At 33.0% G+C, this 264,938-nt stretch overlaps 13 protein-coding genes across 32 annotated transcripts; 5 read left to right on the plus strand and 8 right to left on the minus strand.

Annotated features, from left to right (window-relative positions):
• The first annotated feature begins 25,824 nt into the window (after positions 1-25,824).
• Positions 25,825-27,537, plus strand: LOC113520327 (distal membrane-arm assembly complex protein 2). Its single transcript, XM_026905633.3, has 2 exons — positions 25,825-26,413; positions 26,894-27,537. The coding sequence occupies exons 1-2, from the start codon at positions 26,016-26,018 to the stop codon at positions 27,336-27,338; spliced, it is 843 nt and encodes a 280-aa protein (XP_026761434.1). The 5' UTR covers positions 25,825-26,015; the 3' UTR covers positions 27,339-27,537.
• A 255-nt stretch (positions 27,538-27,792) lies between these two features.
• Positions 27,793-74,701, minus strand: LOC113520436 (protein capicua homolog). 8 transcript variants are annotated; one of them, XM_052898172.1, is made up of 30 exons: positions 74,196-74,699; positions 60,123-60,308; positions 59,301-59,996; positions 55,392-55,556; positions 53,717-53,879; positions 53,092-53,191; positions 51,764-51,994; positions 51,039-51,193; positions 49,276-49,552; positions 48,784-48,874; positions 48,055-48,708; positions 47,665-47,751; positions 46,999-47,089; positions 45,888-46,109; positions 45,473-45,612; positions 44,903-45,082; positions 44,313-44,414; positions 43,767-43,892; positions 43,248-43,411; positions 41,977-42,086; positions 39,999-40,355; positions 38,999-39,151; positions 38,218-38,317; positions 37,601-37,698; positions 36,900-37,074; positions 35,925-36,064; positions 35,251-35,406; positions 34,110-34,312; positions 33,342-33,462; positions 27,793-32,949 (listed from the first exon to the last, which is right to left on the minus strand). In XM_052898172.1, the coding sequence occupies exons 2-30, from the start codon at positions 60,258-60,260 to the stop codon at positions 32,912-32,914; spliced, it is 5,433 nt and encodes a 1,810-aa protein (XP_052754132.1). In that variant the 5' UTR covers positions 60,261-60,308; positions 74,196-74,699; the 3' UTR covers positions 27,793-32,911. The 8 variants fall into 8 exon arrangements, with proteins under 8 accessions (XP_052754132.1, XP_031770498.2, XP_052754131.1 ...); XM_031914638.2 differs by having other exon boundaries at positions 51,039-51,178; positions 55,392-55,553; positions 74,196-74,698; XM_052898171.1 differs by having other exon boundaries at positions 48,055-48,874; positions 55,392-55,553; positions 74,196-74,701.
• Positions 74,702-78,106: 3,405 nt separating this feature from the next.
• Positions 78,107-79,991, minus strand: LOC113520338 (dynein light chain Tctex-type 1). Its single transcript, XM_026905650.3, has 3 exons — positions 79,833-79,991; positions 79,592-79,757; positions 78,107-78,756 (listed from the first exon to the last, which is right to left on the minus strand). Exons 1-3 carry the CDS (start codon positions 79,866-79,868, stop codon positions 78,608-78,610), a joined length of 351 nt encoding a protein of 116 aa, XP_026761451.1. The 5' UTR covers positions 79,869-79,991; the 3' UTR covers positions 78,107-78,607.
• A 597-nt stretch (positions 79,992-80,588) lies between these two features.
• Positions 80,589-105,180, plus strand: LOC113520292 (palmitoyltransferase ZDHHC2-like). 6 transcript variants are annotated; one of them, XM_026905577.3, is made up of 8 exons: positions 80,589-80,857; positions 81,089-81,210; positions 82,185-82,291; positions 87,072-87,309; positions 92,054-92,192; positions 94,236-94,362; positions 96,207-96,314; positions 98,751-98,907. In XM_026905577.3, exons 1-8 carry the CDS (start codon positions 80,692-80,694, stop codon positions 98,824-98,826), a joined length of 1,083 nt encoding a protein of 360 aa, XP_026761378.1. In that variant the 5' UTR covers positions 80,589-80,691; the 3' UTR covers positions 98,827-98,907. The 6 variants fall into 6 exon arrangements, with proteins under 6 accessions (XP_026761378.1, XP_026761379.1, XP_026761380.1 ...); XM_026905578.3 differs by having other exon boundaries at positions 96,207-96,284; XM_031914737.2 differs by having other exon boundaries at positions 80,590-80,857; positions 98,756-98,907.
• A 385-nt stretch (positions 105,181-105,565) lies between these two features.
• Positions 105,566-125,008, minus strand: LOC113520316 (probable DNA mismatch repair protein Msh6). 2 transcript variants are annotated; one of them, XM_026905619.3, is made up of 19 exons: positions 124,710-125,008; positions 123,868-124,020; positions 122,786-122,906; positions 121,728-121,926; positions 121,456-121,590; positions 120,820-120,955; positions 120,077-120,216; positions 119,353-119,487; positions 119,007-119,196; positions 118,132-118,438; positions 117,221-117,376; positions 115,942-116,188; positions 112,287-112,442; positions 111,531-111,665; positions 111,112-111,333; positions 109,994-110,170; positions 109,241-109,418; positions 108,238-108,389; positions 105,566-107,824 (listed from the first exon to the last, which is right to left on the minus strand). In XM_026905619.3, the coding sequence occupies exons 1-19, from the start codon at positions 124,855-124,857 to the stop codon at positions 107,543-107,545; spliced, it is 3,369 nt and encodes a 1,122-aa protein (XP_026761420.2). In that variant the 5' UTR covers positions 124,858-125,008; the 3' UTR covers positions 105,566-107,542. The 2 variants fall into 2 exon arrangements, with proteins under 2 accessions (XP_026761420.2, XP_026761419.2); XM_026905618.3 differs by having other exon boundaries at positions 122,786-122,909.
• Positions 125,009-126,141: 1,133 nt separating this feature from the next.
• On the minus strand, positions 126,142-132,449 carry LOC113520298 (mannose-1-phosphate guanyltransferase beta). Its single transcript, XM_026905590.3, has 6 exons — positions 132,043-132,449; positions 130,889-131,131; positions 130,352-130,481; positions 129,221-129,382; positions 128,637-128,801; positions 126,142-128,068 (listed from the first exon to the last, which is right to left on the minus strand). Exons 1-6 carry the CDS (start codon positions 132,214-132,216, stop codon positions 127,833-127,835), a joined length of 1,110 nt encoding a protein of 369 aa, XP_026761391.1. The 5' UTR covers positions 132,217-132,449; the 3' UTR covers positions 126,142-127,832.
• Positions 132,450-133,378: 929 nt separating this feature from the next.
• LOC113520388 (succinate--CoA ligase [ADP/GDP-forming] subunit alpha, mitochondrial) lies at positions 133,379-144,415 on the plus strand. Its single transcript, XM_026905715.3, has 5 exons — positions 133,379-133,528; positions 139,134-139,501; positions 141,227-141,421; positions 142,765-142,944; positions 144,121-144,415. Exons 1-5 carry the CDS (start codon positions 133,492-133,494, stop codon positions 144,334-144,336), a joined length of 996 nt encoding a protein of 331 aa, XP_026761516.2. The 5' UTR covers positions 133,379-133,491; the 3' UTR covers positions 144,337-144,415.
• Positions 144,416-144,773: 358 nt separating this feature from the next.
• On the minus strand, positions 144,774-147,145 carry LOC113520318 (probable ATP-dependent RNA helicase DDX43). The gene has a single exon (XM_026905620.3). The coding sequence runs from the start codon at positions 146,925-146,927 to the stop codon at positions 144,972-144,974; it is 1,956 nt and encodes a 651-aa protein (XP_026761421.2). The 5' UTR covers positions 146,928-147,145; the 3' UTR covers positions 144,774-144,971.
• A 12,785-nt stretch (positions 147,146-159,930) lies between these two features.
• Positions 159,931-194,331, plus strand: LOC113520357 (uncharacterized). 7 transcript variants are annotated; one of them, XM_052898183.1, is made up of 12 exons: positions 159,931-160,331; positions 160,406-160,578; positions 163,843-163,938; positions 169,892-169,983; positions 176,805-176,914; positions 179,320-179,331; positions 181,502-181,685; positions 182,975-183,052; positions 185,639-185,805; positions 186,478-186,600; positions 188,891-188,981; positions 192,004-194,331. In XM_052898183.1, exons 1-12 carry the CDS (start codon positions 160,164-160,166, stop codon positions 192,153-192,155), a joined length of 1,446 nt encoding a protein of 481 aa, XP_052754143.1. In that variant the 5' UTR covers positions 159,931-160,163; the 3' UTR covers positions 192,156-194,331. The 7 variants fall into 7 exon arrangements, with proteins under 7 accessions (XP_052754143.1, XP_052754144.1, XP_052754146.1 ...); XM_052898184.1 differs by having other exon boundaries at positions 188,891-189,149; positions 192,004-192,143; XM_052898186.1 differs by lacking the exon at positions 188,891-188,981.
• A 1,181-nt stretch (positions 194,332-195,512) lies between these two features.
• On the minus strand, positions 195,513-203,054 carry LOC113520344 (guanine deaminase). The gene is made up of 8 exons (XM_052898190.1): positions 202,852-203,054; positions 202,094-202,354; positions 200,829-201,047; positions 200,194-200,301; positions 199,535-199,642; positions 198,664-198,829; positions 197,975-198,121; positions 195,513-197,442 (listed from the first exon to the last, which is right to left on the minus strand). Exons 1-8 carry the CDS (start codon positions 202,951-202,953, stop codon positions 197,216-197,218), a joined length of 1,338 nt encoding a protein of 445 aa, XP_052754150.1. The 5' UTR covers positions 202,954-203,054; the 3' UTR covers positions 195,513-197,215.
• Positions 203,055-203,187: 133 nt separating this feature from the next.
• On the minus strand, positions 203,188-209,842 carry LOC113520433 (adenylate cyclase type 10-like). The gene is made up of 4 exons (XM_026905764.3): positions 209,506-209,842; positions 204,112-208,828; positions 203,870-204,034; positions 203,188-203,783 (listed from the first exon to the last, which is right to left on the minus strand). Exons 1-4 carry the CDS (start codon positions 209,802-209,804, stop codon positions 203,589-203,591), a joined length of 5,376 nt encoding a protein of 1,791 aa, XP_026761565.2. The 5' UTR covers positions 209,805-209,842; the 3' UTR covers positions 203,188-203,588.
• A 5,822-nt stretch (positions 209,843-215,664) lies between these two features.
• LOC113510247 (glutamate decarboxylase 1-like) lies at positions 215,665-225,596 on the plus strand. Its single transcript, XM_052898189.1, has 8 exons — positions 215,665-216,062; positions 217,060-217,241; positions 220,043-220,265; positions 221,220-221,471; positions 222,257-222,321; positions 223,285-223,474; positions 223,976-224,209; positions 225,005-225,596. Exons 1-8 carry the CDS (start codon positions 215,949-215,951, stop codon positions 225,194-225,196), a joined length of 1,452 nt encoding a protein of 483 aa, XP_052754149.1. The 5' UTR covers positions 215,665-215,948; the 3' UTR covers positions 225,197-225,596.
• Positions 225,597-226,292: 696 nt separating this feature from the next.
• On the minus strand, positions 226,293-233,036 carry LOC113510248 (proclotting enzyme-like). Its single transcript, XM_052898191.1, has 8 exons — positions 232,883-233,036; positions 231,550-231,650; positions 229,622-229,758; positions 228,989-229,113; positions 228,416-228,584; positions 227,955-228,199; positions 227,130-227,290; positions 226,293-226,531 (listed from the first exon to the last, which is right to left on the minus strand). Exons 1-8 carry the CDS (start codon positions 233,004-233,006, stop codon positions 226,370-226,372), a joined length of 1,224 nt encoding a protein of 407 aa, XP_052754151.1. The 5' UTR covers positions 233,007-233,036; the 3' UTR covers positions 226,293-226,369.
• Positions 233,037-264,938: the final 31,902 nt, after the last annotated feature.

A 264,938-nucleotide genomic window follows, 5' to 3' on the forward strand; every position in this document is an offset into this window, starting at 1 on the left:
CCTTATTATTTGTTTGTTTTAATTATACATTAAATTAAATGTAAAAATATTCCGACTGCCAACAAATTAAAAAATATAAGTTAAAAACAGAAGTTTATATTTAAGATATACTTACCCGATACCTGCACCATATTAAATCTGTCATTAACATAATCTTGAGAGGTAAACGTAGGATTTTTTTTAATAAATGAAAATGGAATTATACACCTTACTATGCTATTGTATATGCCATTTGTCCCAACCTCCATTGGTGCCTGATAATAGTCAGCAGACATTTGAACTGGTGTGGTCCCGGCATAGAATGGGCCACCCCTTCATTTCCCGTGAATGTCATAAGAAGGGACTAAGGTCGAACAATAGGCAGCAACGTTCTCTTAAGATATCTACAAAGCGTAACTGCAGTTGCCAAACCGACTACCAATAATGGCAACTTCTGGCAATACCCCCCCCCCCCCCTTATTGGAGAGGTCTATATTCAGCTGTGGATAGTTAACGGCTGATAAAATGATGATGATGATGATGAATAGTCAGAAGAAGGATAGGAGATTGCAACAATAAGGATAAGGTCAAGTCAGTTAATCTAAGGAAGTAATAGGCATAACAATAAAGAATGGCATTTCAAATCTTTACTAACATACTATAAATGTCAGAAAGAGTTTATCTGTTTGTTACCTATTGAAAAGTGAAATTTTGTAAACATATACAATATATAGTAGGGGGAAAGGGATTGTTAGTAATGGAGACTGAGAATCCCATTGCTAGCAATATACCCAACCAGATCGACCTCATCGCGGTTCTCCCTGGAAACTATCATGGTTAATTCCTGATGAATTCATCATGATGGGCTAACTGGCCTGTTTTCATTCTCATCTATCACCCTTCACTGGTGCTCCGCAAGCGTATACCATTAGCGTAGGCAGGGTTACCATACTATTTTCAGCCATAAATATATATATATATATATATATATATATATATATATATATATATATATATATATATATATATATATATAGGATAGATCTTGCTCTGCGTAACCATATATATATATATATATATATATATATATATATATATATATATATATATATATATATATATAAATACTAATTTCATATTATTTAAATACTGCATCAAAACAAAAGAGTTTAATAAAACATCTCTCCGCATATACTATATTAGGTACTATATTGTTTAGTCGATAAAGTGCATGTATAAAGTAGTGATTTTAAAGTAGTAGAATTTATCGATGCTGCATTGAATATATTATTACAGAATATTGTAAGTATAGTGAAGTTCGGCGCAGTTTGTTGCTGCAAGATCTACGTAACAAATGCGAACTGGGCCATTGTGAAAATAAGTGTTAAACTTATGACCTCGCACTGCAGGGCGACTTTTGACGGAGTTGAATTGAAATAAATCAAATAGATACCGAATACACATTCCCTATTATTATCTAATATAATATGAATATTTGTAAAGATATTTGTTACTTTATCATTTTTATTGTAACAAATATCTTTACAAATACGGCTGAACAGATTTAAATGAAATTTGGCGCACAAGTAAGTTATATTCTAACTTACTTTAACACATAAGCCACTTTACTGATTAACGCAAGCAAATCCGCGAAAAATTTGATTCATATTTATTCGATGTGATTTTAAATAAATCCCATTTCAATTACGTCAAAACTCTATATATATATATATATATATATATATATATATATATATATATATATATATATATATATATATATATATATATATATATATATATATATATATATATATATATATATCACATATTATTTAAAATAAATCGCATTCAATACCAAAATGATAATCAAAATCGGTACTCTACAAAACAGTACTTAAAAAATTATTGTGAATAGAAAATATCTATTTTGAAATCAATTAAATATCGATTTGAACTAGACTTTTAAATATTAAACGACAAGACGAGTGAGAATCTTGTTTCTTAAAAACTCCGCTGTGGAATCTTAAAAAGTTTTTTTTATATCATCAAGGAAAATATAACAAGCACATCTGCAACCTATGGACGGCTGCAAATTTAGGAATGTCTGTCCTCGCTATCACTAATAAACATTTCAAGTTGTCAATATCATATTAAAAAAGTTGAAATTATCGTTACATTATTCGTGATAAGCTAAGTATGGACGAACTCAACTCAACCGAGCTATAAATTTATTGCCGGTCAATTTACATTCCGTCATGCATGATAAAATGTTGATAAACAGCTATCAATATAATATTTGATTTTATAAATTATACTTTTAACAATCGTTTATAAATAATTAAACATGAGCGAAAATATTAAATGCTTTATTGTATACATGATATTCCAAATCTGTACTTTATTAGCCAACCTCTAGAGAATTAATATAATTACCATATATCTATTTGTTCACGGAAATATTTATGAGTCTATCGAATGGAAAACGAAATATACTATTTATTTCATTTGTATACTTACCCTAAACAAACAAGGCAAGCACTTTGACATTTTAATACATTAATTATGATTCCCAATTGTATATTATTTATGTAATTTCATATATAATTGTTACATATGTTATATATATATATATATATATATATATGCAATGCAATATATTGCATGCAATTAATTGCATGGAATGGATATAAAATATAAAAATATAAAAATACATTTTGAAAATACTTAGACGATAAACAATTATTTTTTAAATAAATACAATACAGTGTGCATGCCTGAGATGAGTTAAAAAGTGCACGAAAAAACTTTGCTTTGCGACTCAAAAGTAAAACAAAAGTAAATTAAATATGCGGACATATTTTAAACAAACTTTCCATATTGTTGCTATATGAAATAATCCTAAAAATAGCTCTTCTGTTAAATTGACACATTTGTGAACAAACCACCGTCGGTATTCATAGTTGTCAACATCACATTACAGCTGTAAAACGCAATACCTAAACGTATTAAAATGTTTCAAGCGTCTGACATATAAAACCGCAGACAACCACGCCAGTTATCAACAACATTCGGCTCACTAATGGCTTCACCTATAATATATAAAGCCTATAATTATACACTTGCCGTCGGACGCAACCGTCGCTCGTGCCCGCATACCCTGTGATGTTATATTCAAGTCTAATAACCCCTAATCCTCCTGCCTACGTCACAATTACTCGCTTTTGTCCATCAGACAGGATTTACTGCGTTGTCTATGAATGCATTATAATCTATGCATAATGCAGCAAGCGTAAAGTGCACTGATAGTATATTTCCCTGTAGATATGAGGTAATACCAGTAATACGACGCTGTGTGTACCATTCACACAGATCCGTGTTTTTTTTTTAGATCGGTGAAAATAGTATGGTAACCCCGCCCGCGCTAACGGGTTACGCTGGCGGAGCACCAGTGAAGGGTGATAGATGAGAATGAAAACAGGCCAGTTAGCCCATCATGATGAATTCATCAGAAATTAACCGTGATAGTTTCCAGGGAGAACCGCGAGAAGGTCGACCTGGTTGGGTATATTGCTAGCAATAGGATTCTCAGTCTCCATTACTAACAATCCCTTCCCCCCCCCCCCCCTCCACAGATCCGTGTTAGGATCCCAAGTGCTATTTCCAACAGCGCTCATTAGGGACGAGGAAAAAATCCTTGCATACTTTTTGTATTAACCTATTCACGTAGTTCTGGGCACCCAAGTCCTCAGTATATTAAAGGATTCCCTGATGATTGTTACCTATATAAGAGCCCTCGGTGCTATGTGATAAGGCACCAAAAGGATGTTTTAGATAGATACTCTTTATTGTTTCCTCCAAAAGATTACAATAGTAAACTTATTATTAATATAAACAATTACAAGAAATAATCACAATGAGAAAACAATGGGCGACCTTATCGCTAAAAGCGATCTCTTCCAGGCAACCTTTGGATGGAGAAGAGTAATTATAAACAATTTGCTCGGAGGCACAATGAAATTCTATTATTTCTTAATATAGACATATGATACATGTAATATATCATTACTCTATATTAAGTTTTATAATAACTATCTCAGTAATTCTTGGTCACACGTAGCGCAATAATTGGCAAATTGACGACGTTGTCGATAGACGTAGTCCGGGATCGAATCCTGAATGTGCCAGTATGGGATTAAGTTTTTTTTTATTTTAACTTGAATCTGAGTGTTCTGATTTGTAACCTAATATTTTGTTTACAGGTATCAATACAAACAACATCCTAGTTTGATGGTCACGCGATTGGTGAAAATGTATGCTTTTTTTTTTTTGTATAAAATTAAACATTAAGATTGATATTTACTATAATTTTCTATTATATTGTATTAAACAAAAACACTATGATGCGTATGTAAAAACATAAATGCTAGAAAACAAAAGTATGTATGAACGCGGGTAACAGATGATGCATCACTGCAGAATACTGAACCCCGGCTACCCAAAGGTTGTGAACCCTAGATGCGGAGGTGTGTGAATGACACTTTAAACGAAATATTCCAGAATAGCGTCAGTGTAACGATAATATGTTAGTATTATAGAATGTGAACATTGTTGAAAGCGTGACAACCCTAACATATAAGAGATTTATATACGTGGATTTAGTACGAGAATTGAACACGTCGTGCAGCATTTTCAAAACGTTTTGCATCTATTATCTCCTAAAATCTTATATACAATAAAATAAAAATGTAATATTAATGCATTCAACAACTATAAAATAATATCTAAATTATATATTACGTAGACAGTGTAATCGTAAATCATAAATTAACTTTCACAAATAAAACTTGTTATTTTATTTTTAAATTAATTTCAGTCTATTTCAAAAACATATAATACGAGTATATAAAGCGCTGTTGCTTTTATTTTATTATGAATTCCAATTTGAACTAACATAACTTTACCAACTTTCAAATATACCGTGACATCGTTCCTTATAACTTTTAAAGTAATAGTTATATATTAAGAAATGTTCAGTATCTAAGTGTAAACTATTTTCCGTGCCATCGCATACACTGAACATCTTATCTCTTTCTAAACGTTATCAAGAAACAAAACATATACTAATACTAACTGTATCACACACTAGCGTGAACCAATATAATAATATAAAGTATTCTATGAAAACAATACGCATGAAAATATCGACGTGTAGACAACTTATCCGACTAAGTCCAACTTCGACCGAGAGGTCAACCGACGTATTCAACTTGATTTAAACAAGGGAATGAAAAGTTCTTAAGTAGCTACCTCGTATAGACAAGCGCAGAGTAGGACGACCCCCCCCCCCCCACTACATGAAGTGACGACCACAAACACATTGTAAGGAGTCAATGGATACAGGTGGCTCAAATCCATTTCTTATGGTACTATGGGGGAGGTAGGGGGAAAAGGATTGTTAGTAATGTGGACTAATGACTAGCAAGCCCTATCAGGTCGACCTCCACGCGGTTTTCCCTGGAAACCATTGTGATGAATACTTCTTGCATCCGTCACGATGGTCTAATTGACCTGCTTTCATACTCATCTATCATCTCTCACTGGTGCCCCGCCAGTGTATACCAATAGCGCAGGCGAGTTCACCATTTCATTATTATCCATTAAAAAATATATTGGCCTGTGTTCAGCAATGGACAGATAACGGCTGAAATGATGATTATCTTACGTTCTAAGGCAACATATAACCTATCCATGTACGAAATTTCATTCAAATCCATTTAGCAGTTTTTGCGTGAAAGAGTAACAAACATCCATCTTGTAGAAGAATATACATATACATACGAACATGTTATTGAATTGATAAAATTCCCGTACGTGTGGAATACAACATGCTGCACTCCAGCTTGCGGCGAGCCTCCTCGGCTCCTAATAATATTATTAAGCCCTCAAAATGAGACCTTAAACAGTATACATTGGCGGAAGCAGCGCTGCAGCGCTGCAATTAACATGTCCCTGTGTACTTTGTGGACGCTTCTTGTGGATTTATTCGATTACCGTTCATTAGGATGCACACAGCGCTCACTTTGTGATGCAAATTCCTTGTTTTTGTCCGACCCGTCGCGTGCGTGCAGTTTTATACGCTGCAATGTGAGTGATATTCAAATAGAAAACAGCACGTTGATAATGGTACTATTATTGTTGAAAACAGTAAAAATAATAAACAGTGAAAAGTGTCGATCGAAACAAAACATTTAACATATTTATACGAGTAACTTTTTAATTGATCATACATATATAAATATTTGTATCGCCGAGTAGTCCCGGCATAGAATGGGCCACTCCATTTTTCTCGTGGGTGTCGTAAGAAACGACTAAAGGAGCTTAATTTTGCAGAGTTGGGGAGCAGCGTCTCTCTTTAAACATCAACAAAAGCTTAACTGCAGTTGCTAATTTGCCTGTCAAGCGTGAGGACTACTAGCAAACCCCGCAATAGGGTGAGATCTATGTTCAGCGTTGGACAGTTAATGGCTGATATAATATAATGACATAAATATATGATCTAAGCAGAATCCACTTGGATAACATCTAAATTCATTAAATAATTGCGTTCTTTTTTTCCTACCTTAAAAATAAAAAATCTATACACTCTGTAAATTGTAAGCACACTTAAAACTTATAAATGAAACAGCAAAAAATTATAAATATACAGTCAAACCTGGATAAATGAGAGCTCAAGGGACCGCGATCTCTTTTTCTCTTATAGAGGTTTCTCACTAACCCGAGTTTCTAACTTACAGAGTTACAGAGGTCTGTCTCACTTATAGAGGCCTATAAAAATACGACTAATATGTGCGTAATTAAAAAGAAAATACTTATTTATTATTATTTAGTCTCTCATTAATAGTTTTCTCGCTTATCCAGTTCTCACGTACTCAGGTTTGACTGTATACCTTATCTATAAAGTATCCTAAGGTACTAGACCCATCCGATTTCGTACGGGTAAAAATAATTTTTGAAAATAATATTTAATCTATGTTACTCGCTAATATAGCTTTCTGTATGTGAAAGAAATTTTAATATCAATTAAGTAGTTTTTGAGTTTATCCATTACAAACAATTCAAATCTTTGCGTTTTATAATTACATGCACATGTTTGCTCTTCGTAAAGGTATACTAACTAGACATACATATTGTTTTATTACAATCTTTTGAATTTATATCTTTATAGACATTGTTCAAATTTATTGTAATCTGTTTTGTACGCTAATAAACAAATAAATAACATTATTGTTTAACGTTGTATTTATAATAAACACTTTTTCACACCGCCATATATGTCTATTCTCTATATAATTTTGATAAAAGCAAACGTACCTTTCGACTCTCGTTCGCTCACATACTGATACATTCATCATTATACAAAATAAAGTTCCCGGCTTCTTGGCTCCGGAACTAAAACAATTTCATAAGTGGAATGCAGCCGAACTTTGGTTCGACTTATAAAATTCAATATTTTGATGCACGGGACACACTCGGAACTGAGTCGAACAGTGTCGAGTTCAGCGATGCAGGACTCCCAGCATAAAAATAGTAAACACAATTCTGACTTAGCAGAAAATCTGGCACGAACAGAACGCCATCTCGAGGGGCGCAATCCCGCGCAAGTTTGATTTGACTCTTGAATTCTGTGCTGGCGTTTGAAAAATATCACAAATTCAGTTTGGTCGAGTCAGACGCCGCCGATCTTGGATTATGTGGAATTGTTAGTACTGAGTGCAATGTCCGGCACTTGCATTTCGTTCCGAATAGAATACTTGGAGCGTCGGCAGCTCTAGAGATATCTTGTTTGAATCAAACGATGTGAATGGACATCGGGTGATACCTACGATAGAACGATATCGTACCCACATATTTTTTCAACTTTACTCACTAGCTTGTGAAATATATCTGTATTATCTACGAGTATATAAATTAAACATGATTATTATACAGCCAAGGGTGTGTACATCTGTTACAAGCATATATTACCATGTCTATATTAAGTGTTGTATTATAACAAACTATAAATAAAACTGTTTAAGTACTAATAAATAAATAAAATAAATCAATAACCGATTGTATGTAAGTGCATCACTTCAGTATAGCAGCACCTATTTGGCTATTTTTTTTTTTTTGTTGCTACGACAAGGTTTCTATGAAAAAAAAAATTTTTGCAAAGTGTACGAAGCCAGAACCAAAAGCTAGTTACTTTTTTTTTATAAATCTAGCTCTACAATGATTGACATCTATATAGTATAGAACAAAGCGTCACCTGTTAATACAAACTTTGTCTCTATTCAAATGTCAAAAAAACAAATCTAATGAGCCAAACATACTACCGTTACTAATTAACATTATATCATTAACCGATTCTGAACTCAGTTAAAACTTTCACCTGAACAAGAATGCGTACTTACCAGTATGAGTACATCTCCAAACTTCATACCTAATAACAACAAACTCGAGGCCCGGCACAGGCGAGAACAAGGTCGTACGAGGCAGGAAGGAACACTAAACACGACACTTCCTCCATCCCGGCCTGTCCGACCGCGCTGCACTTTGCTTACTCTATTTCCCTATATTCTCTAGAGATTACAGCGACCAAAGATATATGTGAAATGATTTGTATTTAACAGCACGATTTGATTTGAACACTGAAATATATGTAGGTACTTGTGTAGAACTATTTAGACGCTTTCTTCATTAAGTATACTAACAATAAGTAATGACATTGAAAAATTAAAATTTATCATTATATTTAGAATTAGTCAAAATATCTCCACAGGATGGGCAAAGAAAACCAAATTTCAAACGCCTTTACCCCGAAAAAAGAAACTTCTTCGTCCACTTTTTAACTCGTCTCATGCATGCACATAATCCAAATCCCTATACTGTATTTATTTCAAAAAAATAATTGTTTATTGTCTAAATATTTTCAAAATATACTTTTATATTTTATATCCATTCCATTCAATTAATTTCTATGTACACAACTTTGTTCGCAAACAATACTAACTGTAAGTTTACATGAATGCAATTTACTGCTTTGAAAGCTTACAAACTTAACATACAAAACTCACCCATATAGATTGTAGTAGCAACATAAGGACTGACAGATTGGAATGGGAAAAGGGAATACGCAGTGCTAAGTCTTCTGGAAATTACGAGTATTTCTATTCGAGAGACCACTACTCCAGTTAAACAATGCAACGATTTTTGGAACAAAATAAATTGGTGAAATTCACTTCATTTTATTTATTTTGATATATATAAACACACCAACAGTGCATGTACTATACAATAAGAAAAGAATGAATGAAAGGATAATCTTTATTCGCTTTAGATAATGTAGAGAACAAAATAACTCAAACAATAAATTTACTTGTAAGGTACAATGTGGTTTTGCTGACAGTCAACCATCTTGAAAAAGATTAATGATTTTGCGTGTAAATTTTTCAATTTAAAACCAATTTTAATAATTCTTTTTGTAATCGATAGAGTTTAATCCCTTGTTGATTTCATAATAATTTTGTGATAATTAAAATCTCTAATGTCTTTATTTTAAAATTACAACATAAATATTTATCTAACAGCTTGATTATACGAGTATATTTAAATACGCTATAAAAATATGTTGGTAACTCCTAGTAACCTAAACAAGGTATTTAGAAATTAAAGTACAATAAATAAGTGTGATTAAAAGATAATACACACAAAAATGGCTGTGTAATCGTGACAACGCCGCAAACGTAGCTAAGGTAGCTAAGAAAACGGCCGAGAAATGTAGACAAGAGCTATTTATTTTGCAAATGAACATTAAAATCTAAAGCATCGAAACCCGGGGGAAATCAGATCATGGTTTCGCAAAAAAAAAATGTTGACAATCCAAATGACGCGGCTGTATCTCAGGGCGATTGCAGACGTGGCGGCGGATTGCTGCGGCGATGCGAGCATACTCGTATTACGTCCGCGTTTTTGCATGCAAATATAAGAATATTATATTTTTTTATACCACTGAAGTGGCAAATAAGCATACGACCCACCTGATAAACCTACCACCTGGTAAACGATTACCGTTGCCTATGAACGTATAACACAATGACGATAATAATTAGAACGGGACACTATTTTTTTTCAAACGTTGATAATAGCATGATATCCCCACCTCGCTAATGGTATACATTGGCGAACACCAGTCAAGGATAGTAGATAAAAATGAAAAGATAGATTAGTTAGCTCATCGTGATCATGACATTTAGAATTCAGCACGATATTTTCTAGGGGGGACCACGTGGAGGTCGACCTGATAGAGTACATTGCTAGCAATGGGATTGCTAGTCTGCGTTACTAAAAATCCCTTCCCTCCCACGGTACACCATTATAAGCAAAACACGGAAGGGTGAACAAGGTCAGTATTTTTTTTTTGTTTTGCCCTGCATATGTTTTTATTTTTGAATGACTCAACTTCTTATTTGCTATATCAAAATCATTGTTTTTACATTATCCGTTCAAATTAAATAACTATGTTACTTTTATACGTCGTAAATAAGGAGATACATTTTTTATTTGTTCGTTTACTCAATAACGTCATTCTCCATAATGCATACGCTCATAGCACTTCTATGGCATTTTCTTTCTCCATTTCATTTATACAGATATCGAAATCGTTAGCATTTTTTATGGGAGTGTTCTATCCATAGACGTAGTATAACGTACTCAATTAGGTGCCTACTACCAGTGAAACATGAGTGAAACTGAACATTTTCAAGTTGAAAAATAACAAAAAAATTTAAGCATCTAATACTAACACGACGCATCTAGTTGTTAAATTTGAAAGGGGACTCAAAATTTAATGTTATTTAAAACGACTTCAAGAAGGAGGTTCTCAATTCGATTGTTTTTTTTATGTTTGTTACCTTATAACTCCGTCAGTTTTAAACCGATTAGAAAAATTCTTTTATTGTATGAAATAAAAATTTAAATATATCCTATATTTACAGAATAATCTCATAGAATTTTTACTTGTCTTAAAATCTGTTCAATACTTTTTGAAGACGGTTTTTTATGGAACAATAAAAAACCGACTGTCCTAATGGGTATATTATTATTGGGTAGATTTTTAGTATTACATACGATTTCTCTATGTATAATGAAAGATGCACAATTAATAATAACAAATTATCCTTCCGCCAGTCGGAGACCACCGAGACTGGAGACTGGCCACAACAGGACGTGGACCGATACATTCATCCACATCTGCTTGGACGATTCATTCAACTCGACAGTAGCTCCACCTGCTCCGCCAATATATTCACTTGATACATATGTACGTGGCTTCAATTTATATGCAGATTCTATATTATGTACGCTATAATACAACCCTTTACAGACAGATGGCTTAATGCACATCTACACTAATATTATAAAGAGGAAAGATTTATATTTTTGTGTGTATGTATATTTCTAATGAATAAACTTATAAAACTACTTCGCTGATTTAAAAAATTCTTTCACCATTAGAAAACTACATTCACCCTGAGTTACATAAGTTAAAAACTTAGTCAATTAGGTAGGATCAGATAAAAATGTAAAATGTTGTAAAAATGTCCACCCGTGCGAAGCCGGGACGGACCGCTAGTCATAAATAATTTCTTTCACAGCTAATATTATATTATCAAGTATATACCAATTCATATATATATATATATATATATATATATATATATATATATATATATATAAACATGTATGTATAGATTTTTTTTAAATGGATAAAAATGGAATGGTTACCCTGTCTGCACTATTGGTTTACACTCGCGGGGTACCAATGAGTGGTGATAGGTGAGGAGGGAACAGGTCAGTTAGCCCATCGTGATGAATATATCAGAAATGCAGCACAATATTGCTAGCTATGGGACTAATAGTCAGCATAACTAACAAAAATCAACCATCCTGACAAATTCAATTCAAGAATTAGATAATTTCTAGGGGATACCACGTGGAGGTCGACCTGATAGGGTATATTGCTAGCAATAAGGCTTTCAAACTCCATTACTAACAATCTCTTTCCCCCCGCAGCACCAGGGGTATCGCGCGCATATTACTTATCTTGAAAAAATTCTTAAAACGATGTTCATCCCTCACTTGTACCCTCCAAATATGACGATAGCACAGAAGGGATATAATTTCATTATCATCCACTTAAGACCCTGGAAGGTATGGAGACACATTGTATTGTTATTCTGTCAGCACACAAAAAAAATTATGACTATTATACCTAATTTAACCATAGATAAAATAATAAAAAGTAGTAGTAAAAATATTAGAATATGATATTGCTTCGAACTTCGAACCCTCATTGAGGCTGCGGTCACTCGACTGTTTTACAGCGCACAATAAACACTGCTGATTGTATACTTGTCTTTGGCATTGCGTTCCCGCTAACTTCCCTCACAATCTGCCCTATAATGTTTTGTACCAACAAATCTTTGGCCAACTCGCGCCCGCTGTTTGTCTTAGTTTTATTATTTACTAAGGGAATTGATTATCTGGTTGGCGAAATTTTCATATACCTACGTAAACAAGGTCATGAAATAATGTACAAGTAATAACAAGCAATCGCATATCATTAATCATAGCATGCATTATTGATCAATGTATGCATGGTCAACCTTAAGTTTACCTGATACTGCTGGGTTTTTAATGGTGACCGGCGCCTCCTCTGGCGAAGAAAAAAGAAGGCGATCGGGTATTTGTGCTGTTTATCCTGAAGTTTAATTTGATACTTCCTTTATTAATTCCACGGTGCCTCCTGTAAAACTCAGTGCCCCTTTTAGAGTTCGACGCCCCCTTAAATCTATTCGCCCTCCTTAAATCTCAGTGATTCGGCCGAATCCCGACCGGACCCTCCCTCAGTAATCTCGTTGCCATTAAAATAAAAACTAAATAAAACTCTCAAAGTCACGATAAATAAAAAATACCCTTAAAAATGCCTTTTTATCATTTCCAGTAATAGGTATTCACCGTCCAACGATTTCGATACAAAGTGAACGCAGTCCCGCGCGAAATGCACAACGGGTGAATTTATTCATTCCGAAACATATCGTCAATATTTTATTCGGACAAAGACTGCCCTAAATGTTTACGGAAGGACTGCATGCAGCATAATTGCTTACGCGTTCGGAAAGTCTACCATGGGAATAGCACATGTGCCACCAGTGTTACCAATATGATGCGAAAGATATTATAAATTGATAATTCATTCTTTCAACTTATTAACGTTTATAGTCTCAAAATTTCATTTTATCTTCTCACTGCTGACTATCAGTCTCTTCACACGAAAAAATAGATACCAAACCGCTATTTGCAAGCAAGTCACGCAGCTTCATGCATGGTATTATATTAAGATGACTTTAAAAAAATATAAATTCAACCGTTATTTGTCCAGTGTTAAACATAGACCCCCTTCCTCTATAAACGTCATAACCAGTTTACCATTGGAGAGATTTTATCAGTAGTTGCCACGCTTGGCGGGCGGATTGGCAACTGCAGTTTGGCTTATAGTGATGTTTTTAAGAGGGACGTTGCTGCCCACCCCTAGACCATTAAGTTACTGTAGTCGTCTCTTACGACACTTATGGGAAAGGAAGGGATGGCTGATTTCATGCCAAGACCACACGGCAAAAATTATGTAATCACATTTTTCACGAAACATCATTTCCAAAAAAAACAGTTTAGATTTATCTGTTTACCCTTTCCAAACCTTTGATCTTATTACATACAAAGAGAAATAGATATAATTATTTGTGAAACTAAAGCAACTACTTTATTTCATCTCTTTGTACATAGTTATATTTGAGTTTTACGTTTAAAAATTAATTATCTTGCTACTCGTAAACCAAACCTTCAAAGGCCTAACAATCTACAATATTATTCACAACACTTTTGCTTTTAACGCAAGAGTAAAATGAAATCTTTACCATCCGTTTAAATGAAACATTTTTTTTTTCTTTTAAAAACGACAATATTATTTGACCCTTCTATACTAACATGATAGATTAATATCCCATCTAAATATGGGACTCGACATTTTTTAATATTTTCTGCTACACATTAATATATATATATTTTAATATAGATAAAAATCTAGTTTCACAAGTAGAATACTGTCTTAAAAAGAAGCTCATAATTATTTCGATTTCACTATGTGTAATAATGGGTATAATAGATTTCCATTTCTAACAATACAACTGCATTATGTATAGTTTCTAGATTTGGCTCCATCTGTGTACCTTTTATCCAAATCCCTTTATTAAAGTAATAAACATACAAACAATTTTACAATCCTTCACATTTATAACGTTAATTGTAATAATATTTGTGAATGTTAATAATAAAACACTGTTCTTTATAATCACTTCTTTAATCTTTTCTAGCATGTTTCTCATATAATATAATTAGTTTCTTTATAACCAGACATATAAATACAGAGATAAATTTTTCCAAGACAATTAACCATAAAGTATACATCTACTTTTTCACAGAGACAAAACCATAGGTAAAATACATAAAAGTTGAGTCTGTTCTTTTTTACCTCAACCAATTGAATGAATATTTATTTGATAATTTTAATTTCTTACGGAATTAAAAAGTGTAAAAAGTTTAACATATGAATATTGAAACATATTAAAATTTTGTCACTACGCCATGCAAGGCGGATGACGATGCGGTCGCAAACCGACCAGACCACTGTGTACACACCGTGCACAAATGCACGGACCGGCGGCGGTGCTTTGCGCAAACAATGAAATATTCAAACGATTTGCGGTGTACGGACACTAGTCAGTCAGTAGCTGTGCACAGTAGCTATCACCACGTTTTAATTTTTAATATTAAATTATTAACAACTCTATTTACTGTCTTTTATTGTCCAGTTTTTCAACGTCTTGAATATTAATTAAACTTAACGTTAACGGCATTTGTAGTTAAAACTGTTATAAATATCGAGTTTCGAGAATAAATAAAGGATATTGAAAAAATTTGCAACTGATAGTAAGTCCGTGATATGACTGGAAGCACACTCAGGCTTGGTATAGGATGAATACGAATTCGAAGTCGTCCTGTCGGAGGGTCATAAGTTTTAATATTTCAGCGTAGAAAAAGGATACCAAGGTAATATGCCTAATCTATGTCTTTCGATAAATATTTTTAAATTGTTGTTAATTTCCTTTTGATCTTTAAACATTTAATTAAAAGTAATAAATGAGGTTTGAACGTAATAAAGGAGCAATGAACTAAAAACTCATCTTAAATAGTCCCCTACAAAAAATATTTAAATACTTTTATAATATCATTAGATTAACAGACCAAGTTTATAATCAATTAAGCTTTGCATTATCCGTTATTATAAATTAAACCAAGATTACTGGTAATCCAGAGTCAAATGGCATATCCGGGTTGTTATCTATGCGTCGAATAAAATTTAAAAGTTTCAAGAAAGCCCTGAAGGCGACATCGACCGACGAACAAATTTTGTTAGATGTTTTTAAATATTGCCTCGAGAAAGTAAACTTTTGATGGATAAAGAAAAACGATGTTATCAGTGATATCGTTGGAAGTTTTTTTTTTCAAATTGAAAATGTATTTTCCTTTGCCATTTTCGGCTAATCTTTAATTTACTAGCAGCTTTTCATATCTTTACTTTAACGTTTTTCCTTCTTAGTTTAATTTGCTATGAAAAATGAAAATTCTTTCACTGCTTATACTTGAAAAATTTTTACTATTTGCAATATTATATTATAAAAATAAAAAATTTACATTTAATAGTCCTCCTCAATCCCAAATAGTACATGAATGCCTTATATAATAACGATTAATTAAGTCGTAAAAGTAGAAGTAACAAACAAACTGAAATTTACATTTATAATATTATTAAGGATTACTTAATAAATTATTCCAAACGATCGACCACAGATAAGCATTCAACTTATACCGAAACTGAACAAAACTTAAACCACTTCAGAATCTGCGGTCTACAACAACTCACTTCGGAAACAACAAAGCTTTGCGACGTACAGCTAACTTTAATTGCTAGGAATCCTATTCTAAATCAATTTTACATAATTTTACTTATTATTCATTAAAAAACTTTATATACTAGTATAGTATTATATTATCTGTACTTTATGAATACATTAAACTATACATACAATAGCAACAAATCCATTCAACAATAGTTAAAAATGGTGCTTCACAATAAAATACCGAAAAAAAAAACAATTGTTTTAAAACCAGTTATTTTGATTTAAAAACTAAAGTAGTTTATCGTATTTGATAAAATTTCTATGGGACCAATCTGTAAGTATATCATTTCAGATAAAAAAATAATTTTCCAAAGTGATTTGTAACTGGTCGAGGTATGTGATAATAAACATGAATAAAAAATACAATCGAATGCGATATCATGTTGGATTTTAAACGAGTTTGACAAAATTTAGATATGTAGAATATCTATATGTAGCCTAAGTAGAATCCCTATTATATATAAGAAGCCCTATTATATACAATAAGAGGCTTGTTTGAATCAAAGCATTTGGCGGTCCATTGTTTCTGCCTACCCTTTCAGAAAAAAATTCAAATCAGTTTAGAAGTGACGGAATTATAAGGTAACAAACATAAAAAAATATACAATCGAATTGAGAACCTTTTTTTTAACGTCGGTTGAAAATCAACTAAATGAACAAGATTTATAAATATGAAGGTACAAGTAACAAATTAAATTGAGTTGATCATGACCTATATTATATTATAACAGAATATTAAAGGCATTCTCTTGGAAAGGAAACGAGGCCATATCAAAAGTTCAATTAATCTGATTAAGGCTTAAATTGTACAAAAGCTGCAGGGGATCGCTTTATTGGCGAAATTAAAACTTTACCCAAACAATCCTGAAAATTGAAATTTGAGTATTTAGCACTAATTTAATATCCTAATTATGTTGGTTTGTCTAATATCGTTTTACAACAGGGTCTGGGAAATTAATTATAATTAGAACGTTACCTGAATATCAATAATCAGAGCTTACGATAAAACAAATATTATGAGTGAAATAATAATACCCAATAAGATTTCTCCAGTATTTACCTCTTTTCTCTTCTCCACATATTCACTCATCGAGAATCGTGACCTATCCAAGCGATATTTTCTTCATTAAAACGTTCTGCGATATTGAAGATGGTGAGCATCTGGTCAGCAAATGCACTCATTCCTTCAATTGGACTCCTATGGTAGGGGGGAAAAAACTGTTGATAGTAGGTACTGTCAGCTACATTGTTTGCAATGTATTCTATCAGTTCGACCAATACTCGGTTCCTTCTGAAAGAACATAGTTACTGCCAAGTGGAAGCATACGTATGCGTCACGGTGTGGTATGCGTAATCTTATCTTACTAATATAATAAAAAAAACCGAAACATTGTCTATACCTGATAGGAGATATTTAAGAAAAATTCATATGCGAGATCTTAGGTAATAAGATCAAAAACAATAGACGTTAAATCGATATTTTTAAAAAATTTCGTCTGTCTGTCTATCTGTATGTTTGTTCCGGCATCACGCAAAAATTTGTGCATCAAATTGAATGCGCTTTTCACAGTTGTCACACACAGAGAAACAAATGAAACAGACCACTTCGAGATTCTTCAGCAGTCTAACAGTGATCTATTTTATTCGTTCCCTAATTTTGAAGTCTACGCGTACGAAGCACCGGGCAAAAAGGTAAGTATAAATGCCATTCAATATCTCTGATTTAAATTCAACAATAGTAATATGAGATATAATATTTAAAAATTTAAATATAGAAACTTTCTTGTGAGCGTTCTAATTGTTAAGTTAAAAAAGAACAGACTCAACCTTTATGTTTTTAATCTATAGTCTTGTCTACGTGAAAAATATATAGGAGGTTTATGGTTAATTGTCTATGATGGGAGCTCTATATTTTCGGTAACATAAGAAAAAGTAATTATATTGTAGTTGAAACATGTAAGAAAAGTATTAAAAGGCTGATTATTGAGAAGAACAGTGTTTTTATTATTAATACTACAAATTATATTACCAATTCCATTTAGTTATCACAGTATGGGATTATCTGTTGTGCCACCCACCTAATGTAAATGGACATAAAATGTATTCATAGTCACGACCATAAAAGATTTGATTATTTTATTACATATTAAGCGTTACTCACAATTTTACATATATACGTACCATATGTAATGTTATTTACATTAATATATAACCGACTTATTTTAGAAAAAAGAACCGTTATAAAATTACAATACTAGACAGATTTTATAAATGTTTTAATATTTTAATTTTAACTTGCTAACCTAAATAAATGAGACACCAACACAACCAAAGTTCGCTCTCTAATTGTATTATGAAAAACATGTCAAAATTAAAATTTGGAGCAATTTTCGGCTATTACAAAATGTTTCCGAATTACGTGTTCAGGAAGGTGTAAAGAGTTTGTGACGATGCGAATATATAGACTCTGGTGCCATATCACAAAAGTGGTCCAGCCCACCCTCCGTAGAACAAGCTATATAACCTTCCCAGTAATCTTACCCAGTTGCATTTATAATTAAAATTGTTAATTTCGTAATTCCGAGCTGGCAAAATGAATAATTAATGTACTAATAGGTACTGTTAAATGTTCAATTATTAGCATGTGAAATTTAACGTGATCAATTTAAATTTTCAATTGTATGTCACCACAACAATTAATTTATATTCAAGTGAGTTCATTATTGTTGCAATTGACCACATTGTATTCTACGATCGCATTGTGGTATTCTAAATTCCGTTCTAAAATAAAAAGCAACAGTGGTAAATTACTATAATGATCGAGCAGACAAAATATATTTTTTCTTCGGAAAAAATTACAACGACAAATAATTATAATGGTCTAATCAGGCTAGTGTAGGACGACCCCCACCCCCTACTAGGTGGAGTGACGACCTCAAATGCATTGCAGGGAGTCAGTGGATATAGGTGGCTTAGGACCGTTCCTTATGGCAGTCTATGGGGGAGGCCTATGACCAGCAGTGGACGGATAATGGTTGAAATGATGATGATGAAGATAATCAATCAGACTGGGTATAGATTGTCTACATTAACATGGCACGTTTCTCCAACTTTTTACTTCAATATGTATGACCTTATATAAACCTAGTGCTTTGTTTGTGTTTGTGAGGAAACGTCTTCAGTGGCGGTCCAGCCAGAGAAGTATTATATTACTTTGACGAAACCTTGTAAATATTATATTTATTCTTACCTATTTTTAATACCTTAGATTTTGGGGGAGCATACCATGTTATTGCAATATATAAATTAGTGATTAATTACTATACAAAAAATCAAACCAAACAAAGGCATTTTAATTTTTCTATTTGCGCAGTTAAATAATCCAATGACCGGAAATTCTTGCCGTAAATCGTATGTATGTATTGTTATAACAAAAAGTACAAAATTGCTTACTCATTTGCTCATTAGCAAGAATACTTTACATAACTTATGTATGGGTATACATAACAGGCAACCTTATAGTGTAATATAAGTAAAACCAATATAAGTATATTGTTTATTATCGCCTTAAAAGATTATTTTATACGCCTTGAAATGGCGAACAAAATTGACGGCCCACTCGATGGAAAGTGGTAACAGTCGCCTGTGGATATGGACATCATAGAATACAATGTAGCGTTCATGGTTCCATTGATGCGTTGCCATTACGGAGGACTAAGGTATTAAGCCTCCATACCCCGTAATTTCACTGCCATTATTCCAGCCTTCGAAGCAAAACATAGCAATGTAAGCATAGCTGGTTAACAGCAAAAGTACAGAACAGTAACTACGCAGACGACTTTTGTACAGAAAACTACAGTAATCAATGTGAATAAAAAATACAGAAAGCATTATGAGCTAGCGGTTTACTACTTCGTCTTATAAACGCTAATGATCATAAGTTTGCATCAAATTTTTTTTCCTCCTTTTTTTGCTTTTATATTACTTCTTATGCATCGATTTCAGAAGTAGGAAATTAAATGAAATAGACTGCTTTTAATAAACAATTACAAACAATAAACAGTTTTCAGTTTTCAGTTACAAACAATAAGTTAGACCTTCATGAATACAATTTTGTAAACTGCATCTAATTCCATGCGGTATTTTTTGTATGATACCAGAACAAACATGAAGACAAGCGAAATTTCTATAAACTATTATTATGGCTTCTATTGCTCTTATTAAGACCCACGTATGTAAATTTTTACAATTTTATTATATTATAGTAAGATGACCAGAATACCGTGTAGGTGTCGTAAGAGGCGACTAAGGGAGCTTATGGTGGAGGGATGGGCAGCAGCACCCCTCTTAAAACATATCTAAAAGCCTAACTTCGGTCGCCTGCCAAGCGTGGCAACTACTAGCAAAACTCCCCTTATGGGGAAGGCTTATGTTCAGCAGTGGACAGTTAACGGTTGAAATAATAATAATAATAAAAAGATGACCAAAGAGTTAAGTGGGATCGATGTAATCGATATTATACCGAACAAATAGAATTATCTGGGTATTGTGAGTTAGTGTTAGCATAAACTTCTAAACCACGGTTCTCTCTAGTTCGAACTTAATTAAATGTATTATATAACCACATCTAAAGCCTTCCTGTACAACCAAGACGGTCTTGAAACTATTAAATGTTTACACAATAGTTGGTTTAGATTAACACACAAATATACACCCACCACAATTTGTATATATAAATTTCTAAATAGGCCTGTTTTTAACACAAGAGGTAAACGAGCATGCAACTCACCTAATGGTAAACTACCGCAGCTCTTGAGCGTCTACATCAACGGAGGAATTGTAGATGTGCTACCAGCTTTTCAAAAGGAATATGCACTTTTCTTAAAGTTTTCAGTGTCGTATTGTTTGGAGATACTACTGCTGATACATGTTTGTGCGTAAAAGAAAATGGCTTAAAAAACGCACGGTGGAAGACCGCTAGTCATTCAGATGTTTAGGATAGAGCTTTAGTTTATGGCGGGTTTTATAATGGTGAAATTCACCACCAGGTATCAAATCTAACAATTCCTTTGAACACTCCCTATGATACATTCGATAAAAGATGCATAGAGATGCAACAACTTTACGCTTTTTTCCGTTAGTCCAGTTAGATAGTAAGGCGCTAATGATCGAACTACCTAATATCCTCCAGATCGCCTACTTTTGGGAACTACATATATTAGTGATAGCATATAAATAAGAAGTATACGGTAATATGATAGTTCTAACTTAAAAAAGGTGGGAAAAAGAGATTGTTATTAATGAGGTTTAACGGTCACATTGTGGGGGGAAAGGGATTGTTAGCAATGGAGTTTGGCTGCCCCATTGCTAGCAATATCAGGTCGACTTCCACGTGGTTCCCCCTGGAAACCATCGTGAACAATTCTTGTTGAATTCGTCACGATGAGCTAACTGATCTGCTTCATGCTCATCCTCTATCATCCTTCACTGGTGCCCCGCCAGTGTATACCGATAGCACGGGTGGGGTTACTATTTCATTATTATTATATTACCCATAAAAAAACAGTCACATTGTTAGCAATACAGGGTGTGTTGTATCAAATCGACCACCATATGGAAACCATCCTGGAAACCATCGTAGGTAATTCTTAGTGAATTCGTTATATTCTAACTAGCCTGACTTAATTTTTTCTATCATCTTTCACAAGACGCACGCCAGCGTATACAGATAGCGTTGACCGAGTTACCATTCTATTTTTACACCAATAACTAAACCTTAAAAATACTAAACTATATCGTGCTACAATATTATATATTATTATATACTGTTATATATTACTTATACTGTGACCCAACGAGACCAGATTGAGTCTCAAATAAATGTAAATAATAAAAAAACACTCGTTTTTTTTTTTATCTCAAGAGTATTTATTGAAAAGAAATAAAAGTAACAACGGGCTTTCTGGGAATATTCAATAAAGTTTTTTTGTTTTTAGTTTAGTTACAGTCCTGTTCAGTTTAGTCTACTATGACGTAGATATATTAGAGTTCTGGACGTTGCTATCTAGAAATATTAATTACTAATTTATTATTTATTGGTAATGTACGTAAGAATAGACAGTAAAAAATAGACTAACGTATACTATTACAATCACCTGTAATAATAGTTAACTGAAAATCGCAACCCAGATTATTATTTTATACGATATTTTTCCTAAAGACCTAACTAGAGTTTGTCCTTTACACGTTCGTAACTATACCCTTACAGAATAGAATTAATATAATAACATGCCAAGCGAAAACAACAAGCACTTGAATTAATAAAGGACCTTAGCAACAGAAGCCTGATTAACTACTCATTTTCTTATCCCTAATAATCGAAATAGAAATACAAGTAGGTAGATATTATTTCTTGTTTGATATTACATTAATGACCGTAGTGTAACGGTGAAACATACTGCCTTGTGGAGAAAGGATTGCTAGGAATGGGGAGGTTAGTTCACATTCCTATCAATATACCCCTATCAAGTCGACCTCAACGCGGTTTCCTCTGGAAACCATCGTCATGACAAGCTATCTTTTCATCCTTACCGATCATCCCTCACTGATACCCCGCTAGTGTATATCGATAGCGCAGGCGGGGTTACTATTCCACTATCATCCATTAAAAAAAAAACACACTGCCTTGCCAGAAGGGAAAAAGGACTGTTAGTAATAGGGTCTAATAACCCCATTGCTACCAGTTTACTCAATAAGATCGACCTACGTGTGCCTAAGAAATCATCGTAGTGAATTTGTCTCGTTGGGCCAACTGACCAGACCCGACTTCACATATCATCTCTCACTGATATCCTGCACGTATCGTAGCACGAGCGTGAAGACTACTCCATTTTTATCTCATGAAAATCTTACTATCCCGAAGTGAAAAGAATTGTCAGCAATAGGATCTAACAAACCCATTAGCAATATATCCTCTCTGGTTGGTCCCAAATCATCGTGGATAATTCCTAACGGACTTCATCCTCACTTATTACCTCTCACTGATACCCTACAATATCATAAGCGGAGTGACCATTCCTTTATCGTCCATAAAAGAACAAACATCTACTATGTATTAAAAATCTCTCACATTTATATCATCATAATCTCAGCCATTACATGTCCACTGCTGAACATAATCTGTGGAAGAGACAAACTGCTATTAGGAATGGTCCTGAGGCACCTGCATCCACTGACTCCTAACAACGCTTTTGAGGTCGTTACTGCATCTAGTAGGGAGTAGTCCTATTCTGAATTTACCCGTACGGGGTCACCAGTCAAGAACCTTTCTTCCCCATCGGTTGTCGTTTCTTCCAGCTTTATGGCCAGCCCATTGTCACTTCAGCTTGCTTATCCTTCGGGCTACAACAGTTACTTTGGTTATTTTGCGGATATCCTCATTTCTGATTCTATCACGTAAAAAAATTCTGAGCACTGCCCTCTCCATAGCTCGTTGAGCAATTTTAATCTTTTGCATACGGGCAACCATGTAGGACCATGTTTCGGTTCCATAAATCATCACTGGCAACACTCACTAGTTAAAGATTTCGTCTTCATACTTTGAGGTACATTGGTTAAAAAGGTGTGGTGTAGTTTTCCGAACACTGGCCACCCGAGTTGGATTCGTCGGTCGAAGTTTATATACTTTAGTAAAATTTTACTTTCTTGTTGCTCTTTACTGATCGGATTTGAATGAAATTTGTTACACGAATAGACCTTTTTATTCACGTTCACGAAAATAAATATGTGTGTAAAGTCGTAATATTACTCTACACAATTAATTCAATTCCAAATTCCTAAATAGTACTTACTTAATAATTACTCAGAATTGTTAATTAATTGCGTGGAAGCTAGAAACCAAGCTGAGAAATCCGCCAGGGAGTCATCTCAATCGAAGGCTAATCGTGCATTAGTGGGAACCATAGCTACTTACATATGCAGAAACATGCCATTTGCCTAGTTGATATCATACACTGATGCTCTGTTTACATTCAGACAGTTAGTGGATTCAAATGTTAGTGGATCAGTGGAACACGAAACTTTTTGAAGTATGCATGGATATTTGTTTTTGTTTCACACAAAAACTATTGAACAGATTTGAATGAAATTTAGTACACGGATAAATTACATCCTGGCTTACTATTATAATCTATTACTACACAATCACGGTTAAACAACTAAACGGATTTGAATGAAAGGTACACATCTAGGTTATATCCTACCTTAACACATAATACGAGTATATTTTATATATACTAATATTGATGCACGTGGGCAAAGTCACGGAATTAAGATAGTATATAATACTGCATACCCACAAAAATTTAAAAAGGCGAGAACTCCTAATGTTGCGTTATGTACTTTTATCTATTTTATCTATAGAATATTTATAAATATAGGATAATCAATCTCAATTCGACTAGTACATTGATAGATGTGAACACAGCACTGGATTTGATACACGAAACTGTGAAAGCACTTAGTGTATTTCCCCAGGCGCAACATAACAGCGATGGTACGCTGTCATTTCGACTCTGATTGACGAAACCGTCGGTATCTAAATCCTTTCAACATAATTTTACTACAACGAAGATGCCTACAAGTAAAAGCAATGTATACTTATAAAGAAAAATACATAATGTAGCACAGATTAAAGATAGTACCTGCGGTATATACCTAAGAACAAGTACTATTGGATGTGAATATGCGACCGTTTAAGTGTCTTTTTATCTATAGCGCCAATTAGGTACTTCTGTAGACAGAGATAATGGATAATATAGTACTTAATTCATTCACGTATGGAGTTTGAAACTAAGAACAAGGAATTACATAGAAGGAATGTTAAAATTGTCAATTCATTAATGGCCACTCATCTAGAAAACTAATATTTTATCTATACACCTATATTTAACAATTTCCAGTCATCACTAAACATTAATTACAATCCATCTTTTACAGAAACTACCCTATTATTTGAGAGATACCATGAATATCACAGGTATCTGTCTTTATAAAATATTTTTCAAAGTATGATTCGCGAACCCCTACTATAATTACATTACCGTGAAGTGAGTTCAAGGATGAGAGTCGAAAATTGACGATAGGATTTTGCTTTTTTTTTTTGGATAAATGTTTTTCTAATAATACCAATACAACGATGGGAACTTTAACAGCGCAACTGTATCGGGCACGTTTAATTTTTTATAAGTCTGTCATCATATGGTATAAAAAATATAATAAACTTATCTCTTTTTAGGTCCTAAAATCCCTAAATAAGAAGTTCCAAGACACCATTCTCTTAAATTCTCTAAGTATCTTAAGTTAAAATTTTAATTTCTTAGTTTAAGAAAAAACGCGAATATTTAAAGTAAGACAGACTTGTAAAATGAAAAACAAAACGAAATTTTTTCTAATAAGTATGTTGTTATTATTTTATATTCACCCAACTTCAGGGTATATACAAAATGAACACATTTTTGAAGATTTCAAGGAAATTAGGTAATTCAATTAATAACAAATAACCAATTTTTGAAGACAATCCGGATAGTTGATTTCGGATCGAATCATCAAATATTGCTGTACAGATAGATAAAAGAAATTAAACTTAAAAATTGTTCCTTTTCACCTCGTTTTACGGGATGTCGAATTATGTCATTGTCAATAAAGTTGTCAATGTCAAATTAAAAAGTCAATTTGTCACTATATTTCTAAAATATCCGAATTTTATAATTTCATTCTACGATATAAATATTATAATTATAAATAGAACTCAGAAAAATCAACTAATGAATCAATTTTATTACGGAAACATTATGAATAGTTTCTGTTTTGTACTATCATAAATAGTTTGATATTTTTAACACATTTTCATCAAAAATGAGGCCTGCTAACATCAACAAAATTAGTCGGTGCTTTTACATAACTTCTCGCAAATACTCCGAAGAAAAATCTGTGTATCAAAAACACGAAGAAGGTCCTAAACCGCGCGAAGTCCACGGAAAATTGTACCCGGAATGGCGTAAACCTTGGATACATAGAGATGGTGAATGGTCTAGCAAGCTCTCAGTTTTTGTTGAAAAGAACCCTAGTCCGGATATCATGTACGCTTTATCACAAATACCAAATTTAACGTTCGATAAAATAAAAGCCTGGTGGAGTGACATGAAAGTAATTCAGGAAAAACAAAATCAAAAATTTTTACCTGAAAGAGTTGCTACACTTGGTTCTAATTTGGCCGCTGTACATTTTTTTACCTTTCGACAAGCTAAAGTCAGGTAAGTCATTGAACTAAGTTTAAAGTAGTTAATATAAAAAAGATCTTATAAGAGGCAATTGTTAAATGCTAGACTCATCATATTTCTATCTTTGGGGCCCATGACAATATGATCACAGGATTTTGACATATACTATCACTAGTTTTAAGAAAGATTGCTTATCTACTAAATCATAAAGATAGTATATAATAATGTATTGTTTTAATTATAAATAAATTTTTAATATTGATAGTCTAGTCAATCGGGTAAATATCAAGTGTGTTTGGCTCTTCACAAACTAGACACAATCCTGTAATAATTATTTTTTATTAAAATAAAATACACAAACAATATGAATCTGTTCAAGTTCGCAAATAAAAATCTTATCAGTGCAGATTCAATACTGATACTAATACTTTCTGTAATAGCACAATTGTAAATGAATCAAGAAAAGAATAATTTTGATACAGAAAATGTGATAATTGTTTTCTTTTATTGCAGGTTAAGAGGTTCGAGTGAATGGATATTTGGAGATATAACTACACTCAATCTTCCCAGTAACTACAGTGATGGCTATTATGTAGAGGCTATTGATTGTAGTGAATTTCACCACAATGGTATTCGTTTTGAAGGTTTGGAAAACCTGTATGGTTTAAATTTTCTCAAGTGGCTATCTTTGAAAAATAATAGACATGTTGATGTTTGGTGCATAGATAGAATAGCCGGACAAAATGGAAAAAGCTTGGAATATTTGGACATCAGTGGGTGTAATATATGTGTTGGTTGTGTATTTAGTTTAGCAAGAATGAAAACTCTAAAAATTTTAATTATTACTGATCCTGGTGATAATGTAGAATTACAAGCTGCATTGTCTATGTTGGAACAAGAAAATCCTCAGTTGTTAATTAAAGCAGTAGAAAATATTGATGATAATATAAGTAAATAATTTTAATTTTTTTTTGTATTTTCAAATTAAAAATACATGAAATTTTTAATATTTTAAATCTATAGACTTCTAAATAAAATTCAAATGTTTTAATTTCAATTATACTGTATTTATAATTGTTAAAAACCATGCATTTATGAACTTACAGAAGTTAGTTTTTTTTTTTAAATGACTTTGTTTCAAATACATGTTTATTGTTTCAATTCTTTTTCTTATACCAATCCCTACATCACTCTGAACCAAAATAATTTCTATGCAATCTTTACTTTGAATCTAAAAATGTTACATGATTAAGTAGCTAAATCTTTTATGATACTTGTTGAAATAAACACTGTATGTGCTTATATAAGAATTATGAATATTCATTTAATTGTGTTAATGTATCATCAAGATTTCTTTAGATTTACCCCAGGGCACTTATTTTATTAGACAGGATATGAAATAAAATACAAGGTTGTTTTCGTGGTTTTTATGTTTTAACATAAGTTCATACAATGATCCAATATGCTTGAACAAACTGTCCACAATGCTATGGGTTGGTTTACAGTACTGATACCTGCTCACAATGTCTGTTTTAGTTTTGTCGATTACAATGTCTAAGTTAAAAGTGCCATTTATTTGGTCCATTAGTTGGATTCATAAACAATTTAAAAAACTCACTTATGTAAACGTGATTACCATTTTTTTCTCTGATGATTCTTTTGTCTAATTCAATCTAATATACATTAAATTGAACACTTAAACCTAAATAAAACTTCTAAACAAGATATTTACAGTTACGCCATTTTGACTAAACAATTAGACTAATGCCTTATATAGAAGAAATAAATAACGAATATGAAATGCTTTATTTAAAATGTCCTTTTGAAGTAATCACTATTTCGCTAATATTTCTTAATATATATAACATTATAACTTGTTATATGCAACATATTTAATTCAGTCTAATAAAACAAACTGCCTATTATCCATTGTTTATTGACTGACAACGCCTAGTAACGGAAATAATGAGAGCAAATGAAATGAGACATGTATAAAAGAATAATTTCTTATTTCTAACAGCAAACACTAAGTTTTGAAAGTCAATAAGGCACTAGTAATATGCAGCTTATTATTTTCATTAAGGTTTGTTTCATATTTGTTATTACTATAACACACTGAAAAGACATTCACTCTAAAACCAACATATCTCCAACTGTTATGATTCAACAAGCAACAAACAAAGAACTGGACAGTATTAAAACAAATGGAAACATTCTGTACAAACCACTGCAATCGTATATAATGAAATAAAACGTTTAAGGGCTACATTAGGTGATATTGCAACAAAACCTTTAATGAGTAAATTATAAGACTTAAAGTGCAAAGTCAATTCTAGCGTGGAGATTAGATTGTTAATATTATTTCATTAAAACATTAAATAACTGTCAAATCATCAAAGTTAACAACGATAAAATTAACTGCGAATAAAACTGATTAAATTACGTTTCAAATGGATAAATCCCTGATGGTAATAAAGTCACTAGTACTTGTAAAAATGCGGATACGTGCTAAGAATATAGTCCGCACGTCTCTAAAGGTAGACAATATTTAAATAAATTCCTATTGTTTGGATATGAAAATCTATAGTCGTGCATTGGATCTAGAATGTAGGAGCAATTCTTTTTCAAATTTGAAATACACATAGAATAATTGAAAATTAGATATGTAACTGAGATTTGATAGATGCACTGTGCTAAACGGATAGTCTTCTGTAATAATAGGTCAGAAATTTACTTTCTCCACATTATTTGCATGTTACAGAAAAATATCAAGTTAGGTTATTACGTGTGAGACCTGTTTACGTTATGACTAACTGGTAACAACAGCTCTATGTATGTATGATGATAATAATTATGATATTATGGACAAAATTGACTACGCGGAGATTGGGCACAGAGTCTCAAGACGACGAAGGTCATTTTGTAACCATTTCAAAGGCAAACTAATGTCCGAGTAAAGACACAAATAGACGGTCCCAGACTCGGTGACAAATCAACTACGCGACTATCAAGAATATATTCAACAGTGCGAAAATATCTCTTACATTTATACTTTTAATAAATTCATTTCACTTCCGGACTCCTAAAGCAATTATCTAAATACTATTAACGCCGAAGAGATCATTTAAAAAATACAATTTTGATATACATAACATTTGTATTGGCCGAACCTTTTAAGTATAAATTATTATATATAACCATTTTTTTTATTAATAGTATTATCTAAATAAAAACTTAATTACTTTGAGAGCCGGGAACTCTTAGCACTAGCATAAAGTAAATCTAATATTTACAATGAGATTATTATTATGTATAAATATTGATTTATCTAGTGTCGATAATGATTTGAGCTGTTTTATAACAATGTCGTTATGTATCGAATGATTACTACGTCACATACGGATAGAAAACTAGTACCAAGATATCGACTTTAGAAAGATGCTATTATCATTTAAAATTTCTATAATCTGTGGTACTCCGATATCTTATTCTATCAAACATGGCATCCAAAATTAATTCAAAAATCACTCCACATTACTTAAAGTAAATCACTGTACATAGAAATAATTAAATAAGTAGATATTTATCTAATAAAAAAATGAAAATTTTAATCACGTGGAAGACCAACATCACAACATAAATAGAAAACGATACAAAATAATCTTAAATAATAATGTACGCACCAAAATATTTCGTCGTCTCATCGTTCTATATCTTACGTGAATGCAAATTATATCTACGCATTGAAATGTGGACGCGATAATTACATAGCGTCTTTTATATGCGTGTTATATTCATTATTTAAGGGGTTTCGTTTCTTTATAAAAATTGCAATACGTTATGTATGCATTTTTTAATATAAATGCAGTTTCTTAAGGAATTATGAAAATAAATTTGTTAGAGAAATATTTACCGCGATCCTATTTGTTTGCACCTTTATAAATCTCACATATTACAATCACACTAACAAGGTTATATGATGTAATTGCAATGCCCCGTAATGTAACAGCTAAGGCAAGCAACTAATTTAATAATGTAAATAAAATATTACTTACGCTCGTAAGTATGGACGTACACGTTATAAAGTAAATATTGCAACAATATACAACCTTAATATACATTCACATCAACCAAAGGACTTATATAAAGATTATACAAATAAATGTATTGAGATCGTGCCCATGTGAATCAAGTGCTCTAATATGATGAAATAAACACAATGATGATGTGATGATCAATAAACATAATGTATAAAAGCATAATGGATAATATCCTCACGTCTGGTAAAGATTTGAATCTCACAAAGTGGGATAATGTTATGCACGAGTGAATATGTGTAATATAGCTACGAGTAATACAATTTGAATGATACATTTTTTTTTTCATATTTTTTCTTTTAACTCTCGAATCGTAAATTACCTTGATATGGCGTTAAAATGTAAAATGAACATATTAAGTAATATTACATATATTATTGTGTTTATCAGTACGTGCTGCCATGGATTAAAAAGCATGATTAAAGGCAAATGGCAACACTACCATTCTTTTAGCAGTAACCTTCTCAACTTCGAACAAAACGTGGTTATGGAATAATAAACTTAATATATTAAAAAAAAAACTGGCGTATTGTTAAAAAAAGCTAAATTAATATGAATAAATAAGGAATAAATAGAGTGTTGAGTTTAAGAGTCCACTTTGACCACAGCCAAGCCAAGTCAACCTACTTTTATATCGTTTAAATTTTGTAGTAGCGATTTATATATAAATTATATAAAATAATAAATCCGTTTTGTTAATAACTCATTTGGCAATTATAACCTACATTGTTGAAATTTACATGAACCGCGTACACACGCACCATAACTAATCGTATATCAATCGTTTTAAACATTTTTTTTTTTGTTATTTTTTCTTATTAAAAACGATTATGATATAATAATCACGTTAACGTACTTTTTAAATGCACAATGGGTCTAATTACACAGAACAATGCAGTACATGTTTACATAACTTACTCAAACATGTCTAACAAAACCGACCCAAAACAAAAACAAATCGTACCTACATACTCATACAACTCCATTGGATTTCATTGAATACATGCAAAATGTTTTCTCACAAATTTAGCCGTTGATAGTGCGGTAACCTTAATTCCAATGTTTCAATTAATAACAACCAAAAACAACAAACAAAACATCGTTATCGTTCACTCATTCTTTTGTCTATGCTCAACTAAATTATGATTATAAATTTAACAAATTCATTTACGTATGTTTATTATAGGATCATCAGCTTGTTTGCCATTCAAAGTTGCATAACAAAAAAAATTAAGTGTTACTTATCTGCAATGAAAAATAATCATATCATCGTCAATCAATGTAAAATCAAAACATAAGCTCTATAATTAGAGAAGCACAAATTGGCCAGCGTTAGTAAAGATCTCGAAAGTTAACAAGTCCAACTTTCTACAATTACACGTAAATCAATCTCGTTACATTTATAATAGAATATAGCGTGTTTATGGGGTTACAAAACTTAATAATAAAATCGCTGAAACAAATATCGCTATGGAAACTATTCAGAAATTATGGTATAACCTGTGCAGACAGACAGACATATAAACTGCGAACGTTGATAAGCTTTATGTAACAAGTCATATAATAATACTGCTATCTAAGAGCTAGAACTTACGGGTAATATTTATATATATATACATATATATATATATATTGTTCATTGCACTTTAAAGTTCTCGTATGTTATTACTTTATTAACTTTGTTGGCATTAAGTCCACCTAATTTTACAAAGTCCATGGTAACGATGAAAATACGCGCATATTACCACATGACAATTTCATTTGTGGCAAATACCACCCGTACATACTAGCTCTTAAAAGGACTACGCCATAAAGCTGTTAAAGGATTTCGAACAATTCTTTCAATATAAAATAGTATTCAAATATATTCAAGTGGAGTCTGCACATACAGACTGCACTTTTATATTTCGTTTCTAAAATTTAACATATAATTATGGATCAAATAAATTACATAATTGAAGATTTTCTCTGTCTACATGCCATGTGACATAAAAACATTGACAGGATGTCAACATTTTGAATGGTAATTTAAATTGTTATTTATAACTTCACACATTTTATGAACGAGATCTTAGTGAGATCACAATGTTTCAATGCTTTTACAAGCATCCTGATCACATGTCGGCTGGTGATAGCGCCAAATGATTCAGAATACATAAAGATATGATCACGAAACATCTCGTTTATGAAATGCGTAAAATTGTAAACCACTGCGATATAAGTTTAAAACAATATTCTTTGTAAATTGTAACTGAACTTGAATTAATTCTATTTTCGATAAAGCCAATAATAATGTCTGTCTGTAATAGCACCTTGATACAAACAAAATTTCGGGAAAAAATAAAACAATTTATAATTATTATCCAACACGTGAACAGCTAAACATGTGAAAACGTTACTCTTGCACCACAATGGAGATGGTGTATCCGCATCGCTAACTAGCAGTCGACGTCACTATCGGGGAGTTCACATCTGAAAATAAGAGAATATATTAAATAAACCTCACAAAAAGTTACTACCAATCATATATTTAGACTTCATTTACTTGTACTAGACTTCACGTGATAGAAATATATTAATTAATCAGGAGTAGCCCATATCGCACTTCATGCCGAATATATATATCCGACTCATGGCCGTGTCTAGTGGGGGGAATGGTTATTGAGGGGCAATGCTCAACCTTAAAATGAAAAGTACCAAGAAAATTGGATAGATTCGCTTCTTCGCAGTCAATTATGACTTCTGCCCTACCAAGAAGTTATTTTTCCCTATCTTAGATCTATCTTGGGTCTTGTTATGGCCCTGAGCTGACCTCATCAACTTTTGTTTATAATAATAGGTAGTAGAATTATTTGAAATCTTACTTGTAGGCGTGTTGACTTCGGAGTGTGGCGTGAGATTCAACTGCGCCATCAACTTCTGTCGCACCTCGCGAATCTTCAGTTGCAAGGACATTTTTGTAGGGAATATATCCATATACGTCGCCTAAAATATTAATAAATAAATAATAAAAAAAATGTAAAATATGGAACTGTACTTGCAAATATTTTAACCTACATTCAGAATTCGATCCTATTTACTTGTTTTATAATTTAAGATTGAAATTGTTTACAACAAGCAGCAAAATTTTTTTTGTAGCATTCACTAATTATTCATTGCTACTTTGTGATATTATTTTAGGTAAGCATTTATGATTTATATTTTTTTCTCTACATAAAATTGAAGCTGAAATAATCAACTTCAAAATTCAACATACTACATATATACATAGACAACTGTAGAATTTAACCCTTTGATTGCCGACGAGTGCCATCGCGCTCGTACGCATTGCAACTAAAAATGCCACGAGCGTAATAGCGCTCGTCAAATCAGTCGCTGTTTAGCTTGCTATACAAAAAGAATATTAAAATTGGATAATTTTTGGAGGAAATACAGTTTTTTTAAGAGACAAGGGTCAATGACACCAACACGACAAATATTTCTTTGGCATTTTTAAGTAGATATGAGTAAAAATCAATGGCACTAAAAGGGTTAAAATTGAAATATCTCTGTTTCAATATTGCTTAGCTTAGCTTAGTACGCAACGAGCGCACAATAACAAGAGAAGTGAACAAGTTGTAGTTGGGAGCGACCTGGAACTGCGTGGTGGCCTGCGTGGAGGGGAACATGCCGTGGTCCTGGAACAGCTTGAGCACGAGCTGGCGGCGCTGCTCGAGCACGCGGCGGTGGCCCGCCTCGCCGCGCGCGCCGCCCCCCGCGGCCCCCGCGCCGCCCCCCGCGCCCGCGCTGCCCGAGCACGGCGTCCGCGGCGACATCTCCTCCATACTCTCCGAGGCTGACGGGAACAGGACTCATTAGTACGTTAGTACATAAGTCGATTGCTTAGATACCTCTGTCCCATTCGTATTTCTACCGTGAAGCAGGTGTGTTTGCATGGCTGTGTTTCGGTTTGAAGCGTGGGATATGGCGTGAATTTACAGGGTACAGAGGAATAACATCTGAGTCCTCAGGAATGGCAACGCATGGGGGGTATCATGGGCGAAACAGTATATTTTCTGTTATATTGTCCATGGTACCGCTCATGTCTATAGGAGACGGTTACCACTTTCCATCAGGTGGGCCGTCAGCTTGTTTGCCATTCTAAGTTGTATAAAAAAAAAATATGCTACCTCAACTGTAAATACACATACGCCGATTAGTGATGAGATGTTTCATAGACCTATCAGATACCCTCGTTTACCATCAAATGAGCCATATGCTTATTTGCCCTCATAGTAGTATAGAAAAAATTTAAAATATTTGAATTTCAAACGCGACATTTTAAAATTTAAAAATTTTTCCTTATGAAATATAAATTTAGAGAAAAATATAAAAATTATTTTCTGTTACTGGTGCACAGTGTGCATCTCAGGTTTTATGTCATATTGAGTAATTTTTTAAGTACTTCTAGTAGATACGCAGTTTGCGTAAACCATGTCCTAAGTTTAAATTAATCTACGAAACAAACTTTTCTAAATTAACTTAAGTGTGGTGTTCTGAATTGATATTATTTATCTGAACCTCTACAAAAATTAAAACAATAACAACTAAATATATTTTAAATAATATCGTAATAACCATTCAACTGGTCATATCTATAGGCGATGGTCATCTCTTTTCGTCATGTAAGCCGTCAAATTGTTTACCATTCCAAGTTACATAAAAAAATACCAGTAAAGTTTATATCAATAAATTTTATCAAAATTCACTAGAGAAGTACTATGCGATACTCACCTCTATACGAGTCGAGATTGAAATCCGGGCCAAAGAACGTGTTCCCCACCAGCTTAGTGGTAGTGTGGGGGGTGCCGTACGAGTGGGGGGTCGGCATTCCGTTGCCGTTTATCACCTCTGATTCTAGCTGTGCAGTCACCACAGTGCCCTCTTCGTCTGCAATAATATTATATTATATTTATATTATATTATAATTATATTATATTTATTCATTGTATTATATTGCCTAAACCTAATCTAATAATAGTATTCATAAAATTGAACAACTTTCCCCAAAATAACTAAATTTAAACTATAAATAATTTTACCTCCTTCCAAACTACACAGTCAGTTCATTAAAATTATTATTTGATATTAACATAGTATACCACTTACAACTAATTCTGTATAACTTAAAATTATATAAGCAATCAAAAATGTACATGTCCATTGTAAAAGATATTAGAAGCAACGAAGTGCTAACGAAATTTAAGTATAACAATTTATGTAAAAAAAATTACATCAAGAAATAAATACTATCACAAATTAAAATAAAATAATTTATTAAATGAGACTGGCTATGTCTAGTGTGGGGATGTCCCCACATAGTTATGAAACTATGTTGTATCATAGGCTAATCTTGTTCAATGAAATAAAGTTATTCTTAATTTTGATACTTTAACAAAAGTACTTACCCATCCCGATCTTATTATGCTTTTTTCTCAAATACAACTGCGGACTCCGGGGCACCACCATCGCGCTGGGGCTGCACGCCTCCGGTTTAAACTGCGGAAGAGTACTGAACTTCTGTTCGAAATTCACCGTCTCTAGAACTCTGCAAAACATAAATATATTTAAACATATTGATCTGTTTTAACAGAAGTAAAGAAAAAAAGTAAACAAACGTGTAATTAATCCGAGCTTGCGAGTCTGATGACGCCTAATAGTAATTAGAAATCAATAAAAGATTAAATATTTTAATTTAAGAACGTCATCATTATCATATCAGCCCTAAACTATTCACTGCTGAACATAAGCTTCTACCTTAATGGGTTTTGCCTGAAGTTGCCATGCTTGACAAACGTATTGGCAACCGCAGTTAGGCTTTGGAGATTTTTTAAGAGGAACACTTCTGCCCATCCCTCGCCCTCACTTAGTCACTCCTTACGACACCCACGGGAAAGAAAAGGGAGGCCTATTTTATGCCGGGATCATACGGCAATTAATTTAAAATGGAGAACGTGTCAATGATAATTTCAACAAAACTTAGTTACTTTTCATTAAATTCTATTGAATGTACGCAAGTACACGTAGACCGTTAATTTTTTTTTACAACACAGGCGGCAAACGAGCATGCGGCTCACCTGGTGGTAAGTGACTACCGCCGCCCATGATCACCCACAACACCAAAGGCATTGCAGGTGTGCTGCCGGCCTTTTAAAATGGAATATGCTCTTGAAGGTTATGTTGTCGTATCGGTTCGAAAATACTGCTGCTGGAAGTTGATTCCAAAGAGTGGTTGTGCGTGGAAGAAAGTGCCTTGAAAAACGCACGGTGGAAGACCGCCACTCGTCCAGATGGTTGGGATGAAATTTTAGTTTATGGCAGGTAGTACGATGGTGAAAATCAGCAGATTCATACAAGCAGACAGTTGTTATGGCAATACTTACTTATCACGTCCGTCCTCATTCCCCTTCTTGAAGAGGCTCTTTTTGAGGGAAGGACTGGGCAGGTTATCAGTGTGCTTCGGCGACTGCGGCTCGGGCGCGTCTAGCGGCGTGGTCGGGCCGCTCTCGGTGCGCGGCACGGTCGGCTCGTTGCTGCCAGTCGATCCAGTCGACGTACCTGTACATCGAAAATATATATATATACCCGATTGTAAAAAGCGACAAAGTAAATAAAATCCAACTGACATGCCAAAGAACTATTCTCGAAAAGTTTAAAGCCCGTGTTACTGGGGATGATGGAAGAATTCTAACGATACCCTATGGGGTACATCCAAATCGGTTCAGACATTTAAAAATTATGGTGGAATAAAAGAACTCACATATACTAAAACACTGAAAACATTACACTCATTTTTCTGGGCAGTCGCGTAAAAAATGTTTGAAACAACAACTATACAAAAATGGATTAATACAAAACTATATCAGGAATTCAATTAATAACATTTGATCCGAATACATCCTTTTTTCTAACTTCCTTATTGTATAATGCAAATAAAGTATACTCATTCATTCACTCATTCTTTATTTTTCAGTCATAAGTATGGAGTCTGACTACTCGGGCAAATCTAAGGATAAATAGTATTCTATTTATCCTTAGATTTGCCCGAGTTTACTAATGTAAAGTCTATATAGGTATATTATACCTCTGCTAAGTCGTTTCTGTAGCGGTGCGCGTCCAAGCTGCGCTGGCGTCGGTGCTAGCGGGAATGGCCGCGTCTCCTCTTCCTGAGTCTCCCATTGCCTGTCCACAGTTCCTTGCTTTATACTATGTATATCTCGAGTCAATACTCTAACACCAACTTTTACTAATGATAATTTTATGCAAAAATAAAATTATATTTTTCATCTACGAGGACTATAATTAAAACTAAATTTATTACAAGAAAGAAACTTGTACATGTCGTATGCTTGTACCTCTATCCCACTGAGTATTTTGCCGCTAAACTGCTTGGCTATGTTTCGATTTAAAAAGTGGAATGTGACAGTAAAATTACATAGTACGAAGGCGATGTTATCATCGTAGTCCTTAGTAATAGCAACGCTGTTTATGTCTATAGGCGAAGGTTAGCACTGTTTTTTATTTTTGTACTATTTGCAGTTATTTCTAACTATTGTATATTACTCAACTTTACTATTATCGAATAATTGTATCTGGCCGCTTTATATAAAAACTATAAAAAAAAAATTTTTTTTTCTTTTTCCCTTATATTCCAGCCAGGAGCAGCCAGAGCTAACTGTAAACATTATGATGTTAACTTACGTGGTCGTCTTAGGCACGGTGTGATTGTTACTTTGCGATACTATCACAGATTGCGCGCTTTGAGCAGTTTGGCTATTGTGGGTCTTGTTCGCGTCTATCTCTGTAATAAATTTCAAATATTTTTACACAAATTATTTCATTATTTCATAAATCAAAATCAAAAACATGCGTAAATTAGTTAAATGGAGAGTGTTTTAATTCAAAGACACAATTTTATGTTTCCTATGCTTTGTTAGAAAAATCTTTTACGTATTTTAATTTACAGAGTAAAAACGGAATCGTAACATAATACTGAGTGTTAAACAATATATAAACAATGGTATTTAGCATTGAAGGACATTTCATAACAAAACCTTCAATTGATTACACGGGATAAAACTAGTGTAAAATTAACCTTTGATAGTGCCCTAAATGATAAAAGAGGTCAAGTATTTATTATAAAAACTTTTTGTAAAAGAGTACAAGTATTTTTCTTATTTTATTATATTATTATTTCAGCCGTTGACTATCCATAGACATAGTCAGGCTTTAGAGATGTTTTAAGAAGGACTCTGCTGCCCATCCTCCGCCTTCCCTTAGACGCCTTTAACGACACGCACGGAAAAGAAAGGGATGGTCCATTACAATGCCAGGGCACACATGGTACGTTTTTCTTATAATATCTATAAATATTAGAATATTTTGTCACATTTCTTTTAAGTTTAGAATTTAGCGCATAAGAAAAAATTATTCACTACAATAAATAAGGGAAGAAATAAACAGCTCAGTATGGTGTACTGACCAGCGGCAGCGCTGTACGCAGGCACGAACACGCGCTGTAGCTGTACGTAGTGCAACTGCTGCGGCTCGGCGGCGACCGTGACGGGTGGCTCGCTGGCCTGGCTCGCTTTTATCAGCAGGTTCCCGGACGCGTCCAACGATAGTGTTAGTGGGCCTGCGTGATATAATTGCGATTGTGAGAACACTATATGCCTGGATAGGCAGGATTGTTGGAATTAGAATCTAGTAGCCCTATTGGTTATGGAAAAACAGTAGCACAGAAAACAGGCATCGCGGTGCTTACTAGGCGATACCAATCTTATATTGAAATGTTTTTGAAGAATTAAATGCCCTTTTTTTTATTGGTATATTTAATTAGAACTGACCTCCAAGAAACTAGTGTATTTGTCATGATGGGCTAACTAACTAGATTGCGTCCTTACCATTCAGTGACACCCTACTATTGTTACCTATTAGTATTGTCGAGACTATCATTTTAACGTCATTCATTAAAGAACTATACAGTATTAACGTTGTTTGGAGGGGAGAAAGTGTTATGTATGAGCAGGTACGCATTCTTTCTCTCATTCTTTCCATACCCATTATACTATCTACATTCCTACAGATATCTTACTTTGCCACATACATAATTGACTATTTTCTATCAGCGTTCGGCAAACGACGTTAACAAACCATAAAGTTTCAACACAAACAATATTAATATTATAATTGTATCAGCCGTTAATATTCCATTGCTGAACATAAGCCTCCTCCATAAGGGGAGGTTTGCTAGTAGTTGCCACACTTGACAGGTGACTTGGCAACCGCAGTTAGAACACTGCTGCCCATCCCTCAACCTTTTAGTTCCTCAACTTCTTAGTCGTCTCTTACGACAACCACATGGCGAATAATATTATTATTACTAAATATTATAGAGTAACACATAAATTATAATATATATCAACAAAAAATAAATTATAATATAGATAAATATCAACTTTGTAAATAGAATAAATCTCTACCTGTGGCGTTATCGCCAAGATTCCTCTTCACCAACGTAACACTCTTCAACAAAGCGTTGCTCAAGGCGGTCGACGTCGGCGTCTGAGCGATCGATTGACTCGGTATCGACACTCCACTCGATATAACTTGCACACCACTAGACGAAGTCGGGGAGTTCATTATCGACGCTATAGCGTTGTCTAAAGCCGCTTGAGTAGCTAGATTAGGAGTGCTAAGAGATATCCCTTGGACGCTATTCGTTAAACTCTGAGTGCTGGCCGCGATCGATTGTGAGGGGTGCGGCGAACTCGGCACTTGACTCGGTAAACTTGTTTTGTTTACTGTTGTGAACGCCGTCCATTGTCTATGGTTTTCACCTGCGGTTAAACATAAAACAATCTTACTAATATAATGAAATTATAGCTAAGCAATTAATAAAAGCAGTCGAAACAAAACAATATTTTTTGAAATTGTGTTTATTTATTCCAGTATTACGCTAAAACTAGTGCACGATTTTTCACAATAGTTTAACTTAAAAAATTATGTATGTTTTATCTTGTAATGCTATCTAGAACTGATTTATTTGTTTTTCGTATTTTTAAAATCCACACGTACGAAGTAAAAGACAAAAAATTATATTAGTATGTTTAGAGCTGCGCGTATGTTACGGTACTCATGCCGTAACATACATTTGTAGTGCCATAATACACATCTTTTCTTAAAGTATATTTCCCTGTGCTCTAACAATAAAAAAAAGGGACAATACCCAGATCCCATAATAATTTAATAATGACCAATAATAAAAATATAAAAGACTTTCTAAGATTGAAACTTAGAATTCCATGAATGAATGAATGAATTTTATTGCAAATTCCAGAAAAGCATAGTCATAAAGTACTGAACGTGTTCAATATACATAACTCTTCTACATATTTTAAAAATATCTTTCACAAGTCTGCATTGTGAAAGATATTTTTAATCACAATAATAACAATAAAAAAAACACTATTACAAACATTCATAGGTTTTTTTAGATTTTATTGTGAAATATTTCAATATTATCTATTATAAACAATTCCAATTTGTATGTATAATCCATATGCAAATATTATTTATCGCAGTTTATCTCAGAATGACATGACGTACATAGAGAATGTATAAAAATTATCTACATTGATAATATAGTACTTTCACTAATATATCAGTCATAAAAAATTGGTACGTGATAAACAAAAAATAAGATTACAAGAGAGGCCGTGGAATACAAATCAATAACAAAATATTTTTCTAACTACTACATAATACCAAACAAGTTGATTCAAAAAGCAAAAATAAATATAATTGATTTCTTAGCAAGCTATTGCAGCGTCTATTGTGTGTTTTTTTTAATGGATGATAATGGACTGGTAACCCTGCCTACGCTATATGTGTACTCTGGCGGGGCACCAGTAAGGGATGATAGGTGAGGATAAGGGCAGGTCAGTTAGCCCATCGTGACGAATTCGACAAGAATTAGCTCCTATGGTTTCCAAGGATACCACGTGGAGGTCGACCTGATAGGGTATATTTTTAGCAATGGAGCTGTTAAACCCTATTACTAACAGTGCCTTCCTTCCCCCCCCCCCTATCATCTGCGTTATCCGCTACCACAATGGAGTACTTGTGGCTAATTTCCATCGTTACTATAATCACAATATATGCCATCTATAGTTCTACCAGTTCACCTGGCATTATATTGGTCCCTATTGGACTACCTACTAGTATCCTTTTCTTATCAGTATAAAAAACTATTCTATATTTGAATTGGAGCAAACAAAGTACATTACTGCATTGGGAAAATAGCGTGAATATTTTAAATATATAAACATCCCTTGTGCGCTTCATATTTATAGTGTAGAAAAATATGTAAAAATAATTACATATGCAAGCATGTACGTATATATTTCCAAATATATTCTCAGTCTATGTATACAGATACAGTTATGTATATAAGCATACCATTGTCAGCGTGGGTGGACTTGAAGGCGCCGCCAGTCGGCTGGAACACCTTAGAGCCACCGGGACTCGATGCCGTGATGCCTCCGAGAAGATTGTCAGACGAGCCAGCCCTTATGTAAAAATATGAAATTCTTAATCACGTAAACTTTTATATGTATAATTTAATTAAAATTGGTATAATACACTTAGTAATCAACTGAAATAATGCGACTCGATATAATTCAACTACGATAAGCTTTTCATATTTCATTTATTCAAATCCCGCCTCCAAATTATAACATAAACAATGACGATATTATATTTAGTCTATTTAAAAGCTATAACGGAGTAAATTTTTTTTTATACCACTGAGGTGGCAAACAAGCATACGGCCCACCTGATGGTAAGCGGTTACCGTAGCCTATGAACGCCTGCAATACCAGAGGTATTACGCGCGCGTTGCCGACCCTGAAGAAACCTCTTTATCCCCCTTTTGAAGAACCCCATGCTGTAGTCTCTCGGGAAAACCTCGGCAGGGAGCTCATTCCATAACCTGAGTGTTCGTGGGAGAAAGCATCTCTGAAACCGCGTTGTACGCGACCATTTAGGCTGTAAGGTATGAGGGTGAACTCCCTGTCGATGGCGATAATACATATAAATGTACTGAATAAAATCAATATTATTATCATCCTTCTAGAACTCTTTTACCAGTGAAAGAACATTTTTTTCTAAGAAACATTGGTTAAAACAATCAATAAATTAAATACTTCGCGTCTTAATTTGATGACTTCTTTGAACAAAAATATACAATTTAGATTATAGACAAGTAGATTTTGTTCAACACAAAAAAAACACTGAGTTCAATCATGGTAAAACCAATTTGATTTAAAAATTAAACTGCTGAACCGATTGATTGACTGATTGATACTGCTCAATATTTTATATCCACACAAATTTATTATTTTTATAATGTTTTTTTTTTTAAAACGTGACAGCTGAATTTCTTGCTAGTTCTTCTTGGCTGAAATTGTGTTCCTAATCGGTGATAATGAAAAAAATTATTATTCAAAAATGCTTAAATCTAAGCTTATTTGAATATTTCGTTCTTCCTTTCTTTCAAATATCCTTTTAGAAAAAAAAGGATTTTCCAAATCCATAAATGACCGAATTCTGAGATTTCAAAAAAATTGAGAATCTCCTCTTTTTTTGAAGTTAGTTAAAAAGGCTGCTAAAGTGTAACTGATTGCACTCTGTATAGATATAAATCTATTGCGACATGTAAATATATATACCTGGCTTTAATCGGCTTTGGTCTTCTGGTGTGATCATGGTGGGGCAAATATTCACGAGCGTCGTGCCCCTCAGAGTCCGAATCGGTCACTTTTTCGCCACATTTCAGATCAATCTCCACATTTTGAGGTGGCGGAATTGGCTCGTCGCATAGAGTTTGGGGCATCTACGATAAATAATAACGAAATTTAGTTAAAATTTTAATTTTCTGATTAATATATATTTATAATTTTCATAATAATAAAAAACTAAAAACCTTGATCCCTGACCTTAATAAGACCAAGAGAAGAAACACAGAATTTTTGTGTTTGTCTGTTTGTTCTATGTATCAGACAATTATACTGAGTACGGTTTTCATGGTTGTGTTTCTGAGGCTTCAACTTAAAACCTGGTGTTTCTTATACCTTTATACGCCATTTAAAAGTGATCTATTTCATTCGTATTCCTACTTCCGAAATCCATGCATATGAAAGCTGGTACAGATATAAAGTGATCGCAGGCATAAGCCAGTAAACACTTACGAGCTGATCGTCGTCACTGAGCGGCGGCGAGCCGGCATGAGCGTAGGCAGCCACCGGCACCGGAACGTCGCTGCCGCCCGGCGCCGCGCCGCCGCCGGCAGCCACCTCCGACGGCGTACGTGGACTCTGTGTACACGTAATTAAATATAATTAAATTATGTTCAATAAAAAAAATAGTTTTTAAATAAAAATTTATGCCAATATCAGTTATTTTGATTTAAAATTATTTTACCAGAGGGAGACTTTGTACAAAAGTCGATTGCTTGGGTACCTCTGTCCCATTCGTGTTTCTACCGTGAAGCAGTTGTGTTTGCATGGTAACCGAAACACACGTTTTGAAGGGTGGGATATGGCGTGAATTTACAGGGTACAGAGGAATAAAATCTAAGTCCTCAGGAATCTCAACGCATGGGGGGTATCATGGGCGAAACAGTATACTCTGTTATGTCCATGCTACTGCTCATGTCTATAGACGACGGTTACCACTTTCCATTAGGTGGGCTGTCAGTTTGTTTACCATTCTAAGTTGCAAAAAAAAACACATACCTGAGGCATGGAACCAGTTGGGTCCCTACTACTGGATGATTTTCGACGATCCTTGTTGCACCATTTCCACTGAGGATGAGCTTTGAAGTGAGCTTCCTTCACCTAAAGAACAGTTGTAAATTTTGGAATGTATATATAGAATATAGGAATGTTAGCAGTATGATTTATTTTATTTTTTTATAAATATTACCTTAAGTTACAAGAAGACCTGGATAGACTTTTTACCTATTATATCTAATCGCATCGGACTAAACTTACTTCCTCGTATCACGTTACTTGTCATGACCCTTCACTGATTTGTCATGCATAAAAATGTTTTATTTTGCATATATGCGAAGTGTTCTTGAATATTGTAGTGTTATAAGGAACACAATATTTACGATAATGCAAATAGAGCGTGTTCAACATAAATTCGTAAAGCATTTGAATTTTTGAGCCAACATAATGTATGAAGATTATGACCAGGCATGTATCCAGGTCTCGGACTTGATACTCTTCGCAATCGAGGTCGTATACACGATATGACATTATTTTATGACGTATGTTGGGGCACCCTCCAAAAATCAAAGAATGTAATTTTTCTCACACACCTCGCTGGCGAGCTCATTGTACTTCTGCTTCTCCTCAGGCTTGAGGGAATACCACCACTCGCCGAGGATTTTACTGACGGTCCGGTTGTCCTGGTTGGGGTGCATCTGGTGCACTATCTGGCGGTGACGCTTCGAGAATATCATGAATGCGTTCATCGGACGCCGTATGCGTCGCTCCTTCTGAAATTAAAATAAACAAAGCACTAATACTAAATATCAATGTACAACAATGCTCCTCTTATTTTTAATTTTATTATCCGTACGGATCTATCACAAACAAGTTTAAAGCAAGTATAATTATTTTTCTCCATCTTAAGGTTGCCAGAAAACCTTTCCATCCTATCTTTATTTAAGAGAAACAATAAAGAATTTTCATTCTTTAATTTCTTTCAAGAATAAAAATTAAACATTAATGATGTGGTGTTTTGGATTTTGATGAAATATATTGTATAATACAAACTTTATAAATATGATTAACTTTCCATATTTTCGTACACAACGAGGTGGCCTATAAACTGACACTAGTAAGTGTTTCTCTAATACGGTCATTGTACTTCATTATATATTTACCTTCTCATGCGCAGAAGCAGGGGAGTTGAGCGAGGAGAGACTATGAGAACGACGCTTCGTCTCGTCACAGCCGCTGCTCGGCTCTTCGCTCTCGAACACATCGTCGTCCTCCTCCGCACAGATAGGTGGCGCTGTGTCACCTGCAATAAATTAACAAGCATTTTTTATACAAAGATAACAATCAGATATATAGCCTAGCGATGACAAGTAACCTTTGGATCCAGATTAGCGACATGTCGACAACAAATGCCTGTGTTTTATATCATATGGAACACAGAACTTTAAACAAATTTATATGCCCTAAATAATATTTAATATTCTCACATTTTCCCTAGCCAACACTTTAATCCTTCGAGCCGGCACTTTAATCCTTCGAGCCGGATACATCTGAAATAATGTTTAATTAAAAACTAACCTGTATTCTCAGTCTTGATTTGGTCCTCCGACTTTATATGGGGCGTGTGCGGAGTGTGTGGTGTATGTGGAGTGTGTGGTGTATGCGGCGTATGCGGCGTGTGCGGCGTGCGCGGCGTACGCGGCGTGCGGGGCGAAGGCGGCGCTGCCGGCGGGGAACCCCCTAACAGCGGCACCAGCGACTGCCACGGGAATACGCTGCCTGCCACACCGCTTGTTGACACTGTAACAGATATTGATCTTATTTTTACCTGACCTAATAGCGGAAAAGATTCTTAGATAGGACACAATGATCGATATTGTTGAAAGGATTTGAGAAATCAAAATAAGAACTATTAAGATGAATTTATATAGCTTAAACATGTTGCATAATTTTCAGGAGTGCAATAGTTGCCAACGAACGGAAAGGTTTCTGTACCAGATATATGTAGTTAGGTAACTATATCAATGATTTTCGACATTTATTTATAGCTGTTATTTATTATCGCATGTCGCTAAACGCTTAAGGAAGCAGAAACTCGTAAGTCCGACAAACTAATTTAGACTTTTGTTGTTTGTTGGTACTGTCTCTAAGTGGAGTCCGATTGATATGTCCACATTACTTACGTTTCAATGGACTTCAAGTTTTGGCTTTTACCAGATAAACTTTTTAACATATACAGAGCAAATATCAAGCTTCATAATAGGTTTACTCATATTGTTCAGAAATTTCAACAATGTTCTATTATAACCATACTGTAATTCATATACAACTACTTTCCCTTAGATAAGACGTTCTTTGTAATTCTTATTAGTACAAAAACAGTATTTGCGCATAAAATGTGATATTATCAAGGCATATATATCAGCTCATTGAATTATATGATGAACGATATTGTAAGATATGCACTATGATATAGATATCGTATGTTATCTACATCGTATGTACAGTAAAACATCCAATAAATATTCAGGCTATAATTTCCTAACATTCTTGGGAAAGACATGTGCCTAGCCATGGGATGCTGACTGATTATGTTGATGATAAATGACTATCCCATATTAAATTTTGTAAGGTTACAAAAAAATTTAATAAACAAGGCGAATAAATACATAATAATAAACAGGATTACCAATAATAGCTGTGTGCGAAGTGGGCGGCGGCAATACAGGTAGTAACTGACTGGGATGCACTATAACAGCGCTACTGTTCACATTGTTTATCTGCAAAACAAAGAAAGTTACTGAATTACAAAAGTTTTAAACATTCGTACGAAGCTAAATATGGAATTAACTCTGTAACAATGTTTATGTGTATAGACACAGACACACTGAGGAACATTTAACGCCCCCAACCTTTTCTTGCATCAAGGATTGTTATTAGACCAATAAATACTTATTTTTTGTCTAAGGGTTATTTAAATATAATAATAAAAGTTATATTCTGTAGAATACGAGACAAAACACTGAAATCTTGATACGAAAAAGGAGTATACCAATTTTACTTTTGAAAGTCAATGATACAATTCAAATTATACCAGAATATCTAACTAATATAAATACATCATACCAATTACGAAGTAAACAATTATATGCGAGGTTACTAATATGTAATTTATACACAAGATTTAACATATTCGACAAAACAATTTGATTAAGAAGAAGTATCAGTTCATTATCAACTTCGAATATCTCATTCTATACTGGCATTTTACAGAAAACCAAACAACTAGCTGTCACCCACAGTATGCTACAATGCACGGAATACACTCGTTGCTTAAAAATATCGTCACACTCACGTGATCTCCATTGTCTAGCACCCTGTGTTCCGGTTCTGATTCATTGTTGTTTATTTGTTGAGCTATTTGACTCATCTTCTGCTCTATCTGAAATTGTATTTGTTATAGATTAATTCTAATACAAGAACGTCATAGATACTGTTGCAGTTTACGCTGGGAGTGTATTATTTATTGTAATTTATATCACAGTAATAATATAATGCATTTCTCTTTTCTATTACTACAATTAAAAATACGTAGTTACATATTTTTTACATAACAAAGACGGGAATGAAGCATATAGTCTTAAAATTTTTCGGACTCAGTGAAAAACAGTTTTTTTTTTTAATTCAATTTTCATAGAAATGTCATCATATTATTAAATGAAAAAGTAATAAATCAATATCTCACCTGAATAGTGTCCGCTGGTTCGTTTTTTATCAGCACAAATTTCTTTTCAATATTCTGGGGTATTACATAAATTTTTCTCTGGTCCTTCGCGTCCGGATCCACAAGCGATAGGACGCGTGCCTGGAGCGGCGCCGGCTTTATTATCTTGTTGTCTTCCATCACTCGAGTCTCGGATAACTCCGGCGGCCGCTGTTCTATAACGATGCGATGTATGGTGTTCTCTCGCTGAGGAATCGAATCCTCATCGTACTCCGAGACTCTTCTATTTAAAAAATTCTCATGGTTATTCAATGGGGGCGATACTTCCTCGCGTCGGTATTCGTGGATCCCATTACGGATGTGTAGCGGTTGCTGGCGATATATCTGCTCTACATCTATCCCGTTTGACGAAGGAATGCCTCTCTGGATGATTAAATTATGGGGGATTTCATTACTTGTGCTGCGTATCGTATTCGCAACACTCGTTTGTAAGCTTGTATTTATAGTATTTAAATTGAGGGATATACTCGACGGCAAAGACTGTAACGTAGTTGAATAGGGTACACTGAGACCGGATTGTGCGGTGCTCTGAATATTCAAACCTGAACTTTGAACGCCGATTACATTAGACTGGGTGTTGTTGTGGAGTGTTGAAGATCCATTGCGATTTTCAGTCTGAAAGAATATTTTATTGTTGTTATTGTTATATGTAATAATTATGCGTTTTGGGTTTTTGTGTAGTTTAAATACCTGATAATAAGGGGCCGGTGAGACCCTGATGACGCTAGTGGCTACACCACTAACTGGGGAACTCACTCTACTTGGTCGTACTAATTCTGGCCTGGAAGTAAAAAGTATGTATATACAAGATTATATGGGAGTCAGCTATATTTCTGTCACAAACTATAAATCATGTCAGTTAAATAAACAAATGTTGAAACATACTTCGAAACATATTGTGTCCATAAAACTGGTTTCTATTTAGTATTCTTTAAATTAAACCTTTGCCGTCTGAACTTACGCATATACATGAGACACTTCAAACATCTAGCTTCTTGATTCATAATTCTCTTTGCCCACTCTATAAAGAATCTGACTTGAAGGTAGACACTTTCAACTATAAATATGTATTTAAAATATTTTTATACTACTATAAAATGCATTGTAATTATATTTCATTAATATCTATTTGTATATTAAATATATACAATGGTATAGTTGCCAGATTGAAATAAATGTTACCTGATGAGATGGTGGTGGTTGAGCGTGGCGGCGTGGGCGGCGTGCGCGTGGTGCGCGTGCGCGTGCGGCGCGTGGTGCGCGTGGTGCGCGTGGTGCGCGGGCGCGTGCGCGTGCGGGTGCGGGTGCGGGTGCGGGTGCGCCAGCGGGTGCGGCGGCTGCGGCTGCGGCTGCGGCTGCGGGCTCGAGATGGGCACGAACACGTTGTTGCGCAGCCCGGGCGACCCGCCGCCCACCGGCGACGCGCCCGGGCTTCCCGACCGCGAGCTGCCCAGCGACACTGCACACCACACACACAGCTTTAGCACGACCACACCTTGCACGACTGTTTGGCGTTTTAGTAACTAAACAATCACTAGATATTTCACTATCTATAGTAATGTAAATATGAAAGCAATGTCTAGTACAATTGAGTACACTGAGTACATTGAGGACAAATAGTGAAGCGCTATATGTAACCCTGATAAGTTTAATTGCCACTAAAATATTTATAATGTTTTAATTGTATATTTATTGACAATGAAATTCTCACTAGCATTATAATAATTCATATAATTATTTTCTATCTTTTGGATATTCAAAGACTTGTCGAATCGTTACGAAATTTGACATACATATACTATTTAGGATGAAGAAGATATACTGTATAGATTTTATTACTATACGAGGTCTGTCCGGAAAGTTCGTATAAAAGTGTTCTGGAATAGGAGTGGGGAGGCCAGGTAAGCGCAGGACCCCTTCCTTATGTCCCTAACAATGATTCACTTCTGGTCTGACCTCCGTGCCGTGCGAACTGGCTTGTCACGCCATCTGTGAAGTTACCTCTTAACGAAACCCCGTCGGCATGGAGCCCGCTTCCGTTGAAGAGCAGCGCGTCGTAATCAAGTTTCTCTCGAAACTCGGCAAGAATGGCCGTGAAATTTTTGCCGATCTCAGAACAGTTTATGGGGATGATGCTGTGAAGGAACCAACCGTCCACAAGTGGCTAAAAAGATTCAGAGAGGGCCGAGACAATGTTGATTGTTTTTTTCGATGTTCGGGGGATTGTCCATCAAGAATTCGTCCCTCCAGGCCAGATAGTTGATGGAAAATTCTACGTCGATGTGCTCAGACGCCTCAAAGCTCGTGTGGCACGAGTTCGTCCAGAATTGGCGCGAGAGGGGCGTTGGATTCTTCACCACGACAATGCCCCTGCCCACACCTCTCTTGTTGTCCGTGAGTTTTTGAGTAAAAATTCCATTACGGTGACCGAACACCCCCCCTATTCGCCGGATTTGGCCCCGTGTGACTTCTTCTTGTTCCCAAAAACCAAATTGGTACTTCGGGGGCGGCATTTGGGGGACATAAATGAGATAAAAAAAGCTACGACGGGGCAGCTGAGAAACCTACAACCAGAGGACTTTCAAGGAGCCTTCTCACAGTGGAAACGGCGTTGGCACAAGTGCATTATGTCACAGGGGGAGTACTTTGAAGGGGATAAAATTGATTTACCTGAATAATTGTAAAATAAAATTTTTAAAAAACTTTTATACGTACTTTCCGGACAAACCTCGTATAGTAAATAACTAAATAAACGGTGGTCACTTTGACGCTATGCGTTTAATATTTTTTAAACTAATTTTAACAATAAGCATGAGTAAAATTTGTCAACAATAAACATATATTTCCTTTACCTTTTCCTTACCTATAACTTTATGTATATGTGTAATATAATACCAATAAGCCTGACACTAAGATGCGATGCGACTAATATTCAACACACGCACCGAGCATATTGGCAGCCTCTGTCTCGTCGGGGTCGAAGCGGCCCGTGACCCGGTAGTGAGGCGGCGTGGTGTCCGACTCGCGCGATGTCTCGTCGCCCTCCACGCCCGTGCCGCTCGACGACAGCGACTTGCTGCTGCTTCTGGAACAATTGCCGCTGCAACTATACCGTGCATACGAGTACATCTCTATCAATAATACATGTAATATATCAAAGTTGTTGGCTGTAATCAAAACTAAAAATCTCCCCATTCTATAAAACATATTAGAATATAAAATTTTAAATCTAAAACTCAATAAAGACAAAAATACTGAGCTACCAATAGTAACTAAACATTCAGATGCGCCGTGTTAGTATGGCTGACTTAAAAGTGAAATTTTGCTGTGTAACTGTAAAAATTTAAAATTAAATGCTTACAAGCGTTACTATAGTTGCATAATTTGGATTTGGAAATTTAAGACTTGGTTAAATAACCTAGATAAAAAAAAAGTAATATTATGCAGAATATTCTGCTGTCAAGCCATACTATTCGTACGACGAGATGACAGGACGAGGTCAACGACATCTCCATATATCGTACAATACGACCAAGATTTGAAAAATGAAATTTAAATAAAGAATTAGCTCTAGTGCAAGATGATGATAGGAGCAGGATATAAAAAATATGATTTAAATAAAGAATTTCCAATCATAAAAGGAGAAATATGAGATCGAATAAAGAAATACCTCTGGTGCGAGGTATGCGTGGAGCCCTGGGCGAGCGGAGTGTTGGAGGAGCGGGGCACTCCACGCAGCGACAAGTGCCGGGAACAGAAACCCCGCCGCTGACTCTCCTTCGTGCAGCCGTCCTTGGAACACAGGCGCCGCCATTGCTTGCCGTTGAACTTCTTACGGATGCCCGTTGGCGTAGAGACCACGTCGCCCTTCTTATACTTATGCGGGGTCGCCGCTTGAGATCTATCAACGACATAAAATATGCATTCATCATCATCATCATCATTGTATCAGCCCTTAATGATCTACTGCTGAACATAAGCCTTCCCCTTAGGGGGTTTTGCCAGTAGTTACCATGCTTGGCAGGCGAATTGGCACCCGCTGGCTTTAGAGATGTTTTGAGAGGGACACTGCTGCCCATTCCTTGCCCTCCCTCAGTCGCGTCTTACGACACCCACAATATGCATTATTACTTTTCAATCGACTTTAAAAAGAAGGAAATTCTCAATCCGTATTATAACTTATAACTCAGTCAGTTATAAATCGATTTTAAAGATTCTTTTTTTATTTGCTAAGATATAATTAAAGATAGGTCTCATAGAAATTTTATCAAAATTAGTTTAATAATTTAATTTTTAAATCAAAATGGTTTTGTCAGGACTAAAATCGGTTTTATTTTTGTGGAACACAATCTTTTTACAGTTATACCAGCTGACCCAGTAAACGGTTTGTCCCACTTTTAGTCACTTATTGGCACACAAATTATTCTATGTTCATTTGAAGCAAACACTACAATACAACAGTACAATATATTTTTTTAAATCAATTATATAAGATTTTTTATATCAAGATTCCTTATTTAATATAATAAATGTAAAAATGGTTGTTGAATTTGATTGTTTATTGCCTCTTAATGCCTCAAAGGATTAACAAATTGTTAATGAAATTTGGTATACACATAGATGCAATAAACATTTGGTCATACAGACGAAGAGGCAGGTAGACTGTAGACACAAACGATATCATAGCATTCTATCCTTCATAAATTCATGAGAATTATCAAGAGCGAAAGGCGATATAGGATATTTTTATAGGTATAGGATTATATCTCATCCATGATGTTTTTCATACATAGCGACGCGGCAATTACCGCTTGCCATATGATGGACCATTACATTTAATTTAAAAAATATAAAAATTATATCACTTTAAATATTGAATAAAATTATTACTCATCTTGTAACTTTATTATTTTCTTATACTCGTCAAAACAATACCAACACACTTTATACAAGTCATAGAAATGCTGTACTAGCATTTTACGACATAGTAAAACTCACCTGGGAGTAGGGGGTTGAGATCTTGGTGTGAGACTGCGCTCGATGAGACTGGATGTGCTGCCACGGCTTTGCAAGCTGCTACGTTTGCTATTACTGCAATCTGTCAAACGGTATTTTTAATTTATTTGCAAATACATAAACTTTGTACCTATAAATTTATTACTACTTCACTCACTAATCTGGTTTAGTAATTAGTTAAATAAACAGAAATTTAGTAAAGACCCTGATAAATATGAGTGATATTTAGTAACCAACAAAATAAAAAAAAAAACTATTTTTGTTTTCAATAAACAATGAAGACTTCGCTACAATTATTATTTTTTGCGCGTATGTGTATGTCACGCGATATCTTTGCCTATCATATCATATTAGCCGTTAACTGACCAGTACTGACCATAGGCCACCCCCATAAATGAGAGGATTTGTCATCTGCGTCGAAGTATAATAATTTTTTTTTTTTATTGAAAATATATTCTCCCATCTTAGTCTCATACTAATTTTGTCAAAACATTTTTTTTTTTTATAAATGCCATCCTAAAAAAATGTCCGCCTATTATACCAGATATTTTTTATAATGTGGTCAATAAAGAATAAATAAATAAATAAAAGGTAACGAACCACTTACCCATCTGCGAGTCATTGGGGAACATAATGTCCTCCCGCCGAAGGTCATCGTCACTCTCGCCGTAATCCATGGAACCGTTGGAGGAAGCGCCGACGGTGACCACCTGCCCGGTACCGGGCATCGGTGACGATGTGTAGAATGGACCGTCGCCTATTTGAAATGGCTGTGGACAAGGACATGTTGATTTATTATTTTTATATAATATTATATTATATAAAAATATATATTATTATAATCATCATTAGTCGAATATATTGTCTCATTTTAATTTGTTTTGTTTCACTATATAATTTTAAATGTTTTGTTCTATCTATTGTTAAATAATGCATGTAGTTAATTTATAATTGTTTCATATAATATATTATACGCTTATATAGGGGAAAATGGAGATACTATTTAATTGGCATAGTACCTTAATCTGACCCTATGACCCACAATAAAGATATTTGTATTTGTATTTATTGTTATGTGTTAAAATTCCAATAGATATGTATAATTGACGACTTATAAACTTAGAGTTGCAATGCATAAACTATAACTACGCGACTATCCATTAGAGGGAGGCTTCGTACAGTCTGCATTAGTATTTCTCTCATCGATTTATTCTGCAGCGAAACAGCTGTGCTTTCTTTATTATATTTCTGATGTGAAATTATTGATATGATATGTAGAGGTGGTCTTAATTGTTGTTAGCGATAGACCTTTTTTTATATTTAATATTTTTCTTTCTGAATGTTCGTTTTTCTACTCTTCATAGTTTAATAGAATTTCATACTTATTTTAACTGATTTTCACAGTTGTTATAGAGCAAGTGAGCACGGGGTATCCATAACGATTTAAATATTCATTGCAAAATCTCCTTCTCAACCAAATTGACTTCCAATTATTTGATCAATGTAAACAACATTATAATATTTGTCTGCTGTACTTATTCACTTTACCAGTGTAAATCTGAGCTAGAATGGGATGCTAGAAATAGGTTACTAAAAGATACGCGAGCTCTACCTACGGCACTATACCTTAGATATTATTATTAGCATTTTATTTGTTCGCATTTGTGAAATCACATGATTACTTTTTTGTCAACGTACGTAGTGACGGACTTTGAATGTGTGCTATAATTATTCACCTCGCATCATAAATATCGATCTTAAATCGATATCAGTTCCTAAACAAATGATAAAGATAAAAAGGCACCGTCTGACAATTTCTAGAGAAAAAGTATTATTTATTCAATTTTTTTTTACAATTAAAACACAAATAGAACTGGCTAAATGAAAGCCTTACATATTTGATTGTGCGAAGAAAACAAACTTTCGCAAATGCCTTGAACGGTGAAACCAAGTATTTATTATAACTGTGAAAGAATACAGATGTTTTTCTAATAATATCAATATCTCTTTATAATTTCATTATACACGCGTCACGCAGACGAAATTGCAAGTATGTAATTACTAGTATTTTAAAACATATGTTCATTTTTACAAAAATAATATAACCGATAATGTTATTTAAACCACATCATCGCTTTCCTTCAAGGTGAGATCGTGATCAATCGCGTGACTCTTCAATAACAATAAAAAAAATAAAATTAAACTTTATCCACAAAAAGAAACTATATTAAAAAAGTAAAAGTTGGGAACCCTAATAGTTAGTGGGGGATGACATCACTCACCACAGACGGCACGTGCACGTGTTGCACGTTCAGGTTGTGACCGGCCATCGTGACCGGATGTGAGCCGGCATCCTCCAGCTCGTCGGCCCACGGCGGCTGCAGCAGCCTGATGTCCGCTCGTTTCACCTCCACCATCTCGTTGCATATCTCACCGTCTGTCACCTGCTTATTAACACATGTACGTTTTATTGTAGACAGTTGCCATCAAATACAAACAAATTACATAATATTGTTTTTCCATTTAATAGATAATAATGGAGTGTTAACCCCGTCTGTGCTAACGGTATACGCTGATGGGGCACCAGTAAAACATAATAAATGAGAAAAGCAGGTCAGGCAAGCTATACCTTCTATATTGCTGGCTATGGGATATCTAAGTCCTGTTTAGCCATCATACCAACCTCCATGCGGTCTTCCAGGAAATCATTGTGGGTAACCAAGTGAATTCGTTACGATGGCCAACTAACCGGACTTCATCCTCACCTATCATTCCTTACTGATACCCTGCAAGTATAAACTAATAGTGTAGACGGGATACTATTTCATATTCTTACATTACAAAAATACATACGGTGAATATTTGAGGCACGACAATAAAAGCAGATTCCATAACTATTGTAACTATAGTAAAATGTAATTAAGAATTATAAAAATATCGGTAAAAGTTCTCCTCTGTGATGTAATTTAACCTGCATTGGCAGAATTTAGGAAAATGTACAGTCAGCAAGGAGACTTACTAAATTGTTAATTTATACAAAATCTTTTTCATGTCATTCGATTCTATTTCTCATAAGAATCAAAAGATTATAAAACCAACACGGTTAGAATACTGAAACGTTATAAAGCATAAAAAAAGTTTTTAGTTGGACTACAGATAAATTTCGATGCCGACCAAAAACAAAGTCATTTTTGGTACCTATCATTAAAACGGGTTGGTGCGAAAAGATATTTAATACTAATAAATAACTCTTATCACCAATGTTTTAGAAATTCATTCATTCATCAAAAACGAACACTATTTTTTGTAGTTTATAATTATAATTAGTAAATAGAAAAATATCAACTGATATTTATTTACTAAAGTACATAAAACATTTAGTAAAAGTAAATGAAATTGTAAATTTTCATGTAGATACTAATAAAAACGTCACATAGGATTACGAAAATTTTAGATTACATTATCTACTTATATCTGATGCTTCATACCTACAACGTGATTTTTTTTTTATTGTAAATTATGCAAATGCACACTTAATAAGGGATTATTCATAAAAACTAAAACCTTCTACGATTCTATTACAATGTTTTGTCACTTTCTTTCAAATTGGGAATTTATTTTAAAGGAAAGAGACAGAAGAGTTTAATAGCTAAAATAGATTTATAATAAGTTTGATATTTTTATAAATAAGGGGGATGTCTATATATGTCAGCAATGTGTCGTACATTTCATAATTAAACTACTAGAATTAACACATAATAATAATATAAATCAATACAACGATTTTATGGAAACTGCCACATAGACGACGCAAGTATGTCTACTGATTTTAAAACTACTTAACTAATACCGCGATGTTACAAACAGTCCAACACTATTTATTGTTAACAAATCCCCTTTTGTACCAAACCTTTTCGAAAATATCATCTATAATATAATACTTTTTCAACTTAAATTTCAAATAAGACTTTCAAGTCGTACAAAAAGGCCGTTTCTGTAATGCTCGCAAATAATTTTGTTACTACTTTGTAGTACTACTAAGTAAGCATTTATGATTAATAAATTTATTTGTAAGTACTCGTAATTTCGATGCGGGAATTATTCAAGTTTACAGTTCTACAATATAATAATCAAAATACTAGAATACAATGTGTATGAGCAAACTTACGGTAGACATATATTACAACCTACGATAATATATACAGCGAAACTTTCTATTTAATGTGATGACAACGATTTTTTTATTTATACTGGACAATTACATTCAAAGGGCATTCCTTGATATAAATCAATGGGCTATTGGGAATAGTCCCAAATAAAGATTACCTCAGACTGGTGACCCCCCCCCCCCCTTTACCCTCCCCCAACAGCCGATCATTGTACTTTCTCTGGCATGGTACTAGTAGTTAGTATACGATATGGCGACAGTGTTATGAATCATTTAAATCTCATAAACATAAATAAAATAAAGAATGCCTATATCACAAACTATTATGGGTTATCAGAATCTAATTTAGTAGATTTTAAACGACCCTACACGATTTACACATCCACATTTGCATAAATAATACAATATAAGACAATCTTGCTTGACATTGTACAATGTATCTGATTATGATAATCTTACTAATATAATAAAATTGTAACTGATACATAAAAGATATTTAAAAAAATAATAGAAGTTTTAATAGGAGCACTAAAGTAAACCAATATTTTTTGAAAATATTGTCTCTGTCTGTCTGTCTATCTGTCTGTCAGTCCACCTGTATAGGCAGGCATCACGCAAAAACTACTTCATCAAAATGAATACAGTTTTCACAGTTATGTACCTGAAAGTTTAACTTGAGAAACTGATAAACGTTTGATTTTGATACGCCATCTGGAAATAGTCTATTTCATTGGTTTTCCTAATTCTGAAAGGCATGTGTTACGTGCAAATATAAGATTATATTACATTTTAATAAACTTATAACGTTTTGTGAATTTATAAAGTATTCATAAACAATATAAATTTCGAATACTTATTTACACTTACTAATAAAAAGTAAAGTAGAAAATAGTAATTTAAGATTAATACGAAATAGCTATACACATAATCGTAAAATTCGAACTTAACTATTGCACAATTATTATGGAAACTTACGTACGTAATGTAAAAGGCTTCTAACGGATATAGTAACAGTAATAAAGTATGTATTATGTCATTTGTCAGAAATACTATTAGCGGATAAATTTAATAATAACAAATTTATTCATATAACATATCAATATTTATTTAGTTCATTGTTCATTACAGAAAATAATTATTTATGTGGTGCTTACTTCTTTATAATATTCAATGGAAATATAAGGATACTATACATTGAACTTTTAACTTATTATGTGTTAATATTTTTTATAGTACAATACTTATTGTATATTTTATTTTAATATAGTCTTTTTTTTTTTTGTAAATTTCCATTATTGACTGACCATGCTATGTAGTAAACCATAGTAGATCAAACAGGTATAAATTTCAAAAGAGATAGAAATGTTTTGTAAGTCGTTTAGACCTATAGTCTGGACATGTACAGATAGATAGTTTAGGTACCACAATTTAATCTATTTCTACCAGATAGCAGCAATGAGTTATTGTGCTTAGGTCTAAACAATGGTAGCCACTGCATTTCATGACACAACAAAATGATCAGTATGTGTTAAGCATATCTATAAACAATGGATACCAGAGGACTAACAATATATGCTAAACATTCTGTTAGCTCATCTTATGGAGAGTAAAAGATAGCATTATCAGAAGAAAATAAAAGTAATTAGATGTCCTCCTAATTATGCAAATTACCTAAGACCCTTAAAGTAAGAAGGAAGGGATTGTTAGTAATGGGCAGGTTAGTCCCCATTGCTATCAATATACCCCTATCAGGTCGACCTCCACTTGAATCCCCCTGAAAACTATCGTAACTAATTTATCGTTGAATTAGTCACGATAGACTAACTAACCTGCCTTTTCATTGTCACTTATCATCTCTCACTGGTACCCCGCCAATGTATACCGATAGCGCAGGCGGGGTTACCATGCCATTTTGATCCATTATAAAAAGACCCTTACAGTATCGCAAGAGCTTTGTTACAAACATAATAACATTATTTAAAAAATCTTACAAATTAAGTAAATAGTATTGAAACTTTCTCACCTTGACTCTTATCCTGATAGGTGAACTAAGCACTTCAAAAACTAGTCCTTCAACAAATACATTTTGCACACTTTCCCGACTCGAGTCCATAGTCCTCACCACACACGCGGAGCCAACTAACAAGTGTATCACTTGAGGGCTCGCATCACTAATCACATCGTATTTGTTCTTCCCGAATATATCACTGTACTCGACGGGTTCGTTCTCTTGCCCATCAAACTCCACGGTCACCTTGCATCCTTCCGCTTGTCGAATGACGCCCGGTATATACAGCCCGCGCTGCTTCGCCAACACCCTATGGTCCCGCCACTCAGAAAGGTCTATATTCGGATAATGGATTGAAAACTGTTTGACTTCTGTAGGCGGTGAAGGTTGTTGAACTATAGGAGATGGCTGCAATATAGGTTGTGTATTCTGCTGTTGGTATTCCACAGGCAGCGGAGCGGTCACTGCAATGTTGTTCATGCAATTTCGCTCAATCTCCTCTAGTTCGGAAGGATCAAACTTCCGTTTCTTGGGCAAGTTGCGCACCGGCGCCTGAGTAGGTGTTTGTTGACTGACTGGCTGCGGCGCATTCCCGCTGCTACCGTGGCCTGGATTCGTGGGGTTCGCCATCGTTATATTAGGGGTTGGATTTGTGGTGGATTGCGAAAGGCTCACAGTGCTGCCGACGCTACTTATCACCGACGCTGGTATCTAAATAACAATAGAAATATTTGTGAAATGAGTTAAACGATGGTGTCAATAAATAAATATGCAAATGTTTAATTTCCTCCATTAATTTGGAGCATATGTGTGAAGTTCAAATAAGTATGACGTTACCTGATCGTCAATATCAGCGTACAGTGTGTGTGAACGATAGTGAGTGTGAGAGGGTGGTGGCGCGGCGGGGGCGGGGGCGGCTGTGGCGGGGGCTGGGGGCTGCGGTTGCGGGGCGCCGCCCGCGTGAGCTCGCTGCATCACCGCCACCCGCTACCACTGATCACTCATGCCGCGCTCCGCCACTGCCTGTAACATTCAAATAAACTATCTATACACACTAACTCACTAGATAAATACCACGTCCCCTACACCGAAGACAAATCAATTCATTGATTTACCGATCGGTTTAGAATATGAGTCTCCTGAGAAGAGCGAAAGGATAAGAAAATTGACATTTTTTATAACAAAGACTTGCAAACAAGCTGACGTTTACAGTTACCACTTTCCACCAGGTGAATGAAAATTAATGAAAAGTAATCGATCGCCTATAATTAAATATAAATATATTATCTATAATATAACGGTGTTTGAACAAAATATTAAGGCGATTGTACTTATACAAGAATTTAATCATTTGACTGTGGTGTTTTTTTATTTAATGGATGAAAATGGAATGTTAACTGAGTGGAGAGATGAGGATGTATTCAGTTGGCCCATCGTGGTGAATTCACTAAAAATTAATTATCATGCTTTCCAGGATATGCCGCGTGGAGATCAATCTGACAAAGTGTATTGCTAGCACTGAGGAATGAATAGCATTATCAATAATCTCTTTACTCCCTTTGACAAAATAAGCGAAAGTTCTGTATCCAAACAGGAGTACCAAAGATTCTTTTTATATATCTTATTTCTTTATTACGGTAAAAAAAAAATAAGGTGTACTTACGGTATACACTATGTATCTACAATTTCAATAAACCCAACTAATAAAACCCGAAAACTAAGTACAACAATTGTAGCTCCAACATTAGAATGGTAGAACTTGAATATACCTATTAAAATTTGTTCTAAACCAGTTATTCAAGAAACAAAAACATTGAAACTGATGCGATGAGTAATCGACATCGCGCGTTAAAACGACAAAGATAATAATGTAACCCGTACGTATGGCACGTTACTATCATATTATATGTACATACCTAGTTATATTTGTATAATTCAATCTATTTAGGTCATAGTGATGTAAATCTTAAAAGGCGAATTATTTTTTTTTTAACATGTGGCAGTTAATCGCTAGGACATACCTACTGTCGTACTGTCACATCCCAGAGATCTATAAATATAATATACTGCCGAGATTTTTTGTTTGTCCGACTGTTCACGCGAAAACCGCACGACATATTCTGAATACTGATACGCGTGGGCAAAGCTTGACATAGCAATATAAAATTAATACCTATCTTAAATCGTGATTTTGGAAATCCCGGGAAATAAAAGATTTACAAGAACTATATAAAACAAATTACCTAAGTAAAAGTTTTGTCTACAATACAAATCTATTAACCGGATCCGCGTAGAAAGAATGCGGACGAAGGATTATGCATGTATATATGTGCACATTGCACAGGTTATTAGACTTTGTGGTATTTGCCAGGTTTTAAAAAAAGTAGTGATGGTTAACTAGCAAGACAAAGGATTATCTATGAACATTGCAAATGCACATGTACGAGAGACATCTTAAACTTGTTTTTTTTTATACTACTTAGAATGGCAAACAAGCTTACGGCCCACCTGATGGAAAGTGGTAACCGTCGCTTATAAACGAGCAGTACTATGGACATAACAGAGTATACTGTTTCGGCCATGATACCCCGCATACGTTGCCATTCCTGAGGACTCAAGAGTTATTCCTCTGTACACGTTAAATTCACGCCATATCCCACCCTTCAAACCGAAACACAGCCATGCAAACACTTTACAAACTGCTTTACGGTTGAAACATGAATATGATATAGGTCCATCTACCTACTTTTCTTCTTGCTCTTTTCCCATATCTATTTGGGGTCGGCGTAATATGTTTTCTTCTTGTCTTTCTGGCTATGTCATCTTGCACACATCGATCTCTTTTTGGGCGCTACCTACTTCTAAAGGGAACCTATGTTCCGTTGATATAACTTTGTACATTATGTAAGGTTTAAAGAAATCATTGATGTTCATAACGTCTAATATGAACGTATGATGGTGTGTGGGGGGAAGGGGGGTTAGACAGGCGAGGTTACCATTCCATAATCATCCATTAAAAAAATATGTCATGGTGACTGAAAGAGAAAATCGAAACAAAAATAAACATGTAATTCTATAAATCTGACCAAATTTGCACTCTTTAGATAGGCTAGATAATAAATATCATGACACCATCCGCAAGGGAAAAAATAATACAAATGAAAGAATACAGAGATAAGAAGATTCTAGGGGAATCCCGATTTTCAGTTACGATCAACACGACATGAGGCGAGATAAATTACTGTTCAATTACCTGAAACATGTTAAGATTTTTCCAAAATCCATATTTCGATGATTTTCTACTGGAAATTTTCGGTTATAGTAATATTTATAAAATAGCAATAAAATATTCTATAAAAATTGTATAGGGACAAAATTCTAAGGAACTCAAATTGCTTTTTTTCCAACCCTCGTCGTCATAAAATAACTCAACATTTTTACGGAGAATGGAAGTAACGCAGAAGTGCAGAAGAGATCTGCATTTTAGGATTTTATTTTAAAATAAAATCCTATTTTAAAATTAAATTAATATTTTACATGGTAATAAACGAAAAAGCACCGGTTACTTATTATTATGGAAGTGTTAAATCGTTTCAAAATTTCACTATAATGATATTTGTCATTACTTGAACAATATAGTAATTATAGTGCAATACAAATCTTCACCAAGAATCACTTTCACAGTGAGTCATGCGCCAACATAACATAACCACAATTTTCGTAGCTTCGTAAACACGTATCTCGATTTTCAAGTCTACCTCACAAGCAAATCTATATATTAAACGTATAATGTTAGAATAAATTCACATCTTTACGAAGACAATCACAATAAACCCCGCTATCAACTCGTTGCCTTCCGATTATATAGGATTATCTAACTTGGTTGTCGAGTTAAGTTTAACAAAAAAAGACAGGTTTTGCCTTTCTCAGTACATGGATATGTTAGAGTCATCAGAATAAAACTTCGTAGGTACAAAGTCGTTTGCAATGATTGTTATATACGAGTACATATTTCTACCACCAACAACTTGCTTGCATACTAATTATAACACATTTTTTTAAATAATAAAAAAAAAAATACTTAAAATATCAATTGTGCATAAGGTAATCGTGCCGGTAACGACATTTTTTTTTTACTCTGACAACAATAATAGTAACCGGAAAATTGAGCAACAATCATTCACAGTCTTTACAAATAATGCATAGTGAGTTTTTAACATTATCTGTTGCCAAAGGCAAACCGCAGTGAGTCACATGCTACGTTAGTTTGTTTGGTAGGCAGCGCAGAAGGTCGTAATAGCCCGTGATCATAATAATATCACCATTCAATCCTTTTAGTAGTGGCAATTATTAGAATTGACGTGAACATCAAACTTAATTTTTTTTTCTATTCAATACTAGCAATGAAATACAAACCAACGACTCGTCTGATGCTCGTCATAGCCTATAGACATGAACATCACGTTGACATCATAAATGCCATGTGAATGTGCCACTACTGTGGATTAAGTTATTATGCGTCTTGAGATATAACATGAGCAAGCTCACCACTTACCCTTCCTTTCAAACGAAAACAACAATAGATATACTCACGAACAGCGTGAATTAGCTAACGAGAACAATATTACCATCGACGCCGTGCATTCGTCCCATTATTTGGGGTTGGCACACTGTTTTTGTGTTCCATTGTCTACACCCGTGTTCACTTTTATACGCGTATTATCTTTCACAGAGTCTATCCGTCTTTTATTTACTCTCCTCAGACAACTCTTTATCCATGTTCATCGTACTAATAAATGTGAATGTTTGTATAGATGTTCAGTTCACATGTTTGTTACTTGGCTGAACGGATCTAAATAGGCCTTATCCTAAATTAACACATGTAGAAAGTACCTTTAGTACCGCTAAAAGTACTTTATATCCTAATTTACGCGAAAAAGCCGGGTTTTAATTAAATACTTTAATAAAACATGACGTTAGTAACAAACTTTTCCATCTATCGGAAGATATAATGCCCAGAATGCCCACGTGCCAGTTTAGAATATTATTTTATCCAGATAGTTTTTTTTCTTTTTAAATAAATATCGCCGAATCTTTTGCTATAAGTAAATGCATTCACGTTGGCAGTAAAGCTATTTTGAGTTACGTTAATTCTGAATGGATTTAGCTCGGATCAATAACCTGGCACTTGAGGTCTCCTCTTTTGTTTCATTTTTTACATTAACCGTCGGAATATATCCCACAGTTGTGCGCTCAACTTTATTCTAAGCTATTTAAATTTATTATATGCACTAAAGTTTTTAATTTCTTAATTCATATGTGGTTATAGTTCAAATGTCAAAATAGGAAGTTATTTTTAAACAGACTACATTTGGCTGGAGACGTGACAATGTAATGTTTATGAAAAAGGCTTCTGAAGAACAAATAGATGAAAGTGAAACACACAAAATTTTAGATTTTTTTTTAATGATCGATTGATTATTATTGCTCTCATATTAACATTATCAAGTGTATGATTATAACAAATCCCTATGTGGCAAATTTTATTAATATTCGCTTAGCCATAAAAGTATGTTTAAATAACAAACATCCAAATATCTTTTGCAATCACATTTTTCAATCTAATTTTCACCAAATGCCATCAATCTCTTTGTAAATGTTTGTGTAACAATAATAAATGTTACAAACATTTAATATTGTTACAAACTTTCACAATTACAATAAAATTTTTCTCTCGCAACTTTACTTGCGTTAAATATGAGTATTGGGATTTAAGTATTTAGGTATGTGTCCATAATTGTGGTCCATCTGTATACTAAATGTCATTTAAATCCATTTAAGCAGACTTCAGTAAGACATTCAGATATCTTTATAAGCATTCGGATTTATAAAATTAGTAAGATAGGAGAATTATGCAGCTCAGGGGAAAATTGTTCCGTTTTACGACAAAGATATGAGCCGCCTAGTTTTAATCTTGAAACGAATACGGAACCACATTAATGCATATCCAACACGTTCCTGGTTGTTTTTTTATAGACTGGGTCACACGAAAATAATCACATTTTATTTTTTTTATGACTGGAATGTTATCCGCGCTTTACAATAAATACTACAGCGGTTTATAATAATAAGTTTGTAGACGTAGTACCAACAATTTCCGGCCGCGTGTCTAATTGCGTTCTCTGTTTTCTCTGAATTCTATGGCGATATAATTTACTCGAGCTTTGCCTAATTAATCTTTTGCAATACAAAGTTTCTAGAATTGATAAAGTAACTGATAATATATACAATATCAAATTTATACCTTTAACTAGTTGAGACTAAACATCGAATAACATACAATAGTAATGTAGGTACCTATTCTGTTTTTTTCTTACTTGACATTCATTATTTATTAAACAAAACAATGTTGGCTAGTCATTTATCGAAACACATCACTGTTATGTATTACAGTGCATAAAATTACCAAAGCGCTAAAAAGATCTTGTGTGTTACTTGATTATGATTGTTAACCTAATTACGATCAAAAGACATACTACAAATATATTTGTAAGCGTAATTTTTCATTTGCAATTCACAAAAAAATACGCCGATAAATGACGAGATGTTTCGAATGAATTTAGAACGTGAAATCATGTGTCTACAAGCAAAATTAGTAGATAGTAGGTATTGCTTCATAACAAACAGTTTTTTATACTAACTACGAAGTACCTATTAGGTACTTACTAAATAATAAATACCAAACATTAAGTCAAATTTAATATTACCATATATGTTGTGTAAGTATATGGGTACTATAAGTCATTTTAATTCATTGTAGTAAGTGCCTTTGTACAAGTATTAATAAAAGAACATTATTATTATGGTACTTTTAATACTCACAAAATTAATGTAGACCAACGTGCATGAACCTCATCTATGGCAAAAACAATTATTCATTAAAATCGATTTAAAATTAGCGACGTAATCGAGTAAAAAGAGAATAAAAAAAATTGAGAACTTCTTTACATTGAAAGTCTTTTAAAAAACTTACTAAACATGTCAAATATTTAGGCCGAAATGAACTAAGTAACCCTGAATGGATTCTGTTAGAAAAACTGTTATAAACAATAAGTAGTAAAAGGTACATTCTTGTACAAACAGTTAAGAGGGGCTATTAGAAAAAAGGGGTCTTTATGGTAAAAGGTACCTAATATTAACAGTCTATACAACGTACATACGTTACAGTTTATATCCACGAGAGAGAAGTGAAAGCTAATATAGCATTGATCTTTCCCCCTCTCGCATTTAGCTAATCTTTTATAAAATAACTTGGAAGAATAAAGGAATAAACTGTATCAAAATTGGACTAAAAAGTTATTTGTAGTGCAGGATATCGAAATATTTAGCAATAAAATCTCTGCGAGTGTAATTATTAAAGTATTGTACTTTGAATACAGACAAAAAAGTCTAGGTAATATTTTCCTGTAGATGTCGATTGAATGTAAAATGTGCTACATGCAAATACATGAAAAATAAACTACCACAAGGAAAACTAAATTGCAAATTGCACATTGGTGTCCTTCATAGTTATTGTAATTATGGTATCCGTCCCACAGCCCATCGCACTCCAGAGCAAAACTTCTTAAAATATTTATCTAAATCCATACCCGAATGCCACATGCTTCTATCTTACTTAAATCTCTTGCTACCATGCACTTTTTTATAATTTAACATGCCCATTCAGAATATTTTTTCATGATGAGAACAGCCAGCAAGAAAATCTATAGGCCTTTTGCAATTATTTAACAAAGCAGTAGGTGTTACGAAATCCTAAATGAGATTACATCATAAGCCGTATAAAATTGTTGTAATACAATAAATTAAATTACCTACTTACCCCTCAAATGGGGATATTAATCATGGATTAAGTAATATCTAAGTCTATGAATAACATAATCTATGAAGGAGGTCGTGTTCAAATTTGGAGGCTCTATATAAGATCTTCAAACTTAGTGTGTGATTATCTAGCAACGACAGATTTTTTTCATATATAATTTTTTATAACATACTTATTTGGAGTAGATTTATCTATATGGAATGTTCAGAGAAACAGACGTTTCGGAATTGAACTATCTCTCCGAATCGCAGGCTTACTGAGTGGAAAGGATCGCCCATAGACAATAGAGATCAAAAGAATGTATAAGGCACAGAATGACAAAAGCATTATGTCAGCAGTAGCGCGTCAATAGCAAAACCTGTCTCCACAGACAGAGATACAGATAGAGAACGCACTTACTTTAATTTACAAGAAAAATAAACACGTCAATTTCTAAGCTTTTTCATAAATTGTACATAGGAAATTTAAATCAAAATTTAACCGGAATCTTTTATAGTCTATTGAGCGTAAGTTAAAGATAAACTTGGAGAGAAGGTGTTTATAATGGGGAACGTAGATCCTAATACAAGCAATAGATCCCGTTAGGTTCAGGTTAATTTTGATACTTAATAATTATCACAATTTCTAAGAGATACTGACGATGTAAGAGACTTGCGACCCCATTTTTAGCAACATATATCCGACCTGCAAGAGAACCACCTGGAAATTTTCATGAGTAATTTATTTATTCCCATGAAAGACTTCACGATGGGATAATCATCGTTTCATCTACCACTGCTGCCTTGCCATTAACATAGGCGAGTGTACAAATTGACACGTAAAATACAGGGTGGCCCATAAGTCCTTAGTAATGAAAAAAATTAATTAAAATAAAACTAATTACACTATGAATAATATTTTTATTTGTAAATATAGCTAGAAAAACGGGAATTATTTTTTGTAAATAACGTCGTCCAAATGTAATCCGTTACAGTCACGGCACTCTTGCAAACGCCTTCTGAAATTGTCGATGACTGCGCGGCACGTCACTGCTGAAATGCTTGCCATTTCTCTGCGGATGTTTTCTTTTAGGTCATTAATTGACCGCGGGTTAGAGTCGTACACTTTAGCCTTAAAGTAGCCCCACAAAAAAAAATCCATTGGAGTCAGATCCGGGCTACGTGGTGGCCAGGAAATGTCTCCTCTCTTAGAGATAACTTTGTTTGGAAAAAGTTGACGGATAACGGGCATAGCAGTATTGGAGGTGTGGGAAGTTGCTCCATCCTGTTGAAACCATGTTCGGGCATTAAAGCCTGGAAAGTTTTGCAATTTTTGTGTGAAAAACTCCTCGATCATGGCCACATATCGGTCCGAAGTAACAGTAACAGCACGCCCTCTGCCGTCCTCAAAAAAGTAAGGCCCTATGATGCCATGGGCTGACATAGAAGCCCAAACTGTAACTTTAGGGCTATGTAGGGGCTTCTGGTGCTTAAGTTTTGGATTATTCGGGCTCCAATAGCGGCAATTTTGTTTACTAACATGTCCGTTAATGTGGAAGTGTGCCTCATCAGAGAACATTATGTTATTGAACGAAGTAAACCGATTAAACATTTCATTAGCATAATTCACTCTCTGAATAGCATCAGTTTCTTTTAATTCTCGCACGAACTGAATTTTGTAAGGGTGCATAAGTAAATCTTTCTTCAAAATCCGTTGTAACGATGTCCTGGATACGTTTAATGCACTGGAACGCTTACGAGTTGACTGTGTAGGATTTTCACGAATAGATTGTGCCACTGTGTCGATGTTTTGTTCCGTACGTGATGTCCTTGGGCGACCCAACCGCGGTTTATCTAACGTCGAACCGGTCTCCTCGAACTTAGCAACCCAATTCTTAATCGTTTGGAGAGCTGGGGTGTCATCAAAGTTGTGTAAACCTTTGTGTTCTCGAAATTTACGCCTCGCAACGGTTGCCGAATTGTTGTTTTGATAAAACTCGCGCACACAAAACGCACGGTCCGCTCCGGTGAAACGCTCCATCGCGACTAAATTCCCAGAAACCGAAGTTACTGCCCCCGCTTCCCCTGCACCGCTTACGCGCGCCGTTTTCGTTTAATTCAAATTTTACTTTTCTAAGGACTTTTGGGCCACCCTGTACAATACGTTACGACATCCATTTACATCCATATCCGCGCCTCCCAGCAACATTACAGTACAAAACAACAGATGCAATTATGCAAGTTATTTTGTTACCTCATAATCAAGTAGTATTTTTTTTACATACTGATTTACATAAATATCATCAATCAATCAATAACAATGATGTATACCTAACAGAAAAGTAGCAATAGCAGTACTAATAGGTATTATCGCTGTCACAGTGATAATAATAGTACGAATATGATAAGAGACAAAGCCAAAAAACATTTCGCAATCGGCATTATGATTTTTTTTTTGTCATATCACATCACGAATACAATATTCTTGGAACTGCGTTAATTGTACATATTTTCAGGAACTACTGCTTGCAGCAATGGTGTCTAGCAGTACTTATCCTTGTAATCGTCGAGACAAAGACTGCATAACAAGTGCGGCAATTACATTGCAATTTCATATTGTAGCTCTAGCAAAATCAGTATTTTAATAAGTATATCTATGAATAAATTGTCTGTTTTGTTTCTCAACAGTCATTACAATTCAACACTATCATTAAGGATGCGGGAAGAAAGAATTTTAGTAATGGAAATTAATAATCAAATATTCAATTATTTTTTATAATTAAAGTTATACAGTTAGGTCGACCTCCACACGGTGCCCCCTGAAAACTATCGTGATTAATTTATTGTAAAATTCGTCACGATGGACCAACTAACCTGCTTCATCATCCCTCACATCATCATCCCCAATCATTACAACAAAACAAATGTAAACGTTCAAAAGTGGACATTCAGGACATCCTTAAATAAAATCCTGCGTCATTTATAGCAAGGGAGATCTAAAAACAAGAACTATAAAGTCAATGGAGATAATATACTGATTTGATGTGTTTGATCAATTCCTGATAGATCTCTCACTCTATACAGATAAAAACAAGACCACAAAATAAGATGGCACACAAAAAAAATATGAAAAAAAAATCTATGTTCCATCAATTATTTAAATATTCAATTGCAGCCATTAAATTAAAAGCATACGTAGAATATGTAACGTACGTACGTATTTAATTGCGTATAACTCATCTATCGCTAATACTACGTCACTACAGTATCAATCATCAAAAGTAGTTCACTCCTGATGATCATTATCATATCGATCATCAGAAGTAACTACTACTGTTATCTAATTGGCTATAATCAATAATAATGATGATAATGTAAAGGGAACCTCAAAGGTGATTGTCGTTGTCTGTCTGATCTGCTACCGTCTAGAGCCACGGAACCTATGATATATAAATAGAATATCTTACTAATATAATAAAATTGTCACCAGACGGTGTCTGTACATTGAAAATATATAAGAAAAAATTATGACTTATTAAAAGGAATAAATTCCAAAACAATATTTAGGATTGTTGTCTAAATGTTTATTCCAGGGGAAAGGGATTGTTAGTTATGGGGTCTAATGAACCCATTGCTAGCAATACACCTTATCAGGTCGACCTCCACGCGGCTCCCCCTGGAAACCATTGTAGTTAATTCTAATGGAATTCATCACGATGGGCTAGCTGGCCTGCTTTCATCGTCACCTATCATCTCTCATTAAAAAAAATGTTTGTTCCGTCATCACGCTAAAACTAATGCACCAAATTGAATACGGTTTTCACATTTATGTTCCTGAAAGTCTATTGTAACATTAAATGTATGATGTATTTTGATATGCCATCTAGAACTGCCTACCTTCTTTCTTAATTCACGCTACGAAATCATGAGCAAAAACTAGTATAGAATAGAATCTAATGATTTAAGTTGGAGGCAAAAACTAACGTAAAGGACATGCAGTTACGACATCTATTTAAATATATAATCTGTGGCCACAATTATCCAGTAAATATGTAGCAGTAGCCAGCATCGACATTTACATCTCTACTTATATTAAAAGCACAGATGGGTCGAATTTTTATCAGGGAATCATATAAAATTATAGACATATTGTGAGCTTGTCTGAACGTGTTTGTTAAATGTTAACGACCTTGGTGATTGGATCATTGAATACTCTGGGTCATAGAGAGGTATATTATACCTACACAACAACATTACAATATTATTGAGCGTAATGACTAATGACGTTTGTACACCAATGATGAATTAAATATAAGGTAACTAAGGTAAGCTTTAAGCTAAAGATAAAGCTTAGCTTACCTACCTACTTATGGTCCATATACCAAAGGAATATTTCAGGAATATATGAAGCCTGGGGCAGTCAAACAATAAAATTCATAAAAGACAAAGATAATGTGACAATTAAAAAAAAAAATTCAACATAAAATTTGTAAGATTTGAACATGTGAATCATTAAATAACTGTTAAACACTTATACAGATAGATTTCCTAATTCTAAACAGAATCTTGAATAATTTATAAAAAAAATATTTTAATTTCTTAGATACTTAATCCTATGTATTTACAGGGTACAGAGAAATAACACCTGAGTCATCAGGAATGACAACAAGGGAGTATCATGGATAAAACAGTATACTATGTTATATCCATCATACTGCTCATGTCTATAGGCAAGGATAACCACTTTCCATCAGTTGGGCTATCAGCTTGTTTGCCATTCTAAGTTGCATAAAAGAATGTAGGTAGTCAAGTAAAAAAAAAATTAAGTAAAAAGCCTTTTTCATTTTTACGTGATGAGTTTGCAAAATAAGAAATAGCAAAATATTGAAAAAAAAAAATTTGTATTAAGATATTTTTTAAAAAATAAATTTCATGTTACTGTTTCTGACAATTCTCATGTTTTTCCCACTTTTAGAAAAACTGTACCAAGACTGGGCCCAATATGAAACATTTTCTTTATTTATGAAGTTTGATTGAGAAATTAAATTAATTCCCTTATTATTGATTTGCCCAAAGACACAATTAGAAAAATGAAATATTGTTAAGTGGTTAACAATATTTCGATTTCGAACAAATTAAATTTAAAATTAAACATTAATTATTACTTAATTGACTATATTTTTTATGCGAAAGTCACAAGAAAACCATGATGGCTTCCAAGGAGTATGTGTGGAAGTCGACTTCATAAGTATATTGTTATTAATGAGGCTTTAGTCTCTAATATTAACATTATGGTTATTTATTTATTTAAATTGTGATACATAGGTAACAATGGATGATAAAACAAGATAAGTCCTCTATGATCAACCCCATCTATCAATGTATATAAATTTGCAATTATATAAGAAAAATATATATATAAAAAAAAAAAGATTGTAATATGTTTCAATATCCTTTTGGTAGAGATCAAAAGAACCAATGCTACTGATAAAATTTGTATAGGAAGAACTACAGAATGAACCATCTCAATTTAAAAAGGAAACATGGAAATCTTTTTTGAATGGCTTACATATAAAAGAATAGGTGGATATGACAAATTAGCAAAAATTAATAATACAAAAAAATATATTAACTTTAAATAAAATACTAGTTTTAAAAGATCTATATCTCATATCTCTTAATATGGATTTTTTTGTATTAAAGAAAATAGAGAACTAATGGCTTTATATTGAGTAGTTAAGAATTGTAATTTTGAAGTTTTAAATGATGCAATGCTGACATTCTAAACATTTATAATATTTGCACCAGGTACTGTGTTGGTTCTTTTTGTAAATAATTTGCCATTTAAATACTTGATTATCTATCTAGCTTCCATAAAGTTTATCATGTTGTTAACACTATAGTTGATTTATTATTAGATTGACATATTAGAGTGGTAATTATGTCACAAATAGATTTGTATTATACTTCTTATTGGTGCACATAATTATTAGGAAATACTATAATGTCTAGAACTGAGCTTATCAAGTCCTCATTATAATTATGATAAATATGTAAAATTATACATACACACAGCAATTCTTAACTTTAATTACAATATGGGTACCAAAAATTTGCATAGAATCCAACAGCATAATAATTTGGTGAAACTTTGAATATAGAACTTTATTATATATTAGGTACAGGAATTATGTATTTCTGTTTCTTTCTATTTTCACCTCATTTCTTCTTTTGTCTTCTATCCAAGGGGTTCAAGCTTTAGTTTTTCATATAGATTACTATTATAATATACAATTTAAACAAGTTACTAAACTAAATCATAACAGTATGTGATTGAGCTTGGAATTAGAGGTATAATCTACAATAAATTTTGTTTCCAATAAAGTGTCCTTCTCAAATTAAATTTTATTTAGTAATACCCAAAAAGTCTAAAGTAATTTTACCTAAATATATTATATTGTTTTTCCTTAAAACTATATTTTGTTTATTAGATAACAATTACAATGTTATGAATGTTAACATTGCATCAATGTTAAAAAAAATATATTATTTAAAAAAGAAAATATTTTACACATCAATAGGTTTGCATATCTTAATGATCACAGGATACCTAAAGTGGTACAAATGCACCACTTTACCTACGAATTGTGTGTTAACGCAAAGTTATGGCATGTGGTAGGAACCTATTGCAGATTGAAAAAAAATCACGTTAGAATCGCCAATATATTTGTATAGTGTAATCAGCTGATAAGGATTCTGTGGACACGACGTATGTAACTACAGCTCACAATATGCATGACGGTCGGCGCATGCTTACAGATTGAGCGGAATCAATTAGCCTCTCAGAACCTGTGCTACGCACGAGACGGCCGCCGAGCGCGCCGCCTGCACTAATGACTAATCTCATCTCCATCAACACGGCTGCGCCATCACGATGCACAAAATCGAATGCCATTATTTATTCACCTGCATGTTTATTGTCATATGCGCCCTATATACATGCGCAGACATTATCTCGTTTTTTATATATACCACCACTCATTGGCCACTCACCGTCGCTTTCCATTGTCTTAAACACGACGCACCGTGTAAACAGCCTAACCGCATATTATAACAAAATGGAAGTCCAACTAGTCCGCACTGTTATGAGGATTTTATGAGCGATCCGAGCTAGTCCGAGCACCTCTCGAGTTGTAAAACGTTGTTACTATCCTGTCGTAGTATTTTAGCAGCCCCCCTCCAGTTTATTATCTGCCGTCACCAGATTATATTATTCACGATCACAAAGGAATATATTCATAAAACACTATGAAACACCACAAAACGTACAATTAGATGACGATTTAGACAAAAATTAAGGTCCACTTGAAAATAATAATCATTGAAGCGTTTGACGTCCCGCGACACAACACCCACATCAAAAAAATTCTACATAGCGACTGGCCTGGGCCCGCTTTCAATAATTTCCACTTGAATAATATCTCTGTTTCACTCGTTCACCATTCATTTAACTATTTCTCAATACGCGTAAAAGAGACAGAAATATATAAATATTTCCTATGTATGAATAGAATTGGTGTTGTGAAGTATCCCTCCCCGGCGATGGCCGAGGCGAGTTGAATGGACCCGAGACGCGCTCAACCATTGGATCGATGACGGGTCACGTGACACAAATATGTCGCACAACAAAATTACCCGCGAAATTTAAAATAAACGTCTGATAGGGCTTTGATTCTTAAATTTAAAAAATAATGTAATTGTAAATACCGGTAGTCATTTATTTTTAATTATTAAAATTGTTAATTGTAGAAAAACTATTCTAAGTATTTTATTATTCTCAAAACGGCAATTGGAAACAAATTGCCGTTTCTGATATCGGTGTATTCTGTAAGAATGAGCTGCATTCTATTTAGATTATAATTAACTTCTAAAAGGTTACGTAAGAAATTTTGTTCATGGCATTTTTATTATTTTAATGAATGAAATAGGAATAGTAATCAGTGGAGCAGCAGTAAGGAATGATAGGTGAGAATTAAAAGGCAGGTCTCTTTAAATAGATGATAATGAAGTGGTAACCCCGCCTGCACTAACGGATACACTGGTGGGCCACCAGTGAGAAATAATAGATCAGGATATACGCAAATCAGTTAGCCCATCGTGACAAATACATCAAGAATAAATGACGATGGTTACCAGGGAAAACAGCGAGGCGGTCGACTTGATAAAATGTATAGCTAACTATGGGGCCGCTAGTACAATTCGTAACAATCGTTTTCCCCCTGAAAAGGCTGGTCAGTTAGGGTATCATGATGAATACACCTGGAATTTAGCGTGATGGTTTTCAGGAGGGACCACGTGGAGGTCGACCTAACAGGGTATATTACTAGGAATAGGGCCCATTACTAACAATCCCTTCCCCCCACTCCGTGGAGGAAATATCTGCCTATATTTGCACTAGGTACCTTTGCAAGAACTAAGTGGCAAAGAAACCCTCTAACTAGTTCACCAACAGGGGAAAGGGATTATTAGCAATGGAGTTTGACAGTCCCATTGTTAGCAATAAGCCCAACCGAGTCGCCTTCCACGTGGTCCTCCCTGAAAACCATCATGTTGAATTCCAGGTGAATGAGTTAACCCATTGTGCCGAATTCCACTAGATTTAACGATAACACGATGGTTTCCAGAGGAAACCGCGTGGAGGTCGACCTTATAGGGTGTATTGTTAGCAATGAGTCAATTAGACCCCATTACTAATAATCCCTTTCCCTCCGGATATTCTAGATCTTTCCCCAGATGTTTGTTGCCTGGTTACTAATAATACAATCTGTATTATAAAAAATCCTAGCCGTACCAGTCTTCTGGATAGTCCAAGGTCCTAAAGGGATACCAATATGAGAAACTCCATAAATTTAATAAACGATCACACCAAATTTGTCTTTGGAATAAACAGCCTGTTGACCTTATTTCCTCATTGAAAAAGGCACCAAACTCATCAAAGAACACACCTTTCTTTTTGTCGTCAGAGAGATCACCATCAAAAAGTTCCTTACAAGCACCAGGTAGGCTAAGGTTGGCTGTGATCCTAGCTTGAGGGAATTGGTGTGATAGTATAGTAAAAATATTATTTATTAAAATAAAACTTACACTAATATAATTTATTAATGAAATGTACACTTATATGCTGGTATCGTTAACCCAAGTTTTCGACAAATTAATCACTGTTATGTTTCGGAGTTTGGAGTCATGTTTTAAAGAAGTCGTTAGTGATGCACCTAGAAAATGAAAGTCCTCTATCAAGACGACCGTCACGCGGTGTCCCCAAGTGATCATCGTGATTAATTCTCAATGAATTTATCACAATGGGCAAACGAACTTGATTTCACTTCTCATCATCATTCAATGGTACGCCGCATCATATACTGAAAGTTCAGGTGTAATGTTACAATTCCATTTTCGTCCAATTAACAAAAGTGCGACTAACATTTAAATATGGAGGGGACCAAGATTGTTAGTGACTAGCGGTCAGGTCGAACTCTACGTAGCCTACCTTGAAAATAATTGTGATTAATTCACTGGTATCTCATCAGCATAAATCAATATTGCAGATAAAGTTACCATTATTTTTATCGACAAAAAATAAAAAATAAACTAATTAAAGAATAGAAAAGTGACTGGAGAAGATAAAATATTTATAGAACTCATAAAGTATTCAGATTACCTCAATTGGACGAAATTTTTAAAATGATAAAAATTTACAGTACAGCTGAGATTTAGAAAGATTTCAAAATAACTAAAACTATTGCTATAATGGTTTCCAGGGAGAAACACGTGGAGGTCGACCTAATAGCGTATATTGCTGTCAATGGGCTATTAGACCCCATTAATAACAATTCCTTCCCCCTAGATTTGGGAACATATCGCTTTTGTAGATCTGGAGAGGTCTTTCGATAGATTGAAAGAAATTGATAGAAGTATTAAGGGATTCGGAGTTAGATTTAAGAGATAGAACAATAATCTACGTAATATATAAATACTAAGAAACTATAACAGACGTAGGAAAAGCAAGAAATCGTCAAGGAGTAAGATAAGTTTGTCCATTGTCACCATTTAAATGTAACATATTTATACAGACAGCTATAAGAAAATTTTCAGAACAGAAGAGGCAAAATGCTGAGCCACCATGTCGTACAGGGAGGTCAGATATGGTTTGAAATAGAGTTGCTTGGTAGAGAATTCATGAATTAGTTACCCTTACAACAGAAGAAACCATTAAATAAAAATAATGTCACCCAAATGCACTTGTTTCTTTTTCATCATATATTTACTTACACTACTTAATTATATATATATACACACACACACACAAATGCGCGCGCGCGCGCACGCACGCACGCACACATAGTCTGTATTTTGTAATTAACTTTGGCTAAGTTATATACTAGAAATGTTTTAATGTTAAGTTTATTCTTGCACTTTATATCTTATTATTGTTATCTGTGTATTATGACACTATTTGGTTGCCTTGTATTTGTGTAGTCCATGGAGATGGGGCGCTGGTGACTTGTAACACAGGTTCTTCTAAACCTATCACAAGCACCAGTCTCTCACAAAATTGGTCTTCATATCAAATTGTATCTCAAGTTGTCACTTTATTCTACTTTTTGTAAAGAGAAAATAAACCATTCATTCATTCATTCATATATTACTATATATAGTATTCTATCTAGACCATAAAAATACCATTAACCAATAGATAGTTCGACTGCTCAAACTATTACTTACAGAAATATGGATTTTTTACTAGAAGTTTGTTATAAAATAACATAGGGAACTGACTTTACAAGAATCCTTTTTCCTGTATTTAAACAAAAACGCGATAAAAGTTTGTAGGGAAATTTCAATGATAAATTTCATCAGGATGAAAAATTCCTTCACCAATTCTAGGATAAAAAAAAAACAATATATTGGTTTTAAGATACATATTTATTTAGTACGAAAATATATCCTACTTACTTAAAATTAAGTATAACTATAGAAGTTAAAGGCTATTGTTTCAAACCATATAACTTATGAATGTTATTGCATACATTTTTATGCAAATATTGTTACAAACCTACACCATTGTAAGCAAGGTGGATGGCAAATATTGAATACAGATAAGTGCTATGATTTGCAACAACTATTTAAATTATTGGAAACAAAAAAAAATAATGAAAAAAAATGTAATTCTCAATAAACACTACAGATCAAATATATTCTATTTATTATATAATATAATTTATGGACTACTAAATTAATAACACATTGTAACTGAAAGTATTTCCTCAAATTAATATTATATCCTGTAAATACTATTTTTTTTGCTTTGTATACTTTTTTAAATAAAAAAGCAGAATGTCATTAAAAATGTGTAATTAAGCGATAAGTGGCTTAGTTAACTTAGATTGACCAATGTTATAATAATGTTAGATGCCGAGGCCAAATACAGAAACAATACAATACATAGTTTTGTTTTCCCAGCGCACAGTGCATGAACCATCCGTATTGTTGTCCCAGAAGCAAGAGGAGGCTGTGTGAAGCCCTGCACCATTTTTTTGCATTATTGTGCACGTCACTGTAAACAATTTTTTTTAGTAAATATTAAATATCTTATTAAACTAACATTTTATAAAAAGGAAAATTTTTCTGTTTGTAATAATCTCAAAATTTTTAACCAATTTTAATAACTCTTTCATCAATAGAAAACTACATTATTAGCAAGTAATATGTGCTGTAGTGATCTAATATACACTTTTAACCTGTATACCCATAAAAAGCCAGGGCAAATTGCCAGTAATATTGTAAATATGAAATCTAACCTTTTTTTGAATATTCCTTACTCAATTACATTTAAGCAGCTGTATGAATTTGAATGAATTTTGATATCGGTTAGTTTTTATCCTAACAAATATACAGAGTACATCAAATCTTTATTTAAATATGTAAAATACTTATAAGCTAAGTGTGTTTTTATGTGTTTGACAATTAAAGTTTCAGACCAACTCTCAAGTGATGAACTAAACAATAGCATGTTGTTTAAAAAAGATTGCAAATGTGTCATATATTAATCACAATAAACATTATCTTCTGAAATTAAATATCAAACAATTGGTGGTAGACAAATATTTTTCTAATAAAATATTAATTTTTTTCAGGGCAACTAACTTGTTGGAAAAGAAATACTTCTTTCCAACTGGTTCCAATATAGCCTGTCTTATCCTAGGAGAGGCCATATTCTAGATCTTCTATATGACATGACACTTTGTGTTTCTTGGTTTTCCTCCTCCTATTGTTATTTTTTAAATTTTTGTAAAATTAAAAAACAAAAGAATACCAACAAACGGCTATCATTATTATCATGCCGGCTATAGTTACGCTTTGCGCGGGTGTGTATCATTATACATACGTACCTATATATTTGTAAGGCTTTTGCAGTTTCGTCAATTGACCCAAACAAGATTCCACTACGGCAGATGTCCACTGATTGACTTTATTATGTTGATATGCAGTACCACCGATTGAATTTTCAATAGCTTCTTTAATAATTTTGCTTACATCGTCAACAATAAATTGATTCTGAAACACGTCATGTCGTTATTAAAATGAATCAATATATTTTAATTTCACCATTATAAACTTATGTAAACTTACTTCCTCAGAAAGGTCATTGCATTCTTTCACCTCCATGATTTAAAATAAAATTTTAGAACCTGATACTTATTAAAAATTGTTTGATAAAGAAAAGTGTTAAAAATTCAACAACAAAATTTTTGACGCACGCTTAATGTGACGCGCTATGACGAAAATTGGAAATATCAACTTGACATCTGACGTCTATCTTTTCAAAAATTTTAATGTTAGGAGCTAAGAATAAGGAATTACAAAGAAGGAATGATAAAATAAAAACTGTAAATATGATGGTGGCGATATTGCCGTCTTTTTTCTTACGGAAATATATTATAACAATAGCAGGCTAGTGTATAAAAAATGTAACACGGCCGTATAACCCTACCAAATTCAGATATTTATCATTCCTTCTATGTAATTCCTTGTTCTAAGGTTGGGAGTTATTCTTTGTAGATAGTATTATATATGGATATTGTTGCCATACACATAAAAATTTATTTTGCATATTTCATTAACGTACTAATCTTTATCACATTCTACTGGCAAATGTGCAAAAGAGATAGCGCGTTCATGTGATAACAAAGATTAAGGATAGTTTACTGTCTTTAACTTAACATTTGAATAAAAGGTAAACCTTAAATGTTGGATTTCAGTTTTAAATTATTTTTTTGAATAAACATTAAGTTTACTTTTCCCATTATAAAAAAAAATTATAAGTTACTTTATGCCGTCAGTAACTTGTCAGTCGGTGACGGTTGTAAACATTTATTAGGTGCATTTGATTACTCTATGATTTGCGTACGATTGCGATTGTCAGTTTTTATTATCCTTATCCCTATGAAACGAACATGGATATTTTCTTTTTCTTGATTTATTAATAATAATGGCTTCTTCAATACAAAATAATAGAGTATCAGCTCCAGGATATTGTGTGTGTTGTAGAGTATGCAATATGTGGTGTTGGAGAGCTTTTAAGTGGCTCCCAGTATTATTAATAGTGTCTATTGTGACTTGGTCATATTATGCCTACGTTATTCAGCTGTGCTTTTGTTAGTATATAATATTTAGGATTTCCTTTCGTGTGATATTTTTTGTAAAATACTACTCTATAAAATCAAAATAATTTAACATCATAGAATTGATTATCCTGATTTGTGGTCAATAAAAAAGATGACATAAATTTACACAGTACGACATGATTGGAGCTAACTCATTTAATTACATTGTTAATCATCTATTTAATATGACTAATTAATGAAAGAGTTGTTGTAATTTTTCAGTTACAATCGAAAGTACAGTTCAACAGTGTGTTTATTGGGTTCTGTATCATATATTGTTGATGATGTTTGCGTGGTCGTATTGGCGAACAATTTTCGCTGATATCAAACCAATACCAGACAAGGTAAATATTCTAATTTAACTATGCATGAGTTAGATGTACTTGCAATAACATTATATTAACATTTAACTAAGTCTTTTTTTGTTACTGTCATCCTATTAAGTAGGTCAAATAGAACTGCCACTTTAGGAGAATGAAAATATTGTGTTTATAAATAGTAGATTAATATTATGAATGAATAAAAATAAAATATTAAGTGTTTTGTTATTTAAACTTGTTGATTCATATATTTGGTGTATCTATTATAAATATTTCTAATTCTTAAAAGATTATTATCAAAAATTTAAATTATTTGTATATTGTGAGTTATACTGTATTTTTTAGTAGTAGTTAATAGTAAGTATTTATTAATTTTAGTATGTGGGTAGTAGAGCCTGTATTAATATTTATTCATTATTATCAAAAATAGTACATAAGCAGATGTATCACTAAATTAGTTCAAAATCAGTGCAAAATAAATATTAAATCTTCATGTTAGATAAATACTGTGTTATTTTATATAAATGCAGGTTTAAGAGTTAACTTCAAATTATATATTTAATTTTATTTTTAAAATAAAGTCAACAATATGTAAGAATTAAAAAAAAATCTAGTACTGGGATTGAGATGGATGGAGGAAGATCCCTAAAATTAATTTAATTAAAGAGAAAAGAAGAACTTCCTTATTTTTATTGTTGGTTGCAAATACATAAACATAAATTTTAATTTCACTTGAGAAATTACTGTTTATTCTGAATGTGTAAATGTCAAATAAAGAAATTGCAAACCTTACTACAGTGAATAAGTATATTTTTAAGTATACATATTATAAGACCAGAAAAGTTTGTTAGTATTGGATTTTTTTTTATAAAAACAAAATCTTTTCAAACCCTTTTTAATGCAAAATGGAAAACTATTTTAATTTCCTCAAGTTTTTTGCACATAATGTTTACATTACTGAAACAAATTACATTGTGTATAAAATGTTTTTGTTCCAGTATAAATTGCCTGATGAAGAATTGGAGAAATTATTGAGTGCAGAATCTGAAGATGCTCAAAGGACAATTTTGGAGAACTTTGCTAAAGATCTCCCTATAGTTACTAGGTAATATATGACATCTAATACAATCAACTGTAAAATGCTGTGGCATTTTCACACTAAATATTTCTCATCTATACTTAATTTACATACTTAATCTATATATATATATATATATATATATATATATATATATATATATATATATATATGTTTGTTTACTTAAACATATAGTATGTATATATTTAAGTAAACAAACACCCAAACTAATACAAACTCATAAATAAAAAGGTTTGTGTTGTAGATAGATAGATAAATTCTTTATTTGCATCAAGAGATACACAAAACTTATTACAATAAAAACGGAAAAATTAAACAGTGTTTAACAAAAAAGTGTGTTAACAGTGTTTAAAAAATACACAAAAATTTTTACATAACATAATATGTGAAAATGTAATATGTGTACCACAGTGATGCAAAAAAGTAATATCTCAGTGAGTTGTTGGCTTCATAAGCAAACCACAAATTTTCAGTAACTGCCATTATACAGGTATCAAATACACGACCTTTGGAAGATAAGGCGCTGTAACACCAAGATTGTCAAATGTAGTTACATTTGACGACCTTGGTATTACTACTGCAATACTTACAACATCACTAAATTAGTGTCTGCTACTGCAAGCGACACACAGTGTAGTGAAAGTAGTATTGCAATGCAAAATGAATATGTATCCAAAAATATGAAACACAAATTAATAATATACTCTGTGTGACAGAATCGGTGTTGCATGCTATCAAACGTGTATCAAATGGGCACATATGTACCCGTATATGTCTAAAGAACAGTCTGTCCACTGCTGAACATAGCCTCCCTTATAATAGGAGTTTTGCCAATTGTTGCCATGCTTGGCAGAAAGATTGGCAACTACAGGTAGGCCTTTGGTGATGTTTTAAGAGAGATTCTACTGCCCATCCCTCGATCGTTATATTCCCTTAGTCGCCTCTTATGACACCCACGGGAAACGCATGGGTGGCCCATTCTATGTCGGGTACACGGCATCATTGCTAGTGGACATAGTAATATTTGCACTGATTCTTTTCGTGTCTACAGACACGAGCCTAACAAATTTGAAGGAAATTTTTATCTACTATTTTTTTAAACTAATTAACGAAACAGCAGGAGTGTGCTAATAATAAATATATCTTTACTAGTTATCGTGTAATAATAATAATGCAATTACTTTAATACACGTATGCATTATTTACAATTCCAAAGATTGCAATCGGCTAATTAATAAATATGACAAAGTTCGAAAATCTACTACGCTCATATATACATATAATAATATACTGCACTTTTATACGTGACTGACATAAATATTGATATTGTAAATACGTGACCGTACGTCCGTGGTTACAGGTCATTTAATTCATTCCGTCGTTTATTTTTCACACTATGTAGGTATTTTTGCATTGATAAAAATCATTTAGTACAAAATTATACATATATCAAAAGTCAATCGAGTAGTATTTGATAGGAATCGAAAGGTCAGCGACAAAAGTTTTATATGTTGTTTACTAATTTAATACAAAGAAATAGTTGGTATTATGGTTGACGTTATTTACTATGCAAAGTCTTATCTTTTCCAGGATCATTTATATAATTAAGAACACTTATTTTACGTACTATATTCATAAGTTTCATTATGTAAAATACAAGCTATATAAAATATTACCATAAACGAATATCATGATACGAGATTTTTATGTATTAAGATATATTTGCTTTGTGTTTTGATCTTCAGAAATTTTTAAAAAATTCGTAATGGTAACCCTGTACATATTGCAGTTATTACTTGCTCATATTATTTATCGGTCACGGATAGAAAGTTTAGAAAGTCAATTATCCATCCAATTCTATGATGTTAGGTACCATCGTTTTACTAATCATCGGCCACGTCTTTCTTTAGCTACATCTGTCTATTCTCAATTCTAGACTCAGACTAATGATCAGAAAGATCAGCACGCGATTTTTTAAGATGGAAACTAGAAACGAAATTTTAGAAAACTTTGCCGATTACATACCAATATTGACAAGGTGTGTGATTCTACATTAATGTAGCTTGAATTGAGCAACTAATCCATCCATCTACTGTACGAGATGCTTAGAAGTTGTATAAAAGCGTTATATAGAAATACTAGTGACCCATCCCGGCTTCGCACGGGTGCAATATCTCGGCAATAATTTTCAAATTGGAGCACAACACAACTCTAACGCTAACGTATTCTTGTGCTAACAATACACATTTACATAATCTCACTAGAATCGGTTAAGCGGTTCCGGAGATTAGCGTCTATGAACACCGTGACACGTATTAAGATTATCAATACGAGGTTTGTCCGGAAAGTACGTATAAAAGTTTTTTAAAAATTTTATTTTACAATTATTCAGGTAAATCAATTTTATCCCCTTCAAAGTACTCCCCCTGTGACATAATGCACTTGTGCCAACGCCGTTTCCACTGTGAGAAGGCTCCTTGAAAGTCCTCTGGTTGTAGGTTTCTCAGCTGCCCCGTCGTAGCTTTTTTTATCTCATTTATGTCCCCCAAATGCCGCCCCCGAAGTACCAATTTGGTTTTTGGGAACAAGAAGAAGTCACACGGGGCCAAATCCGGCGAATAGGGGGGGTGTTCGGTCACCGTAATGGAATTTTTACTCAAAAACTCACGGACAACAAGAGAGGTGTGGGCAGGGGCATTGTCGTGGTGAAGAATCCAACGCCCCTCTCGCGCCAATTCTGGACGAACTCGTGCCACACGAGCTTTGAGGCGTCTGAGCACATCGACGTAGAATTTTCCATCAACTGTCTGGCCTGGAGGGACGAATTCTTGATGGACAATCCCCCGAACATCGAAAAAAACAATCAACATTGTCTTGACATTTGAGCGGGATTTTCTTGATTTTTTTGTTCGTGGTTCCCCGGATGTCTTCCACTCTTTGCTTTCACGGCCATTCTTGCCGAGTTTCGAGAGAAACTTGATTACGACGCGCTGCTCTTCAACGGAAGCGGGCTCCATGCCGACGGGGTTTCGTTAAGAGGTAACTTCACAGATGGCGTGACAAGCCAGTTCGCACCGCACGGCGGTCAGACCAGAACTGAAGCATTGTTAGGGACATAAGGAAGGGGTCCTGCGCTTACCTGGCCTCCCCACTCCTCTTTCTCGCATTCCAGAACACTTTTATACGAACTTTCCGGACAGACCTCGTATGTACCAAGCGGTTGTTGACACTAGACATTGTCGTTAAAGCAATTTTTATTAAAAAAAAAACTTCTTATGAGCTAGCTTCTAAATGATCCTATAAAGTGCCTTTAGAAAGTGCCATAATCCATTCATCTTAAGTGAGCACGTAAAATAGTAGTTTATGGATTAAGTCCTTGCTATGACAATTTTTATTTTATATTAAGGTACCCTCTGAACTAACATTATACCCGTAACGTTTATCTTTTGTATACCTCGACACTGCATCTATTATGGCATAGGATAAATTCCAAAGTTAACACTGTTGCCTGTTGTAATTACGTACATATTTTAGCATCAGCATAAATATCTAAGCTAATTATAGTGTCAAGACATTAATTAGTATAACATTATTTCGCTGATATGCGGTATTGGTTTGTAGACAAGATATTTATATCCCCCATTGTTGTAAATTCTCATAGAATTATGTAACTTTAACATTGACGAGACCAGGTATTTAAGATTGCGATTCTCCTAGATCACGGATTAGCAACAGGCAGGTTTTTAGGCTCAGCAAAAAAGAATGACTCATCGTGACAAATTAATGTAACCAACACAGCAATCTACATGAAATGCCAAAAGAATTATCAACATTGGTTTATAATTGGTGACGTAATTGCGTAATAAATACAAAAAAATATTTAAAAAGACAATTTTGAGTGGGCCTTCTTTTTTAAAGTCGCTAAAAATGGACAAAATAGTTTTCCATTGCATGCTATGCAGATAATACTACGAGTATCAAGTCGAAGTATTTATTTGTTTATTTTATACATGTAGTAAAAACAAAACGACTAAATGACGTCAATTGATGTCGTAAATAGTACTGAATGTCTCATTAATGAGTTGTGTGCCGTGCATTATTGCGGTTATCCATAAAAAGTCAGGTCCCGTATGAATATACCACCTTAGCATAGAATTTGTGTTCTGTACATAAATGGTCACGAAAACCCATGCTTAGCTGTCACAACACGAATCACTCGTAGCTCGAACCCACGATTTTTTCCTCTCCAGGGCACAATGGCCCTACAAGATTTCCATCTATTTTTTTGTACGTTAATTAGAATTAATATAAATTTTACCACTATCGAAATCGCTTTTTTTCTTTTTCCTATTTTATTTGGGAACACAGGACAATAAATGTCTATATAAATATATAAACGATTGATTATATGAAAAACATATATGGAGATTATAAAATTTTGCGCCACAAAAATCTGTCAAATTTATATTATTTATTTAAAAAAAGATCGGATAGTGAACGAAAAAATTTATTTAAAAGTACTACATTTTGTTAATGAAGTTTTCAAATACTTTTTTACCTTGAAAATACAAAATTTTTCATAAATAAAGCTTAATAAGAGTATTAATGTATTATTAAAATTTTAGTTCGCTATTAGAGCACTTTAAAAAAAAAAACAGTTAAAAGTATTAAGAATTATTTAGTTGTTTTTGAAAATGGACAGATTCCAACGTTTGGTAATAACACACTTCAGTAATCGGTGTGTTGTATTGTGCAGTGAGTTTGAAACTAGATTAAAACTTTTCAGAACAATGTCAGGCTCGGTCCGGTACTGCAACCGGTGCGTCCTCGTGAAGCCGGACCGCGCGCACCACTGCAGCATCTGCTCACGCTGCGTCCTCAAGATGGACCACCACTGCCCGTGGGTGAACAACTGTGTCTGCTTCCACAACTACAAGTTCTTCATGCTGTTCCTTGGCTATGCTCTCTTATACTGCCTCTTCATTATGTCGACGTGCCTGCCTTACTTCATTAGGTTTTGGAAGGTACCTATATTTGTTTATGTGAATTTTTATATTGATATGATGTTACAATTAAATGAGGTATTAATATTTATTAAATTTATTTATTTATCAAATAACAACTTAGCCTGTTTTGTTAATATTTTTTGAAATTTTATTAGCTGACACGGTTTTGTCCCCTACCATTTATCTGTCTTACCTAAATATTTTATACCCACTAATTGAGCCTATTTTTTCAATAGTATATATAGTAATAGTAGTATAATAATATTTGATTGTATAAAGCTGATTTACATTAATTACACATTATATTAAAAACATATTTGGAACATACTTATAAATAAATAATAAAATATAATTTCAGCAATAATATATTTAAAAAAATCCTTTAGATTATCAAATAAACAAATAAATTTATTTGTTTACGCCATTGTATGCATGAGATACATTGAGATGCCGAATATGCTGTCTCTTTCTCTCTCACGCCTGCGCTTTTATAAACGTGTCTACAATTAGATTCTTCTGGCAATATTGTCAATGAGATATTCTGAACTTTTCATCTCAGATGATTCTGGAAAAATGGCCAAATTATATCCTACCTAATCTTAATACTGTTTTTTGTCCTCAGAGTATTTTTTTGTCCTAAAGAAAACCAGTTTTCTAATAAGGTTTTGTACAAGGAAGTTCGTTTTTTTTTTTGTGCATCATGTAGTGGAATTTTATTACATAATACTTTTTGTTCCTACAACATACAAATCCAAATACACAAGTACAGCAAGACTGACGATAGTTATTATTTAACAAATTCAAAGAATATTTTTTCACGAAACATATATTATCATATTTTTTACTTTTTCAAAATAGGTCAGTTCACATCAACTGTGTGTATATAAATCTAAATTATAGTTCTTTATTAGGGTTTAGTACAAAAAAAGGTACTCTTCGATTACGACTTCTTCCAATTAACTGTCACAGCGCTATATTTTTTTATAACCTATATATAAGTCACACAATTCTCATTCAATTATACTAAATAGATAAATTATTCAAATATATATATATATATATATATATATATATATATATATAATAGTGCGACTATTTTTGGAAATTTGGAAAATTTGTTCACTATTGTTTCTATAAAACAACTCATATGAGGGTGTCGTCCTCTGGTTTTAATTATTTTTAAGCCAATTTCGTTACAATACCTACAATAGATACTTTTTGTTAAACGTACAACACGCCACAAGCTAAAGTTCAATTCCCACCATCTGGATGAGTGGCGGTCCTCCACCGTGTGTTACAGATAGTAAACATTTTCCTCCAAGCACAGCTAAAGTTTACCAACCAATTCCCAGCAACAGTATTTCCGAACAGATACAACATTGAAACCTCCAAGAAAAAAATATATTTCTTCTTAAACGACTGACAACATATCTGTAATACTTTCTCTAATGTTGCAGTTGCCTATGGGCGGCGGTAATCACTCCATGTTATAAAAATACATTTTATTGTCTATAGTAATAAGTATGAATCTTTCTTTCAGCATTCTCTAACATACTGTTACATATTATATGTGTATATATTACATTTATTTAGATTTTAATCGTCTTTTAAAGATCTCTATCTGTTCGTGTGATGTGTTGTGTTCCGATACGCAATTATTAAAATAGGTATAAACAAAGCGTATCGTGCACTATTTGTAAGCTATTTGCTAATGACCTTTTGACAATTTTATCTTGTTTATTGAAAATTAGCCTGCGATAGAGACTTGTCACCTTCAACTATTTTGATCCTTAAATACCTATGTATTGGAGAATGATAAATAAATTTAATGTAAACAAACTACTTCGAAAATATATATAGAATTTTAAATAGTCAAATGTTATATTAACTTAAGTTACGTCATTCGTATTATACGTTTTATCATAAATTGACGACGTTGTTAAGAGCTTTCATTCCGGAATGAGTTAGTCTGCATTATCTGTAAATTTTAAAAAATAACATATAATCATTACTACTATTATATAATGTATAGAGAACTAATAATCATAGATCATAATTACATAAAAAATACTTAAGATTAGAATTAAAAAGTTTCCGTATACTTCTTACACGACTGCTCAAAAAAGGAGTGTACTCTTTTATAAGTTCATCATGCATATACGAGTATAAGAGATCCTTTATTTTACCATAACTTCTAAGTGGTTAATCAGATTTGAATGTATGGAGTACTGTCAGAGTCCTCACATCATTCCAAGTGACATTAGGTGCAGTTTTTTCGAAAATATTGTAGTTTATTTGTGGAGCAATATTTACTGATACTCGGTGTTTCAATATCCAAATTTTTCAAAAATAATAATTTTACTTCACAATTTACGTTTTAATTCACAAACAGTGCACTTTTTAAATAATCATTCAGAAATATTCAATATTGTTGTTTTTTAAAATTTGCAAGTTATTCAGCGGTTAGGCTTCGTTATGGATGCTTTTAATAACATAAATAATAGAATGTTACTTTGACTATAGGCCCTAGTTTCGTCGTTATGATTTTTAGTAAATAATTTATAACAATTTACAGATGTATCAGGAATACAAGCATGCCCACTGCGACCGCTTGATTGGAAATGGAACATATTCCAAAATTTGCATGGATATACTAAATGTAAAACATTTAAATTAGTAGTATATTTCTCATCTTTTAGTTTATACCGCGTGTAGAGAAGATAGACACCACAGTCACGGAGCTATGACACATTTCGTTATTTTTTCACTAATAAATTTATTTTCGTAATTGTGTAGTTCCAAATTTATTTTTTTTTTTTTTATTTTTAATTGAGAAAGTTCGAAATTAAATTTTTCCTGACGCTCTACACACACACTCTGACTAAAATCAAACCATTTTGGAATAGTCAGTATTAAAATTCCTATTTTAAATTTACTAAAAAAGTAATGTAAAAGTTTAGTAAAAAAGGAGATGCAAAAGAACTGATTATTTCTAATCAGTTTCCTTTTAATTAGTACATTTCGTCTGGACTTTGTATGTCAATATAAATAGTTTAAAGATCCCCATCCCCCCTTGATGAGACATAGCCCCCCCCCTTTCCCGGCGTGAAATTTAATTGTAAAATCTTATTATTTCAATGTTTTGTTTCATTGAGGTTTTAATTGGCCTCTTCTCCCCCTATCAATGTGATTTGCTCACATATTGCTGCCCCTTTCCCTATTTTGAGCTCACGTGACTAAAATACGCCATCTTCGTCATATCAGTATCTTGTTCCATTCTCATTAATTAAAATAATGCCCACTTTAAGTGCCTCTAGTTGTTTACAATCATTTACTAATTGCTGTTAGGTCATCTTAATAATATATTTATGTAATGTATTGCATATAGTAACTCAGATAAAACCATGCATCCATAAATATCTCTAATCGAGTCCACTCATATAATTACAAGCAATAGTATGTACTTGTGAGTACAATATTTTATTATATTGTTCCACATTGTTTAATAACGCGGTATCGCAGTGGGAATGATTTTATTTTTTATTTTAAATATAGAATAAACAGTGTGGAAAATATAATTATCCTTCATAACATGCTATTCATCGCCCACATCTGTACTTAGGTCGATCGTAATTAGTAATATTTATATTTAGACGTAGTTAGATTTAATAATATAATAAAAAAAAAAAAACAATTTAAGAGTAATTAGAGGATTGCCGTGTATTTCCGGCAGACTAGGCCACTCTTTCCTTTTTTTGTGAGTGTCATAAGAGGTAACTAAGGGAGTGTAATGGTTGAAAGATGGACAGCAGCGTCCCTCTTAATACATAACCAAAACCTAACTGCGGTTACCAACTGCGGCAACCCGCCTGCCAAGAGTGGCAACTATTGGCGACACTCTATGTCCAGCAGTGGACAGTTAACGGCTAGTAATAATAGTAAATTAGAGGCTTAATAATAATAATAAGTGTCGTTATATAGGACGTATCACGTAACGCCATCTAGTTCCAAATAAAGTAGACCTTGTGCTATGAGTACTAGTCAACTGAAAGACGCATTTAAATACATTGTCTTTTATTAATTTTATATTTATCCCTCATTTTTACCATACAAGCAGTATACTACGGCTTCACCCGCGTAAATCAGTATATATTGTCTGTGCTAAAGTATATAACCTACTCATGTACCAGATTCTGTTCAAATCCGTTCAATAGTCTTTGTGCAAAAGAATAACAAACTACCAACAATCCATGCATCTATTATTACAAATTTTCGCATTTATAACTTAATTTTATCCTCTTCATGTAATTCCTTTCTTTCATCTTCTTTTAACAATGAGACGACATGCCTCATTGTTGTTATAAAAAAAAGTTTGACGTTTAAATATATTCAATCAGATTTAAATTTAATTTGATGTCCATATAGACCATATCCTAAATTAATACTCAAATTACTTTGTATGAACACAGACAAATTGCATTTTGCAGCATCTATTTTCACGCTAGACCCCTTGCGAGGTAGACAGTGTAAACCGAGTAACAAAAGCCTCGATTAAATAATTACGCTCTTATTCATAGAAACGTCAAACGCCTCATAAACCTATTTTAGCTATTGAATAATTGTTTTGTCTCTTTCTTTTATGCCACATTCCCAATTCAAAAGAAAGTGACAAAAGAGTTCAATATAATAGGTAATAAAATAGGTTTGTAATAGGTTTTAGTTTTCATAAAGAAGGGAGTTAATTTATATTTCTTTATTTAAGGGTGACTTCGGTACAGCGGCGAGTGCGGGCCGCTATCACATAGTGTTCGCTTTTTTCGTGTCGCTCATGTTCGCGATATCGCTCGGTTCGCTGTTCGGGTACCACTGTTACCTCGTCGCGAACAACAGGACCACATTAGGTTTGTATAATTATTTATCTACTAGCTTTTACTCGCGGCTTCGTCTGCGTGACCGATATATGTCTACTGGCCGGGATGAAAAGTATTCTATATCCTTCTGCATCCCGTACAGTTTGTGTGTACCAAATTTCATAGCGATGGGTCAATTTGTTAAGACGCTAAAAGGTAATAAACAAACTCTCTTTTACGTTAATAATATTAATAAGGATTAACGCTTTATTGTACAAATACGGACAAAATACATGAAGAGAAAAATGAAAGCAATTGGAGATTTTATAATGTATTATAATGAAATAGTAATCACGCCTGCGTTAACGTTATACGCTGGGGGGCACCAATGAAGCACGATAGGTGAGAATGAAAAGGCAGGTTAGTTAGCCCATCGTGACCAATACACCTGGAATGCAGCACGATAGTTTCTAGGGAGACAATGAGGAGGTTATTGAAGTATTTAGCTAACAATAAGACTGGTGCTCCGCATTGCTAACGATCCGTTCCTCAAGCAATTGAACTTGTACTCCGATGTGGTATTTTTACGAATGGAATATTCCAAACATCCTTCGGTGAGATTTTGAAAGAATTGAAAAATAAAATAAACGGCATTTAATTAATATAATATTATAAGATTGCAAAAATATTTGTTATTCTATATCGTTTCCTAAAAATGACTTCAGTAGAATGCTAATTAGAATTAAAAGTAGTATTAAAAGAAATTGAAATTTGTGGAAGAAATTACTTACGATTTTGTAGATAGATAGATATTTAATTAGTTTGCGTCACTTAGCACACAAATAATATTAGAAAAAAAGAGAGAAAAAAATTATAAAAAAAAGACTTTAGGTAGGTATTAGATTTATTTGAAGTGACGGCATTGACTATAAATAATTTGTTAATTAAATGTTTATATAAATGGAGAATTAAATAGCCATTTGATTTCAGATATGCTGATTTCTTATCGTCGGATGGGCAGTCCCACCGGCCAGATCATTAACAATATGTTAAAGAATTTGGTCAACGGTAAATGCTGTCACTTCGTATCATTTGACCAATAATATTGTTGTTAGTTTTATCTAGATATTGTAATATTGTATAATTTTATAGGTATTTGTAGGCGTAATAATAGATGTTAGATGTGACGAATATATATATATATATATATATATATATATATATATATATATATATATATATATATATATACGTGTATATTACTGAAATTTGTATAGATCATATTTATATAGATTATACAATGTTGTATCATTGAAACAATATTTTTCCCAAAGAAACATGAGTCGAAAACCTACAAAATATTCTAATATATACGAATACATTTAGTGCTAGTGATTTTATGTTATAATAAACAATAGATCGTGAAGCAGTTGTGTTTGCATGGCTGTGTTTCGGTTTGAAGGGTGGGATATGGCGTGAATTTACAGGGTACAGAGGAATAACATCTAAGTCCTCAGGAATGGCAACGCATGGGGGGTATCATGGGTGAAACAGTATACTCTGTTATGTCCATGGTACTTCTCATGTCTATAGGCGACGGTTACCACTTTCCATCAGTTGGGCCGTCAGCTTGTTTGCCATTCTAAGTTGTATAAAAAAAAGATTGAATGAATGATGAAGAATGAATGTGGAAGTTGTAAAAGAGGTCTGTTTGAATCGAAGCATTTGGCGTTCTATTGTTTCTGCCTAATGGAAGACAGGCGTGACAGATATGTATGTATATATAATAAATAAAATATTAAAATAAGAGGATGTATTTCTATCTAGTTCACGAGGTTTGGAAGTAGTTAACTGTGTGGGGTGACATTTATTGAAATCATTTAAATTATTTATTGGTCAATTCCTATCATCCCAATCGCTCTACAATAACACCTTAGGTAGTTCTTTTCCGGAAAAGGTAGAAAAAATTTTACTCCTTCATAAGGACCACATAGTGCGCCGGTTTCTCTTCCCAGAACACAACTCCGGTCGACTATGCTTGGATTTTAATGTACATACATAAAAACGTAAACTGTAATTTAAAAACTATTGCAGAAGCGTTCCGTGCGCCGATGTTCCGCAGCGGCGCTGACAAGAACGGCTTCTCGATGGGTGCCTATAATAACTTCAAGGAAGTGTTCGGAACTAGTCCGAACCTTTGGATGCTGCCCGTGTTCACAAGGTAACAAAACATCTCTTTTTATAATTGAGTGTTTGCACATTAGTGGAGAAAGCGATGGTGGATTTACATGTTTGGCATTCGATGCAAGTCCCAAGTGTTTTGCTAGGCAAATATTAAATCTATGCACGTTAAGATTGCAAACTTATGCAGGATTAAATATAAGGAGGGGCTATGTAGAGAATGTAGAGTAAGTTTCAACCAATAGTCATTTTGAAAAGGGGAAGGAAAGATGTTTGGTGTTTATGCTAATATATTTATGTTTGTGGTTTGCCATGCGTGTAAATTTCACATAACAAATAATGTGTTAGTGATAAAGTTCCTGCAAACTTAATTCTGTTTATATGGGCTTCCAGATACATTAAGTATTTGATAAAAATGTCTATGGTAATTACTAAAACTACATATTACCTATATAAATACAATTTACAGTGATGATAGGAAATAAAAAAAAAACTTTTGTAGTAAAAAATTTAATTGGGTCAAATTTAAAATATATATAAAGACTATAACAGCGAATGTAGTTTTTTAAGTAAATAAATCTATCGTCATTTTAGATGTTGTGGTCAAGGTTTAATAAGTTTTGAAATCTTATTCATATAATCCTGTAAAATATTATAGCAACATGATGGCATGCATGTGTAACACATAGATACCTCAATATAATTTAATCGGTTAATATTAAAATGTGTGATCTAATGATGTGTGCATGATTATAAATGTGTGAAAAAAGAAGTGAATGACATACTCTAACCAACGACAAAAGAATGGTTTCAACTTACAAACGAAATGTATGAAATTTATATACTCAAATACATGTACTTACCTTTTTTGATACATTGATTACCATAATACTAACGTTCTAACATGCAGGCATGCTTACTAATATATAATTGAAACTACTTGAATATGTATGTAAATATTTCATACATAAAATCTAACTAATATAATAAAATTGTAACTAAAAGATGTCTGTAAGTGGGAAATATTGAAGAAAAATATGGGATATGTAAATTTTTTAAAATTTTGTCTATCTGTTCAGGTATACCTGAAGTCTAATTTAAAATCTGGTTTGTTTTATCTTCACGCTCTATCTAGAAGTTGTTTATTTAATTGGTTTTCCTACTTTTGAAATCCGTGCGTACACAATAGCGGACAGAAAGCTAGTCTTTAAAAAATATAAGTGCATTTAAATAATAATCATTAATATCTGCTTCATTCATAATGTATGGAATTTGAATTAACATCCGTGATGCTGCTTCTGAAGAGTTATATATATATTATATACAAAAATGTATTACATTCAGTATTTTTGTATGTAAAAAAGTGTTGGTTTTCCTTTTACAAATAAATAAATTTTATATTTTTAAATATTTTTAAGTAAATTGAAACTTATTTAGAATCAGCATCAGTACTGTCTCTATTTTCATTTGATTATACTACATACAAATATATTTAAATCACTAATTACTTACATTTCAATGCATTTAGTTCCACATGCACCGCTTTTTCACGAAGGTAATGTCATCTTTGATACTATTCCTATATATAGTATAACTGTTATTTATTTATGTATACACCATATATATATACAAAAACCTTGTTACGATAGCATAAATCTAATTATAATTATATTATGATATTTAAATGTAATAATATGTAAAAGAAAGTTGAAAAAAAATGTATATAATAATATAGCGCTTTAATAGCGCAGGTATTGATTGATTTCTCAACGTTTCTACTATAACATACATCATAAAACACTGTTTTTTAACACCTATCACGGTTCGAAATAGTAAGTACAGTTGAAATTCTTCCACTATTTCCAATATAAATCGTTTTATCAGCCTCGGGGATGGGTGCGAATTCCCGGTGCGCCGCGAACACCAACTTCAGACGTTCACGACCCCACAGGAGACTAACGGGTACGAGTCAATGGGCACCACGCGGTCAAGGTCAGACCTCATGGACGGACGCCCCTCAGCCGATATTAGACACATACCTTGAGTATAATAAACGCACAAAATCCAACCTTAAAATCGGATTAGATCGCCAGTTGAGGAAGCGTGCCAAAATTAAATTATTTCCAGAATTTATTCTTTGTTACGATTCGAAAGGGCCCATTATTATCACAATGTAATATTAATATTTTTTTTATTTTTAATATAGTTCTATTATATCTTAAATTGTTAATGTCCTTAATTTATCATACGTTCTTAGTTATTTGTAATTATTACTTTTAGGTTATTTTTTTTTAACAAAATACTAATTAAGCATGGTAATATCGGTACCGCACCAATATTTATATATTGAATTTCTCTCGATATTAATGGTGGTAAAAAGGTCATTATCCATTTCGATATCGCACGTACGGATCGAATATATTCATTTGTATTGGGTTCTTCATTTTAATATTGTATATTGGATAACAGATATTTAATATATATGTTATTGAGCCAATATATAGATATTGTTTTCTAAATATATAGTTATTCTTATATATTACCCACCCTTAGTACTAATTGGGATACTTGTTATATTTACAACAATTGCCACTAATATGTATCCATTGTAAGTGTATATAGATAAATTTATATGACTCGATTATTTATTATCGAGTTACAAATTCAATTAAGAATTAGTTGCATTATAAAAATTTTGGAAATATGTTTCCATGTGATTTATACACTGTTTTATACATTATATATAAATGATACTTAAACATTAGTACTTTGCTCAAGTTATGTGTGAATGGTCGGCTGACGGGTATCTGATATAAAAAAAATATCTTTTCAATTTTGTAATGAATGAATTCAAATATCGAAATAATAATTATATACATAAGTATATATTTGCAAATTGCTTTTTAATGCATTTATAATTTCTGAGCTATATACAACACACAAGACTGATAAAGTTAGAGAGAGTACTGTTTATATTTTGTAAGTATGTTTTTGCAGAATAAACTGTTTTGTTCTTTTATTTTGTTTTTTATTTTATTCACTAGTTACGTAATTCGCCGGGGGTACATATTTTTTTCTCACAAGCTTTTAATAGCAGCTTCGTCTGCACATTGGCAAGCACATGTGTTCTGTATAAAACGAAATAAAATATTTGCTGTTTTTAAATAATGATGATTTCTAATTATCTATTTTAATATTTACTACATTATCCTAATCTAAGCCAATTTAATGTATACACATATAAATATCAATAACTGATATTATAAAGAGAATATTGATTGTTTGTTTGTAGATCAGTTTTTTTTTTTTTTAAATGGGGTGAGAATACTATGGTTACCCCGCCTGCGCTATCGGTATACGCTGGGTAGAGCAGAGTTTAGTCTCTGAAGGTGCTGAACCAATTATAAAAAATTACCAATAAAACTACCATAGTAACATACAGGTTCGAGGTTTAATAAATAGATATTTAATAATGCTCAATAAGATAACAATGAAGAATTATTTCCGAACTGTAGTCAATATCGAGCAAAACAAAGCTTTTTAGTTAGCGACAAGCGTACATACAGCAGCTTAAGCGAACAAACACGCTTGATATTAGCAAGCAAAAGGATACAATAATATATTGAATTAATCCATTTCTCTTTCACGTCTGTGTGCTGTATATTTTATATTAATACGTCGACTTTTCAAATATTCTCTTACTCTCTCAGTCTTTTATTGCATGTACTTGAGTGCTCCATATGCATTTTTTATTACTTTTAATTAGACATTGATAATGTAATTAATATATTTATTAAGTTTTTCCAAATACGGTTAGTATAAAAAATATGCATATATAAATATAATTATTTGATTAGAATTATTTTGGTTTATTCCACTACTGTTAGTATGTGTGTGACTGCCAACACCCTATGATTGACCGCCACTATTACTACCAGAATATTAAAAAATATTATTATTATACAATTCTGCTAGTAATAGTCAATCTTCGAGTATTGGCGGTCACACACGTACTAATGGTAGTGGAATTAAACAAAATAATTCTATAATAACCCGTGATATGGAATTCCGCAAGATAACACCTAATTCAGTAAATCATAAATAAATAATAAAAGAGGGACATATATGTATGCATAACTAATGTTTTGAATATTAAATTTTACGTTGTATATGTAAGCGTACCGAACAAGTATATATATGAACAAAATGCTTTTTAATAAATATACTTAAATCCAATTAGCTCCATGTAATTGAAACGTTAAAAAAATTGTACAGTCTCATGCATTTTTGTGTATCTGTGGCACTCAAATGTTTATTTTTCTTCTTCTTCTTCTTCTTCTTCTCTTTTATATTTTATTTATTTATTTTTAAATCATAAAATGACCCCGAAGATTACATTAGAAAATTGAGTTTGTGTTACTATTTTAGCGCAGAGGTGGGCTACGAGACTGAGAGATGGAGACTTTTCCCCAGAAAGGGCCGGACTGTACCACAAATAGTATAAGCATTAACACAATTTTTAAATTTAATTAATTCTATTTCGATTTCACAATATTTTTATTACAATAAAATATATTCAAATTAACATGCTTTTCATTCATCGGCAAAATCATCCTTTTTGGATAATATATATTCATATATATGTTCAAAATTATTGTCATTCACTTCTTTTTTCAGAAAAGTATTATTCTCTATAATTAAACGGTGATGTGTCCCTTTGCATGCTAATTTGATTCGGCAAAATTAGTTGTATTTTTGTAGTTGCTTAATATGTAGTCAGTACCGCCATACTGCGTGAAACCAATTTAAACAACAATACATTTTATGATATTAGTTAAATAGGCCTATTTAAAAATGAAACTATTTATATTTGAGACATAAAATAGCCCTAACAACAAAAAAAAAACTTGTAACAGAATTAACGACACTTCTATTAATTTAAAATAAATAAAAATTGTATAATAAATTAACATACCTTTTTATTTATATGTATAATAGTAATAGTAATTTAGTATCAAAAGTAAAGATACTATTTTATTTACTTGTTATATTATATAAAACAGTTATAACTTTAACTATTACATACACATTTTGTCACTTTCAAATTGGGAATTTGACGCAAAGGAATGAGATAAAACAGTTCAATAGCTAAAGTAGGTTTAGAGGTTTTATGTTTTTTATGAATAAAGAGATGTGACTCTAATTGACATTAATTGTAGGAACTCCTTTCAAGAATAGAGTTAATTCTGTTACATTATTTCTATTGTATTTTTTCATATGTGACAATCTGATAGATTATGACCATATTATAATTTGTATCAAGTATATAAACTGTTGTCATTTAGATTACGGGATTTTGCTGTGTAGCAATATTAGTTTATTTGCACCGCTGGATTAGATATTTATTTGGACTAGACCATATATGTTAGTTGACACGAGTTATTTGCAACCTGCACTTTATATTAGTGGATGGCTGAAAGCAAACTAGATGTATTACACTGCGGTTCTAATTCTAATTTCAAAAATGGTTTATCATTTAAAATCATTAAAACATTGCAACAATAATTTTCTATACAAGTTAATCTCAACCTTGTTACTATACATATGTTATTATTTTATGTTGATATATGGAAATAGCCTAGGAGATGGCATCGTGTATCCTCTGCCTCAACAAGACGAAGATACAGAATCCTTGCTAAGCTCCGAGAGGTGGGAACGCTGGGGCGAACGATCGAGGCCCTTCGACGAAAGGGAGAGCTCATCTTACGACGAACTATGAGTTTAAATACGGCCACCAAAGTGTTTGGTGCAGGCTTCGCAAATTAAAACCTTCATTTATCGCTGTCAAATACCAACATGTAAATTGATTTATTGAATCCTAACAAGTCTTATTCTTAGATTTTTAAATGAAGTCTCTCCAAAGCTAGATTTTTTATTGTATATAAATAATTTCAATTTTTTTAGGGTAAATTGTGTACTATTATATGGACAATGGCATCTTTCGATAGAAATGTTTTGTGTTCGTATAAGAAAAATGCCGGATATTGCAATCTCGTTCTATCCATGCATGCGGCAGCGATAACGTGTCTGTCGATTGATTCTTTATCCATTTGTTTCTAGGGTCAGACATTTTATGTAATGTAATATATCAATCAACCAGTTTTAACGATCTCCCAAATAGTCAAGAAATCCACTGACAGTAATCAATAAAATCAAAATGAAATATTTCCATTATAACATCTTTTTTTAATCTATTTTTTTTTATTTCTACAGTAAAACTATAATAAAGAATCTAGTTTTAGATGTGAAAGATCTTATTTATTTTATAGGCTTTACGACATTCGATAAGTTAGTTACATTTCATAGTGATTTATGTATAAAAGTTGATCACGAATTTTGTGTGTATTCTGTACTTAATTCATCGAGTACTTAGAGTCTGTAGTAGAATTGTTTCGAGTGTCTACTGTAAATAAGCCTGCACGTTGTTATGTGGCCGTGTTAGTATGTGCCATTGTAAATGTATGGACACGTATCGTCAGATGTTTTGGTGCTGAATAAATGGTCCCAAAGGCGGATACAGCGAAGCAATGACCATGTGAGATTAATATAGTGAGCAACAATAACCAACAAACGCTTACTTCAAAATTTCTACAATATTAAAATAAGATTATATATTATATATATAAGAAAAATGTATGGCTTTTGAAGATGTACATAAATTTATCTCTGACTGTACTTAGTTGGTACCAATAATTTGAGACTGTTTTAAAAGATATATCTTTTAAAATGTATCTACCTATATGACTGACAAAATAAATCTGCTATAAGATGACTCGCCGCTAAAATAGATTCATTCCATCTATAACCGATTTTCCATAGTATTAATAGTAAAAAAAAAGTGTTAGACCTGGTGGTTTATGCTGTCTCAATATAAACTTATACTTTTATATTTATTCCTGTTTTTAGCTTTTGAACGCCGTATCGTTACTACTTTGTTCGCTGCATATATATTGTGTTAGTGTTACACAGTATTTCCGTGATACATTCACACAAAAAATATGACTGTGAAACAATTATAATGATTAGGTTTTTTTTTTTTTAATTAAAATCATTTCTGTGCCGTGATATACTTTCAGGATATTAAAATTGCTACTTCAATTGAACTCTATTTAATTGATATATACAGACCGTTCTAATAGCTAAGACTTGTCGTAGCTTAACAATGTCACATACATAATATTACGGCGGTACAATAGTAGTAAAAGAAGTTACGCCACAAAGTTCAACGCTCTTTGTGTTTGAAAGGAATAAGAGCTAAAGTAAAAGTTTAGTTTTATGTAAGTAGCTAATAGTGCAATAGAGACGGGGAGATAGTTTAATAAAAATGAAGTAAGCATACCTCTACTGTATTGTACACACACGTATAAAGATTACTACCTAATTATATTTTAATAAAATTTTGCTCTAATTTTATTTATTAGTTAGAAATAATCTGCATTAAAGTTTCATTTTAACTTATAGCCAAGCAGTTGTATTTACTTGAATGTTTTAAGTTGAAAGGTTAGGTTAGATATGACAGTGAAATTACTGTATCATCCTAATACGTTAGTTGTCAAAAATGGTAACGTATGAAGGGTTTATGAGAGTCACGATGAGGTTGATTCTGGGATGTCATTCTATAAACCTAACTTTAATTTTTTTTTTATATAAATTGCTTTCTTTATACAAAGGTAGTTACATTACAGGGTTTGGTATCTCCTGTTAAGCAAAGTTAAATTGGGTATCTTAATTTAACTTTACGAAAGTTTATAGATCATCACAAATTTAATTTATAACAATTATGGCTTAAATTTTTTAAAGTTTTATATTAATTCTTAGAATAAAAATTTTCAATACTTAATTGTGGAGATAGGTTTAAAAAATGACACATGAGAATCGGTAATGTGTCGTCTCATATCTGTATCTATACGTGACTCAATTACCATTTTTTATCAGGCGAGCTGTCAGATTGTTTGCCATACTAAATAATTTAAAAAAATCTTTATTCGTGATTGTACTAAAGGTTTACTGAGGTATATGGAAGGGTGTTCCAATGGCGTTGTGTACTTCCGCTTGATCCTATGTTACTTTGGTATAGGTATTAACACCATTGTAAGATAAAAATTAGAGTTTTGCCCCAGAATAAATAATTCTATTCCAATTTTTTTTTTCTATCCCAGTATGTAGAACGCTTTAAAAATTTTTTCAATATTCCCTGATTTCTATACAGTGCGTAAGTGTGTAACTATATAAAACTATAGTTTAATTTATAATATAAGAATTGTAAATACAAAGTGCTTTTAAAGTTATCATAAGACTGCTGCGAAGGGGTATATAAGTTAGATTAATTATATATTGTTGGACGTTTAACACCAATCAAAAATAAAGTGTGTCTCTGTATTAATGTGTAAAGTACAGCCAGCAACAAAAGTAGACCATTTCGCCAAATCGGGCCTTAATATTATAACCCAATAGATTTAATATTTACCAACTTTTGTTGTTGATCGTACTGCTGAGATAATTAGGATATCTACTCGTACATGTGTTGCAATTTTGTACTTTCGTCAGTTACATTGAAGTATCACCGCATTAAGTACATATTAGAAGTTTTAAGAAAAATAATATATACGTCTCAAAAATCACAAAATATGTGTTACATAATAAATTGTTGTTTTATGAAGTAATGGATATATATAAATGACTTGTAAATATATTTATGTTGCAGTTTTAGATATATTATTTAAAATTTCAAGGTGCCAATATGTAGAACAATCACATTCCGATCCATCTATTATTATAATTACGATGTAGATTTGTTTACATTATTTCAGTATTCGTAAATTTAGAACATGTAAAGTTTACATATAATTTCAAAAATATATTTTATCTAGGTATTATATACTAGGTAGATTATGCATTTGGACAATGTACATTTTATAAATTAACAACTGTATAGAGTTTGCTGATTGATAATTTAAGAGTTAATTATTGTGTTAGTAAACTAAGTAGTTTATTTAAAATATTTACAGTAAAAAAAAATCACATGCTTACATTTTGTATAAACTTGTTTACATAGTTGTGTGTTACACCGTTAGGGCTATTCAACTTCTAACGTCACACGGACGAGATTGAGTCACATCTATTTATATGCTTAATATGTTTTTGTGTAAAATTAATACAGCGACCTATACCGATACCAATTACCCTAATATGTATGAGCATAACGTATATACATTTAATAATAACTTTATTTTATTGCACTAGATCAGCCTATGATATAGAATTGACTTCACATTAGGCTAAGCCTGCAAATGTACATCATGTAAAGAATTATTTCGTAATGGTGAGATTGGTCATTCGAAACTTGGGAGCATCTAAATAAGAACTCTGTGAATGGACTTTTTAAGCACGTAAATATATATGTCTTATAGTATCCTGCAAATTATACGAAACTAAATCTTTAACATTTTATAATACATTAGGTTAATTATTTTTGCTATTATATCCTTTGTGTTAAAGAACTATAATTTTAAATTCATATCACGTGTTAAATAACTTAGAGGTGTTCTTATTTGCGAGTTACCGACTTGGTCGGACTATTGCCTTTCGTAATTCTATCTTTGCATATGTCACGATCCTTAGTAACTGTTATTTACGATATTAAAAACAACTTTTACGGAACATAAGAAATAGCAATTAAGAATAAATATCTGGGTTCGACTCTCGATTTGGTCCACGACGTTTTCAAAATGGCTTAGGCAAGTTAGAAGTTGCATTTTTGGATGTTTGTCCTGATTTCTTTTAGATCATTATTTTTGGGGCAATAAAAATAATAAATTTATTACAGTGCAACAAAACCTTTTAGTAATTTAGTTAACTTTCTATAATGTAATTTCTTTTATCCTAGTCATTTAGTACAATTACCTACGCGTAAATGAATTTTATGGTTGATCAATGTACATCAGTGAAATCGGATGTAACGGTGATAATAAAAACAAATGAGAAATTAATATTAAACTTACATAATCTTTGCCTTATATAATTATTTGGCACATTATAATACGATACAACAAAATATTTGATTTCTGAATTGTCCAAATTTTAATATGAAACCTTATGCACTGACGACTTTTCTTTGTATCGCTGGATTTATTCACTCAATTGTCTATACAAGTGAGTCTTTATATATACATACTTTAATTGTAATCGATGCCCAATGTGTGTATTTTTTATACACGTATCTCGATATGACAGTTTTATTGTCACAATATATAATAAGTAAGCACTATAAAGAAAATGATTTTAAATAAGTAATGACAATTGTACGTCAACACACTTTAACTATGATATCGTGATGATAAAATTGTGCTGCGCCATACGCATTATAAAAATAATAGACATGCAAATTAGTTCATATTGTCATAATAGATTTACCTTACTTACATTGAGCAGTGGTTTTGATTCTATTTTACTGTAATTTGCTTTCGAGTCTTGAATGTAAACAAAACAGTCTTCAGACCTGTGTGTAATTAATAGTTTAAAATTATGTTAATATTAGTAAACGAACTTAGAACATAATATTTATTCAACATTCCTAATTTTATTCTTATCATTCCATTTTATACTTTTTTTTTTTTATAACAAAATGTAGTCTTAAGTTGAATGGTGCATTTGATAGTGATCATGCGTTAAATAGCTCTTTTTGTAGTTCTATCTGAAATTTAATGGATTGTAAAAAAAATTTACGATTTTTATAGCCACCTTTGTTTTTGAACTGAAATGGTTGCAATATTTCAATAAAATTCAGATTCATACAGTATTTTTTCTTTTTTCGATTCAATCTATAATTTATCGGTTTCAGTTTGCGGTAAGTTTATTCGCGTCTTAAAAATTCGTTAATTATTATGAAACACTATAAAAGTTCACGATGTTATTCATGCCTAGAGGTGATGAGGTCGTCACGTATAGTCGTAATCTTTATCCTCGCCACTTTCTTTAACCTTCAACTGTCTTCGCAATCTTTCTCGACTTCTTGACGCTGAACTAGTTAGATTTTCATATATTGTGCCCTAATGAGTATCGATCAATACCCGATCAACTCAGTAGGTACTTATAAAATTCAAGAACCTTACTACCAGACACCACACTCGTGATTCTATTACATTTGCGAGAGTAGCATTATATATATATATTAAAAAAAGCAGTTTTATTATGTATGTATTTAATAAATCAATAAATTGGTGGGTACATTAAACATTAAATCTCGATCGACTAAAAATCACAGATAATCTGACGGATTATAATAATAAAAATAAACAACGATGAACTTTATTTATAAACGGTAACAATACGTCACAGTACAGGATTTACAACATATTTACTGCATTGTAATTGTGTATATAACACTGCATATGCATACGATAATATCTAATAGGACCTTAGTTATACAATGAAATCACATCAAATCACAAACAATCACAACGAGAAAGGTTCCCAATATTGAAGGAACAATAGTTTTAAAATTGAGTTTTATGTATTTACACATAGTAGACATTCTGTGCGAAGCACAAATACTGCTCATATACTTACTCATGACGGACCTATTGAGAATACTTTACCTTTTCTTAACAACAACTTTTACTATTTACTATATTTACTTATATGTATTTACCCCACTGGTATTAAGTTCATAAACTAATCAAAGAGATGTTATAGCTCGCTATACAATACTAGTAGGTAATTTGTGTATAATAAAAACTTAATTCCTATTTAACTTTTAACCTAGTTGAATAGATGGATAAACGAGAATCTAAACAGAGAATAAAAAATGGTACAGGTTTATTTATAACACTAATAATATCATTCCAAATGTCAAAAAAAAAAATTATTATCAATAATATTTCCATTAAATTAGGCCCTAAAACCTATACGCTGCGCGATGTAGCACGGTGCGGATAACATTTCATATTTAGGCAATTTCTTTGTAAATGAAGTATTGAATGTTTAGTAGAATCGAAGTCAATCTAATAATCATAATTCTTTCTCATAATGAAATATTTTACAAAACTCATTTAGTTTAGTATGTTAATTTAGTTTTTTCAATTTAACACTTTATATTGGAATCAGTTTGTTTTCCATACAACACAAACATTTAATCAGTATGTCTGTTTGTATTGCTGTGGGAGTTTTCTATGTGTAATATGCTATATATTTACGAACAAATTGTTTAAATATTTTTATCGGTTGTCTAGTACAGTTGCTCAGTTTTGGATTAAATGGTGCTCTGTATATGCCCAAGATATTGACGTAGTATAACGTACCTATTAATCACTGATTGTACCACTGATAAATTGGTAATTTAACCTCAAAAACGAGATGTATAACTACTTGTTATACATGTGTGTGATTTTGTAAACTTGTGCATGTGATATTTCTGAATTTATATGGGATTGAAGTTGAAAAAAGCATAATTTCACGAAAATAGAATAAATACAAAAACATGAGCGCCCAGCTTATCTATTTCGCTATAACTATTATAATGTTTTCTTTTAAAATGCCAATTTGTTATATACTTTATAATTTTTAGGTCCAAGATTGTTTATACATGCTATAATTTTAATAATCTGTCACCGGTCAATATTACAACGCGTAGTTTTTAGTTGTTGTATGGTGGTACATCATTTATTACTTAGAAGCTTTAAAGTTAAAAGTTGACAATTTATTTCGGAAAATATTTTAAATACTAACCCTGTAATTGGGAATTTTAATTCTATTATATCTTAATTTTAATTTACATTAGACTGAAAAATTTAACCTTCCTAAACCTAAATCGGACAAGATTCGAACTATGGCAATTTCGTATGTTTGTAATTTTTCTATTCACCAGAAAACAATCAGCTTTGCTTGTTCATATAGACAAACTATAAAATGTAAGTAACACTTTATAATCGTTTATAAATCACTTTTTTAATAGAAAAATTAATATACAAGTATACCTTTAAAACAATTTACAACTTCGGTTTTATTATCTTCTGTTTTTAAAATTCTGCTAACGTCAAGTCAGTCATTAGTATGTACGTAATAATTTATTATTTCAAAAAACGGCAGCAGAAGTGGCAACAACCAACACGTGACACATACAAAATATAATTTATAATTACACTGAACAATCAATTATATATTTAAATACTCAATGTTGCCAAAAGCTCTCTAAGGTGTTTTGGATCGTTTAATTTCATAACATTTCTGAATGCACGTACACAGGTTGCCTCTTTCTCCAATTTTATGGATATATCGTGTCCCCGTCTGGTGATTTCCTTGGGTATACCGGCCAGTCGGGCCGCGTTGAATCCATAAGATTTGGGGCACGCTCCTGGGGTAAGTTTATAGAGGAATGTGATAGTCTCCTCTGGGATCTGGTCCTCGCTATCCGGAGTTGATTCATCAGTTTCCACCATACATGCCTGTGGATTAAACAATATCATATAGAAATAAAGACAAAATATAGGACAAAAGTTTACAATATTTTAAAATTACTTTTCATAGTTGGAAATACTTAAAAAACAATATAAAGTTGCTGATTTCTGTCGAGCGTTAGGAGTATGGCGACACCTATAAAGTAATGTGGGAAAAAGATCAATAATAGGAATTAGGTTAATAATAGAATAGAATTTAAGCAAGAAACGTGTTACGGAAATATTTGCCAATACATTTTCTCTACCTATGCTGTTGTGAAATTTTGTAAAGATGTTCATAAGTCACATTCACACATAAAGAATGAACAAAGATCTAAATATAATTGACAATATCCTAGGATATTTTCTATGGATATCATTATTAACATATTATCATATACAATCTGATCAAATGTACTGACCATATGTCCAAGTATAACGGCAGGCTGGAGGCTTAGCGTCCGCACGAGGGCGTGGTAGTGCGTGGAGAACACCGTCCTACATCCCCGCTGCGCTAGTTCGACCGCAGTCGCCGCTGCCAGCGCTGCGCCATCGTAAGTCGACGTTCCGCGACCTGACAAGAAAATTAAAAATAAAGCGCTGCGCTAATGTGGATATATATCGAGAGCCTCAATCATTTTTTTATATGATAAGCTATAACTTATGTTTATTGATATATTAATAGGTATTGCATAGTGTTTTCCCCCCTATGAGGGAGACCTATGTTCAGCAGTGGACACTTAAAGGCTAATGTGACGTGTGGCTAGAATGGGATGACATCTATTATTTTTTTCTTTTTAAGATAAGTTTTAATTATCTCTCAAATAAAGCTATAACTAAAACTAGCTGTGTAGTCCTGGTATAAAATGGGCCATCCCTTCCTTTCTCATAGATAGACGACTAAGCATGGGTAGCACCAGCGTCCCTCTTAAACATTACCAAAAGTCTAACTGTGATTGTCAACCCGCCTGCCAAATATGGCAACTACTAACAAACCCACTTATGGGGGAGGCCTATGTGTATTATTACCGATTTGGAGAAAAAATATATAACATTTGGGTAAAAATAAAAAAAATTGCATCTACCACGAATCCTGTTAAATAGGACACGAGACACAATAGTACCTAATTGAATTTAAAAAATCGGTGCAAAATTGAGGAAAGTAACTTCATAAAAAACATATATGATCTGTATATATTAATTTTCTACCACAAGCAAATGTGTACGTAACCGAGCTCGACTCGAGAGCGTAGTAATGTATAATAGTACTATGTATAATCTCGTTTCCTCTTGTCGGTGCAACTAATTCATGCATCTTCCTCCAGCCAGCTCTATCCCAGGCCATATCCTTTATCTCCCTATACGACATGACGCCTAGTGTTACTATGTATACTTTGTATAATATAACTTATATTTTGCTATTACCTAATTCATCAAGTAAAACTAATGAGTGCACAGTCGCGTGTTTCAATATAGCTGCCGTTTCGTTCATCTCGACAAGGAAGGTAGACTGTCCCGAGAGTATGTCGTCGGACGCGCCCAGACGGGTGAAGATACGGTCCACCACGCTGAGACTGCACTCCTGCGCTGGCACATAGCTGCCCTGGAATGAATATAAGACACATCCGATTATATATACACCTGCCCTGTAATGAATATAAGACATCTGATTACATATACACTAATAAAGAGTTAATGAAGCATATTATATGTTAATTACTATTATACTTTGAGTTTTAATTAAATAACTATCATTTCTGAAACAAATAAAAGACGCACAAAACAATAGTTACTTTATTTCTAATCAATTTTTAATTCTAACAATGTTAATTTAATCAAAATGACATTTTACTGAACTGAATCTAAAGATATTTGATCATAGGTACTATTCTGAACTTATTAAATTACATATTCTGGATTAAAAAATTACAGAAAAAGTTTTACTGTACTAAACAATCAAATTTGAGTCATATGCATGATGATATATTCTCATCTGCTATTTCATCCAAAGAGCAGATTCTCTATTCGCCTGTATATTTTTGTATTTTGCACGATGCTTTTCTTAATGTAAACAGATTCTGATGATTTGAATTACATATCAAAAGATGTCCTATATACTGACGCGTTAGTTCAATAGTAAAGTCAAGAAGGAATAAAAAAAATAAGATGCAGCGTTACCAAATGCGCTAGTACGGTGAGCAGCGCCACCTGCCGCATAAGTGTGGACTTGCCGCCCATGTTGGGCCCAGTTAGCAGCAGCAGGGTGCCCTCTTCGCCCAACTTGGTGTCGTTGGGAATGAATTCGTTCACGATCGGTATGCACGGGTGACGGCCTTCCACTATGTTTATGTATGGCTACAAATTACAAGGAGATTTAGATAAGAATTACAAGTAAATGCTATTCGATAGTAAGCGCATCCCTTGAGAACGGCTGAATCGATTTAACTTGTTTTTTTATTTGTTCAAAGTAATCCAATTAGATTTTAGGAAAAGAAAATAAAATATAGATTTGACAATTTTGAATCGACTAGAAAGAAGTAAATTTATAAAACTTAGCCCAGCCTTCATGTCTCATATCTGAATAGTTAATCGACTTGAAGGAACAAAATGAATATGACAAGATATTGAATAAAATACAATTTAAATAAATAATGAACTATACAATCACAGCAACCACCTGGTTATCTAGTATGCCCTATAATATATATTATTAAAAACTAGCCTACCGTTGCACTATGAAAATGGTATAGTTACATCTACGTACAAATTTACTTTTTACATAGTTTTTAAAATAACAACAAATTTTTACTTTTTTTTATACTATGAAGGTGGTGAAAAAGAATACATCCCATCTGATGGTTAAAAGGTTACTGTAGCCTATGAACACCTGCAAATACTAAGGGTGTCACGTGCACGTTGCCGATCCTGAAGAAACCTTAACACACCCCCTTTTTTTGAAGAACCCCTTACTATAGTCTCTAGAGAATACATCGGCGGAGAGCTCATTCTATAACCTAAACGTTCGCGAGAGAAATTGTACAGGTTGCGTGTGAGGATAAATTCTGTCGATGGCAAGTGGCGTGATAATAAAAGGTGGCTGTGGGTATTCTTTTAAACAATTCCTCAAAACATTTTGACTAAAGGGCTCGGTGCCGCCTAAGAGCTTGGGATTGTCGATAATTTTCATAGCCCATTTTTGAACCGAGTCAAGAGGATCAAGCTAGACTCCAGGTGGTATCTATCTGTATAAATTCTAAATAATAATGTTATTGTTAAAAAAAAGTCTAAATCGCAACCTTCTTGTCGGCGTTGAATGTAACTTCAGGCAAACACACATCGCCGGTCTGCTGGCGAGCGAATTCCGTAAAAGCGAGCAAAATGTCCAGGGTGGACAAGCACTGCACCGCTGCCTCCCATTCGTCGTAGTGTGATGAGAATTTCTCGAATATCCGACGGCTCAAATCCTTCAGCACATTGGTCTTTTGTTCTTCAGCGGCTATCATCCGAGCTAGGAGATCCTAATAATAACAGACATTGGATTTTGAGGTGTTATTTCTCTTTTTAAATAATTTGCAAATTTTTAAATAATTTGAATACATGGTAAGGTTATAGACTAATCCCCAAATTTTTTTGCAGTGTTTATACAATTTCAGAAAATGTACTGCATTGCCCCAAACACAGTATTTTCAAACCATAATTTGCTTGTCTAATTTACCTTTGTTTTCTCTGTAGAGTATCTCTTGAAACCCTTGCGTGCACCTTCTAAGTGATAATCGGGTCCAGCTTTAGAAGCGGCATTCTGTGGCACTTCAATCTGATACCTCTTCTTATCGCTTCCCACATATGACAACTAAGAAAGAAATTCGTGGAAATGTAGAAAAATAGTGTCTTTTATTTAATCAACTTGGCAAATAAGCAAATTGTCATCAACAGCTAATCTTAATAATGCACCATGAATTACATTTATAGTACACTAGCTTTTACCCGCGACGACGCTAACAGTTAACAAACAAACCCACTTTCACATTTATAATATTAGTAAGGATTTTGAAGACAATATAATTTATGATTTATATATGCAGTCGCTAGGTGACTGCATTTAGCTAGTTATCGTACTTTGTTAGCCTTTATATGCAACTTCGAATGGCAAATAAGCTGACAATGCACCTGATGGAAAGTGGTAACCTTCACCTATAAACATGAATATCATTGTGAATATTACGGGCACAGTTATACCCACATAGGTGACCCTGCATGTGTTGCTATTGAAGAATAAGTTGTTACACTAGATATAAACAGATAAAAATATTTTTGCATACTCGTAATATAAGAATTAAGGCGTAAAAATAGTTAAAATTATTATTACATTAAAAGGTAAGTAACATCTTATATAAATCAGTTCTAGCTTAGGTTGTTATAGCTTCCCTTATGGTACAGTTGTGGAGAAACAAAGTGTTAAAAATCAACTAACTCTGCATTTGAAGTACTTCTCCTGTTCGGCGAGATAATCTTTCAATTCCTCTTGTATATCTTTTATGGCTCTCAGAGTGCTATCGTATTCCTGATCAACTCCCTGTTCTGGCTCTATACGACCTTCTTTCTCAGCTTCCTTTTGGTTGAATGCTTCCTATTAAAATTGAGAATATTTTTAAATTTAGTTATGCAACTTGAACAAACATAGTAACCAATTGAAAATCCTGTTGCTAGCAATATACCTAATCAGAGTCGACCACCACATAGTTCTCTGTAGAAACTATCGTGGTTAATTCTTGTTAAATTCACAATGGGCCAACTGGCCTGCTTTCATCCTCACCTATCATCTTTCACTTGTGTCCCACCAGCATTTACCAATAGTGCAGACTGGGTTACTATTACCCTTTTATCCATTAAAAAAAAGTTTGCAATAACAATAAGACGGACTTAATGCTATAAATATCTATAACATAATAGAAACGGCGCGGCCGGCATTGCTCTTCCTCACGGAGACACAGATATCCCCTCCTAACGAAACATCATACCTGACCTACCCGGGGTATAAGCTTGAACATTGTTTTGTTTCGCGTGCCGGTGTATGTGCGTATGTCAGAGAGGATATCTGCTGTAGACGCCTTGGGACTCTTGAAGGTACGGACCTGTCCATTCTATGGCTGCGCGTAGATTGCAATGACCATCCCCGCATCTATGCGTGCCTATACAGGTCCCACAGCGGTAACACTGAAACCGACCAACTTATTGAGCACGTCCAAATGGCTACAGATTCCCTGCTTGAGCAGATTCCTTCCGCTGAAGTCGTGATTGTTGGCGACTTTAATGCCCACCATGCCGAATGGCTTGGTTCGCGTACAACCGACTATGCGGGAAGATCTGTTCATGACTTTGCTTTGGCTTATGGTCTGACACAGCTTGTTTCCTCGCCTACGCGAATCCCTGATGTGTTGGACCATTCACCTTCACTGCTGGACCTTCTGCTGACCACCCACCCAGACAACTATGTGATCTCCGTCGAAGCCCCGCTTGGATCGTCGGATCACTGTTTGGTGCGGAGCGAAGTGCCTCTTACGAGTCCGACTCCACCTCGTTCTACGGGTAGACGTCGCATTTGGCACTACAGGTCGGCAGATTGGGATGAGATGCGGATTTTTTTCGCATCTTACCCATGGAGGCAGGTTTGCTTCACACTGGATGATCCCGACGCCATTGCCGATTCCATTGCTGATGTGGTGCTTCAGGGAATGGAATTATTTATTCCTAACTCTGTGGTGCCCGTCGGCGGGAAATCCCAGCCCTGGTATGGAGCCTCCTGTAGAACAGCATCTCGTCTGAAACAGGAGTGCTTCCTAACCTGGGCTAAAGGTGTGGCGTCGCGAGATCCTAACACCAGTGCTCTTAAAAAGAAGTATAACTCTGCCTCTAGGTCCTTCAAAAGAGTTATAGCCACAGCGAAGTCAGAGCATATTAGTAGAATTGGCAAGAGATTGGCTAGTTTGCCCTCTGGGACTCGAGCTTTCTGGTCTCTTGCCAAAGCTGCACAAGGGAATTTCTGTAAGTCATCTTTTCCACCTTTGCGCAGGGAGGATGACTCGTTGGCCCAGAACGCTAAAGAAAAGGCCGATCTTCTTGGATCCATCTTTGCGTCAAACTCGACATTGGATGACGGGGAGAAACCACCACCGACCATCACGTGTAGTAGGAGCTCTATGCCTGACATTAAATTCACGCATAGCTCAGTGCGTAGAGCACTTTTCTCCCTCGAAATCCATAAGTCGAGTGGGCCTGATGGTATTCCTCCAATTGTGCTTAGGACGTGCGCACCAGAGTTGGCTCCGGTTCTTACGCGTCTTTTTCGGCTTAGCTACTCATCGGGCATAGTCCCAAAGTTTTGGAAGACTGCTCTGGTGCATCCGATCCCAAAAAAGGAGATCGCTCAGATCCAGCTAACTATAGGCCCATAGCTATCACTTCGTTATTCTCGAAGGTTATGGAATCCATCATTAACCGTCAACTGCTCCGGTACCTAGAAGAGCACCGGCTGATCTGTGATCGCCAGTACGGCTTTCGACAGGGACGTTCGGCCGGTGATCTTTTAGCTTACTTAACACACCGATGGGCAGTGGCAATCGAGAATAAGGGAGAGGCCTTAGCGGTTAGTCTGGATATTGCGAAGGCCTTTGATCGGGTGTGGCATAGAGCGCTGCTTTCAAAGCTACCTTCATTTGGGTTGCCTGCGAGACTGTGCATTTGGGTCGCCAGTTTTCTCAAGGAACGTAGCATTAAGGTCGTAGTCGACGGTGCATGCTCTGATTTAAAACCTTTGAATGCTGGTGTCCCGCAAGGCTGTGTACTATCTCCGACTCTGTTTCTTCTGCATATCAATGATATGTTACAGATAAGTAATATTCATTGCTATGCGGACGACAGTACAGGAGATACATTATATACCGGTCATGCAAAGATCTCGCGGGCACATACCGATGAGTGCCGGAATAGACTTGTGTCTGAAATCGAAACTTCACTCCATCAAGTTTCGATATGGGGTGAACAAAATCTTGTCCAATTTAACCCCAAAAAGACACAAGTCTGCGCGTTTACCGCAAAAAAGACGCCGTTTGTCGTATCTCCTCACTTTCAGGGCACTTCCCTTGATAAAAAGTCAAGTCTAGGAATTCTGGGCGTTGATATATCTTGCGACGTCCAGTTTTGCGGTCATCTGAAGGAGAAGGCTAAGATAGCTTCCAAAAAGTTAGGAGTGCTCAATAGGGTGAGACGATATTTCATGCCAGAACACCGCCTGAATTTATATAAAGCCCAAGTCAGGCCGCATATGGAATACTGTTCTCACCTGTGGGCAGGAGCGCCACAGTACCAACTCCTTCCGTTAGACCGCATTCAAAGTCGGGCGGCTCGAATTATCGATAGTCAACGCCTTACTGTCCGACTTGACCCATTGAAACTGCGCAGAGATGTTGCATCTCTGTGCATCTTCTACCGAATTTATCATGGGGAGTGTTCTGAGGAATTGTTCGGATTGATACCTGCTGCTGATTTTCACCACCGTACAACCCGCCACAAACTAAAGTTTCATCCCAATCATCTGGACGAGTGGCGGTCTTCCACCGTGCGTTTTTCAAGGCACTTTCTTCCACGCACAACCAATCTTTGGAATCAACTTCCAGCAGCAGTATTTCCGAACCGATACGACAACATAACCTTCAAGAAAAGAGTATATTCCTTTTTAAAAGGCCGGCAGCACACCTGCAATGCCTCTGGTGTTGTGGGTGATCATGGGCGGCGGTAGTCACTTACCATCAGGTGAGCCGCATGCTCGTTTGCCCCCTGTGTTGTAAAAAAAAAAAAAAAAAAAAAAAAAAAATTATAATAATTGCTTCCAGCAACATCTAGGAGAAAATAAATACACAAATGCATATAGATCAACATTAAGACTACTTTGATCGAGTGATTTGTATATCTTATGTGTTAATCTAGAATAATGTGTGTTAATCTAATGTGGTCTCTGAAATCCATTCAGCCATATATCATGCACTGAGTAACAAAGATCTTTACAAAATTACACATTTATAATGTTAATAGAATTATTGCATATTACAATCGTGAACATGTACTTTTACCTTAAAAAACTTTAAAGTTTCTCTGTAGTCAGGGAATTTTCCATCAGGTCTGAATTGTGTTATCCTCTTTAACAATACAGAGTCAACATTGGCGAACAACTCTATTACATTTAAAGCCGCTGTAAACCCATTCAGAACAGATATGAAGTCGAGAACTTTACGTTTCGAATATGTTTTCTCTTCGTACAATATGGCCCTTGAATCCGGATGGTATTTCGATTTCTTTAAATTCCCGAGAGCGTGTACTCTAGAAATAAATTATGTCAGCTTTAATTGTTATGTCTCTTTTGGCTTAGGAAATAAAATCACAAAGAATCAATATTATAAATATATTGCTACTCTTATGACGATGACGATCTATGGAACCGAAATATGGTTCTACGCTATTGCCCATATGCAAAAGCTTCAAATTACTCAGCAAGCTATGGAGGAGATTATGTTTGAAGTTTCTTTGCATGACAGAATCCGAAATGAGGATATCTACAAAAGAACCAGTCACCAAAATAGCCCAAAAGATAAGCAAGCTAAAGTGGTCATGGGCTGGTCACATAGCTGGAAGAACCGACAACTGATGGGGAGGAAAGATTCTTGAGTGGCGACCCCGTACGGGTAAACGCAATGTAGGACGATCCCCCACTATATAGAGTGACGACCTCAAATGCATTGCAGAGAGTAAGTGGATAAAGGTGGCTCAGTACCATCCGTTATGGCAGTCTATGAGGGAAGTCCATGTTCAGCCATGGACAGATAATGGGTTAAATGAATTAATCATCAATGAATTGCTATCCCAATGGGAGCCAAGCATGACGTATGTAAGACAGCAAAAAATGCAAATTTTCCCATGTTTATTCTTTATGATAAATATATATGGTACAGAAAACAGACTGTTTATTAATTACTATCTGAAATATATCACTATATATATATATATATATATATTTGGCAATATTACTTATTTTTTAAACTTTTGTGAGTTTACATGTTTCCCATCTTAATCAATTCACTAGACTGTCATAATAATGATACCGAACAGCTTATGCCATTGACTGCATGCATTTGTAACACATTTTTAGTTGTAGCATAGTGAGGTTACCTTTAGAGAATCTTTCTCAATTAATTGCTTGTTGATGTTTTAAACTATAGCTGTACTTCTACGAGCTGTAGTCACTTTGTTTCTTCTAGCATATTCTCATTAAGGTACATATTTAAATATTTAATAATCTAATAATTTAAATGACACCTACAAATGTATTAGGATTGAATTACAACATATACTTACTTTGCCAAAAGTCTCTCCAAGTCAGGAAAAGTAGTTAAAATGTTTTTAGCATCCTGACACAGTTCTTGATCTTCGAACAACTCTTTCACAGCTTCTTGTCTCTCTTTTATAACCACTATGTTGCTACTAGGTGCACACACCCATTGATACAACCATCTGCAAGATATTTTTGTATACTCAGCTCAATAATACTTGGAACATCAGCATCAGTCGCGCGTTGGCAACCTTTATAGTATGGGGGAAAAGGGATTTTTAGTAATGGAGACTGAGAATCCCATTGCTAACAATATACCCAATCAGGTCGACCTCCTCGCGGTTCTCCCTGGAAACTATCATGGTTAATTCCTGATGAATTCATCATGATGGGCTAACTGGCCTGTTTTCATTCTCATCTATCACCCTTCACTGGTGCTCCGCCAGCGTATCTCGTTAGCGCAGGCAAAGTTACCATACCATTTTCACCCATAAAAAAAAACCTTTATAATATGAAGATTATAAATTTTAGTAAAAAATATATAAACTCCCTATCTTTCATCTTATTTATTGCATATACATCTATTATCGGACAAATTATATCACGACTTAATCGCTTTATCTTTTAAATGGTATAATACTTGATGGAAAATGATAGCAGTCACCTAATAGATAAGAACTGTATACCCCACAAGCGTTGTTATTCATGAGCACTACGCTATTAATTCTATACCCTGTAATTCCACTGACACATCCCATTCAGCAAACTAAAACCTAGCCATATAATCACAGCTATGGCACAAACATGTATGGGTCAGTCGACTCGGAGAAAAACATTCACGACAATTGTCTCCAGTCCTTAAGAGTATTCATGTTATACTAAAGTCTATAATCGTCTGACTCAATTCTGAATCCCAATTTAAAAAAGCTTTCTTTACCTTTTCCCCATAGGTGTTGAACAAAAGTTCAACTTGTCGTACAGGCATCCCGTATCTTGTACAATCCTCAAGTTCCTCAATGTTATAGAATCCAGAACCATCGTACTACCGCCTTCCCATCGATTTTCACCTTTATTCTCTTGTGATAAAGTCTCATTTAGTACATCGGGAGGTATATATGATGTGAACTGAGACATGCCCAATATTTGTATGTCTAGCAAACAATCCATCAAATATGACACACAACCACCGAGCGCTTTGATTGCTAAGTAATAGTCAAAAGCTGGAGTGAGACCCAGGGCATCATCTGTAATATAATAAATTTAAAAGATTATTTCATTATCTATTTTGTATAAAAAACGTAACATCTCTTTCAAGTACCATACAATTATTTAAAATCCCAATTTATAACAATTCTAATTATAATCTGTGTTTTATTACTATAGGCTCATTTAGAAAACATTTTTCATACTTGAAGTAAATGATGAATGAGTACATTTTACTGTAAAGCAGTTGTGTTTGCATACCTGTTTTGGTAAGAAAGGTGGGATATGGCAATGGAAATACAGGGTACAGAAGAATAACACCTTAGTCCTCAGGAATAGCAATGCATGAAGGTTATCATGGGTCTCACAGTATACTCTGTTATGCACATGGTACTAAATATTTCTATAGGTGAAGGTTACTACTTTCCATCAGGTGGAGCATCAAATTATTTACCTTTTAAAACTATTTAATTATTACATTTAAAACAAATACAATTTTAGATAATAATATCATGTCTGCGTTAGCGGAAGAGAAAAGTTTGCTCGTCGAACATAGTTTCATATATATATTTAGAAACAGGAAAAAAGATGAGATAAAAATTTTCTAACCTTCATGTAGAAACATCTTAAATCCTTCTGGCCAGTCTCCGTCTGCATTTGTTCTGTAATACTTTTCGGCCAGTATCTTTAAAGTTTTCTCTGGCTGCCATAAAGCTTTGGGCTCTCTACGAGCACTGTGGCAGTGTGAAGTGAGGAGTTTGCTGGTGCGAGGCGTAGTAGTTTTACGATCGTATACAATCTGAAATATTTTTCAGGTTAAGGTTTTAATTTGCTGGCAGATTATTTTTTAAAAAATCAAATCAATCTTCAACTGTTTTTGAAAATCGTCAATTTTAACGTTGCCACACTTCTGTAAGCTTAAGAACATTCATAACTTTTTACGCAATTTACTTACCAATGCCGGTGGATAGTGTGCTATAGTAGTAAGAAGTCTGGAAGAGTGCTTGTCGTCTTTGAACTGGCCGAGGTGAAACAATCCGATTGAGGTGTCCACGAAACACACGCCGTAAGTACTGATGTTGTTACTTTCCTGGAAATTTTAAAACACTTAGAATAGCAAATAGGTTGACGGTCTACCTGATATGTTGATATGTTCGTTAAAGAATCGTATACTTAAGCTCTTTTTCTCACTATATTGTGTTGGCTTAAAGAGATCTCTAAGAGATAAGTCCACTCTTGCTTACAATATTTATAAATGTATTCTCTGTAATTTACAAGTGCAATAAAGAATATATAAATATAAAGATATAGGATGATATAGATATGATATCCAATTGAAATTGCAATATATGCGCCAAATGGACGTCATTTTAATTTATATTTGACATTAATTTAAATTTCATTGTCACTGTATAGAATTACGTTAATGAATGAATGATGATTATTCTTTGTTATAACTGTTCAAAATTATGTTGTTTACATTATACTTAAAATTAAAAACCTAACTTATTCACAGTCGGACTAATTTTGAAAATATTTTTTTTCTGAATTAGCTCAGGTTTGGGTGTTCTAAGTTGTATTACTAGATGTTCATTGGCTGGTTCTTAACACAGTATATCTTTCCATTGATATAAACTAAACAATTGGTGTAATTTTACAATACATGTTATTATTAATACCTCCTCAGCAATGCCTATCATGTAAGCGGCGCCAGACTCAGCCGGGCCCGGGTCCTGTAGTCCGCACACTTGTGTCCCACGCAGTGTCACTTGACAAATCTCGCGCCGAACCACTTTGTCCCATTTGCTGTTTTTACCCGCTACAAAATGTTTAAGACTATTTATTTATTTAAACTTTATTTTTTTAATAAAATAATATACAAAAGGCGGAGTTCATACTCAGGAATCCTCTATTATAACTTAAGAAAAGTGTATATAGTGAATCTTTCACCTTCATCCTTGTAATTGAAATAGTTTTAATTTTAATAATTGTTAAATGTATACTACTGGGCATATTATACATCACTTCTAATGTCAAATTAAACAAAGTTGGTACTATGTGTACCAAACAAGTGATAGACTTTTGCACACACATTCAGTATCTTACAGTAATGTAAGATACTGAATGTAATGTAAAACTGCTGCACTATCAAGATTATCGAATACCATCATGTTTTAATTTTATTGGCTATAAATTCAATCAAATTAAACTTACAACCTGCCCCCAGTTTCTCATTGGTAGATAGGTAGAAAATCTCTCTTTTTTTTTAAAATACAACCCATGTTATTCACTGATAAATATAGCTTTCCATAGGTGAAAGTATTTTTAAACTCTGTTAACTATTTTTTTGAGATTAACCATTACAAATAAAAAATAAAATCTTTTCTCTTTGTAATATAAGTTTAGATGAAATCATACTAACTTTGTCTACACCTCTCCTGCATCATATCAGGTGTTTCCGTTTGCTCCACCCGCGCCACTTTATATCCTTTTAACACTAACGTAGACGCCATTCTCGCGTATGCGCTCTCAGGGAATCCAGAATGAGCAAAATCACCCTGGAAATTATATTGATTATATAAAAAAGTGAAAATAAAATGCACTAGTTACATATAAAAATTACTAAAACCAATACTGTGTGGGCTATCAGAAGACGCAGTTCACTTCAGTCAAAATCAGATTTGTACCATCAACCAACTTCCCTATTATTAACATAAAGGGGAAGGGATTGTAAGTAATGCGGACTACCGGCCAATATAACAGGTCGGCCTCCACATGGTTCCACCTGGAAACCATCGTGGTTAATTTTTGATAAATTCATCACGATGGGCAAACTGATCTGCTTCATCCTCACCTATCAATCCTCATTGGTGCCACGCCAGTGTATACCGATAGCGCAGACGGGGTTACCATTCCATTATCACTTATAAAAAATCCCCTCCCCCTCCTGCTACGGTGCTGCCCTCTTTTGTATAAAAACACAAGTACTCCATTCCTTCCTATTTTTTTTTATCATGAACACCTACCTCTGGTGTTGATAAGGAAAATAAATGATTACCTTCATATATGAGAATCCAAGTTCATTCACCCCAACAGTAGCATCCATATGGTAAAGTTCATAGAATTTACCCACTTTAAAAAATAGCACACAATCAAAGTGTGACGATTTCATTTCCCACCACTGACGATGAGCCTGAGACAAAAAAAAAACAATTTTAAAAGAGGGTGTAAGTAATTACTTCTTTATTCTATGGGAACATATATTGTGAATACAACTTGAGATTTTTTTTTATTTTACTTTAGATTATATATCTATTATTTGGAACTTACAGGCGTCTGACTATTGTAAAAGTCTGGTGGCACATACAGAGTGCAAGGATCGTAGTCGGGATGGTCTGGCCTCCGCTTTTGTGCATCGCGAATTTTTTCTGGTTTAAGCCAATCCAACTTACAATGAACCCAATTGCCTTCATCAGCTGATACAAATTTATCTTGTGGTTCAGACGATTTAGTTGATGTGTTTGCAATTCTGTAATTTATTACCATTATTTATAATATTTATTTATTTAATCTTTATTTCACCACTTCAATAATACAAGGAAATATACACTTATGAAGTAAGTAGTTTAATTTAAGTAGTTTTATTGCTAAAGCAATCTCTTCCAAATTTTGCATATATATATATATATATATATATATATATATATATATTATTAATATTAATTTATTATTATTATTAATATTTAATAATCTTATTCTATCTATTGTAGATAAATAAGTGAAAACTAGCAACCAATTCAATGTTAAATAACTATCATCATCACTTCAGCTACTTATGGTATTATCCATTGCTAAACACAAGCATCCCCCACAAATGGTCTCAAGGTTGTAAACTACCTGTACCCACTGTTCCCTTATGTTATATGAACATGAATATAACCATTAATATCTAGAGTAAAATATACTGTGTCGCCAATTCCACTAAACCTAAGCATTAAGGTGTTACGCCCCATATATCAGAGATTATAATAATCTATTATTTTTTCTTTTTAATTTGAAGGGCTTTTATCTACTTCAAGTATATCAGTACTAACATACTTTGAACTGATTTCTCACATAAGATTTTAAAGTGTCAATTTAAAGAGATGTTAAAAAATGTCTGATTTGGGTATTATGTAGTTATAAAAAAGTATTTTAGTATATCTACTAGATATCTACACAAGCACTTCTAAGTTTAGGACGAAACGCAATGTGTTATATTTCAAAGGGTATTTATTAATTATTATATTGACTATTTTAAGTTTCATGATAATCTGATTTCTGCACTATTTACTTTTTTAGCAAAAATTTAAATTAATGATAAAAAAATACATTAAAATAAAATTTACCCATTATTAATGGCTTTCTTTTGCGTGTTGGTTTTCGGAGAATCATTTGGTTCATACATAAAACTGTCATGTAGTTTTTTCCCAAGTGATACCTTCTCAGTTGGAGCATCTATTTTATTATCTACTGAAAAATTATATCAAAGTTTATTACAATATATTACTGTGTGCATAAAATATTGAATAAGCATACCTAATAGCAAAATTTTCTAAATTAGAGGGTATTAAAATCAATAAAAATAATAGTATTTTTTTTAAACCACAAAGATGGCAAACATGCATACAGCCTGTCTGTTGGTAAATAGTCACTGTAGCCTATGAATGCCTACAATACTAGGGATGTCACGTATTCATTGTCGATTTTGAAAGAAACCTCATACTGTAGTCTCTAGGGAAAACCTCAACACGGAACTCATTCCACAGCCTGACACACATGGGAGAAAATTCCTTTGTAATCATCCTGTACATGAGAATTTAGTTTCAAATGTGTGAGGATGAATTATCTTCATTCAATCATCATCACTTCAAACAATACTTCAGAAAATAATCTGTTATACAAGCAGTAGAATACACAAAGAGATGCAAAGTCTCGCCTTAGACTTAAAGGTTTCAAACCGCCTGTTAGATTGGGATTGTTGACAATTCTCATAGCCCATCTTTGAACTGAATCAAAAGGACTAAGCTAGTGTTCAGTGGCTCCGACCCACAGATGTGAACACATCACTTCATAAACACTGGACTTGTACTTGTCTTTGTCTTAAGGTGAATTACTGTTTTATATTATGTTTTAGATGACCTCAGAACTTTACTGTACTGGAGATGTTGATACCCAGGATCTCAATACTTTTGGAGATGATAATGAATGTACAGAGTCTAATTTGTAAAGGCATAGTAAATGGAGGTTTTTAGCAGTAAAAATGAAACTTGTGTCTTAGATGAGTTAAATTGGAAATATAAAATTTGATATATAGAGAACATATCCTAGATTAAAACATAGGATACTTTTTTCCAAATAACACTGGTAAAGTTGTAGGTTACAATTAGTACAAAATAAATTTCTGATTTTAACTAGAAATAAATCTCACCTTTATTTTCAGTATCAGAGTCCTCTGAATCTACAGGATTCAGGCGGATCCTCTTCCTCTTTTTAGCACCCAAAGGGATATCGTCATCACTGTCCTCTGAATTTTGTTTTTGTACTTTTGGTGACACTGTTGGTTGTCTCTCACGCTTTTTATCTAAAAACATGTTTCAATTTTTTTTTAATATTATGAGTAAGTCCATGACATTTTAATTCATAATTTCAATAGGAATAGCTAATGCATGCAGGGCACCATAGGTATCATAGTGTATTTTATGGTGTCCATGGTTCTGTTTATGTAAAATATATTTTCCATTCCATGGTGTGATGTCTCCATATATCCAAACATAGAAACGATTGTTTCTATGTTTACAAGCACAAGTGCTTCTCTGCAGAAATATGAGTGGACAGAGGTACCCAAAACAGAGATGATTTGTACAATTTTCCCTTAAATAAAAAAAAAAAATTATAGTGCACTAGAAATCCACCTTTGATTTGCATGAGTAGTTAGCTAGAAGATCTGTTTTTCTAAATACAGCTTGTGTTACTTACTAATAATATAGTTTTTCATAGGTGAGACTACTAAATTACTTTAGTATTTTTTAAGTTTATGCATTACAAATCTTCCCTTTTTATAATATTAATATCATCTACATTAATATATAAAAAATAGCGATAGCATTAAAAAAATCGCTTGTACTTTTCCACAAATTGATATAATATATACTTAAGTGGTTTTACCAATCAAGTGCTTAAAATCACAACTATTAATTAACATACTATTTAAATATAATATTATTAATTTATAAAGTAATAGACAGTTTTTATAGAAGAAAGTAAACTCACTCTCATGTTTTGTGTCTTTCACAATTGTATCTACTTTTGGACTGCTTTCAGTTTCGACGCCAGGTTTAATCTTTTTGTTTGCTGGTGGAGTCTTGGAGAAATAATTAAAAAGTGTATTTGCACTACCTACACTGTTACGTTTGGACATATTTTATATTTTTCTTTTTCTTGAAAATGATTCAAAACAAATCAGAATTAAAAGTTATTTATAATAATAATAACATTTATGTTAGGACATAGAAATTAGGTTTAACATTTTTGGCGCAAATTATGAAGTTTAGATTATGAATTTGACACAAGATCGGTTGCCAATTCGTTGTCAAAACTCAAAACGACACTACAACTCATAGATTAAAAATAATCATCATATCTGTTTATATCGTAGATTAAAAATAGTACCTACGGTACTATGTAAGTACAAGTTTGGATTTTTTTTTAATGGATGATAATGAAACGGTTAATCATACTGGCGGAACACCAGTGATAGATGATAGATGACTATTAAAGCAGGTCAGTTAGCTCATCGTGACGAATGCAAGAAGTATTAATCACAATGGTTTCCAGAGAGAACCGTGTGGAGGTCGACCTAATAAGACTTGCAAGCAATGAGGCTATTAGTCCACATTACTAACAATTATTTCCCTTCACTACTTTGGATTTAGCCGGATAATTCAATTTTATTTGCAATTAACATTATCGACATTCAAGTTTCAACATCTTCAATTTCACTTTTTACTTGTAATATAAAAGTAATATTAATTAACGTACACGAGTTGTCAGACTAAATGTCTGTCAAACTTCATGAAATTCAAGGATTTATTTTAATTATAAATATATATTATATAGTTTTTCCTTATATTTTTTTAACTATGCTTGTATTTTTTTGAAGAGGGAGACTTTGTACAAAAGTCGATTGCTTGTGTATCTCTGTCCCATTCGTGTTTCAACCGTGAAGCAGTTGTGTTTGTATGGCTGTGTTTCCGTTTGAAGGGTGGGATATGGCGTGAATTTACAGGAGGAATAACACTTGAGTCCTCAGGAATGGCAACGCATGGGGGATATCATGGGCGAAACAGTATACTCTGTTATGTCCATGGTACCGCTCACGTCTATAGGTGACGGTTACCACTTTCCATCAGGTGGGCCGTCAGCTTGTTTGCCATTCTAAGTTTTAAAAAAATATATATAAAAAAGTTCCTTTTATGGTTGTACTGCAAGTTTGAAAGATATATGAAATGGTGCCAAAGGAGTGTGAACTTCATGCATAAAAGGTTTTTAAATTAAAACTGTAGTATGTATATAATTACTTAGTATATTCATTCACAGAAATTATTATTGCATAAACTATTATATTTAAATGTTACAGTAATAATTTTAGCAAGTATAAAAATCATACCTAGTGTGACAGTATTTATACAGACTATTTATGTATAGACCAAAAATTTTTTTAAATCCTATTTTTCGCCCTGTTTATTTGGCCCCGTGGATAATGGGGCTTATATCTGAATAAAAAAATAATATGGTAATAAAATGTTAATTCATTAGAAAAAAAAAAATTGTAAAAAATTTAGTCAAAAATATAAATATTTTTTTATGTTAAAGTATATAAATTTGGTTTATGAATAAATAAAAGAAAATAGTAAAAATCTGACTGTGGCTGCCATGTAATTTTTATACATAATTATCCCTCATTTGCAAACCGTTAGAGAAATTTAAATTTTGCTAAAAGGAAATACAACTGTACATTTACTATGTGACCATTTGTATCAGTAATCAGTTATATGATTACACTGAACCGAGCTAAAAAAGCAAAAAGTGTATCTATAAAATGCAATATTATAATAAAATTCTATATCAGTTGCAAGCTTTCCTAAGCTAAACTTGCAAACCCATCGACATTTAATGCAAATAAATATATCATAGTTTTTATGCATATTTGTCTGTTTATAATGGCCTTATTATGTTACAGAAACAACTTTAAACACTACAAAACATTTTAATGAAAATTCACTGGAATTCTCTTAGATTAAAATATAGAAAATTGTGACTCTTTCTAAATAGATGATGCATTTCGAAAATGGTCGAAATTTACACAAACTAATAACAAACAATCCTTTTTATTATATAAAATTATAGTTTATATAAGTTTTATATTAAAAAAAAATCAAAATAAAATTTGTCTTAATATATTTTTTTTATAAATATTTATAATCACGTGTCTTCATTGCCGTTTTCTATCGTAATTAAAATGTAGTATCCATTTTCATTTTCAGAGATGCGTAGTGATTTTACAGTAATTTTAATAATAAATTTTGTTTAATTTAAAATTCAGGCAATATATCTTGTTGACTCACTTTATGTGGAACTTCTATTATGTGAAAATGTCATACTTACAAACGATAGACTCGTATTATTATTTACAATTCTTATTTAATCGTTACATCTAAAATCAAAGTCATAATATTATATTACTCAAAAAAATAAACTAGTTGTCTTTTGCGAATATCACAATATCTGCTACACCTATTGATATAGTTATGGTTTACGTTTTTTAATAGGTTTTTACCATTTTCAAGACTGACTTCTCAGATTTATAAATAATTTTAAACGACATTTATGGAAAGTTAACTGTTATATATCTTATCGGTGGGGCTCAAGGTGAATGCTACTCTGTCAGGTCCTTTTAAAATTAGAGATACATAATTAAAATTTAGTAAAAAAAAATAATAATATGGAAATCTAAACCTCATATATTGCAAAAATCATCGAAGGTTCAGAATCGGAGAAGATTTGCAGTATCTTCCAAAAAAAAACTTAATGAGAATGGCCATAAATTTAACTTCCCTTAATTCATAAAATAGTTAAACATTTAAGAAACCTCTTTTTAGTTACGTTTTTTTTCTATGGACACAATTTTTAATTTTAAAGGATAAAATGTAACATTTAATAAAATAGGTCTGTAAAACGTTTTAATTTTTATGACTAGACCATTAATATTTATTAATGTCATTAAATTGCAAAATTATCAAATTAGTCTTAAATAGCAATTTACATCAGTCTGCTATCGCCGTAGCTATATGATATTAGTGACAACCTGTTTATTTTTTCGAATAAAGCCAGTCTTTACATAATAATTTGTGGTTCAGGTACCGATAATTGAATGGACTTGTGTGGCAAAACCTGGCCTCCATTAACATAAATCTCATCTTTAACTATTACGTCTTCGCCAAGTACTGTACAGTTCTCCATCCGGACCCAGCGCCCAACGACTGATCGCCAGCCTACTATACAGCCGTCTAGCCAAGCATGCTGTCTGACACAAGCTCCACGAAGGATTGTACTTCGTTTTATGCATGCACCTAAAAAGTAGCACGATAAAGAATTTATTACTTACACTATTTATAGCTAATGAATTGGTCTAAAAATAACGTTTTAAAAAGTATGCCAAGTATAAAAAACTAATGCTAAATGCTAAATATTAAAACCTAATATAAAATATAGGGGGGATTGTCAGTAATGAGTTCTAACAGCCCGTTGCTAAAATACACCCTATCAGGTCGACCTCCACGCGGTTCCTCCTGGAAACCATTGTAGTTAATCCTTTTTGAATTCTTCACGATGGGCTAACTGACCTGCCTTTATCTTCACCTATCATCTATCACTGGTGCCCCGCCAGCGCATATTGATAGCGCAGGCGCGGTTACCATTCCATTTCTACCCATTAAAAAAAAATATAAAAAGTAAAACCATTAATTAGTTGTACTAAAACTCTATACCAAATTGCAGTAATAGTATTTATATCGCAAAAATTGAAAGGTTTTTTTAATCAATGAAGTTTATCATAGTTCTACAGAAACAAGTTTATCATGTTTATATACTGAGTCACTTTTGTTCAAATATTGTGCAATATTCACATTATCAACTTACCATCTTCAATAACAACATCTGGGCCAATGGTAACATTTGGTCCTATCCGGCATCCTTTACCAATAGTGGCTGTTGGATCAATCAATACATTGCCTACCACTCCAGGACCTTCATAGAGTTTATTTGAATTTTTCTGTCTCAAACTTGTTAGATATAAACACATTCCTGAAAAATACAATATAGAACTATTAAATAATTATATAAGCAATGAAAGTACATTTCATATGTACAGTAGTCACAACATTATTTCACTGTGTAATAATTTCAAGTAAAATAAAAGGTATCTATACAGTTAACATTTTAAAATAGAAGAATATATGTTTAACTTCTGAATGCAAATTTTTAAAGATTTTAGCATGGCTAGTGATTTGAAATGTTATCTGCTGAGAAAAATCTCAAAAAACTCAGTAGTTAAGAGTAACTTTAAATAATAAAGTAATTAGTTAAGATAACATGACTTTAAGTAGCATGTAGGAATAAGGAATAAGTGAATATATTGATGATTGCTATATACAGTTAGAAATTTAAATGCACCATATTTAACTTATTTAAAATAATGTGAAAGATTTTTATATCTACTACACCTGTCAAAAAGTCCTTAGGTTGTCCCACATCCATCCAAAAGCCTTGTAACTCCAGGGCATGCAGTTGGCCATCTCTAGCCATGAAAGGAAACACTTCTTTCTCTATTGATGTTGGACGAAGTTCTATTCTATTTAATACAGAGGGATTCAGTATGTACATTCCTGTAATAAAATTATCTATTAATTTCTTCCATATCTATACTAATTTTATAAAGAGGAAAGATTTGTGATTTTGTGTGTATGTATGTTTGTAATGAATAAACTCAAAAACTACTTTGCCGATTTAAAAAATTCTTAACATATGTAATATAGGCTACATTTATTGCTAGAAAAGATTAGGGATTCTTACAAAAATTTTAGTAACATAACACAAGGTGTAAAAAATGCTATAAAATATCTTTCGTCACGTGCGTTGCGGAAACTATTAGTGATAGAACAAAAGTATGTTCTATAATATTGAAGAAAATATCAATAACTATAAAAAACTTTGTCTATATGTCTAACTAATATCGTTATGTCATAATAATCACTTTTTACAAGTTAATAGAAATACGGACCAAAATTACACCATGTTATACATACTTCTGTTTAAATTCTTATCCAAATAAATCATATTGTTTTTAAAACTGTTTTAATTTATGTAGAATTAGGTAGGATCATATAAGAATGTAAAATGTGGTAAAAATGTCCACCCGGCGAAGCGGGGACGGGCCGCTAGTCTTCTATATATATAAAATAAGACACTAACTATATGACTGGTCAACATAGTCTTAACTGCTAACTAGTATTGTATGTATGTTATTCAAGAGCTAAAATTGTAAAATGTGTATTTAAAACCTTTTAATCCATTAAAAAAGTATTCTAATACTTTTCATAAAAGAGCTATAAAAAATATTCAAAAACATATTATTTTGTAATATCAAATAAAAAATTAATTCTATTAAAAACGCACTATAAATTTTTTTGTTGTTAACAGAAAAAAAATACAATTAATGTTACATTTGAACTGAGGTTATAAGGAGTGAACCCAGGTATATTGACTGAGGAATTTAGGGAAGAAAAACACACTGTGCCAACTCTAAATAAATGGGAAAAGCTATGATAATCATTTGAACTAATATTATAACACACCTGCATTAATTTTGTTTGAAATGAACTCTTGTGGTTTTTCTATGAAGCTTTCAATTTGACCATCTTCTTTGTATACAACTACACCATACTTTGAGGGCTCCTCAACTTTCGTGACTACTATTGTACCTTCCTATAATAAAATAATTTTATTATATTTCCTAGCAGTACATACCCATTGCACAGGCAAAGTTGCTATTTTTATTGCAATATATTTATTTTTAACCCATAAAAATTTACATTTGTATCACTTACAAATTATAATAAGTAGTTTACATGCCTTGATGTTATAATAAACATTAGCTCCAGTATGCAATTATTTGTTCAAATGTAATTTATATTTTACTAGTTTTTATCTATTAATTTGTTTGCGTGACTGGGATATGTTGACTGATATAAATGAATAAACTTAAAGTAAATGTTGACAAGAAAGTAATTAGTACAAAGATCTTTGATATTGGGTTTTTTCTACTTTGATATCGGGTCACTCCATATATCTGTATGCCACAAACAAAAACCTTAGTGTTGTAGAATACTCACCTTACCATGACTCCTATGATACTTTGCAAGCTCTTTAAAAGGAAATTCACAAATAACATCAGAATTCAGTACAAAAAATGGCTCAGGACTAGCACTGAGTATTTCTCGAGCTAATGCTAAAGGACCGGCTGTACCTAGTGGTTCAGTTTCATGGGAAAATGTTAATGAAACTCCAAGTTTTGACACTTCTTCTGTCAATTCCTTTTCCATATCCTCTGCTCTATAAGAGACAGCTAAGATTACCTGAAAACAGATAAAAAACCAATGAAAGTCACATAATCCAGGTTTTGATAGATATTAAGGTAACAAAGTAGATATCTAGCTAAAGTTAGGTACCTAGCCACTACAAGTATGAATTATAAATTAGATATCAAATATTCAAAATAAATGTGATTACTGATACATTTCTAAGATAATCTGGTGTATTTGCAATGTTTCTTAGCATAGACCTTTGGGATAAGTTAAAGAAGTCTTCATACTTCTTAAATAGATTCATACTATGTTTCTATACGGTATTTAAAAGTTGCAAACATTGCAAAACAAACTCAAGACTTTTGAAATAACCTGTATTATGTCAATACCATGAAATATGATTGTAAAGCATTATTATCATCATCATGTCAGTTGTTAACTGTTCACTGCTGATATAGGCCTCCCCCTATTGGGGGAGTTAGGTTTTGGTGAAGCTTTAAGAGGGATGCTGCAGCCCATCCTCAATCATTAAGTTCCTTTAACCACCTCTTATTACGTCTATGAAAAAAGAAGGGATGGCCCATACCATATCAGTACTATATACCAGAATACCAGTTTTTGTTATGCGGTTTTTTGCCACAGGGTTAACCAGGTGTTTAACTCTGTGGACCACACAGATGAATATAATTACCACCACATAGAATGACCAATTCTTTCAGTTACCCGTTACAAAAGATTTGTATTTCAACAATTGTTTATGTACAACAGAAAAAATGTCTATAATGTACTATAAATCAGCAATATAAAGGTTTTATGATTTAGAATGTGATTTTGTTATAATAAAAACTGACTTGAAATTAAACCTTTTCAAAGTCAATATGAAACTAATCGCCAATGTATAGTAATAAAATGAGGCATTAAACATTCAATGCTCATAGTTAACTTTTATTTTATTATATTACCTGAGTCACGCCCGCATCTACAAGAGCTTCTATCTGATGCAAGAGAATAGGTTTGTTTGCAAACTCCACTAGCGGTTTCGGTCTACTTAAAGTTAATGGTCTCAGTCTAGTTCCATAGCCACCAACAAGTATGAGGGCCCGTATATCACCCAATTTCTTATCAGAACCGCACATTCTAGTGAATAAGAATAGACGAAAACAAACAAGGGAGAGTTCGCTTTTTTGGATAAACTCCAGTTATAATGTATTTTTATAAATAATTATGAGTAATTTGCAACGGAATGTGTAATAAATTGGGTAGGTAATTATTATTAAATAACATAAGAATAATTATTGTAATAACATTTACAAGATAAATAAAGTACACGTCTAAATCAAACAAACACACGTCACACAAAGGTAGACAATCTGATCTGATAGATTTGACGTCTGAAAGTTACAACATAGATTAAGAACAAATATCAGTGGCTCTCTTCTTAAGATTAAAAAATTTACACACAATATATAATGTGGTCGATTCTGAGCCGCACATATTAACCTATTTCTAATATTAAAATTTCAAATTGATATCACATTGAAATGTTTATTATATATACCCTAATAAACGTTAAATAAAAATCAGGTACTATTTACCTACAATCGTGGCGCGTTACGTCTCAATAGTGTATTTAAGATATATAAAATAGTTCATTTAATTTCTCAATATTCCTAATTTTAATATCTCAGACTTAGTGGTAATTATGTCGTTGGTCGATACCGGCTTTTTACAAATTTAAATATGTATTGTCATCAATTTAGCCAATTGGTTAAAATCTTTGGTCACTATTTTTAACCTGAGTGTAGGTTTCGTTGTGTAAGCTATTTTTCTTTATGGGTTGTAATGGTCCTTTATTTAGACATCCCGTCCTTGCTAATGGATACAGGTGACGGGATGTCTTTTTTTAATGAATGCACTATTTTAGTTGAGGCACAATACTGTTGTTAGGGGAGCATACTTTAAGAATGAACAATCGGGGACTGCAAGTAAAGTGAAGGCGGTCGACCTCCGAGCGGACAGCCCCTGTTTTCTTATGTAGGCATATTTAACACGTGCATGTGCCCATGATGCACATGTTAAATAAACACGTGCAGTATTTAACTGTCGTATGTTCCGCCGTATACAATTGGAATGAGTATCAAATTTATAAGTTACTAATATGTAAGATCTTAGTAATTAGGCACTGTACTTTTAAAATATCTATACAAGAATTCGAGTATAAATAATATTAAAAATAGGTAGTAATTTCTTTTTTCCAGTTGGACATTGTGTTACAGGTACTATCTACGCTAGACAATTGTCAAATAATGATTATTATAATGTATGTTATGTAACGGGTGGCCTACTGTCAGTGTCACAAAATTGTCTAACTATTCTTTCCTTTTTTCCATTCTTTACATTCTAGTTATACAATGGCTGTGTCGGTACGGATTCTTTCTCGGTTTAAAGGTAAGTTAATAGCATTATACTTTGTAAGTACAATACTTCCGTTAGCACACTATCAATACTTCCCTACCCTGAACTTGCATTGGGACTGTCATGTGAAACAAGGTTACGTTAATTTTTTTTATAAGAATCAACCTATGATGATTATTTAACCTTGTAATTCATTTGGCACGTACCTATAATCATGCTCATGATATAAAAATAAACTACTTTCTATCAACTATCCATTCATAAAGATTTTAAAAAGTTTAAGTAGATTCATCTCAAGGTACTTATATAAATCTCTATTTCATTATTAATAACTAAGACCTTCATCTAAAAATATATTGCTTAGGCCACAATCTCATTAATTACTGTTTGCTGTATAACTACCCTACACCATCTACTTTATATTGAATAAAACTTTCTTATTTTGAAATGATATTACAATTCTGACCTTTGATACATTAAGATATAACCATAAATAATATAAACTTTGAGTTGTTATTCTGAGGATAAGTTATCTTACAAATATTTTATTTATTACCTATATTGTGTAGTGCACTGAGGTAGTTGTTAGTAAAAATAATAGTAATGGTACACAATTGATTAAGGTACTCTTACTGTTATTCGATTATTATATTTTAATGTAATAATAATGTGGTATATCTAATATTTTTATCAATAAAATTTCGAATATTTTCTAGATCTCTTTTATTTATATCACTAGGTGGTAAGCAAATATATAACTCATATTACATTCATTTGAGGTCCAATATTTTTTTTTATTAAATATTTTATTAAAATAATATACATGAAATAGTACATGTCAATGATATAAGAAGCCAAGATAACTCCAGTACAGTGGATTTGTTACTCTAATAAGAAATGTGAAATATGTAATGTATAAGAAATAACTTATCTTAAGTAAGTTGTTGTTTGAAATATTTAGTAATCCTTATCAAATGTGTTTGTTAGCTTTGTAAACAAAATAAAACAAACTAAATTTACAGAAATATAATAGAACTATCTGTCTTTGTTTATTTTTGCATGCTCATTATACATAATGTGTATAATTAGGAACTTAACTACCACTTAACACATAATGACATTACTTATGAGTCAGACCACACATTTGATTAATTTGGGATTTTTTGTCTATACTAATGATGAGGTGTTAAACCAAGTAATTAAGATCTACTATTGAGATATTGATTAAACTTAGCCTTCAAACCACTTTGGTTGAATTTATCTGAAATAATAATTAGATGTTGAATATTTTTGTGCCTCTACTGGGGTTGATTCTCTAAAATTAAAATCTCAATTTGATATTCTAGTAAAATCTTTCCTGTAAGGATCCATATGAAATACATTTCTAATTGATTTAAGTAAAAAATATAGATTTAGTTTATGATGGTCCATAAAACAATTTTTTTTTTTTTAAATTAAAAGGGTAAGAGGTAGGTTTAGAAAAATGGTGCCTTTGGAACAGCCCCACTGCTTCTGATGTGTTTGTCTGAAAGAGAATCTGTATTCATATGTTTATATTATCTGTTTATTCAGCTGTCTACTACATTAACACATTGAAATTAAATTGAGCATAATGTAGAATAAAAGTTTGCAGTATTTTCAAATTAAATAAAACTAAATGCATTATAAAGTTACTAGTTTGTCTGCTACAAACCCAAGTAGTAAAAAAAACATAACATAGATATGTACACCCAATGCAATCCAGTATTTCAGCTTTCTGAGAGGCATTTTTATATTTTTTACACCTATTTTAAATATACCATTGGGATTTAAGACACCGCAATTGCAGATACAAACATGGTATTTTTTGTAACGGGTGATAATGGAGTCCCTCTTCCCTCCGCGTGTCTATTTATCATGGTACATGGTGTACGTGGTTTAATCTACGTCAAAACGTCGGCAATAAAAATCTGGTACTAATTACCTACAATTGCGGCACGTTAAGTCTCAATAGTGTATTTAAAACATGAAAAACAGATCATATAATTTCTTAATATTCCTTATTTCAATATCTCAGACTTAGTGGTAATTATGTCGTCGGTCGATATCGGCGCATTACAAAGTTAAATATTAATTATCATCAATTTGGCCAATTGACCAATATCTTTGGTGACTACTTTCTAACACGAGCGAGGGTTTCATTGTGTAGACATATTTAACACGTGCAAATGCTGCACGTGTTAAATATGTTACGCGATTTTCCTAGCTCATTAATGTTTAGGTTGAATTCTTCTGCTTCTTATCATTAAAATGATCATTTCCAGTTTTTATCCCTTTGATCATAGAAAAATTGTTAATTCTTGTAATATTTTATATATTTAAATTTGCTTCGTTAAGTCTCCAAAATATATTTAAATATAGAGAAACTATTGAACAAAAGACAATTATGTTAATGTTGTTGGCACTTAGGTTACATTAAGTTCATGTTGAAATTATATGCAGAAACGTGTTTTTCATAAATTAACTGCATTCCACAAATTTATAGACAGTACAAGTAATGTTTGTAGATAATTTTAACAATAACCGTTATGGTGACGCATAATTTTATTTCTTTTTTCAGTTAAATAGGCTAGGTCCACTTTTTGTGGGATTGCTTTTGAAATAAGTTTGTAAGAAACCCTTCTCTATGAAGTCAGATGCTTATTTTTTGTTTCTCTTAGTCATTTCTAAACTACACTCACTTGCAGAGAAGTGTCGTATACCGAGGGCGCATTACTCCACGTGCATTAATTCATTTACTTTTGGCCTCATCATAAATTCTGTTTTGACATGCACCGTTAATTTATATCGTACGCAATGGATCTTATGTTATTAGGCGATGGTCACTATTTTCCAGATTAACTATCGTCTGATAAGATTACTAAAAGTACGTCTTCTCTGGTGTGACTGTATATAAACATAATTGTATAACGACCAAGTCATGAATAATTACGTAGGTATAAAAGTTTTTTGGTGAGCCGTCAGTTAAAATGATTGCATAACATGTATTTATTATTTTTGAAGTAAATTTAACTAAACGATACATAATATGCTTATGAATCATTCTTTCATTCTCAGAATTTTCCGTTATGCGTAAGTTAGAATATCATATTTGTGTTTATAGAGTCTCAAGTACAACTGTACAAGTTGAAAACTAGCAATGTAGATCAACTACATCTAATATGTTGAACTTGAGTGCAGTCTATTATCCACTTATAAGTGTTGTAATGCTGTATATGGAAGGCAATGAATGTATTTTATTTTATTTTCCATATCTGGCTGGATAAAATATATAAACAGTATGTTCTTAAGTTTAGGTCACCTTCCTTGGGATATTATATAGATATATGTTTTGAATAACCGCAAATAATTGTACTTATGATAAAAGTAACATTAGAGTAAGAGCAGTAGTAATCTATAGATAACAGTATTGGTTTTACAGTAATTATTTCTATGTACTTTTGTATCATTAATGTATAATTGTAAAATTGTTTGTTGTCCCAAATAAAATAAACAAATATCTTTATGTTAATTGCTATGTCTAATAGCTGGCTCTTGTTGTCAAGATATCTATAGATAAATCACTCGAAAGCCCTGATTAAGGAATTTTCAAAAAATTACTCTTAGAAATTACATAGATAATTTATTTGCATTACTTATAGTACAAATAACAGACATATACAGTGAAAAGAGATAAAAGAATGCTTATACAAAAAAAAGAAAAACAAAATATATAAAAGAATTAACAGTTTTCTTCCTTCATGCGTATGCCATAGTAACATAAATAAGGGCAGAACAATAAACTGAATAGTGACAATATAACTCAGTTTATTGTTCTGCCCTCAAAAGAACAAAACACAAAAAAAAAAACTATATTCTGTTGTGGCCAAGAGCCAATCACATAATTCCTTAATAAAAATTAAAAAAATATATATGAATAAAATATATTGTGTGTGTCCATTACATTCGTTACCATTTATAATTTTATAGCAAAAAAAAAAATAGATACCATTAGAAGAGGAGAATTAGCAGCGAACTTGAAAAAAATGCGAGCACAAAAGATCATTGAAAGGGTGCAGTGTTACAGGATTTTTCTACCTGGAAAAAGCCCGTGTTTCAATAATAATAATAATAGTTGTTTTGCCATATTATATGAATAATATTACCTAGTATTTCTATAAAAAGATATTATACAAAAGCGTCTTTTATACATAAAACAAAAATTATACTTTACAACTCTCTAGTTCATATAGAAATATAAAATATAATAGGAATATTTCAGTATTATTTGTAGACCGCATTATACTACGCATTCGTTAAGATTAGAAAAGATTCAAAAACAGATTTATTTGGCACACTGGGCTTCATTTATGGGTATTGGTAAATCTATTCAATCCTATAATGATAGACTCAATTAACAATTAATTAGACTCAAATACATGTTATTTTTAAGCAACAAACGAGAATTTTTGGATGCCATGTTTATGCTTAAACTAATTAAAAACGAAATAAATTGTTTACAACTTTTATGTAAAAATAATTTCAGAGCACCAAGTCGATTTTCACGAAATAAACTTACACTCTTGTATCTTCATTAGGATACCACTGCATTAGCAGTCAATCCACATATTTTACCTCGGTTTTGTAAAATATTAACGAAAAATAGTAACATTTTTCTATATTAACGGATACTTAGTCCCTAGCTTTAGACGCAAATTTCTTAATTTTTTACTACAAAACTTTTTTATATTAATATGTTTTCTTAAATTGTACACTAGCAATTCCTTGGTCTATTTTATGATTTACTAGCTGATGCCCACGATTTTGTCCGCGTGGTATGGCGAAAGCCAGAATGTAGGGTTGAAATTTATACAGGTTTTTTAGTATATATCGATATATGTACCTACCTATTTATGATGTCTGGAAATACTGAACTAAAATTGACAAATGACGTGTATTTCTCACTCTTTGTCTTAGGTCAAAATTACTTAAGTAGGTTGTGTACTAAGCTGTATAAGTTACTGTAGTTTTTTTAACTATCCCACGGGAACTCTTTAATTTTTCGTAATAAAATATTGACCAGGAATATAAGGTATCACCATGCAAAATTTCATTAAAATCGGTCCAACAGTTTTGGAGATTAGCCCGTACAAACAAAAAAATTGAAATAAGTTCTGGATGTGTTTTATTTCACTTCTTACATCCGCCTCACTCGATTTTTAGCGTTTTTTTTCTATGTATAGACATTCAACCTCTACAGTAATATTATATGTATAGATGTGTAAGAATGTATGTCTAGAAATCGGTAATAAAATAAATTGTACTGGTACTGTGGGTAATATTGTCGGGTTTTGACTACATGTCTTTGAAACCTACCTACATCGTGACACTATGAATAGATAAGATATTGTGTATATATATATATATAAATTATAGGAAAAATATTTTAAAAATTTGTAAAAAAAATATCTATTATACTAAAAAGTGATGTCTGCGTACAAATAATTATTAATGCATTAATACATGTGTTTTTTTTCTTCTCATGTATGTAGTTGTAAGTTTTAATGTTTAAGTTGTTGGCGGATTAATAAATAAATAAATTATCATATATTTGTTTTAGATGGCTTAAAGCTAAGCAATGTCAGATTTCAATCTGGCACGCCTTATGCACAGACCCGAAAGAATCTGGCACTGACAAGTGAAACCAAAGTCATTATACAGGGATTCACCGGCAAACAGGGTACATTCCATAGTCAACAAGCCCTTGACTATGGCACCAAAGTTGTTGGTGGTGTATCGCCCAAGAAAGCGGGGACGGAGCATTTGGGGAAGCCCGTTTTCGCCACGGTGAAGGAAGCTAAGGCTGCAACTGGTGCAGAGGCCAGCGTTATCTATGTACCCCCTCCGGGAGCAGCTCAGGCCATCTTAGAGGCGATTGAAGCGGAAATGCCTCTTATTGTGTGTATCACAGAAGGCGTTCCTCAACATGTAAGTGTACACTAGAATTGATGAAAAAAAAAATACAATTTTACTTAATGCTAAATATTTTATTTATTTATTCTTTATTGCACAATAAAACTTTGTACAAATGGCGAGCTTAATGCCATATGGCATTCTCTACCAGCTAACCACTAGGTAAAAACAGAAAGCGTATTAAGGGCTTTATTATTAAAATATGTTAACGGACATCCGTTAAATAACATTAATTTTCTGATATACTTTTGCCACTAAATGACTTGTAAAAGACCGGAACTTAGTCGGTAATCGCCGTGACTTTAAATATGCAATTAGGGACTTAATTGTGTTTAAATTAGATATTAATAAATACTATTTGTATAAGTTCTTGTCAAGTCATATGTCGACAATATCGTGTCATAAAGAATATATTGATAATGATTATATATATATATATATATATATATATATATATATATATATATATATATATATAAAATAGTAACTCAATGATATCGAGTACATAATAAGAAATGGTATGGTATAAATGGTCTATCAGGCTGTATGTTTGTTTGTTTCAATATCATTTAAAAAATAATTTACTAAAATTGGACGCAGTTTTCTCATTTACAGTTTTAATTTAATGTATGTTTTGTCTTAATCTTGATAGTTATACTATCTAGAAGCGGTCTGTTTTTATTAGTTTTTTTTTATATTTACGTTAAAACCCTGCTGCAGGTATAAGTTTTTTAAGTCTTTGTGCTTTCATTAAGTAAGCGATTACCAGAGAGAGACTTTGTACAAAAGTCGATTGCTTGGGTACCTCTGTCCCATTCGTGTTTCAACCGTGAAGCAGCTGTGTTTGCATTTCTGTGTTTCGGTTTGAAGGGTGGGATATGGCGTGAATTTACTGGGTACGAAGGAATAACACCTGAGTCCTCAGGAATAGCAACGCATGGGGGGTATCATGGGCGAAACAGTATACTCTGTTATGTCCATGGTACTGCTCATGTCTATAGGCGACGGTTACCACTTTCCATCAGGTGGGCCGTCAGCTTGTTTGCCATTCTAAGTTGTATAAAAAAAACGATTTCGAAAAGATTTAGTTTTCTAGCTATGTTATGGCATTACATCGCTAACTCTGAACCGATTTTGATGATTTACTTTGCTATCACTAGGGTTTGTTGTATCATCCTATCAGGTCGACATTCACGCGGTTCCCCCTGGAAACCATCGTCACTGATTATTCGTTGAATTCGTTGCGATGGGCTAATGGATCTGCTTTTTCATCCTGACCAACCTTCCCTCCACTGTATACCGATAGCGCAGGCGGGGTTACCATTCCATTATCATCCATTAAAAAAAATGAGGGGGGGGGATTGTTAGTAATGGGATTTAACAGCCTACTTGCTAGCAAAATATCCTGTTAGGTCGACATCCATGTGGCCCCCTCCTGGAAACCATCGTGCTGAATTCCAGGTGTATTCATAACTGACCTCGCCTATCATCCTGCACTAGTGCCCCGTTAGAATAGGCGGAGTTACCATTCCATTGTTATGCATTAAAAAAAAAAAACTCCTTCCTAAGTTAGTGACAAATGAAGCTGCTGTTTTTCTTAATGGAACAGAAATACTAGTTGTTGCGAAACAAAATCTGCTTGTCTACACGATTCCGTGTTATGATCCGTCTAATCTGTCTACGAAACACAATCCTTGTACATTTTTAAACGATCTGTGTCGGAATTTCTTTTATCTTCAGGACATGGTTCGTGTGAAACACGCCTTGTTGAGGCAAAACAAGTCGCGTCTCGTCGGCCCTAACTGCCCGGGTATCATCGCTCCTGAGAAGTGCAAGATCGGCATCATGCCTGCGGCTGTTCATAAGCGCGGCTGCATTGGTGTAGTCTCCCGCTCGGGCACTCTTACTTATGAAGCTTGCCATCAAACAACTATAGTAAGTACCACTTTTTTACATCAATCTCATGTTGTCTTCTTTTATAGAGTGAACTGATAGAAATAAGGACTGGTTCTGTGGCGCCATTTCTCTAAAGTTTGAGTCTAAATCTATCTCTTAACGCAATATTTTAATTTGGTAATTTTCCGATATTACGGTTTTATCATCATTTCATCTATTATCCCTCCACTGCTGGACAAAGGCCTCCTCCATAAACTGCCATAAGAAACGGCACTGAGCCAACTACATCCTTCGACTCCCTACAATGCATTTGAACTCGTCACTCTATCTAGTGGGTGGTCGTCCTACACTGAGTTTGCCTGTATGGGGTCGCCACTCAAGAACCTTTCTTCCCTATCGGTTGTCGGTTCTTCGAGCTATGTGACCAGCCTATTGCCACTTCAGCTCGCTTATCTTTTAGGCTGTTTTATGGATCAATATAAATTAAATTTTTAATAATTTTGACTTAAACCTATTAGAAATTTAGTTCATATTGGTCTTTAGAATAAAGATTTTGCTGTTAGATCAAATTAAATTTTAGAGATTGAGGGAAATCATATTAGCCGTTATCATATTAGTCACTGCTTAACATAAGCAACCTCCCTAAGGATGGTTGTTGCCACGCATGATAGGCGGATTGGCAATCACAATTTTGATTTGGTGATGTTTTAAAAGAAAAGGTTCTGTCTATCCCTCGTCCATTAAGTTCCCTTAGTCGCTTTTTACGAAACCTACGGGAAAGGAAGGGGTGGGCCATTGTATGCCGGGACCACACAGCGAATTTAAGAAAATGGCGTCTCAGAATATACCACATTTATGTCTAGGTGTTCTATCTAAAGTTTTTCAAGTAAAAGTCTGTGGAATTGAAACTAAATTCTACCATCATTACCTGCATGCCCTTATTTCATGTCATTCAGTGTTAATGTTTTTTACTTTTTTTTATACCACTGAGGTGGCAGATAAGAATACGGCCCACCTTATGGTAATCGGTTACCATATCATATGAACGCCTTTTTTTTTTGGCGAGGGGAAATGCTTCATGCAGACCCACATATCTCGGAGGAGATATGTGGGTACTGCCGGACTCTTACCGACTAAAACCTCCCGGTGTTCCTCGTCTACCTATTGCCGGAGCTGCGGGGAACCTGCTTGAAGTCGTCCGAGACATCATATGAACGCCTGCAATACCAGGGGTATTACGCGCGCGTTCCAACCCTGATAAAACCTCTTTACTTCCTTTTGAAGAACCTTATGCTGTAGTCTCTTGGGAAAACCTCGGCAGGGAGCTTATTCCATAACCTGGTCACTCAGGTTATGGAATGAATAATTTTATTCTGTTTCAGACTGGACTTGGTCAGACACTTTGTGTTGGTATTGGTGGAGATCCATTTAATGGTACCGACTTCATAGATTGTTTGGAAGTATTCCTTGCTGATCCAGAAACGAAAGGAATTATACTCATTGGTGAGATTGGCGGCAATGCAGAAGAACTTGCCTCAGAGTATCTTACCCAATATAACACTGTGAGTAAACATTTTATATTTCATTGTTTTGCTTTTGTTGTGTTTAATATGAATAAAAAGTGTGTTGACAATAGACTTTTAACATTAAATTTTGTTTTTCCACTTTTAACGCACTTTTGATAAGTTTTAATATAAATAATGTATGTAGGATAGTTAAAAATTTTTAAATGCACATACAGCATTATCTGCTTTTTTTTCTGTGCAGGACAAACAGGTAAACGCTTGCCCCCTGTCAGGTTTATTTTTTTATTTATAACAGCATGTAGATATAGTATCATACTTATAGATTACCTACTTACTACTCGTACTAATAGAGTATTCAAATTCATTTGATAGCATTCAGATAAAATGTGAATGTTTTGGAAACATTAATTACATCTATTTTATATGGTTAATGACAATCATTTGATATCTTAAGTAGTTTAGTTAATTAACACTAATTATACATACAAAGTATATAATTTTTTTTAATTGCATTAGTGAATTTTAGCTTAGATAATTTTCATTACTTTTCAGATGCTTTTTACTCAAATTTGATTTTACTCCTTGTCTGGGTGTTTCACTAATTTTTCCATCATATAGAGATAATTGCACTGACAAATGAGTGTAATATCAAGATTTAGGGAATTTAAAGTTTTTTTTTTTTTGTATATCGGCAGGAAGGTTTAGTTACAAAAAAAGTAATTAAAGATTATTATATGTATTTTATTGCCATCAATAAACAATTTTAGTGAAAAATATAAATAAATAAAACCATTCAATAATAATACTACAAACTGTAATAATGTGTTTTAATGCTCTTTTTTTTAAATTAAGGAATTTGCAAAGAATATTTGTTTTACTTGTATAAAATAATTTCATAATATCATTATTTTTTTAATTCTTGTTTTTGATTATTATTAATGTCCTACACTTCTAAACACTATCATGTATTATTTGTAAAACTACTAGTGACTTACTTTTAGGTTTATGTTTCTTGATTAAGTTACTGGTTTTTCTAGTAAAAGTAGATTTGCCAATTATATGTTTTGTAATCAATATTTCCAAATCTTGATTTTGCATATTTTTACATTAGGAAAATATCAAAATTTATCATGTTTCATTAATGAATGTTACTTTTAATAATTAACATTATTCGTGGGTTTGCTAAAATTTACTTTTTATATTCAATTTCAGGGTCAGAAAGCAAAGCCTGTAGTGTCATTTATTGCGGGTTTGACTGCCCCTCCTGGCAGACGAATGGGTCACGCTGGCGCCATTATTTCAGGTGGGAAAGGAGGTGCTATGGATAAAATAAAAGCTTTAGAAAAAGCTAACGTTATTGTTACCCGTTCACCGGCCAAAATGGGTGTAGAACTTCTTAAAGAAATGAAACGACTAGAGATCGTCTAAGTAATAGATACATTGGTTATAATATACAATATTACTCTGTATAGACTCTTAGTAATTATATTGGTATTATTTATTTTTATCTGTTGTTTTTGTGAAACTTTGCTAATAATGTACTTTACCAGCAGTGGAGTGTGCAACTTATGCTACTGGATGAAAATTAGTTTAGTACCCTATTATTTGCCCTATTTATTTAAATATCATAATGAAATCTCTATGAAAGTGTATTACCTAGGTACATATTTATTACGAGCACACTTCTATTTATAGGTAATAAGTCATATTCAATGTTAACTATAGGTGTTACTTGTAAATTGATCAAATCTTCATATTAAGCTAAGCAATAAAAATTATGAAATATAATTACATTGAATTGTGTCCTCTTTATGCTTTAACTGTTGTACGGTTGGAAAAATAATTGTAAACAAAATACATGCATATTACTTAAATAGGTAGTTTATTTTTTAATTTAACAATATCAAATTACAATCTACAAGTGAAATCTTAGAAAAATCATATAATTATCACAGTATGAATGAGATGGTTGATGTCCTAAATGATTAACAATTCAATCAACCATATAATTAAACACTCATAATTACAATACTGAAAATGGAATATAAATTATTATCGAAATTCTACCATCTTCCACGTCGCCCACGACTACATCCCCCGCGGCCGCGACCTCCGCCTTCCTGCCCTCGCCTTAGTTTCATTGCATGGAATCTTTGAGCCATAAGCTCTAATTCATCAGGTACTTCCTGATGTGCTTCTTCCAGAATTTTAATAAGATCCCCTGCATGGCACCAATCATTTCGAGTTATAAATGATAATGCTATTCCAGTTTTTCCTGCACGGCCAGTTCTACCAACTCTATGCACATACTCTTCAATATGACGCGGAAAATCCAAATTTATAACATGCGTTAAATCTTTAATGTCTATTCCTCTTGAAGCTACATCAGTCGCTACCAGAATATTCACAGTGCCATCTAACATATCTGATAAGGCCATTTCACGGTCACTCTGATCACGATCTCCATGTAGTGACTGGCATTCAATGCCTTTCATGCAAAGTTCAGTAGTGATATGAATAGCAGTAGCTTTTTTGCCACAAAATATAATAACTTTGGCATCTTTGTCCATATTCAAGAGGAAATCAAATAGGATGGAGTCTTTATCATTTTCTTCTACAAACATTAGGCGTTGTGTAACTGTGTGTACAGCAGCTAGATCTAATGAACCAACATTTACTTGGATGGGATCTTTCATGTATGATTCAGCAAGACGCCTGACTCCCGGAGGCCATGTAGCAGATGTCATCACTGTCTGACGGTCAGGTCTAACATCAAATAAAGACTTCCTAATCTGTGGTTCGAAACCCATGTCCAACATTCTGTCTGCTTCGTCCAATACTATGTATGAAAAGTTGATTATATTTAAATGGCCAGCAACAATAAGGTCATTGAGTCTTCCTGGGGTAGCAATCACAATATCTACTCCCTTGGATACAACATTTATTTGCTCCTTCCTGTCTCCACCACCATAAAGACAAACAGACTTTATTCCTTTGTAAGAATATTTCGAAACTTCCTTATCAATTTGTATAGCTAATTCCCTTGTAGGTGCCATTACTAATACTGTAGGGCCCTCTCGTTGATCTCTAGGTATAGTTTGTCCATCAATGTGTATGAGAGCTGGAAGCAAAAATGCCAACGTTTTCCCAGTTCCAGTTTGAGCTATGCCGATTAAATCATCACCTCTTAATAGTACTGGCCATGCTTGGCTTTGTATCGGAGAAGGTTTCTGAAATTCCTGTTTATATATTTCATCTAGAATTTCAGGATAGTTTGCAAATGCTTGTTCAAATGTTAAAACTGGATTGGGAATGGGTCTCAAATCTGGTTTATCATCAAAAGTTCTTTTTATTTGTATGTCATGGTTAGCAAGACGCCAACGAGTAACATCAGCATGTGACATGTTTGCAACTGCAGGATCTTCTTTATAAAAATCCTTAATAATGGAAGGTAAACTATTCCATCGATTTTGTTGAAATTGATCATAGTGAGCATTGAGTTTTTCCCAATCAATAACCTCCACACCAGCATCATTTAGCTTGAAAAACTCTGTAGACCTAACACTGCTATTGCTATTGTCAATAGTTTCCTTTACTGGCGGTTTCCTATCACGAAGTAATTCGTTTATCAAATTTTCCACTTTGGTTATAGCTTCATCCGTGCCAAACAGAGTAACAACAGTTTCTTCACCACTAGAATCACCTATTTTAATTTTTGCTTGAGATTCATATTCAAGATCACGTATTTTAGATCCACCTTTGCCAATAATACGACCCACTTTTTTGGAAAGAACATTGATAAACTTTTTGTTATCTTCTCGTCTGTCCTGGCCACGTCGGGTAGCTCGATCTCGTCGATTATCACCGCCAGCGGCATTGCTTTGTGGTCTCATATGGGGACCATCGTTTCTTCTACCTCTGCTTGCATGATAAACTCGAGCGTTGTAATTAGAAGTTGTCGGTGTAAGTTGAAGATTCAACCGCTCATTTTCTTGCCATTCGGATTCTAAGTCACACATTTTATATAGAAGCAATTAAAATTTCTAAAATAACACTATATTCGGCGATTTAGTAATAAAATTTTAGAAAGTCTCTTGGTTGTGTTATCTTGCAAGTTAATATTTAAATTGATATAAGTATCTATATTAAAAATTAACACAAAAAGTAAGTAAAGGAGAAAAGAAAAATAACTTATTGTCGGTAACAGACACCAAACAAGATAGATCAAGTTATCACTAGTGAGGGATATTATATAGGACTCGACCATAAAGTACAGAACCTCTATATCCTAGCGAACCAAAGAGTCCGTAGCATAGACTATTTATCTATATTAAGATAACTACGTTGAGTTGACCTTAGATTATGAAGTACAGACAATAAAAAAGAGAGAAAATATAATAATCTATCTGATAGAACGAGATAAACAATAGGATGATAATTTGCACAATACAAGCTTGAAGCTGATTTGACGGGAGTCTGAACAAAATAATTTATAATTATTTTTACGTCTTGCAGTGGCATTAGTTTTAAGTGTATGTAATTTGTTAGATATAAGTGGGCTATACTTTAACATAAAATAAATTAGGCAAATAATTTATAAAATTGTACAATTTTGCATAATTACACTGTAAATATTTATATATAATATTACCAAATATAATATTATCTTTAAGCACAACATTCTGGAATAATCAGAAATATCTTACACAAGGAATTGGTAGAAAAAACGTTTACAGCATACATGCACAGTCATGATAATAAAGTAGACAAAGCATCATCACTTTTTATCTCTATCGTTGTTTATTTGTGTTATCGTATATAATCTATAAGTATGGCTGTATATTTATATATGTATATTTATATTTGTATGTATGTTTTTATGACATATTTATGTAAAAATTGTTTAATGTATTCACGTATGTATATTTATATAATCATAATGTGCAGTAGTTCTCCATTGTATGTGTTGTAATTTTTTCACCGCATAATAAAATTTCTGTTTTACCAAAGGCTGACTGGGAGAGAATGCTATATAGTATTAAGTCCGCTTTTTGTACCAGACATTTTTTTGTAATATGGTCAATAAAGAATAAATAAATAAAGAATATATAGAAAGCATGAACAAGATATTTAGTGGCGAAGAGTTTCTTAACTATGGCATTCCAAAAGGCAGCGTCCTCGGACCAACGCTGTTCCTGATTTATGTAAATGAGCTTTGTAAGATCGGACTGCCAAATTCTTAAATAGTAACCTACGCTGACGATACTGCCATAATTGTCTATTAAAGTGGAGAACGGAAAGCGATATTAAATATTATAATACGTATAATAAGCAGAATAAAATGTTACAATCAACAAGATGCTTAGCAACGAACATTGTCATCGATAGACACAGATAATTAGGTCGTATATCTACAACTCATACTCCTAACATCCCGTCTACTTTTTATAGCTGCTGCTACTCATTCCAATGCGTAATGGCAGTTATTCTAATCTTGGTCTATAGAGTAGCTTTGTAAATGTGTCCGCTTGTTGATGTTCACATGAGACATGCTTTACTAATCTGTACCTGGATGCTTGTCCTTTGCACATTCACTGACACAAAAATGCTTGCGCTTGATATGATTTATTATAGGTTTTAGGTGCTTTTGTGAGTTCTTTATCTCTCCTGAAGCAGTCATTACAAAGTCATCAAATCTTGTAGGTGCTCGTAAATAATTACGATTTCGAAGTGACCGTTTAACTTCTGTTTGAACTTCTTCATGTGTCTCTTCATCATTTGTAGCTTGGCTTTCAAAAGGTCTTGTTTCTTCTATCATCTGGATATTTCTTTCATCATCTATCTCAAAATCATTATTAATTGAATCATATTCGCTTTCAGTTTCATTTGGGTCAATGTTCTTTTCATTGATTATAGTTTGTTTTTTATCTCTCTCTTCTAGTTTTTCAATATTATCAAAGAGCAGATCTACATAACCAATTGTACTTGATTTATTTGCTAATTTATTTGAATTAAAGTTTTCTTTATAGAAAAATTTATCAACAAATTTCACATCTTTTGAAATCATAATTTTACCTTTTGTAGGTACCCAAATTTTAAAAGCTTTTGATCGTTCAGAATATCCTGCAAACATGCCAGGAATGGCTTTTGTTTCAAATTTGTTTCTGTTTTGTTTATTTTTGAGAAGCATGTACGCTTTTATTCCGAATACATTAAAATGATTTAAAGACGGTTTTCTTCCGACCCATTTTTCAAACGGTGTCAAGTTGTCAATACTTTTATTTATACTTCTATTCGAAATGTAGTTTGCTGTACATATAGCTTCACCCCATAGAGTCATCGGTGCCCCAGATTCTATCATTAAACATTTAGCTTTTTCTAAAAGGGTTCTATTCTTTCTTTCAGCTATACCATTTTGGTGAGGAGTGTATGGAGCTGTTAATCGTCTTGTTATACCGTTTTTCTTTAAAAACATTTCAAATTCATTATTACAGTACTCTAAGCCATTGTCTGACTGAAGACATTTTATTTTATTGCCAGTATAATTTTCCATCTCAGATTTAAATTCCATAAATTTGTCTAATACTTCACTTTTCTTTTTGATACAATATACACGACTATACCGAGTAAGATCATCGATGAAAGTAACAAAGTATTTGTTACCTGCATAAGTTTCAGACTTCATCGGTCCACAAACGTCAGTATGTATGATTTCTAATCGTTGTGTAGTACGAGGAACAGTATTAGCTTTAGATGGTAGTCTTTTTATTTTGGCTTGAATACAAATTTCACAATCTCCAAGTTTCTCATTTAAACCGAATTCTAAACCTTTTAGGCTTTTATTTCTTAAAGCAAACTTCATGTCATTTTCATTCATATGACCAAGTTTCCTGTGCCAGTGATGAATTTTGCTTTGATCTGTGTAATGACATGTTTGAGATTTATTTAGTTTGGCATCAACATAGTATAAACCATCGGCTTTTCTATGTGCTTTCAAAATCACACCTTCATCTTTGTGAGTAACTACTGCCTTATTTTTTGTAAAGAGTACAGTACACCCATTTTCGGTAATCTTGCCAACAGATAACAGATTCAGTGACAAATCTGGTACATATAATGTGTCACATAATTTAATTTCTCCTTTCTTTCCAGGTTTATTTAACTGTAAACATACTAAACCTTGTCCTTTTATTTCAGCAGCACCATCGTTAGACGCTAATTTTAAAGTTTTGCAAGTGTCTTCTAAATTGTGAAAAATATTTCTTTCATAAGACATATGTGAAGTGCATCCGCTATCTATGATCCATTCTTTTTTGTTTTCTTCCTTAGATACATATAGACAAATCGCAATATTATTTTTATTTACGTCTTTGCTATCATGACTTGATTTTATATTCGTCTTAATTTTGTAGTATGATGACTTCTTTCTACAGTTTTTAGTATTATGTCCTTTTTTCTTACATATCTTGCAAAAAGCATAATAAACTTCTTCATTACTTGTGCTTGCATCTGCAGAGGATAAATGTTTTCTCGCTTCCGATTCTTCAATAATTTTGATCTTTAGATCCTCAGGATTAGGTAACGTTTCTCTCGACTCTATCGCTACTCTAAAATTTTCATAGTCTGGCGGCAAGGTGTATAGCATCATAACTGAAAGTAGATCGTCATGAATACTTATGTCCATTTGATTTAACTTTTCAACTATATCCATAAACTTGTTTAAATGTTCACGTATATCATCGTCATTTTGTAATCTACTTAGAATTAGTTGTTTTAATAGACTAGCTTTTCTTGCCGGACCTTTGCTCGAATATATATCATTGAGCTTTTGCCACATTTCATGTGCAGTTTCACATTTTTTTATTAGTTTTATTTCTGCTGCAGACATCAATAGAATGAGTTCTGACTGCGCTAGCAAGTCTTCTTCTTTAATTTTAGGATCCTCATATTCTATGTCTGGAGTTACTACGTATTTCCATAGCTTTTGTTTAACAAGGACTGCTTTTGCTTGTAAGGCCCAAGTGTCATAGTTATCTTTATTTAATTGTTCTATTTTTCCATAGGAGGCCATTTTATATCGTTATTATTTGCTCTGCTACCATATTAAAGTGGAGAACGGAAAGCGATATTAAATATTATAATACGTATAATAAGCAGAATAAAATGTTACAATCAACAAGATGCTTAGCAACGAACATTGTCATCGATAGACACAGATAATTAGGTCGTATATCTACAACTCATACTCCTAACATTGTCCATGGTAAGATTTGGTCTGAGTTTCAGATGTATGCTGAACCTTCACTTCAACATGTGATGCGATGGCTTTCCAATAATTTATTAACACTAAACCTAGATAAAACAAAATACATCACTTTTGCTCCAAGATTATCTTCTCCACACTCTCCTTCGTTTTCCTTGACTGCACATATGTGTAAGTCATCGAATATTAATTGTCAATGTGTTAAAATTACACGTTCTATTAATATAAAATACCTCGGTATACAAATTAAATACCTTGTTATCGAATGTTCAAGTTGAATCATTAATATTAAGAGTTCGAAAATTAATTTACTTTTTTAAAAACCTCAGAAACTGTGCAGATTTAATTACATTAAAATATGTATATTTTATTCTCGCTTATTCTGTTATAGGATATTGTGTCCCAGTTTGGGGAGGCTCTGTAAATTGCTTAATTTTAAAATTGAAAAGAGCCCAACGACCTATTTTGAAAGTTATGATCAATAAACCAATTTATCACCGAACAAATGAACTCTATAGCTTTTGTAATATATTGACTGTAAGATAAACATATTTAGAACAGTATTACGTAGACATTCGAATACTATATATAATATGGCTAATGATAATAACAAACATAGACCTAATAAGATTTGTCACACTCCATTCACAAATTTAGTAACAGTACGACAATACCAATATCAAAGCTCAATATGATATAATTAAGTTAATAAAGAACTTACCATATATCCACGTACACTTCGTGAATGTAAAAACAAAAAAAAAAAAAACTGTACCAATGACTTCATAAACTAGACTATGACAACACTGAAAAACTATTATGTACTTAAATTGAATATAACTAAGTTTTGTAGTGTGTACAATAATAGGAGGAAACAGTATAGTTGTTTCTATTAAGAAATAATAAATATGTTGACATATTATATATACAAAGTAACTTATATAATTAAAATCAAAATACATACATACATATATAATAATACATATACATATATACATTAACATAAAATATCTCTTCACATACAAAATACGTACATTTACATACATAGACATAATAAGTTTATGAGGACAGAAGATGCTCTTTTAATCTGCTATATTCAGTGATTGACTTTCATAAATATACAGTGGAAGAGAGTTCCATAGTCTAACCGCATGAACCGTAAATGATCCACTATAACATGAGGAGGTATGAAGAGGGATTTTAAGAATAAGGAACTTATTCGACCTACTGGACATGCTAGTGGGGAAAAGCAAAGTGAAACGTTCACAAAGATAAGATGGTGAGGAGGAATTAAACAGTACAGAATACAGGTAAGATAGAAGGTGAAAATCACGACGTTGACGAATTGGGAGCCATTTTAATGTGCTTCTGTAAGAGGATAAATGGTTGTATTTTCTTTTTGTTGTATTTTTTCAGAAAATACGACCATGTCTGTCTGTCATGCATAAATTCTGTAGTCGTTTCAACTTATTTAATTGTTCCTCTGTGACATCTAGATAACATACGTCAGCACAATCAACAAATTCCAAATGTTTAGAAATAAATGCTGAACTACGACTAAATTTAGTTCATAATGCTACGACATAAGTTTTTTTATTTATTTTAATTGTAATATTTATTTATTCTTAAGTTTTCAATTAATTCTATAACTTAGAAGTTAGTTATATTTGGAATGACAATTTTAATAAGTATACCTAAATATATATTTTCGGAAAAATATCAGAACTCGGATATTTCAACTAAGGTATATAAAGTGTCCTATGTGCTAAATCAGGATACAACCTACCCATGTACCAAATTTCATTCAAATTCGTTTAGTAATTTTTGCTTCAAATAATTGGATGTTAATCCAATCATTGAGACATGCTTACAAACTATTACATTTATAATATTCATATAATGGTCCAAATTAATGCTTGAACATGGTCTTCAAGCATTAATTTGGATTTAAAAAATAAATTAGTAAACCCATTTTCATAAAATTCCTGTGGAATAAATTCGAAAGAACCTATTTTTATCCTTTCAAATTAAGAATGATTGTTATATAGTTGTATATATTCAGTTGAATATATTCACAAACAATACAGGTAATATATTTTTAATTTTGTCTTTCGGAACTACTTACAAATTTTAACATCATAAAAAAAAAATATTGCAGTGTACCGCAAATATAACAAGGGAACTTGTAAACTAACCACAGAAATGCTTCATCTAAATGGGCCACCAACTCTTATTTATATATCGGAAAATTTGTTTTCCAAAATGTAGAAATTGTTTTATTTGGCTAAAGAATTTGCAGAAAATAACGATTACAAATATTGCTGGGTATCGCATGGAAAAATATTTCTTCGCAGAAGAGATAATAGTTCTTTGATACCAATAACATATGACACCATGTTGGAGAAAATTAATATATCAAAATGACTATGTACCCAGGTGACAGAAACGGTTTTTGCTTGCTACATATTGATAGAATATTATAATATTTATTTAATTTTCTTTACTAAAGAGATCCAAAGCGTCAGAAAGAATCCAAAGGAAATATGGAGTTTGATTAAGAGAATGGCTAACCTTCAGAAAAGACAAACTAATTTAACAAGATTATTGAAATTAAATAATAATCCATTATCTTCTGTTAATTCAGTTAATACATTCTTTCCTAACATTGGTAAGAATTTAGCATTCGAAGCATTGAATCACGGTTTTACGGCAATTCTCGGATACAACATAACTCAGCTACGCCTTTACAACACAGGCATGATACCTGTAGCCAATCTTCTCCCAACTCTATGGATTTTTTCGATGTAGACGATGAGGAGATTGAAAATATTATCATTAATTTAAAGACCAACTGTGTTGTTGGATAGGACTCTACTTCGATAATTAAGTTAGCAAGACATGTACTTATTTCCATACTGAAATATGTATTTAATTGTGCTATCAATATGAGTATTTTTCCTAATGCTTTTAAAAAAGCGATTTTTAATTAATGTAATAATTAATTTTTAATTTATAAAATAATAATTTTAAATTGATTTTTCTCAATTCCTAGCAGGCTGCTATGAATTGAAAAAAATAGCAACTGATGGTATATCTTTCGTCCTCCTTTTGCTAATTGAATTTGCCTAAGAAGAAAAGAGACAACCATATGATTTATATTTTTTATTTTATTATTCCTCCTTGTTCTTAAGCCTTTTAGTCCCTCATGCTTCGTCTTGCAGCTTATTGTAATAGATAGGTATTTCTGAGATCATAGATACTATTACTTGGTCTATGTTAGTGATGTGATTTATCTTGGTTAATTTGTTCTATTTTCCATGATTACTGTTCTTGTTGATTTTGAGACATAGAAAATAAAGTTGTTTTAATTTTATCTCTTTTTAATTATTAAGTTTATTTATTTATTTATTTATTTATTTATTTTCTCCACAAATCTTACAGAATGTTAAATGAAAAAATACAACTATATATGTATGTATAATTAAAGTGGTCTGTAAAACTTGTGGGAGACTGGACCCTAAACTAGATCAGAGATCTGTATCTCAGGAATCCAGGCCCCCCAACTCGGACACCATGTACAGCTTGCATTAAGCTAAAATTAAAATTTGTGAAAACGAATATACAAAATAAAATGTGTGTGTGTGTGTGTGTGTGTGTGTATGTGTGTACGTGTGTGCGTACGTGTGTGCGTGTGTGTGTGCGTGTGCGTGCGCGTGTGCGTGTGTGCGTGTGCGTGTGCGTGTGCGTGCGCGTGTGCGTGTGCGTGTGGGTGCACGTGTGCGTGCGTGCGTGTGTGTGTGTGTGTGTGTGTGTGTGTGTGTGTGTGTGTGTGTGTGTGTGTGTGTGTGTGTGTGTGTGTGTGTGTGTGTGTGTGTGTGTGTGTGTGTGTGTGTGTTACTGTTTTATTTCCATAATCTTTTCCGTTTCTTGGTAACTAAGGGAACTCAAATATTGAAATAACTTTCTCTTTAATATATATTTAGTAGTATTGTATATGTTAATTTTTTTGTTTATATGATTATATATTCTACCTGCACGGAAATATAAAAATTTTTGAGCAAACGTTGTCTTCACGGAGGTAGATCTACCCAAAGCATAATTTCTTCTACTCATTAAAATATTTTTACTTGTGTTTATACTTAATCTTGTATGTTGATAACGCGCAACATATAATAAGTAAAGCTGTCTAACTGTAAGAAATCCCGCATCTTTATATAATTGATCAGTAGGATATAGTTTAGTTTTAAATAGACATACTTTTAAAAGCATTCTTTGCGCTCTTTCCAACTCCAGCAGAATGTATTTGGGCGATCCGCCCCAAATTTTAATGCAGTATGTTAAAATAGATTCCACTAGTGCAAAATATATTATTTTCATAGTGCGTTTATCTGCAATACATCGGAGGTATTTAAACAGGTAAGTCAATTTTCTAATTTTTTGTGATACCATGTGTATATGATCATTAAATCTAAGCTTTCTGTCTATAATAACACCCAAGTATTTTATATTATCAACCATTGTGAGTGTTGGGCATGTACATTGAACATTAAAATCAAAAGAACAGTTATGAGCAATAAGGGGAAAAGCATCTAGATTACTTTGTTGATTTTTTATTGTATATATCATATACTTGGTTTTACCAGCATTCAGTGATAACTTGTTATGAGCAAGCCAAAGACAAACAGTCGTAAATCCATTTTGTGCTATATATTTAAGCTCTTCCCAAGTTTTTGCATAGAATGTTAGTGCAGTATCATCTGCATATGTGGTAACTCTACAATTCAATAAGTTAAGTTTACAGAGATCGTTTATGTAACAGAGAAAAAGTGTAGGTCCTAAAATACTCCCTTGTGGCACGCCGTAAATAACAGAAGCTTCATTACTAATTAACTCTCCAATTTTAACACATTGTGTTCTGTTAGTCAGGTAACTTGACAATAATGTAAGTGGAGTGCCACGTATGCCCAGAAGTTCCAATTTATTAAGGAGGTGAGGAACAGACACAGTATCGAAGGCCTTAGCAAGATCGATAAATATTGATAAACACTTCCTATTTTTATCCAAATGTTGTACCACAAATTCGGTCAAGGCTTGTACTGCATCATCAGTCGATCGACCAGAGCGAAAACCATACTGAGTATCAGCTAATAATTTATATTTTTCTAAATATTTCAAAAGTCTGGTATTAATGATACGTTCAAATATTTTTGAAAATGTATTGAGAATCGATATTGGACGATAGTCATTTACTTTAGACCTATCTCCTGCCTTAAATATTGGGAGAATAATGGATTTTTTAAGGGCTCTTGGAAATATACCCCTCTCTATGCATCTATTAAACAGATCTGCAAGAACAGGTGATATCAAGTCTGCAATTGACTTCAGTGCTTTCGCACTAATAAAATCCCAGCCAGGTGAACAGTCACTTTTTAATCCATTAATAATTTGCTCAACCTCTGTGCTGTCTGTAGGCAAAAGTATAAACGAATTTGAAGTCCCTGGCGAATTCTTTGACATAGATAGTGTTTGAGAAGATACATTTATAGGAATATTTTCAGCTAATCGTTTTCCTATATTGGCAAAGAAGTTATTTATCTCATTTATAGAGTTCGAAGTATTATCTGTCAAAAGTTCGTGTGGGACGGAATTTTGAGTATTAATATGAGTCACTGTTTTAATTGTATTCCATAACTTTTTTGAATTGTTTTTAGAATTTAATAGTTGATCGCGTTCATACTGTTTCTTTATTTTTTTTAACATATTATTACAATAATTTCGATAGCGGATATACGTTACTTTTAAAATGATATTGTTCGGTTCTGCTTTGATCTTTTTGTGCATTCCGTCCCTATTTTTTATGCAACGAAGTAAACCCTTTGTGATCCAGGGTTTAATTGTTATTTTTGTTCGTGGTACTTTAATACAAATCGTATTATTTAAAATTATTTTAGATAATGTATCAATAAATATATTCATAGCCATGTCCGGGTCCCTTTCCTTATATATAGTTGCAACATTCATTTTAGTAGTACATTCAGAATGAAACGATTTATAATCAAATTTGTGTATAGTTTTTTTGACAGATATGTTGCGTAAATAATAACTATAAATAAAACAAAGTAAAACAGCTTCATGATCAGTTATTGAAGTCTGTAGTGTAAAGGTATATGCTGGAGATTTTGTTTTTAGTATAACGTGATCTAAACAACTGTTAGTTCTAGTTGCATCATAACTGGTAGGCAATAGGCCATGATAAGACAAGGTATCGAGATAAGCAGATACAGTAGCATTTGTGTTGCGAATATTTATATTGATATCTTCCACTATTATTATATTAGAGTATAAAGTTAATGTAGAAAGCAGTTTATGTAAGGATTCTAGAAAGGTATCTATCTTTACAAAACTTGGTGGTCTATATATTGTAATTAAGATTGTACTCTTATTTATTCTATAATTAAACAATTTGCTTCTAGAAATTCAGGCTCAGTGACTTTACAAACAATGTGATTGCGAGTATAAACTACTACTCCATCATTTTGATTATACGATTTATTTGTTTTATATATTTTATACCCGTCTAAGTGAGGTATTTGAATTAAATGAGATAGCCAACATTCAGATAGTACAATTATATCACAATCAAAATTAAATCTTGTTAACATTACATTAAGGTTATTAAAATTACAGTTTATGCTACGAATATTTTGTTGTAGTATTTTTAAATATTTATTTGAATTATTTAAATAAGAGGTACAATTCTCTGGATCACAACTTATAGGTATCGAAAGATTAAAATTATCTATGGAGTTTAATAAATCAGGTAAACTATTGAATTTTAATTATGTATAATACACAGGAACAGTATTGAGGAGTTATAATTCTTCCTAATATATAACTTTGTTTTGCGGCAAAAGTAACACATAGTTTGCATTGCATTGTTTGCAATTGTTTAATCGATTGAAGCAAATTATCTTTGACCAAATCAGACGTGAACTCCACAATAATCGGTTTATTTTCTCCCGAACTTTGCATTCTAAATAGATTTTTGATATCAGTTTTTTCTATGGGAACCTGAGCAACCTTTCCTAACGTGAATATAACATCGGATAAAGAAGAAGCCGTTTCATTAACTAACACAGGGACGTTGCGAATTTCCATGGTTGAAGATCGACACCTTTTTTCTAATTTTTCTATCCTGCTTTCCAAAGATTTAATATATAATTTATTTTCCTTTTTTTCCTCTAAAAGCGTTTCGATCATAACTTTCATATCTTCGTACTGCTTGGATATAAATTCCATAGAAGTATGTATTTCAAGTTGCTTATCTGAAATTTTACAAAGAAATGTCTCCATTTTTTTCTCTTGTTTACTCTGCCATATCTTAAGCATTTCTTCCATTCTAGATAGCATAGACTCACAATCATCATTTTGCTTCCTTTTTAATGGGCGCATAGTTGAATGTTCAATTTCATTTAAGTTTGGAGTTGAGGAAGCATGTTTTTCTCTAAGAGATACTGATTTAGAATCATCCTTGGTCGGAGTTCTTTGCATTGACATCTTACAGGTATTCTATGTAGTTAATTATAGAAAAGATCCAAATAAATGCAGTAGTTCCAACAAAAATAAAAAACTGGAGGGTAGTGTAAGAAATTTACACACGTACAGGCCTATATTTAGGGCTATTTAATGTTCCAACAGCAAACTAAATATATCTGCGGTTAAACAATAGCACCTTCACCTTCAGTTACCTGCGGTAATTGCTTCAAACTGCCACGCCCCATAAAACTTGCTTAGGCGCAGGTGGGCGGGATCATAATTAGCCAATTCTCAAACAGCCACCGTAGCCAGTATTAAACATCAGCAGCAAAACATATAATAATTCGCTCACCCCTATGTCTCTGCTTCACTCAAATCCAAAGCTGATACTCCTATCACCTTATGAAAGCCTGTACCCACTGGATTTAATTGCAGTATTAAATTTATTTATTCATTAAAACACACTAAGTTAAACATATTAAGTTTAACACTGTAGAGTGCATGAATGGTCTTATTATCCACTGCGTCTACCTTTGCGAAGTTTTAAACTTCACTTATTACTATTATTACTGGCCATATTTTTATACTTATTTTCATAGACTTAGTCTACCATACTTTATAATTTAAGCTTATTTTCATCTTTTATTTTCAATTTCTGTTATTTTCTTATCATTTCCTTCCGATGTAGAAGAGATAAAAGAAATCTATACTATAAAGTACTAAGAACAATTGATTAAGTATTTTAATTATTTACCAGTTTCTCTTAAGTCTGCTTCATTATTATCTGTGGTTATAGCTAAGTTTTACTTATTTTTTTTCTTTTAATAAGACTAAGAACAAGGAATTACATAGAAGGAGTAATAAAATTGTCAATTCACAGCAGGCTAGTCTATAAAAAAATCTTATACGGTCGTATAACCCCACCAAATTCAGTTACAACCTGCTTGCATACTTTCTACATAAACTATGTCGAATATATAATCTAGTAATTTAAAATTTGTTATTGACAAATAATTGACATATCAAACATTTTCTATGCACTAGCTTGCTTTGAACTGACAAAATTAGCAACTGACGGTGTATCTTCCATCCTCTTTTAACTAATAATGTTTGTATAAGAAGAAAGGAGTCAAGAAAGGAGTCCTTCTGTGTAATCCCTTGTTCTTAGATTATACTTAGTGCAGTATCTATACTAGGCTTGCTTATTCTGGATTCTGAATGTAAAATTTGATTGATTAGTCTGATCAGTTAGTTATTTTCTATAGGACTCTTGTTTCTTATCAAAAGTTCTTTATAAGGTTTTATATGAAATTAATATACAAAATTAAATTGAACGAATTTTAATTATTTCCGCGACTACACAAAATGTTATTCATTACAGAAAATAAAAGATAAATAGGTTATAGATATGATCATAGATTTAATTATAGTTTAATTCAGCAAAACTGTCAGCAAAATGAGCAACTGGGCAAGAAGAATGCACCGACGAGCAGCCACATTAAGCAATGTGGTTACGTCTTGTGGGCATCCTAATTCTTTGCCATATCCAAGAAGGCTAGAAAAAGTGAAGTTTGGTGTTCCTTTGCACGAAGTGTGCAAAGACGATATACCTGGGCCATTGCTTGTTAGTGTTAAAACTATTGTTAGTTTATTATTTATTTATAATTATCAGTAGTCTAAATTTGTGGTGATGTTCAGGTGCTGATATTAAAGTTGAACAAGGAAGCGCCTCTTCGTCGCGACGTGTTCCGGGCGCCGGGACATCAGGGTGCTATGAAAAAGCTAATACACTTCCTGCAAACGGGCAGACTTGTAAATGTCGATAACTATTCAGTGTACACAATTGCTAGTGTTCTTAAAAAGTTTTTAAGGTAAGATATTGTAATGTTTTCAGTTTTTTGTTGTAATAATTGGATAGAAATATGCATATTGATGAATTTGACTGTGCTGTAATGCCTTTTAATTGTATTAATAACCAGTGAGCTATTAACACAATATTAACAGTTGTTAAGTGTCATTTAATTGTTATACTTTTATAATATTTTTATTTTATTATTCATTTACTTAATATTTATTATCATGTTAAATTTTAATATTTAAAATGGCTAATTGTAAAAATAATACAAACTGATTATTGCATGATTACATGAAATTTTGTGTATTTTTAAATTGCATGATATGGTGTCTGAGAAATTACCAAATTGATATGATTATAAAACCATACAGGTAATGTTACACATATCCTGTTCTCAAAGAAACTTATAAGAATAATCAGTTTTTATAATCAATGTGTATAAGTAGACTACACTCTCCTTAGATTTTTTTTTATGCAACTTAGAATGGCAAGCTAGTTGACAGTCCACCCGAAAAGTGGTAACCATCACCTATAGACATGAGTAGTACCATGGATATAACAGAGTATACTGTTTTACTCATGATACCCCCCTATGCATTGCCATTCCTGAGGATTCAGGTATTATTCCTCTGTACCCTGTAAACTTACTGTCATATCCCACCCTTCTAACTGAAACACAGCCATTCAAACACAACTGCTTCACAGTTGAAATGTGAATGAGACAGACGTGCCTAAGCAAACAATTTTTGTACACGGTCTCCCTCTGGTAAAAGATTAGTTGAAGTTCATACAGTTTAAGGAATGGTCAACACGAAGAGTCTTAGAAATGGCATGTATCCATGAGATAAATTATGAAAATGGAACAGATAAGAGTAGAGACTTGGTACTTGTCTAACAATCCCATATTGTGGACAAGTACCAAAACAACAAAAGAAAAATATTTGTTTGGTGACCGATTAATTTTGCCGCTACTGTTTTACATCCTTAGGATGTTGGTAGCAGGTGAATTTGAGAACCTATTAGATTTAGAACCATACCATGCTGCTCGGCCAATATGGTAAAAATTATTTGTTTTAATAATAGTATTATTATGGAGTGATCTGTTCCCTATAGTAAGTTGTTAATGAGATGTTATGATAAATATTCAAGATTACCATTGATATTTATAACCTTGTAATTTTAAAATATATGTTTTATATCTATTATTATTTTAAAAAAGTAGAAAAGATATAATTTTTTCCATTAATAATATTATAATATTAATTATTACTATTATGTATTAAATCTCACCTTATAACTGGTTTTGTAGAGTCAAGGACGGGTTTGTTACTAAGTCACTTGTTCTCATATTTTATTTTATTCAGTAGGAATGTTAGGAATTGGACTATTTAAAAATTTTCTAACTATGGATAATACTGTAGATTTCTGGAGTTCAAGGAAGAATGTTTTATTATGGTGCAATTTATTTAATGCGTTGTGTAGAGATTTTGGGATAAAACCAGTAGAAGATAAGATAATCGGCATTATATCGTATTGATCCTTTACAACATCCCTTATTTGAATGTCTATATTTTGAAGGATATCTGTATCTTTCCATATAAGGTATGTGGTGCCTTTAGTGAAAAATTCGGGTATGTTATCTGGTTCCCTGATCATGGAGTTAAATATATTTGCCAGAGTTTCATGAGTAAAAGTAAAGTATTTCAACCAGTAATTTTGTATCTTATCTGGACCAGGCGCTTTCCAGTTCAGAGTTTTGCATGATGCCAGTTTAATATCTTCCTTGGTGATCGTGACTTTCTGCATTATTTGTATATTCTTTGTTTCATTCTCTTCTATTGATATCCATGGTGCGTGTTCATTATGGCATGCTGGATTTCTCCATATATTTTCCTAGAAACTTTGGATATTATCAATTTCAGGTGCTTGGGTGGCAACTTGATTCTTATTTGAGGTCCGAAAGAAGAGTTTTTGAATTGTTTTAAATAATTTATTCTATTTTATTCGCAAGTTACTTTTTTTTTTGTATCTACGTAGGCGTAGATTAATTTTGTTTTGTTTTTTGACAGATAGGTTTCCTTGTAAGTATTGTGTAAGTTGTCCAATTTCTTTTCTTAACTTATTAATTTTTCTATCCATACATCGCTCCCAGGCTGGTTTTACGTTTTTGTTATGTCGCCTAATATCTATTCCAGTATTATTTGTAGTTTTTGAATGTGAGGGCTTGTACAATAAAGTGGTAGTAGATGCAGCACTGTAGATGATTAACTGTAGCTTTTCGAAAGTGTTAACTGTGTTCTCTTCAATGTAATTTTGTATTATGTCATTTAGTGTATTAACTGTTTTTGTAGTTCTATAGTTGATTTGTAATTTTGGTTTAGTAGGTCTTAATGTAGGGTCAGTACCTCTATATTTAATTAATGTTTCGTAAAATAAAGCTTTAGCTTTGGAGTAGTTTATAGCTTCTTGAGACTGAAAATTAGATAAATTACGAGAATTAGATGAATTAATTATTATTTATATAATTATATTATTACTATTTTTTATTGATACCTCATATCTTTTAGATATATGAATTTATACATTTTTATTTATCAGCTTATTAATTTGTTGCACAGAATTTGTAAATATGTTATTGTTTATAATACTAGTATTTATTATCTCTCTAACACTTTTGTTAAAATAATTAATTCAGACACATAAATCGTAATTAAGCTTTTATAGTGAATATTTTTTTAGGCTTTTTGTCATTAAAAACTAAAGTTTTTATTTTAATTAATTTTGAAATATCTATCAATAATTGTAAGTTTGAAGAAATGAATAAGAAATCTAGTATGTAGATAAAAGTGTTATCTTTCAGTAAATCTGTAGTTCAACTCAGTCCTTTATTTGTAATTTTATTTCACTCTTAATTATATCATTCAATAATATATAGTTAGAAGAATAATATAAAGGCAAAGCTCCATACTTAGCGTCATCTATTTGCATGCATAAGTTAAATGGAAGACCTCTTTTCGCTGTGTACTTTTTTTTGCAGGTGCACTACAGAATATATTTCGAAAGAAATTTCATTCAAATTTCTTCAACTGTATTAGTGTGATGAAACAAATATCAAAAAATCTTGATTTTTTTTTAAACTTTCCTTTTTATAAAATTAGAAGGAAGAAGGGTATTAGGGGAAAAAGTGAAAAATAATTGTATTTTATTTTAATTTTTTAATGTGAGTATGTATTTTGCTTAAAAAGTTAAAAATTAAATGATAATAATTTTGTGTTAATAGAAAAATCCCTGGTGGTGTGTTTGGACGAGATGGTGAGATGCAGCTCTTCTCGGCTGTGGAATTGCCTGAAGAGCAGCAAGTTAATGAAATACGCAGGTTAGAGTAAATAACATTTTTTTCGCTTCTATTAGTAAATATTAAATCTATATTTTTTTAATTCTCATATACAGACACCATTTATTTATGGTTTTATTGTATTAGTAAGATATTTCACTAGGTATTCCACATGGCTTTATATGGCTTAAATTAGAGTATAAACTCCCTGTCTTAAATTTAGTTGAATCCCTTCAGCCTTTATTACTATTGATTGAGTAACAAACAGAAATCTAAAAAACCGTAACATTTATTATTAGTATAGTATTAATAAGATTTTTATAATAGTTAATATTAATTCATATTAATAATTTATTTACATGCTATTAATTACATTTTGTGGTATATTGCGGTATTATCCTTGTATAATAGTTTAGGTATCAACATAATATTGTACCTATCTATTGTATATATGTAGTGGTTTATTCATTCTATTGTTTAAGTAACAACTTCACAGAATAAATAATACTTATAGGTCGATCGATACGATACGATTTTTGTGCTTGTTTGTCATTTTAGCTTGAAATTGCAAACAAGTTGACGGTGTACTTGATAGGAAACGATAAACATACCACGGATATTATATATATATATATATATATATATATATATATATATATATATATATAATATCCGTGGATATAGAATAAACATAATGCTGCCGTACCCTGTTATTTCACTATTATGTTTAATTTGAAACACAGTCATATCAGTATAGCACTGCTTGTTAGCAAAACCAGTGAAATGAACCAACGTGAATAACGCTTAAAAGGTTGTTACTATATCAGAAAATAACTCAGAGGGCCTACCATGAAATGTTTCCCGAAATTTCGGAGCCGAACGAAATACAAATTTGATGTTAAAATTACGTAAGGGTTTTAGACGGTAAGCATAATACTTAAAAATATTAAAATATTATTTCTTTGGACTTTTATGGTAGGATTTATGACGAACGAAATGTTAAGCTCCATTTACTGGGCCGATTTAGGTATGAACGAAAACACGAAACTGAGTCCGAAATTTCGGAATTAAATTTTTTTAAATCCTTTCGTCCTGTAATGTTTTTGATATACGGAACCGTCTGGACGCGAATTGCAGCGTACTTGGCCCGATTTTTGTTCCATAGATTTCCTAATCAAACGATAACAACGATCAATAGTTATTACTTAACGGGTAAACAACAATAGTGAGCCAATGTCCATACAGCATGCCGTATTAATTTACATATACGAGTATTAACATGTGTTAACTTTTTGTAACATAACTGGTTGTTAAATAAACGGTATATTATCTGTACAATTATAAATCCAACGGTAGTTTTAATTATGACAGTACTTTCTCCAAAGAAAGCATATATTATTGAAATGTAATTTTTTGAAATGTTTATGCAAATTGGTTTTGTTGCGTGTTCGATTTATGTCTTTTTCGTCATACCTGTGTGTAAGATAAAAAAAAAAAAGAACATACTGTTCTTAAAATTTAGACAAGAAACAAATTTTAGCAAAAATTAATAAATATAAAATTAATGGAAATACTGAAGTTGAAATAGTACATAATATATATTGTGTACTACCCCTTCCATTCCCGTGAGTATCGTAAGAAGCGACTAAGGGTGCTTCATGTTAGAGCGTCAACAGGTGGTTGGTCAGCAGCGTCGCTTTTTAAACATTACTAAAAGTCTAACTGCGTTTTCCAATCCGCTTGCCAACCGTGGCAAGCTCTGGCAAAACTCCCTTTATGGGCAAGGCTTATGTTCAGCAGTGGACAGTTAACGGTTGATATGATGATGATGATAATTAATATATATATATATATATATATATATATATATATATATATATATATATATATATATATATACTACATTAGTAGTATAATGCATGTTCCAATGTATTCTGCGATATTCGTGGTACTGTTCATGCCCATAGCTAATGGTTACAATGTTACAATAGATGGGCACAAATTGACAAAATCTGTTTGTAACAAAAAAAAAATCTTTTTATAATATTGTATAAGTATAGATAAATTCTTAGCAAAATAATGTATGTTAAATATCATGACGATTGGTCGAGTCTTTAAGCCGCCAAAGAAAGAACAAACAAACACATTTTCTTTTTTATAATATTCATAGGGATTGTCCAAAGGGTAAGGGGAACTTTTGACCGCGGAAAAAAGGTCTTTTATACGAAGGTCATTAGATTGATCGTCCTACTGTCGTTCTTAGCTAGAATGGCCGTAGTATCCCGTTTAGTGCGCGTCCCGCCCACGCCACACCCATAATTCCATTGTTTACTGTAACACGAGAAAGCCATTGGACTTTCACATTATAGCCAGTATCACGGATGGTAACAATGCATGTTTACAAACTGCATTATGATGCATGAAGTGCGCAAGTATCACGCAAATTCTTGTTAGTTATCACATATTACAGCACTTTTACATAGTCTTCTTTTTATATCAAGAAAGTATAATTGTTTTTCTAAAATTATGAATTTTTGATGAGAAACCTTGTTATATAAATTTATATTATATTTATCGAATATAATATCAATTTATATACGTAATTCTATTTTTTGAACCTATCGTCATACTTAACAACTTTAATTAACGTAATATATTTATGTAACTTGAGCACACTATGTTAGCATCTGAGAACATTTATGGGTGAAAATGGTATGGTAACCCCGCCTGCGCTAACGGTATACGCTTGCGAAGCACCAGTGAAGGGTGACAGATGAGAATGAAAACAGGCCAGTTAGCCCATCATGATGAATTCATCAGGAATTAACCATGATAGTTTCCAGGGAGAACCGCGAGGAGGTCGACCTGGTTGGGTATATTGCTAGCAATGGGATTCTCAGTCTCCCTTACTAACAATCCTTTTCCCCCCCATCTGAGAGTGGTTGTCATCTATACTTATAATAAACTGTAGAGAGGTCAATTCTGTACATGAAATATATTTCCAAAATTCCAAAACAACTATCAGGGGGTGATTAGTGATCGATACTGATGGCAAAAATGCAATCAGTAAAATTTTTGTCTGACTGCCTGTATGTTCGTTATAGAAACAAAAACTACTCGACGGATTTTAACATAACTTGGTACAATTATTCTTCATACTCCTGGGCAGGTTATAGTATACTTTTCATCGCGCTACGATCAATAGGAGCAGAGCAGTGAAGGGAAATGTTAAAAATGTCCACCCGTGCGACGCCGGGACGGGCCGCTAGTTATAACATAAATATAAATTAACTCGTAAAAAATAAGAGTATAGAGAACCACACACAACTCAATAAGTAGTATTTTTTACATAGTTTGGAAATAAAACCAAATTTTCAACTAAGTTGAAATTATTAAGATTGTTCTACAAAATAAAAAAAAAAATATATAACTTCAATTGTGGTAAAATTAGTTATTTTTATGTCTAAACTACTGAACCGATTTTAAAAAAAATTACGAGGGGATCAATCTGTAAGTATATCCTTTTAAACGAAAAAGAAGTATTTTTCATATCGGTTTAAAACTGACAGAGTTATGAGGTAACAAACATAAAAAAATATAACCGAGAACCTCTTTCTTTGTAAAGTCATTCTTATCATCAATCAGTCATATCCTTTCTGAGGGACCTGATTGTAGTCTTTAGTCGCACTTTGCGATTTCGGATTGATATACCATTACAGAGTAGATAAAAGATAATTTCTTGTTCCATCCACTTTCACAACTTGTCTTATGCATAGACACGAGTTCTAGACTCCTCCCTCATGGTAGTACCTGCATTGTCCTGCATGATAATCAGATCTCGACTTTGATTTCGGTAATGAAGTAGCGAAACGTAAGACTCAAGTCTAAACTATACTTTGAAAGTGGAATATAAACATGTATGTCTTATGCTTTATTGACGATGAATGCATGTTGAAATTACAGTTTACAAGCCCTTCCTGTTTGTAGCTTGCATGCTATTATGTTAAATCAGATTGGAAGCAGTGTATCGCACGGTCGGCGGTCAGAGTCGAGTCCATTAGTAATATAGTGGCGAGCGGTTCCGCCGACCGAATCATGCGCAAGCGAAACCCATCATTATGAACAGAGCTGCCCTTTATTCTCTGATTTTAATCTTGTCCCTCGTTCCCATATAATCGACGTGCTCGCTCTTGGTGTGAACGTTTAAGTCTACTTATTTTTCGTTCAATTAGGTCATCTTTTAATTTTTTATTACTCATATCATTCATCTATTTGTAAATATGTAAATAGATAAATACTTACTTCCTTATTAATATTATAAATGTGAAAGCGAATTTGTTTGTTTTTTATCTCTTAACCCCTCTACAGCATAACCAATCACTATGAAATTTTACAAATATAAACGTACGTACTATAATGTATAGGATGAAGAAGCAAGGCAGGAAGTTACTTTTTATCCTGGTCAGCGAACATATCACGGTTACGTAGACGAAGTCGCGTGTATAAGCTAGTTAAGTTAATAAATATTAAACCTCTGAATTTTATCAGATTAATGTCAGATAATACATTTAAAAACATTCGCTATTAGGCGAATGAACGTGTAAAATAAAATTTGGCGTATAGACTATATTCTAGACTGCTTGTTTCGTATAACATAAATTGCCTTGATGGATTTTAACAAATAGGGTGTCGTTAGATTAATTGTGGGAACACAGTTGGTTACACGTCGACAGTAATAAATCAACACGGCGGACATAAACTGTCAAAAACTTATTTTAGAGCGAGCTTATCATGACCATGCTACTTCTACTTAATAAATAAATATCTTAAGAAATTTAGTCTCAAAATAAGCATATTATAGCACAAATTATAGAAAGCCTCACTAATATTATAAATGTGAAAATGCATTTATTTACCTCGTAGCGCTTTAATGGCTTAACCAATCGCTATGAAATTTGGTATGCAATATGGGAAGGAAAAGTTACTTATCTCGGTCACTGGACGAAGTCACAGGTAAAAGCTAGTGTTTATACACAGAAAACACCCAAGCCAATATTAACAGACATCCTCGTGAATATAAATGTTTGCATTATGCAGGGATCGAACATGCGACCGTTCAATTGAGGCAGAGTGTTAAACCGCTACACCACTGAGGTCATGGTAGTAAATATCTCATTATGAATGTTAAAAACATTGTAGCAACGCATGATAACTTATAATTTTATTGTCACGATAGATTAGAAGGGCAAATTGTATGCAGTTTTACAGGAGACAATTTCCGCAACAACATCGTGCAAGTTATTTTTTTTTTTATACCATGAGGGTAGCAAACAAGCATTCAGCCTGTCTTATGGTAAATGATTACTGGGCAGCCTATGCAACACTGTGTTATGTGCCTTAATATATCCTTTTTGACGAAGCCCATACAGTAGTTTTTAGGAAGAACCTCGGCAGGGATCTTATTCAACAACTAGAGTGTTCGCGGAGAAAAACTCCTTTCAAATTGCACTTTATGCGACCATTTAGGTTCAAGCGTATGAGGATGAATTCGTTGTCGGTGGCGACAAGTGCGATTGTAAAAGGTGGCTGTGGGCATCATTAAAAAATAAAGTAAAATCATCATCAACGGACCTCCTCAAATGGAGACTGTGTGTGGAGACTCAAGACGACGACACATAGTCGTCGTCTTGAGTACTTCTCTCCCACTGTTAAGTAGATTGCATGGCTGTTTTCGGTTTGAAAGGTAAATGTTTGTGAAATTATAGGATAACAGCGCTCAGCATTGGCAATGCATGAGATATACCATGGCAATCTCAACATATGGTAAAGTCCATGGTGTTCTAGTGTAGGTAGATAGGTAATTATTAGGTAAAGGTGACTGTTACCGCTTATTATCAGGTATATCGTTAGCTTGTGTGTTATTCCAAATTGTGTGAAAAACTAATTAATTGTTAATACACAAATGCATGAAATTAAAAATTGTTTTTGTTCGCAGATTGTTGTTGTCGCTGCCAGTTTGCACGCAAAAGTTGTTAGTGCTTCTATTCGGCACTTTCAGGGTGATGGCTTCCAATGCTGATAAGGCTGGTGAGTTGAACAGAAAGTTTGACAGATCTTAACTAGCGGGTAGTATTATAAAAAAATAAAAATAGAGTACTTAGTCAACTTCAATAAAACTAATGAAAATATAAAGAAATGAATAATTGGCCCAATTAGAAGACAGTCTGTCGATATAGATTTTTTTTTATTATACTATTATGATAGATAGATAAATAATTTATTAACATTACTTACAGCACACTAATTACAATACATACACATAATACACAGAAAAAGAGATAAAAGAACTAACACCAAAAAAAAAAAAAAAAAAAAAAAAAAACAAAAAGCAAAATATATAAAACAACAATTTGCTTTTTTTTCATGCGTGTGCCATAGTAATACAAAATGGTCATAACTCAGTTTATTGTTTTGTTCTCAAGCGAGCAAAACACTGATATTCTGTTGTGGCTAAAAGTCAGTCGCGAAATTCCTTATTAAAAATAATAATAAAAAGAAATATGAATAAAATGCATTGTGTGTGTGTTCATTACGTTTGCCTCCATTTGATATTCTATTTTAAATAAATAACAGATACCATTAGATGAGGGGTGGTCAGAGATCACTTTCTGTCACATTTAGACATTCAGGCAATATATAATTAATATTTCGACTATTTGATTGAATGTTTAGATTTGGTACCAGTTTCACTTAGAGAGTGTTAATTTTAATAAAATTTGGTTACCGTGACTGTGAGTTCTGTTGAAACAGACAATTTGCAAGCCGGAAATCTAATCGGTAGGTATAATTATCAACGCCATTTTGTTAATAATAATATAATTAATGATAAACACTTAATATAGTTATTCAGAATTACTTTCATATTGATATTATTGTACAATATCTTAGTACCTGTCGGCTAATATGCAGTATACAGAAAAACTTGTATATTTATTATACTCGTATCTTATACTGTATGAACGTTGTTTTATAAGTTTTTATACGTTTACTAATTAAATAAAAATAAGATAATAAGACTTGATAGTCGTCTAGGAGCAGAATCATTATTTTATCTTTATTTATTTTATCAATATTCGGTACATTATTGAGTCTCGGCATAAAATGGGCCAATTCGTCCTTCCCGCGGGTGTCGTAAGAGGCAACTAAAGGAACTTAATAGTCGAGGAATGGGCAAGAGCGTACCTCTTAAATCATCCCAAGAGCTGAACTGTGCTTGCCAACCCGTCCTCTAAGCGTGGCAAGTACTGACAAAACCTCTGGAGGAGGCAGTGGGCAGTTAACGGTTGATATGTATGTAACAGTATAGAGTTTTAATCCGGATATAAAATGATTGTTCCTTTAGTTAATGAAATTATTTTCTATAGGAATTAAACTCAATTACCGAGGTGGTAAACCAGTTTTAATATCAGCAAACTAATGTTGAATTCACTCCAACTTTCTTTAATGATGACTTTTTAATGACTTTATAATTACAGTTGTATATAAAACTGTCACTAAGTCTATTAGTGTGTGAACTCGCATTTACATATATAACTATGTGTATCTAGTCTACAATTAGGGTATCCCATGAATTAAGACTAGAATATGACCTACCTAGGTATCAGATTTCATATACCTTCAGCCTTTTAAGTGTGGATAATTAAGTAACAAACATTCAAACAATTTTGCAAACTTTCAAATTTATTATTTGAATTTCATTTTGTTAACTAATAATAATGTAACTATCTGAGAAATTTTACTATGTTCAAGTTTTTTTTATACAACTTAGAATGGCAAACAATCTGACGGCCCACCTGATGGAAAGTGGTAACCGTCACATATAGACATGAGCAGTACAATGGACATAACAGAGTATACTGTTTCGCCCATGATACCCCGTCAGCTTGGTACGTTTTTTGTACGCTGGTTTAAAAAATATAAAAATATAATAATCATCAATTTCGACTAACAGATATTTAATATGCGCTCACTTGTATATATTTCTTTCAACAATTATCAAAAATATATATTTAAAAGTAAGTTTCTCTTTTATGTTGTTTCCTTGTATTGTCGGAATACGATATCCACAAGCAAGACTTGCGGAAGCAGAAATTTCTCTTTACTAATTAATTTAAGATTGAGTTCCATAAAAAAATATTTCCTACCTACCCACCTATTTCAGTTCTGTCAAAACCACTGATTTTGATTTAAAAACTAAATTGCTGAATCGATTTTGACAAAATTTCTACAAGATCAATTTGAAACTGTATCCTTTCAGATAAAAGTAGAATTTTCTAAATGGGTTTATTAATAATGAAATTATGAGATAACAAACAAAAAAAAAATGTCGATTGAAAATTGTAATCAGTTTAGAGTAATTTAGAGATTTAATTAGATGGAACGGGGAATTTGTGAAAAATAGTACTAACCGCCTCGCTCTATTAAGGTAATCTCACACTTGACAAAACAGGCATTTGGCATTATCCAACTGATAATAATGACTTGTAATTATGCCAATTACCCGCGGCTCGCGTGGGTGTGCATGCTACAACATGATGCAACCGTAACACTTTATATTGTACGATTATTTAATCTTAAAATGTCTTGATGTTCATTAACTGTTTGTCTTAAGTCTGCAGGAGGTTATTAATTAAGACGGGCGACTTTTTTTTAATTCTTTATTTAGGGGCTTTTATAAATATGGCTAAGTATATAAACATGTCAGCTCGTAATTAGCAGGGGAAAGGGATTGTTAGTAATGGGGTCTAATAGTCTAGAATATATTGTTAAATATATTCTATCAGGTCGACTTCCACGTGGTTCCCCCTGAAAATCATTATGGTCGATTCTTAAATTCGTCACTATGGGCTAAGCAACAGCGTATACCGTTAGCGCAGGCGGACCCGCGAGTATACTTAATAACAATCGTATATTTTATCTGTTTGGATTATGTTTCTGCATGAAAGCTTCCTTTTCTATTTTTAAATATAAAAAATGATTAGAAGACTACTATCATCATTGTGTTCTCTTTTATTTGATATTTATATGTTGTATTTAACATATGTATATATATATATACATATATATGTGTATATATATATATATATATATATATATATATATATATATATATATATATCTCTACTGGTGTGTGTCTATATATATGTGTGTTATATGTATTTTTTATGTTATATATATATATATATATATATATTTATTCTTATTTATGTAGGTTTATATTCATGTATATGTATTAATATTGTACACCATATAGGCCACCCCTTCCTTTCCCCCAAGAGGGAGGCCTATGTTCAGCAGTGGGCAGTTAAAGGCTGATATTATGATAATATATCCTTCTCCATCCTGTGTAGTACAAATATACCAAATTTCATAGTGATTGGTTAAGACGCCAAGGCGCTATAAGGTAGCAAACTCACATTCACATTTATAATATTAATAAGGACTAGTAATTATTCCATTAAATTGTTATGTTACTATGATATTATGAAAAATTTTAATGCTTACTGACGTTATTTAAATGGTTCCTATACAAAATAGTGCATTTCTAAATGCAACGGTTTTGATTAAGTACTAAAAGTTTTTTTTTTATATTAAGTATATGAATTTATTGTACTCGCGTAAAATACATGAAATAACAATCGCTTCCACTAACTTACATCATTTCGGCTGTTAATTGCCCTCTGCTGAACATAAGCCTTCCTCAGAAGGGGAGTTTTGCCAGTAGTTGCCACGTTTGGCAGGCAGATTGGCAAAACCGTAGTTTGGTTTTTAGAGATGTTTTGAAAGGGATGCTGCTGCCCATCTCTCAACCATTAAGTTCCTTTAGTGGGCTCGTACGATAACCACGGGAAAGGAAGGGGCGGTCTATTCTATGCCGGGACCACATGGACACCACTTCACTAATTTAAAGATAAATTACTTAAAAGTACTTAAAATTTTATTTAATTATAATTTAATTAGGCTCACATCATCCTTGGGTCATGTCGACGATCCCTAGATAAATAGAATATAGGAGACTACCTGTGTGAGTCACGATAATATGTGTATGTATATATTTGGATGTATGTGTTTATTTATGTATGTGTATATGACTATGCTGTCACAGATATTATTTTTTACAGATTTATTTTTTTTAACGCACCACCTACCTATTTATGCTTTAATTCCTTCTACCCAAAGGTTGTTTGGAAGAGATTGCTTAGCAATAAGACCGCCTTTTGTACTATACTATACGTATTGAAAATTGTTCAACAAATCCTGTTATGTTGGTGCAATAAAGTGTTAAATAAATAAATAAAATAGTACACTATCCTGACTCACACGGATAAAGCCGCGTGTAACAAAATATAATACCTGCTAAATATAATAGAACAGTAGGCATGAAACGTTGAAAACATTAACTTGCCATAGCTTCTAGAGTTCGCTCATGTCATCCATTCTTATCACATTTGAATTCAATGATAAAATCTGATTAACCACACCATCTGTAAACAATATGTAGATATGACTAACAAATAGGTTTGATTGTATGCAAGTTATGCCACATAATGGAGTGCGCATAAACGCACGTATAAATTATGTCTGCACGTCATTGACGCATGCCTTGACTTACCAAGTGCCAAATTACATGATCGAATATATGTGATCACAAGATCATATTCGATTTATGAAACTATTAATTGTGCTCGTGATTTTATCTGCGAGCCAGGACAATTTTTTTTTGATGGGTGAAAATGGTGTGGTAACTCCGCCTGCGCTAATGGGATACGCTGGCGGAGCACCAGTGAAGGGTGATAGATGAAAATGAAAACAGACCAGTTAGCCCATCATGATGAATTCATCAGGAATTAACTATGATAGTTTCCAGGGGGAACCGCGAGGAGGTCGACCTGGTTGGGTATATTGCTAGCAATGGGATTCTCAGTCTCCATTACTAACAATCCTAAAAGTAGCCTAAGTCCTCCATATCAAATACTGTGTCTGTGTATGCGAAGTTTTATAATGATTGATCAAGCTTTTAAACAACAAATTGCTTCGATAGATTATTGGTGCAATAACGTTTTTAATATAATTCTGCAAGATGTTATGTACAATATTATAACACTAATAATTTTATTAATCTATAAAATTAACAACTTAATGTATATTTTATTATATTATATATCTTTGTTTGTTAGATTAGTTGTGATGTGGTGTGTTGTATGTGTATGGGAAGGAACTGATTCCTGATACACAGCTAACGCTATTTCAGGAATCAGGACTACATAAAATTGTAAGCTGATTTATATAATCAACTATTATTATTATTACAATAATTAGTATTAATTACTGTTACTTCTTGTTTACACTAGAAATTAATATTTGTTTTCGATTATTTTGCGATTCCACTCCGTATTTAAAACATTAAAAAGGGGCAATGGGAACATATTTGTTTGTAGTCGGAATTCGACCGCGTTACCGGGATACGTTGATTCAGTGGGATAAATTCGCCTATTTCCTTTTTTTTTAAATATTACTTGTATATTAATTTTCATGATGATTTATTAAGTCATTATGACGCCGAGCGGTAACAAATAATCGACATCACATAATACAGTGAGTACTAGACAATGTAACAAGTCCTTAAAATGTCGTGCCAAACAGTTAGCTACTTATGTACACAAAATGGTTGCCATGAAATTGCCTTGTTACTACGAATTAAAAGTATTTCTGTCAATTTCATTCTATTCGTTTCACTTGTTTTTTTTTAAGTGGAATATTGGTTGATTTATCGTTTCGCGTGAAACAGTGTAAGTGCATTAGCCTGATTGGAAATCATGTATAATGTACTATTTAAAACTGTAATAGTTAATTATCATGTAATTAGAGTAATGCATTCCTGTCGTCTGTTTTTTTTATCTATACTTTATATAAAATGAGCCATTGGTATATATTATAAAGTGTAGTTCTTTAAATTTACGAATATCACAAAAAAAAAATTATTTGATTTTACCGTAATATTTGTAAATACCCACAAAAAATATATTTTTACAAAACAGTCTAATTGTTAAAATATATATTCTTTGTAAGATTTTTTAATGTGGGTGACTTGAGATTTGAAATAAACATTTTCCTTATTCAGATTTGAATGGTCATTTTGTTTTCTTAAAAGTTCAAATACTCATAATTCAAAGTCCCTTCGCATGCGCTATCTGTATATGGTACATTGGCGGGATACCAGTGAGAGATGTGAGGTGAGGAAATGTGGTCAGTTTCCTCAACACGATTTACTAGGAATTAACCACGAAGATTTCCAGGGCAGACCGCTTGGTCGGACTGCAAATTGCAAAGTGGGATTCCGCAATCTAACGGGATTCAGGATCAAATTGCACAAATTAATGCTGGTTGTATATTGTAGTTCTAAAAGAAATACATTGGAAGATAATACTATTGACTAAAGTAATTGAGTTTCTTATACAAACTCAATGGTTTAATGCACCATTTCAGTACGCGACGCTCGTTTTTTTTTGTCCCTTTTCGACTCATGTTTTTTTTAGTAAAAGTGATTAGTTTCGCTGGTACAACCAATTCCTTCAAAGGGCACTAACGTTTGCCCTTAATTTTGCTAGCAATGAGGTCGCTAGACTCGCCCCGTTTTCTTATAGTCACCAATTTCAATATGGTAACCGCTTATGCTTGACTTCGTTGCGGTGGACCAATTGACCTGATTTCGTCGTCATCGCTTAATCCTCCATTGGTGTCTCGCCATTGTATACTGTTAACACAGGCGGGTGCATCATTCCATCATTATTTATTAAAAAAAACTTAATTATAGTTATGCTCATATTATGTTATTGTCTTGATTTTAGGTACAGGTATGACATCTGAGGCTCTGGGAGTATCGGTGGCACCATCGTTTTTCCACTCTTGCGTATCGGACGGCAAGACCGCCACAATGGAGGACGTTCAGCGGTTCAAGGTCAGCATGCCTATTACGATCCCAGGCCAAATATATCATACGCCTATTATAGTACTTAATGAGCCGTTTCTACTTTGTATTCGATTGCAACACTAGAGAATTGAGAACATATTTTGAACTTTAATTTATCATTGCCATAAAGAGGGATAGTTTATAGAGAATTGCTAAGTCACAAAATATCGGAGCCAAGTAAATATAGTCTTTATTTACTTGCTTTTATTGTTGTATTTTTTAAAGTGTTCTTAAAAATTTGTGAAATTTTATACTTGATTTGTAAATATTATGTGACTTGCCAGTTAATTTAGTCGGTTTTTCTGGTATTTGTAATAATTGAAATCGGAAAAATCTTATGTAAGGACCAAAACATTTCATTATGTCTCGTACATAAAAAAATAATTAACTATTGAACGGTTTTTAATAAAATTTCTATGGGCCCAATCTGTAAGTGATCAGATAAAAGCGATTCAAATCTGTTTAGAACTGTCGGAGTTATATTTTAACAAACATAGTTAAATATACAACCGAATTGAAATCCTCTTTGCTTTTGAAGTTGGTTGAAAATAAAAAAAAAAATCTTCAATAATTATATTTAGCTCTCAAGGGATAAAATTTATTATTATACTTAGTATAATATGGTTTTAAATAATATTTATTTGTCCGTTGTGAAGGTCGCCTCAGATTTCACTTTTGATAACACTAATACATAACATAATGTTGTATAAATAAAAAAATAATGTAATAGATTGTACATAATATTATAGTCGTTGCACCATTATCAACAGATTAAATATAGCAGGTACGTGTCAGCATAATCGACTGATGTGGACATCTGCTTTTGCGTATTTTGATTTTACGACATTACATTCTGATATTATTATTTGAGTAATAGTTCTACACCTAATTATATATTTCGTATTAATAATAATGAAGTGATAATCATTAATTAATATTACTTGATTTACTCCTGAAAATATAAGAAAATTGAGTTTTATTCGAAAAGTATATAAATGAAATATACTTAGTAAACAGTTAATAAATATATTTTGTATACATAGGTGTGTTATAGGTGTTGTTGTATAATTTCTGTTTGTGTATTTAATGTATATACACTTATCAGATCGTATCAAAGTTAATCTTCTGTGAATACTAAAGTGGTTTCTTTATCAAACGGCATTAACCGCACTTTCTTATCAGATAAATATATACTCATATCTCAATCTAAAGACATCAAAATAACCCATTTTACACAACATTATTAGCATTTATATCTATGATAAAGATCTTTTAACGTTGTCCGTTTATTCTCATTTTAACAAATAAAAACAGTTAACCTTCGAAGACATAATTATATGAAGTCAAAATAAAGACCACATATAGCTATAGGGTTTATAAAATGCTAATGGGGATCACGAACATTTACATGTCAAACATTAGACCTCTTATTCATAAAATCTAAAATCTTCTACAAATCTATTTTAACTATTATACTACTTAGCCACTTTCTTTCAAATTAGGAATTTAGCATAAAAGAAAGAGACAAAACAGTTCAATAGCTAAAATAGGTTTATGATATGTTTGACATTTCTTGTGAAAAAGTGGGTAAATATAATTAATTTTATGTTCTTCTGTATTGATAACTATATTTTTGTAATAGCGCACTAATACTTTACTGCTTTATATAATCTGTTGTAAATTTTTATTTGAAAAAAAAAATAGATGATATAACTTTAATGATAATATACATGTAGTAGTAATTACCCACAACTTAGTCCATGTGACCTGCAATTCTTTATTCATCGGGATAACAAGTACCCAATTCTCCCGGTATATATATATATATATATATATATATATATATATATATATATATATATATATATATATACCGAATTTCATGACGATTGGCAAGTCAATGAGAGAGAAGGTAACATACAATCAGATAAAATCACTTACACTGATGTAAAGTTAATTTTACTAATATTGCTTGTTTGGTATATTTTTATATATTTTTTTTAATATATTTAAATGACTGAAGGGATTTTAATGAAATATCACTCATAGATCATATTTCCTACAAATAATATTTATATTTTAATTCATATATATCTTAAGATCTAATAGTTAATAAGTAAGGATACTTATATCAACGAAGGGTTTTTATTCTATATATATCTTAAAAATGTCAAGTTAAAATACACTACATGGAAATTTGGAGTCGAAATGATAGTCAAAGAACATTGTTTGCTAGTATCTCCCTATACAAACATTATACTAATTTATAAAGCATACAATACAGTTGTATACATAATGTTCCCATTACATTTTCACCATGTAAAAGTATCGACAGTGTAAAGGCGTTGTACATAGCTTAAATTACTTGGTATGTCTGAAACATGCGGCAAAAGGCTGAAGTGAGCGTAAGTATTAATAGTAATTAGACACAATGAATAATCTCCTGTAGCTATCTTACAAGCTTTCCCTATCGGCTTTTTGACTAATTATGCTTTTTGTAATATTCTAGTGTAGATTACAAATTAGAAAACACTATACACTTTTTATTATATATGAGTAAAACAATTAATGTCCATCGACAGGGAGTTCATCCTCATGTCCTACAGCCTCACTGGTCGCGTACTGCGCGGTTTCAGAGATGTTTCCTCCCACTCAGCACTCAGGTTGTGGAATGAGCTCCCTGTCGAGGTTTTCCCAAGAGACTACAGCATGGGGTTCTTCAAAAAGGGGGGTAAAGAGGTTTCTTCAGGGTCGGCATCGTACGCGTAATACCTCTGGTATTGCAGGTGTTCATAGGCTACGGTAACCACTTACCATCAGGTGGGCTGTATGCTTGTTTGCCACCTCAGTGGTATAAAAAAAAAGCTTTATGCTTTAGTCTTCATTTATGACTAAGTATATAGTAATGTCCTGAATTTATTATTCTTTTGAATTTTTTCATTAGCCTACTTAATCCACTTGACTGCAACGTGACGCACTGTTTATTTATTTTTTGAATGATAAACCAAAATGGTGAAAAGCGCCACACATACAAACAATATTATTTTTTTTATAAAATGGCCAGCAATAAAATTGTTAAGAATATGTCTAAATTATTTTATCTGCTTACAATTGTCTCAGTTTTTTTATATCTTTGTCCAGTAAAATTAATACTGTGTTATTAATGAATTTATTTATTAGAAATAGAGACTAGATGAGTATGTTTGTAGTATTAAAAATATGAATTATAACAATTTATATTTTTAATAATAATAGACTTATTTAACTAAAAAATAATACTAAAGGTTTGTCACAATTGCATCAGATTTTAACATTTCTTTTGCGAGCCCGTAACATCACAGATAACAGCTTGATTCACTAACTCCTTTATTTATTTCCTACCCGTTGACTCATCTCTTATTCAAGTTAATTTAACTAAGCAATATTTACCGAAATTCCTTAGTAGCTTAGTAATGTAACCTTGTGTAAATTCATGTCTAGTTAATCCAAGTGTCTATTATTATTAGATAAAGTAGTTGTAAAATGTCAAGTCTTATTGTGTTCGTTTTAGCGCATTTTGCAACATTTATATTGTATCCATTTATTTTGTGTACATGTTATTTTTTGGTATTTATTAAATATATATTGAGAAGTGACTTAATTTCAGCGTAAATCCGTAATGATAAGATAACATTAAATTGCTTAAAACGTTTTATAATACATCCATTTTAATCCAGTATATTTGATTACGAAATATTAATCTAATGATATCACAATTAATAACCAACTGAGATAATCTTATCTATTAATCAAGGAATTAAATGAATAATGTGTACTTAGTCACTGTCCAGATATGTTTTTATAATTGGAAATAGTAAAGAAGCTCACGGTCCACCTGGTGGAAAGTTATAATCATTGTTTATAGAAATAAACAATACCATAGACATCAGATATCCCTTATTATTTATATGTTACTCATAAGGAGTAACCTGTTTAAATACTTCTTATGTTAGAGAGAGATAACACTATCTTGGCTATCTCTGACACAAGGTCATCTTATCCATTATATGGAATCACTAATGAATGCATTGCTGTTTCATACTTTGTCATTTCCATGTTATTGTTTTTGCGCGTTTTAAAGGTGACGTTTACTTTAATCTTTCCTCAAGGGACCGTCTGCTTTTGCTATTATGTACCTCGGGGGTAATCTTTATCAAGTAGAAACATGAACAAATTAAAAAATATGTATGTTATCTTCTGCTGTATTATGTTTGTATCCAATAGTTATAGATTTGCTGTTTAGTTTTTAAGAAAAGGGTTAACTTTTGTAAACTCTCTTGTTCATTCTGTAACTTTTAATTGTTAGATTGACTGGAAGAGATCTATTTTATAGATAACTCAATTTTTGCTCGTGTTGTCTTTAATTATTATAATGACCGTATTTTGTAGTGCAATAAAGAATATTGAATAATGTTAGCGGTTAGAAAAGAGACTTGATATAGGTTACCCCTGAAATAAAAATATTGTAATAAGAATTTATTTTGTTCACTTAATAGTATATTTTCTTTATCATGTTATAATATACTGTATTATCAGGTGGCGACCCGTATTATGCGGCAGCTGATCGAACAGTTCAGCGCCGGCGATCTATTCGGCAGAGACAACTACGAGTACTACGCGCGTGTCACGGGACGCATATTGCGTGTGAAGGACGAATGGATATGCTCGTTCAGGGACCCGCCGCCGCCTCGACACCACAGAGACCAGGAGGCCTATGCTAGTAAGGCTCATTATATTCATCATCGTTGTCAAATAAACAAGGTGCAATTGAAATCACATTAGTACTTCTTAAGGGAGTGTTTTCATTTGTCTCATTACTCAAACGTGGGTCGAAAAGTGACAAAATATTAGGAGCCTTCCTTTTCCACCTATGCTTCTTATGATTTATTATTATTATCGCATCGGCCGTTAAATATCCACTGCTAAACATAGATGTCTCCCATATATGGGCTTTTGTCAGTAGTTCCCAAGTTTATTTTTGAAAAAATATAAGAGGTTACTAGTAAAATAAATAAGAAAATTTACTTATGATTAAATTATCATTATGAAATGCCAAGCTCAAAATTAACATTTAAAATTGATTCTATAAAATGACAGATCAGAATTGGGTGACGTTCTGACATGACAATTTCACTTCTATTCACTCTCAGAATGTTGTTAAAGGCAACCAGGTGAATGTAGCACAATATAGTACGATTACCTTAAATTATAATTTTTTTTTAATTTTTAAAGAACTTTTTTTGTAAATTTGTTGAAATTTAATTAGTAATAAATTTCAAAAATGGTTCTTAAATGGAAAGCAAAAAGCAGATTTATTACAACTTTTCTTAGCGCCCATGTCAATTTAACTTACGAGAGAGACTTCAATATTTTGTTCGGTGGTAAATAAAATATTCACAATGTTTTCAGTGTGAATACAAGGAAATTTAACGGCGACTTGAGATGTTATGAGAAGTTCGCCGTTCACGTATCGTGTTACTTGCGCGTGTTGTTGCAATAGAACAATTGAGGGCAGACAGTTGAATAAGATGTTTTGTCTATATTTAGACGAATCCTGTCTTTAATTGGAGTTCTTATTATGATCAATTAACACTAGACTAAGTAGTCACATACGGGCTGTAAAATAAACTATTATGGTTACGACTCTCGTATCTGATTTAGTAGTTATAAGAATTTTGTCGACCGTTGCCACTGTGGGGAATGTAGTGACACTTGCATCTTACATTTCTATGAGAGTATTTATTACCGTGTAGTTCCGGCATAGAATAGGCCACCTTTTCCTTTCCCGTAGGTGTCGTAAAAGTCGACTACGGGAGGGCGAGGAATGGGCAGCAGCGTCCCTCTTAAAAGATTACTGCTATTACTAGTGACTAAACTGCGGTAACCGTGAATCATAACACGTGCCTTATACTCGTTTACTACCATCGTAAGAAATGTTCTTTATGAAAGTTACTGTCTTAAATTTTGTTCATTTTTAATTTGCTATAAACTATCTGTATTTTGTTACAGGACAATTATCTTTAGAAGCGGAAAAGACCTGGTTGCAGTGTGAATGTGATAGATGGGGAAACAAATTCAACTTAGAAGGTACATGGCATGTTTATCAACATACGATATCACAGAACAGAAAAAAAAGTTTTGTGGTTTGATAATTTATAACCTACTGGGCCACTTTTGACACAATTAAATTGTTTCGATCGATATTACATCGAATAAATATCAAATGTATACGTTACTGGTACAATAAGACGTTACTGGTAGCATCATTCGATGTCTATTTGGTTTTTTTTCAATTTGATTATGTCATAACTCAACCTGCTTAGAGCTTTAATTGTGAACTTTATTTTGACTACAAATATGGTTGCTAAACTCATTTGTAATTTTGTTTAATGAGTTAATGTCATTGAGTAATAGGATTTCTGTATATTTGTCATTGGCGATAAAAATATAACCCATTGTTTACTTTTTTATACATATTTATGTGTTCGTAGATGCAAAATGAAAGTGTATCATGCCATTTTCAGTCTTCCTTTTTTCTGTTCTGTACATAATATTGTTGTCCGTATAAGAATTTTAAAATTTTAATAAACAAAGCAAATTTTTCGCAGGTCCTCTGAATGACAATCGTTTAAGTTGTTAATACTCGTATAGTCAAGTTACTTTAGTTCAATATTGTTAGTTGGTGAGTCTTGAAACTTTATGAGTAAGTTATGAAGGTACAGTTATTAATACTCACATGTCATCAATTGACCTACATACAAGTTGTAACGGAAAGGGTGTTCAAATCTGAAATGCAGTGATTAGTATGTACGAGACCGAACAAGATTCCGATCGAAAATTAAAGATATAATAATTGTTTTATACTACGACCCGTGGGTTGAAGTTAAAGATAGTTCGAAATATGAGTATGAACGAAAACTGTCACCTTATATATTGAAATATAAAACGACGCGATCAACTCGTATGTCGAAATATAAAAACAATTTCTATATTTTGACAAATGTATTGATCATGCCGTTTTTATATTTGGTGTTTACACATTTTTCGGACATTTAAATCGATTACGCGATCACATGGTTTCAATGAAATGAACTTCTTTCGTATATTCGGTTTTCTTTCAAAATTGTTGTTCGGTTTCGTAAATATAATTGCTGTATTTCGGAGTATTATAGTCTTTCTGTTACACCCTATATACTTCATTGTAGTCATTTAATCTATAAACCATTGAGGTATGGGGTTCGGTGGCACTTAGCGGTAACATTTTGGAATTGTAGACGACTCACAATAATATTATTCTACCACCATAATTTCTACCTATCAATTAACCTTGCTTAAGAGTACAACAATCAGGATTTAACATCATTACTATTTAATTAATTATTTAGATATTTTTTCCAGTTTATAATAGTATTTATGTGTGCAAGAAGAGATAAATCAGACGGCTTGGTGTAGGGTTCTATTTCGAGTTTTTCAGGGCCGGCTTTAGCCTACTTGGCAAGTTTTTGACGGCACTCCCTTGATGAATAAAAAAGATTTACTGAGGTAGTGAAGGCAAATGTTACATATTTTCCTATAGCGCCTTTTAGACCTCCCTAAGTGCAGTACTGGGATTTTCTTTCTTTTGTCTATAGCTCTTTGTACACAAGAAATTTGCTCTTTGTTTTTTTTTTATTTTGTACAAAAGTCGTTTGTTTGGGAACCTCTGTCTCATTCGTGTTTCAACCGTAAAGCAGTTGTGTTTGCATGGCTGTGTTTCGGTTTGAAGGGTGTGATATGGCGTGAATTTACAGGGTACAGAGGAATAACATCTAAGTCCTCAGGAATGGCAACGCATGGGGAGTATCATGGGCGAAACAGTATACTCTGTTATGTCCATGGTACTGCTCATGTCTATAGGCGACGGTTAACACTTTCCATCAGGTGGGCCGTCAGCTTGTTTACCATTCTAAGTTGTATAAAAAAAAAACCCCTAGTCGTTTCGTTTACAACATCCTGGTAATGGAAAGCTCTATTCTTTGCCATTGAAAGTGTGTAGCAGTTTGAAACCATACAATAGATAGATTCTTAAAAATTAATAACTTTCAAAGTATATGGATCGAAATGTGAAAATATTTTTTGATATTTTCATTTCAATCGCGTGGTCGCATAATCGATAGTTCAAAGTGAAATGTTGTGAAATATTTATGTCGTAGATTTAAATAGATGCTATATGCAGCTATGTGTATGTGTGAGTCGATTTTTGCTCTAAATTTACGCTTAATACAGCATAATTGACTCTGGCTGAATTTCGATTTGGTTCCTATATTCAATTTATTTCGAAAAATGTCTAGAGAATCGTTAATAAACGGTATATTTGATGTAATTTTTGAAAGGGTCTAATGCGAGAGGGAGCAAGCTATAATTTTCGTTACATCAAAGCTAATGGATTAGTGACAAGCTTAATTTTCATATACATTGAGATATTTGCGGCGCTTATATTTACATACCTACAATTGTCAAAAGAAGGTCGCTTTGTACCACTCGTAGCAATAGTCTGTATGAACGGTAGTTATTTTTTTTTAAACGGGAATTTAGTCAAATTGGAATTGTCTTTTTGAAGTCGGTTATAAAATTTATGTGGTATCGAAATCTATTTCTTGAAGTCGGTTAAAAGTTAAAATTACCCGGTTTCAGGCCTCACAAAGTCGGAGGAGTGCCAGTCGATGCCGGCGCTGATGGGCGTGGTGGGGGTGGGCGGCGGCGCGGCGGGGGGTGTTCTCGGGCTCGGCATCATCCCCGAGCACAGCCTGCTCGACTCCTGCACGCGACTCTCTATCTCGCTCGAGGAGAGCGTCTTCAAGGTATATCAGCAAGGCTTATTGATTAAATACATACATCTAGACGGAGTCGTGTTGTCGAGTTTTAAAAAACGTCTCATAAAACGATCATCTAACTGGGATTATAAGTTTTTTACCTTCTGAAAAGTGCACAATTTAAAATAAAGTTTGGCGGTTTTTGTCGAAGCTTTTTTAGGTAAACATTATAATACTTATATGAACGTTAATGAATCGAAACTAAAATTTGATGTCTGTTTGCGTTATCATGAGTAAGTGGCTGAATGTAGTCGACAAAATTTAATAACAGAGCTGTAGGTATTAGTTACGTTTAAATACATAAGGCATGAAAGCATGTTTGGCGGTAGAAACAATATAAACTTTCACGTTGAAACAATAGTAACATAGAGGTATGCTTATAGACGATTTGTACAAAGTCGCCCATTATTAGACGACTGTCTAAAAAAGAGTACTATTTTCAGAGTATTCCACCATAACTTCGATATGTCTGAACAGATTAGGGTATTGTTAGTATCCTTACATCATTCCGAGTGACACTAACTCTATTTTTTTAAAGAAATTGTTTTATAACATGTCAATTGTATTTATTTATTCTATATCTACCTACGAATGTTGCAATAATGGAAACTGGAAATTAGAGTGAGTTTCATAATTAGCGTATTGACTAATAAATTACAGGTGTCCGTCAGTTCGTCATCGCAATCGTCCCGCAGTAATTCCAGTCCGCACATGACACTGGAGGAGCTGCGGGCCATCAACAAGTATGCCGAGAGTACCAAGAGTCTCTCCTACTTGCCCCAGGTATGAATTCAGTGCTTATATTGAACACTTGTTAGGTGATACAAATATTTAAAAATGTAATGCTATATTTTGAATTATTGATGTGAAATGGTTGATTTTTAATAAATTGTCAAAACATAAGAAGAGAGGACATGTCCAGTGAAAAGCAGACAGTTTTCTGTTATCTTTGCCTACCCCCATCGGAATATACTGTGAATAAATAATAATAATATTATAAAATATAAAATCTGTATAAATCTTGTGCATTAGACGTGCTGAATTTGATAAGCAAGTGTAATCCTTAGGTGTAATTATATATTGGTGTAATAATACATTATAATAATATAATATCGCAACGTGACTATTTGTATATAATTCACCATTGCAAATCGAATCTATCCTCACACCCTAGAACCAGGGTGGTTGTCATTGGCATAGTGAGATGTCAGAGGAGCTTTCTCCCGCAAACATGTAGGTTGTGGAATGATTTTCCTACCGAGTTTTCTCTAGAGACTATAGCATGGAGTTCTTCAAAAAGGGCGTATTAAGTATTCTAAAGGGTGGCAACATAGCGTAAAAATATTTTGCCCAATATATTCAAATATCCTTCCATTGAATTTATTTCCGCTGATTTCAATGTGATGTTTCTCCAATTTATTCAAAAACTGTGATCACATCAATATTCAGAATGCGTTTTTGTAAGACTTTGACTTCTACGGTTTACTAGTTTATATATAAAACTATATATATTTAAATTCTAGCGCTCGCTAAAGGATGTTTTCTATAAGTGATGGTGACGAGAGTACGCTCAGTATCCACCTGTAGAGCCTACACTGTCGGGCAGTCTGTCATCTTTGTACTGTCTCTCATACACGGATCACTGGAAAATAAACCGTATGTTCCATCACAAAAGATGTGTATTCGAACCTTCACCCCCTTATAGATAGTAGATTTGTCTGTGTTATGAGATATGATAATGTTTTTACGTTGTTTTCCTTAAAATTGATTTTTGTATGACATATGTTTTATTTAGTAGCGGTCCGTGTCCAATTCTTATGAAATGCATGACCAATATCTGTTTTCTGATAAATATAATATAGGGCGATTGGCTATTCTGTATATGTAATTAGTTGTTTCAATTAGGAAGTTAAGTGACAGTCGACTAGACTGTTTGATGTTGACCACAGAACGCTTGTAATTAAGGTTGAGCACATCTGGGTGTTTTGGAGAACACGAGCTTCCAGCTGCACTCTTGTGATGCACAGACTGCATCAAATTGTCGGATCCGCTGTTGTCCGTACATCACTTCGTTATTTAAACTACGAAGGTTAGGTTAGGTCTTAGCGGCTAGTCATATTTATGAATAAAAAAATTGAATAACAATTCTAAGGTTATGGTATAATCATTCTAGTGGTATGCCGTATTATCAATTGACTAATAGTAGAAGAGTGAATACTAATGGAACTAACATTCTTGTTTCATGTTAACACATTAACAGTTTCCATAGTAATAAGGGTGGGTACTGTAACAATGTTCATGTTATTGTTCAGTTAATAATATTCTCATTTCTGATCATGAATTCATGTACCCCAAACATTTTTTACTCCGTTACTTTATTGTGAGGTAAATCTTGTAAATGCAATTATATGTTACGTATAATATATATTTTAATGGGGGTGATTATTTATTTATTGATTAGATGCGTCAGTCAAACGGTTAATAAGATGGTGGTTTGCAGGGTCGTAGCCAGGGAGTGAAGAGTGTAAAATAAATATTTCAATTTTATTTATTGTAAATCAATACATGACTTAGATTAAAATCGTGCTGTAAATATTATAGTTATATTTTTACAAGTGTTGAGAGCTAATACGTTCAGAGTTTACTAAATAATAATTTGAAGTCTACTTGGGACAAAAAAATTACACACAAAGTACTTCCAGATACATCTATATTCAGATCCATGTCTGTGGGAACAAAACAACACTTTGAATCCTGTTAATATTATATAATTAAAAGAGTTTGTTTGTTTGTTACCTTTTGGTATCTCAACTAATCGTTATGGGATTCTTCATGAATTTTTGTAGTATTTTACTTGAAAAAGGACAAAGCTACTTTTCACTCCGCTCAATCAATATTATCCCGGTTACGTGAATGAAGTCGCGGGCACAGCTAGTGGTTACATACAAGAAAAGCGTGGTGCTCCCGGCGCGGCCCGCCCGCGTGTTGAGGCGAGGAGTGCCGCGGCGCGAGGTGGTGAGGTGGTGAGGTGGTGAGGTGGTGAGGTGGTGAGGTGGTGGTTGGTGGTGCGTAGGTGCACGAGCGGCAGCGCGCGCGCATGCGCACGCGGTCGGAGTGGTTCCTGCAGCCGGCCGGCTCGCTGGACGCGGCCCGCCCGCGCGCCGGTACGGCCTCGCCCTCCCCCCCCGCGCACCCGCCCCCGCCCCCGACACTGCCACCGCCAGCCACCGCCGCGCACTGCGCGCCCCGCGGGCCCGTCCGCGACGAGAGCACGGCTCTCTACGTGCTTGTCGCCTGCCTAGAGTTTTTGTTCTGATCGCCCTCGCGCACCGGTACTGTGTTCCTGTGATCGTTCGCTTCGGTGCGGAGGACTAACCGGCTCGCTAGCTACCTGAATGCTTTATTCCTCTATTTCGTCGCATTGCGCAAAAGGTACCACCTGTCACGGAGAGATCCAGCTATGTATTATATATAGTTTATGGTGTTCTTGAAATTGAATTATTTTTCCCAAGGTTGAGATACGATACGCATTTTAAGCAACGCCAAAAAGGAGGCTATTCTCAATAGGCATATTTTTATTAAGTGTATGTTACGCAGTAGCTTCCCTAATTTTGGATCTATTTTCAAGCGATATTTAAAAGGAGATACAAAATAAATATCGCACGCTACACGCTAATTTACATTTATGGAGTGATAATCATACAATGATGATAATCAATGGGCATCAATCATAATTAAAACCTACACAGGAGACATTCATGGAATGGATGAAAATATAAAAAAAATGTCTGTATCTAAGGGATACTATGAAAAAGTTCGAAAGTCCGCAATTTTATATAATTTTAGAGGAATATAGCATTCATAATTTTACACATTAACACGGTATTTATGTTATGGGGGCTCGCTTTCCAGCTTACGCAAGCATGTTCACTATCGCAGTGCCCGATCTACTTATAATACAGCTTCGGGTTGAAATAAATATTTGCAGTGTACCGATTTTGCCTCTCTGGGCAATTTCTCGTCTGGCACCCCCTGGATCGGGCCCTGCACCATCGTACACTTATTCATCACACCTCCATAACGCATGTGTCAGTCTGTCTGTCTGCTCGCATTGTATTTTTGTTTTACTGTATTTTTATTATCCGTTGAATATTTATTATATATGTAAATAAAAAAGGGATAAATACTAATCAGTGTTGCTATTTACTATATTTGTTTTTAGATTGATATATTTTATATTGCTGTAGGTCTTTACTGTTTATTTGGTTACAAACCGGTTTCAATGTAAGTAAACTATCTACGATTAATAAATAGTTCAACCGTTATGGTCTTAGGTATGTTCACTTTATTCTAATGTTTCATTTTCGAATAGGGTTGCCATTGCCATGAAATCACGATTGATATTTATGGTTGACAACCATAAATTCAAGTAATTAAATTGCGTTATGCACCTGTGAGAATATAATATTTAATGGCTGCTCTACATAAGACTTGAAAACTTTTTAGCATGCTTTGTTATGCTAATGTGTTGTAAAGAAGCTGCAAATCACGTTATATCAAATCTTATGTGAATGTCATGTATTACCCGAGATAAAAAACACTCATTACAATAATCACATATAATACGTGCCTCTTAGACACATTATGTGCATAGACAAGTATTATTCATTTTTTTTTATTTAGATAATACGTTTTCGTTCATAGACAATTCGATTTGTTATGCCCAACTTTCTGATTGTCTATTATAATCAGGTACCCCATGATAGCATTATATTACCTGTCGTCCAGGTTTGTTACATACATCTAAATGCTATCAAAATCTGCATGTTATGCTTTGAAAATTAGGATCCTATTTTATTAAATGCGATAGTTCTCGAAATTAGCACTGTCCTACCGAAAAACCGGTTACGGACTATGTTGTATAGATTTGGTTAATTGATACGAATAATATTGTTATTTGTCTACGCTTTTGATGTATACTTGTGCAACGGCTATATAGAAATAGCATCACAGCAGTAGCTATTTCAATTAGCAGGCGTTTTCATTATAACGTGACGAGAATCACAGTTTCATATTTACATATTTTTGTCAGTATTTACATTTCAAATTATTTTGTACTTTTTAACAATAAATTGTATTAGTTGGTCATCATGTTTCTTTGATAAAATTTTAGCTTTTTTGCATTCGCAATATTTTTTTTTTAATTTAAAATATGAGAATGTGAATACTGCACTGGTTGTGTGCACTTAAAACTTTGATATTTTAAAGTATAAGAGCCCATACGCACTAGTGGCTGCTTTGAATGTTAATATGAAACCGCTGTGCGACTGGCTGCCATTTTGACTCATGCACTATTCGGGTCAGTATCGTTCTACGATTGTTTTCATAAAATAATTTCGTCTATATAGAATTTGTAGATAGCGCCAGTTGCGGCTAGACGTTAGTGCGTATAAGCCTTTATACTGGAAGTCACATTGCATAATTGTCAATGTTTTAGCAATTAATTATAATTATATTACATCATAATGCATATGGGTTATTTGTGGCATTTTTATTATTCTTACAATTTCTATAATTTTTAATATTTTTGTTTTTCATTCTCAGCGTCGATGCGAATTTATTATGACTATCGGAAGCCATGTATGCCTATCTATATTGGTTTATGTTTGGTAGTGATGATCAGATTGAAGTGATAATCATAAAATATACTTGTTGCAAAATCAAGAATTTAATAAAGTAGCAATAATTAATTTGTTTGCGACAATGTGTTGATTTCACGCATCGAATTGTCGACAATTCGAAGTCGAAAAAGACAATTTGGCTCTAAATTGTAGATTTCAGTTTGTGTAATGAGAATTCCGTATACATAACTATTTTACTGGTGTACCCATGTGTTTATTTAGTCATTTTATGAATAGAAAAAAAGTTTGAATTCTTTCAATGCTGCACATCACTGGGCTAATGAAAGAATGGAAGACACTGGTCTTTAAATGGTACCGACACAGGCAAACATTCGTTAGACGTCTCGGAACCGTCAATTTCGAAGCTCAATGAAACGTATTCGTTGGCCTAAGATATACGTAGCGTAGCACTATTGTGAACGCGAGCGTGGCATAGGTAATGAATTCGCATGGACGCACGGTGTCCGAGTGACGGGCCGGCAGTACTACTGGACACGCGACGCAGGTGGCGAGCGGCGCAGCTCGCGGCGGCGGTCGCGGCGCGCTCGCGTGTGCGCGGGCGTCGGCGTCGGCGGCGCCGCCTGCCGCGCCCTCACGCACTCCGACACTGAGATCCCGCTCGCTCTCCAGTCTCGTAAAGTGACGCCGCTCGCCTGACACGCCGCCTCCGCCGCCTCCGCCGCCACCCCCGCCACCACCGCCACCGCCCCCGTCGCCCCGCACTCCGCCCGCTGCCCCTGCACGCGGTAACTTCACACAGCAGACTCTAGGCGGTCCATATAAAAGAAGTCATGTCTACGCGTGTTCGCGTTCGGTTGGATTTACATTCATTCGTGTTTAGTATATTGGTATATGTCACAGTGGATCTATGTACAGATATAAAGTTTGAATTCGGAAAGTGGTAAGCGTTGCTTATAAACATGATTAACTCCAAAAAGTTACCTTTCCATAGACTTTTTTGGTTGGCTTGGTGTCCGCACTGAAACATTAATTGAATTTTAAAATGTTATCTGGAAAATATTCGGTATTTTCCAGTTATTATCTTCAACAAAATAAATATAAATTGTATGTTTATATTCTTCATGTGAATAGGTATATATTCAAATAAAATCAGTACATTATTTCCAAATAGCGTATTTAGTTTGATAACGCCGACGTTTGGATCCAATGTATTCATCTTTTATATGCAAAATAATGAAATGTTTGTATGTTCAACAAACCGCGAGAGGCGAGCGCTAGTACAATACATATGAACGTCTAAAGTCTGCTTTTTCGTAACGAGTACGTTACGAGAAATTAAAAACACGACCCCTATAATGGCACTAGATTGTATCTCTTAAAATTTTACATTAATATACTACTTATTGGCTATAATATCTACCATTGAAATTGTATTTTGAAACAACAACGACTATTTGTGTAGGCGTGTGTAGTCTTGTTTTGTCTGTATTGTATGAATGATTCAGCACCCACTATTCTATGTGTTTTTATTCTAACAATCAAGTGAAAGTATTTTACAAGACTGGCAACACCTCTATTACCCATCGAAATTTGAAAAAAAGTGACGTTTTGTATATTTTGGACGTTTAATATAAAACAATTGTTGTAACGTAAACACTACCACTAAAGTTTGGCATCTATTCTTTATACACGCTTTTGTATTAACAAAATGAAAGGTAATTAAGACGTTGCCAGTTGTACAATAGCTCGACTCGATCACTATGCCTACAATCAATGCGTATAGGCATAGCTGTCTAGTAGAAACTTGATCTACTTAAATATTTTATTATTAATAAACAAATTTATACAAAAAAGAACAAACTCAGACAAAAGCTCTCTATTTTGTGTAGTTAAATTATCAGAGACTTTTCGATTGTTTTTTTTTATTATTGATTATAAAATTCAATTTGGACTCAAATATATCTGTTAGGTATTTTATAACAAGTTTGTCGAAATAACTTTTATATTCTGAAGTGGGTATTATAAAGTAGTATTGCTAGGTATACGTCGAATAAACCTCGAAATTGTATTACGAAATATTATTGAGTAGGTCGTGTCACGATGCTTTGTATGTGTGCCATGAAGTTACGATATACTCAGCTTGATCGTGAAAACGCAACAAATAAATTATGGCCCATGTCTGTAAGACCTAAGTCTCTTTCATTTGAGCTTTATTATGTGTATAAGGAAATAGCATATTAGGAATAATTTCAAATGTATAAAAAGCACGTTACGATGGTTGTAAGCACTTCAAAATTATTGATAATTTGAGCTAAAGAGAATTTATTGACGCATAACACTGAAATAAAATCTATGTGTTATAAGATTACATTTGTATCTATCTGTATATACATGTTCAATGGAAATTGAAATATAATTTCAAAAAATCAATTTTTAATGCGGTGATTACAACTAAGATTAAAACTTAGTTCTTACAAATATGTGATGTAAATTCTTTTCAAAATGCAATATATTTGATCTTATTATAAATAATATATATATATTAGGGAGTCTCTACATACATAGGTATTTGTTTTCAATTTAGTTGATTTTTTTAAAAAATATCTCGAAGGTGTCAGGGTTGAATGAAAAGACGCTCAAATAAAACCAGTTGCAGTAAATGTCGTCGTTAATGTGATTCTAATGGCGACAAAATACATTCCTGTAAATAAATATTATTAGTATTATGTTTATAGCACGAATTAATAGAATAGTTTCTTATAACCTAAATTAATTTAGCAGAAACTCGTTCGCTATTTATAATAGTTTATAGAAGAGACCATTTACGTTTTTCTTTGTGCATTTTTTTTCTACCTCACTTAAACCGGTAGACGCTCATATACTGCATAGTTCATCATAAAAATCATTTCAAATATCTAAATTGTGTATGCCAAATTGAAAGTAATGAGATTGTGACAAAAAAATCTCGCCAAAATTAGCCAGAATTTTAAAAGACTGAGGTATCTTTGTATTTTTTTAAACAACAACCTTTTAGGACTCGTCTTTACAATTATTGCTACAATCTATACAATCTTGTCTATTATTGAGTAGTACAAATTGAATCAAACCGTTGTCGATTAAAATATTTGTCTATTAATCAATCGAAATTGCTGTTAGCACTCGAGGGCGACGCTACGAAACGCCATAAGGTGCGGTAGCGAAACGATGTAGACAGAGATAAAATAATAGGGATTTACAGGCAGGTAGAGCGAGATGCCAATACACGGTATGATATTCAAATTATCTGCAGTTTCGCGTATGTTGACTTCTCGTTCTATCTGTCACTGATTTTCTATACTATGTTGTCGTTTGTTCGCTATAGCAGTTCGTGTGTGCTAGCAGCGTAAATCTGTTTTATGGAAAATATAACATAGGGTGCTATAAAAATCTCTTATGAATGTAGTTATTTTTTTACATACGAAATTCACGTATAATTTTGTCTATCATCCCATAAATAAGAATCACAATTACAAGTAAGTATTGTTTAGAGGCGTCACTTATTTTTGTTATCTGTAAATATAGTTTAAAAGGTTATAAATGACCGAGTATAAACATGTCGTTATGCACATTGGTTCGCACATTATAAATACACTATAAGTTCATATATTTAAGACTGTTTTAGATTAGTAAAATTCAATGCAAGTCGAACGGTGTATTATGTTATAACAATGTACCTACGTGATCACAATAATAACTTGGCTATAAAATTATGTCTTAGCTTATATATTGTAATCTTGAGAGAGGCAGCTCAATATAGCTTTTTTCAACGTGTAATATAGTATAGGCGAACTAGGCTGAATTGCTAGCCATATTGAGTACCTTTAATGTTAGTTTTCATTGTGTTGTGAATGCTATCAAATTTATTAGAACACCAAACTTATTACGAGGTGATATGCGGTGCGATCAAAATTAGAAGATGAACGCCAGTGACATCGATTGCGTTGATACCGAATTAATATTAGCTTGGTATAGACAATTGAAAACTAGTTTTACAAGCGTTTTTTTTTATTAAAGAATTATTTCTTTGTTAGACTGTATTCGCAAATAATTTCGTGCGTTGCTTTTTGTAACTGTCACTTTAAAAGTACTGTTTGCGAAAAATCTTTAGCATTAGAAATCAACGATTTATATTGTTGCCTCGATATAAGTAGTCATTCTTATTTTGATTGCATTGTATTTAATTGATTAATGTGGACTATTGAGATTGTGTAACATTTAAGCCGATCCAGACTCGGTTCGTAGGATAGAGTGAGTGTTTGTTCCTCTATTAAAGAGGATAAAAACAAATTTTCTATAAAGAGGTCGTCCTTGCTAAAAATTGTAAGGTTAACTTGTCAATTCTTTTTAGTAAATATTGGGATGCGCGTAAATACCGTATTCACTTTGAAGAAGACATCGGGATGAAATAGAAATAGGTAACTAACCTAACTGTCAGAAATGACAAACACATTACAAGTAAGTTCAATAAATACCCGTTTAATTACGGTAATACGAGTATATTTTTTGCAAATTAGATTTTCATGTAATACATATTCTTTTCGGCAAGCAATAACCACAATATTTGATAGACAATTCTTAGTGAAGGCGACCTCTTAAAACGGTTTCTTTGTGACTTGCTAAGATCATCTGTATGCTAAGAGACAAAGAAAAATCAACGATTGAGAAAATGTAAACGAAAGATTAAAAAAAAAAAGATGTTAGAATATATTATCGAAGGTCTCAAATTTAAAGTTTTAAATGACACATTCGGACTATTCCCAGTAGTTTGATTATAAAGTGTAATATTTTTAATGTATTATTAATATTGTATTGGTGTATAATGATACCTGGCTTGCATTTCTTGGATGTATACGTCCAAGCTCCTGTGTTCATCGATTAGAAATAGGGTATTAAACGAATGTACCTAGTTGTTAAACTGTAGCAATTTTCAGAAATCAGGCCATTTGCTATTTCACTATGATAATTGTCATAATGGATCGAACCAGTTCTATATTCGTGTACCGATAACGGAGAACAAAATGTTTGTAAAGTAAATGTAGTTAAACATTACTAGCTATATACATATAGTCTTGTCTTTATTCAAGTGCGTCCTATTTTTTTTAAACAAATTAACGTTTTGAAGTTTATTATTAACTAAATACGAGTTTTTGTACAATAAAATATAAGTTGTTCTAATGTTTAGATAGTATAATTTTAATTTTATAAGACTGTTCATATGTTATTATAATTTATTACTAAAACTCGAATATATCACTACTTATCATTCCACCGACTTAAGTATTTAACGATACCAGATGCATTTTAAGTATTATTTTCTGTCATAAAATTTTTATTAATATAGATCTCAGAGCTTTAACAAAATTGTCACTGACTTAATTTCTATAGTATTTTGTATAGTTGAACTGAATTTGTACAATATAAATTTTAAGATGGGACTTGGCCCATCTTTAGAACAATACTTGTTTAATATCAATAAGATTTTTCATATTAATTACTTTCTTTTATAATTATTCATGTCGGAATTGATAAATATAATTCCTTTAAGTATTATTACTACGGTATTTGCTTGAGTTTTTATTGTCACATTATATTTGCACATTTTCTATACAAATTATAAAGAATTACACGAAAATAAAAAAGATATTTGAAATTGTTGTTTCATTCATTCATAGCGTTGATTCCTATCTTCAGTTGTTATAATTTTTATTTAATTTTTATCAATTTAATAAGTCTTTGACCTTCTTTCCTCTCACATAGACTTGCACTATGTTTCTGTCATCACCTAAATATACAAATCTCTGCAACAAAGATACTGCGTGCTCTGCTGCACTCTCCGTCGACTCGTACTCGTCTATCTGGCTCCCATTTACGTACACATCAATTAGAAGGGCGTCGAATTCTTTGCCGACGTCAAAATTGCCAATTTTGTCGTCTAATTTCAATGCTGCAAAAAGCGTACTTTATTATTAACGAAATTGAATGACGGGCCGTTTTATAATTAGATATATACCTACTAGTACTGTTAAAATACATACAAAAATACAGCGTAATTTAAAACTTTTTTGTATAGTTAGCTAATGTTTTTTTTATAAAATACCTATCAAAACAGACGTCACAACATTGAAGAACTTGTAATATATATTGTACATATTTTTTAGATTGTAATAGACAAGACCAAGCAAGCAGGAACAAACATGGTTTATCTAATGTTGCCGTAGAGTTTATGGATTTTTAGTTTTACATTTGTAAATAAATAAATAAATTTGCATTGCTGATTCCTGTGAAACATTCACGGTTTTTTTTTAAATTCCATGTTGTAAAAAAAAAAAACCACGAATTTATTCCGTAGCTTGAGTATTGGCAGGAGGAATATATGCTTGTGACACTTAGAATCATGAAAATATGTATAATGATCATATTGGACAGAGAAAAGTTTCTAGTAATAGTATCTCCTATTGTAATTGGTCTAATATTACCTCTAGCTCCCCCCATAGTCGCCAAATAGAAGGCCTCCTTCCAACTGATGCTGTAATCGTTGTTCCCGTTTAGCTCTAAATGGGTCGACACATCCATTGCTCTCCGCATTGCATCTATTATTGATGCATTATCGCCGCCCGATACATCTAAAAATGTATGTATTTATAAGTAACAGAACAGTCATTCGCTGTGTGGTCCCCTAAAGCTTAACTGCGGTTGCTAACGTGTTAGGACGGAGGCCTATGTTTAGAAGTGGACAGTTAAAGACTGTCATTATCATTAAAATAATCATATCAATAGAATGGCGCATCCGCCTATACAAACAGTGTACAATAACGAGGCACCAGTGCAGGATGAAACATTGGGGTCGATACTGTGATGCAATATCTTTAAAATAAAAATTTCATTTTGCTATCACAGCGAAATAGTATAGTTGACTACAATAAGGAGATCCTCCTTCTTGTAGTCAACTATAGGTACCAATCGTCTAATCTTCAGATTAGGTTAGATTCCTGTGTTATGAGGGACCAGGCGATGAACATCTGGGGGTACTTTCCAGAACAACCAGACTTGAGCAAATTTAGAAAACTTCGTTTCCTAAATTGGTCCGACCGGAAATAGAACCGGGGATCTTATTTACGCAAAGCAACAACAGAATAGGCAAGTAAATAAATATGCAAAAGGATACCTGTTCCCAGTCCGACTGTAAGGTTGTTATCTAAGTATTTTCTTACTGGACAGAGTCCAGATTTGAGTCGGGTATTAGAAGCTGGACAGTGCGCTATTGACACACCCTTATGAGCTAATAACCGTATTTCTTCATCAGACAGATGTATTGCATGGGCCATGATGCACTGTTAAAGATAATTGAATTGTTTACATAAATTTTATTAAATTTTTATACCACTGAGGTGGCAAACAAGCATATGGCCCACCTGATGGTAAGCGGTTATCGTAACTTATGAAAGCCTGCAATAACAGGGACATTACGTGTGCATTGCCGGCCCTGAAGAAACAAGCATAAAGAGTCCTTTTTTAGATTTTATTAGATTTTGGAAAAACCTCAGCATTTTATAACCTGAACGTTCGTGGGATTAAACATATTTGAAACCGCGATGTACGCATCCACCTAAGTTCTAAGGTATGGGGGTGAACTTTGAAGATGGCAAGCCATACCATGGTAGAAGATGATATGAAATATTCTTTGAAAATAAATAATTAATCCTCCGATTAATGTTTGTATGAAAAAAATGTAACTGTCCAACAGTTATTTTTTATTTTTTTAAAAGCAGCTATTTTTCGTATTTTATACCTATTTCCTCCATCCCCTAGCAGTCTAAAGACAGATATATTTTTCTTTGCGGTATTTTTGGGGTAATTTTTAATAAGTAAATAGAGTAAAATTTTTAATGAGTAGGCTCATGAGATGCAATAAGATGTCGGACATTGCTGTCTAGTTCCATCTCATGTACGCAGTAGAGATAACGTATTTATTGACAGGTTCATTTAACATTTGCCTGGGAGAACTTTTAGTACTTACATACTGTGTGTGGACTTACTCTTTCATTTAGAATTTGACACTTGTTATAAACACCTGAATATGTTTTACAATCCGAATTCATTTTTAAAACGTAGTCCACTTCGTCGCGGTTTTCTGATAGGTGACTCTGCAAGTATAATTTTTTTTTGTTAAAATTTAGAACGTAATTATCTACATAGACAAAGAATAAACGTGAAGAAATTTGGTGAAGAAACAAATAAACGTTTATGTCCAGGATTTTCTATCGTCGACGTTATTAACGTAAGAATTATATAACATATACAACCAATAAAGAAAACTAAATAAAACCACCTGTATATTTTATTTTACAAAGGTTAGTTTTTAGTAGATAGTACCTATTTATAAATTAGGTATTATATTTTAGTTGAAGGTCATCAAAGACATCTGAGTCGTGATATTCGTGACATCGTAAATTCGTAACTTTTAGAGGTGTCATTGTCTAAACTTATCTCTACAATTTAATTTTTTATTTGGTAGTTAAAAAGTATGTTTTAGATAGCGTAGTTTTGACAAATCTATTATCTAATGCTGGTTATTGGAATAAATATTTATCTGATATATTGTAAACTAAATTTGAATAATAGAGATAGTGTGTTAACTCTAAAGATAATAAGCTTGAGTAGAGTTCACCTAAATTGTTCTGTCGATCACACTAACCTGAATTCTGCACTGATATTTCTGTGATATATTTGCTAATGCTGTTAATAATTCTTTATCACAGCTGACTGCGAATCTTGGAGTTACAACGGGTTGCACCAACTCGTTCTGAAAAGAATTAATGCCATTTATATTTTGAGTTATTAATGTAATATATATGCAATATTTTGCATGTATAATATGTATCATGTGAAAGCATACGTTCCATTTTCAATAAAATTTTACTTATGCATAGATAAGGCGACATATACTTTGATATCAAAGTGTCTCTTCAAAGATGCACGAAATATTGATGAAATAAATTACTGACTTCAATTTTGAGTAAGTTATGGAATACAAACAGTAGTAAAAGTAAAATATTGCAACAGGGTCGTAGTTAGACCTACATATATTTATGGTAGGGCAAAAGAATTTTCTGGTAGAGAAGAAGTCATAATTAATTGATTTCGAAAATACCGAAACTGTCTAATTTTAAGGTATTGGGCCTTTCATTGGGCCTTATAATGTAGGGCATGGCCCTTCAATGACTCCCCCCCCCCCTTGATTACGGCCATGCATTGCAAGTAATTGTTTCATTATAGGAAATAATTAGTTTGTAAACACCGATTAAGCAGTAGATACCTATTTGTTTTTACCTTATATTTGAATACTTCTTGGATGAATTTTTCAACTTCTTCTATTTCTTTCTCAGTATTATTGTAATATCCGGTATCATTTTTGACATTCATGCTTACTTTGCCTATCAGTGCCCTCTGGTTGCGCTTTATAGCAGTTTTTACTAATTCCAGAGTGCCCTCCAAGTGCAGTGATCCGAAATAACAGGCCGTTGTGGTACCGTTCGTTAAAAGTCTTTGCTGAAAAAGGCATGAGTGTAGAATTTTCACGAATTATGACATATTTGCTATGTATAATCCGCCAATGTAAATGTATACTAGTTTGTTATATTAGACCTACAGCACCTGATACCTATTAAACTCTGCTGGTTATTTAAAGCAAATCCTATTATGATTCATGTACAGGTTTTAACCCTAAAAATACGGTGGCTGTGATCTTGGTCATCATTAAAGGCCTTTAAATATACATTTATCTACTACTAATCAAAGCTACAAATCAGTTTATAAGTCCCTATTTAATGTATAAATTGGTTAATGGCAACTTTGGAACAAAAGATTTTTTTTATAAAAGTGCTCAATAGGACTATTGGGGGGAAAGGGATTGTTAGTAATGGAGACTAAAAATCCCATTGCTAGCAATATACCCAACCAGGTCGACCTCCTCGCGGTTCCCTCTGGAAACTATCATGGTTAATTCCTAATGAATTCATCATGATGGGCTAACTGGCCTGTTTTCATTCTCATCGATCACCCTTCACTGGTGCTCCGCCAGCGTATCCCGTTAGCGCAAGCGGGGTTACTATACCATTTTCATCCATCAAAAAAAAAACAGTATATAAATCCCTATTTATAATATATGAATAAATTGGCTAATGGCAACTGGAATAAAATATTTTTTTATAAAAGGTATATGCTCAATAAGTGACTATTTGTTCTTCTAAATAAAATTCATTTATTAGTTCTACTACAATAGATACTCTATACTATGATAAAGTTTGGGATAGGCATATGATTATGACTTTGCAATTATGATTAAAAAATTTCAAAGGGGATGGAGCTTGAATCCGTATCTTCTATGTCTACAGTTTCTTTTGTATATAGTTTATAGAGTTCATAAATTACAATATCGTGGCTATGATAAGCAGTTATGCGGACGAGATAGACTTTGAGAGTAGTTTTAGCTTCGACTTTTAGTCCCTTGTAACCCTTATATACAAATCTTCAAGTATTTCTTTGGCCAACAAAGTTTCATGAGAACGCAATGTCCATTATTTGCATATACTTACAACCACAGTGTCGTAAACTTTTGCTGCGAACTCCAAATTGCTGTAGCGTTTCTCTAAAGGGAATGTGTACTTTGATAGCCATTCTAACAGTGCACGATCTAATCCGAGACCTATATTGGGGAATTGTGGGGCATGTGTGTGACAATCTACAAAACCCGGTATGAGGAACTGGTCATTCTTCAATTTAATTATGTTGTAGTCAGAAAATGTTCCCGCATTATTCATGGCTTCAAATTCAGCAATGGATCCTTGCCGGGTAATCTGAAAAATATCGGCAAATATCCATAGAAATGTGCTAGAATGGTGATTATAATTAAAATATATTTATTTCAATTCGATGGCACCAATGCACATACTAATAAAAAAAAAAAATCTAATATAAATACTTAATTAAATACACTTTCGTTCGCTCTCTTTTAAATGTGAAATTTTTAGGTATTGCATATAATCTAAAATTAGTTTTACGAGTCTAAATCTATAAGTTTTAATACAAATTGTCAAATCTGTATTTATTAATTACTATATAGGTTCATTTGTGAAAGACATACCAATTATATTTTCAATGAAAAACGTAGGTAGTTAAAGTTTAATTTGCTGTAAATCACATGTTAGAAACTTTGGATAACCCTTAAATTTATAACAGTTATTAAAGAATAAAAATTCTATATTGTTCATACCTATACCTACAATATTAAAAATATTAACCTGCTTAAAGATGTCTAGAATTTATTTGAATAAAATAAGACAAAAAAGTGTACCTTTCCATGTTCGACAGCCAAGAATCCAGTAAATATTGATAGATCTTTTAGAGATTTTGAGGAGGCTAGTAAACCAACAAACACAAGTTTCTCTTGAACCATTTTCTGACTTCTAATAATTATATCAACGTATACTGATATCTTATCAAAACAACGTGCTTGATCCGCGGTGACAAGAGCGTACTGAACTCTTGCGTTAATATTGTTTGTAGTGAGGAAAAGGGATAAAACATCTCTGACATTGTCTAGAGTTGTAAACCGGTAGGTACTATACTTACATATTTGTGGAGTTCAATTAAGAACAAGAATGGAATTTTATTATTTTCATATAGGTATATATATATTAGTTTAATTTTTTTTAATGACACTATTCGTAACTTTCTGCTACCCATAGGCATTTTTTTTTCCAATAAAAGCAGCTTTATCTAGTTTTTCGTTTATTGAAAACTGTTAAAACAAGTAGATGTCGCTGTACATAAAATTAATACTTCTTGTGAAACTTACGCCATATTGATTATGCGAAAAAGCTTTTATTCACTAATATAATAAAATTGTATGATTATATGTTTTCTGTGCATGGGAGATATTTAAGTATGTATAGCTACTTAATATTTATCGCATCAATTACTTGGTGATCGATAATAGTTAGTGTGTTTTTAATAGATATTTATTATTTGGCTTAGATTATATTTTTAGATTATATATTTTTTTTAATTTAAGGTAATGATATTTTTTTATTAAGAACTGTGTCTCGTCGTATTTATTTTGTATAGTAGTTGATGCCACGAAGCTTTTGCTTGTTCGACGCCCGATTGCCAACTCATAAAGCAGTTAGCGTGAGCATTTTGTACCCAGAACCGTGAGTTGGAAGTTGCTGCACGTGCCAAAGCTTGCTCCAAACGATTGTGAGTTTTTGACGCTTCTTCTAATGCCTGTAATTTTTAAAATATTAATTTTATTACGTTAACTGTCGACAGTATTAACAACGTCTAATTATATTTAACATTTTAAATCTAACTTGACTGAACGCTGTATTGGCTGCAGTATGATGTCCAGATAAATACAAGGAGTTGGCTTTTAATAATATCCAACGAGGATATATGGTGCGCATGAGACGTGCGTCTTTCTCAAGTCTTGTTAGTTCCCTGTCAGCTATAGATCGCAGCTCCATTAGATCAACTACCTGTAACAAATAATATAAATATAAAAAAGATATATTTCATACGATATTATATTTGGATTTCTAAATCAAAAGCTTACTTTTTTGAGATCATTCACTTTTCTTGCTAAACTTTCTAACATTCCTTCAGCAAGTCTCATGGCACTCAAGAGGGTTGTTAGTGAACTATCGTCATTTTCACGTGCCGTCCAGCTAAGGGCTTCTGATTCAAATCGTTTCGCTTTTCTATCAACATCAGCCCGAAGCCAATAAGTCCACAAATCAACGATAAGTCGTCGACGACTAGGACCGTCAGACACTTTGTTTAAAGCATATTCGGCAAAACGACTGATTTCATGCGGTGGTTCTAATTGAAATCCTGCATCTAATATCATGTCCATACAAAGAGCATAATACCAAGTTTCAAAATCAAGTGACATTCTATTTTGACCTATTCGAAGTGTTATCTGGAGAACGTCAACAGCTTCTTCTATACGACATCTTGCCAGTAAAATATAGAATAGGTCCGGTATAATATCTAAAGATACACTGTCAGCTTGAAGAAATCGGCTTATTGTTATTGACCGAAAACCCGAACGAATAGCAGCCACAAGTTTACCCTGAAACATGCGTGCGCGAAAAGTAGACAAAAAGAGTTTGCCAACCGCGCAAAGTTCATGTGCTTGAATTGGTCGCGACAACTCTCTCAATATCAAACTGGCCAATCTTTCGATTTCCAAAGTTGACTCTGGAGTCCCACGATCCAATTCCACTTGTATAGCATTACTGAATGTGTCACACATATCTATGACATTACATTCAACTTCCTGCACTAAGTCAAGCGCGCGAAATGCACATATTCTTGACAATTTTTCGTCCTCCAATGCCGAATATAATAGAGTTGCAACATTTAAACAGAATACGGAATCTGACTTTAAAACCATTTTATGAGTGCGGTGTTTTCGACGTTTGAATTTGAATGATCTGAATAAATGCCTTATTTTAAAAAATTCTGATATATTAAGTAAGTTTAATTGATATATCCTAGTAGCACGCTCCATTTCTAATTTTGCAGCTGATAATTTACCATTTAGTAAATGTATTGCAGATTTCAAGGAAAATATTTTTCCCAAAAAAATACGTTTATCGAATTTCTTCAAATAGAGCGGATCTGGTCCTTCTTTTTTTAAACATAACTCCTCTGCTTCTTCTAGCTTTGGCAGAGCGACGTCAACATTGTTATTTAGTAAATTTAAATAAGCAAATTTTATCATAAATTCAATTGCTTTTATTCTCATTTCAGCTTTTTGTGCATGATAGATGAGTTGTTCACAGTTTACTATATTTAATTCTCCACAAGCACATTTATTAAAATTTGTTCGAGACACACCCTTTTCAATTTTTATGCAAAATGATTTTTTATTTTTATCTATATTGTTAATATGTATTTCATCTTGACTGTCCGTAACTCCAAGACTCTGCCATTCACTTATAGTACTAGCTTCTGTCACAGCTCGTAACATATCGAATATTTTGTAACGTTGTTCATCCTCGGAACTTATTTTTTTAAAATGAAGTTCAGGCATAATTACTCTCTTAGTTGATCTCCTACCGATATCGGTATCGACATCGCATTTTGTTTTCAATATAGATGTGTATGGTGAGGTTCGATTTTGTGAGTTTAAACTATGCACTGAACTACAGTTATTTTTGATGTCACTGGTGGCTAGTGCTGTTTCATGTTTTTTCGATTTATTTGATGACTCTGATTTTGATACTTTTAAGTCAATTACTTCTTCAATAGTGTTATTTTCAGTTATACTAATTGTTTCCACTTCCCATTCTTCTTCATCATCTATTATGTTACTGTCATCTCTTTCGTATGTAATATTTGGTTGAAAGTTCATAATAGATTGCACTATCATAAGTTTGCCACCACAATCTAGGCATTTTTGTATGCTATTTTCTAAATAACTTACTATACGGGAGTGAAATTCTTTTTTCTGGTTCATAGGAAGCAATTCATAACATGTTTTTCTAGAATTCTTGTTTCTAAATTTCATAACTTTACAAAACGCATATTTTGGTAGATTTTCATTATCTTCTGGATCATAATCAAAAGGACACTGGCATATTAGATTGTAATTTATGGAGTTATTGGATAATATATTTGATGAATATTTTCTATTCCATTTTGTCATCTGAATATTTGCACATGACAAAATTCTCATTGCAAAGAGTCTTTTAATAGCTTTTGCAGTTGTAATAGTATTGTTTTCGTACATGATATTTTCTAAGAGGTCTCTTGATAATATGTTTCCAATAACTGAAGCAATTTTCAAAAGAAGCTGTTGATACGGAGTTAACGAATCTATTTGAATCATTATTAGAGCATCTATATTTTGTACATTTATATTTGTTTTTAACTCTTCCTTTTTTGTAACTATACAAACTGATATTTCATCTGTGCAGTCTTTTTCAATTAATTGATCAAGAGTTGGTTGATCTTTTGCATCGAGAGCCTGAGGATGTAATAAAGTTGACTCTGGAAACTGTAAATCTTCGTTTGTCCAATTTTCAATTTCATTATTTGGAATTTTCTTTATTTCTAAAGCACCACTTGAAAATAGATGTACAATGAAACTTTCAATAAGACCAGGAGATCCATTGCATTTTGTTCTCAGTGTATTACATAAATCGCTTGGTACTGCATCCACGTCCAAAATTTGACAGGCTAATGCAGGTATCCAAGTAGAAGTTAACGGAGCAAGGAAAATTTTTCTTATATTATCATTAATAAAAACACTATAAAGCCAATTATGAACAGAACTAAATTTACCACGTGTGACTGATAATACGGTAAATATTTTCATTGCACTGAGCATGATAGATATAAATTCCCAGGAGGATGAATCTAAATTTTGCAAGTCATTCAAGAATATGACATGCGTTTCTAATATAGACTTTATTAATTTTGTAAAAATCTTTTTTGCCTTTTCTTTTCTTTTGTTCTCATCTTGAGAATAAATTCCTTCAGGATATGCGAAACGTACTTTGATGATATTATTTAAATAGCATAGATCTTCGTGGTATACTTTTAATAATTGTACAATTTTTTCTTCTTTTATAAAACCTGTTATAGGTTCTTTCAATCCTAAAATTTGATCAATGATTTGACTAAGAGCTAAGTATGGGGTAGCAGAATGTATTGATGTAAGATTTATATAACATACTCTATATCCACTATTTTTTGAGTAGCGAGCCATCCATTCTAATATTCTTGACTTCCCTATACGTGATTCACCTACTAATAGAAGAGCGTCGAAATCTTTACATGATAAGTGAGAATTATCAAGCCAATTTTGAAAATATTTCATTTCGTCAGTTCTATTTAACAATGGCGGTATCATTGGTATATCATATAACTCCTTTACTCTGATATCCTCCGTATATTCATAAATTTTACCAGGTTTCATTATTCCTTTAAGTTCTATTTTTGGTTGTAAAGTAAAACCGTTTGTAGACATTTTACTTTTGATATATGTGTTTTCATCGCAAGTGATTTTATTACGAAATCCACACATTAGTCTGGCAGCTTTGTTGACTACGGCACCAATGACAGTGAATTCTCTCCGTAAGGGATGTCCAACGACACCGCAGTATACTTGTCCTGTTGTTACACCTATAGAGACTTCTATTACCCCATCTAGGGCTGACACTGATTTTTTTATACTGTAGGCACATTTAAGTGCCGCCTGAGCTTCTGATTCATGTTTAAAGCCACGTAATCCAAATATTACCAAAATCATAATATCCTTATCAAAAAGTATTATTTTGTTAACACACCCCATAGACTTATAAACAATTTCACAAGTGATTTTATATGCGTTATTAACAATTGTTATTAATTGTGGGAAGGAACATTCTTTAGGCTTCAAAGTTATAAATAAAATGGAAACTTGTCTCATCTCTGTCAAATATTCAAGTGGTTGATGGGCATCTATTTGAGTAAGAATAGGTCTTATCATGAATTTACGTATATCGGAGCCAATATTTTTTTTTTCAGCTATTAAAATAGATTTACGTAGACTTATTGTTTCGTTTCGTTTTTGAATGTCTATAGCATTTAGAGATTTCGATGAATCCCAAAAAAAATCGGGCAGATTCTCTATAGCAGTGTATGGTTTTTTAATTTGTCTTATTAAGGGTCCGAAGCCTACAAAAGGTTTGGTTACGTCTTTTTCATGTGGATCATACAGAATTGATTTTATTGTGACATGGCCATCTTTGTGGATCATATGATCATAGTTTCTTGAATAACAGTGTCCCCAAGCAGTAGGTGTTAACTTCACCTCTCCAGAAGAACAGACGCTTTCAGCTAATTTAGCTTCAATAACTGGTAATCCGAAAATAATATAGTTCATGTCTAGTCCACTACCAATAGGGGAAAATATTAGATTTCCGGCTGAAATAGCTAATTTTACCTTTAAATTTACTTTGACATCTGTTTCATAAGATCCATAAAAATGTTGTATAATTAAGGCACAAGCTATTACTGTATGAATGGTATGGCATAGAAAGGTACGTTTGTCTGTCTTCCAAAGAGCCAGAAATGCATCTCCAGCAAACTTGAGAATGTCACCCCCATGACTGTAAATAAGTTCAATAAGAGATCCGAGGTAGGTATTGAGAGTGACTGTAAGACGATAGGTGCCACCTTTACCAATATTGCTGTATCGTTCTGATAGTGCGGTGTAGCCAGAGACATCTGCCATTAGTAGCACACCAACAAATCGTTTAGGATTTGATGGGTCGAATCTGGAATTGTAAAATAAAAATTAACATTTGAAGAATAATATTATGATAAAGACAGCGTCTTTATACATGACAACATTAAGACTACTCTAACATTCGACTTATTTATTTTTGTAGAAATAAAAAATATCCTACTAATATAGACGTGGTATGTAATTATAGTAGACCTACTGACTGACTGGCGATGTAATCATGAAATCGAGACCAAAAATAATTACCCAGATGTGCGTGTTTTGTAAATGTTTACATGTGACAGCTCGAAATTTAAATGAAACTGAAGTAAATAGTAAAAATTCATGCACTTGTAACATTTTTAATTTCAATTCGTTGACATTCAGAAGTTTATTTGGGTTAAATTATATGTGTTTTTCTATCAATTTTTGTACAAAACAGTCGAGGTATAACTAACTATATTCATTTAAAACTAAATTAATTTCAAAACGTAGAAATAATTAAAACTAATGATATCTGCGTTTCTGATTGGTTCTGTGTTAGGTAGGTACTTTTCATAACTTGAGAATTCATGTAAGTGGAAGGAAGAGCTTTTAAGTAAACAGATCACAGTTGCTAATTATTTTGTGTTTACATTGTAGATCTAAATATTTATCTTTATATAAGCAATCAAAAGTAACTACAACTAGTAATCTTTTGATCATCAATAAACTACGTCTATTTATTACTTATCCATTATTATTATTTCATCGGGCACTAGTGTTGACAGTATAAGAGTCTGTTTCTTTGTGAGTTGCACTTCTACATCTTGATCTGACTTGTTTGGACATACACTTTTACGGTCGAAGAACTCTTCTACCCAGTCTTTGATTTCGTTGTATTCTGGTTCCTCATCTTCTGTATCTTCTTCGACACAGTTCGTGTTTATATATGATATTCTTTTTCCATAATGACGCCATTTCTCTGTGTTTAATACAACATTCATGGAATTCCTACGGGATCGGCCGCGAGTCTTTCGAAAACTCATTTTTCTTTTTTTCTATTGACTTTTACATGAATTTTGTTTATTTGTCCAAATATATATGTCAAAATTAACCTTCGGAAAAAATCTGTATGGTTCCGATAAAAATATATATGTATATTTGTTAGTTATGCCAAAGAGCACAGTTGTGATTGTATTTTAGGATGAGGTTTATTATTGCAAATGATTTGCGTTTACAAATGTTGTCGTAATTTTACAAGGTGGGCTTAAAAATAAAACGATATTATTAATTACGTTTTCAATGCAGTTACTAATATCAAAATCACAATGTTATTTTTTCATGGATTAAGAATAATAGCCGTGATTCGGTTTTTTTTCTGTTCATAATAATAAAAAATCTATAGAATTATTGAACTTTAGAATCAGACCGACAGTAGTGAAACGTGGGAGGAAGTTGGTCTCGGTCCTTCAGAAGCAGGCCTCCCAAGGAAAAACCCCAAAGGAAGGAGAAACTAGCCAGGCGTCTCAGCTCAAGGCGAATGGGTGCCCTCGTCCGAGTAAGCTCAGGTTACCCCGCTCGGCTGTGGTAGTCATGTCGCTCCAACCGGATGCAGAGGTGAAGGGCCTGACTTACGCTGGGGCACGGAGGAGGCGAAGGAGGCCGGTTCGTGATTGCGGCCTTTTGCCTCCACCAGGAGAATTTAAACCACTGCAAGCGCGCTCAAGATTTAATAATGTAGAGCGCAGTGGAGTGGCAGGTTGACACTCTTGTTGCCGCTGAACCATACCAAGTTCCTCGTTGTGACATATGGTTTGGCGACCCCGATGGCCTTGTCGCTATCACTGGGCCGAGGGTCGGTCCACACTGGACGCTTTTTTGCACGTCAAGAGCCCCTCGGAGGAGGTGCTAGAGACCCACTGCTAAAAATAGATAGCAACAAGAAGCGAAGAGCTGTCTAAGGGTAAAAAACCCTGCTGTAATCATAATGTAATATTTGTTTAGTGTAACCCGACAATGTAAACGTATTAGTTATTTACACGAGACTAGAAATGGAAATTTTTATTCAAAATGTTTTCACGTGTGACAAATCACATACTCGTACAGTGATGTTCGTTGGATATGACACCTAGCTACTACTTGCTATAGAAAGAGAAATATGAATTATGAATATTTTTATGATAAGGACGAGCAAATAGAAACTGTAGTGTGATAGGGAGGAAAGGGATTGTTAGCAATGGAGTTTGACAGCCCCATTACTAGCAATACACCCTATCAGGTCGACCTCCATGTGGTTCCCCCTGGAAACTGGAAACGTGAACAATTCTTGTTGAATTCGTCACGATGGGCTAACTGACCTGCTTTATCTTCAACTATCATCTTTCACTGGTGCCCCACCGGTGTATACCGATAGCGCGGGTGAGGTTACCATTTCATTATCAACCCCTAAAAAAAAGAAACTGTAGTGTGATAATAAAGTCTCTATTCTTTCGCTCTGTACGGCCCAGTCTGCCATCTGTTGCGACTCACTTCATTGCTAACTGAGCGCAGCCAATGACTTACTAATAAAACCGACCATAGCGCCCACACTGGCGATTTCATTTTAGTGTGATTTGTAGCGTCTTCGTGAAGTAACGTATTTGTAGTAACGTATGATTTGGCGTATGCATATGAAATGTAACATATGATATGTGAAACGGTCTAAGCCTACGCTAGATCTTACTCATAGCGCGAAAGCGCGTGGTGATGGATAAATGAATAGCCTTCTTGATAGTTTCTATTTTAGTTTTTAATTTAATAGTATCACAGAGAAAACTTAGGTACATTACATTATCATAGATAACTTGCAATGCACTGTTTACAATACAGGTGTTAACATCATAGTTGGAATCGGTTCTCCCGTACTACAGGTGATAAAGATGAACTACGTTCGGAAACACATTACAAGAGCTTTATTAAACTCGGTGGTTTACGCACAGCAAATCACTTTGTGATTCATATAAAGTAAACTTTTTAACTTTTCTAAGCTACCCCAAGAAAGATATCTGCATTATCTGACACTTTGCAAGTGCCTACAATTAATTTTATTAGATCGAAATTCCTTTTAATGGAGAGTTGTCTTACTTTGTATTTACATGGTCGCCACTCAAAAACCTTTTTTCCATGTCTTTTAGTAAAATATATTTTAAGGAACAATTGCTCTCCATTCTTACTATTATAATGTTAATGACGTTAATGATCAATATTCATTTATTTACTACGAAAACGATAATTAAGTATAATGTTGACATATTTATTGATACAAATATATAAGTATACATTAGGCGACCAATATTAGAGTAGGTATGTATACTGTTGCAACACAAAGAGGTCATAGCTTAGCGGGGCAACCTTGCTCGCAGAACATCCGTGTTTATAATAGATAGGTACCATATAGTATTTTAGACAATTGAAAGCTTCCTAATTACTGCTACAATGTTATCTAACACTTTGTTTTTTTTTTTCAAACACGTAAAACTGTAAAGAATTTTTGTTAATTTATCTATAAATATACATTAGACAGATAAACAAAAATTGTCTTAAAAAGAAATTTTTGATTCTATCGGTTTCTTTATGTATGGTAATGCAATGGTAACCTCGTTCGAGCTATCGGTATACATTGGAAGAGTACCTATTTTTTTATTTGCTTGCGTTATTAGTGTACGTTGGCGGGGTACCAGTGAGGGATGATAGGTGAGGATGAAAGTAGGCCAGTTAACCCATTGTGACGAATTACACTAAAATTAACTGCGATGGTATCCAGGGGGAACCGCGTGGAGGTCGACCTGTTGGGTGTATTGCTGGCAATGGGTCAGTTAGACTACCTAACTTACTCCTTGTTACTAACAATCCCTTTCCCCCCTAGAAGAGTATCAGTAAGGGATGATAGATAGGTGAGAGTAAAAGCAGATAAGTTGGCTCATTCTGACGAATTCATCAAAAATTAAATATACTGGTCTCAAGGGGAGACTGCTCCATAGTGGATTCAATGGGGTACATTTCTGGCAACGGGGCTGCTAGTCTCCGTTAGTAGCAATCTCTTTCTCCTTGTCTGATAAAATAGGTGGAATTCGATCTAATAGGTGGTAGTATAAATAAATGCTATAATATATATAAGTGAGGAGAGTGTATAACGCCACTTTTGCATATTTTATCGTATAACAGTGCAATAACGATAAAATTATTAAGGGCAACAATATAGTTTGCAATGATAAGCTGCATTAATTAATCATTTAATGAAAAGTTTATTAACTTTTAATTATTTGTCTGGTAAACAACTATAATTCATTTTGCACAATGGAAATAGCCTCTATTTACATTATGTGAAGTATTAAGTTTGTTTTCATCAGTTCACCTCTCTGATTGTCTGTGGAAATTATGAATGCGATAATTGCGAATGGCTTATGTTGGCAACACTTTTACGACTATAAATATCACTGGAGCGATTTCAATGCAATAAGAATATTACTTATTAATCTTAATAATAAGCATTTTTAATAGTTTTTTTTTATGATTCTAACTTCGAGTCTTGCATAGAGCTTACAACTACATAGTAGTTCTAGTATTTGTAACAAAGTTGCTTCAGAATATTACCATTTGTTATTACCAGAGGGAGACTTTGTACAAAAGTCGATTGCTTGGGTACCTCTGTCCCATTCGTGTTTCTACCGTGAAGCAGTTGTGTTTGCATGGCTGTGTTTCGGTTTGAAGGGTGGGATATGGCGTGAATTTACAGGGTACAGAGGAATAACATCTGAGTCCTCAGGAATGGCAACACATGGGAGGTATCATGGGCGAAACAGTATACTCTGTTATGTCCATGGTACCGCTCAGTGGGCCGTCAGCTTGTTTGCCATTCTAAGTTGTATAAAAAAAACTGTTATTGGAAATCAAAATGTTGTTGATTCTACAAAACCATTCTCTAAATTGAAAAATTGTCTAAAATGAACATTATAATTCTTTATAAGGAATATATTAAATTTAAACTAAATTTAATATATTCCTTATTTAAATTTATTATAAATTTCATTCATACCGGTCTTTGGAATAAAGATTTCTGTTTTATAGAATTAAAATTTTAATTTTAGAGATAGATATTAAAATATTATCATAGGATATATTGTAAAACTTAGATCAATAGTCAAAATATAGCGTCTCTCTACAACCGCTTCAGAAATAGCCTTGCTTTTTTTTTAAATGGGATCGTTTTTAAAATTGTTTAATCAAAATTAATCTTGAAAATGGTAAACTATATGACAATCCGTAATTTATTTATATCTAATGTTATCAATGTTATATGGGCACTTATCAGATTCTCGTGTACACTTATAGGAAATAAAAAATTTGTAAATTATGTAATAAAATGCGTCGTTTAATAGGTAGCTGAACGTTTTGTAGGCCTTTTTTTGACACTAGTGTCTACATCTAATTGCACTTATGAGTTTTTGACTCAAAGGGCTCGTTTTGTTTTGTTTAATACGTGACTGAGGTCAGACGATGAACTTAAACGTTTGTTTATGTAATTTAAGTCTAGACTAATGTCTATCTGTGATTTGACCTACATCTGAACTTTGAAGAAATTTCCATCGTAAGTGGAGACTTTTCAAATGTTCAGTGTAAGTGCAATTTGTTTTTTTAATCGACTTAAAAAAAGGGAATCTAAATTTGACTGCACGTTTTTCACGGATACTTATGTTACGCTACGTTCTTACTAATTTTGAAAGATTTCACTCAAGTATTTCTTCTATACTAATAAAGGTTAAGATTAAAGTGTGTTTTTGTAGAACAAAACTTTCAATTTTTGTAATACATACATATTTATTAATTATCTTTGTTTATTAATTTTTTTTTAATTTTCATTACAATTTAAGAAAACAGTATTATATTAACCACTACCACTTGATTAAAAAAAAAACGTTTAGCTAATAGAAAGAGCTCTATTAGCTAAACAGTTTTTTTTATATATAAGTGTGGTCCCTGTTGTATAGTCAGCAACATAAGTTCAACTTTTAGTTTATTAACACCGCTTTATTCTTATGAGCATTTATACCATGTTTTTATGAGTATTTTTTAAATAATTATTTAAAAAATGAGTTTCTATTGGTCTAAAATATCAATCATAGAGAAATTGTTTTTATTAACCGTCTTGAAAAAGAAGGAGGTTTTAAATTTGATTGTAGATTTTTATGTTTGTTACCTCATAATTCTGTCCATTTTTTTTTGATGGGTGAAAATGGTATGGTAACCCCGCCCGCGCTAACGGGATACGCTGGCGGAGCACCAGTGAACGGTGATAGATGAGAATGAAAACAGGTCAGTTAGCCCATCATGATGAATTCATTAGGAATTAACCATGATAGTTTCCAAGGAGAACCGCGAGGAGGTCGACCTGGTTGGGTATATTGCTAGCAATGGGATTCTCAGTCTCCATTACTAACAATCCCTTTCCCCCCAATTCTGTCAGTTGTAAATAGATTTGGAAAATTATTTTACAATCAGTAAGTATATTCTTTCAGTATATTCTCATAAACATTTTATCTAAATCGGTTAAGTAGTATAGTTTTTAAATTAAAATAACTGGTTTTACAATAATTGAGGTTTTTTTTTTACGGTACATAATTTAATTATACAACTTAGAATGGCAAACAAGCTGATGATCCACCTGAATTAAATTATTTTTTATCTTGCTATTTATTATGATGAAATTTCAAAATATCATTGCGAATTTTAATTCATAATTTATGTAACTTTTTGTTGTTGTCAATAAATGTTTTCTTTCCTCTTCTTTCTTTCTAAATGTGTAAATTTCTCTAATTATATTGTAAATTTGACAGGTGAAATGATATTGATGTTGCCAGGTAAACCATTTTAAGTCGCTAAAGAATAATTAATATGGCAAAATACAGAAACACTTTCATAACGCCATAAACGTTCAAAATTAGCTAAATATGCGCAACGGTGTGTAGAAGTTTTAGAAATCTGAATATACAAATTACTTTTAATGCTGACCGTACAAAATAAACGAGACATGAGCAAACAGTTCGAACAAAATTGTTTGAACACCCGGAAAGTCAGTGTGGTGCGGTCATTTGGCCTGATAACACATTATTTCTTGGTCTCTATGGTACGTGGGGTAACAATATCGTGTCGATATGGATAATGGGAAGAATGGTTGTTCATTTTTGGACAAGGTCCTGAATATTGTAAAGCAGGAAAGAGCTTCTAATACGCCGTTAATTCGATTCAAGCATCCTAAGGATTTGGAGGTAAGTATACATTTTTTGTTGTATTTTTTATTATCTTATTTGTTGATCTTGGTGGTATAGCGGTTGAGTACATTTCTTCATCTTCCAGTGGTCGCTGGTTCGATCTCCGTATAATACAAATGTTTATAATCATGTTTATAGAATTGTTTGTATTAGTATGGGGGATTTTTATGTATGTATATGTATTTACTAAATGTATTTAAGTATTTTTATCGGTTGTTTGGTAATCATAGTATAAGTTCTGCTTAGTTTAAAACTAGACGATGCAGTGTTATATGTCTAGTAGTATTTATTATTATTATAATTTTTTTTCAAAAGTTTTTGATACAGTGATTTAGAGATAAAATGTTATTTTATAATGAAATAGTGTTTAATATAAAATATATATTATTTTATTATATAATATAAATAAAACACTGAACAATTAATTAAATAATTGTCGATTTTCAATTGTACTATATTAACTTTGTTTGTACTGTGTTAGTAGAGTCACCCAGCAAAGTATTACCTATCTAGAAATTTGAGACTAGAAATTTGCAACAAAATAAAAATAAAGCATTTTTAGAATTGATGTTTGTTTGTTATGAGTACATTCATTTTGAGGACTATTTTAGTTAAACTGAATTTTTTTTTTATAATTGACTATAATTTTTATAATAAATTTCTGTGATATTAATAATCGACTTAAAAATCAGGATAAATTAATTTTAGCAGAATTAAATAAAAGTATCTCATAAGTAATTCAAAGTGCCTTGTTTAATACTTTTGCGGCCTATTTTAACTCAACTGCAACTTAATCTTTCAACTGCACTCAATTTTGCCTTATCTCATTTTTGCATTACTTAATGACAGTGGTCATTATAGTTTTACGTGGAATTCTTAAATTTGAACGTCAATGAGTAACCGCTCATTAACGTTAGAATTTTCAGAATTCTTGTCTATAAAACAATGATATTGGCTTGTACTGCAATTAAAAAATAATCTTAACTATTTACAGGCAATTCTAGACTTAGATGTAACGATAGGAGTAGATGACGAGAAATTGGAACAATGCGTTCGTGAGGTACTGAAGTACAGCGTGAAGACGGACAAAAGTATCTTCAGGAACCAGCTGTACGGCGGTACAGATCCATACGGACTATCTGGCGCGTGGATAGCGGAAGCATTTAATACCAGCCAGTAAGAACTAACTGTTTTCAAATTTAATCTACTTAACATATTGTAATAGTTAATCACTTGAAACCATTTTTATATTGTATTTTTTTTTTAATATTTTTATGCCCTTTAATGAATGAATGAATGAATATTTATTTGCAAGAAATATGGTAAATATACAGATAGATAAAATAATATTAAGTCCACATATTTCGCCATAATTATTAGGTATGCAAAATTTTAAATACTTAAATATTAAATTAACAATTCTTATAACAAAACAATATGTCAATTACAATTTCATGTCAATTAATGTACTTCATCTCATTTGATATTACTACGTATTAGTAGGTCTGTGATTAGTGTCAACAACATAACAAGTAATTTACATACATGCATAGTCCTTTGTCGAATAAATCATTAGTAGTTTGTAGATGAACACCTAAAATTCAAGTATTATTCTTAATTTTGTTACGCAACTTAGAATAGCAAACAAGCTGACGGCCCACCAGATAGAATGTGGTAACAGTCGCCTATAGACATGAACAGAACAGTAGCCTATGGACGTAACAGATTCGATTTATTATTATTGAACGGTGATTGGAATTTCTTGACTTTCGCGACCCTCCGGCTATGTATTTAGGTCATATTACATTGTAACTAATTAGCATCCGAAGTACCTACAAACTGGACTTTATTTAGTATTCAGTCTGAGTAGGTGTCCACTCTTAAGTACTAATGGTGGTTATAATGTTTGTAGTAAGTATTTCGATAGATTTATTATCATAGATGTAATTATTTTAATCTATATATTTTTTTTATATCAGTCGATAAAGGTCTATTGCTGTACATAGGTTTTTTTTAATGGATAAAAATGGCATGGTAATCCCGCCTGTGCTATCCTATACACTGGCGGGGCACCAGTGAGAGGTGATAGGTGAGGATGAAAAGGCATGTCAATTAGTCTATCGTGATGAATTCAACGATAAATTAGTCACGATAATTTCCAGGGGGAACCGCGTGGAGGTCGACCTGATAGGGTATATTGATAGCCATGTGCTCTAACTTTCGCAACAATCCCTTCCTTCCGCTGTACATAGGTCATCCCCATAAGGGGAGTTTTATCAGTTGTCACGTTTGACAGACGTTGCAGGTTTTTTTTAAATTATGGCTCCATCGGGGTCCCGATGATTTTGTTTAGTGCGATATATACTGTAATATATTTGGATTGTATATACATAGTAGAAACGAACATTGATAAATAGGTTGGTTCTATTGTGCAAGATATTTTAAAGCTAATGAAGATAAGATAATTTAGTAGCATCCAGTTTGTCTCGTATTGGTGTAATTTATTACAAAACATTGAAGTAAATACAAACCTTCCATAAAAGGGGGAAAGGGATTGTTAGTAATGGAGATTGAGAATCTCCTTACTAGCAATATACCCAGCCAGGTCGACCTCCACGCGGTTCACCTTAGAAACTATCATGTTTAATTCCTGATGAATTTATCATGATCGGCTAACTGGCCTGTTTTCATCGTCATCTATCATCCCTCACTGGTGTCCTGCCAGCGTATCCCGTTAGCGCAGGCGGAGTTACCATTCCCTTTTCATCCAATAAAAAAAACCTTTTATAAAAAAAAAAAAATTGAACGACACAGAAACCTTATCGAAATCCGTGGCGTGGTTTATAAGAAGTAAGCATAGAAACAACTAGATGACAAAATTAATATGGTTTGGGTCCTTATTATTATTGAAACGATAATTGACTTTAGGTGATTAGATTTTTTTTGTTCATTTCCGCTGCGATTAGAATGCGTGCCGCTGTCAACATTTGAGGATCGTGGAACTTTTATTGATAACAAAGTATCTAGTAGTAAATTATTATTATCTGTAAAAGTTCTACGACCTTCTCCACCATATATTCTATTATACCAATTTTCATCGTCCATTAACTGTCCACTGCTGAACATATGCCTCTCCCATAAGGTCAATAGTTGCCACACTTGACAACCGCAGTTTTTTTTTTAATAGGTGATAATGGAATGGTTACCCCGCCTGTGCTATCGGTATACACTAGCGAGGTACTAGTGATAAATGAGGATGAAGTAGGTCAGTTAGCCCATGGTTACGAATTCAACAAGAATTGTTCACAATGGTTTCCAGGGGAAACCACGTGGAGGTCGACCTAATAGGGCATATTGCTAGCAATTGGGCTGTCAAACTCCATTGCTAACAATCCCTTTCCCCCCTGACAACCGTAGTTAGGGTTTTAGTTGTTTAAGTTATATATGTTTAAGAGGGATACTGTTGCCTATCCCTCCACTATTAAGTCTCTTAGTCGCCTCTTACGACACCTACGGTAAAGGAAGGTGTAGCTTATTCTATACCGGGACCATACAGCATGCATTAAGAGTAACAGCACTTGATCCTCAAATGCTGGCAGTCACACGCATACTAATGGTAGCGAAATTAAATCAATAAATATAATTCTAATCAACTAACCAGTGATATGGACTTCCGCAAAATAACATCTAGTTTCAGTAAAATATTTAATAATTGTCGTTCCTAGTTTTTTGTAAAACAAATTCACAGAAGTTAATTTTATTTACTCGGGCAGGTAAAATTTGTATTATTTTTCAAATGTCTATATATCTACACGCCTATAGAATGTAAATTAGCAATATATATCGCATTCGCCTCAAAATATTATAACAAAATAAATTAATTTCTTTTATTTGATTGAAATATTTAGTCTATATATATATATATATATATATATATATATATATATATATATATATATATATATTTCATATTCTAGATACACTTTCGAAGTGGCACCAGCGTTTACCCTTATAGAGTTGAAGATGTTACGTCATATACTCAATTTGGTGGGTATTCCTAATGGAGATGGCATATTTAGCCCTGGAGGCAGTCTGTCAATGCTTTACGGCCTCGTAGCTGCCAGGTACAAAGCATTCCCAGAGGTCAAAATGAAAGGAATGAGAGCTTTACCAGAAGTAGTGGTGTTTACTTCAGAAGATGTAAGTAAATAAAATATTATTATGTATTTTAAAATAATAAATGCAAAAGATTGAATGAATGAATGAATGAGTATACTTTATTTGCATTATACAATATAGGAATTCAACAAGGCAATTTACAAACACAACGATACAAGTGTATAAGTACAGTAAGGTGGTCTTATTGCTGAGAGCAATCTTTTCAAGATTGTAAGGATGGGTGGATGGATGGATGTTTATTACTCTTTGACGCAAAAACTACTGAATGGATTTGAATGAAATTGTACAGCTTATATTAAAATAAATAACATTAAAATAATAAAGTTTATTTGCACGTTACAAAATATAATTATCTATTTAAAATTGTAAGTTTGTTTGCCGGTGCAAATCTTCGAAACTATTAAACCAATTTTTTGAGAATTTTGTAGACAGATAACCCTCTCCTTTACGAAGTAATTTATAATAAGTAGTTAATATTTATTTTAACGAACTATTTACATACTATAGTAAGTATATACTTTAATATACATATATAGGTAAGTATGGTCGGCTCGAACGAATAGTTGATTCGATTATAAGAGTTTGCTAATGTCCAATCATAGTACAAATCAAATTTTGCCATTATATAAAAAAGATGGCCCTGTCTATAGCAGGTATGTATACGAGTAAAAGCATTTACTTAATAATGTATAACAAATATAACTTTCGCAGTTAAGAAAAACTAATTCCAACTAAAAGATCATGGATCAAACTGGAGCGGTCACTTAATAATGTGCTGTACTGCCAGCTGCTGTATGTGCTGTATGTGCTGTAATACCAGAGGGAGACTGTACAAAAGTCGATTGCTTGGGTACCTCTGTCCCATTTGTGTTTCAACCGTGAAGCAGTTGTGTTTGCATAACTGTGTTACGTTTGTTTGCCATCATCGCTCGTAAAATTTACACGTTCATAATTTCGTGTCGTCGTCGTTTACAGAGCCACTACTCAATAAAGAAAGCTGCTCACTGGCTCGGATTTGGCACTGAAAGTGTGAAAGTGGTCAAAACTAATGAAAATGGTCAAATGGTGGTTAAAGACCTTGAAGAAATGATTCTGATGGAGATAAACTCAGGCAGATATCCTTTATTTGTGAATGCTACCGCCGGGACGACTGTACTGGGAGCTATAGACAATCTGGAGATCGTTGCAGACATTTGCAAGAAGTACGCTGTTTGGATGCATGTTGATGTAAATTACAACTTTTTACTATTCTTTACATACTACCGAAAATTTTACTGTTGAGAATATTTGTATTAGATGTCATGTTTTATTTTATATGGCAAACAACCATATAGTTCGTTTGATTGTAAACGATTACAATTTGTACAAAAGTCGATTACTTGGGTACCTCTGTCCCATTCGTGTTTCTACCGTGAAGCAGTTGTGTTTGCATGGCTGTGTTTCGGTTTGAAGGGATATGGCGTGAATTTACAGAGTACAGAGGAAAAACATCTGAGTGCCCAGGAATGGCAACGCATGGAGGGTATCATGGGCGAAACAGTATACTCTGTTATGTCCATAGTACTGCTCATGTCTATAGGCGACGGTTACCACTTTCCATCAGGTGGGTCGTCAGTTTGTTTGCCATTCTAAGTTGTATAAAAAAAAAAGCCTATTGACGCCTGTAACGCTAGGGATGTCACGTGCACGTTGCCGACCTTGAAGAAACCTTAATATACCCTTTTTGAAAAACCCCATACTGTAGTCTCTTAAGAAAACCTCGGCAGGGAACTCATTCCACAGCCTGAGCGTTCGTAGGGGAAAATTTCTTTGAAACCGCACTGTACGTGACTATTTATTTAGTATTTAAATGAGGATTAATTAATCCACTTTATGATTCATCTGTATAACAAATTTCATTCAAACCAGTTCAGATGTTTGATGTATTATAATAATATGATGTTTGTAATAATATATTATTTTTTATTTACAAAATTAATAATAATTTATTTTTTGTGGTTTTATTTGAATAGGCTTGCTGGGGAGGAAGTCTATTGTTGTCACAGAAGCATCGCAGTAAATTGAGAGGCATTGAAAAGTAAGTTTATGCTGGTTTTGTTTGTTTAAATTATCCATCTTCATGGTTTCTTGAAAGGCAGGCACAGGTAGAAAATGACAAAATCTTACATATCTCTCTTACTTTCTTTTCACCCACTTTCACAACACGTCTTATGCATATGCTTTACACGATTCCAAACACTTGACAGACTGGACATTTTTGTTGCACTCGTCAAATTTAATTTAATTTACTGAGAAGTTGTAGAATATTCTTAATAAATAAATAAATATATAGAGAGACATCAGGGTGGTCACAAAGTATTATCAGGTCATTTTCTTTAACATTCTACGTTGCATAATCTAACAGCTTTGTGATGCATGAACATCATTTGCATCTGTTAAGTAATAATTGTCAATATCCATTAAAAAACCCTTTATAAGAGCCTAATCTCTAGTCTCCTCAGAATTACATTAGGAAGTAGATAGATTCTTTTACAATCAAAATATTATTTTTATATAGGGATTTTGATTTTGCAGACAATTTGTAACTAATAATTTGTGCATAGGGAAAGAAAAGCAATGACTGAAGGTATATCAGAGTAAATCAAGGTGTTACCAGCAGTAAAAGAATCATATTAATTGCAATATATTTCCAAACTTTCAGATTCATAACAATAGCAGCAAAATAATAATAATAGTAGTTGTGTTTACATGGCTGTGTTTCGGTTTGAAGGGTGGGATATAGCGTGAATTTACTGGATACAGAGGAATAACACCTGAGTCCTCAGGAATGGCAACGCATGAGGGTTATCATGGGCGAAACAATATACTCTATTATGTCCATGATACTGCTCATGTCTATAGGCGACGGTTACTACTTTCCATCAGGTGCGCCGTCAGCTTGTTTGCCATTCTATGTTGTATAAAAAAATAGCAGGAAAATAGAATTAGTAAGATTTAAGTAAACGAATAATCTAATTTTGATATCATGATGGTTTTTCAGAGCTGATTCAATATCATGGAATCCTCACAAGATGACGGGAGCGCCGCTTCAGTGTTCTGTGTTCTTGGTTCGTGAAAAGGGGTTGTTGCACGAAGCCAATTCTGCTGCAGCACAGTATTTGTTCCAGCAAGATAAATTTTATGATGTCTCGTATGATACAGGCGATAAGAGTGTGCAATGTGGAAGAAAAGTAAGTGGTTTAAATAAAAAAAAAATACTGTTTACGTATTGTGCTGTGTGTGTTTCTTATAAGTGTGATACGTATTTCTTTGACGTGATAAGTATCTGTTATCATTTTCATATTTTCATCTCGCTTATTATTTGGAGTCAACGTAATATGTTTTTCTCTTTCATTCTTTTCTATTCGCATTACCGCATTCACTTCCATTCCCACTCACACTTCCCATCTTTCACACAGTGGATCCATGTCTGTTTACATCTTTGTCTGCCCTTATAGCCATCCATATTTATTATCTTTCTTAAAACATGCTCCTTATCCTTGCGCATGACGTGTCTAGACCAGGATGGATAGTTGCTCCTTCTTGTTGTATAAGATTGATTCTCGATAAATTTGTACCTGAATTGTTTTAGCATTTGTGTTGTTTATACAATTAATAACAAGATAAATACCAAAATTGTTAGTTTGCGTACATTGTTATTAAACGTGAGTCAACGCTGTTTTATATTTCAGATAGACGCCTTCAAATTATGGATGATGTGGAAAGCACGTGGGGATTCGGGTCTTTGTCAACTGACTGACCACGTGATGAAAACAGCAGAGTTTTGTATGGAGACTGTTGCCAGAAGGCCAGGGTTTAGGCTGGTCTCCGAAGTGTTGCAGTGCCCTAACGTTTGTTTCTGGTATATTCCAAGGTTTATGAGGGAGAAGGATGAGAATGAAAATTGGTGGGCTTTAATACATAAGGTAGGTATTAATTTACTTACTACCTATTGAGCATTTAATAATTCCCCGTAGCATTGCATGGCATAGCCATATGATATATATATAATGTATTGCCCTGTGGTCCCGGCGTAGAATAGGTCACCCCTTCTTTTCCATGGCTGTCGCAAGAAGCGACTAAAGGAGTTTAATAGGTCGAGGAATGGGCAGTAGCATTCCTCTTAAAACATTACCAAAGCCTAACTGCAATTGCCAATCCGCCTGCGGTGTGGTAACTATTGGCAAAACTCCTCCCAAAAAAATTATATGTATACACATATATACATATAAAATCCAAACTACTCGCCCAAACAAGTAGCAAATGAATGTATTAATAGAATCATTTCGGTGAGGAACATATAATATAAAGAATAGGCCATGGGATATCTCTAGATATCATGGCCTCGCTAGCGATAACGATTCTATCACTAATAATCGTGTCTATTTTGCAATTATAAAAAAATATGAATGGCTGCTACAGAAATAAAATTATGCCACCGGCTCATATACTCGCTTTGTGTTAAGATTATGTTTATATGATTTATTTTATAATAAAATTTTTCTTTTTTGTTATTTTGTAACTCATAAATTCAGGAATTAATTCCGAGTTTCTGATGTTGGAGTTCCATCGTGACAGTTCTGGTTTTCAAATTTGGTCTGATATTCCATGCCCTAAATTTAATGTTACAGCTTCAGAGGCCTTTGTGAACAACGAAACATAAGATGCGATTACCTGTAAGATGATATATCATGATGTAAATATTACGATGCTTGTTCCAGATCACACCGAAAATCAAAGAATTGCTCACAATGTCGTCTCAGCTGATGGTGGCATACTCGCCGCTTCGAAACCACAAGAATTTCTTTCGGCTAGCCTTCACATTTCACCCAAAACTTGAAGAAGCTCATGTATTAGATATGTTACTGGCCATAGAAGAATGTGGCGAAAAAGTTACTATGGCCATGTTGTAATAGCATTAAGACCGGGTTTACCTCTTCTGTAGTTAGACTTTAAAATATTTGTTTATCTATTTATCACCGCGCCATTTTTCTTAGTGTACGCAGAGGCCTCGTCTATCTCTAAGTAAATTAGGAAAAATTGTATAGGATTTTTTCTACAAAATTAGGATTCCTCGTTGTGTAATTCAGAGACTTTTTTATGAGATTAATCTAATTCTAAATGTGTTCTATCTAACGACCAAAAGTGTTTGTAAAGGAGCATTTCTAAATATTGGTAAAGAAAGAACCTACACTCCCTGCGTAGGTACTTTTTAATATCCATTTCGTAAACAATTTCAAGAATTACAACGCAATTTCTGTCCTCAGAAACCATAACAAAGATATTAAAATGTTAACATATTATTAATATGTACCTAAAAGATACAACAAAGGTCTTGTATGAGTATATAAATACATATTTTTGTTTTGCTATTTTTTTTAAATATAAAAATTGATTTATACGATGATTTTTATATACACTTTATTTTAAAGTACCCTGATGATGTATATCATTGATCGAAATATTAACGACATGCCCATTGATTTTTATTTTATTCTTAGTTAATTTAACTAAATTGATATATATTATAAAGAGGATAGCTTTGATTTGTTTGTAAGGGATAAACCCAAAAAATACTCATAGTAACATGAACTATATTTAATTAAAAAATATTGTTTTTTCTTATATCGCAAAGGTAGTAAACAAGCATACAGCTCGTGTGATGGTATACGATCACTGTGTAGCCTATGGACTCATGCAACACTAGTAGTATTACGTGCGCGTTGCCGACCCTGAAAAAACTTTAATATTCCCTTTTTGAAGAACCATACCATACTGTAATCTCTAGAAAAAGCTGTGGCAGGGAGCTCATGTTCAGCAGTAGACAGTTAATGGCTGATATAATGATAATGATGTATCGACTAGAAACTGGGCTGCAACTATTGGGACTAACGCAATTTTTCTTTTCGAGACGGAGAATAATAAGATTATAATCATGTTATGGTTACATATACGAGAATGCTGTCATGAATCTGTTGAATTTAAAGGGAAAGTGAAAAGAAAGTCATGTTCCTGATTTAAAAATAAATTTGCTTTCAGCTCTATAACATTGTGAATATCGAAATCATAGTAAATGTTGCGTATCCTTAAAATCGGACGGTCTCCACTATCCAGGATAAGTACTTCTCGACGCGAGTGTAAATTCCAGGATGGTTGGGCTCTCCGCAGCGTATTCCCCACGACACCACTCCCACTACGATCCACCGTCCGCTCGGAAGCTGGTGCATAAGAGGGCCTCCGCTGTCACCCTGACATACAATAGTAAATAAATTATACGTTTGCTGCACAATTATATTACTTGCCTTATTCTTAAAGTAGTAAACTCTGTTAAAACTGGGAAATCATATAACGTAGATTTTGTGGCATTTAACCTACAATACTAAGATCCGATGGGGAAGAAAGGTTCTTAAGTAGCGACCCAGTACGGGCGACCACAGTGTAGGACCACTCCACACTAGATTGAGTGACGACCTCAAATGCATTGCAGCGAGTCAATGGATGCGGATGGCTCACAACTGTTTCTATAATAAGGTAGTCTATGGGGGAGGCTTGTGTCTAGCAGTAGACGGATAATAGCTGAAATGATGATGATGACTCAGATCCAAGCTAATTTAGAATCTAAATCGCTTGAAGGGAAATCAAATCTAATACTGAGGTTTGATATATATATATATATATATATATATATATATATATATATATATATATGTTATTTGTTACCTTTATTTTTTGATTGATCGCATCCGTTTAAGCACAGCGCTAATTTGACATTTAACAGACTATTTCATTATAATTAACAGAATAATTTACAATATACTTTAAATACGAGTATAACGAATTTAGTACCTGACAAGCGTCCTTTCCGCCATCATAGCCCCCAGCACATATGCTCTCTTCAAAGACGGAATCTACAAATGCGTCGATACACCTCTGCTGATCCCACACGGGTACTGCTACTTCCATTAGTACATGGCTGTGTGGGCCACCGTAAAACTGCGTTCCCCATCCTAGACATAAGAGAAAGAAGAAGATGTAGAAAAAGTGTAAGAAAACCCAATAGATTAGCGGTTAGGCTTAAAAAATTAGGACAATGAACGAGATAAAGCACTTTTAAGTACGTGAAGGACATTGATTCAACCTTAAGCCCCCCTCTGATTTGAATGTTATGTAATAGGTAGTAAGTAATAAGAATGGTAATCAAATTTACGGTTCACCTAATGGTCGCAGCCACTACATTGTCTGCAGTCTATAATTGCTTATAACCCTTGAGGTATCACTCATGCATTGTCGTCTTTCATAGCATATAGATGTTATCTTTGAAACCGGAGTACGGTGAGGCGGTGAGGTATTGTCAATAATGAGTATTGATGACCCCATTGCTAGTAATATAACCTATCAGGTTGATCTCAACGTGATACCCCCTGGAAACCATAGTCATTAATTGCCTGACCTGCCTTCATTGTCTTCTGTTGTCCCTTAGTACGGACACCACTGCCAGTGTAAATCTATAGCACAGGTAGGGTTACCATTTAATTTTTATCCTATTAAAAATACTGGAAACCAGTATACAAGCAATGAGACGACTTTGTTTAGACTTCCTTTTTTACATATTTTTAGCTTCTGTTGTTTAGTTTTGTGACCGTAAATAACTAATTATAAAGTAATCCTCACCAATAATGACAGCCGTTTTATTCGTCAATTTCAAGCCTACGGGCGGGAGACATATCGGCCATACGTAAGTATTGAACACTGCGGGCCTGTGGAGCGTTAGGATGGCGATATCATGGTGGTAGCTGGGCAGCTCGAAGTCAACGTGTTGGTGGATCTCGGTTACACGGAAGTTGTACGACCGGGAGTCGTTATTCCGATTGAAGTCATACTCGCCGAGGCGTACGCGCAGATCTTCTGCTTTCCATCTGTAGCAATGTATAAAAAATTATAGAAGATTGTTAAAAAATATAAGTTTCCACAATATGAGAAAGTTCTATATACTGCATAACTATAATCTGTTCCGTATTAACAGTAATCATATCATATTTTAAGAATGACAGTTAGTAAATAAATTAACTTATATGTAAAACAAACTATGTGTGAACATGTTAGTTGAACTATTGTTAATAGTATAAAAATACCTTCTAGTACAATGAGCAGCTGTGAGAATATGTCGATCGGTGATGAGTACACCTCCGCAGTACTGCTCGAAGCCTTCTGGGGTGATAGATGCCATCCAGGGCCATTCGCGAGGGTTCGCCGGTTGCGCGCCAAACAAACGGCCGTGAGGTCTTGTACTGAGACCACAACCTATAAAAAATATATAATGTTATGATTTTATGGTAATTTATTGTAAAAGGCAACTAAGGGAACTTGATGATCGAGGGATGGGCAGCAGCGTTCGTCTTAAAACATCACTAAAACCTAACTGCGCTTGTTAACCTGTCTGCCAAGCGTGGCTACTGTTGACGAAAAAATAGATAACGGTTACATACGATATCATTTACAAAATAGTATAAAAATAGAAAAAATATATTCTATTTAGATTATAATAAATAAAATTTTGTGCATTAAATTTTATATCTAACTTGGATTTTCCAACAAATTGACGGTCCACTTGGTGGAAAGTGGGTAATTGTCATCTATTAGTGTGACAGCACTACACACACTATGCAATAAATTTAAATATGCATTTACTATTGTTTCATACATACCCCTGTTTTCGTCTCGCGTTATTCTGTTTAAGAGATCATTGGATTCTTCGAGAGGCGCAGTTGCTGGTAAATCTCCAGCAAGACCTTCTGGTCCCTCTATGTCTGGACAACATACACCTATGTTACTGTAAAAGAAATGTGCTCTAACAATATCGATGTTCTAGTGATGACCACATTGCCTTACGTAAGTGAGGTCGCGGGTTCAATATTTGTTCGCGCCCATTTAGAAAACAAACCTTTTTGAATTGGCTCGTGTTTGAATGTTTTGCCTTGTGATTGCAGATGTTTGTTACTTGGCTCCTCATAATATAGGCTATCTAAGCTAAGGACCAGGCGTTTAATGCGACTGTCTGAATGCTATTACTTTTGGCTTAGGCTTATTTTCAATGGAATTCTTTCTTTAGTTACTCATAACAAAGTACCACAATAAGTATAAGAATCATCAGGCAATAAAAAGGGCTCAGAGATACGGAGGTATGACTTGAAACTTTATGTTTTTTGAGACCGCTTTTTGCCTTTTGTAAAATTCTGTATTCTATTCATCTGATCTGATTTCTAATTATTATTATATATTTTCATATGTAAGATGTAAAAAGTTAAATAAATACATTTGTATAAACAATCTATACTCACGTTTGTTCAATAAGACATAGGTACTGCGTGAACTTGAGTATATTTTGTTTGAAGTCGTCCTGTACGCAATAGTGCAGATGTCTACAATGACCTCCTCTGCCATTTGGCAATACACATTCTTGGTATGCTATATTCGGCTAGAAAATAATATTGCATTATGTATAAACATATCATGATAGACAGAACTTCTTCCTATACCAACTTTCTCACAGGAGAAAGTTCGGGTTCACACGCAGACTATTGTAGCGACATTGCAAGCTTTAGGTAGGTAATAGCGATCAGAAATACTTCGCCTACACAGACAGACAGACAAGTCTTGTACAATGGGACCACAGAGTACATTCATATTTACTGACATTGTCGTTGATATTTTGTCATTTGTCACAAGGTTATCTATATTAAGCGCTCAATTAAATTAATCCTTATTAATGTTATAAATGAGATAGTGAGTTTATTTGTTTGTTATTTCTTAGCACCTTGGCAGCTTAACTAGATTCTGTGAATTTGATATAAACGATGAATAATATAGGCTACCTATTCCGATTTCTCGACAAAATTGCAGGTAGAAGCTAGTAAAAAATTATTAAAATAACTTTTAGTAGTATTATTCGAATAATGATTTCATTTTATTCAATGAGTTTCATACAAAAACTTTTTTCTTAGTTGTCGTAAATTGGTATTTAGGTATAAATCTTGGGTGGTTGTATAAAATTTAATGGCGCCGTTAGGTCGCCATGCAAAGTGCATGCAATCATTGATTGCCTACAGCGAAAACGTAATTCAATTAGAGATTGCCCAACTTATAGTACTATTGAGAATCCGATGTCTAAGTAAACTTTCAGTTAATGTCTTTTTACACAATATAAAAGCTATTAAATCCATAGTAAATAATAGGAACTAATATCCAATATATTATTTCAAAATAAATACTTAAAGAGATAGGTTATATTAACTAACTAAAAACTATTTTTGTATTTTCAATAAATTTCCTGTCGATTTACTATTAATACTTTGATCAGCATAGTATAATTGACTTTTTGTTTGGGAAATCCCACAAGTATTGTGAGGTTGATTCTAGTGATACTGTATATAAATATAGGAACAATAGACAAAAAACTCAATTATGAAAAGATAAGACAGAAAGCGTTTAAAATAATCAAATTATTATTATTATTAGGACGACTCCATTACAAATGCACTCAATCCATTACTTCCAATCGCCTTAAGCCATGAGCCAAGGTTTTATTTATTATTTTTTATTGTATTATTATAAATCCGTCACAGTTTCAACAGAATATAAGTATGATTGTTTTCCATAAAAGTAATATTTGTTATTCCTGCAATAACTTTAAATAAATTACTTATGTAATTCTATTGATATTGTAAAGATACAATTTAATTATTAAATTCTTTATGGCTACTCGTTAAAGACTCAGTCCCTCAAAACTAAAAAAGTAGAGTTGGGTAATATCCGATATCTATATATTGAGTTCTTCTGAACATTGTAGTCTAGTGTTATTTAATTCATTATAATTGTTACTTCATTTTCACGCATTGTATAACTATGTTAAAGTAAATATTGTGAATACCTATAATAGGCATGTGCATTAATATTGTATTACATTTAATGTTTGTTATAATGCAATATGCTGTTGGTGTTCCTTTAAATAAATAAAAAAAACATTGATGACCATCAGTCGTATATCTATATTCATTATGAGCGGCTTCTTCTATCTGATATTATATATTAGATAACCGATATCTAATATATCTTTTATTACGACAATATATGTGTAGATACTGTATTTACAATATATAGATATTGCTAGATATTGTCCACCCTTAAAGAGGATTGAACTTACTATCTTCTTAGCTTTGATGAGGAATACTTATTTAAAGTTGTTTTTAGATATTTTTCGACTCATTACCTGACTTTCATTTAGTTGAACAAACCGCTTTGTCCTTCCGCTGCCGATGTGCATACCACCTTTGGAGATCACATCTTGCCATGCTGGATCAGTGAGCTCTGCTGTAATATGAAAACCATAGGAGTGAAATAACATCTGTTGACTATTGAGGAGTTTCTGCTATCGTCCTTCTGCTACTGGCAAATTTTTACATAGCTAGAGATCAGGTGCAGAAGACATTCTGGATATTAAAGCAGCCTTTATACGAAGTAATAATAATAATCTATCATCATCATGTCAGTGGTTATTTATTTACTGTTGAATATGAGCTTCCCCATAGACTGCCATGAGGAAGGGTCCTGAGCTGCACGCGTGCACTGACTCCTTGCAATGCATTTGGGGTTTTTTTTTTATGGGTGAAAATGGTATGGAAGCCCCGCCTGCGCTAACGGGATACGCTGGCGGAGCACCAGTGAAGGGTGATAGATGAGAATGAAAACAGGCCAGTTAGCCCATCATGACGAATTCATCAGGAATTAACCATGATAGTTTCCAGGGGGAACCGCAAAGAGGTTGACCTGGTTGGGTATATTGCTAGCAATGGGATTCTCAGTCTCCATTACTAACAATCCCTTTCCCCCCAATGTATTTGGGGTTGTTACTCCATCTAGTGAGAGGTTGTCTTACACTGCGTTTTCCTGTACAGGGTCATTGTTCAAGAGTAACCTATGTACTTGCATAAAACTATTTCGAAAGTACCACCTGTAATCTTTTGTCAAATTTTCATTTTTTGGATTTAAATACTTTCTGTGTAGTAATATTGTATCGATAATTAGTCAAGTTATTTAAGCTTTAAGAGTACTAAGCTCAATTTAGCTAAATTTTTATAAAATATTTGACAATTAAAGTATATTCCGTTACTGTCTTCTATTTCACTTTGATAAGGAAAAATAAAAAACACATTGAAATATCACTTTACTTATAGTGGTTATAAAAAAAATATGTGTTTCGGTTTTAAGGCAGTGAATTTACAGGGTATAGAGGAATAAGACCTGAGTTCTCAGGAATGACAACGCGTGGGGTATATTATAGGCGAAACAGTGTACTGTGTTATGTTCATGGTACTGCTCATATCTATAGGCGACGGTTACCACTTTCCACCAGATGGACCATCAGCTTGTTTGCCATTCTAAGTTGTATAAAAAAAATATTGAAATAATTTTTTTATTCTTTAACTACCCAAAAGTTTATATACTTCACACCAATGATAATATGATAAAAACGTATTTTTTTAATTTGGGAGATATATAAGCTATATTAAATCCTATATTATAAATCTGTTATATTTACTTACATCTGTAATCTGTACCCTCAACTCCTAACACAAATATAGTGACTACGACGACAAGCAACATTGTAGGCTCACTGCAAATATAATGTGAAATGATTTGTGTGTGCACTGGGCCTATTTGGGACATGACGGATGTTCCGATAATAATAATCCACAGGATGTTTTGCGTTGATAGCGAAAAAATGTGGCAAAAATATTTGAAACAATAAATTTAATATAGGCAGGATATATTGAGAGGCAGGACATAACTGATTACTTCTCTCGGTGACTAGAGATGGTCTGTACCTTTCGAGCTATTGCAGGTATCACTGACACGTTGCCTGTCCTTATGACAAAGATCTTGAGTCATACGTAGTACCCACCTAATAATCTCTATCCTCAATATTCGTAATTCCTAATATAGAATCGAAAGGTCTGTTCCATCAAATTGTGTAATAAGGTGTGTAGGCACGCAGAACTTTATGTATTGTTCCTAAGCCGTAGATTGTGGTTGATAAACTACGATTGTATACAGTAGAAAATTTATGGTACTTATCTCATATTTCATGATCACTTGCCTTGCCTAACTTGCACTGCCTTCGTCGTGTAACCTGTGTTCAAAACTATCTCGCAACTGTTGACCATAATCATCAAACGAATGTAAATTATAATTATATAGCTTTGGGGCGAAGTGCAAATAATGACAAAATTATGCAAATACCTACCTATATCGGCTCTAAATCTAAACGTTTGTAGGCAGAGACGTGTTCTTTTACAATACTGTAATTACAATCAAAAACTGTTCAGAATAACATTCACAGTATTATCTAATTAGCTTGTTATTCGCTGCTTTGCCACTATGAATTAGGATAAAATATCCTATATATTTATCCAGAATATGGTTTCACTATATACTCGTATTACATTTAATTTAATCAAACATCAAAAGAACATTACACACTTTAACATTTATAATATTATCTAATAAGTTTAATATTATCTTTGTTCATAAGAATTAGAATGAGCGTTCCAAGTGGTTAATACAAGTGATAGTTCATCTGTATACTAAATTTCATTCAAATATGTTCAGCCGTTTAGACATAATTGTATATTAACAAATATTTAAATATCTTCATTAAATTATCAAATTATATTGCTAACTGTACAAGTACAATCTTTCACATTTAACATTATAAATAATATTTATCAGTAGTAGAAGTTGCTAAGACTGTATTTGTCTGCAATTTGATGTTTTGTTTTATAACCGTTGTTGTAATATAAAAAGTGTATTGTTGTAATATAGCTGTTTTCTGCCCACATACATCAGTAAATAAAGTATCCTGTACTTACTTAGGATATAACCTATTCGTGTACCAATTTTCATTTAAATCTGATGAGCCATTTAGACGTGATTCAGCAACAGAGATACAAGCATCCAAACATTTTTACAAGCTTTTACATTTATAATATAAACTACATTCTAGTGTGATTTTTTTTTTATGAATGATAATGTAATAGTAACCTGCGCTAACAGTATATACTGGCGGGGTACCAGTGAGGGATGATAGGTGAGAATGAAAAGGCACATCAATTAGTCTATTGTATTAAATACATATTGTATTCAGGATGATAGTTTTCAGAAGGGACCACGTGGAGGTCGACCTGGCAGGGTATATTGCCAGCCCCCCTCTCCGTAGTGTGACATGTCCAGGAGCTGCTTTTTCTAGCAAATAAGAAGATTCTTTAAAATAGTTTTTTTTTTGCTTGTTCATTCATTCCGTTGAGGGAATAGCCAAAGTTATAAATTTACAGAAGAATGAATATGCCCCAAAGTTTTCATTAATCCGCTATACGGACATACGGAAGAGGCTTGATTGAGTTAGACACATTTCAGATAATCGATAACACGGTCTGACTAATCTCTCAGTTACGTGAACACTTGAGCTGACGATAAGAGAAGGATTTCTGGAATGCTGACGTTGATAATTTCACGTCTCTTCATTTCATCTAGTTAATTAGTTGTTATTTTTCAATGCATAATTGTAATACCTGCCTAAGCAATATTTATGTACGGGTTAGATAAAGTCTGGATTTGGGATTAGAATTTTAGTAGAAATAATAAAGTCTTCATGTCGGTCGTTAATTGTCCAGTGCTGGACATAAACTTTACCAGAGGGAGACTTTGTACAAAAGTCGATTGCTTGGGTACCTCTGTCCCATTCGTGTTTCTACCGTGAAGCAGTAGTGTTTGCATGGCTGTGTTTCGGTTTGAAGGGTGGGATATGGCGTGAATTTACTGGGTACAGAGGAATAACACCTGAGTCCTCAGGAATGGCAACGCATGGGGGGTATCATGGGCGAAACTGTATACTCTGTTATGTCTATGGTACTGCTCATGTCTATAGGCGACGGTTACCACTTTCCATCAGGTGGACCGTCAGCTTATTTGCCATTCTATGTTGTATAAAAATAAAAAATAAAATAAATAAACTTCTTATTGGGAGTTTTGCTAGTAGTTACCACATTTGGTAAACGTGTTGGAAACCACAGTTAAGCTTTGGATGTTTTAAGAGGGACGCTGTTGCCCATCCGTTGTCCATTTAGTTTCCTTAATCGAGTCTTAGGGCATTCATGGTAAATAAAATATATAAATAAATGGAATGTATTCATTTATTAAATTGAATTTCTTTTAGACATGTTTGTTTGTAATCGGAGAACTATAACTTCTAGTTATTTGGACGTTACATTCTTCAATAAAATATAAATAAATATTTATTAATAAAAAGGAAAAATTTAATGTTAAACCGTAATATGAATTGCGAAAACCTTAAGTAGTAAACCAAACAGATGCTTATTTTTAATAATTTGTAATAGCATTTCCATGTAATACTTGGCTTTGGTAAAGAGCGCACTGCCGTGCACGCATAGCGTCAGCCTTGATGTGTCAAATGTACATTATGGCTACATTCCACGATGCGATTGTTTAGACTTCAGACTCCATATGCAAATGTTTTGACTATTAACAATAATATATACAGTACTAGTAACCCGCCCCGACTTCGCACGGCAAAGTCCATTAATTTTAATCCAGTTCTAAAGGTATAGTCGTCAAAGGTTCAGCCATGAAAATCGATTTTGGCGACTTTATTATAAAACATTGAAATTATTTATTTACATAAAAGCTTCATTAAGATGTAAATACGAAATTTTCGTAAAAAATATCTAAATGGCAGTGAAACTCGTATTAAAATTCGTTGCATTTATTCATTTTAACTGCGGAAGAAGCAAGTGGAGAAACAGACAGACAGATTGTTTTATATTATTTAGAGGTATGTTTGCGTATATACTTACTACATTAATAATTTTATAGGTAGGTGTAGCATAAAGATTTATTAAATTATTAATTTATGCCAGACGAGAAATTACATGAGTGTTATACATATATACGTAGGCAAACGGTGCGCTTATGTAAATAATTACGTGAATATAATTATAGTAATATCAATGTAAGTTTGTCTGTCTGCTTTTTATGGAAATTTAACAGGAAATTGATTTGTATATGTGATGGCGTGAATTTACAGGGTACAGAGGAATAATATCTGAGTCCTCAGGAATGGCATAGCATGGGAGGTATCATGGGCGAAACAGTATACTCTGTTATATCCATTGCACCGCTCATGTCTATAGGCGACGGTTACCACTTTCCATCAGGTGGGCCGTCAGCTTGTTTGCCATTCTAAATTGTATTAAATATATATATATATATATAGAATTGATGTCAATGAGATGGACTGATCCATCGAAATTTGCTTCATTTCATTAAATACTTATACCTAGCTAATCTCTTTTAAGTAACTTTCAAGGGAAGGTGTTGTTTAATGGCTGAAAATAGAATGGTAACCCCGCCCTATCGGTATACGTTGGCGGGGCACCAATGAAGCCTGATAGGTGAGGATGAAAGCGCGTTAGTTAGCCCACTGTGACGAATTCCAAAAAAATAACCAAGACAGTTTCCAAGGGGAATTGCGTGGAAGTATATTACTAGCAATGGAGCTGTTAGATTCCCATTACTAACATTTTTTTTCCTTCTAAGGAGAAAGTGTTGCGTACATGATTGTATCGTCAATTTTTAACCGATTTTGATAGTTTCTTTTGATTTACTTTCATGTTGGTTCGTATATATTTTTTATGGAGCACTACTCTGCTTGTAGTGAATCAAAATATATTTATACATATAGATGTGATTGTGCGTTATAAATGAAAATATTGTCAATCTTATCAATTACATGAGGAGAAAAAAAAGTAATGTGAGACATTCATGGAAAATAGATGAGTTTTAGTGAGATTTTATCTGACTCCTCCTCTCTTGCGTGCCTAAGTATCTATCTGTATATATTTAGTATTGTGTCATATAAATCTAGTTTGTGTATTACAGAATTATAAATCAGTCTCTCAGAAACGATTGCAGGTGCATACCGACATTATCAAGTTGCTAGATATTGGGTCGTAATTACAATACTTGCAGTATTATGCAGATAAGTGTGGCCGGCGCCGGCGCACAGGATCTACTCCGATTATCCTTGACATTCGATTGATCAATCGATAAACACATTCGCAATATCTACAGTATCTAATTATGTAGTTTACAATGTATTTTTTTAAAGTTGTAAAACATTTTAAGATAGGTGCGAATTCGTGGCTACGTTTGTCTGTCGCAGACAGTCACAGTGTTTATAATAATTGTATAATGATTTCAAAATTAAATCAGTTATAGATATCGTTGACTCACTTTTATTGTAAAATAATCAATAGAATTATTTTTATTGTTAGAGGTTTTAATATCTCAAAATGTGCCAACAGCTAGTCCATGTGGGAAATTTTATCATTAGCTTCATCTAAATATTTTTAAACTGGTTTTATATAGCGATTACCTTTATAATAAAGAAATAGCTTTAGATTATAATTATAAGTTTACAGACATAGACACAGAATATACTGCGCTGTACCAGTACATACCTCATGCATTTTTTTTACAAGAATTAAGGTAAACCAGTACCGATGTCAAATTTCATATTTCTAATTAAACTAAAATATAAATGCTTACCAGCAGAAATGCGAGTAAGACAAAAAATAAAAAAAAAAAACAAAAATTTTTATATTTATCTTTTGCACAAAATCTCTCTCTTGAAAAAGCATTCATTTTACAAACCTATTCTTCTGTAACGCGGAAAGACGCATGTCTAGTATGGGGATATTAATGTCATTGTTATAGTGTGGTATAGTACTTGTCCCTTACTACTTCCTGGGTATGAAAATAAGTTCTTACGCGTTTATTTTTACATTCACAGATAAGTTTTTTTGAATGATACTTAACATGACAAACAAGCTAACTTTTCACCTCATAAGAAGTGGCAATCGTCGTCTGTGGACATAACCAGCGCTCAAAGTAATCCTCACCCGTACCATTCCCGAGGACTATGGTGTTATACCTGCATGTCCTGTAGTTTCACTGTCATATCCCTTCCTTCAACTCGAAACACAACCACACAGATTGGATACTCACAGCTGCTTCTCGAAATTAAAGTAAAGGAAGGAGTTTGTTTATTATTAAATTAAGTTATGAAATTCATCATTAGCTCAATTTACGTGCCTTCGTCACTTCGTCCTCCAATACAGTAGTTTGATAAGCTAGTGAAGGGAACGCGTAGGCAGTGTTTCTACATTTAGAACGCGTTACTACCGATGTTAGCGGTGATAATATTGAATTTGAAACTGGCATCATTCATCAATACATTAATATCTGGCAATGATTTTAACGGGTGTCCCAATGTAATCGATAATATTTTGTCATACAGCTTGGCGTTAATAGGCTCTTGTAAGGATTAAAAGAATAACTTATGGAGTCGGTACGGTAAATGATTATTTTTAAATAATTGAGAAATATATTAAATTGTTTAATTATTACATAGGTTCAATAACTGCTAGGGGTTTTTTGTTATCCTTGTGTGATACCGTAAAAGTTGACATTCGTTTACCACCTTTTTCTATTATTGAATCTTTAGTTAATGGTATTGGTAATTTAAACGGAAGTTTAAATATGTTTTACCATTTTGAGGAGAAGAAATCTGCGTGGAGGCAAGAATGTCATTTTAGAAAAACAAATTGAGGAAATCGTATCAATTTGGGGAAAAATATTTGAGATTTAGTTATACATCAAAAATTTTATCTGGCAAGGCTGAACTCATTGTATACCTGGTGCTACCTCACAATGAGCATAGCCGAAATGAGAGTCTAATCTTTTCCTATTAGAAGTCAGGATTTGTTTAATTGGTAATTGGTTCCAGTCCTTCAGTAGTTTATCTATTAAAATTTATCACTAACAAACATACGATGTACCTTATCATTAGTCATATTAGTATCACTGTAATTTTCACTTATCGTCTTCGATGTACTGAAGAAAGAAGTATGTTTTCTGTCTTGTTTCTACCTAAAACTTATCATGTCTGCGAGAGCAGGACAACATTTTATGTACTGATAGTCGTACGAGTTCATTTGTCTTGTTACTCTTGTTATCGCGTACTACTTTCGCTCGTTGGAAAAAAAATTTGGAGGAAAGATGTATACAATTCTTTAAAGTCTTAACAAGATCATAAAAATAATTTTATTATAGTCAGGATGTAAAGAGCTCGCGGTAGGATCTCGATAAACATTCCATGTAACATTACGGCAAATAGTTTATTAGTGGCACGTTTAATTTTCATATAAATTGAAATATTTGGTATCTAACTCCATCTAGGTCTCTGAGCGGGCATTTTGCAGACAAGACTTATGTCTTATATTATGTTGATTTAAGATATGGTTTATCTGCATTTACATGTTTTAGATGAATTAATTAATAATACCTACTAGCGTCTCTTCAAACATGTTTGGACAAAAACGGCCAAACTTTTTCCTAAAAATTGCTCACTCTTCGTAAGTTATTTGATTTAATTGTATCATATAGGATTGATTGGTGCCTTTTGCTACATGTAGTCTAGAGATGGGTAATATCTGATATCTATATATTGAGTTCTTCTAGACATTGATGACAACTCATTGCGATATAGCTCAGACCAGTCGGATATCTATATTCATTACGAGCAAGTTCCTTTTTTTGATATTGTATATTGGATAATCGTCATTTATTATATATCTATTATTGGGCCAATATATGTATAGTTATTGTAACTACAATATATAGATATTGCCATATATTATCCACCATTAACGTGTACTGTTATTCTACTTATTTGTTTTTATTATATTATTATACTTTTAAACTTTCGTACAGTATGAGAAAACAGTGGTTTACTTATATATATATATATATATACTATCGTGTACAATACGATACAATACCAACGACTATTATATATATTATAGATATGTGTATATAATATTGTCGTCGGTAGAACGCGTGTTAATTAATCGTGCAATTTTAATATATTTGTTATAATCGGACTAAAATGTGCATCGAAGTTTGCTGCCGTTAGATTTGAAGAATTTTCGCAGACAAATGGAATGACTTCAGTCATCATCAAACGCACTATGCTAATTCACATAAGCGATTGATGGTGCCAAAACGGGAGTCTGGGTGAAGAACTTACTTACTTGATACTATGAAGTACTCGTATAGCGCGATCAACCGTTAAGAGTAAAATATTCTCTTGTCGGTTGATCACATTCATAGACTATAATTATTATCTCTGAGTTTGAAAAGGAAGTTGTGGTCCCGTGTCGTGCTATTATAAAAAAATCGATCAGTGGGGTTTGTATTCTCGTACCAAGGGCTCCGTATAAATTACAATTACAATTGGAATATAAATTACAAAAAATTAGTTTTGTGTTGTAACTACAAATTTGCGGTTTTAGGATTTACTGGTGTTACAATAATGTTTCTTGCTAAATTTCATGATTACATGTAGGTCAACGGGAAGCACTCTATAAGTTTTGATTCTCAAGCAAATGTCAAAATATACGCTATAAATGGCTGTATCTTTAGATTGCGTTGATTTAGAAGTTTGTTTTTGTTACAGCTTCAAGGGATCATAGACTTGAATATTTGATATTAATTTCAGCTTGATACTTGCACGCGTTTCTGAGAAAAAGGATCATGACATACGGACAGACAGACAGATATCAAAGTGATCCTACGAGGATTTCGTTTCTACATTTGAAGTATGGAACCCTAAAAACGAGTCAAATATAAAGGTAAGTTTTGTCCGTGGACAAAAGTCTCTCATTTGCATAACCCAATAACGTGCAAAAAATAGAGTCTCTTACTTAACGTCCGAATGATGTAACTCCGAATACTAATGCCGAGGATACACTTGTATCCGATTCAAAAAAAAAATATTTGGCCCTTTCGTATTCTAAGCACGTGAAAATCATTTTCAATCGTCAAACGACCACAGATTAAATAATATAATACAACAGCCATTTAATGGTCGTTGACCCGTCATTTTTTCATTGACCATCGTAGGCTCCATTGAGGCGTTATTCCCTAATAGGTGTATCCGCGTGACTAATCATTGCCGTGCGAATCACGTCGTATTAAAAAAACTGTTGCACAACTGCATTTCGCTGTTCTGTTGAGTCTGTCGGGGTTTTATTTCGATATCATTCGCGATGTTTACGACTGCGCTCAGTATTTCAGTTTATTTAACATATCGTTTATTTTTTCACTTTATTACAGGCTCCAAATTAGATTCATAACGAGAAAAATTGTTTGTTTAAGCTTAGCATCAAGAATTATAACCTTAATGGTGAAGTGGTTTAAACATTGCTTTACCTTCTGATGGTTGTGGGTTTGATTCCTGCAAACATATTAATTAGTACTTATGCTTTTAAGTAAAGCTACGCAGTCTTGAACAGTATGAAATTGTGAATGTATCGTACAACCCGCCATAAATTAAATTTTCATCCCAGCCATCTGATGAGTGGCGGTCCTCCGCCGTACGTTTTTCAAATTACTTTCTTTCACGAACAACCACTCTTTGGAATCAATTTCCAGCAGCAGTGTTTCCGAACCAATACCACAACATAACCTTCAAGAAAAGAGCATAATCCTTTTTAAAAGACTGGCAGCATACCTGCAATGCCGTTGGTTTTGTGGATGATCATGGGCGGCGGTAGTCACTTACCATCAGGTGAGCCGAATGCTTGATTGCCCCCTGTGTTATAAAAAGAAAGTTTAAAGTAAATTAATCTTATTTATAAGTACCTACTTATAATCAAAGACATATATTTATACAACTGTATTATTACTATTTACAGATTAAAGATATATTTATTCATGCCCATTACACCTTCTAAAGTGAGCGTTAAGTGATGACAATGTTTTGGTCATCAATTTAATGTGTCTCGTTAACTGTCGACCATGATTGTATTGATGAGAGTGTTGTAGTGTATTTACGTCAATAGGACACGTCGTTTTGTCGTATCTGTATTGTGAAAGTCTATTTTCTATTATAATGTTTATTGTGCTATGTAATCTTTATTACTGGCTTTTGTACGTACGTACGTACTTGTACGCGTGGATTATGAACATACATACATACATACATATCTGTCACGCCTGTCTCCCATTAGGGTAGGCAGAAACAATGGAACGCCAAATGCTTCGATTCAAACAAACCTCTTTCGCTTCTTCCACATTCATCAATCTTTTCATATACGCTCGCCGGTTACGGGCACTTTTAATTTGGCTCTTCTTCACCACGTCGCCTATTTGGTCGACATACGTCCGTCTAGGGCGGCCCCTACCGACATCTCCATTCATTAATGATAAACATAAATGATTATGAATTTCTAGATATCGCTTCAAGATAAAACATACATTAGATTTTAATTTCAAATGTAACGTTAAAGATAAGGGCATATTCCTTTTTAGAAGGCTGGCAGTACACCTGCAATACCTCCGGTGTTGCGAGTGCTTATGGGTAGACAGAGTGACTACCGAGTCACTTACCATCAGGTGACCGGCATGCTCGTTTGCCCTTTGTGTTATAAAAAAAAATATAGGAATAATTTGGTTTACATGATGCCAGAACAAATATATATAGACAGTAAGATAGAAAAAATACTAAAAAAACAATTTTTAGAATTACGTGATTTATTTACGCGAATAGAGATGATGCACGTAATGACAATAGAGTAAAGAATATTTCAAGAAGTTACTGTATTAACTTAATTACGAATAGTACCTATTCTTGTGAAACATACTAATTCTCGAATACCTCGGTGGTGTAACGGTTCACCATACTGCCTTATATCCGATGGTTGCGAGTTCAATAATTCGATCTCCGCACAATACAAACTTTAGATTACAAATTCAAACATTTGTAATCATTAGTAAGTATATATATTTGTTTGTATTTGTATTGTTTCCGATTTTTATATATATTAAATGTTTTATACGTAACAATAATGACTGATTGCAATTGAAGAAAAGAAGAAAGAAATATTTTATAAAAGAATGCACTTATTTAAATAATTTTAATCAATTATCTAGTCTTTACAAATTTTTTTTTAGTTTAGGAGTTCTGCTCAGTTTAGGATAAATTAATGCACGATTTCAATAAAGAAAAAGGATAGCGAACGAATTTGACGGTAACGACAATCGATAAAGGTGAATATCCCTCTTCCTCGCAGGTAGCAATTAGAGTCTTTTTGCGGGGCCGGTTTACAGTTAGTGCGTCCAAGCCATCTTCCATAGATGGACACTGGTCTCGTTGCGCTGGTATGCGCCAATATTGTCCCTGCTGTACGATCGCCTGCTGCTTTCTAACTTCTCATTGATTGCTGATAGAAATTGTATCTATCCATCCATAATATTTTATACAAGTTTATATATTACGCAGATTTGGTTACAGTTATGTTTATATAAAAATTGTCTGCGTGAATTAGGAGATAAAAGATTTCTTACTTAACAGATTTCCTAGATAGATAAAAAGGAAGGTAATTTATTTAAAATATTTTATTGAAATAGGTGCGGAAATCCATATCACTGGTTATTTGATTACAATTATTTTGTCTCATTTCGCTAACATCAGTATGTGTGTGATTGCCAACACTCGAAGATTGACCACCATAATTACAACCAGAAATTCTACTACCTTCCATATTAGCCTTCATTCACCGACTGCCATTTCGTCCATGCACGTTTTGGGACACGTGTTTCACATCTAAACTTTGTTCGTTTTGTAGTTTGGGTGCCAAACTGTTAATAATAGGCTCCAAGCGGCGATCTAATAATTTGCCTAAAGATTCTTGTTATAATATTTGTTGTAGAACTTCTTGTAGAGATGATGATGGTCAATCTTCGAGTGTTGGCAGTTACACAAATACTAATGGTAGCTGAATTAAACAAAGTACTTCCAATAAAATAACTAGTAATTTATTTATCTTATGTCCAGTTATTTTTAAATATCATCGTAATCCGTATAACCGTTTCACCACATTTCACCACTCATATATTTTTAAGAAGTAGGCAAGATAACATAATTTTTAGGATGAATTATTATACCAATATTTTTAGAGACTAAAGAGGTCTTTTATTCGAGTTTTTAATTTTTTTTATTGTTAGACAAATAAGCTTATTTTTTATTAAATACTTTAATGTATAATCATGTTTCGAAATGAAATAATTTACTCGGTAACAGTATAATATGGATTTTAGTATTTTAATTAAAATAAAATAAATTAATTCATTACCGAGAAATGCAGAGTAAATTACGGTATAATTGCATAATTAAACGTCAAACACGTCTACGTAATTAATCAATTAATGTAAATGACTTCTTTATCCTTTAGCAGGCAGAGTTAGTTTCAATGTGTTAAAGTTATTTATTATTATGTTAAATAAGTGATAATTGATTTCGCTTGCTTAATCAAGTGAAGTAAAGAGAAGTGATTATTATTTTATGTAAGCAAAAGATTAAACCAATGTTAATCTGTAATCGACTTTGGTACAATTTTTTCATTGCGTTAAGTTCTGATAGTGTATTTATTTGTTTATATGAACACTAACAGCATATTGCATTATAACATGTATAACAAACGTTAAATATAATACAGTATTGATACACATATTTATTAAAGGTATTCACATCATTTATTTTAACATAATTATACAGTATGAAAAGAAATGGAACAATTGTAAGGAATTAGGTACTAATAACAGACTACAAATGTTTTAAATATTACATTAATAATATAACCTATATATATATATATATATATATATATATATATATATATATATATATATATATATATATATATATATATATATATATATATATATATATATATATATATATAAAATTATTTTTTGGTGCAATGAAAGTCAAATCTATATAATATAATATTTATTAATCCTATTTATGTTGATTTATTGATTTAGGTATTCCCATAACATATAAATACTTTTAAAATCACTACATTGGGTTGTAAATTCCAGTGATTATTTTTTATTCTATTTTTATACTAACAATTCTCAAAAGTTGACTGGCAGGGAATGCTATACAGGTACTTAGGCATAGCATTAGAAATTTTATTCATAATTTGATTGATACACTATACTTTCTGAACATGGTTGATTAAGAACAAATATATGTAGATAATTTTATTAAACGCAATTATAACTGCAGTATTACATAAAACAAAACCGGGACTAATAAGATTATTGTGAAAGACGCCTTTTCTAGTAATTATAAATTTGAATAATCACGTGGGTTTACTAATAGAAAGTTGTTGAGTCATGGCACAGCTAAAAGTAATTAAATCCAATTATGATGGCATTTAAGTGAGTGCAAGAAATCACACTTATGGATAAATCTTTAATAGCAACATAAAAATTGATATATTTTATTATCAACTAATAATTTGTTTTGTCTACTTTGCTAATTATGATTTGTATTTATTTTTATACAAGTTTTTACTCGCGACTTTATCCGCGTGACCGAGATATGTTTACTGACCAGGATCAAAGTAGCCTATATCCTTCTTTATCCTCTATAGCAAATTTCATAGTGATTGGTTAAGATATTAAAGTGCTATAAGATAATAAACAAAAAAAAAATCACTTTCACGTTTACAATATTAATAACGATTATTACAGTTTTTTTTATTACGAAACTGTTCTATTAATAATAATCCATTTGTTGTGCTTGTTTGTGTTTAAAATATATTCTTTGTATACACAATCGAATGACAACGACACGCATCTAATTTGAAATTCGAAGACCACTGTTATTTTTTTTATGCCAATTTATGGATAAATAAACTTTTTAAAAATAGCAACAACTGAGTTTCTTGCTAGTACTTCTTGGCTGAAACTGGCCTTAATGAGAGGTAATGAAAAAAAAAATTGGCTCTTCGAAAGTGCTTAAATTTAAGTTTATATAAATAAAAATATTTCTGTTTTTCTTTCTTTTAAAGAAGAAGTAAAATTTACTAGCTATATACTACTAGCAACCCGCCCCGGCTTCGCACTGGTGCACATTACATCACATCACATCAGAAATCTTTAAAATTATTAGTGTTTCTCTACTATATTATGCATGTATTATATATATATATATATATATATATATATAAACCTTCCTCTTGAATCACTCTATCTATTACTAGTACTGCCAATAGGTTCCTTGCACATTTTTCAATATCAATCTTTCTAGACAGAAACAGGTAATCCATTGACCAGAACGACTTATTGCTTGTATTTGAAATAAATAGAAATCAGTGTATGTAACGAGACTAACGGTATATAGCTTCCACTGCTAGTATTAACTAGAAATTGCCTTCTTTATAGTAATTATTTTTGTCCGTTCGACGGCCAGCATCATGCTCATCCCACGTCATTGAGAGCGGAGTCACGTATGAATGATGGGTGCCCCGTGCCGACACGGACGCGGCCATTAGGGAGCTCTCAGAAACTGTCATTATAGCTACACTTAGCTAGATACCAGTTGGAAACACCATGTAACGTATTTGAAATGAAAGCCGTTTAGATTATAGGTGGTTAGGTGCTAGCACATTATGTGAATAGAAAAAGTATTATTATATTATCTGTTACACGAACACTTGTTTATCCCTGTCTCAAGCTAACCTTATCCCCTTTTCTCTAACTCAAAAATGACCATCGGAATAAGTTCAAAGCACTCGGTACGTATGTATGTAATCGTATATACATAAACATTATCAGTTTATACAGGTTGATATAGTAATTTTTCCTATCTTTTCAAAATATTCTTTTGTATTCTATATAGTACATGTATTCTGCATTTCATAGGTAATAAAATATATTTTTTGCAGAAAATAAAATGTGAAAAAAGTGTCAAAAAAATTTTACGTCCCATAATAACATGGTGATTGGTCCGTCTAGTTGTAAAATCAAGAGATAAGTCAACCTGTATACCTTGTCATTTTCTTTTAACCTAATATCTATATTAAATGTACAAAAAAGCTTATACAAACAAACAAGTGAAGAAAATTTATCTTATAAGCTAATTTCTATATGATTTCATTTCATTCCGCAACTAGGTACCAACGCAATCACCACAGTAATAGTATCAACTGAGACCATTTTCTGTCTGAGAAGTTAATTGACTCTGATTAAAATATGAGCGTTATGGTTTAATTAACTGTTTGTCTACAGTTAAATTTGGTCTTTAAATTTAAAAGTAAATACCTATTTTATAGCATACAAATATAAGTGAGAGATACGTCTGTATTTTATTGGATGTAACGTAATATCTTCATTCATTTTGGAATTATTTCGATAATTCTTATGCAATCCTAATCTGTAACCCTTAATACATAATCAATACATATTAATGTTATCACGATTGAAACAATTATATATGAAGCAAAATTATGCTTATTCGTGTTTCGTGTGTCGTCCCACAGATGCTTAAAATTCTACTTTCTCAACAAAAAAATATCTACTTATCTATGTTAATTTTGATTTTTGTACACACTTCTAATACTAACTTTAAGGGGGGGGGGGAAGGGATTATTAGTAATGGAGACTGAGAATCCCATTGCTAGCAATATATCCAACCAGGTCGACCTCCTCGCGGTTCTCCCTGGAAACAGGCCAGTTAGCCCATCATGATGAATTTATCAGGAATTAACCATGATAGGCTAACTGGCCTGTTTTCATTCTCATTTATCACCTTTACTGGTGCTCCACCAGCGTATCCCGTTAGCGCAGGCGGGGTTACCACTTTCATTTTCACCCTTAAAAAAAATACTAACTTTACTGTAATTCATGAAATATATTAGAATTTGACTGTTCATGAATAAACATGCTAGAATATTACATTTAGTCTGTAACAATCTTAGATTTTTTTTCCTTTTCGCATTTAGTTGGTATTTCATTTTTCTTACAACTTACAAGATATTTTCTCGCGAAATACATGGAGAGTCTAGTAAGATAAAGTTCTATTAAATTGGCAGCTAGTTACTTCACTTGACACCACGGATGCGTGTACGCAACGGCGCCCAGCGATCACGTTTCGATAGCGTGGTAATTTTTTTATTGTATCCCCCAAGAGGGGACTGTAATTGACTACAACTGGCCGTCAGTACTAAAATAGCCTAACCTACATTTCGTGTTCAGAAATCTTTCTAATATGACACTTTGAAACATATACTACTCATAAAATTAATATCAAGTGAACATTATAATATTTTCAATTGACTTCAAAAAAGGAGTTTCTCAATTCGGTGGCATTTTTTATATTTCTTAGTTTCTTACCTTATAACTCCATTAGTTATACCTAAGTCGATTTAAAAATTCTTTACGATTTTATAATAATCGGTTTAGTAGTGTTTAAATCAAAATAGGTTTTTTTTTTTTAATAAAAATAATTGTTTTATGTTGTTTTTAAAGCTTATATTCAATTTTAATTGTTTTTTTTTAATCAAATTTACCGATTTTGCAGCTATTGAAGCCGCTTATTATTATTATTCTAACTCACTCTTAAATTATTTTTAAATTACGAATGATAAACCCGGTAGCTCTATTGGTTTACGTTGGTAGGATATCAGTGATGGATAAAAAGCGAGGATGAAATTTATCCGATTCCGGAATATGTTGATTGACCAAGGTAAAAACTTAGATTATGTTCTTCTACATTCTAAATATTACGTGTTTGTCTAATTTCAAGGTTACACTAACAAAAACAAATTCACTTTCACAATTATATTATTAATAAGGATAGCTATTAAATCCTTTTACACCAAGAAGGTTAGATAAAAATGTGCCCACCTCATATGGTAATCATTAGCAAGCTAAACGAGCGCACTTCTTCATTTTTGCCATAAGTTTGTGTAGATATACTCGAATCGAATCGAACTCCATTTTGAGATTGGAAAGTAGTTGATAAGTGGAATGGGAGCAAAACGGTTACACGACAGTTCCGTCGTAGAAAAGCTAATAGCGTTATGATATTTTAGTTGTTTGTTTATCTTTTTTATAGATACATGACATAGGTATATATAACAGAAATTAACTTAATCGTTCATTGCTGAACATAAGACTCTCCCTTGGGGGGTTTTGCCAATAGTTGCCGCGCTTGTCAGGTAGTTTGGCAACAGCAGCTAGGCTTTAGAGATGTTTTAAGAAGGGATGCTGCTGTCACTTTCGAGTCGACTTTTACGTCACCCATGGGAAAGAAATGGGTGGCCTATTCTATGCCGGGACTACACCGCCATTAGTATTACCTTATAACTAAATATATTCTTAGCAGTCAAAACAATTAACCAGTCAAACATATATACATACTTACTATGGCTGATTGTAAAAATTGGCTTGATTTATATTTATTTATGCAGTTTGATGTCAAGAATGATGAAATGTATGTCAACAAGATACATATTACGACATTACGAACTCTACGGTAAATACATATTACATATATACATAATGTGTTAAAATGAAATTTATTTAAATAAAAAATATATCTGAAGATCTATTATTTATGTTCTATAGTAAATGTTTAGTATTTTCAGTATAAATAACATTCATTCAAACATTCCAACTAAAGTAACTAGTCAATCTAGTGATAGGATGTGGTAGGTTTTTCTAAGTCGTATATTAGTAGTGGTACTCACTCGTACCTACTTATATATTAAACGAAAGCGAGAAATGCTTAGCTCAATGTTAATGACTCTGTAAACTTTAAAATGACCGGTCTAATTATAAGTGTAAGTAGATAAATACTTATTTCCGGAGAAAAGTTAAATATTGCTCTTATAAATCTTATTAAATGGCATTAGGAGATACTTAGGCATGAGTACAATTTGATGTTGTGTAGCTATAGTTTGTATAAATGGAATAAAAGAAAATTTAACAAACTGTCCTAGGTATAGTAGTACAAATAAAATGTTGATACGTTGATTGAAATTATTTATTTATTTATTAAAACTTACAGAATGGTCCAATTTTATTAAAATTTGTTTAGTAGTTTGATCTTTGAATCAAAATAACTATTTTGTCCCAATTAAAGTCAGTTTTTTTCTGTATTTATTTTTGTATGTACTTGTGTTGTTTTTTTTTTATGCATAATAATGGAATGATGACCCCGGTTGCGCTATTGATATACGCTGGCGAAACACTAGTTGGAGATGACGGGTGAGGACGAAAGCAGGTTCGTTGGTCCATCGAGATAAATTCAACGATAATTAACTACGATAGTTTCCAGGGGGAAATACGTGGAGACTGACTTGATGGGGTATATTGCTAGCAATGGGCCTGTTAAACCTCATTACTAATAATCTCTTTTCTTTATTATTTACTCCTTCAATAGGTATAGGTAGGTATATATCATCGCCAATTCTGTATGCATTTTGATAATATTTTTGCAGAAAATTCTATAAAATACATACAGGTATATGTTATTAATATGACATATGTTGACAGTGTGGTCTCAGCATAGAATAAGCCACCCCTTCCTTTCCCATGGGTGTCATAAGAGGCGACTAAGGAGGGCGAGGGATGGGTAGCAGCGTCCTTCTTAAAACATCTCTAAAGCTTAACTGCGGTTGTCAGTCTGCCTGTCAAGCGTGGCAACTACTGGCAAAATCCCCGAAAGGAGGAGGCTTATGTTCAATAATGGACAGTAAGGCAGATATGATGATGATGATGACGTATTTGTTTATTTATAAGTTCTAATATTTACTTAACCTAGCAGGCGGTATTATTGCTTAAATAAATTAAGACACGTTGGTTCTGTTTTTTGTTAACAAATTTTGTATTCGTAAGCCCATAAAGGTCTTTTGAATATTACAAAGTCATTAAAAAATGGGCCAATTGTATTTGGTATCAAGATCAAGATCAGGATATACGTAACGAGACAAAAACCGTGTATCGTTACAAATACTATTACGCACTATAAACAAACCTTGAAGATGTGCATTTTTAATAGACTCATTAAAGGAAGTCGCTGATTTTATTTCCATGTTACAGAGTTAATTGATAACGATCAGTATGCCAAACTATTCTTATTTTTTTTTACGTTTGCTGAATATGTGAATGGTAGATCTTTTGATAACGTTTATAAGCAGCATTTACAAATTCGACGCTCGCGCACGCTCCCCGATGCCCAATTGTTTTTGTATATTGCATAAAGGTTATGTATGAATTGATGAATTTTAAACAGATGTATGTGCCTGCGTTGTATTAGTAATAGATATTGGTTGTTTGATTGACAATCGTTAAGATTTAAGACGTGGCACAAAGATCAATGAACTAGTTACGTACCTACTATTTCGGTATAGACAGAGATATAGATTTACGATTGAAAACAATCATATATCTTCCATGATTTTTAAGATATCTAAATATAGTAACATTCAGTAGTTATAAGCAGACAGTAATTCAACTCACGTTGTAAGTTCTCCATCAGTCATTCATAACTTGTCCACGAATCTAGTAGATAAAAATATATACCAGTAATAAACTCTTCTCTATTTTTTACATATCCTTAATGGTGTGGTAGTTTAACATATTGCTTCAAATTTTGTTGGTGGCGGGTTTGATTTTTAAGCGATTTGTCAAATAAAATAAATTTAATAAACAAAAAATATTTATTACACTTGAGCAGTCATGAACAACATAGAATCGAGCTAAATTGCTGGACATTATAAAATTTTTCCATAATGAAGCGAATGTGACCAAATGGGCGCCAGCGAGGCGCCTAGTCACTAAGCCCCAGATTTATGTTACTATCATATTTAGAACCATAAATTATGATATCTAATGCAGTTCTTTTGTTAATTTATATTATGTAGGCAGATATTGCGGTAATTTAATTTTCATAATTTGCCAAGGATTGATTTTAGATTATAATCTGGTTTGAATAAAATTCTTATATTATTAAATTTTTATTTATAGGTACGTTATACCATAGGTACTGTAATTGAATACAGAACAAGCTTGGAGAAAAAATATATTTTGCTTGGCAAAATATAGCAATATTTTAAATATATCATTAGGATTTGCGATAAAAAAATTTTGCAGGTAAATAATAAAAAATTCTCATCGCATTAAGTCCCGATAGGGTATTTAAAATATATGTAAACAACGCGAATATTTAAATTAACAAAAATAGCAGTATCTATTATAAAACATTTTTTGTACACACGTTAGATTGAAAATATTTAAATTTAGAACATTAAATTGTGTACCGATTGGTAGATATATGGCACTTTGTTTCACAACAAGCAGTTTACGAGTAAATAGCAACTTTAATTGTTACCAAATTAACAAATATTTTTTTGTGCAACTTAAAGTGGGAAACAAGCCGACACCCATCTGATGGAAAGTGGTAACTGTCGCCTATAGACATGAACAATCATAGACAACAGAGTATACTGTACCGCCCATGATACACTTCATACATTCCTAAGGACGTGAGACCAGTACGAAAATAAAACATAATCGGTTGAAAAATTATAAATATAGATTTATATAGTATGAAAGTGTCTCGTAACCTAAAAAAATATAGGCAAATTTTGAATCTTCTTCGAAGTCCATAAAAAATAATTTATTACAAAATATAAATAAAAAAAATGATTTTATTTTTTATATTACAATATTTAAAATTAAATGTTTATCATGTAACTATAGTAAACGGATATATAATATTACTTACAATCTGTATTGTCATGGTCAAAAACATTATACCCTTACTTCCTAGTTGAGTAAACCACACGATTTTATTGCATTGTTAATATAATTGTTGTAATTTTAGCATTAATTTAAAGCTATTGAAAAGATGTTATAATTTTATGGACATATTATATCGAGTGGTTTTAAATTTAATTAGTTTTTAATTTTTCGTTTTTTGTCAATTTGATTGTATATTTTACAAGTAAGTATGTATATGTTTTATATGGTTTTCGCTAATTTTGATTATTAGTTAATTTAATTTCCAATGGTGGGATATTAATGGGTAGTTATTATGATGTCATACGATACCATATCATAACCTATAAGAAAAGAGCATATTCCTTTTTAAAAGGCAGGCAGCACACTTGCGATGCCTCTGGTGTTTTTTTTATTGGATGAAAATGGAATGGTAACCCCGCCTGCGCTAACGGGATACGCTGGCGGGGCACCAGTGAAGGGTGATCGATGAGAATGAAAACAGGCCAGTTAGCCCATCACAATGAATTCATCTGGAATTAATCATGATAGTTTCCAGGGGGAACCGCGAGGAGATCGACCTGGTTGGGTATATTGCTAGCAATGGGATTCTCAGTCTCCATTACTAACAATCCCTTTCTCCCCTGCCTCTGGTGTTGCGGGTGATCATGGGCAGCGGTGGTCCCTTATCATCAGGTGAGCCGCAAGCTCGATTGCTCTCTGTGATATGAAAAAAATGCGATATGGATGAATGTATACAAATACACTCATTATTCGTACAAATTACATAAAGTACAAAGAGACTTAATTTCTCGTTTCCTAATAAATACCAGTACGCTAGGAGTAATAAGGGACTTCCTTATTTGTTTAAACTTTAATGTATGGAGTTATGCTTCTATTTTGTTCAAAATTTTAACAATAAAGTAAAATTAACGATTGAGGGCTAATTAATATACCTGGACAAAATAAAAGTTCTAAAAATTAAAAAAAAATGCACTTGTTAAAAATAAAAAAAAAAAAAATTATACGCAGGAATATTTGACAGAACTAATAATTTATATTTATTTATACGCATTATTTTGGAGTATAAGTATTATTATATATATATATATATATATATATATATATATATATATATATATATATATTATATAGTATTCTATTTATACGTTAAATCTGATACATGTCACTAATCTATATATAACCGTTTAAGGAATTAAATACAACAAAATTACATGCCTTCAGTTCACAGTTTCAAATAGTTTTACATGTGAATATTTACGTGCTTATATGTATATTTTGGACAAGATTTTCTAGTCCATTTTGTCTCGTAAATAATAAAACAAAATATATTGCAATTTGGCATTAAGAGATGACGAAACGATCTACATAAAGATGATATATTAGATGAAACGATTTTACTAGCAAAACTAACGAGCTTCGCCCGATATGGACAAAGAATCTAAATAAAAAGGAATTATTTCATTATTTATGATTTATATGTCCATGAAAATGGTAGCACTCGTGCAAGATACAAATGAGTGAACAGTTGTAAACACCTACGACTAATAAAAGTTCACCCTGCGGCCAACAGAAGCGAAGTGAAACTAAACAAAAACCACTATAAATTGATACTTCACTGCGGCGCTGATAGTATAGGTATGATATAAATTTTAGAAACTTTACTGCACAACTTTGGTAGTTCTGTATTCGAACATAGCTCAACATAATCTGGAAATCATAAAGAAAGTAGCAAATATCACATTAAATTGGCTCTGGCTCCCCATAAAGTATCTCTTCTATTAATTACTTAATATATTAAATATAAAAGATGGCGCTTTTGATAAATATCCACATATAAATAATGAAACATAATTTTGTCTTCTTTTTGTTTGAATGAAAACACTTTATTGTTCCATTCAAAGAATGATTATAAAGATTAAACTCTTAGTTACATACAAATAAATAATGGGTCCGATTCTGATGTGTCTTTCCTCTAAATTTATCTCTTAACCTAATATTTTAATTTGTTAATTTTGCGAAATTACTGTAAACTAAAATTATTATTTAATTAATAATTTTGACTTAAATCTATTAGAAAATGAGTTCCTACAATAAAGAGTTCGCTGTGATATCAAATTGAAATTTTAAATTTAGAGACAGGTTTAGAAAAATGGCGTTTCTAAAATCAAACTGGGAATCGTTCAGAATCGTTCCTAATGTACCTGTTTGTGATATTGAAATATTTTTTGACGTATTGTTAAAATATGAAAAATATTTAAAATTTTGTTCCGTGATGTTATTTTTCGTTTAGACCTTGATCTTATAATTTTATTATATATTATTCTATATGTTTAATAGTGTAATAAGCCCTTAATAAGTATATTGTAACATTCGGTAAAGCATTATGACTCTTGTAAGTGCAGTGACCACAAATATTATATTTTGTTATTATTTTTGTCAAACTGTACTCACTAGTGTCCAATGAAATGCATAAAATTTAAGAGTTTATAAACATAATTACCGTAAAGGTTACGGATTTGTTGTAAAAACGTTGAAATGTTATTTAACGAGTAACACAGAGGTATTCAGTGTGGGTGTCGAGAATGAAAACGATCAGTCTCAAGCACTGAACGTACTCGAAATGCAAATAAAGTTGTAATAAATAAAGGGATTTGCACTGCTCTGTCTAAATATTATTACCCATTCGCACTCTTTATATGCATAAAACTCACGAGTTTTACATATTTAAGGAATTTTATAAAGGTAAACTGTATATATGCGTGTGGCCACCTTGCTATAGAATTTCGGTAAATGGGTTTTTAGACTATACTGGACGAAATTGGTGTCATTAGCATCTTTTCTACCGATGTAACTCAACATTTTTCCTGAGGAACGATAAATTTTAATGTCCCACACTAACATACCGTTGGTCCTTGTATAGAAAAGCCCACCCCTTCCTTTCCTATGGGAGGTATAAGAGGCGACTAAAGAACTTAATGGTCGGAAGATGGGCAGCAGTGTCTCTCTTAAAACATCACTAAAGCCTAACTGTAGTTGCCAACTCGCCTGCAAAGCGTGGCAACTACCGGCAAAACTTCTCTTATGGGGAAGCCTATGTTCAGCAGTGGACAGTTAATGGCTGATATGATGATGATTTAACTGACTAGACGCGAAAAATAGATTTATTATAGAGAAGTGAAAAAGTAGACGTCAATCGTGGCATTTGCATGTGTGCACATGATGTGCAGAGAAGAAGGAAATGTGTTAAGAAAGATTTTACCTATGTGGATGGTTATATAAAAGATCTAGAAAGAGATGGGTGGTCTGTGTGAAAGATGACATGGTCAGAAGTAAATGACCAGTGAGATGACTGACTGACTTTTATATAGCACAAAGGTGGTAAACAAGCATACAACTTGTTTGATGGTAAAAAATGTTTGCAACATCACTGTCACGTGTGTGTTGTTGACCCGAAAGATATTTTAATATAGGATGAATAAAGATTACTTTCAGATCCACTTATGATGATTATTATTATCTAGTACTAAATGCATACTACAAAGTATAGCACTAACTCTTAGTGTCACTATTTCCGAATATATACAACACTGGAAGCTTGAGGAAAGGGGCACCTAAAAGGCCGGTAACGCACCTTCAATTTCTCTGATATTGCGGGTGAACAAGGATGACCGCAATCACCATCAGATGAATCGCCTGTTTCTTTGCCCCTCTATGTTATAAAAAAATCTTATTGTATAAGTTGGTTAGTCGATTTAAATTATTTTGTTTAAATTACGTACGCTTTTGCGCAAAATAATTCCTAGTTTAGTAAAATATTTATAGAACAAGTTCTTTTACATTGGGACTAATTGATACTATACAATATTTTTAAGATCATGCAAAATCTGTTAAAATAGTGGAAGTTGGTAGTTATATGACATAACAGTGAGGCAGATTATTTATGTTTGTACACATGCAGTTCTCAGTATCAATAAATTAGGTTATGTGTGTGCACCAAATGTGCACTAGCACGATATAGGTACATAAGTATATGTATACAATAATCTACCGATAGGCATACATAACCACTGATTAATTATAGACAAACAAGGTTATCTATATTTTTTGTTAAAACTAATTTGTAATCTGTATAGTATAATTTGTGTATACATGAGTATTACTTTTTTTATGTTACTCAGAAAAGCAAACAAACTAACGGCTCAAATGATGGAAAGTGGTAACTGTTACCAGTTGACATGTACATAACAGAGGATACTGTGTCGCCCATGATACCTTTTATGAAAAAAAAACAAAAAAAAAGAAGTGAAAGTTATTAACGCATTGCTGAAATTGTAGAATCTAGAAAAAAAGGTTGCCCTTCTACTACTAGGTTCTTTTTTTTTATACAACTTAGAATGGCAAACAAGCTGACGGCCCACCTGATGGAAAGTAGTAACCGATGCCTATAAACATGAGCAGTACCATGGACATAACAGAGTATACTGTTTCGCCCATGATACCCCCCATGCGTTGCTATTTCTGAGGACTCAGTGTTATTCCACTGTACCCAGTAAATTCCCGCCATATCCCACCCTTCAAACCGAAACACAGCCATGCAAACACAACTGCTTCACGGTTGAAATACGAATGGGACAGAGGTACCCAAGCAATCGACTTTTGTACAAAGTCTCCCTCTGGTACTTCAAAAAACTAATTTTCAATTTGCCTTTATTGTTTGTATATATGTATGTTGCACGAGATCGACGAAGCTATTGTGTATTGTGGATCTTAAAATATTATGACAAAATTAGCACGTAGCGAACACGAGACTGAACTGAACACAATTGATTGCAAAATGAATTAACAAATCGTTTTATATTTGGCAAAGATATCGCGTAATATAGGTAATATGATGATATAGGGTCCAAGGGGGTCAACGTCGGCAACGCGCATGAGTGGCCCCTAGTGTTGCAGGCGTCCATAGGTACCATAAGAGGGGCTTTATGTTTGTTTGTCAGTTTTATGGTATAAAAATAATCCACACAAAAATACAAGCTAATTTGGAAATTCTTATTAAATTATTAAAGGAGACTTTGTACAAAAGTCGATTGCTTGGGTACCTCTGTCCCATTCCTGTTTCAATCGTGAAGCAATTGTGTTTGCATGGCTGTGTTTCGGTTTGAAGGGTGGGATATGGCGTGAATTTACTGGGTATAGAGGAATAACACCTGAGTCCTCAAGAATGGCAACGCATGGGGGGTATCATGGGCGAAACAGTATATTCTGTCATGTCCATGGTAGGGGAGACCGAGGAGAGTTGAACCATTTTTTACATTGAGACCCATAACTTTTTAATTAAGCGATAGAGATGATCTTGTATTATACTAAATGAAACCTTGTTTATCTAACTAATAAATGTTTAGGATAAAAACTGCTACTATTTCTTTTTTATCCATAAAAAGTTGACTTAAAGACAACTAGTGACTTTGTATCAACTCTCCTCTTACTGAGATAAATTGAAACACTGGTCTAGGAGAGTTGAAACAATTATTATCTGGACGCAATCCATTATTAAGAAACATAGATTTGAAAGTAAATGTTATAATAAAGTTACAATTATCCTTAATTTGTACTATCAGTCTCATAGTTACAATATTGAGATCTTAGAAACAAAAAAATAGCAAATAATTAAACATTGAAATTTATAGAAAATAAAAAAATAAAACAATCTTAGTTAAACAAATTATTATGGCACCCATAGGACATCTCGCCTTCAGTGCATTCCAGGTGCGCCCATGCCTTACACTCCATACACTGAATCCATTGTTCATTTGGCTTACTTCGTGAAAACGGTTCTACACAAACTATACAGAAGCAGTGCTCATCATCATCATTGCTGCTATCTCCTATTTTACTAGCTTTTCCTTTCTTTCCTTTTTTAGCTTTTCTTTTCGCTGATTTTACTATTTTTTCACTAGTTTCGCAGGTTTTTCTTTCAGGTTAAATAAATGTCTTTAATTTATTACTATTTCTTTTGGCTTCAATTGCTGCTATTTCATTTTTCACTGGCGTATTAGTTAATATGGCTGATTTTTACCAGAGGGAGACTGTACAAAAGTCGATTGCTTGGGTACCTTTGTCCCATTCGTGTATCAACCGTGAAGCAATTGTGTTTGCATGGCTGTGTTTCGGTTTGAAGGGTGGGATAAGGTGTGAATTTACAGAGGAATAACACCTAAGTCCTCAGGAATGGCAACGCATAGGGGGTATCATGGACGAAACAATATACTCTGTTATGTCCATGGTATTGCTCTTGTCTATAGGCGACGGTTACTACTTTCCATCAGATGGGCCGTCAGCTTGCATGCCATTCTAAGTTGTAAAAAAAAATTCACATTTTTTCTATTTTGTGTACTTTTCCTAGGCACTGCTTTCGATAAAAGTCAGATTGTTTCTGGAGAGAATACACCGGGTGTGGATCTGTTTGCAGCTGAAACGGTGGGGCTATCTGATGTCATCAGTGTGAGGACCATCGAAGTCATTATTAGGAATGATATCGTGAATATTAAGCGGATACGATGATACTTCAGCTACATTTGTATTCGTTTCAGAACCTGAATAATTATTTTACAATGCATTAATAACCGAAGGACTTGGAGTTCGATCATCTTCACTTTAAAGTTCAGTTTCTTCTTCTTGGATAACGGAATTTTCTTGCATAACTGATGAAATTTGTCATCGCCAAATATGTCTGTATTGAGCGGTCACAATCCAGTTATCCGAAATCCTGCAGTCATATTCTGTAGGGCTATGATACTCAAGTGATGGTAGTTTGGTTGTTTTATTGGTTTCGTAGGCTTTTTTTATTTTTAATATATCTATAAAGCGATGTGTGGTTTAAGTTATAACTTTTGGCAGCATCACAAAGAGTTTTATTACGTAACATAACTTCTTCGATGGTTAGTTCATATATTTCTTTGCTTGCCATACCTCGGTCAGTCTTCCGTTTGTATTCGTTCGGCATCCTAAAACCTAAGCTAAGCTCAAAGCATACCGTTACAAATAAATAATCTACTTAAAACAAAATACCAATGCACGACAAAATGCAAACGAGGTGAGTTGAAACAGGCTGTTTCAACTCTCCCAGGGTACAGAAGTCGGCTGCCATTAGATTTGAGCGGACATAACTTTATTACACTGCACAGTCATGCAAAATCTTTATTACAGTTTAAATCTTAGATTCATAAGCTAACAAATAACATAATACACTTAGGCTAAAACAGTTAATTAATAAAAATTTAGATGAAGATATTATTATGATGAAAACTTACTTTTACTAATTTTTTCACCTGACATTTAATAGCGGCGTAAGCGTCGATCATGGTGCATGGACGAATACCGAGCGCCCGAGCGGGTGGCGGGAAGAGAAAATTAGCAAAATTGCCAACTTGCAAGTGCTTTTAGATTCCGAGAAATTTATATTGTTTCAACCCACCTTTGGTTCAATTCTCCTCGGTCTCCCCTACTGCTCATGTCTATAGGCGACGGTTACCACTTTACATCAGGTGGGCCGTCAGCTTGTTTGCCATTTTAAGTTGCATAAAAAAAAGTCACATTCAATGACGATTAAAAAAAAATAGAAGTTTCTGCGTCTATATTTTTGTCTTGCGAAATAGTCAATAATATCGTTATGATTTAAATATAGCAAAAAATTTTATCTAGTCTTAAGTACATATTATTAATAAATTAAATTAATCTTTCATAATTAGGCGAATCTTCGCCCAACCATGAAAGATTAATTTTTTGTGATCTATTTTATTATTTAAGATCTATTTTTAAGGTTATGTCAATATTTGGGTAAATTATATAAATATGTTTTATATTGTGTAAGTAGGTGCATAAGTATTTACTGACAGAATTAATTTTGTTTATTTACTATGTTTAAAAATTCCGTATTCACGCCCCGTTATAACCTCGCGCCCCTAAGCACGAGCCTAGTTTGCCTTAGGTATATATATATTAGTATCTCATATTATTCGGAACTATTATTTGTATAATGAATATCCAAATTTCAAGTCGTTTTCGTAATAAATATGCAAAATAGACAGTCATATTGAATTTATGTAACAATACAAATTTGCTTATAATAGTCAGTTTATAGTTTATGAAGACACGTGCATTTAGTGTCAAAATACCTAATGTTTACATTGATTTACATTTGTGACTCCACTATTTACAATTCAAATATCACTGAAGAAGTAGCCTCTGCCACTATGTTATTATGTTTATATGACATAGCAACTATATGTCGAAACAGATCTCATAATAATTAAATACTTTATTACAAAACAACGTATCATTGTGTGCAAATCGTAAAACACGTATTTAGTAAATTATGTTAACATTGCAACAAGGTTGCGTTCTAATGGTTACGTAGGTAGATTTTTTTTTATCGCAGACCACACTGAGCCCTCGTTTTGATAAAGCACAAAGGGCCTTGTTATGACAAAAACTGATACAGAAATGCTGCGCCGATATCTGACGGCTCGGACTCGGCCCACGTGAATATGGCTTACCGTTAGTAGTTTGCTAGCAAACCTGTTCATGTCACTGGAGAATTCGAATAATACAGGTAACGTATCTCTGGTTTGTTTTTTTTTTTTTTATAGAGACAAATTATACTGAAAACACATTTGTGTTTCGCGTTTGTACCAACCATAATAAATTATTCTCTAATATTGGGGGGAAAGGGATTGTTACTAATGGGGTCTAATAGCCCCATTACTGGCATCTTCCACTGGTGCTTCGTCGATGTATACCAATAGCGCGGGCGGGGTTACCAATCAATTTTCAGCCATTAAAAAAAAATCCCTTAATATTGATATATTTAGTAGGTAGCTCGATTGAAATGTATAAAAAGATGATAAGGGATAGCTTAGATTATAAAGTGTAGTAGTACACGTTATTAAGTCTATGAGGGATAGTATGAAGAATTGAATGTGAAATCTTACCCTTATAAAAACGTCAGACCTGTCATAAATCTATTGTAGCTATTGAACTATTTTGTCTCTTTCTTTTACACTAAATCCACGATTTAAAAAAAGGGACAAAACGGTGTAATAGTTAAAATAGGTTTGTAGGTTTTAATTTTTATGTATACGGGAGCTAGATTGTATAACTAGAGCAGTGTCAAAAATGTGTCAAAATTTAGTCAGTCAAATTAACATTTAGCTTTAGCATTTTTTTTTGTTTCCAGAATTAAAAAAAATGTCAATGATTTCTTCTTATTAATATTACGCGCCGGTTATAACCTATAATATATAATAATATTTATTATACCTATAAATTGTATTCATCCTTCTAAGAGTGTTCTATTAGTAAAACTACAAATTTTCTTTGAAGAAACATGTTGAGAAATAATTAAATGATTTAAGTTTATATTCCACAAAAAAAAAATAACTTCAATTATGGCAAAACCAGTTATTATGATATAAAAGTTATACTACTGAATCGATTTTGATAAAATTTTTATGGGATCAATTTTTTTTTCATACAACTTAGAATGGTAAACAAGCTGACGGCCCACCTGATGGAAAGTGATAACCGTCGCCTATAGACATGAGCAGTACCATAGAAATAACAGAATATACTGTTTCGCCCATGATACCCCCCATCCGTTGCCATTTCTGAGGACTCAGATGTTATTCCTCTGTACCCAGTAAATTCACGCCATATCCCACCCTTTAAACCGAAACACAGCCATGCAAACACAACTGCTTCACGGTAGAAACACGAATCAGTAAGTACATTATTTCTGATAAAAAAATATATTTTCTAATTAGTTTATAACTGACAGAGTTACGAGGAACAAACGTAAAAAAGACGATTGAATCGAGAACCTCCCTCTTTTTGAATTCAGAAGAATTTGCTTATGTATTACATAATTTTTGCATAACAAGAGGAGAATGTAATTCTTCTTGACTCCCTAACTCGCTATAAATGAGATTTGATGAGTCTTGCTCTCTTTTTGAAACTTACGTATTTAATGAACGCCCTCTTAAGCAGAATAGACTTATATTCTTATTTAACACATAGGATACTTCATAGACTGCTTTACGCAGGCAAAACCACGTGAAATAGCTAGTAATTGTAATAATAGGTATCACTGCGTCATTTGCGCCATACAGTCTGTTATATCCGTGTATTTACACGCTTAGCCTTGTTGGCTAGCTTATATCATTGATAAGATAACATAGGACACAGATCCATTTACGGTCATATAAAATAGACTAGATACTCGTATATCTAGGTACCTACAGGCTGAGAGAGATACTACAGATAATATAAATATGCATGCGAAAACCTTGACGTGAATGCTTTTAATCCAATGTAATTGGTGATTGGGATCTATATAGGGTTTTTTTTGATGGGTGAAAATGGTATGGTAACCCCACCTGCGCTAACAGGATACGCTGGTGGAGCACCAGTGAAGGGTGATCAATGAAAATGAAAACAGGCCAGTTAGCCCGTCATGATGAATTCATCAGGAATTAACCATGATAGTTTCCAGGGAGAACCGCGAGGAGGTCGACCTGGTTGGGTATATTGCTAGCATTAGGATTCTTAGTCTCCATTACTAACAATCCCTTTTCCCCCCTCTATATAGGGTTATAGTGTTCAATACTTTATGAAACTACTAGCTGTTCCCGTGAAAATTTCAGGAAATCCCGATACAAAAGGAAACTATATTTTCCCATTTATATAATTAACACGTTGACCGTGTTGTCCCGGTATAGAATAGGTTACTCCTTATCCCGTGAGTGTCGTAAGAAGCGACTAAGGAAGGGCGAGGGATGGACAGCAGCGTCCCTCTTAAAACATCTCTAAAGCCTGACTGCGGTTACCAATCCGACTGCCAACTGTGGCAACTACTGAGAAATCTCCCAAGGGGGAGGCTCATGTTCAGCAGTGGACAGTTAAAGGCTGAGAAGTATCTAACCTCAGCGGTTTAGTCTATACGTTGATTTGTATTTGATACTGTAATAATCTCTCAAGTAAAAGATTTACTTTCACTATCTAATAATTTGCGTCATACATTACTGATAATTCTGCAATATAACAGAATTTGTATCTACAATCTTCTACATTATAAAATTATATAGCGTTACTTAGGGATGATCTCACTCACTGATTGCTTTGAGATAGTGGCTAGCGTTTATAGTTGGCGGATCAACAGGCCTCTTTACTGATGATATGGTAATTATGTATATAAACAAACGAACATCGTGGTCTACAGTATTATAGGTATTATACGTACTTTGATGTAGCATCCTCAAGATTAAAATAGTCTATTATGCAATATTTTACATTAAAATACCAGTGTGTAAGAATAAGTATATATAGTATGTAAGTATAATTTAGGTTGAAATTCACTTAACTAAAGTTCTTTTAATTATAAAGTAACCTACCTATATTATACAGTGCTTTGACAAAATAATATTAATTTATTTTGTAATGAATAATGACGCTGATACTGTCTTTTGCAGAGCAAAATCATGGTATATTTCTGATGAATTCGTAATGATGGGTCAACTGACTTGCTTTCGTTTTCATCTGTCATTCCTCACTGGTGGGATACTAGCAGTGAGGAATGATAAGTAATATAAACTGATAGCGCATGTGGAACTTAGAGGCAGGGTTATCGTTCCATTGTCATATATAAAAAAAAAACCTATATACCTAAATATCTACAGTTATAATTTGCATACAGGATTTTAACTTAGTGAATTATCACAACAATGATCAATACATGCGTATTTGTGACATTTGACATGTATTTTATGAATTATCATAAATACTATACGCAAATTAGAACTGTAA

This window comes from Galleria mellonella, unplaced genomic scaffold (genome assembly GCF_026898425.1).
Source record: "Galleria mellonella isolate WM207_F2 unplaced genomic scaffold, CSIRO_AGI_GalMel_v1 utg40, whole genome shotgun sequence".
In the NCBI taxonomy this organism is placed as follows: domain Eukaryota; kingdom Metazoa; phylum Arthropoda; class Insecta; order Lepidoptera; family Pyralidae; genus Galleria; species Galleria mellonella.

What these genes read in the sequence shown, in the direction of transcription:
- LOC113520327 (XM_026905633.3), top strand. Translation starts at nt 26,016, where the DNA reads ATGAGGCCTGCTAACATCAACAAAATTAGTCGGTGCTTTTACATAACT. An exon ending in TTTCGACAAGCTAAAGTCAG is followed by an intron (nt 26,414 to 26,893) that starts GTAAGTCATTGA and finishes CTTTTATTGCAG; the next exon opens with GTTAAGAGGTTCGAGTGAAT.
- LOC113520436 (XM_052898168.1), bottom strand. Translation starts at nt 60,260, where the DNA reads ATGCAGCGAGCTCACGCGGGCGGCGCCCCGCAACCGCAGCCCCCAGCC. An exon ending in AGAGGCTGCCAATATGCTCG is followed by an intron (nt 49,553 to 51,038) that starts GTGCGTGTGTTG and finishes TGTGGTGTGCAG; the next exon opens with TGTCGCTGGGCAGCTCGCGG. An exon ending in TGCTAGACAATGGAGATCAC is followed by an intron (nt 47,090 to 47,664) that starts GTGAGTGTGACG and finishes TTTGTTTTGCAG; the next exon opens with ATAAACAATGTGAACAGTAG.
- LOC113520338 (XM_026905650.3), bottom strand. Translation starts at nt 79,868, where the DNA reads ATGGAGGTGAAAGAATGCAATGACCTTTCTGAGGAA. An exon ending in GCAATGACCTTTCTGAGGAA is followed by an intron (nt 79,758 to 79,832) that starts GTAAGTTTACAT and finishes GACGTGTTTCAG; the next exon opens with AATCAATTTATTGTTGACGA. An exon ending in AAAGCCTTACAAATATATAG is followed by an intron (nt 78,757 to 79,591) that starts GTACGTATGTAT and finishes AATTGTTTACAG; the next exon opens with TGACGTGCACAATAATGCAA.
- LOC113520292 (XM_026905577.3), top strand. Translation starts at nt 80,692, where the DNA reads ATGGCTTCTTCAATACAAAATAATAGAGTATCAGCTCCAGGATATTGT. An exon ending in ACTTCATTAGGTTTTGGAAG is followed by an intron (nt 87,310 to 92,053) that starts GTACCTATATTT and finishes TCTTTATTTAAG; the next exon opens with GGTGACTTCGGTACAGCGGC. An exon ending in GAACAACAGGACCACATTAG is followed by an intron (nt 92,193 to 94,235) that starts GTTTGTATAATT and finishes AAACTATTGCAG; the next exon opens with AAGCGTTCCGTGCGCCGATG.
- LOC113520316 (XM_026905618.3), bottom strand. Translation starts at nt 124,857, where the DNA reads ATGTCCAAACGTAACAGTGTAGGTAGTGCAAATACACTTTTTAATTAT. An exon ending in TTGGATTCTCATATATGAAG is followed by an intron (nt 120,956 to 121,455) that starts GTAATCATTTAT and finishes TATAATTTCCAG; the next exon opens with GGTGATTTTGCTCATTCTGG. An exon ending in TCAACACCTATGGGGAAAAG is followed by an intron (nt 117,377 to 118,131) that starts GTAAAGAAAGCT and finishes AATATCTTGCAG; the next exon opens with ATGGTTGTATCAATGGGTGT.
- LOC113520298 (XM_026905590.3), bottom strand. Translation starts at nt 132,216, where the DNA reads ATGTGCGGTTCTGATAAGAAATTGGGTGATATACGGGCCCTCATACTT. An exon ending in ATCATAGGAGTCATGGTAAG is followed by an intron (nt 130,482 to 130,888) that starts GTGAGTATTCTA and finishes ATTTTATTATAG; the next exon opens with GAAGGTACAATAGTAGTCAC. An exon ending in TTCAAACAAAATTAATGCAG is followed by an intron (nt 129,383 to 130,351) that starts GTGTGTTATAAT and finishes ATTTTATTACAG; the next exon opens with GAATGTACATACTGAATCCC.
- LOC113520388 (XM_026905715.3), top strand. Translation starts at nt 133,492, where the DNA reads ATGGCTGTGTCGGTACGGATTCTTTCTCGGTTTAAAG. An exon ending in CTTGCCATCAAACAACTATA is followed by an intron (nt 141,422 to 142,764) that starts GTAAGTACCACT and finishes ATTCTGTTTCAG; the next exon opens with ACTGGACTTGGTCAGACACT. An exon ending in ATCTTACCCAATATAACACT is followed by an intron (nt 142,945 to 144,120) that starts GTGAGTAAACAT and finishes ATTCAATTTCAG; the next exon opens with GGTCAGAAAGCAAAGCCTGT.
- LOC113520318 (XM_026905620.3), bottom strand. Translation starts at nt 146,927, where the DNA reads ATGTGTGACTTAGAATCCGAATGGCAAGAAAATGAGCGGTTGAATCTT.
- LOC113520357 (XM_052898182.1), top strand. Translation starts at nt 160,164, where the DNA reads ATGAGCAACTGGGCAAGAAGAATGCACCGACGAGCAGCCACATTAAGC. An exon ending in TTCCAATGCTGATAAGGCTG is followed by an intron (nt 169,984 to 176,804) that starts GTGAGTTGAACA and finishes TCTTGATTTTAG; the next exon opens with GTACAGGTATGACATCTGAG. An exon ending in AGACCAGGAGGCCTATGCTA is followed by an intron (nt 181,686 to 182,974) that starts GTAAGGCTCATT and finishes ATTTTGTTACAG; the next exon opens with GACAATTATCTTTAGAAGCG.
- LOC113520344 (XM_052898190.1), bottom strand. Translation starts at nt 202,953, where the DNA reads ATGGTTCAAGAGAAACTTGTGTTTGTTGGTTTACTAGCCTCCTCAAAA. An exon ending in AAGTTTACGACACTGTGGTT is followed by an intron (nt 201,048 to 202,093) that starts GTAAGTATATGC and finishes TGCCTTTTTCAG; the next exon opens with CAAAGACTTTTAACGAACGG. An exon ending in TACAGTCGGACTGGGAACAG is followed by an intron (nt 198,122 to 198,663) that starts GTATCCTTTTGC and finishes ATACATTTTTAG; the next exon opens with ATGTATCGGGCGGCGATAAT.
- LOC113520433 (XM_026905764.3), bottom strand. Translation starts at nt 209,804, where the DNA reads ATGAGTTTTCGAAAGACTCGCGGCCGATCCCGTAGGAATTCCATGAAT. An exon ending in GAAATAATAATAATGGATAA is followed by an intron (nt 208,829 to 209,505) that starts GTAATAAATAGA and finishes TTACAATTCCAG; the next exon opens with ATTCGACCCATCAAATCCTA. An exon ending in AAGTGAATGATCTCAAAAAA is followed by an intron (nt 204,035 to 204,111) that starts GTAAGCTTTTGA and finishes TATTTGTTACAG; the next exon opens with GTAGTTGATCTAATGGAGCT.
- LOC113510247 (XM_052898189.1), top strand. Translation starts at nt 215,949, where the DNA reads ATGGATAATGGGAAGAATGGTTGTTCATTTTTGGACAAGGTCCTGAAT. An exon ending in AGCATCCTAAGGATTTGGAG is followed by an intron (nt 216,063 to 217,059) that starts GTAAGTATACAT and finishes AACTATTTACAG; the next exon opens with GCAATTCTAGACTTAGATGT. An exon ending in TGGTGTTTACTTCAGAAGAT is followed by an intron (nt 220,266 to 221,219) that starts GTAAGTAAATAA and finishes CGTCGTTTACAG; the next exon opens with AGCCACTACTCAATAAAGAA.
- LOC113510248 (XM_052898191.1), bottom strand. Translation starts at nt 233,006, where the DNA reads ATGTCCCAAATAGGCCCAGTGCACACACAAATCATTTCACATTATATT. An exon ending in TGAGGGTACAGATTACAGAT is followed by an intron (nt 231,651 to 232,882) that starts GTAAGTAAATAT and finishes TTCATATTACAG; the next exon opens with CAGAGCTCACTGATCCAGCA. An exon ending in GCGGAAAGGACGCTTGTCAG is followed by an intron (nt 226,532 to 227,129) that starts GTACTAAATTCG and finishes ATTGTATGTCAG; the next exon opens with GGTGACAGCGGAGGCCCTCT.